Here is a 231,062-nt window from a genome sequence, read left to right as displayed (position 1 = left end):
AGTACAAAAGCCCCGCAAACACAAGGGGAAAGAAGCTTATAACCAAAGTGGCTATACCCTTTCATATATAAAGTCCATAAAAACAATGTTTTTCAAAGGACTCTCAATCAGAGTATCCGACAAGCCCCCAAGCAACAGGACACATTGCGACAGACACATCCAAAACATCGTCAACAAATTAGACTTTATGGAAAATTCATTGTATCAAAATGACTGGCAAAGAACATATGAATACTCAATGACAATCGAATGCTGAACTGGGTGAAAAATGTATGCCACAACACACTTAATTTAAAGTGATTAGGAATGCAAATTAAAACACACACTCAGGGCAAATTTGTATGAACTTTTGAATTAATTGCATAATTGAATTTCGGCCTTTTCAAATTGAATTTTCTAATCAAATCAGCATAAGCCACATTTTACGAGTGGGCTGATGTTTAAAGCCCAGCGTTAAAATTTAATATTGAATATTACACACATACCTTGACGCTATTCAAGTACTATTTTGTAATACCTACTTCCACCCTTCAGAAACTGTTGCAATCAGAAGACGTTTTCCTTCTTGGAATGGCAAGTCCTTTGCATAGTTGTGTGAAAGGATTTTCTTCGTTCTTCGCCCCATTGTCACACACAATAATTTCCGGTTGGCAATTTCCGTTGACAAGTGGGAAATTTGCCAAGCAAATGGCCAATAAACGGACGAAGGCACAAGTACCGCGTCGGATTAACTTGAGCCTCCTGGGGGCCAGGAGTGGCATTTTTACGCCTTATTGGAGGGAAAGAAAAGGTCAAATTTGAGCCATGTTGCAGCTAATAAAAAAATGCACATTACAGTGTAAATATGGGAGCCATAGCATAAAGGTTCACAAGACGAAAGTTGTATTTTTAGCTTTGTTTGCCTGGGGACTTTTTAATATATTTCTGTTTGTGGCTTAAAAAATGTTTTCCATGTTTTTATTTATAGAAAAATGTATTGCCACAGGCCCCAATTAGTACCTGGATTTCACCCACGCATGTACATAGTTGGCTCAAACAACTTCCAGAGCTGTGGGGAAAATGTGGAAAACGTAATGAACGCAAAAGTGGTCAGAAACAAATAAGTTCACTCGAAAATTACAGGAAACTTTAATAAGTCATGCAAATGCAGTGAGATAACTTTATCCTCTTAAATTTGGTTTTACACAAAAATATATAGTTAGTTAGAATAAATAATGAGACAAATTCGCTTGACAGTTTTTAGATTCAACCATAACTCTGGCGGTACATTAAGTTCATGGTCCTTCGAAGTTAACTATTCTTTTGCAAAAATCCGCTTATCTTTCAAGTTTTTAGGCGACACCAGACACAGAGTCTGCCATTCCAAAAGTTAACTGATTTTGGCATTATTTAATAGCTTTGTGATATGAGCCAGTGAAACGAGTAGCCCAGCTTTTGTTACCAAATTTATGGTCTCCTTTAAAGGTATATAAAAAAATTTTTATTTAGCTGGAAATATTTTAAGAAGGTTGTAAATTCTGGCACAGAATTAATTTCAAGAGAGGACATCATTTATTCCTGGATGCTTACATGAAAAAATTTTGGCTTACTTATCACACTGATAGAGGTAATAATTTACAGTTCGTTTACCAGTGAAAAAATAAGAAATGATGGCAAGAAAAAAGCGCAATCTACTCGAGCTTTAAGCAGCTGGACGATGTCCTCGCAATACTAAGACAAACACGATTGTCAACATTTCCGCTACATTTATTTGTCGGAATTGCTTTCAATGTTTTGCTCAACACACCCCCTCCATCGTTGAAGTGTCCTGGCTGGGCTTAAAGCCTTTGCTCTGCTTGACTTGGCTTTGTGACCTGCAGCTGAGCTCTTGAATTATGAAAGCACATTAAGCATACGCCGCGTGTGACGAAACTAGCTGACCGCCACACGCCACACGACCGCCATAAATAATAATAGCCCATTCTCTTTTTATCCCTGGCTATGTGGCAGCACTTCCGTTTCCTTTTCGAGGTCAACAGTAGCTTGTTTAATCACTTTATAGCTGGCGAGGATTGTCCTCAAATATCTACATACATATATATTCATAAATATTCAACCATAAAACTTGCTTATGGGGATTTTTAGTGCATATATTTTCAGTAAACAAAAGTCTAAGTATGTTGGAATAAAGTTAAGGGGTTTGTAAAGTTAGCTATGAATAAAAACTTAATTTTTTGTCTATTGCTCAGTATGAATCAGAATAAATTTTTAAACATATTAATTTAAAGTAAAATTTTTTTCCAGCTTAATATTATTAAAATATATTATTATAAATTATAATTTTTTAATCTCTTGTCTCTTCTATTTTAAAATCAAACCGTACTTGAAACTAATCCTCTTAATTCCGTAACGGTTTTAACTTTTAGAGAATAAATTAAAAAACATATTTTTAATCATTCATCCAGTGACACTTAAATTTAAACTGCTGAGTTTCATTGATTTATGCAGTGGAAATATTGAAATAAACCACTTTCTGACTTTATTTGAGGGCAATTAATGGCCTGGGCCATTTAAATTAATTATTGGTAGCCGCAGGTCTGTGATTTACGGGTGAATTAACCTCATTTATGGTTATAATAATTGTGGCTGCTATTGTCATTGCAAATGAAATTTCGTAATTGAAAATGTTTGCCAAAGTTGAGACTCGGTGGCGGTGACTCGCCGCTTTTTATTGCATTCGCTTTCATTAAGAGCTTAAGCGGAAATGTGCTTAAAACCAAATCCTTATACATACACACATATACGGACAAGGATAAAGGACGTGACACACTCGCACAGTTTTTAATAACTTCATGTGTGGCACATAAAAATGATTATTGTTAATTTTGCAACTCGGCTGCGATAATGAAAAGTAAAATGCCGCAAATTGAATCACTGTGCGGTGTATTCATTTTTAATGCTCTGCTTCCTCCCTACCCATGTACATGTCCTACGTGGGCGATCCTTTGTGCCCGTGTTTGTGGGTGTGGAAGTATGAGTACAAGTGTATCTGGAAGGTAATAAAATAAGCCAGCGACAGTTTGTGTGGCGCATTGTTGTTGCACGCCATCATCATCCGCCCCGGATGCCCCCAAGGAACCAAAGTAGATTTACCAGGACAACAAAAGCAAGAAAAGGACAACATAAAAGAGAGAAAAGAAAGCAACCGTAAACATTATCCCCGTATGCAAATTCTGAATGCTGAATTCTGAATGTTTGAATAAATATAGCGACCTCGGGTACTTGTTCCCGCAAATATCAGGGAAACATAAAAATACACATTTATTTATGTAAAGCACAAACAGCCCAAAGATCTAAATGCAATGCCGCTTGTGGAGGCGTGGGCCAGGGTAATGCTCCTGCCGCATGATCCCAGCCATAATTTAGCCGATAGCCGAGCACCAAAGCTGCTGACACTGCGGCTCAGCAGTTGCGCGTAAAATTAAAAGCCAATATGAGGCATAAAATCCGCAAACGTGGCAACCTCATGCGGGCGTACAGGACACCGCCGCCCCAAAGGACACACGCACACCAACACCTTCCCCTAGCCACCGGGGAAGTTTTGGTAACTGTTTGGTAACTGTTACTGTTTTGGTAACAGAAAAGGGCATGGGGCAGGGAGCTGTGGAAACAGGAGTCGCCCTTGATTGCCGCCTGCCACTTGATATCAACACCCAAAATTTATGGATCTCGAATTGGAAATACCTCTTGATTGTCTGAAGAGCCTCTATATATTTGGTAAATATTACTAGAAATATTAGTAATATTGACAATATCATATTAGATATCTAAAATATTTATTATATTTATTAGACAATAACTAGCACTACACAGAGCCTAGCATGATCTTTGTTTTCTTCAGTATATCAAAAAAAGTAACAAGGAAGGAGCAGGAGCTGAAGCAGAAGCCATGTGCCGTGTGGCGTATGCCACGTGTTAGTATTCCCACGGGTTCTTAGACAATATTTGCCTAGCATTCACCTGTAACCCCGCCCCACCTTCATCCCACTTCAGGCGACCCCGGCGGAAAGTTCAAAGCAAAGGTGCGGCACCCGGCCGGATATCAAATATTTGCACGCCGCTCCCGCGCCTCCCAACCAGTTTAGTTATTTAGTTACGGCTGTGCACTCCATATATATAGTATTCTTATTTATATTCATATCGATATCCATTTGGGAATGGGGACGACATCGCCTCATTCAATGAATGCGTATTGACATTCGTATCCGCTCCTCTCAGCCGTGTCTCTTATTTTATTGCGAGTTCGATTCAATTGCCGATTCAATTGTGAAGTGAGGAAAGGTCAACCGTGAAATTTGCGAAAATTTGCATGGCAATCAGAGTGTGTGTGGACTGTGAGTAACACAATCTAGGTTCAAGAAAACATAAATAAATAGAGATAAAAATAAAATCGAATAGGGAATTTAATAGGGATATATTTTTAAAGGCCTTTATCTTGGCAAGTAAATAAAAAAGTATACATTTCTGGATAAGACACTTAATAAAGGAATACTATTCAAATTGCCTCTGCAATTTAAGACTCTACAGGACACTCGATTCCTTTGACTACCGTGTCGTCTTCGGCCCTTTTACCTTGATTGATTTTCACTCATTCGCAGTTTATCTTACCGCGGTGGCATCTGCCTCGCTGAAAGCTGCTTGCAACATCCCGTCAGGCCAGGGCCAGATTAACGCGTCTCCGGCAGAACGCCGGGTAATTTGAGCCGGGAAAAGCGCGGAAAACATTACGGGAATTTCGAAACTGCGACCGCCTTTTAAATACTGTTGATGTTGCTGCAGGATGCTGCTGGTACTGTTGCTGCTGCCGTTGCTGCGGCTGATGTTGTTCCTGTGGCTGAGGCAGCTGGCTGACAGGCTGAGATTTATTACCTGGCACGAGGCTGGCTAACGTTAATAGCCGGGGGCTTCTCGGCGTGTCTTGTTATTGTTTTAAATGCTTAAAAAATTCTAGAGAATCCAGCACGTGTCCTGGGAAGGCGTCAGCTGCTAATGGCGGAATGTACTCCATGGCATCATATGACGACGCCGCTCGGTCTGCAGCATTTTCGTGCCCTCTCACCAACTTTTGCAGTAATTAAATTTTTCCTTGACTTTAAGACGTCCTTGAGGTAGAAATCTGTCGATAAAGGATGCTTAGGACCTAGTTATTCGCTTGGGAGTACCATAAAAAAGGTCCTTATGCGTGATTGACAACTTGTTTTGCATTGTGAGGCATTTCCAGGACATTGTTCCAGACATCATCCAGCTTTTGTCTGTCGTGCATTGTCAAAGTTTTACGTTTTCTCCCCCACAAGACCCTCTTCCTGGCCACAATCCAATCAAGTCCTGGCTTTGCTTCCACCCAAATTCCATTAACGAAATTCCTTCAAATATTTGCAAACGCATGCCAGCGATTGAAGCGGCGGGCGAAGCACTTCCGACTCCCGCCCTTTTCTTTTCATGTCCCATATCCGTATCTGTGTCTGCATCTTCATTTTCATAATTTCGCATGCCATGCTGCCACATGTGGCAGGACAAAGCGTCGGCCGTAGCACGCAGGACGCCCAGCGCAGGACGAACGACTGGAAACTGAGGGCCAAATCAAAGCAACAGAAACTTCCACTTATGCAAATTTCAAAGTGATGACGACGAGGGCGACATCTGCAGCTACGAGTTTAAATCACCTACACAGTGGGGCATTAGTTAATGTTTAAGTGTAATTTCTTAAAAAATGTTAGGTTAAATAGTATTAAATGAAGCTATAATTATAGTGTGATCAACTGATTGTTTCCCTTAAAAAATATATTTTTGCTGGGCTCTGAAATAAAGTCTGATGGGATTTCTTTGTTACCTTAAATACAACATTTTTTAAAAGCCTATAGATATTTAAATTATTATCTTTTTTCCAAGCACTGTGGCGTAGACTCTTGCATAATATTCGAGTAGAAGAGTATGTGCAACATGCATTCCGGCACTTTGGCAACTTGTCTCCTCCATTGCTCTGGCCCGACGAGAGACAAATGTAATTTAAATTGTACAAAAACACTGGCAGATGACACAGATAAGGAGATGCTGAGATGCTGAGGGGAGGTCCTTAGCTGGCGATGTCCTTACTGCGGCTTGGCAAGGATTATTGATTGAAACTGCTGGCTGGAATAAGTGAAACGATATGAAATGAAATGTTTACTTTGCATGTGCGGCTTGGAGAAGATGAGGGTCTGCTCTGTCTCGGGGGAGTTGATGGGGAAAGGTTTACGGAAATTATTTTAGTTGACTGGAATTCTGAGAAAATTCTGCAATTGACTTGGCTTGATTAGAACTAAATTAATTATTGACTAGAACAAGTGTCAATCATGTATTTTTAATGCAGCAACTCGTCAAGTGGAACTCCGCTTGCCATTCTCCTGCCACAAGTTGTTCGTTTAATTAAGCCAACTAGGCGCAACACGAACAGACAAAACAGCAACACAAAACACTTTTAATTTAATTGCCAACATTTTGGCCATTCCTGCCACCGGGCTGAAAACTTTTCATTTAATTTCTAATTGACAATGTCAGGCCAAATGCAGCCAGCATCAGTAGAATGCGAATATTTTGGCAATCGTATCATTTTGGCTGCGGGCTACCTGCCTAGCATTTTCCAACTACAGCTTAATGAAATCCATTCTGGGAGTGCTGGCAGTAATTATCGGAATTCGAGGGGCCTTTTCGACAGAATTTTCCGACAGCAAACTGCGGTAATCTGATGGTTAGAGGAATGGTGAGAGGAAATCGAGGGTATTTGCATAATCAGTCGGAACATATTGCAATTAGGCACTCAATTCGAACCAAATGAATTAATGAATAGACACAAAGGCTGGGGCATAGATCAAATTGGTTTGAAACTGAAAACCTGAACAAATAAGATAAATGTGCTGGATTCATTAAAGTTATAAGCTTTTAAAATTATTAGTACAACATAGTGCCACAAAACCACATTGATGAAAAAATCAATGAAAACGACTACATTACGTTTAAAAACCCACAATAGATCAAAAGGTCTATTGTCATAATTACAACCAGCACGGGCCAAATGGGGCTGTTTTGTAATATTCAAAAAACCATTAAGTTAAAAGCTTTGGGCCACAGAATTAACAGAAAGCAATCGAGCATAGAAAAATCAAAATTCGAATTTACCAACAGACTTTAAGGCGCCAATAAGCTTTGTTTTTTTCTTTGTTTGTTTGACATTAAAGAAATTTTTGGCAAAACAGATTTCCACATTATCTCAACAGCCTCTGCCCCAACCCGGCTCTCGTTTCGATGGGCTTGGCTGGTTCTGAAGTCTTGGCCCTTTTGCCAACACATTCGGCTCATTCATGCAGCTCGATTAGGTTCGAGAGGCGTCGAGTAGGATGTTATCCTTGTTGGTATCCAGATGCCTTAAGCGCTTTAACATTAGCAGGCTTGACTACAAGAATGTCTTAAATTGCTGAACGAAAGCAATTGTTTAAAGAAAACTTTTTTTTTGCCTAGGAGATTTTAAGCCTACAAAGGTGTTTAAGAAAATAACTAGGCACTTAACTCTGGCAACTAGCTCACAAACCTTTTAAATTGAAAGTTTTAAACAAAAATTGTGTTTATATAGCCATTTTTCCTTACTATATATTTGCCAAAAAAATAAATACTATTAAGTATATTTTATTCTCAAGTGTAAACGATTGGGTGGCATCCCCCATGAGGATTCTTTGTATGGCGACTGGAAGGTGTGGCACAGTCATTAGCATACTTGAGCAACGGCGGCATACATAAAATGCACTTAATTGTGGTGATGCCTGGCCATCAGCGTGCTGGATTCTGATGAGGGAAAGGACTGTAAGGCCACAAAAAATGCGGCAGGCCGGCAGACAGGCACCACCCGTCCCTCAAGGACACTTGCCGGCCCGGCCAGTTGGCGGGGAACTGAATGTTTCATAACTGCGCTACGGAACCCACAACAATGGTCTAGCCCGCGTCCGTGGGCGTGTAAATAGCAAATTAAAACTTTAAATATGCATGCCACATGCAGCGGCGACATGTTTTCAAATTATTTAAGTCCATTGCCAGCCCTTTTCGGACTGTAAATAATCAGATATCATCAAGAGCATTTGGGCAACGCATTTGGTTTAGTGGCTTCAAAAACTGCGCCACGCTCTAATGTGGCCAACGATTTTAGCCGACAATTTCATTTACATAAATCATTCAGCCATCAAGGTGTACAAGGTACACAAGGCTCAAAGGCCGCTGATGCGGTTGCGGGTGTAGCTGCTGCCACTACCACTGCCACTGCTGCTGCCTCTGCTTCTGCGGATGAGGATGCCGAGCGGTAGCCATTTTGACGGGAACACGCAACGCCATGACATGACCGAAATTATGATTTATGAATTCTGCTTCCCTGCGTCTGGCTGGCTGCCCCGAAAGTTAAGCTAAACACATTCTGGATTAGGCTTTAGTTAATGTTAAATTTTGAAACCCAAACGGGATGAGAGAATCGAGCTATGGAATTTTAATACAATTGTTTAGCACATTAAATTACTACTACCTACCTAGTTTACTACCAGAGAACATATAACATTAAAAATAAGTTTAATAAAACACCATCCATGTTTTATAAGTACCATTCTTGATGAATTGATGGGACATTTAAATTGAAGCTCCCAAATTTGTAATTTAAGAAATCATTAGTGGTATACAAGTAGGGGTATGTATCATAAATATACATTTACGTAAATCTACTAGTGATACTACTAGTACTATTAGATTTTCATAACCTTGCAGGGGGTTTTATAATTTGAAAATATCTGCCGGAGAACGATATATGTATGTAACCAGAGAGCGATATCAGAGAATCAGAGAACGGCACAAGAGGCCCTTTTCGACACCCTATGCGGACCCATACAAGTTTGACGAGAACTAATCCGAAAATGATCCAAACTCATTCGTAATGAATATGGTCCCTATACACACATAAATATGTAAATTGGTGATTCTTTGATTTTCGTTCCACTTGTTTAGTTGTCAAGTCCGTCGAAAATTGGTGGACAATTAGAAAACATGGCAAGTGAAGCCAAAAACATTAGGCAAAAAATTGCAACCGGCGAATACAGGATTGTTCAATGGAAAAAAAGGCGTCATATGGAATATTTAATTTGACATACATCGAGGTGATTTTTCACTTGTGGGTGGGTGGATATTTTGTATCACACAGCAGAACTTCCATGGCGTAACCGTTCACTACTTTTAAAATTCAAAGCTCCAAAGTCTGTTGATGTTATTTTTCTAAACTTCTTATATAAAGTAACTTACCACGCCGCTCAAACTTAACTTACCTTTCTTGTATGTATAATATGTACTTGGTACATTTGTTTCCTTCAGTTCCAAGCAGGCAACACAAATTATTCAAATTCGAATGTGAGTTTCACATTTCGGCCCCTAAATGAATAAAAGAAGTAATATCAAGAGTAATATGATCTGTTCGTAAGTTGAGTTGTTTATAAGCAGTTCCAGAGTTTGCAGCGCCAGCACTCGAGAGAGAGCCTAGGTTTGCTGGCATTTGAAGTACTTGAAGGCATACATACATATGAGTCATACTTAAGGGATCTGTTTACATAAAAATCTCTCTCGATTTCTTCTCTCAGAAGCTGAATTTATGAAATGTTTTGAAGCTGAAATGTTTACAGAATTCAGATCAAGACAAAGGCTTCAACGGAAAACATATATCGTGACCGCAACGGATATAACTTATTTCTTAATAAAAATTTAAACTATACGTAAGTGCATCCAAAAATTTAAAATAACATTAGGAATATATTAAGGAATGTGGCGATAAAAAATCGGAGAAAAAACTGTGAAACAGATTTGAAAAATTTCAATTATTAAATTATTTTTAAAAAAGTATTAGTTCAGTATTAAATAGTTATAAATTAATTATTTTTTAATATTAATTTATTTTTTTTTTAACTTTTAATCATTTAATTTTGGTTCGTTTTTATTTTTTTATAGAAGTAATGGAAGATAACCCCACTTTTGCCGATGGCTTGGAGGAAAAGCCAAGCTGCTCTTATGCGTCCCTGACTCTTGGGGAAAGGGAAAACGATACTAGTACTCCTACCAAATATTCATACTCGGAAAAAAGATCTGCTGGAAATATTCTCCGGCGTCACGCAGCCTCAGGAATTTTAGCCCCCACTCCCGAGTGGCTGAAAAAGTTGGAGTGGGCCAAAAAGGTTCTGCCGGATTTCTATTCCACCCCGCCCAAGTCCCCGTCGAAGAGACAGGGCTCCAAAGAGTTGTCAGGACCTTCAGCTAAGCGCTCGAGGATGCAAACTGGCATATCTTTTGCAGAAATGGCCAGAGAAACCAAGTTGATCGGGATCCTGGACCAGGGGCATTCCGAAGGAAAAATTTCCCACAGAAATTGGAAATGGGTCGAGGCTGCGCTGGCTAAAATATGCTTGGAGATGATTGAGAGCGATCCTGGGTCAGCACCTTCCTGCAAGGACGTTGGATGGTACCAGGGAAACATTAAAATGATTTCATGTGACGATCAGAAATCTGTTGATCTCTATAAGGCCGCAGTCCTGAAGGTCGGGGAAGTCTATCCTGGTGCCAGACTTATCGCCGTCGACTGGAGTGAGATACCCAGAAGGCCACGAGCCCGATTCTGGATACCCTCCAGCATCCGGGAGCCAGCACAGATCCTCAAGATGCTCCAGTGCTGTAACCCCCAAGTACCCACCAAAGACTGGCAAGTGGTTAGAGTGGATGAGATGGAGGGAGCCACTAACCAGGCGGTCATCATTCTCAACAAGGACTCTTTGGCGCCCATCGAAGCAGCCATGGGTAAACTTAATTTTGGTTTCAGCACCGTTCACGTAAAGGTCTACAATTCACGTAAAGGTACCAGCCAAGGATCAGTTCCAATGGGGTCAGTCAAGGTTTTGGAATCAGAAGTTGAAGTTGCAGATGAAGATGGCTACTTGACCGACACGTCGATTCTACGGCGTGGAATAGAGTCCTTATTCCGAGAGGGAGATCTATCTGATGAGTCGGACTTGGATGCAATAACCCTGGAATGATGATGGCGATGATTAATGAAAATATTTTTTATTAGAATAAGTAAGCAAACTTCATTCACTTAACAAAAATAAAATATTTTTCATTAAACGATTTTAAAAATATTTTTAATTTTATTTTGAAGAGAATAAACTTAAAACAACTTGTATTTATAAGCCCTAATTCAAAAGTAAAATTAAAGTGTTTTTATCTAAGTATATACAGAACAAGAATGTCCTGTACAACCACCTCATGCATTTATTCCCTGCCGACAATCCCAACTGTAATTAAAGCCAGCTGAGTGAATATTTTGACTTGGAAATTTCAATTTGCCATGCTTTTTGACAACCGCAAACCCAAAGTCCATAGCCTAGTGTCCAGTAGACGGTAGACAGAATATAGAGTCCTTTCTCCGATTATAATTCACCGCACGTGAGCCGAGACTCCGGCCTTGGGACCACACGTCCTGGGACAGGATTCGAGGCTACTGGGCCAACTTTTGTGCTGCGAGGGAGATCGAAAAAGTTTTAAGCTTGCCCCTGGATGCTGTTCTTTTTTGTTATAGTAGGGGTGTAGTTTACGGTTTAGTTTGGAGCCAGGACCCTGCCACCCCTAGAATCTCGCCATTCCGGCACTCGCCTTTTTCGTCGTATTATTTTAATGCGAAAAGTTTAATGAGTATGTAAATATTTATTGTTGTGCAATTTGTTGAAATCCTGCACGTGTCAGGCGGCAGGGAAGCACTTTTTTGAGGCCATGTTATGGGCAGATTTTTTATTGTCAATGGGCAAACATTTAATTAAGCTGGGCGAGGGAAAATATTTACCAATTTGTGCGTATGTTAATTGTTTTCCACAAAAACTAGTCAGAAGCCAGAGCAAACAGAGGTCGGACGATGCCTTTCAATTCGTTTGCTGAGCTGACAGAAAATGGTCAGTTTTTGGACAATTAAGCCAAAACAATTGCGAGGAAGAAGCGGCTGTGTTGGCCAAAGATAAACGTCCAAACAATGGCCAAAACAGTCAGGGATCCTTTCTCGAGCACCTAGCCCAAATTGCAATTGAAAACATTTCGTGATGGTTTGCGGTCAGCAAATTCGAAATTGAGTGACCTGGAACAGCAGGACCTCTTTCGGAAGAATGGCAAAACAAAGAAGTTGTATTTGTATTTGCATTTGAAGAAGATTACACTGCTGACGACACCCAGGCGAAGGACAAAGTCGCCGGAAATGGGTCTTAGGTTTCGAAATTTGATTTAATGGTTTTTGAGTCCGGCCGGACCATTTGGGGAAAACTTTCGCCTCACTGACCAGAAAATAAACAAGTCTAAACTTTCGAGCAAGCTGCCCCCAACTAAGCACGTAACAGATTTACTTTCGCACTCGCCCAACTCGAACACACACATCTTGCCGCAATAAACATTGACATGCACTTAAAAACTTTGTCGACAACTGCATAAATAAGCCACTGGACTCCCAGCAAGGACTCACCGCCTCACATTCTAGTGAGCATGGGAAATCACATGCACACATTAGCCGCAAGATTTACGGGCCCACATCCGAGGTGCGAGTTGGAGTGTGAATGCGAGTGTTTGTGGAAATGCAATTTAGCAGAGTTTCGGAAATATGTTTGCAAAATACCAAACAAAAGTGTCGGCATTAACTGGCGGGATTTCCAAGAACGATACTCGCACCTGCGGGTAAATGGAGGCCACAAAGTTTATTAGCTACTAAAAAGGGTATTAGGGTATACAGGAGTGGAGTCTAGATGCCCTTGGAAAAACAGATACACTTAAAAATACTTGAAAAGTATTATTACAACTGCAAGTATCGTCTAGTGAGAATGGGAAAAGCCTTTTTCATATAGCGATATTTGTTCATTATAATTTCCTTATAAATAAAATAGCATATATTATCAACTCTTATTAAAGTCATTTCAAATTTTTACTCTCAGTGTGCGGGGAAGCCAAATAAAGGCTATGGGTGGAAGAATTTGTCGCAACCGCAATGCCTAACGTAATTTTCTGGGTCTTAACTTTCTCACCCAGAGAGCTGGAGCTTGTCTTTAAAAATATCCTTTGGGAAGCAAGCACCTTGCGCTGCTTTTAGCGTGCCAACACACTGCGTATACGTAATGAGTGGCTGCTCGGCCCGGAGCCATTTGCAGCTTGTTTGCTTGTCTGCTTGTTTGAAAGCAGATATTACAGCCTATGAGGCCGTGCAACATTAGACCATTAATGCAATTAAGTGAAGCTCTGGCGCGGACACAAAGGCACTGCAATTTGGCCAGTAATTGAATCGCTGGCATCGGACGCTGGCCAAACAAGCTCCTAGCCAGGCCCAAACAAAGGCTGCTGCATGAATTATTCTGGCTACTTGTTGCCTCGGGCCGGGATTTTAAATCGGATTGCGAAATCGGTTTATTATGCATAAAGTTTTGCAACTTTGGTCAGTCCGGTGGAACAAAATATTTTAATGCTATTTTAATGGGCCCGAAAGCAAGCGTTAATTGGCTTATAAGGCCCGAGCCTAATTACTGAAACAAAAGTTTTGTTTAAAAATTTTTGCTCTCCTAATTGCTTGTGTAGATGCTGGTGGGTCTGGATTGAAGAAGGGCCTTGGGAATTTTAAATTTGCTCATTTTAAACGCCCAGTAATCCTGTAAAGAGTGAATATTTTTACCCTTCTGGAAGTGTAACATTCAACAGCTTGCACATTTCTCCCCTGAGGCTGCCATCCTGGCAGCTGTTCACACTTTGAAAGTCAATTGCAGGTGATTTGCATGCGACTTGGCTTATCAAGGACTGGGCCAAGCCAAGTCATAGCTATGGGCTATTTTCCTGGCCCAAATTGCAGAGTGTTTGCCTTCCTTGCCTTTCGAATACGTATTTACTAACGCCACCATAAATTATTGAATAAGACAAATATTTTGTCTGGCTTTAAATAAATAAGCTTAAAAGCCAGCAACGAGTCGGAAACATCGTTCGGCCTGTCGATAACAATTACTTGTTGTGTGTGATTGAAAATTGGATCTCCTTGAGGCTGAATTGATTGAGTTTTGGATATATTTTCTCACAAGTAATTGAATTACCTTTGTCTTTGGTGCAATAAGTAATTAGTTTAGCTTACCACAATGTTTGCATTTCCAGTCAAAGTTTCTGTAAGACTGACTCGAAACAAGGATATTAACTTTCATGGGCAAAAAAGGGAGATAACCACATGAAATGAACAGTGACAGGATAACAATGTGGCCGGCTGACAATGCGATAATAGGCCAGGACACGGAATTGAACAGCCTAACCGACTTTGGCTATATAAGCCTTCAGGCTCATGTCACAACTGTCCCGTCGAAATCTGTTGAAAAGTGCAAAAAAATGCGATAGAGCCATTGAAGGACGACTGCGAAAATTGTCAAGTGCCTTTTTGCCACACACCCTAACACTCACACTCCCACTCCAGCACACACATGGCAAGAAAAAACGCTGGCAATGAAATGAATAATGTATACCTCCCCGCCGAGGCTCTCCGCTTTTTCACCAGCTGATGGTGTACACGCTTTTATGCACAAATTACCTGTCACTTGTGCTTACGTATGCGTGTAGTAGTGCACGCCCACACACAGCCATACGGCACACCTACATATGTGACTCTTGGCTAAAAGTTTTTGGTAGCCTCGCAGGTTCGGTGGCTTGGAGGTGCGAAAGTGGCCCAGCACCAGAACCAGGACCAGTACCAGTGCCAGAACAGACACTTGTGGCAGCTGCTCTGCCATAAATCTGCACTAAAGGTATGGGATAAATTTATGTTCCGCATTTGCCTGCTGATGCCGCCTGCCTGCCTCTCAGCCCGCTCAGCCCGGTCCTGGCCAGAGGAGGCTAGGCTCCCCCTTCCATATCCTGTGCAACTGTGCGTGCAAACGCTTAATTAACACGCAATCATCAAAATGCCAGCACACCGAGGGTGCTGCTGGGAAAAGGACGAAAAAATATCCAAAAAATGTTGCAAAGGTCCAATGGGCACTATTTTTTTCCAAACTATGAGGTTTTAATAGTACTTTCTATGAAATGGGATTTAAAATAAAATAAAGATTCGTTTTAGTCAGGTTTCTCAGGAATTGAATAAAATTTAACTCATTATGACTTGAAAAAGGATTTAAAGACAAAGGAACATATATTTATGTCTATTTTTTTTATTATTGTAAAACTTGTATTAAGAGCCGTTGTATTAAGCCGTTTTTAATTTAAACATGTCCATAAAGTGTACTATTTTTTCAAGTGTATGTTTAATGCAAGGTCGTACAACTCCCTATAAATATAAGCCAATTAAGCTGGCCGAGAGTGTACGGAAAATGGGCCACCCTGCCGGCCAATTGATATGAGTAATGAATGGCCATGGGCCGGGCAAACGTCTCACTCGATCGAGTGGGCGTGGCAAGTGTCGAATGGTCGGAGTCAAAAGATGCCCTCAAGTGGTTTGTCGGGGCCATAAATAATTCTCGGGCTTGTGAGGTGTTTTCTCGCCCAGCCTTACCATCTAGGACCTAATCAAATCCAACCGACACCTGGCGGCCTGGCCAAGGGTCCTTAATATGGATAAGTGGCTGAGAGGAAGAGGTGATCTTAATATGCCAATAAATAATCCGTAACCAATGACCATATGCGGTTAGCCAATATACTCAGTGTTTAAGCCACCAAGAAAGCTGAGCAAATATATACACGAAAACAAACAAACAAAAGTAAGATTTTTACTTAAAAGTAAAACGTTTGTTGTTTAATTAAAATAAAATTCATTAAAATAGGTACACACAATATTACTGACTTAAACAAGAAAACCAATTAAAATGAAGTTGAATCAAATAAGTGCCACTATTACAAATACATAAGTATTTCATTATTTTACCATTTCTGAAAACAAATAGTGTAAAAGATTTTTTTTTATAAAATGTCAACATCACTTTGCACTATATTTTAATTTGAAATATTTCCCTTGAAAAAAGATGAATATAAACTAGGAAAAGTTTTCACCCTAAAGCGTATGCAACAATTTGCTGCAACTTTGTGCTGCATGCAATTACATAATTCAATTAAAAAAGTTGACAATGTTAACGGGTTTCCGGTGCTAGGGTAGATGTCGCAAAATGTCAATGAACAATTCAATTAAACGCTACGCACATGCCAATATCGAGGCGAGGGAGCCGTCCTTGAAATATATGTATAGACATACAAAAAGGAAATATGGAAAAATAAAAAGCTTTGACAGGAAAAAGTGAGAAATTTTGGGAACAAACGAGAATATGAAACGGATATTAATGATGGGCCCAAAGAAGAGGACCAACCAGGGACTGTTACAAATCAGGAAACAGAATTCTATGGTGCATAATTAATTATGCCAGCAATTACGCGGCCAAGGACCTCGTCCTTGAGAAGCACGTGCCTCGGAAGCCCCTGTCCACCTGCCAACATTTCTATTGTTGACAAATTAATGCGAGGCTCGAATTGAATGCAAATAATTTAACCAACACGTAGCCCAATCCGGTCAATGCCCATCAACATTAATTTCGTTGACCATTTGGGGATGAGAGAGGATTTGGGAGAACACAGGACCCGTGTCCATTATTGTCCATTGTCATCGGTTTCCAGCTGATCCCAGTTTCTTCCTCAGCAGTCATTTCAATTGGACTAAAAGCTATGGAAATCTTTTGGAAAAAAACCCCAAGTTCGAATTGAAACTAGTGTTTGAACTTTATCTTTTTGTGCTGACGGCCAGAACTTTCGGGCGGCAGTGTGATGTCGCTGCACATTGTCGACAAGTTTTTGCCTTCCATTTGTTGTCCTTGCGCCTTGGCATTGGCATAATGAAAGCCCCCTCTCTCGCTATGGAGGAATGAGAATACGTTCTGGCTATTGGAAATAAGCCAACACAATTTTAATAGCAAAAAATTGTTATAAATGCAATCAGCCAAGTGACAGTGAAAACTTTATGACCGAATTCTGCAACTGTTTTGATTACACAAGAAATAAATTATTAGAAAATGGAATTATTGAGGTAAGTTTGTACCTAGAGTTCAGAAAAAATAGAATCTTTGAAATTGTTTTTAATATTATTAAAAATCCATAAAAAAACCGAAGTCCTAGGCACTTAAATCAAGTGCTTCACTTTTATTTCTTGTGGAATTCGAGCTCTAGTCCCTGCATTCGTGGCGTCGCCTTGGTCTCACAAAGGCAATTGCCAAAACGCTGTAGTTACCCGGTATTTCAATAGTGTCCTGATATATGCATGAAAAATGCATAGAAAAAAATGGCGCAAAGAAATTGTTGCGCATTTATTTTCATGGCCACCGGAAGCAGTCTGTAGTCATGCCCTGGAACTATCTATGTTTTTTCCGCAACCGTCTCTAGCTATGATATTCAAACGCTCTTTGCCGGCGACTTTATATGCATTTTAAAATTTGTTTTCATAACTTTGTTATGTCTTGCCAAAGTACACTCTTAAAATGTTATTTAAATAATGGCCTGGACTGGGTCGGAGTCTGGGTCCTGGGCTGGCTCGTTTGGAAAGCCAATCAAAATACCCATTTCCCGAGGTAGATTGCGAAAGTTTTCACAAGTCATGGCAAACGTGAAACTGACAGGTATTTTGAGTACACATTCATACATTTATTACGCTGCACATTTGACTTTGAGTTTGGCTTGATAAACACGGCCAGGAAGCAATTATGTGGATGTCTGGTGTGTTCAAACAGAAAAATAAAGATAAAATCGCCCTGGCTCCGTTTCAGTGGCCATCAATGTCAAGGACACTCGTTGACTCTCGACAGGCACCATTCGCACTTACGCCGAACAGTTTCATGAGTCCTTTACTGCCATCCTGTCTGTCGGCTACGAAAAAAGCTACAAGGATAAGATAAACTGCAAATGCGATACTGAAACACAGGCCAAAACTTTGACCTCACTGATTCCTTAGTCCTCGCATAAACTGATTCAGATTCCTAGAGCACATGGTTATTATAATCGTCTGCCAATTTGACAAGCCTATCAATTGAATTCCGTTTGGGACTCGGATGCCCCCAAAGTATATCTCAATTATGGCTGTATGCAGGGTCAACTTTTTCCCATTGATTGAGTCCTCACAAATTGGGTTTATTGTTAGTATTAGTATGCGATTTCCGCTGGGTCAGTGTTCCGAATAACGCTTTATTCAGATAAAAAAACGACTGAAGTAATAATATTTGGAATAAACAAGAACAAGCTGATTGTCACCTAATGTGAATGGAAAGAAAGCAAGTTGCTGAGAAAGCCAATTCCTTTTAGTTATTTTTGGTTATTAAAGTTCAAACATCCATATTATTGTTAGGAGTTATAATATTTCGAAAGAGTCATTAAAAATTTAATAAAAATAACAATAAATAGATTTCTTCGGGGAGTTTCAGTTTTTATGAACAGTAAAAAAACAATATCTTTGGCCACCTTTAGTGCTTGTCTGTTTCCTAAAAGGAAATTTCCCTAAAAGGAAATTTTCTCTTAGCCTTTGAACGCTTTTTAGTTCCCTCTTAAAGATTAAATACTGGTTTTGCACATTAGGTGGCGAAATTTTGGTGGCTAGCCTTTATGAATGAATCTCTAAAGATTAATATTTTTAAGTTTGTAGTTTAGAAAGCGTACTCACATCCGCAAATGGCATTTATTTTATAGATTTTTTTAAAAAGGCTTCGTATTTTATTTTATTCTTTACCAATATGTAAATCATGTTCCCTTTCGTTACTTTAAGGAACATTAGTAAATTGCTTTAGGAAAACATGAGAATGCGAATAATATCATGCATTCCATTAAACCTTCTCTAAGAAAGGCAATGTTAATTTAAATTTCGGCCGAGTTCTCAACTTAGTTGGAAATTATTTTGTTCTTTTGGCTGTTTCATGCAAAAAAAAAAGTTTGAATTGAAAACATAAACAAAATAAAGTCGTGCTAACAAGGCTTGATTTCTCGGAGATTTCCATCTCCCTGGCTTCTCTGAAAGCTAAGACAATGTCGCTAAGTTGCTGACTTAAATTGTTTTGGAGCCCCCTTGGCCGCCTCTGCCCATTTTTGATGCTTCATTTTTATGGCTTGTACAGTTGCAGCTGCTCGAGGTAGTAAATAATTGCGGCGTGCTGGAATTTGCCGTTTCTTATGAGCGGGGCCGTGCTGGAACCCCTTTGTTATCGCCCGGCCAACATGGCGTATGCGCAATTACGTATACGACATGTAGGCGCTTACATTAAACACTGACCGCTGTCTAGTCCAGCTTCTGTCAAGTGTCCTCGTAGGGCAGTCATAAAAATTCCACAATGTTGATTTTAATATATCCTTAATGGGGTGCCATAAAAAAGAGTTGATGTCCAGTGCGAATAGTTGCAGTTAAAGTAAACTTCATTGACTTGAGAATGCCCTAGGTCTGCCATTTGCGGATTATCCCAATGCCAAAACAATTCTCGAATCCTTCACGTGACTTACCAGGCTTTATGGCCCATTTACATTCAATCGTAACTTATTTCCCATTGGTGGCTTGTTTAATTACCAAAGGCCATATGCCCGACTTCTTCGGCTATTAAGTGAACTTTTTCAAATTTATTGAATTGAACTGGGCGCGTTAATTGAATGGGTTTCCTTTTCGGAGCCTGACTCAGGCCAAAGAAGGATCCGTCTCTCGGAAAATATTCATAAATCTATTGGGGCCAAAGGAGCGGGTGAAAGCGGCCAAGTGAAAGTCATTTAAAAAGTTTCCCAATAATAAGGCAAACGCAAACAAGCCGGTCAAGGTGAGGCGGGTCCTTTCGGTGAAAATGAATTCAATATTAAAGCTCTCAGATAAGATACTCGACGGCTTGCAAGGGCGGACATTGAAAGTTTCTTTCTGCATTTACATATATGCATATATTTGTATTAACAAAGTCTACTTGTTCGGTTCTGTTCAGGCCGAAAGGGGAAGCCAGCAGGATACTCGAAATGAGTTATGTGCCCGGCATCTAAATACCATTTTGACCAAAAGTTTCTCTGGCTCTGGCTTGTTGGCTCGCAGGAAGTGTAAACATGTTCGCAGGTGTCGAAAGCTGAGTCAAGTTTTGGCCAAGTTTTTGGGGCCAGGCAAATGGCCAATTTAATTAGTTTTAGGTTTTTTTTTGTTGGCCACCTTTGTTGGGTATGGCTTGAAACAAAGGCCATAAACAGTTTTCAATTTATTTAAGCGAATATCCTGGCCATCAGGCTAAGAACAAAACCAGCGAGAGCTGCTGCCAGTTTGAGGTCCTGGCTGAGGATGAAATAAACGAAATGTAATCAAGCAGATGGCTGCTGTCCCGATTCATTCCCCTCAATTTCACTCTGCGGTTTTTGGTTAGCCGCATCTGCGAAATTAAAGCGATTTTCATACATTTTGTACCTTTGCCGATCGAGTTAAAAAGTTTGCGGTTTGCGGTCCTCGACTCCCAATTATTTATTTTTATTTTTGTTGCGACTTCCAAGGGAAGCTTAATTTCTGTATTTTATTGCTAAAGAAGTACACGGACCTCTGGCACAAGGAATTCACTGTACATGCCAAAGAACTTGTCACATTGCCGTGGTGACGGCACATACAAAATATTTTCTTTGACCTGTGAAAACTTTCGGTTTGGGGCATTTCTGGGGTCTGGGTCGGCTCCTTTTAAAAGGTCACTCGGCTGCCAAAATGGCTTTGTGCCGAAAAGTTAGGCAATAAAATTTTGCGAGTGGGCGGAAGCCCTGTATGAAAAAGGCCGAGCAAAGGGTTTACATATTATGATGGATGGCGGTTCCTAGGACTCCGAACTGGACTTGGAGGTGGGTCGGCCTAAAAGACCGAACATTCTGTTAATGTGTGTTTGGTTTTATTAGCTTAGGATTTTAAAGGTTCGAAAAGGGATGAATTTTATATTGTGAAACGTTAGAAGCAAACTTATCATATCCTGGAAATTAAAAAAATATAAATATCCTAGTTGAATGTTCTTTTGTAAAAGGTTTCAGCATAAGCTCTTGGTTGTTTCTCAACCTTTAGGAAAACGCTGTCCTTACTAAAAGCTTTGAAGCTTTCGTCCTTTTTGGGAAAAGCACCTGGATGGTGAAAAATTTTCGTAGGTATCCAAATATTAAGTAAAAAACATTACCTAGAAGGACATTTTAAAGCTTTTGGGATTTTTTGTTGGGAAAGTCTATTTTCATATAAAGATTGAATAAATATATTATTCTGTTTAGAAATAATTTTCTCGAGGTAATTAATGGATTTAAAATGAAATTATTTTAGTAATATATATATTTAGTTTTATTTTTTTATTTTAGTCTATTTTATATTTAAGCTGTAGTATTTTTTCTTTTAAAAAATTAAAATATTCATTTAATGGGACTACCTTTTTTAAAGTGCAAACTCGGCATACCGCAAATCTGATTCCCAAAACTGAGAAATTGTTTCTCATTTATGATAAGCTGCTCAAGTAATTAAAATGCTTTCAATATTGATGAAAAAATGGGCCAAAGCCCAGGGCATGTTTTTTGTCAAAGATTTCGGATTGTCGGAAGTAAATTGGCCAGTCACAAAGGCACGGCGAGCAGCAACAACACCATGCAGAGTAAATATTTTCTTGCCACACACATAATTAAATTCCTATTAAATGTCGAAGGCAGCCACAAAAATAAGTAGAATATAATGGCATTTTCAGGGTGCTGCCAATGAAATGAACGCACAAAGCCCGACGACGAGCGCCGACAATGAGAATCAAATTATCAACATAATGGCAGCCGGGAATACAGGAACCACAACGGGAAGGACGAACGGAAGGATGTTTGGTCCTATAGCCATACATACCTATATACATACTTGGCTTGTTCATTCATAAATTGGTTTAAGGTGGGAGGGCTAAAGACACGTGTACGTAGAAAGCTTTTAGTTGCCTAATTAGAGGGTGTCGGGTTAAATGCCTGGTATTTGATAAAAATAGATAGCAGCTACATGTAATAAAAGGATGAATTCTAAAATGGTTAGGGTTCATTTTAACCAGAAATCGGTCAGTTTACAAAGTAAACATTTGAAGAAAAACATAATATAATAAAGATAAGTAGTTAAATAATTAGAGGGTAACCAAACATAAATGCCGTCTGATTCTGTCCTGCCTTTTTAAACAATCCATGTATAACTACCAATTCTATGTTCATGCAATTAATGACCCAATGTACTGGAAGTAATTATCATTTTCTCTACTTCAAATGTCCAATTATTTATTTTATCTCATTTAGGCCCCACAGGCTGACCAAAGTGGACGGCAAATGTGGGCTTGAAATGGTAGTTCCAGTGATATATTAGCGGTGTCCACCAAGCGTGTCCTTGGCTATGTCAACAGCGGACTAAATCGCTGGTGGATAGTCGTGTAATGCAATCAATTACTCAATAATCCCCAAACAAAACTTTGCATAAACAAAACGGCTTGTCGAAAGAATGAGAGCACCAGTAAAAACAACAACTCCACTAACCGGCAAAGAAAAGGCACGACATTAGGTTTAATAACAAAAATCAGCTGTTTAATGTCCTGGCACTCTCAGGACATCTATCCGAATCACTCTCTCAAAAGCTCAGTTGCCGAGTGAAGCTTTCTAGGGCCATGTGGGGTAGCGGGTCAACGCTGCGTATGCGTTACGTTTCACTTTCGCTGAACGTCGCCGAAGTAACTCAGCTTCTGTCTTTGGCGGCTGCTGCGACCCAATCAGGCTCGTTTCGTTTCGATTTCAGTTTCAATTTTAGTTCCCGTGCAAATCCCGAGGCGTCTGGTCGTGTCTCCGGACGAGTCGAGTCGAGTAGAGTCGCGTCCTGTCACATTTCCCCGCATTGAATCGCAGGCGCGCGCGGATTTCGATTGCTATTGCCCTGCTGCTGCCCCAAAAAGTAGGCAACGCGAATTGTGCAAGAATCCCCCACCAAAGCTGACTCCGGGGCCACCGCAAAGCGTGCTCCTCAGCAGTGCCTGTGCATTGGTGTTTAAAGCTTTAATTTGGCCAAGACGTAAGATTTTTATGAATGAACCAGAGCGTTGGTACAATAGGACCCGGGTAGGCCTGTCTTTTGTGGTAATTGTGTTCGATGTGTGAAAGTCGAGGCGTGCCAAGCATATCAAATATCAATACTCGGTCGGAAGGACCAACCATTAATGAGCTATTCCTCTGAAGGCAAATGCTTAATTCTATATAACTTTGTCTGCACCTTTAAGTGTCTAAAAGTAGAAAAAAGTTTAAAATTTAACCAATAATAAAGGCTAAGAGACTTAAACTTTTGAACAATTTTAACGTTTAGTGTTGAATATTTAAGAAGTTAGCGAGAGCCTAAAAGGTATAAGAAACCTATTAAGCTATATTTATTAACATAATCTTTATATTCTTATATTATTCTTATAAAAAATATAACATAAAACATCATAAATTAGTTCTCTGTAAAATTGATAAAAATTGTCCCTAAGAAGCAGATCAAAGCTTTAGTTAAATAAACCCCTTTCAAAACCGAGAGGCTCTATGAGTTAACCCACATAGTGGCTATATCATAAGGTTATTTTACTCACGTGCCAGGCCTTTTGAAGCAGCAACTGAGTAAGCCACCCAGAATCCCAAAGATTATAAAAGCCTCTCTAGGCCTTTGACTAAATGTGAAAAATTTATTTGGGAATTTCTCTCCTGTCGCGCCAATGGAGTGTCATTGTTGGGGTTGCTGCTGTTGTTGACCCGGCTAATACGTGATCAGATCACACAACAAACCGCAACAGCAACAGCAGCAGAAAAGATGGTGGAAATACCTTTCCCTGGCCCTTTTGGCTTAAACGTCGCCATGGCTGCCATTAAAGATGACACACGCCAGCCGGCTGACGCCTGCTTACATTACGAGTACTCGTAAGGCATTCCGATTTCAATTCCACCAACGCCATAGCCAACGTTAAGGCCAAAGCCAAAACCGCCATAGCTCATACGCACCGTAGGCCGCCCGCTCGCCCGCTGAGCTTAATTGCCGAATATTTGGGCGAAGCACAACAAAGACGTTTAAGCAATTTGCCACCCCGAAAAAAAATCGTTTACATTTTTCAGTGAAACTTGTGGCAGGCAAGAAGACGATGCCGAAGGATATATGAGACTGGAAGTCTACAATTACCAAAGAACATCCTTTTTGACACACGGCATAAGTCAAACGGTCGAAGCGTTTTAATTGCCACCGGCAGAAAGGACTTCCTTTGCTTGAGAAGTGCGTGTCCTTGTGTAGTCTGTGTGTGTGTGTGTTAGTGTGTGTGCGCGTTCGTCTAAAAGGTGTGCGAGTGGCAGACGGGCAAAGGAAAGGACCTCGTACAGCCCAAATCCCCGGCCAGACAAGCCTGTTCGGCCTTTCGGTCGACAACCATCAAAGAGGCTTACGTGCCCAATACCCGATACCCCGTCCAGTGACCATTGGGCAGTGTCTAGGACGAACAGACGCCACACTCTCACACATCTGGATCTGGCGAGTCGGGTGAGTGTGCTTCGCAATTGTCGGCCGTTAGCTCGTGTTACGTATACGCCATGTTCCAAAGCCATGCTCCGATGACTGGGAAGTCAGAAGAGGCAGTTCAGAGCCATAACTCATTGTTTCACACTAAGTTGGTACACAAAGAAAAACCAAAACACTGTTATCGGTTTAAACTGATTTAAGTTTTCAGAAATCCGGGTTTCTGTATTAGCCATGAGATTTTTATAATAATCCGCACTGGGACGGCCATACCTTCGGCCATCTTGAAGCAATTTGTGGAACGACTTGTGGATAGATTACCCAACAATCTTCATGAAAATTGAAAATTAAAGTATTTCAAATTTTTCCTGGGTAGCCCCCTAAAATAGTGGGGTTTTTGAGTATGACCCCATATCTGTGGAACGCCATATCTTTCGTATCATTAATGTGATTCTTGGTGGGAAAACCTTAAACAATCTGCATCATAATCCAAAAACCAAATATTCTTTAAACTTTTTTATGTTTTTTTTTTTGCATGAACTACAAATTTGTATTCCTGGGTATTTGGAAAGAATAAATTCCCAACACAAGTTCCTCACTTGGAAGTCATGGCCGAAAAGGCGGCCGCTTGTTAGCCAAATCAACCTGCTCGTTATGACAATAACCTGAAGAAGCAGCATCCACTTGGCCAAAAAGACAAAATAAAATAAAATAAATGGGGTTTCGAGTGCGAAGCAAGATAAAGCCAGGAGTTTACGCGAGAATCGAGTGACAAACTCACACGAAAGTTGAACCGACAAATTTCTCAAGAAATAAAAAATTTGATTTCCCCCGGGAATGAGCTACTCAATAAAGTGTCTCACAAAAAAGCAAACAAAGGAAGACATGTGGCAGAGGAAATGAAAAGGTTAATAGAATACCTTCGGTTGGTTATATGTCTACGATTTACATGTCACGTGGCTGTTAATAATGAATGAACCCTGAGATGGGTCAAAGTAGTGTGCTTTTTGGGGAATCGAACAGGACAGCCGCTAAATTGAATGAAAAGCCAAGGTGTTTCCAGTTGATAAAGAGGCTTTTGAGGCGGCAACCAGACATTAAATATTTGATAAGAAAAGAGCTCAATATTTTATATGTCTAGTCGCGCCTTTTTTGAAGGATTCAAAGAGGCTTAAAAGTTGTTGACTAAAAAACATAAATTCTTTAAAAGCGCTACGATAAAATCTTGTTTAAAATGTAATTTTAAGTAAATCTCGATAGAGGACGTTTATAACTTAAGTTTATCGTAACAGTTTCGAACTAAAGTAAACATCCCTAAAGTATTTCCTTAAGCAGAAAGCTTTCCTCCAGTTCACATATCGCTTAAGCGAGGGCCATTAAGGATTATCTATTAACCCAGTTCTCTAGTTTCTCGCCGCCGAGTCAGATCCTCTCAAGGCCAAGTCTTTAAATTAACGAATACAGTGTATTCTGCAAATGTATCCTAATTTTGTTTTCAGACTCCCGTCAAGTGCGGCAACTTCTTAGCTGAACTTAAGCAGCTCTCCTCGCATCTATGCGCCTTCGCGTGCCGTCTGCTTGTCCTCAAAGTTTGCAACTTGTCGCATACACGACATAAATCCACACACATAGACAGCCACGTCCACAGAAGCCAAGTACTTTACTATAAGTATGTATACAAGGCCTATCCACGGGCTTTGGAGACAAAAAGTTCTTGCTAAGGACGTTTTTTGTTTGGAATTTTGATGTGGTAGGAGCTAGGGGTTGGGTGTAGGCAGGGCCATTGGGTGAATATCTCAAGTTGGAGCGCTTTACGAGAGGCTGTCAAAAAGCCAAGTGAGACATTTGTTTTCACTGTCTTTACAACTTCCGGCTTGTCGCTTTAACTATGCTGGATGCTATACTCTGGTGCTCTAAAAATGTTTGCATGGCTGCTCCGTAAAGTATGTATGCAACAGCCCGCTGAGCCTTAACAGGTTTTCATCAGACCTGAACACATGGGGATAAACCTACACCTATATGGATATACGTATTACATTTGTACATTCGTTCCACTTGGCTCGGTCGGAGCCCATCAGGCATGTCTTCTCGGAAAACGACAGCCCAGTGGGATAAAAGTAACATAACATCATGTTTGTGTAATCATTAGACAAGGATACTCGCCCATCCATCCGCACAGGCACACATTACCGCACTGAAATGCACAAATCAATGCCACATTGTGTCCTCCGCTCCCAGTTATCCTGTTTGCTTTTGTTCTCGGAGTCAAGGCTTTGACGAAATGTTAATCAAATCTCTTGTTCCAGCCAGAAAAAGACAAAAAGGCAAAACCTACTGATGGGGAGGGTCGGCATTGTTGTTTGCGTTGCAATCTGTTCGGGTGTTAAGTAGATTTATGCCACTCCATTATGCTATTCAGCATTGGAGAGTCCAATTAAAGGTGCCCCTTTCGAGGCCCTTTAAAAAACCTTCCACTTAGCCAGGCAATAACAGGGCACCGGCTCCGAAAGCATCCTTTTTATTTAATACGAAGCTTTTGTGGAAAATTAAAAGGTAAAAAAACAAGCTAAGCCGAGTCTTAAATACCCTTTACAAAAATACAACTTCAAAAGATTAAATTTCTTCAAAATATTTAATGAATACCGTAGCAGGGAATACGCTTTCGGGCATTATTTTCTTGTCTTTTATGGGGCTGCATTTTATGCGTGGCTCATCCCACAGAAGAGGAATCTCCCGTTCTCTATACTGGGATATTTTAAAAGAAACTCGTTACTCAAATCTGAAATGCCAGTGGAATGCTAATGAAATGATGGGCGTGGCCTTGTCTCCGCCCCTTTCGGATCCCACCGCCCCTTTCGGGTTGGCTGCTTTTCAGTTGACCTAAGCGGCTTTCCAAAAATGTATGTTAATTTTTCCGTCTGTTCTTTATATTTGATTTTTTTTCGAGAAAATTTCCGTAATTATTTCTTGGGGATTTTTTAGCCCTTGCCTCGTGTCCCATTCTTTGAATCAGCTGGAAATCGTTTATTAAATTTTTTATAAGCTGCCAACGCATTTTTTCTGCCTTCCCATGGCATTTAAATTTTTATGCTACCGCTCTGTGTTTGCTTTAGCATTTATTTGTATTTTTGGCCAAATACAAATTGGACATAACTTGGGGGTGGAGGAAAATATCATAATATTAAATGTTTATTCCGCGTTTAATGAATTGAATATTTATTCGTTTTTTTTGCGGTCAAATAATATAAATCCTGTTTGCTGTCGGAAATTTATTGCAATTTATGTTAGATTCTCTATGTGGTTAATTTATGGAGTCGTATTAAAAAAATATATATTTACAGTGACTATAAATAAAAAGCGCCTAAAAAGGGGATTATTATTTATTTCTATACGCTCTTTTTGCTAATTAGTAGCTATTAATCATTGCATATCACAGAGAATATACAATTTTACTGCAAGTAAATCAATGGCAACTGTGAAAGGCTTTAATACAGATTTCATATAGAAATGCAATATTTTGTTCTATCCCCAGTGGGTTTCTTTTTTCACAGCAATAGTTATATCAAATTGTTTATCCTGCGGCTAAAATGTTGACTTTCTCCCAACTGAGACAAGCAAAAAACCAAAAATGAAAAATATTTGCCATTTTCGGTGACCCACATATCCATTTCATATTCGACACCCAACTGCATCTAATTCAGAGTCCCGAATTGTACTTGTATTGCCCCGCACATTTGTTTACTTGCCACACACACACACACACTCCTGCAATCTGCTTTAATGCCATATTACGGAAAGCTGAATGGAATTGAAAACGCAAAAAGAGAGACTCAAAACGGCAACACACGAATACGCACACGTATTCACATGCACACATGAATAGTTGAGCGCTGGGCGAATGCGTAAACAGTCAACAGAAGGAGGAATGAGGATAAGAGCAGGGTGCAGGAGGCAGGAGGCAGATGGCAGGACTCGGGCAGTAGGAGGCATGCGGCATGAGGCAGGAGGAAAAGGAGGAAAGTGGATCGGAAGCACAACAAAATTTTTCAAAAATAAAATCACGCTGTAAACAGACAAAAGAAACCGGGATGGCAGGAGTAACAGCTGGCTGGCAGGGTTGAGAAAAAAAATAAACAATCAACTCTGAATAGCTTAAGTCAAAGGTTACGACTATCTATACCCGGTACTTAAAAAAAATCGCTTGATTTAAGGGACAAGTATGTATAAGTAAATGTCTATATGATCTATTGGTAAAATAATTTCAAAGGCCTTATAAATATTTCATGCTATTTCAAACCAAACTCCTAAAATCTATAAAGCAGAACATACCCTTTTTTTATTACAAGTACCGGGTATCGAAATTTCTAATGGAGTCTTAGTTGGAATTTTTGAATGTAGAAAAAGCTGAGCATACAAGTCGGAATATATATATGTATGTATGTATACATCGTGTACAGCAGGATGTCTGCATCTTCCATTTGCCTTTTGTCTTTAAGCGTTTATTTCGAGAGACAAACTTTTTGCTGGCAGCCATTGTTTTCGTTTCACAGCCGCCCTGTTGTTCGCTCCCCAGCGCTAATTTATCTTGTCAAATATGATTTAATGCCTTGCCACGCCCACTTGCACACACCCAACACTCGCCCTTTGACGGTATAAAGAATGGCTGCAGCAACAGCCACAAGCTTAGCATTTATGGCAGGAGCTTAGCCACTCCCCGCCACGGCCAATATTCCAATTTACTGGGAATTTGTTAAGCGTAATGATAAACGATGCCATTATTTGTGGTGTATGCAATTGCAGTTTAATGCGTGAAATTATAAATTCGCATTTGAGTCCGCCCAGTGCCCTAACGAGGCTTATTATCCACATAAGTACAGAAAAGGGCGGCCTCTGGACTAGCAATTGATTGATAATATTTTGTAAGCCCCACACAGCAAAAAGGATTTCAATTATTTGGGGCACATCCTGTCGTAGAGAGTGATAATCCCCCAATTTATGATGAAAATGATGATGAAAATATATGCCTTCATGCCATATTTACTGTGCGTAATTATGCTCGTCGTGGTTGTGGCTTGACGGTGGCGTATACGTAATGTGGTGAGCTATTGACGAACTCTCCGATGGTCGAGCAGCCATTTAAATTCCATTTAATGCAATTGCTGTAATTAACTAGAAAATGCATTTAAATGTCAATTATGCCTGGTAAAGACCATCATAAAGGGGTGGCCTGCTTTGACAGTGGAAATTAAAGTTTCCTTTCCAAATTAAACATAAATATTTGGAGGTTCACATTAAAGCTACAAACATTGAATAATATATAACACATCTTCAAGCAACTTGAACTTAAATTCTTCCATCTGCCGGGCAATAAAGAACTTAATTTTCATGCCACTGGCAGTGCATCGATTAATTGGGCATTGATGATGATAATGACCGCAAATTGCCGAGAAGCAAGATCCTAAATATTTCTCTTCTCGCCAGGAAGCAATTACCACCATTCTGTGGAATTAGGGGAGAAGCCAAGGAACAAATTAATGGAGCTCTGGCCGTGATTTATGCAGTCCAAGCAGGTGCCAGACATCCAATGGGTAGACTTCTAATTGCATTCATACATATACACTGAAGTTGCCGCAGGAGGAGGGCTGTACTTGGCCAATGGTGGTCAACTTGAGGTTTCCTTTAGAACGGGACAAGCAGGACTTCGCTGACGATGTCATTAAATGAGCCTAATTAGCGTGGCCCCCCAAAGGGTCGAGAGCTGATGCCGCTGTTTTGCGAGTCAACACAAATTAACAGTCGCAAATAAATGCGACCTTTAATTAAAAACTGGCGCGGAATCAAAATTGCAATCCTAAGCATTAAGTCAAACAGCAACCAATCCGAAGGATCCAAGGATCCAAAGGATAAGAAACGGGCCAAATACAACTAAGGCAAGGGGAGCCAAACAATTTAATTTCACCTAACTGTAAACAAAGGGCCAGAATCAAAGCCAAAAAACGAAGGCGATGCCAAAGTCAAAGTCAAGCCAGTTGAGCGCGCCATTTTCCAACAATTACGCAATAAACAACAGTCGGGGACCAGGTCCTGAGCAGCAGGAACCCAACAACCAGGACTAGAACCGAGACTAGAGCCCGGACCATGAATGAAAACGTAAATTGGAGAAAACACGTTCTGATTCGGAGAAGGCACAAGGAAGTCTTTAAAATATCACAGCTTGGCCTTTCCCCAATTTAACTTTGCCAGTGTTTGCCTTCACTCCTTTCTCCTCGTCTCCTTGGGACCCTTTGGAAGTGAAATTCATTTCTGGTCTGGCTGACAAGGGAAAGCCCCAGAGTGAAGGGGTTAAATGTGGAGCTCGCCGGGCCTGAAAGTGTGACACTTGGCCTAGGCAAGCGCCGAAAAGGGATATCCCGGCCGGGTCGCCTTATGTAAGCAAACTGGCGAAAAGCAGAGATATGGTATGTCAGCTGCAAACGGGTAAGACAAAGCCAAAACTGAATAAAGTTATTTAACAGCAACTGGATGAGGCTCAAGAAGAGGCCTTGGTTTCCAGTATATGGGTTGTAACTTTGACATAAAAGGTACTGAACGACCAACATCTAAGGAGCTCGGTACTTGTAAAAAACGTCCTAAATTGGATGTATTCAGAAAATTCTGCCCTGTTAGTATATTTTTTATTCAGGATTACCATTCCTACCTTTGAGGATCTACTTAGTGAAAACTGAATCACCAGAAATATTATACAACAATGATAAGCCAGAAATAGCTCCTTAACCTTAAGAGATCAATACTAACTCTGAAAAAAAGGTTCTCCCAGTGCATGTTTTCTCAGGGTCGTAATTAATTATGTCAAGACTTGACTGAGTGTTCTCACTGCATAATTAAAGTCACGCATGCGAGTTCAATGAACTCATTAAAATGCTCGGTAAACCACGGAACGGAGCAGAAATATTAATGGGGCGTCGGCTCATGACATACGAGTTGGAAATCCTTTTCAGTTTCCTGCACAAAGGCGGAAGACTAAGCCAGAACGCCGCCAAAAAGTCATAAACTTGTCACACACTTTGTAATCTCAGAATGCGGTCGGAAGGTCCTCATTTTGTAAAGTATCTCTCTCCATTCTACCGGCTCTTCCACTTGGCTAGATGCCATGGGAACTGCGTGCTGATTTCCCAAAAAAAAAAGAATAAATAAATAAAATCCAGTAACCGAAATTCATTAGGCTAGCAGCCGCTGGGAAAACACTCAACGTTGTTGTCTGGCAGCCGCAATCTTCACACTCTGTATCCGCCAGATACATATACACTCGGCCATTTATTATCTCCTGCAATTTGTCAATGTCGCACTCAAATAAATTCATTAAAGCCCATTCGCCAGGACGTTGCCATGGCGGCAACGTTGGCCCAATTAAAAGTTTTCACACGTTAACCGGAAATGTGCGACAGTTCCGTCATTTCCATTTGAATGTTAATGAGCTAACTGGACAGAGACCGTGTCGCATGTGGCCTAAACGTGTCGCAAAGTGGCAACACCGTCAGCAATTGCAATGCAACAAAAGTAACAAAATCTGCTGGGAAAAACTTTGCGTGTTTAGCGGACACGCCTCTTTAAAGGGGGTTACAAAGTTTCTCTATTTGTTTCAATTTTCCCCGCCGGCGTGTTTTTTCAGGACCCTAATACGCTTACAAGTGCCCCCAAAAATAAAAAGTCCTCCATCCACACATGAGGGCATACTTTGGGCCAACAGTTTTCATTGCATTTGGCGCTGCTTTATTTTTCGGGCCAGGAACTTTGCTCAACAAGTTTTACGCATAGTTTCGCTGTATTTCAATTAGAAAACGAAACGTGCTTCAACCTAATGGTGGGAAGTTTAAATTCATTAAATTTAATTAATTTAATTAATCACTTCCTAGCGTAGTATTTATTTCTTGCCGAGATTTCCTAAGGGAATTTAGAGTGTATCTTGCTATCCTCCCTTGGAAATCAGTTTCTAAAAATACTTAGACTTGGCAAAAAGGAGGCTGATACCTGTCAACAAATATCACCGAAACCTTTCCCATATGTCAGATGAATACCAATCCGCCCTAGATGGCCCCAAGCCAAGGATCTAAGACATTATGTGACAGCCAGATTGTCGCAGTTATTTCAGAACTAAGCCAAAAAAACTGAACACAGAGAGAGGCTTAAAAGAAAGGACATAACACCCCACATAGCTTCACAAAAGGACATCTCCGCCCTGACTAAAAATTCAATTAACCCGATTGGTGGAGGACACCCACGATGACACCTAGTCGACCCTCATGGTCGCCCCATAAAAGCCAAGTGTAGCGGCTTTAACTCAAGGCCGCAGCGCATTAAAAAGGGCTTAGGATACTCTGGAAAAAAAGGGTTGCCGGGCCGCATAAAAAGTCATTAAAAGAGCGCCCAGCAAGTAGCAAGAATGCAATAAAAATCACCAAAGCCAAAGCGGAAAACGGCAAAAACAAATGAATGGGAAACAAAAAATGAGGCAAAAACCAAAGAAATCGGGAAACAGCTGAAGCTGGAAAAACAAATTTGTTTCGTGCGCATAATTAAATTTTTTCCCCGAGTGCTGGAGCGAGAATGTGAGAATATTTTGTGGATCTGGTATGAAATTGCCCAATGTTTATGGCCAAAAGAAGAGGCTCTGCCGCATGGGTTGGGTTGGCCTGGCCTGGCCGAAATTTATGCGCGGGCCACGCTCACCAGACAAGCAAACAGTTTTCGGCTGCATAAATTTAGAGGCTTTCGACCAGCAGCTTTGGCCTGTATGGTAGTTGTTGTCCAACTAATGAGTGGCCACAAGGGAACTCTTTGTGCGTGTGTGTTTCAGTTTGCGGCTTGTCACTTGGGTTAGTTGAGACGTCAAGGAAGTTGAATCACACTTGAAAGAGATGTTGCCAAAATGAGGAATGCAATGAGGAACATACTCTTTAGAGAATTATAATTTTGATCCTAAACATATAGACTCGAGAGATTGTGTCTTATATTCAGGTTTATCCGTCTCTTTGAAAAAAGATAAAAGTTGTTTATATATATATTCGAGTCATAACTAATTGCTAGGATTTTCCCTGGTATTTAATTTCTAAAATCTTTTAATGCATTTCATTCGTAAAATACTCATTTTTTTAATTCCCAGAGACACTTGAATTAAATAACATCCTCTATTGAATTGAAAAAATTCCTTTATCCTTTAAAATTCCTTTATTCGAAAAAATAGCGTTCTCCCAGTCAAGTACCCAAACCTCAGAGCACCTTAAGCAATTCACTTAATTGACCAAGTATCTCCCAAAAAAAAAGAGAACCAGTCGTAAATCATTTACCAACATATACGTATTGAAAGCCATATATATCGATCTAGTGGAAAGCTAAAACAACTTGAACACCGAGTCCCTGGGCACTGACTTTTCCTCCTTTATTACCTTTGAACGGTTTAAGTGGCGGGCTCTTCGGTTCGCGATTCGCGATTTCCCCAAGTCGGGAACTGAGATAAGTAAACATAAGGAGATGAAGACAGTACACAGGACCGAGCAAGGGAGACTTAAACGCAAATCAAATAAAAAGCGAATATAAATTTTAAGGAGCGAGTAGCATTTTCTGCAATCGTCTAAATGCAAATTGCTTTTAACGTGGATTTTGTTTGAAACAGAAACCTAAAGCCCTCAGGCAATGCCATAAATATGTATAAATATATATATTTTTATATGAATGCTGGATATTTACTAAGCATTTAAGGCGAGCCATAGTAAAAAAACAGCATGCCCGCATCCCTGGAGGCTAAATAAAAAGTAATTCAAAAAACTACAAAAACAAACTTAACACCAGCTAAATAAAAACATTCACACACTTTTTCATACACCACAGTATGTTCGTATATGGTCTTGTTTTTGTGAAAATTATGACATTATGAACACATTTTTTTTCCTCTATCTGCGAGCTTTCATTTATGCTTTGCTCAAGTACACTCATATATATTTTTTCTTGAATTTTAATGATGAATTCCAGCGGGTCTGTCAGCACAAAAAGTTTCAGCGTTTTTTTCCTTACATTTCTGCGTACATATGTGCGTGTTGCCCGCCGAGCACAACAAAATTTGCATAAATTCGTGCAAATAATGCGATGGAAATTATTTTAGATTTTTGTTGCCATTACTGCTTTTTCTTTGGTTCTTTTTCGGAATTAGATTTTCCCTCAGGCCGAATAAGCAAATATTGTTTGACAGGCCCAGTCTGGGAATGGGAGGCATCCAGGACATAAACGACTTTGGCATACAACTGAATTTGGTGGAAATTTGTTTATAAAAAAGAACTTCTAATAAGAAAAAAATCACAAGAGTTCCAGAAACTTTTTAATGAAGGTCTCTTTGAATGCAAAAACAGTTTGAAAGGCTAGTGCGGGCCCCGAATCACTCAGAAAACCTTGGAAACTATATTCGTCTAATCCACATGTCTGCCAATGATTTAAGCCAAGGCTAAGCAAACAAAACTCATTAATGTCAATTGGCATTTACGGCAATCAAAAGCACAAAACCCAGAAACAAAAAGGAATCAAACCCAGAACTAAGGCAGTACCGGGCCAAAAGGAGAACTTTTCCTGTTGCCAACAATTACACCACTCAAAGGAAAATCAACAGCAACAACAAGAGGCCCGGTGAAGAAATGCCCAGATAAGACGAAACAAGGAACACGGAAAAAAAATGTTTTGATAAGAAAATATAATTTAAGAAATTTCATTACTTGTTCTAAACAATGTATTCAACATAATTAAGCATAGGCTTTAGCGAAGATGCTTTTATAGTATTTTTTTTATCAAAATAGTTTTATGGCACATTACAATTGAAACTTTAAAGTTTTATTATTTATTATTTTTTATAGAATACAGAATTTGTAGTCTACTAATTTGGCTAATCCTAATAATACACATTTCCTCCATCTATTTATATGGATTTTAAAACTTTTATTTTTTAGAAAATTCTTGAAAATAATATAGCTTTAAGGATTATAGTTTCTTGGAATAAAATATTATTCAAAGAGGATTGTTGCACAAAAAAATGTTACTATTTTTCTGATTCTCAGTGAACATTTCTGGCTAAAACAGAAAGAAACATTTCGTTCATGTTGCGAATTTTGTGCAGACGCCTTCAAGTTCATGTTTTGCCTTTGCTGCTTGCCACTAATTTTTGCACAAACAACAAACGGGCTAAGAGGAAAAAACAAACCGCCCACACAAGCCCATTCGCCCACACCCACCCATACACCCACTATCACGCAAACTCACACAAGCGCGAGCGACCAACACACTATAGGAAATTTGACCACTTTTTCTGGCCAAAAACCATTTTTTGAAAGTTAAAGGATTTAAATAATTTTAACTGCATATCATTCACAATAGATTAATTATTAATGTTGCATACCAGAAATTTTCATAGATGGCGCCACTGCGAAGAAAACAGCTGTTAAAAACAGCTGTTGATGTTAACATTTACATGAGCTTAGAATTTACGATTTTTTGGTGCGATTTTAAAAACACGAATACTTAAAATTTTATGGACAAAATAAAAAGTTTTGAAATTAATACTTTTTTAAGTGGTTTGTATTGTGTGTTTGTGTATGTGAAGTGTCCAAAAAACTTGTGTTGTCCTTTTAATAAAGTGAAAATGTAAGCAGTCTAGCATAAGAAATTTTTAGAAATAAATCACATTTTTAAAAAGAGATTTAAACCAAGTCTGGCGGAGTCGGACAATGTAATTTAGTCCATGTTGTAGATTGTTTAATTTTCTTCAAATGAGTGAAATATGAATATGCATAAAAATGCACTTTCGAAGAAATTCATAATTTAAGGAGGCAACCTCAACACCTTGAATGTGAATCTGTTAGCTGTGAGACTAGTGCAAAACCGAACAGTTAGAATGTTATTTTTAAATAGGGGGCGGTGCCACGCCCACAATTTTTTCATTTCTGAGTTCTTTTGACCATATAAACCCAAATCAAAAATCAAAATTTAAATATCTTGCTTAGTTTTTGAGTTAGAATGTGTTTCTTAAAAAGTGGGCGGTGCCACGCCCACATTTTTTTAAAATATTGAATCTATTGACCATGTGAACTCAAATCAAAAATCAGAACTTAAATATCTTGTTTCGTTCTTGAGATATTATTTTTGGCCAGAAAAAGTGGTCATATTTCCTATAGTGCAACAGCTGTAACGGTAATAAACAACAAAGGACCAACCGAAACAAAAATAACAGCAACAAAAACAAAAACTCTTCTTGGTCCTGCCCCTGTGTGTCTGCCACAAGTTGCGCAAGAGATTTTTGTCGCCAAAAGTAGGCAAGCCGAGCTAAAAACAAAAACATACTTTTTGTAACTTTATCTGCATACATACATACATATATGTATGAATATATGCAAAGTACAAACCATAAAATATATTCCATAAAATCATGGTAAAAATACTTAACAGCTTTCGATAACAGTTTATATTCTATTATGTTTTTTGAAGAAAAATGGTTAACTTATTCTACCCAATGTTTTCAAATAATTCTACACATTTTTAGACAGCGCTAGATCTTATAAAGCCTAAGCTTGACCAAACCTTCTATGACTTCTAACTAGACAATATAATTATAATTTTGCCTAATAAATGCCTAAATATTTCGATTCACTTTAAGAATTATCCTGAATTTTCTGCAAGAATTTTCAAGCAGTAATTGTTGTTAAATCTATTACTCATCGTTAAACTTCAAGGATCAGTGTGTTTTATCTTTTCTGAATATTATTCTACTAAAAACTATAAGCTCAAAAATGTATAAATATTTAATAAAACAGTATACCAATATATTTTGTTCTTGTAAAAATTAAAAAACTGTCATAACAAGCAAATCCAACGTTTAAACAGATGATTTTTTTAGTGCTAACTTGTTTTGACTTTTAATAAAACATTTAAGCGAATTCTTTCATGTTTACAATATACCCCATGGTTCACAGAGATAAAAACACAGGGCAAAACAAAAAAAATCACAAAGTAAAGAAAAATAGAAAAGTGCGCGAATGTGGAAAATTTTTTTCGCGACGCTGCGAGCGCTACATGTGTCACTTTCGCACCCACTCCCACCCACTCGCCCCCATACACCCCACTACCATGAGATGGATACCCAAAACCAGACATGAATAACAGCCAACATAGATAAAAAACCGAGAGTAAGCCCAAAAAGCGAACCCAACTGGCGAGGCCCATACGGTGGCTAAAAGAGGAATCGCCAGTTGGACGTACCACTTCCCTGGGGGCAGGTTCTTATGTAAGTTCGGTCAGAGCACTGCCGCGCCAAGACTCCCAGAACCCGAGCCACAGATTGCAATCGGAACGAAACGCAGAACAATACAATTAAAAGTTTTGGGACTTTCCAAAGATTTATGCGGCAGTTGCCTATGGCTTCCAAAAAATGTCCTTCTGTTTTGGTTAAAAAATTACAGACCTCTATATGCAAACTCTGTATTAAAGTGGTTTAAACTAGCAGTATTGTTGATCTTCTGTCTTAAATAAGTTCCTTTAAAACAACTTGTTTTAACTGGAAAGGAAGTTCAACCAAAACGGGTAGTCTTTTTTAAAGAAACTTAAACACCGCCAGCAAGAAAGAAGGATGTTGAAGACGTTTCCATGTTTTCTTTCCATTAACTGGTGCTTCCATTTGGTGTGCGCACCGAAGCCCAAACCAAAAAGCCGAGGACCCCAGCCCGGGCTCAGGCTCAAAGCGGCACGACCAGATAGCTCACCTTGTGGCAACCGCAATCAAGGTGGCAAACGTTGCCACCGGCAGCGACAGTTCGGTTAGCCGCACTTAACCCCGCTCTGTGCGGGGCGACGCGGCAATTTAAATTGAAATTAGTGCTTCTGCGATTTGAAATACCAGTCAGGCAAAATTCATACATTTTAGTAATGGTTTGGGAAAATAATTTATGTTCTCTACTTTATTCAAGGGCTTAGGCTAGTTGGACATTAAAATATACTTTTGGGACTTAAAATAATGATGAATAACAACAAATATGTATTAGGACTCGAAACAATATTGAAAAAATTCCACATTAGGCATGATTCTAATTGAATGGTGGAGAGGGTCCTAGAGACCAGATACCCAAAAGATAAAACCATCAGCACAAAAGCAGCCCAGGGAGCTAAAAGCAAAGACACTGAAGAGGGCCAAGCGTTCGTCGCAGTTTCCACGACAACCACATAATTGAGTTATTACACTCACTGACAACACTGCCCATGGCGCATATAAATTCACTTCAACGAGCAGCAACAAAAACGAATGGCAAAAAAACCAAAATAGTAAACAAAGAAGGTGGGCGGAAAGAGGGCCTATACGACCTAGCCTGGCCTAAAGCAAATGCCTGCCAATTTGTGAGCATGTGTGGGGTAGATCACGTTGAAGCTCCCATGAGCTACAGCGAAAAATATTAGCAAGTAGATCTGACAACACTGCCACTGCCATAAAATTGTCACTAAGCATATAAGAGTAAGAAGGGTTATCTTCATAACTCACAAAGCATGCTTTATGGCCGAAGGAAAGGTACAGAAATATCATAAAAATTTCTACAATCGCGTAATCCCTGCAAATAATTTAAGAGCATGAATGGGAGATCTTTCAGCGAAGTTTACCCCAAGCCTTAAGGAGCTTTTCTTTAAAAAAAAATATTGGTGGTATGCAGAGAGAAAAATACCCATAAAAAATCCATGATGAATGTTTGCTGTTTTGGATATTTTTGAGAAATACACTTTTTATTAATTAAGCAATACTTTTGCAGATATATTATAGTTTAAGCTGGGCATAAAACCTTTAGCTTAATACAGGATACTGATTTATTATTTTTTTAAAGTACCGGGTGTCGTACAGTTTTAAATGAATTAGGTTTATATTTTAGTCATAAACCATCTTAAAAAGTACCTTCGTTTGTTAATCTTATAAAGTAATTAAGATATCTAATAAACTAACTTATATGTTAAAAAAATTTCTTTTTAAACTCCATACTAATTCCCAGTGTAGGGTCAGCAGAAGGCGTTCATAACCCAAAGCATATGATAAATAAAACACACACACACTTATAGCTAAGATATCCTTGGTAGACGCCTATGTGTGTGTCTGTCCTGAGTGCCATTCCCTCGCACCGAACATTGTTAGTTTGGAGGAGTGGAGGTTAAGAGGAGATGTCGGCGTTGAAGCCGCTGAACTACGACCCGACCTCAAGTCACGGCCCAATGCATATGTATGCGTATTAGGGATGCTTCAGATACACACACACACTATGAGCCACACACCGCACTAACTGTCGTTTGGCCCGTGTCAATATGTATGTAAATAAGCGGGAAAACAAGTGGTTATAAATTTCCAAGGATGATGATGCCGGGCGACTGTCGCTGCCGCTGCGCCATTGCGTATACGCACCATCGACGCCAAAAGCCGTCAACCAAAAATAACGCCACATACCGACTAGCCGGGCATGTGTGTGTGCTTCTATCAAAGGATAAGAGTATGTGTGTTGTATACTGTGTATACCTTAATAATAACGCCCTTAAGAAAGGACGCTGGCGCTACAAACTCAATAACAAAACGAAAATAGGCACCATGACTGAATGAAAGCTTTTTGAGAGGGCGATGGGATAAGGGAGAAAAATAAAATAAAATAAACGTAAACGTAAACATGGCCAAGACGAGATGAGGGTGCCTGGAGCTGATGAGGCTGAAAAAATGGGAAGGAGCAGGATATCTTCCAACAGAAATTCTCGCTTAAAGTAGTCCAACCTAGCCGCCTTTACTTCACTATTATTACTCGAATCCTTGAAAGTTTTTAATATGTTTATTTATATAAACCCCGAGCCACCGTTGCGTCGTCACCGTAGTTTATTACGTCCTTTGGCCTCAAACCACCTTAAATAGGGGTTGTCCACGCACCACTACCACTAAGTTTGAAGCGTTATTACTCTGCTCATAGAACGCCATTAAATTAAAAGCAATTTTGTCGTAGAAAATACTTTAACTTTTTGTGCGTAAGCTCGTTTGGCTGAAAGGTTTTTCATTTTGTCGACTTGCATTTCCCACTTATCCCTGCAGCATTATTGGGGGTTAAAAGGTCAAGTGGTGGGGAAACTTTAGAGAAGCCGCAGGCCAAACGAGAACTTTGAGTAATTAAAGTCCTATTAAATTTATCCGAGTTCCCTTCATCCTCGTAATTGTTTGCAACTCTGTCGGGCGTTTTAGGAATAAATTCAATATTCAGTAATCCCGCCAATCTCATCCATCCATCATTAAAGTAAAACGTTTGAGTGGATGAGGGCCAACATGTGTGCCCGGGGCCTCATTTTTAACCTTCACACTTTTGACAATTACCCTCCGGGCCACATCATTGGCATTGTCATTGTGCGGCAATTTGCGTTACCATGTTGTCTCAAAATTTTCCGGGGAAACGGCATCGGCGGGCAGATTATTTATTTTGGCGACAATGACAACAAAACAAAGGCATCAATCATTTCCGGGCAATCGGATGACAATGGCACAGGACGACCTGCCCTGAGGTGTTTACGCCCTTCGTCGAAAGCATATTTTTTAATATCTAAATGAAAGTTTAGATTGTCATGTTGATGAATCGAAATATTGCCGCACGACTGCGTTGCGCAGGTAATCAAGCATAAGAATTGGGCTCAGCCGGAAGAGGAGCTCCAGCTCCAGGAATAGAACTCAAAACCTGTCTGAACCTTGTGCTTTAAATTGCCTCAAAAAGTGTATGTTTCTGTGTAGATACATGCACAGAGAGAAATTGTAACTATATAGGTTTTTATTAATTGAAAATTAGTAGCGACACATCGTGTTATAATTTATTTCTGTATAGTAGAATAGCAGTTTATAAAGCTGTCTCATAGGGCTTTAAAAATATAAATACCGCTGTGTTTCTATTCCAAATGTTTTAAGTGTATTCTGGGAAAGCGAATTTTAAAGATGGTTGGCTTTAAAGACTGAAAAATCAAAGACGGTACGTGGAATCCTGAGAGTGGATCACTTGCCAGGACTCACGAGTAAACAAAGTCAAAGAGTTGAGCCTGACTGGCCAACTGAAACTCTAGATGGTGATGGAGGAATATGATATGTAAACTCACAAAATATTTATTTAGGCACAATCAATTTTATGGCTATTCGTTTTTTATAGCGCCGGAGGGGGTCGGAAGGCCCGGAAAAAATGAACGCTCTGAATTATGCAGAGTCTGGCATTTCCTCTTCCTATCGCAGCACCTTGCGTGGGTGGGCCAAGGCACTTGAGTGTGTGAGTGGAGTTGGGGACGTGCCCGTTGGCGAGTGTGAGTGTGTGGGTGAATGCTTAAACGTGCATGAAAACGCTGCCAACCAGCAAGACGCACAAAAACAACAAACACAGCGGAAAAAACAACACCAACACCAGCAAACAGATGAAACGTCAACGGAAGCGCGTGCGTGACAGACTGTGAGTGTCTGCCATTCTCCTTTGTATCTGTGTGTTTGTCTGACTGCATGTGTATGTGGAAGTGTAAGTGTGGGTGTTCGTGTGCTAGCTGAACTTTTAAACTAATTTGAAATTTTAATTTAATTAATTTGTATGCGTATTTTTTAATGAAAATGTCAGGGAGTCGGAAACTTCCATCGCTCGTTTGCCGATGGAAAATTTTAAGACCCTGTTGATGACGACTCGGATATTTAAGGCTTTAAATAAATCATGGCGACAGGTGTGTGGATTGAAAATGTCATTTGAGAAATTAACCTGGGTGTTTGGGATGGATGAATAAGATACTACGAGGCTAATTAATGAGATATTTCTAATGATTAGAGACATAAAGCAGTAAAATTTCTGGGAATGACTTGGTATCTTTAAAATAAGTTCATATAAATAAATGGTATTAACTATTTCATTTCTTTAATAAATACACTAAAGGATATTCTCGAAGTCTATTAATTTATTGCTCACAACATTCCAGGTCTTTTAACAAAAAAATACCTGTAGAACAGTTTTCCTAAATCTTTCATTTGCAAACTTTTAACGAGAATTGCAATTTCTATTCCACTTTCTAATTCCCCATCCTGTGTTTTTTTTGCAGAAAACAAGTGCAATTTGCCGGCAACAGAAACACAATTATGGCAGATTCGAACAAAGCGTCGTCAAAGTTCATTACCAACAATAATAGAGGAAATAACAACAACAGCAATCCAACCAGCAACAGCAACATCAGGGCCAGCAAAATGTAAGCTGCGAAGTGGGGTAGAATTGAAAAGGCCCGCTCAGCTAGGCACTGGGCCAAAGGGTAACAACAACAGCAACAGATCAGCTGCAACAGCAATAGCTACAAGAATCGACGACAAGAGCAATCACAACAACTGCTGAAGCAACATTAAGAAAACCAAACCAAAACGCAACATAAATGAAGTTAACAATCTGTCAAATTGCTAAATTATTTCTGCTGTTGACAGCCTTCTTCTTTCTCAATTCCCAACGCGGCGCTGCCTCTTCAGTCCTCGGTCCTAGCAGCGCCAGTCCCTCCACCACCACCACCTCCTCTTTTCGCACCACCTCCACTGAAAGTAACCACAGCTCTGGGACGCGTATCCTTGAGCCGCTTGGGCCCAAGACAGCGACAGATTTTGCTGCAACAGCAACAGCGGTTGCGGCAACGCGGACTTCCGCAACGACAACAGCAACAACAACACTGGCAAACCATTCACTTTCTGCAACATCCACAACTACAACAACAAGGACAACAAAAGGTCCACGTAATGCGCGTGAAACTGAACGTCAGAAACGTCAAAAGCAACAGCCCGCAACTGCAACACAAGAGGAACAGCAACATCATCAGCGCCAAAAGCAGCAGCAGCAGCAACACCATCAGCAGATACAACAAGAGGGACAGCTACGTCAACGGCGACAGCAACAACTGAAGCGACAACAACAGCCGGAGGCCTCAAATCAACGAGTGGGCGTCTTAATCCCCCCCTCGCTGCACATTGATATGATGCATGTGCAACAGGGCTTTAAGAATTTTCTCGACTATTTTCAAGTCCATATGCCAAATGCCAGCGTGGATTTCCTCTATGATGCCGGTGAGTAGGCCCGAAAGGACCAAAAATCAAACAGGGAGGCCGTCTTGTTTGCCTCGTTTGTTTAGCCAAGGACCCCCACTCCTTGCCAGGATAAATCCCTGCCAACATGCATTTAGACATCATGCTTTATCGATGATTTGTGTCGGATGTGTGTGTTTCTGTGTGTGTCGGATACTCGAGTTGCCTTCGTTCTTGGCCGACAAAAAAAAAACAAAAACAAGAAAGCAAAGCTAACTTCGGGCGGAGCCGAAGTTGATATACCCTTGCAGCTAAAACCGGATATATATCGCAAAAATCGGATATAGTTGGCCGATCCTTATGGGAATATGAATATATAATCCAATTTATTACAATACAAAATCTAAAAAAAGTCTCAAGCTTCTATCTTCAAAAATACCAAAGTTGGTATTTCTACCAAAAACCCTTTCCGATCGTACAGTTATATGTCAGCTATAAGATATAGTCAACCGATCGTTATGAAATTTGGTAGATCGGATTAACTGACCAAAAATAGAATGTGTACCAAGTGCCAGCTTTCTATCATCAAAAACACGAAAGTTGGGTCATTTCCGATCGTTCAGTTATATGGCAGCTATAGGATATAGTCGGCCGATCCTTATGAAATTTGGCATGTCGTATTATGTTGCCAAAAAAAGCTCTCACCAAAAGCTCTTCAAATTTGAACTCTCTAACTTTAAAAACACCAAAGTTATACCATTTCCGATTAATCAGTTATATGGCAGCTATAGGATATAGTCGACCGATCCGGGCCGTTCCGACTTATATACTGCGTGCAAAGGAAAGAAGGGTGTGTGCAAAGTTTCAAGACGATAGCTTTAAAACTGAGAGACTAGTTTGCGTAGAAACAGACAGACGGACAGACAGACGGACAGACAGACGGACAGACAGACGGACAGACGGACAGACGGACATGCTCATATCAACTCAGGAGGTGATCCTGATCAAGAATATATATACTTTATAGGGTCGGAGATGTCTCCTTCACTGCGTTGCACACTTTTGACCAAAATTATAATACCCTCTGCAAGGGTATAATAAAACTGCCGAAAAATTCCACATGAGTCAGAGAAGGAGGCAGTTTATGAAGATGAATTGGCCGGTTGTTTGTTTGGGCCAAATATTTGCAGGCAGCTAACAGAGTGGAAGTTATGGGGGAACTTTGCTAATTGAGTGAGAAAATACAAATCAAGCGCAAGAATTAAAGTTGCTGCTATCTAGATGGGGGAAGACTGCACAGCCGACGAACTAGATTTGACTTTTTGGCATCTTTAGGGGACCAAAACTCAATTTGCATGAATTATAACAAGATTGCGTCTCCCAGTTTCTGTAGTTTTCTTCTCAACGAAGTATCTGCCACTTGAACTAATTTTGGGGCACTGCCTGTCTGTGAGTGAGATTGGGCCTGCAAAAGTTACAACTTTAATTATGTTGCCTTCTTTAATTAGGGGATATTTCCACAGTCCTTGGACAGCAGACTTACCCTGCAAGTGAGACATCTTTAGGGTTTAACACATTAAGGACATAGAAAGTGACAAGCCAGGTGATAAATATTAACAGTATTATAATGGGATTAGGTGCTGTCACCGCTTCTATCGAGTAATTGCAGAAATAATTGGACAACATGGCGAATGCGCAATGCTTTCAATTCAATTGCAACGCCCGCACTCTTGGCCGGCGATGTCCTGACATGTCCTGGCTAGCTTACACAACAGCAACATATGTAAGCCCGGTCAAAGCAGCATCCAATCAATCCCTAAAGCTCTTTGTGGAGTCTCTTGTATAACACTGTATTACCCAACCAGGACCCTTTTCATTTCATCCTTAGGTAGGATATAATATATAGACCTTTTGTAGCACTGCCAACTGTGGTCAGCAAATAAACTCCTCTCGGCCCATAAATTGTTACTGGACACGAAATAAGGCCATTCGGCCATATGCAACTAAAATCCATTTCAATATTTTGCAAAACATAAAAACCAAACCTGCAACACAGAAAGACAGCCAGGTTAAATTACGGCAAATGGAATTTATTTGTACGGACTACGGAATGGAAACGTTACGTTAGTTTGGTTTTGCAAATTGAATTTCTTTGTCCAGGCACTTAAATCAATTTAGATGGCTTCTGGGTGGGTGAGGGGAGCTAGTGTCAGTGAGCAAGTTTCACCTTTTAGTTGGCTCTACGCTCCACGCTCTTATTTATGACACCTTCGAGGCAGCGCTCTAAATTAAAGATATCAAATTTAAACTTTCCCCACTGACAACCCGAGCAGCAACAGCAGCTAAATTGTTGCAATCGGCAAAAACTTTGGCGCCAAATAAGTGAGCGACTCAGTGAGCCAAAGTTGGCCCTAGCCATGTGTAGATGCCCGTGTTTACTTTCAAACTAACTGAAAAGAACTGAGCGCAAAGACAGCAAATTGAAAGAATAAAACAAATAGCCAGACGGGGAACAACTTTGACAGTCCGAGAAGAGTGGGTAACTTTCCCAAATGAAAGTGCCAGTGTCGGTGCCACGGACAAGAGTCCTGCACATTCGAGACTCGACTCTCCTTTGCTCCTTGGCTGAATAAACTTTCGGCTTATCGCGATCTATGGCGAAATTCATTTACGAAGCTAATCACCACAGCAGCACACCAAATTCGGCATAAATATTCCCGAACATAAGTTGAAGCTAGCGCCGCCAAAGTTTGTAATTTACAGCAGCCATTATTCCCCAAAATAAAGTTGTTAAGTCGCCGGATTAGCAGGGATTCCTCTCTGAGAATTATTTTTTATGGTTTTTGGATCTCGTACCTTGTCATTGCGGGTATCCCAGCCAGAGTCAAGGACCTCTATTCCTGGCTCTGCGTGAATCACAGACATTCATAACTCGGTCAATTGTCGGATACTTGCTCAGTTACTTGGCCAGTTACTTGCAATGACAGCCCGTTAGCAGGCCATGCCGAGCTCCTCAAAAAAGAGCCACTCGACACGAAAAGGAGTGTTGCACAGTGTCTTCATTTTCCCAATAACTTCTTTCAAAAGTAGGCCTTGCTTTTTTTGGCTCAGTTTCTGCCAAGGTAGCTCCTAACACCTCGATTTTGGTTCATTCCTTTCCGTCCTTTCATTGGAAGAGGTCTAGCTATTTTATTCTGGTTTTTATTTTTTGTTTTTATTTTTTCAATTCTTTTAATTTTTATTTTAAAATGTTGCAAAATTTTAAATTAAAGTTTTTGGGTTGAAATTTACTTTTTATTATTATTTTTATTTATTTTTATTATTCCTGTGGATTGATCTTGGTCGAGCTGGAAAAGCACATCTTCAAATGTACTATTTATTATAATTTGTATTTACTTTTATTAGAGGAAGAGGTCAAGCTATTTTATTTTGGTTTTTATTTAATTTTTAAAATTTTTTAATTTTTATTTTGAAACGTTGGAAAATTTTAAATTAATGTGTTTGGGTTGAAATTTACTTTTTATTATTTTTATTTATTTTTATTATTCCTGTGGAATGATCTTGGTCAAGCTGGAAAAGCACATCTTCAAATGTACTATTTATTATAATTTGTATTTATTTTTATTAGAGGAAAAGGTCTAGCTATTCTATTTTGGTTTTTATTTAATTTTTATACTTTTTTAATTTATATTTGGAAACGTTGGATTATTGTAATGGAATGTGTTTGGTTCGAAATGAACTTATTATTATTTTTATTTATTTTTATTATTCCTGTGGAATAATCATGATCGAGTTGGAAAAGCACATCTTCAAATGTACTATTTATTATAATTTGTATTTATTTTTATAATAAAATTCTTCTTGCTCTGAAATCACATTTTCCTTATTTATCCATTTTTTTTTTTGCTCATACATTTGTTTTTGAAGTAGCTAGAAAATGGAGACTGGGTTTTATTGTTTTTATTTTTCCTGTAAAATAATTTTGTAAAGGTGGAATCTTAAAAGCTTTTTTGCGCTGTTTTCTGTAAATTATTCAATAATTTTTATTTTCCTTTTATTATTTTTAAACACAAACATCTCTATTTTTTTTACTTTTATATACTAAAATCTAAGGTACAGTTCAGAGAAACCATTTGAAAATGTATCACTTATTTTCTTTTTTTAATACAAATTTTGTTTCTCTTTTTTGTATTGTTTTAATGCAATCGTCTATCACGGCGCAAAAGTTTTTTTATTTCTCAATTTTTTTTGTAACATTGAGTTTGTTTCCACATTTTGAAGTAAAATATTTTTGAAAATTTTTATGTTTAATTTTTAGCATTTTTTACATTTTAAAAACTTTGGGGCCTAGAACTTGAGCTAGACACTCTTGAGAGACTGTCGGAAGTATTTTTTTTTTAACCTTTTTGAGCTTGTTTCTTTATTTTTATAGAAAATATTTTTGAAATATTTAAACTATTTTTTTTTAATTTTTTTACATTTAAAAAACGTTGGAGCCTAGAACTTGGGCTGGAGACTCTTTAGAGACTATTGAAAGTATTTTTTTAAACCTTTTTGAGCTTATTTCCGCATTTTTATGGAAAATATTTTGGAAAATTATTATATATTTATATATTACATTATATATATTTATTATATATTTTTGAAATTATACAATAATATTTTATTTACTTTAATTTTCTTTATTTAAACAACTTTGGGGCCTAGAACTTGAGCTGGACACTCTTTAGAGACTATCGAAAGTATTTTTTTATAAATACATTTTGTATTTGAATTAATACAAATACACAATAGATGACGCAAAAATTTGAAGCTAATTTTGTTAATTTTATTCATTTTTTTTTATATTTAATTCTGATATTTAAACTCAATTTAAACTTTTTAACTTGTTCCACTGTGCGGCATTTGGAGGCAAGAAGCATTCAGCGGTTATGTGGCTGCTGCAGACAGATTCCCACTATGAGCACGGCTGCACTATAGGAAATTTGACCACTTTTTCTGGCCAAAAACCATTTTTTGAAAGTTAAAGAATATAAATAATTTTAACTGCATATCATTCAAAATAGATTAATTTTTAATGTTGCGTACCAGAAATTTCCATAGATGGCGCCACTGCGATAAAATCAGCTGTTAAAAACAGCTGTTGATGTTAACATTTATATGAGCTTAGAATTTACGATTTTTTGGTGCGATTTTAAAAACGCGAATACTAAAAATTTTATGGACAAAGTCAAAAGTTTTGAAATGAATACTTTTCAATGTGGTTTGTATTATGTGTTCGTATATGTGAAGTGTCCAAAAAACTTGTGTTGTCTTTTTAATAAAGTGAAAATGTAAGTAGTCTAGCAAAAGAAATTTTTAGAAATAAATCACATTTTTAAAAAGAGATTTAAACCAAGTCTGTCCGAGTCGGACAATGTAATTTAGTCCATGTTGTAGATTGTTTAATTTTCTTCAAATGAGTGAAATATGAATATGACCTTTTTTGCACTTTCGAAGAAATTCATAATTTAAGGAGGCAACCTCAACACCTTGAATGTGAATCTGTTAGCTGTGAGACTAGTGCAAAACCGAACAGTTAGCATGTTATTTTTAAATAGGGGGCGGTGCCACGCCCACAATTTTTTCATTTCTGAGTTCTTTTGACCATATAAACTCAAATCAAAAATCAAAATCTAAATATCTTGCATATTTTTTGAGTTAGAATGTGTTTCTTAAAAAGTGGGCGGTGCCACGCCCACATTTTTTTTAAATCTTAAATCTATTGACCATGTGAACTCAAATCAAAAATCAGAACTTGAATATTTTGTTTCGTTCTTGAGATATTATTTTTGGCCAGAAAAAGTGGTCAAATTTCCTATAGTGGGCTGCCTTCATCAGCAGTAACAGTTACTACACCGCACTATGGGGAATTTGCCCGATTTCATGGTATTTAGTCATTTTATCAAAGTTTAAATATTTGGGTTTTTTTTATGTAAACATATTAAAAACATATGGCTCCATATGACTCCCTACCAAAAATATTAATAAACAGTGCACTTTTAAAGCTTTGCACTGTTAAAGTCAGCTGTTGCAGCCCAAAGGCACGTGTTTGAGAAGAGGCAGTTTTTGGTTAGCTACTTTGAAAGTGCGATACTTAAAAGTTAAACAAGTTATTAATTCAATTTATGATGGAAAACAATCATACTGGCTTGTATTAAATGTTTTGTGTACTAATATTTTGCTATGTGCCTGTCTTAATAATATTTAGTCAATTTTAAAACAGGTTTAAAAGGTAATTTTTTGAAAAAAAAAATTAACTTTACGTAGACTTACAAAAAAAACATATCGTTGCAACAGTGTAAGTTTAATATATGTCGTAGAGCCATTAATTATGAATAAAAGGAAATTTGTCTCAATGTGCAAAAATGCGCACAATCTGCGTAATTTCGTTTTTTGTCAGGTGTCTTCGAGTTTTCGAACGCGGAGCTTTTTGAAGTATGGCGTACGAAGACGAAGAACTCAAACCAAGAAAGATCAATTTTTGATTTTATTTCGAGCAAAATAAGTAGAAACATGGATGTTGTAAAACACAAAAACAATTTGAAAAAGAATAGCTTATTTTGCCTAAATATAAATGGTAACTGGAAGATATGCAAGAGAAAAAAAAAATTTTTTGAGAAGAAGTTTGCCAATTGCCTGCAAATTCGGAACTTAAGAGTTATATTCATTTTCTTGTCTTGTCAACTGCCAATTGATTTGGAGAAATTTGAACAATTTTGTTTTAAAACTGGGGAACAAATTGTGGATTGTTATCCATGGTTGCCAATGACGGCAACTGTTCACAAAATTATTGTCCACTCAAGGCAAATTATGGAAAATACAATACTTCCCGTTGGCTGTTTCGGAGAAGAAGCGTCGGAAGCACGCAAAAAAAGTTATAAAGAAGATAGACTGCATAACCCACGGAAGCATAGTCGTGTTAATAATTTCATGGATGTTTTCAACAGAGCCTTAGATACTTCTGATCCTGTTATTTCTTCAACAAACCCTATGAAGCGAATTCGGAAGCATAAAAGTATGGAACTTCCTTAAGAAGTTTTAAGCCTTTTATTGTGCAATTTTGAAGGCCAGGATCAAATTGAGAAAATTGGAGATGAAATTGACGATTTTTATTTTATGTCTGACGAAGACTTTGAAAATGAAAATATTTGATAAACTTATTAGTGTATTATTTGGTTTTCACTTTATCAATTTTTCTATTTGAAATAAAAAAAAATTGTTTCTAGTCCTGGGAGGGCGAATAATAAAAAAAAAACCGTTTTGACAAATCTTATTTGTTTAAAAAGTTATTAATTAATTTATCCAAATGGGAGGGCGGAACCACGCCCATTTTACCAAAAAATATTTCCAACGATCTTCATAAGCCTAATGCAAAAAACCGTTTCGAAAAATCTTGTTTAGTTTAATAGTTAATAAATAATATTTCGTCAGGGAAGGGGCGGAGCCACGCCCATTTTTCTAAAAACATTCCTATCGGTGTCTATAACAATAATAAAAAAACCGTTTCGAAAAATTTTACTTAGTTTAAAAGTTATTAATTAATACCATGAAATCGGCCAAATTCCCCATAGTGCACCGCTTAAACACACACACACGCACCGATGCACACTCGCCCAAGAGCTCACCCACAGAGCCAGCTTAAATATGCAGAAGTTTTTTTTATATGCCACATAAAATGTTTCTCTTTCTTTTTGCTCCACAACCCAATGATGACGATGTCGACGACGACTACGATGACGGCGTTGGATTTGGCGATGGTGCACAGATTTAAGTGGCTTCATTAAATTACTGGAGCTGCCCAAATACACGAGCGTTGTAAAGACTTTAAATGTGGGCACTAATGTAGACACCGTGGACGTGGACGAGAATCGGGACGTGAACAAGGGCCCAAATCGTTATGCGAATGTGGACATTGACCCGTCCAACCAGCCGCATCAGCAACATTTGAGCCAAAAGCGTGAGCGACAACATCATCATCGTCAGCAAGATGCTGATGCGAAACCAGTGTTAGCGGGCCAGGAAACTACGTCGGAAGGTCAGGGGGCAGGACGATGGCACGAAGCCCGCAGCCTGGGTCACTGTCATCCACTGGCTGAGCAACTGGCCCACGATTACAATAAGACCGTCGTCCTGTGGCCCTGTCCGCGAATGAAAGTGAGTACGTCCCTACTTAAAGGTCCTTCCCAAACAAAGGAAATACATATTGAGAGCCAGAATGAGGGCCAGAAACGCATCGAAAGATCAAATAAGTGTTATTTTAATGGGAGATCGATTGTGGGGCTTACTAAAGAGTAGCACAAAGGCAAGACTTTATGTTCTTGGGGCAAGTTCTTTATTTATATTTACTTTAAAGGTTTTGTAAGATAATTTCTTCAGAGTAGTTAAAACATAAATTGGAATCTTCTAGTTTGAAGGCATTTAAACTTTGTAATTGTTTCCAACCTGAAAAAACCCACAACCTCAATCTAGATCGAATATAAAAATTTAAGAATGTAAATTCTTGGTTTTAGTTTAGTACATTTTACCGTAAAGCCCTTGAAAGGCAAATATGGTGTGTTAATTACAGAGCAATTTGAAGAAAATAACTTGGAACATGCCTAGAAGCGGCCGCAAGCATTTTGCAGGAGAATTTGCAAATTTTCAAGCCCAGGCCGCAAACAAAAAGTTAAGAGGCGATATGCAGGAATAGAAACGGGAGGCAGAAGACCAGTTTGTGCCGCAAAACTTCATCTAGTCAAGTCTGTGGCAGGATACTGAAGGTTGCACCGAAAAACAGGAAATGGAAAAGCCGGGCCAAAGGCCAAAAGCAACGAACTGTTCGGAGTGGCGGAGATTAAGGGGTAACCGGAGGTGATGGGATGCAGGATCCGGGTAACAGCCGAAATATGTTTGAAAATTGCTTGATGAAAGTCGACGCTGGCACGAAATTACTTTTTGCGGCAAGTGTTTCACCTTCTTCCACTTGCTGCCTGCCAAGCCCACGCTCTAGCCTTCGCCCACACCACGATGCACCACCAACAAGTGCCCAGAAGAATATCCGGCGCGAAAATCTCCAGCCACTCCAGCAGTCTTCTCGGCCAACTGTCACACAAAGTTGTGCAACATAAAAATTTTCCCTCGTTACTTTTGCATATTTTCATGTTGAATTTTTTGTTTCCTCCTTTTTTCATATTTTTTTGTTGACAATTGATTGACAAGTACTTGGGCGAAATTCTTGCAGAAGTTTGTTAACTTGTTGAGAATGTCAGCCAAGTTATTAATGAAAAGCTGTGTGGCACGAAACGTAGTGACAAACTGTGACAAAATGATTGACAAATCGGTGCTCTTTGGTTGCCACAGACAATGACCAATGTCCAAATAATGAACCGTTCAGTTAGGAAGGCGGAGAATGCCAAGATAAATAGCACCGAATCTGGACTGGGAGCCAGTGCAGAATGCATATAATTTCCATGCAAATAAGGCTGTGATGATGACGATGATAATGGGTCTGCCAGAAAGAGGAGGGAGGAACTTGCATGTCCTACTATATTTCACATTGTTAAAGAGCCATAATTTCTGATTTTTATGCATGCCAATAGCCTGGCCGGGTCTGGCTCTGCAGGCGGGCATTTAAATCACTCGAAGAGTGCTGCCTCTTGCCGGGGGCTATTCCAGGCACGTGCCCCTTCCCTCTTAGCCCCAGCCACTGCCACACCCTCTGACACCAGCACATCTCTCCCATAAAATTCTGCACAATCATAAACAAAAATGTTGCTTAGCCTGGCAGCTGTCTGTCTCTGTTCCTGTCTCTGTTTCTGTCTCTGTTTGTGTGTGTGTTTTTTATGAGCTGAGATGCGCTGAGCTCAGCTGAGCTCGGTTTACGGTAAAGCAAGTTATTATCGGGATGGAGATGCAAAAATGCACATCAAGTGCGGCAGCATGGACGTTTGCTGAAAGTGCAAACTGCACGGAAAATATACTACCCTCTCGAAAAAAGTATATATACTTACAACCTCCAAAGCCCACCTACCGGGGCAGCTGACCCAACTAAGTCCACGTAATGACTCCGCCCCACGCTCACCTTGCCACTTTAATGTGCTTCTTGTGGGCCCACAAAAGTATGCTACGAAATATTATTCCAGGCGCTTATTTTTTCGCTTGGCTAGCACAAAAAAAGTCTTTGCTTAAATTTTTCAATTTATTTGCTCTTTAGCGTTTCAGAAATCAAAACAAAAAATAATCCCCAATGAATAGCCACAATTAATTGTTTTTTTTCGCATGCACTCAAATTTAATTGAATTAAATGCGAACTGCAAACGTTGTTTCGTGACTATCTAATGTAATTGAAGCCGCAGGAGGAAAACCTCAGCATTTGTATCATCAAATAAATTATGTGGCAACATTTCATGCCATGACTGAATGAACTAAATGTGATACAGACTGAATGTCCAAAGGAAAAAAAATTTGGTGGGTTGATAAAAGGACTTTTGTGTAAAAATAAGACAAAATTTAAATTATTTTATTTAAATTAAGAAGAAAAACGTGCATTTAATCCTTGAATTATTGTTCTTTTTACATAATGGCACCCATTCCAAATATACACCCATGTACATATGCGCCATAGATTCAACCAGAGAGGAAAATTATACTATTTTCAATCATCCAGGGCTATATCTTTGCCAAAAATCATCAGATTTCTGAATACCTTAAACGATGTGTAGATCCATTTTCTAACAATCTACGTTAAAATCTTTTTTACCCATTTTTTTTTTTGTATGTTTGGATGTTGGTTCAAAATGTGGAAACTGCATGGGAGGGAAAAGAAGGCCCACATAACTATATCTTTTCTTAGGAATTTTTTTGCTTAACAGATCTACAGCAAGAATAGAAAAATACAGGATTGAAAATACAATCCTTAGGATGAGAAAGCTATGGGGCGCAGTCAAGGACACAGTTCCATTGGGGTTTTAACCGCCAAACGGCAGCAGGCTGCAAAATCTGCGACCAGCGATGGCGACAAAGTAACAAAATGTGCAATTAAGTGTGATTTTTATGCGCTGTGCAATATTTATGCGCTGGAAATGCAACAAAACACGCCTACCCTGCGTCGTGTAGCCGCTCCAGCGGTGTCGCCCCTAAGTCAGCGACACAAGCGCCGCACAAAAGTTGCAATTGATGCGCTTTGTTGGCCCTTCGAGTCCCGCATGCTACATCAGAGTCCCAGCCACGGACATGGACAACCATTCACAGGGCCCCCGGAGAGTCGGAAAATTTGCAAACTGACGGCGCCTTGGGAATGCGAGGCAGAGATGCCTTTAAAGTGGAGAGAAAGGGGCTAAGGGAAAGAGGTTATGGCAGCGATAACAGTGGGCGGAATAGTCCGGGAGGAGGTCAGTTAAAGCGATGGCAGGCATTACATGGCATTGAATTGCGCATACGCCATGTGGCCCACGACACTGTCAGCGCTACGATACAGTGTGTAAGGTAAAGACTAACTTTTCTGTTTGTTTTATTTTTATTAAAAATATAAATAAATATAAAACTTAAAACTAAAAGCTTTTGTTTCTTCAATTGCTTAAAAAACTTATTTGTTTAATCAATAATGATTACATTAACAATATATGTATGAGAAAAATTAGTACCACAGTGCCTTGGGAAAGTTCCACACTGCACACTCTGTCACACTCTTAGAAAACCACATCAAACACATTTCGGGCTTAGTTTTCCATAACGGTCATTGAATCCGAAGTGCCCAGACGAGACCCAGGATTCTCGTCCTCTCCGTCGTACTTCACACACTTTTTGCAGATTTTTAGGATCCTTTTTTTTTGTTTTACATATCAATTTCGTGCAATTTACAGCATTTTGTAACTTTTGCTGCATTCTGTTAACTTTTGCGGCTTTTGAAGAGTGGTTTGTATTGTTTGTATTGTTGTTGTTGTTTCCGGTTGTTTGTTCCGCTCGAATTGCTTAATACGGTAAATTGAGTTTGACCCGCCCACATCTGAATATCCTGGCGGTTGGGGAGTTGGATCTGGGTCTGCATGTTGTGCCATACAACTTAACTAATCCCCGGGAGAGAGCTGGCAAACAGCTTAATGAAGATTAATGTTGCATTTCAATCGAATGGGGGGAGAAATCCCCAGGAGACAGCTGAAATCGCTCAAAGAAAGGCTGCAATGCATTGCCAATCTGGATCGACTTTGCCATTTATCTAACAATTTGCAACGAATGCAACCAAGCAAAACAAGTCACATGGGAGACTCACAATGGGTCGATTCAGTCAGTCAGTCAGTGGGTCTGTCATGTTGGTGAGGGGACAGCTTTCTGTATGTCAGTCAGTCAGTCACTCATTCATGAAGTGAGTCAGTGCAGTTTATCATGGCAAAAGTGTGGATCCAAACACTTCCCAGCCACCTAGCCACCAAGCCACCCAGCCGACTCAGCCACCTCCCGATGCACTGTCGAGCATTTGCCTTTCACTCAATCAGCTCGACAATTGACAATCGCATAGCAAGCTGAGAGCAGCATCAATGATAACGTTGGCATCCGTTCTGGCCATGCACTGATATGGCCAAGAGGGTGGTCGATGGCACTTTCAACCCTGATTGTGCAACAACAAATGACAATTCGAGTTGCATGACAAAGAGTACATATAATATGATTAAAGGCTTTATTAAGGATGTTGTTTTTTAACTGGGAGTTCATTTACGATTTAATTATGTTTCAGTTGCATCAGTAGCTATTTCAAATAAAATGTTTCTCTTGCTTCTATGCGTTTTTAAAGATAAAAATGTAATATTTTTTTAGACAAGCCTTTTCTAAATAATCATATTTATTAACTCAAAATCTCACCACCTTTAAAAGCTTTAAATCCGAATGCAAACTACCAATTTTATGCCTTGCTGATCCTTATTCCATATTTTCATATCTCCCTCCATGTGACACGTTGCCCTCTGGCTTTTTGGCCCGTGCGTTGCATGTTCGTCTTTCCGGTTGCCCGTCTTTCCGGCTGTCCGTCAGCGTCGTCATTGATTTAACACTCGCTGCTGCATTGCTGCATATCCATGATTGATTGCTGTTTACGCTCCTCGACCACGCCCACGCCCCTGGCTGGAATTCGCAATCCGGCCGGGATGCCTGCGAGGAAAGTGTTCAAATTGAATTTTGGCACTCGAGTGAATCCCAGCTCGAGCTCTTGATTTTTTGTTCGACATCTCTGTAATTCAATTACACTGCGTTCGCAAGGATGGAATTGCAATTTTTGCATGCGCTTTTAGTAGAGAATTAAATTATTGAAGGTATAGAGTCTATATGTAGGTGAGGGTGGCCTTTAAAAATAACGTTAGGTTGCAAGCTAATCAAACTTTATAACGCTTTCCACGTTGACGCTTTCCATTTGAAAGTCTGCGGAATGGCAAGTCCATTGTGACTCAGCAGACAATTAACTGCTTTTCTCCCCGGGGTGGCTTCTTTTCGCCTTTGTTTGTCTTTGGGCCAAATTCATGTGACGTGCCAGCAGTCAGCATGTCGCAACATCCCTTCTGCCAACCCCCTGCAATGCACTTTGCAATGCTCCGACAAAGACCGTCCCTTTTTTGGTCCTTTTGCAACGCACACGCTACGTATACGTAATATTTTGCAGTAAATAGCAACGCAAATGGAGCTTTGTTTGTCGGCATCACCATCATCATGATCATCATCATAACCGTCATCATCATATGGGAGTGAGCTAAAAGCTAAAATTGGCTTATTTATTATGACGATGCTATTTTAGGGTCAACGCACCTCCACACGCGCCAAGCCACTTTGAAATCAACCATATAAAAAACAGAATCTAAATAAATATTTTTTTTAAATAATGTGTTTTTCATATTCTTGACTGAACAAAAAATATATTTAATGGTTTTCTCTTATGATTTTTATATTATTAAGATTTATTATTTATGGTCATTATTTAACTTGCCCCGAATACCAAATTCTAAGATGCTCAAGGTATTTAAAACCTGGAGGAAACTGTCAGAAGCAGTCGTCTTAGCCACCTCAGGTATTATAATTCCACTTATTGGTTCGACTTCATGTGGCACATGCCACATTACACATGCAGGACAGTCGAACGTTCACGGACAGGTATTCAAACTTGTACCATATATCCATGTGTATGTTTATATATTATTTAATATCAGTAGCTGTGCTGGAGGTCTGCTGGAGATATTGATTTTTGATTTGTGGTATGCCCATTGATTTTTGATTCGCATCACGCAAATTAAGAACAATTTCATTTTCATCCACGTGACTACGAGTGTGCGTGGCATATTTGATTCGAATGTGGTAGGAAGTCAATTGCTCCCGACACCAACCAATCAGGATATTCAACAACAAATAACACAAATAGCTATTTCATTTGGAGTTTATATAAATAATGCATTTCCTGAAAGTTTGCTTGAGGGATTTCCTGGCATAGCTTTGGAAATCAATTATCAAAATAAATAAAAAATATGGTCAATATATTTAAACTAAAAATTAAATGAAAAATGTAAATAAAAAAAGCAACTGTTTTCGTATAAATCTTTATCATTATACCTTTTGTTCATTAAATTAAAATAAATGATGGTTTCAATGATGGTTTATATTTAAGCCGAAAATGGAACATTTTAACAAAGTTTTTATCCCATCGTAATAATAGCTAAAATCTGATATAATTTATTATACCAAGTGAAAATTTCTCCCTTTTGTGAACTTGGCAAATATTGTTTTTAAGCCACAGCCGTCAGCAGCTGTCCAAATCAACTCGGCTTCGACATCCTTTTGGCCATTTGTGGAGGGATCTCAAGCTATGTGGCAATTAGCGGCTCTGAAATATGGAGTCGGGTTTATATAACTCGGATAAAAAGACAGAGAAAGGGGAGAGAAAGTGGAAAAGAGACAGAAAAGGGAAAGAGGAAAAACCAGAGGTGACCTTTGAGACAATCTGGTGAAAGCACTTCGTTAGGCTAAGTGGCAAGGACATAAAACCTTTTTGCGCCGCTTGCCACATTAATTGCATTCGTCGTGCGCCCTTTGGGGATGCAGCAATTTGCATAAAAATCATAATAAATTCAATGATGCTTATTTTCCGAGAAAAACCCTCTCGCACCCGCCCACCATGTTCTCCGTCATTTTCAGTCCTTTATTTCGTCGAGCGAGAGTTGCTCATAAAAAGGCTGGTGGCCCAAAGAGGCTGCCACTTAGGCGCCGCTCAATTATTCATAAAGTTGGGGCCAACAAAGTGCTGCACATGTGTACGTGTTCAAAGCGGGGGTCTTAATGGTCAGGTCAGAATCTGAGCGTAGCCCGGAGCCTGGAGCCCAGGATCGGAGCCTTCAAAAATTAAATCGTTTAACAAGCAGTCAAATCACTTTATATGTCCCAGACAGGTGAGTGCCAGAGTCTCTCAAAGGACATCTAATCCAGGCATCCATCCATTTTTACTGCCGCGCAGGCCGTAAAATATTATGAACTGTCTTCAGCTGTCGCAGCACTTCTAATTCAATTCGGTGCAGACTCCAGGCCGGCATATAATTCACCGCAGACTCAAATATATAAATTCTGGTATCATTTTCACCAAAAAACAAACTATAAATGACACAAGAGCAAATAAATTTGGCTGGCAAACGGAGCTTTCTGGCATAAATGTGGACAGTCGAAATAGTTGGCATTAAAAAGCAATTTCCCAGGCAGAGGAAAAGGCAGAGGCAAACACAAATTACAGGAAACAAGAAATCCATCAAACAAACATTCCCCAATTCAAATCGTATTCAATTTGTTCGAATGCCGAAGATGGCAAAAACTGCAGACATTCTAGAGAGAAAGTGAAAACAATTTGGGAATAGCAGCACGTGCTCATGTGATTTGCATTTGTGTGTGTTTCTAGAAGAGTGTATGTGTGTGTGTGTGTGTGTGTGATGGTTGGAATATGTGTTAGCCAAGCTGACGGCCATTTTGGACAGTCAGTCAGCTGTGGCGCATCCTGCTGTCGTTTCTCTGCTGCCATGTAACTTTATAGCACCTCAATGTTTGTTGCCACTTTGCCACACAATAAAAATGCTTTCCCCATCTATTGGCCTCTCTTTCCATTTTGGTTTCTATCTCTATCTTAAATTGGAAAAAAGAGCTGTCTCTGATGTAGGCCAAAACTTCATCCTTCGTTTGCTCTTCCTGCGGCATCTTAATGGGTTTGTTGCAGCCGCATGTCGTGGCCATTTATTTTCAGTTAAACGACAGCAAATTAAGTGCCCGTCGCCAAAGTTCTGCCTTTGTCCTTTCTCTTATTGTATATGGATAATAATGAAGGTCCTCAAAAAAACAATGGCCAACGGCTATTAATTTTTATCTCCGAAGGCCAGATGTTTCGAATTGAAAATAAAACATCAAATTCCACGATCCAGGAAGCCATAATCCAGATCCCATTATATTTTAAAGCAGACTAAGGACTTAGTTTTTAGGACGACCTGCATAACTTAACCTAATCGTTATGTCAACCCTTCAACGGATATAGATTTAATAAGCCCACATAAATAATTTCATTGAACCCATTCAGATGAAGAAATCGCCACAAAAGACCAATTGAAAAATGTGCACACGCCCCTAACTAAATTATTAACATTCGAATAAGTTTACAAAGCTGTTGTGTGTAGCGAATTGTAAAGCAGCAGCACAAGATACACATGCCACAGAAAAAGTATACATTTATACAAAACATATAGCAACAAAAGAGGACGCTTGAGTTGAATTGGGGATAAGCCAACCATCAGATTTGGCCAAGGATTGTGGGGAGTGGCCCTGTCTCCTCCGACAATCTGCCAAAGAGGCTGGCAAATGTCAAATATTTGCTGAGCTGTGATTAATGTTGATTCTTTTTTCGGCTCTCGGCTCCTTTGCATAACATTTCGGCTAAGGCTGAGGGCCAAAAGCAATTCACCTGTGAATAAAGGCCGATGAAGAAAAACAACAAAATAATAAGAACCGAAGAGCGGATGCGAAATCTAGCAGCAGGAAAGAAAAAGCGCAAGAAAAACTCATTTTCCGGCCCCTTGACAAAAATAATAAATATTTCCTTCTGCCTGCCAAATTAATTAAATTGATTGAACGTTAAACAATTTATTATGCCGCCCAACCAAGCGGCGCACAATAAAACTACCAAAGGTCTCCAGTATCCCCCAAAATGCTTTTTAAGTCCTTGAATGCGTTTCGCAGCAGCCAGGAGGGGCTTGGGGCAGGAGGCATTTCAATGGGGCAGCAAATGCCAAGTAAATGCTTCCAGTACAATGGCTGGTCACGTTGTGTCAATAGCTGTCTGAAATGCACTTCGATGCCAAATTGTTGCAATTGTTTTAACAATTTTCTGCATTACCCTCCAACCACCTCACTTCTGCCTACGTTTGGGAATGGCAAAGTTTCTCAAAGTTTGGCAAAGGAAACAACAAGACCGGGCCAGTAATTGTAAACAATTCCACTAAATAACAAGAAGTTTTTGCTTCATTTAGGCAATGTCGAAGTTGAACACTCAAAGAAAAGTATATCAGAGATTTTGAAAAATAGTAAAACGATTAAATCAAAAATTATTTTATGAGTAACCCTTCGAAACTCTTAATCAAAAATTTAATATCACTCCCTAATTTTGTAGTGTTTTATAAGAAAAAGTATATAAAATATAATATCATATTTGTGTTACCCAATAAGCTTCTATATCTTTGCTAAACTAATAAAAAGAGTCAACAAAAAGGAATCAAATATTTCACAAAAAAAATAGCCAAATGTCTCAGCAAAAATCGAACCCACATTCGGTCTCGCTGTAATTTTTCAAATGGCCTCCTTTTTTACAAAAGTTAATCGTCATTATGGGAAATATTTATTTGACACAATGCATATGGATAAAAAGAGGATAACAAAAAGAAGAGAAAAAGGAAGAATTTGTGAAAAATCATTGCCTAATCACATCGAAAACCTTACAGTTTAGGCGGCAACTTCCCTGAAAGCCTCCCGGCCGCCTCAACCTCCTCTGCCGTCTGATTGCTTCCGGTGTTGATGTTGCTGCTTTTGAAATTCAATTTTGTAGAAAATTGTATATGTCCAAGCTGCCTACACGTATTTTATCAAACGTTTTTCAATTTATTTCGTCTGCCAAAATAATGAAGCAGAGAACAGCCAACAGGCAGCTGTCCTGCCAAACTCAAACTCAAATCAAGCCGACAAATGAGTCTAAACAAAAATGAAAAACAAGCCGGCCGAGAGGAGGAAAAAAAGGTCAAAAAGGTATAAAAACTTAAAGCCAGAGTTCCTCTCCCACACCCAGTCATATTTTCCCAAGAAAACCGAGCCGAACCGAACCCCAAACCCCATTTGAACAGCCCCTTATCAATGCCAATAGAAAATCGAATTTCTCCCCAGTATCGAGCAAGGACCTTTTATGCTTGAGCACGACGATGATAGTGGGGATGGTGGGGAAGGAGGGTCTCAAACGAGGAGGGAGTGATTGGGAGCAGGCTCGATTATTGATTGAAGTTGGTTGTCTGCGTATGCGCCGCTCTAATGCTTTGATTAAACATGATTGAATTGTCTATGGGCATGTTTCAGATTTATTTGTACGACGTCTCTCACAAATAGCCAACAAAAAAGCACCCCAAGGCTCAAATCAAGAGGTTCCTAGCCCACATTTGTTAAATTGGACGCCAGGTTGGGGAGGAAGGCCTAAGCTATCGGTATAGATATAAAATGAATAACATATATCAAGAATCCCCGTTTACCATCTGTTGCCTCGGAAGGACTTTAAAGTTTTAAGGCCATAACAGGCTACCTACCTTTTAAATATTATTTTACTCAAATAACCTATAAATTTAGCTTAGTTTTCAGTTACAAGTATTTATGAGAGAATGCCTAGAAAGTATGAAAAAATAAATGCTCTTTATAGACCGAAGCTTATCCCTGCAAGACCCATTGTTTAAGTTTGAAATAACAACTAAGGTTGTATAGCTCCTTAATCCACAAGATGCAACCCACACAGCAACTGCTTTCTGCCAAGTGAGCACCTGAACATCCTTTTGGTCCTGCCCAGCCACCTCCAGGACGAGGCTCTGTTCTTTAAGGGGTTATATACAGTTGTACCGCGCAAAAATATGGATTTTTATCGATTTTTTTTTGACACCATAGAAAATATTTATGAAAAATGTTTTACCGACGTTGTTTAGTACATGTTTCTATGTACTTAATTAAATTTTTTCATAAAAAAATATTACATAACAAAACTGTTATAGCCGAATTCCCGAATCGTCTTTTTTCGATGGTGTCTTGCGGTGGACATGATTTCTCGAAAACGGTTCATCCGAAATCCAAAATTCAAAAAAGTTTAGTTAGTATATTGTATTATCTAGTCCGTGAACGAGGGATTTTTTTAAATTTTGATTAAAAAAAAAATGGCGACGTTTGAAACAAAAAATTTACTTTTTCAAGGTATAAGATTTTCGTTTTTTGTGCTTTAAAAAGGGAGTTTTCAAAAAAATGGAAAATCCCTCGTTCACGGACTAGCTAATATCATAATAAATATGTGGTCAAAATTTGGTGTTGATCGGATTAGTAGTTTTTTAGTAATCGTGTCCACCGCAAAGGTAATTGCCCAAAAAAAAGATTCTGAGATAATCGCGTTTAAAGTTTCAAGTTTGTTCAAGTTTTATATGCAGATGGTGTGCTATAAATAGCTACAGCTTCGGATCTAATGCTCCGATCCTTATCAATTTTTGTGGGAGTACACCCAATAGAATATACTTAAAGAATATGCAATAAAAAAAAAATCTATTTTTTCATATATCACAACTGTATATAACCCCTTAATTGCTTGAGCATTTAATTTGTTTCACTTTAACAAACAAGCCAGCAGAGCACTAGAGTTCGTGCTTAGATTTTCATTTGCAGCCCACAGAGACAAAAGGTGATTGTGGGAGGTGGATGCCCCCGAGGTGGGGCATGTGGCAGCTACATAGTTAACACCAACGAAAGCAAAAACAACAGCAAGGTAAACAGCACAATGGACGAGCAAGAACGGGGGCGTCGGCGAGAGTTATGTTTATAGAACTTTCCAGGATTGCGGATGGTATGGGGTATGGGTCCCTGGTTGTTCATTTATGCTGTTCCTGAGGATGTAACTCGGCTTGTCCTGGCATTTTCTAACACCAAACTTATCTTTTTTTCACAGATCTCCAGCAATTTCCTTCCATCATTCGAGGCCATTTCCTTGGCCGTGCAGAGTATTGCCAGCAAGCTGAACTGGTCGCAGGTCGACATCTACGTGGGTGGTAAGTTTTCCCCTACCATTTTCTATTTTCAAAACTTTTTCTTTTTTTTTTTTGCTTTTCTCGCTCAATTTACTGGCCGATCGCATTTGCATTGATATGGCCTTTAGTTTATTTGATTTGAAATTGAAATCGTAATTCCAACCGTCTACAGAGGACTTTGTGATTCTTAATAAGACTTTTTGGCATTTTCGTCACCTAATCTAGATTGGTGAATTTTTAATCGGTTTTTTAACGTATTTGGCATCTGAAATAAATATACTTTCTTCTAAATTGTTAAAAAAAAACCCTAGTTCTGTGATTTCGCAGAAGTATTTCCAACTTGTCTCAAGAAGGAATATTTTCAAGATTGTTGTGAGAAATTCTCTCAATCTTATAAACAATTATATTATCCCCAAAAACAAAAATCAAAACCATAGCTTTCAGCAAAAAAAATAATTATAATTACCTCTCAGGAAATTTGACTTTCCCAACCATAATTAAACGAAACAAGAATACTGAGCATAAAATAGTTTTCACTTTAATCGCTTTCGTGTAGACTGTAATAACTTCCGTCGAAACCTTCTTGTTTCCCCAAACTACTGGGGAATATGTTGCTGGCTCAATTATGGCCACACATGTGTTTATGTGTGTATGCATTAGAGCTGGCAATCATCCCAGTAGCCAGATCCCAACCCATCCCAGCAGAGTCAACGGATCCGGCGGTATCCCAGGTCGCTCGTTCCCAATTCCCGTTTATGGTCGGAAGGCAAAAGTTGCTTGCTTAAATGTTAAATAAACACATTTGCCGACGGAACTTGGAGAGCGTGAACTGTGGGCGGTCTCGGCCCGCCGGGGGCGTGTCCATGGTAGCGGTGGGCGAAGGAGGTCGCGCCCACATAATACCAAATTATGGGGGAGAAGGAAGCTGCTTGTAGCCGACTCTGAGTACACGTGTGCGTATACGCAATGCAATTAGTGGTGACATTATTATGATTAACGCTGCCTCTGTGTGGGTGAGTGGGCGCCAGCCTGTGTGTGTGAGTGGGTGGGGCTGCTGTGTTTGCAGAAACGCTGACAGGCACAGAAAGATAGCGCAATATTAAGAGGAGTGGCTGTGGCGGAGGACCATTAAGTTGACACTGCTGCATTTCAAATTTAATTAGGTGACGCAGGCTCGCCTGATTAGTCCTGTTTAAACATCCTGCCCGCCGCCCAATTATCCGACTACCAATCAAAAGCAAACATTGGCCCGGCTCCAGCCCCCGGGTAATCAATTAAAGATTAATCGAAAACAGACACAGCCCTCGCAATCAGATTGCCAGACAATTAAAGCACTTTTATTGCACTCTGCGAATGGTAGTCCCCGAATAGTAGTTCTACTTTGTTTCAACTTAAGTGCCTGCCGTTACTCAACTAGCCAAGTTTGTTGACCTATCTGGTGGGGCAAAAACAAAGCTGGGGAAAGTAAAAAGTGCAAATTATGTGACAGCAGCTGAGCAACTGAGAAATGGCATAAAAACAAAGTTATAAAATAAAAGCCAACGCAGACCGCAGACCCGGCTCCGACTCCGAGTATAGAGACTCTGTGGCGAAAAATGTAAATCCAGAGCAAAACAAACACAGAACCTTACGCAAATTGAGATGTCATGGTTGGTATGAGGATATGGCGAACACGACCGACAAAAAGGAGTCCGGGGGCTTGGAGAATCAAATGCCAGCTAATAAAATCAGTCAGACAGCAGTTAAAGTTCTATGACGAAACCATGAATCCAAAAACAAGGGAGGAAACTTTAAATGTGGGTACTTGAGAGGGCAGTTTCACGAGTATGAGTGAAGAGAAGTTTCTGGAATTCTTTTGAGGTATGAAATAGAGAAATATATGTATATTAAAAACTTATCAAATTTTCTGACCATCTGAAGCCTTGGAAGAAGTGATTAATTCTTATAAATTAGCTAACCCTGAATAGTCTATTTGACACTTGACTATTTGATACAAGTCTTCAATCGACCCTAACCGACCCACACATGGCCAGAAACACACTTACTATCTGCCGGACGTGACCAAGTCAGATTCACACGGAGAGCACGCACATCTGTGCGTAGTCCTTCAGGGAGGAGAATGAGAAATGGCTGGTCCTAGACCTGGGGCTTCGGGTATCTTTGATGGCCTCTCAGAACATGGGCCAGCCCGTACGCACTTCCTTTGATTTATGCCAAAATGAGTCCTGCTGGGATGCGTTTGATGGAGAGCCGAAACATTTTTATGAATTCCATGAAAGCTGCAACATCTTTGTCTATAAATAGGCCATAAACGAGGGGATGTCCGCCAACAACTGGACATTAATCTCAAGTGTTTAACAATTAACGAGATGGGCTCGTTTTTCGGGCCAAGGCCGGGATTCACTTTTATGACAGCATAATTAGAGAGACCTACTCGCCGGCAGCAGTCCGCTAATTTATGATTTCTTTTACACTAAGTGACGGCTAATGGACCTGCCAGCCATAAAAAGGTGGCCAAGACCCGAGTCATATTCAGGCCAATTATTGAACCAGCTTCTGCGCGGATGGCTTTGACTTTCAGCTTGACTTTGGCCGAGCTGAATAGCCAAGGAGCCAAGTAAATTGCAATTTCCATTTCGGCGTATCTTCGCATCTGCATCTTTATGCTCTCGGCCAGGCCAACATCCACAACAACAAAAGCAGACTGCCATTGCCGGCGATGACAACGGCGAGAATCCAATCAATTGAACTTGACTGAACTCTGCGGGCAAACTTTGTTCCCCAAGATTATATCGTTTGCATTATGTAAATTGTGTGTACGGGCAAAAGCAATTTGCAACTTTAATTGCAATTCGATGGACTGCAGTACAACTTTTCACCCACACCCCCAGAAATATCTGAAAAGTATGCTACAAGTTTTTGCATTCTCACACACGAATGTTCACTTAATTATTACAGAGCTCTCTTGCGGCCTGACAAACTCCTGATAAGTTGCCAAGTCCTCAAAAATTCACAATTAAATGTATAAAATACGCACCAGGCTGGCCTACACATTTATGGCTTAATTTTTAATGTCCCTCTTAACCGAGCAAATGTGTGAATATTTTAAGTAATGTTGGCCCGAAAGTTTTGTTTAAGGCACATGGGTCTGGGCGGGCCATCTGTGCGGATAAAGTTGTTTTTGATGGAGGGACAAGTTTATGATGAGCATTTAACGGCCCAGGATCTGGCCCGAGGGCCTGCCTAACTGAATTTCCCTTCCATTTTATTCTGCCATAAAATTTCTTGAGCCAACTTGCAGTTAGTAACTGGTTGGCTGAGCAGCGCATGGCTATGCAAATGATATAACGTATACGCCACGTGCGACATGTGTTGATTGCACTTCTGTGGAAAAGAGGAAAAGATTCAACACCAAAACTACCACTACTGCTGCTGCTACTGCTACTAATGCTGTTGCACGTGGCAAGGCTTAGATAAATGGATGCGAGTCCAGGCAGCGCCCACAATCTGCTACAGTTTACCCCCGCAGCCGGTCGCCGGGCGGTCGCTTTTATGGTTTTCGCCAATTTATTTACCTACCCAGCCATTTATTTGTGCTTCTGTGCAGTTTTAGCCACGATTTTTTTTATTCTATTTACATTTTTCGATTCTTGTGGCAGCAACAAAGCAAAACACGGCCAAAAAACAAGGAAAAACAACTTTATAACGAAACCTAACTGAGAGTAAAAGCGCAGCACGCCCTTTATTTCGTTTACCCGCTTGAAATTTGACGGTAGTCGAGGGCTTCTGTTATTATATTTATTTTTTTGAAATTTTCGATGCAGTTTTTCCTTTTTAGCTATTTCCTTTGGCGGCACATTTTTTGGGTTTAGTGGCACGGCTGGTGAGTTGATTGTAAATAACAGCGCTTGACTGACCAAATTTGCTGGCTAACTTTAAACAAACAAATGTCTGTGGATATACATATGTATGCTTTTTTGGTAAACAGTTGAAGGCAAGGAAATAGATGTGGTTTTTTAATAAAATACACCGAAAGAAATGTTACACTTAAGAACTTATACTATGGGTGGGTATGGAAGTCCTTAAATCCACTTCAAAAAACATTAATCTTGTAGCTCAAGCTCATGCTTATTTACTTACTTTCTTAGTTCCTTATGTTGTGTTCTATTATTTTAGCCTCAGCTGTATAAACATGTAGTTACATTTCGTGGCGTGCACATGCACGCACTGCCACGAGTGAACGCGCCGCAATTTAAATTTTGAGTCAAGCGCATGAATATTTAAATGCTCGAAATGAAAAAGCACAAATGCAAATATGAGCGTGGAGAGCACTCATCTGTGTTCGCCGGCGAGTGGCGAGGAGGATGCATTAGTGGGAATGTGGGGTTCTATTGCAATAGACAGTTGGCGCTAAGTATGCGCTTTTCTACCTATCCTACAAACCCTAGAGGTGGAATGTGGGAAGGGTGGAAGGATTCCCCTTAACCTTGGCCAAAGAATTCAGTAGTGGAGTGAATTAACCACAGCTCGGTTCCCAGTTCATGCGGCAGCCCGTGAAATGGAAAAGACCTGCCATTCTCTGGCTTTCGCTGGCTCGAAACAAATCAGGGGCAACCTGCTGCCATCTGGCTTTAAACAGTACAGATGCAGTGCTTCTTATCAGGAACACTCACTCTAAATGGTTATCCTGGCCCCGGCAGTTATTACATTTTGTTATTGTTCTCGGAAAACTATGCAAATGGCCTGAAAATTCAACCGCACAAGTTTCTCTTAAATATGGCAAGACCGAGAAATGGAAAGGAAATCCCAGCCGGAGTGCATATGGCTAAGGATCCCGCCGCCGTGCAGGATGTCCTCGTTTGCGACTTCGTCTTGGTCTTCGTCTTGGTCCTCGTCTTCGTGGTCCTGCCAGCTGCTCCTACGCAGCGTAATTGCACAATTTTGCACTTGGGCAAACATGCACTTGCCAATCGCAGAAGATGGAACTCAGGCCCATATAGTTTGGCATTACACTAAACGAACAATTTTAAGGAGGAATTTTGTTTTTAAATTATTTATTAGTATTTTTATAGAATTTTATTTATTACAGAAAGCTTTATAGAATTTCGTAGCCACTAACATAAATGAAACAATAAGGACGATTCTAATAAATACTTTCTATACGTTACCCGTTACTCTGCTACTCTATTGTCATTAACCGCTTATAAAATTATTTGTTTTAAATGTTAGACGAAATATAATTATATTTCTTGATCTACAAACTTAAAACCAAATAAGAAAAGTAACAACCAACAATAAATTAAACCACTTAATCAATCCTAAAATAAAGCATATCCTTTGTCGTAAATGTCTTGAACGCTAAATGTATTTTTGATATATTTCAGAAAAGTAAGCCAATTTTTTATTTGTGCATCTCCTGTTGGCGTTACTTTACTTTTCGGTGCCCATTTTCTTTCGTTTCTTTTCCTGTTCACGTGGCAGCTCCAAGTTCTGTCAAGTTTTTCCAGCTCACATCTCAGTTAATTAGCGTGTTGTCAGCTGCATTGCTAATTGAGTTTATAGAGCGGGAGCAGGAAGGAGCGGAGGAAGAACCTGCCTAAGGCACTCTTTAATATTAAGACTAAAAACACAGTGCAGCTCCTCTTACCTGAGACGTAATTGCATTTCAGTCGCCCAGTGACGCGGCACAACTGCATTAAATGCTTTTGACAACACCGCGTATGTGTAATGCCCCATTAGCCGTCCCGCCAATGGAAGCTTTAACATGTTTTCCAGACACTTTATGGCCACCTTTTCGCCACAGTCTGCCGTCAGTATGTGGGTGTGCGGTTCATAAATTATACCAGAGATGACCGTTTCAGAAATCTGCACATTGAGCATGACAATGCAGCAAAATCTATTTACGGGGGATTGCACTTTATGGGCCTTGCATCGGTTCCCATGATCTACGGCACTTTTCCTGGGGGGATATTAGCCAGCTTTATGGGGTCAGGGAGCTGGCCACCGAGAGTGTTTCTGCCCATTGAGTGTCCCATTAATCATGTCGACTTTCCCAGCAAAGCCGTCGTATCTCCCAGGACTGTGGTGGCGCCCCCCAAGGTCGTAATTTCCGGAGAAAATCTGAGGAGATCTAGCATGAAGCTAATCTAGTTTACACCTTATTGAAGATTGGTTTTATTATTATGTTTCTTGGGGCTATTAAATAATTAATTATCTATTTTTTTAACGAAGAAGTCTTATGAGAACTCCTTAAATTTTTTAAATCTACGTATTAAGTTATTGAAAGGTGTGATGTAGATTTTGTTGACTTTAGGGACATGTGGGATGGAGAATCTCTATTGAAAATAAAGGACTTCTAAAGATTTTCTACATCATTTGACATTTCCGTTTAGATTTATAAATAAATTTGGAAACCGAGATACTGCTTGGAAATTATTAGAGATATTAGATACTTTCTTAGAAATATATTTTTTCACGACCAATCAAGATGCAGAATAGTGGGCGCGGAGAGGATCACTTCCAGTTCATCCAGCGGACGGACCGGAAGAGTCTGCATACCCAAATCGGACAATTGGTGGCAAAGGCAAAGCAGGTGGCGCTTCAAGAGCTGCAGGAGAGGAGCCTTCGTCTGAAGAACATGCTCGAGGAGGAGGACAAGCGGTACGAGGAGGAGTTCTCCAACACGGTGAAGACGCGCATCGACCAGGACATCAAGGAGCGCAAGGAGCACCTGCACGCCATCAAGGAACAGGTCGCCAAGCAGCAGAAGAAGTTCCTCGAGGAGAAGCACATTCAGCAGGTGATGCTCGACTGCTACGAGGTTCGCGAGGTGCTGCGTCACCAGGACCTTTTGGAGACAAAGATCATCCAGGAGCAGCAGATCCTGGAGAACGAGCGCAAGAAGCGGCGAGAGTGCGAGATGGAGCTGCGCTGGCAGGAGCTGAACCGCCGGCGCTGGGCCAAGTTCGACTGCCTCCAGGCCGACGAGAACTTTAAGCGCCAGCAGATGCAGGCTCAGGTCAACCACGTCCTGGGCATCCAGGTGGCCGAGCACGAAGAGAAGCGGGCTCAGGAGGAGGCAGTGCGCCGTGAGGAGGAGCGGGTAATCAACGCCCTGCTTGAGGAGATCCGCCTGGAGGAGTTCGACAAGGAGCACACCCCCGCTCCTGTCAAGCAGCTCGAATACCAGGAAGAACTCCTCAAGGAGATCGAAAGGAAGCGGTGCGCCCGCCTCAAGGAATGGGAGGCCGACAAGGCTGAGCACTTGGCCTTCTGCCGGGAGACCCAGCGCCTGGAGGCGGAGGCCCGCGAGAAGATCGAAAAGAACAAGAAGGAGCTCAACCGAGCCACCCTGGATTACCTCGCCTACCTGCGTCGCATGCAGTCTCTCGAGCTGGGCATTGAGAAGATGATGGATGAGCGCACGGCCGATCTGTACCAGCTTGATATCTGCACCAAGGTCAACCTTAGCGAAAGGATTCGCGTGAAGAAGGAGGCTGCCGAGAAGTGCTACGAAATTCTTCGAAAGCAAATTTGCGAAGATTACGAGCGCCGGTTGCTACTGGAGTCTGAAGTGCACGAGAACAAAATGCTGGAGAATCGCTTCGTTCATCCGGAGATCACCCATGAGATGAAGGTGTGTCGGCAGATCAAGTACAAGGCCGACCTGGATGCTCAGATCGTTGAAATGAAGCGCATCCAGGCCGAGGAAGAGAAGAAGTTCGAAAGCCAGCTGATGGCCGCCGTCGACGATCCGCTGGTGTGCAAGCGACTGGCCAAGGAGATCCTGGCCAGCGGCATTGACTACCTGGCTCCGCACCCAAACTGGCGCGTGATTGCCTGCAATCCCAACAAGTACATACCACGAGCTCCCACCACCGAGAAGGAGTTCGACGCCCGGGTGGCCGCCGCAAGTTTGGACAAGTGTCCATGTCCCCGGCAGGCGCGGACGAACTGCGGTTTCATGGCCGAGATCGGCGAGGAGATGGGTGGCGCAGGGGATATGGCATCCGGACACAAGTCGAAGACCAAGCCTGTCGAAGTTCAACTGCCGCAGAAACCACAAAAAGGCGCCTTCCGGAATTGCCACTGCAAATTTTATTGATTATTTTTCGCTGTTGGCTCTCCTGAGTACTCTTCTTACACAGCGATCTTAAATTGTATTGAATGTTAAGGATAATTAAATAAAATTCAACAGACTAAGAGAAGCTATAGTCATAGTTTATAGTTAATAGCTTATAGTTTTAAAACCTTATTTAGAAAGGGATATGCCCCGATGCTTACAAAAGGTTCTTGTTGGAACCCAAGATGGGAAAACATTACACCCCTACGTGCCACTAAATAAGCTACAAAGCTAGTTCGAAATCCTCTTTGGAAACAATCAAGAAGGACTGCATAGGCAAACCGCACTTACCCATGAAAATGCTCATTATGAACCTAACATAAGCCACTGCAGAAGGTTGCATCATGCAACAGCCACACACAAATGACACCAACTCTCTTCGTGCCGCAAAAACGCAATTTAATTTCGATATCCTCACTGCCCTTACCTCTTTCTGTGTCTCTCTCTCTCTGTCTCTTTCTTACTGTATCCCCCTCTCTTTCTCTGCTTTTCAGACGACAATTGGGGCCTAGGACTCGCCATAGCGGCCAACTTGCATGTGCCGTATCGCATCGAAATTGGCAGCACAATACGTGACCTGCATGGCCAGGATAAGCCGGGCAAAGGTGAGTACCGTCGAGCTACGGGTCACGGGTCATTGTAAACTGGCCACTGCACTAAAGGAAAACAATTCTGAAAATTAAAAATATAATTATCCTTCCGGATAAAGCGGGTTTTTTTTCTTAAGAATGTAATTACCGAAACAGAACACGGCTTTATGTAGGCTTGCAGGTGCAAGTTAAGTGATTCTTTCCAGATAAAAATTTAATTTTTAATAAGAAACTTTTGAAATTTCAGATACAATGACTTCAACTTTAAATACCTTAGTTCTAATTAATCCCTATATTAAAAGAGAAATTGATCTTTTATGTTTCTGTGTGATTCCTCAGCAATTATCATAACAGCTCCTCTAAACGATGCCAGCACTCTGCGCCTGTTGGCCACCATCGGACGTGAGTGGGGCGGGAGTCAGAGGAAGGATGCGGACAGGGACACACACCCCCGTAGGCCGCACACAAAAATCCTCTTCATCGACATGGTGGCCGGCTCATTGGATGTCGAGCATCGCTTCTACAAATATTTGGCACGCATCGCCAGTGCGGAACGGGGCAGCAACTCCAATGCCAATGCGAATTCGACCTCCAGCCTGGTTAGTAGCAATCTGTTGGTGCTGACTCTGCTAAGCGACCGACATCGACACTTTCTGAATGCCGCCGGACTGATGGCAACAATGCAGCATTTTCGCACGCCTCATGAAAGTCCAGATCTGGGTGTTACTCCCAGGGGCAACGCCCCACAGAACGACACAGAACCGACAGCTAGTGACCTGGACAAACTGTATCCCTACCGTAGCCTTTTGCCGCTCTACGATTTGATTGTCAACAGTGCCACCCAATCGGATCAGGCAGAAGCCATTGCCAAATACGATTTCGTAGTTCTGGACATTTTGCAGGATGTTCAGGCGGCCATTTTCAAGTGGCGACCGCTACTCATCCTCGAGAGCGATAAGCGGCGGGGAGAGAACGGCTCGCAGGATGGAACAAGTGGCTCCTACATCACCCACTCCGTGCAACCGGGCTATGACGAGTGGCTCCTCGTCAGCAGTGTCCAGTTGTGGCAATGTGGTGCCATCTGCTGGACCATTGTGGCGATCTGTGTGGGGCTACTAGTGATCATCGTGGCAGGAAGTGTGGCGGCAGGAATTGCCATGAGGTGAGTAAGGGATTACTAAATTATTGAATAACTATTGAATAAGAAATATTAAACAAAGAAGTGATCAAATACTTATATTATTCGGCATCTCAGGTAGAAAAGTACATTTAATAATATTGTACATTTAACTTCCATTACACAAATTCCTAAAAACTTCCTAGAAATCGTAAGAACGATTTCCTGAAAAAATTTCAACTATTTAAAAGTTTACTAAGAGTACATTTTCTTGAGTTCTTAATATTTGCGCTCTTTGAACAAAATTTGGAATTCCTTTAAAGTTTGTGACCAGGCTTTGGGGCTAGAATTCTGGGAATTAAGGAAAGCTGAAGCAAATTTATCGCCCACCGATTCGCTTTTAAAATTCAGGATGAAACAACTGGTCGGGTATAATTACGATTCCCCTCACAACTGCCTTGTGCCGATGAAACAACAAACTTTCCTCTCACTTCCCAGCAAATAATCAATTAGACACCCGAAAGGCACCCACTCGTTCGTCCTTTTGTAAATCCTTGTTCCACCCAACGGTCCAATAATCTTTGGATTGGACAGTAACGTGGCAAGTTCTTTCCTTTCCCCACCAAGCACGGGTTTCCCCTTTTCCGTCCGTATTTTGCTGCTAATTGGTTTGTACTGTTCTTCATAGAAATTTTGTAATCTACACTCTATATTTTTTGAAGCATAAAATATAATTAAATTTATGCTTTACGAGAAAGATGGATTCAAATTTCCAGAAATAGTACATGCATACATATTTTAATTCACTTAGAGACAAGTTTAGACACTTTTAATCAAATCTGATGACAGTTTTGGGGAATTCAGCTCATTTTCTATTCAACTAATTATTATCGCCCCTCAACCTAAATTATTCAGGCCGAAAGTCAAAGCTCAGCGGGACTCATCGAGATGTATTGGTAGTGTGGATATCAGAATTCAGATTTTAGTTTGCGGCCTGTTGGCAATCATGCGTGGAAAATCAATATCCAACCGCACACTCGACTCACACAATCCATCCATTCAGCCAGTCAATGGCGATGGTTTGCCATTAAAACGGGCATTTAATTAATTAATTACATTCATCAATGCGAGGCACAAGACGCCACCCACCGTTGACTGTACCGTGACATTTATGCTCGCAAAAAACACGTCAAATGCGGTTAAACAAATCATTTACTGTTGCTGGCATGTCGGTTCCCCGATACCATTTCCAGTGAAACCACTCATTAATTGCTGCCTGAATTGCCAGCATTAAACTAGTTAACAGAATAGGCAACTTTAAACCGCAACAAACCGAGGGATTTATCCCGTCGGCTAAAATGCAACTCATGAAGTTTTAATTAGCGAGAGCGACACGGAACAAAATAGGCAAAAAAAAAGTAAAATGAACAAACGAAGGACACACCTGTCCGGGGAAAAAAAATGGAAAAATCCAGCAAACAGGGAGATATGAAAAAGTTACTCTAGTATGACGGTGCTTAAATACCCTTGGGTGTTGCATTTGACAAAGCTTTAGCATAATCCTGCGCATAAAAGAGGAAAAACAAAAGGATAAACAATGCTGTTCAGGGATCTATGGTAATATTTAAGATACTTACTCTCAAAGTAGACTCAAGTGATTGGATATCAAATTTAAAATAGTCACAAGATTTCTTAATTTCATGACTAAGAATTGTCATATCCTTAACCTAGAAAGACCCTCTTAAACTTTCTCCTAGTTAAGCCCAAAAGTTTGGCCATAAATGAGAGAACCGGAAGCCAAATTCAACGTCAGCTTCCTGCTTTTTCTGTTGTTTTTAGATCGAATTGGATATCTAGTTAACAACCGGCACACGTGTGTCCAAAGAGTTTTTCTTTTCGTGCAACAGCCAGCAGCCCATTAATGCCCCTAATACACTTAACCCGACTTGACTCTGGCCACGTGGCAAACTTCTGGCATAACAATTGCTGCATGAATTTGCGGTTTTGCCAGCTCCACCTTTTTCTGGTCAGGCACAGAGGCAGGAGCAGGAGCAGGACGAAGGAACTGATAGGTGCGAGTAAGTAGACGGCAGTAAAAACTTTTTACGGTCCCAACCGCAAGAACACAAGGGTCGCTCATGGACTGCGTAGGTTAATGGATGCAGATTGCAATGGTCGAAGGTGAAGGATCACCAGGGAAGGCAGGATGTTAATTGGAAGTCCTTCTAAGTAGGTCTAAGCCATGTTTGTTCAACTAACTAACAGAGCTTGTATTTAGAATCAGAATTGATTAGTTAAGACCTACTCGAGCCCCATTAATTAGGAAACACACCCTCTTTAATCTACACTTTTATCCTGCAGAAACTATTTCCTGCGCAAACGTCTCTCCAAGGGACCCAACAAGATAGTACTCTCCGCCAGCGATTTTGTGTTTCCAGTGGATTCTAGAAGGGTAAGCTAACCCTGCTTTTTATTAAGGCATTCTATAGTCTTATCCATTCCGATTCCAGGTGGACGAAGGCATTGAGGCCATGCTCTGTTGTTGGCTGCAACAACTGCAGGAGTTCGGTGGTCCAGAAGTGGACAAGCCCGACCTGCTCAAAGGCTCCATTGGCTCTCTGAAAAATCTTGGATTTGTCATACCCGGGGCAGCGGCTCCGGGGAACTCCAGTGGAGGTGCTGCCACGACCACGGTCAACGGCAAAAGCGGAACCTCGGCCACAGGAAGCTTGGCGAGGCACAATCCCGCCCACCTGGATATGCGGGCGCGGTACAACGGCGATCTCGTCCAGCTGAAGGAGATCCACATGAACGGCTCTGCGGAGCTACGCTCCAAGGCGATGGATCTGCTGGTGATGGCCCACGGGCTTCGGCACGAAAACATTAACCCGCTGATTGGCTGGCTATCCGACCCCAATCGTACGGCCATGGTTTTCGATTACTGCTCGAGAGGATCGCTGCAGGACGTGCTTATCATGGACGAGATCAAGCTAGACTGGTCCTTCCGCCTAAGCTTGCTGACGGATCTGGTGAGGGGCATGCGATACCTGCACACATCCCCGCTGCGAGTTCACGGCGCCTTGACCTCCAGAAACTGCGTGGTGGATGCCCGCTGGGTGCTCAAGATCACGGACTACGGACTCAGCTCTTTCTATGAGTCCCAGGGCCTGACTCCGCTGCCCAGGAGCGCCAAGGAGCTGCTGTGGACGGCACCGGAACTGCTGCGAAGTATGAAGCACCACCAGCAGCAGCATCACCACCACCACCAACACGGAAGGATCCAATTGGGCACTCAGCCTGGTGATGTCTACTCCTTCGGCATCATCATGCAGGAAGTGGTGGTGCGCGGCGAGCCCTACTGCATGCTCTCCCTGGCCCCGGAGGACATCATCGCGAAAATTAAGAAGCCCCCGCCGCTTATCCGACCATCAGTTTCCAAGGGAGCCGCCCCTCCGGAGGCCATCAATATCATGCGCCAGTGCTGGGCGGAGCAGCCTGACATGCGACCAGATTTTAATTCGTAAGTTATTTAGTTTCGATTTCCTCGATCTGAATAGTTTGTTTAACTATTAGCTTTATTCACCTTTCCTCAGAGTTTATGAGCGCTTCAAGATGCTTAACCATGGACGGAAGGTGAACTTTGTGGACACCATGTTCCAAATGCTCGAAAAGTACTCGAACAACCTGGAGGAACTCATTCGGGAGCGAACTGAACAACTCGACATTGAACGAAAGAAGACTGAGCAGCTGCTGAATCGCATGTTGCCAAGGTGAAATACTATTTTCATTTAATTATTTTTTATTTAATATATGTAAATTATTGATACAGCTCTGTGGCTGAAAAACTTAAGATGGGCTTGGCCGTCGACCCGGAGGAATTCTCCGATGTGACTATATACTTTAGCGACATTGTTGGTTTTACAACAATCGCCGCCCACTGCAGTCCCGTGCAGGTTGTGGATTTGCTCAACGATCTCTATACGATCTTCGATGCCACGATCAATGCCTACAATGTTTATAAGGTGGGTGGTGAAGTACCTAATAGTTAAAGGCAAATCTTTGAGAATGTGTCTTACAATCCTAGGTTGAGACTATTGGTGATGCTTATATGGTGGTGAGTGGGCTGCCAGTGAAGATACCCGATCATGCCGAGCAAATAGCCACCATGGCCCTGGACCTACTGCATCAGAGTGGTCGTTTCAATGTGAAGCACCTGCCTGGAGTTCCTCTCCAGCTAAGGATTGGCCTCCACACGGGTCCCTGCTGTGCCGGAGTGGTGGGTCTCACGATGCCCAGGTACTGTCTCTTTGGAGACACAGTCAATACAGCCTCCCGGATGGAATCAACGGGTGAGTTAGGACCTTATTTGTTAAAGATAATTTTCTATGAAAATGGTTCCTTTTTTCCTATGAATAAGGATCCTCCTGGCGGATTCACATGTCCCAGGAGACAAGGGACCGATTGGAAGCTCGTGGAGGATATGCGATAGAACCACGGGGCCTCATTGATATCAAGGGCAAGGGGATGATGAACACCTTCTGGCTGCTGGGCAAGAAGGGATTCGAAAAGCCACTACCAGCTCCACCTCCGATTGGGTGAGTTTAGTTAACTATTTAGTAGCATTTTTTAGCCAGAAATTCCTTTTCAAAAGGAAAAATTAAAAGTTTTTATTGCAAATATTAACAAATTGTTTAAAAATACTTTCAACTGCTTTCATTAGGGAGTCTCATGGGTAGGTATTCAGAAACTGAATTCTGAACTAGGAAATTACATAATATAATTAATTCATTTATTAAATTCCAACAGTTTGGATGAATCTCTCATTCGCAACTCGATAACCCTGAAGGCGCAGGCCAACAAGTCGCGGACGAGCACGAATCCCTCCTCCTCGCAGAGTTCCTCCCTGGCTGGAGAGTCCGTGGAGGTCAAGGTGGAGATAACCCCGCCCACAAACGCGGATCTGGGATCTGGTGCCAATCTGCCCAACTCCTACTCTCTGGACTCCAATTCAACGAATACCATCAGCCCGAATGCGACGCTCTGTCCGGAGTTTCCGGGCAGCAAAACAACGCCCAGCAGCACCAGTCCACAGTCCCGGAAGCTGTCGGAACTAACGCCGGACAATCTCCTGAATCCGAACACCTTCAACCGGCTACCGAACTCAGCGGGCGGATCCAGTTCCCGGCTGTACAAGAAGATCGAGGAGATGATGGACCTCAGTTCGCCGTACAATCACTACAAATGCCTCAGTCCCAGTGAGAGCAACCTCACCCAGTTCTATGATGGCAAATACTTGTACGGGATGGCGGGGGCTGGGGTGGGCGTAGCCGGAACCGGAAGTGGTAACAGCAGCGGCCCGGGCAGCGGCGTCGGCTCCTCCTCAATAATGGGCAGTGGAATCGGAAGTGGAGGAGTCAACCGGTATGACAGCAAGCCCGGCTCCAGTCGCCTGCTGCGTCGCCAGTTCAGCTTAGACCGCGACGACCAGCAGGCGAAGGGAGAGCAGCAGCACCAGCACTCCCTGCAGGCGTCCAATTACGCCTCCTTGGTGGGCGGGGCGGTCGGAGGAGGAGGAGGTGGGTTGGGAAGCGGGGTCTCAGGGGTGAAGAGCTCCATGCTGGATATACCCCTCCTCCACGACACCGCCAGGAGTCCCAAGGGAACGCTGACGCGGGCCCACAAACAGAACTCGGCCTCGATCGCCCAGGACCTGGAGAAGATCGAGGAGATCCCACTGTCACCGGCCTCCTCGCAGCATCACAGCAGTCTGGACAGCAATCTCAACCGCAGCCCTCCCTCGACCCTGGAGGCGCAGTCGCCGCCACTGCCCTCGCTGCCGCCCCTGGCTCTGAGTCCGCCCCTGCTCTCCGCGCCCACGTCTCCCGCCCCCTCTCGAACCCTAAACGGAATGTACGCCCACAGTGGCGCCAACAGCCAAAACAGCTCCAATAGCAACACTAACAGCGGAGCCACCAACAACAATAATGGATCCCATCCTGGCCCAGAGCTCACGCTCAATGCCGAGCAGCTTCTGAGCAGATAGGGCACAATCTAAGGCCCCCAGAGTCGAAATGAAAGGGCGGCCAATCAAAGCTTTAGGTCTCAACCGAACCCAGTTAGAGTGTGCGAGTGAATGGTACGATGATACGATATAAGATTCATTAGAGGTCTATTTTATTCGAAAATATTAAACAAAATTAGTTGAGAAATAGCCATGATACTAACTCATTCTTTGTTTCCATAATCTTTCAAAGAAACTACTAAGGAATACCTTATGATTCCTTTTAAAAGTACTTTTTTGACTAAAATTTATGTCGTATCATCTGAATGAGCATGTGAGTGTTTAGTGTGAGTATATGAATGATTTGCCATTGTTGTGATGTGGAAAGCGAAGTACCTCGATGCATGCCAACTCGGTTCCAGCTGCAAAAGAAAGTACAATTTAGTTGAGCATTAGTTCAAGTTGTGGTTAGTAAAAAGAGTCACTGTCCATTTTCCATAGAATGAATCAGCATTACACAAAATCAAAAGCGTAGTCAAGTGAAATGGTTTGTGTTACCAAAGTAGTACAAATTGAAAACATTCCTTCAACTAAAGATCTATAGATTTTCTGTTTTCTCCCATTAGATTAGTTCCCCATAGATTTTTTAATATATGTATTACCATAACTCAAAAATAATAATCAAAAGAACATCTGCATTCCTGATGGAAATCCTCTTTTATACACTGACTCTCTCTTTAATAATTTAAGAGACTACCATACTCGTAAATTTGATCCAAACCTTTGGGCTGTTTCTTTGTTCCACTCGCATGGGTGTATACCTAAGTAAAAGTAGGATATGTATACCAATAAATAGGGATATGTGTACACGATGTTCCTTTTGAGAATCAAACAAATAATTGAAACTTGAATTCAGTCGAAATATTAGCGAATATAGAGGACATTCAAACATATTTATCGAATAAGAATCGCATACGTGAATTTAGTTTTCTAAAGACAATCGTTGTTACTTTTAAATGAAACGCAGATCTAATATGTGGACTATTGGGGATAACCCGTGGAATCGATGACGAGGATGATTGTTTGTCTCACTGTCTATGATATATGGTATATTTTGTAATCGCTCTAAGATAATGGTGTTTAGAATAGTCGGATTGTAAACTACTCTCATCCAGTGCATGCGTTTCGAACATTAACTGAAGTCTAACCGCATTGAGGAAATCAAACTAAAATATCAGTTAAAATACATACATATAGACTCTAGTCTTTAGCTAATTCAAGCGGAATGTAATTCAAAGCCAACTCAAACTATCCCACAAAACTTTTATAACTAACCCGAAGACTAGTTTTAAGGAAAATCAGCATCACTTTCTACCTTGCATGCTTATTTACTTTGTTTTAAAATATAAATTCATTGGCTGTTCAAAATGTTGCGACAGTTACAAGTCAATTAAGAAAAAGCCAAACACTAAAAAGTGCATTCATATGTTATTCGTTTATCTGGGAAAATGCATTCATTTCGAGGTTAATTAAGATCACACTTTTTTACGGCTGTCAATGTGTTAAAGTACTTATTTTCATTTCTGTCCAAACTGAATTTTATTTTCCGCCGGATCCATTTATGGTAAACAAATAAATAAATGCATAAACTTATTAAAACCCATGTCGCTGTTATTGTTTTAAATGTCACAGAACAAAAACCAATCAGTATTCACTGCGGAAAAATAAACCAATTGGGCATCTCCAACAACTGGGTCAATAACACGTAAGCTTTTTTCTACTTGGCATAAATAATCAGTTTATGTCGCTCTTAAATATAAAACTTTCAGAAATGATTTAAAATTTTGAAGCCTTTCTAGTTTGCGCAAAAAACATATTTCAAAACTAGTACGTTTTTCAGAAAAATTGATATAAATTTAAGTTTATTCAACTATTAAGTGCGCTATTTTATCCTTAAAAATTATATAACCAAGAAGCAGAAATTATGTAAAAGAAACAAGCACAAACTTAAAGGCAGATGTCAATATATATTTCCTTTTTAGTTTTTTAACTGAGCCCCTGATTTTTTTAGGGTTTCTTTCGTATTTTATTGGAAGTGGTTTGCAAAGTATTTCTTTTTTTTTTAATGTATTTGAAATGGATTTATAGATGGTGGGCAGCTCAGGAAGTTGTTTCTTGTTCGTCCTCCAAGTAGTACCTAAGCAAATGCTATTCCTCCTCTTCCTTGTCCTTGCGATGAGACTTCTTCTTTTCGCTGCGACTAGAGGAGCCGGAATTCGTGGAGCTGCTACCGCTGGCTTTACTGCTCCTTTCACTTCTGTCTTTCTCGCGGGACTTGGATTTGCGGCGGCTGGACTTTTCGCGAGACCTGGAACGTTCCCGACGCGAACTCTCCTTCTCTTTTTCCTTTTCTTTCTCCTTATCCTTGTCCTTCTCTTTGTCCTTATCCTTATCCTTTTCTTTTTCTTTATCCTTATCCTTGTCCCGAGATCGATCCTTGTCGCGATGTCGCTCGCGCTCCTTAAGGTCACGCTCCTTGCGCTTCTCCTCCTTCAGCATGTGCAAATAGTCCTCGAAGTACTCCTCGCGATATGAGGAGTCCAGAACTCGGTAGCGCGGGTCCGATTCGAACTTCTTCTTGATGTCGTACCACCTCGTATGCCGCTCAATGTCATGACGCTCACGCAGCATGTCCAAAAAGTCTTTGCGCAGCTGTTTATGATTTTAAATAATGGTTTTAAAGATTGCTTTACAAATTAAATCTGCTTAGTATACCTGATCTTTTTTTAATTGCTTGTCCTTTTCGCGCCGTCTGCGCTCACGATCGTCTTCGTAGCTCCCACGATCTAGTATATAAAGTTCAGGATTATTAACGATAAACATTTATAATGAACATAACTAAAGGAAACTTACCACCCATAGGCATCCTGGGTGGAAGGCCCATACGCATCTGTGGTGGAGGCCCACTGCCCATCATCATTCCTGGCGGCGGTCCCATATCTAAAAGAGATCTCCTAAATTAATACTGATACAGAAACATTTAACGCCGAGAACTCACTCATATTTGGTGGCATGCGCATGTTTGGTGGCATCATTCCACGCAAGTTTGGCGGCGGACCGCCCATTTGTGGCGGGGGAACACCCATACCTGGTGGTGGCATGCCTGGCGGAGGCTGTTGCATGTGAGCATGGCCGGGAGTAAGCTCTTTAATGCCGCTGGGTACCCAACCGGGGTTGTCGCCACCCCACTGCGACTCTTGGGTCGGCTCGTAGCCGTAATCAAAGGGCTCTGGTTCGTGGAAGAATGGCTCGTCAGAGGCACCCGGGGGTGGGAAGTTAGGAGCCATGGGTCCCAGGCCTCCGCGCGAATACTCTCTGCATTCTGCGGTCATCACCTGAATGGCGTTCTCCTTAACTCCTCCGCCACCTCTCTCGCCACCCCGTTCACCGCCAGTGGTGGAGATGGGCCTCGGTGGCCGCTGCATTAGGCCCATGCCAGAACGCGACTGGTGCTGCATCATTGGAGGAGGCATTCCTGGCGGAGGCATCTGCATACCGCCTTCGCCGCCCATACCCACCATCGGCTGGATGTTGTGCATACCAGGCGGGCCTATGGACATGCCTCCATCTGACAAAATACCGATCGGGGCGTTCTGGTTCACATTCTGCGTCAGGCTGGCCAGTCCAACGCCGCTCTCCGCCACACGGAAGCGTTTCTGTCGCTCACAATAGGCACGCCACGTCTCTTCGTTGAAGCCGTAGTTGAAGTAATCCGTAATATCTGCTCCGGGCTTCCGCCACGGCTTTTCCTCCAGCGAGTCGATGCTAAACTCATGCACCGCCACGCCATTGATGGTGCCGGCGCCTTCGAAATCTTCAATGCTGAACTTTCCGGCCTGGGCGGCTGGCTTAGCCTTGTCGCCGCCCGCCCCGCTAGCTCCAGCCAGCAAATTGGGACGTTGCTTTATGTTGTACGTGCTGGGCGCCTGTTTGATGTCCCCTATAACCACATTGATATCGTCGTCGGAGTCATCGTCATCGTCGTCGTCTGATCCTGAACCATTCCGCTCTCTCTCACGACGCATACTTGGTCCATCAGTCATTTCCTCATCCTCTGGGTCACGAAGGGAATGCATATCGGCGTCGCGGTCGGGGTCCCTGTCACGATCTCTCCGACTCCGGCTGCTGCCGCTGTCTGTGGTGTCAGGCAGCGCCTCTTCGTCCTCCTCCATTTCTTGAGCCGGGTCATCGAACTCGTGGTATTCGGGGACCTCTTCTTTCGGAAAGAGGGGAATGTCGCCTTCGGCGAGGTCTCCCCCCGGTGCTACTACAGAGCCAGGCTTCTCACCGGACACAACGGCGGCCAAAGCTTGAGCCTCCGCTGCAGCCTCGTGCTCAGCCGTCAGCGATTCGCCGCCGTTGCCCAAATCGCCGGTGGTGGAGTCCGGATTGGAGGTGCCATACAGCCAGCTGTCCTCGTTGGTGTCGTCTGCCATGGTCTGTATTCGGTTTAATTATAAGCTGCTCGACCGCTTAGCCTTTTTTTCATGCGTTGCGACCAATTTTCACAAAAAACAAAATTGACGCGGTGTTTCGTTGCCAAAGCGTTCCTAGTTTCTTGCAGAATTTGCGGCTGTGGAACGAACAGCTGTGTGCGTTTAACAGCACAATGTTAAGTAACATTTTATACGTTATTCAAAAAAATACTAAATTTGTTTTTAATGTTCCATTATTTATTTTTGTTTTTTGATCCAAAAATTATATTTTTTACATTGTAAATTCACATTTATTTTGGATATTTTTAAAATATGTAGAAGCTAAACAATTTATCGAATTTTGAATTTAAAGTTTTTACCACTTATTTTTAAAGCTTCTTCAATGGGTTTTTTTTAAACCTTTTTTTGATTTTCTTGGAGATAAATTTACTGATTATTCAATTTTTTTTCGGTTACTAAATCTTCAACGTACACAAAACTGACATTAGTATCGAATTGGATCCTATTAAAAAATAACCACCGTATTGCTAGCATATAGTCTCCAGTTGGTAAAGGAAGAAGTAGCAACTCCGGCTTCAGATAAAAATCCTTTACAATTTGAGGACCCTGAAAATTAAAACTAAAATTTGCTAATTTTAAAAAAAGTATAAATATAATACAAACCACAAATGGACACGTATGATTGATATTTGAAAATTCCCGAAAAAGACCGTAAATAATCTTTGCAGCAGGGTTATAGTTCTTGTGCAAAAAACGACAAGCATCAACTTTAAAGTCGAATAACCAGGGCTTGTAGCCATTCGCTCTTTTGAAAATTTTAGCGTGAACTTGCACATTGTTGGTTGGATGTAGCACGGTTCCCATCATATTAAGTAGGACCCTATTACGGCTTACGGCCTTAAGCCGGCAGTGGTCGAAAACAAACCATGAAATATTATGGCTTTCACAAATAACATTTGAAAAACGAAAAACCAAAGCATTCTACAAAAAATAAACTAAGAAACGTGTAAATAAAAACGTAAAATTTCTTACGTTTAATGTAGTTGCGCCGAGAGCTACAAATAAAATTAAGCAGAATTTCATACTGCCGTCTACCGATTCCCGGCTCTAGGTTTGAAGTCCAACTGATCCAAAAATTATACTTTCTGCTTTTATTAAAATAATGGAAATCATTTTAATAATTACTCCAATTGAAATTTCTTTTTTCCAATGAGTTGGAACTAATGGTTTGGAACCTATTCGCTTTTTATAACCGAGTCGATAAAAACACGACCATCTGTCCGCCTGTCCTTATGAACGTGTGGATTTCGGAGACTAAAGTCATAAAACTATTCGATTTTAAACTTGGACTGAGACATACGATATGTCAGAATTTTGCCCACTCCCGGCCTTAAAACTGAAATATTTTGCCACTTAAAACTGCTGCATTTCTTCAGTTGCTATTTCCAAAGCAGTTGTTGTTTCAAAATTTGCTAAGAATCACTAAAAAGGTTAGTTGAAGTGTGGGTGAAACAGATGGGTACCTCAAGATGAGAGAATAGTTTATATGAGATGTTTTTTCACCCTTTTAGTTAATACTGGTAAATGTAAGATTTATTTATAATACACATTTATATTGTTTTCAATATATCCCTGACCACTGTTCGAAACATACAGGACAAAGCACAGTCAAAACGTCGCAGACAGAGCTGTCTTAAGCCCAGTAGAAGTTGGCCAAAACGCAAGTAGTTGGACTGATGGAGGGTATACCTGGCTAAGGAAACCAATGCTGCGTTGGAGTGGCTTCCTAACAATATAGCGTACTCCGCACTAAGAGCCAGCTCTGGAAAATGTGAGTATTTGTTCGTTTATTGTATTTAAACTATTAGTTAATTAGACTTGCCTTTTCTGCACAGAATTAGAGTCTCTAGAAAGTTCAACTCCAGTACGTCGGCTTGCATTTGCTGAGCTTCGAAGATGAGCGCCTTGAGCTGCTCATCGCCGCAACCCTCGATCATGGCGCTTATGTCAAGAGACCAATGGGAGGCCCGTAGAACGAAGATTTCACTCCACACAACCTGCAAGATGGCATCCTGCTGTCCTCGGTCCAGCAAACGAAACTGCTCATTGGACTTTGCCTGGCGCAGGCACGTGACCAGAATCTGGGCAAGAATCTGGAAGTGTAGAGCCTGTGGATGCATAGTGGGCGCCGGAGAGGGCAGGGATGGCGGTGGATTCCTTCGGGAGTTGCGGTAGAGAGTGACCTGCTGGTTGCGCGGACCCCTCTCTTCCTGAACAGCAGAGGCATTCATCCCAACGGCCAAGCAGCGTCGAAAGCGGCAAGAAGGACACCAGTTCCTCCTGGCCTTGTCCACAACACAGTTTCCCGCGAGGGCGATGCATGCGTAGCTACTCCCACGCCGAACACTCCGCTTGAAGAAGCAGGAACAACCGTCACAGCACGCCACTCCGTAATGCTTTCCGGAACTCTGGTCGCCGCAAACGGCACAGCCACTAAATGTGGACATGTTCTATCGCCAATGGAAGTCACCTAAGACTAAGTCCATTTCTTTGGATATTGGCGGTTTTATAGCCGACCAAGCTGTCATCTTTTAGCCGCAAATGATATGCAAACCCAATACACTTAGAATAAAAAGGTCCTTAAAAGGACCTCCCTAAGAAACACAAATAATTGTACATAATAATATTTCTTAACTTGAAGATTGAATAAACAATAAAGTATAGGAAGTTATTAGAAACTGTATATTTTGTTAAGGAAAATAGTTTTCTTCTTTCTTATAATTTTATTTTTATAAGAAAATTGTTATAAATTTCAAAAGTGTAATGGTGCATTGCGCTCTAAGCGTGATTTGTGGTTTTTTATTTGATCGAGACGCTCCTGGCAGAGGGCGTTCCGCGTCAAAAGTGACAATCACCTACTTCTATTGCGGAGCGTGTTAACAATTTGTAAACAATTACTGTTTTGCTCTGTGATTGGAAGCGCGCTGGCCACTTCAACTGTCCACGTTGAGGTCCTTTGTGCTGACATTTTGGGTAAACACCGAAGACATTCAGGGGATGTAACTACTCCTAGTACTAGACCACACTCCACACGTCCATAGATATATTTATATCCTTGAAATTCTGCTGCTTTCTTCACACCTTTATTTTAACCTCGACCCAACTTCGTAAACGAAGCTTATATCCTAACTGTTTTTTTATTTAATGATTTTAGTATAGGATCATTAACAGAGCATCATCGTTAGTGTTTGATAGAAGTCGTAAACAAAGTTATAAACTATTGTTAATCTTTGAAAAGACTTTTTAAAGCTTTTTCGCAACCATTAAAAACAACTATTTGATGGTCGATTCTTCATCAATCTTTATCTAAATCCCGAATATAAATTATTCGTCAGATTTTTGTGAAATTTTCTAGAGAATCCCCTTCCAAATGTAGGAAATGCATTTAAATATGAAAAGAAAATATTTTTTAGATTTTTTGTCAATTTTTCTGGAGGATCCCCTTCAAAATGTGGGATCCCCTTCAAAATGCATGGGGAGGACAATATGACCCACCGCGAAGGCTATATCTTTGTCAATACTTATCCGATTCTTAAGCGGAATACCTTAAGCGGAATTCTCCATTGATCTGCATTAAAATCTGAAAAGAAATTTTTTTTAAATTTTTTGTCAATTTTTCTGGAGGATCCCCTTCAAAATGTGGGAAATGCATGGTGCGGTCAATATGACTCACCGCGAAGGATATATCTTTGTCAATACTTATCCGATTCTTAAGCGGAATACCCTAAACGATTTGTGGACCAATTCTCCATTAATCTGCGTTAAAACCTGAAAAGAAAATATTTTTTAGATTTTTTGTCATGTTTTCTGGACCTCTCATCAAAATGTGGGAAATGCAAGGAAATGCATGGGAAGGACAATACTATGACTACATATTGTCGAAGGCTATGTCTTCTCCAATACTTCTCCGATTCTTAAGGGGAACACCTTAAAGGATTTGCTCATAAATTTTCAAAAAACCTGCTTTAAAAATCTACTCATTTTTAGATTTTTTTAATAAGAATAGTAATAGTAATACATTATTTTTTACATTTATTGTAAAATTGTCCTTTTTTTTAAAAAAAAAAAGGGGATCTCTTCAAATTGATGAAAATGGATGGCTATATAGCCCCAACAAAGGCTATATCTTTGGCAAAATATATAACTTATTAAACTATGAAACAAAATCATGAGCCAACTTTTTCAAAAATGTAATTGAAGTTGGTTCAAACATTAAACTTTAATGGGACCTTACAAAAATACCAAAATTCGATATAAAATACTAACGTTAGTATCGATATATTATCATAGAAGCTAGTGTGGCCAGTTTCAAATCTGGATAAAGCGCTGAAAGATTTTGTTCGCTAACATAGGCAACCACAGTGTCTGCGGTCTTTCTGTAATTATTTTTTCAATTTAACAAATCGGTGGAATATGTGAGCCAATTGGCGTAAAAATTTAAGCAAAAGCAAGCCGCGCGCGTTGCCAACTGAGCCATCAGCAGGTCTTTCGTCATTTCGTAGTCTTTGGCTCGCTTTTCCTGCTGCTCCTCCGTCGGCCATTAAAAAAAGAGAAAACGGGAAAACAATACCGAGCCAGTGTGTGAGTGTGTTTGTGTGTGCTGCGAAGTGTTGTTGTGGACTCGGAAAACTTTAAGACGCCCGTGGAAAAGCTGTAGAGCTAGCTGGGTAAAGCGACCACTTCTAACCGTTTCTTCTTCGCTGCTGCAGGCGGCGTACAGGGTGTCGCATGCCAAACAAGCTGGGGCAAACATACATATATGTAACTGCCGTGAGTTCAAGTGTCCCATCGCGAGCAGGGAGGACGAAGGTGGTGAAGAAGATTACGAATCTGGGAAGGGGGGCAGTCAGCAGAGTCCAGAGGGGGAGTTTCATTCATAAAACGAGAGTGCACCGCAGCAGTCCAATTGGTCTGGCTTCGCTCACCCATACACTGGCACATCCAAGGAGGTGCACACGCATACATGTGCATTGATTTTTCCAACACTCGAGCCAGTGTGTGTTTTCCTTGGCTAAGCAGTTCAAGTGGTTTCCATGCCACATTATTTTCCAAGAGTTTCGGGATTAACGCATAGCTGCTCCCATTTCTCCAGTACGAAAATAATTCTATTGGGGGAATGTCAACATACTGGCGCATACAGGGTGATCTGATCCAACGCCCCTGTCCCGGTCTCTGCCTCTGCCACTGCCACTCCGTCTTACCGCCTTGGCCAACACACGTGCGGTTCGGCTTGGAAAAGACTTTGGGGGGAAAACGTGACAAAACAATATATTTATATAAAGCGGCAGCAACATTTTGCAGCCGATTTGGCATTTAACAGTTAGCTTCGCGTCCTAACGCGTCCTTGTCCATCCCCCAAAGACACATAGAACTCAGGTAACGGAAGGTGGACGGCGGGGAGCTCTGAAAATGAGAAATATAAAAGGCACAACATTTCCGCCTGCTGCTTTCGGCTGGCGTCCAAAACTGAAACCAAAATAGACAACGTCGCCGTGTCGGATAGTCGCATCTAGCGGATACGATTATGCGTGGGAAATCATGATTTTCTCGGCGAATTGCAGTACTCTTCAAAGCGAACTCTTTAATACCCTTTCAAGCTTTTAGTCCAATTGGAACCTGCGGTTCTTAAGTAGTCCAGTATGTTCTTAAGATCCAGAAGAGGGTATAAAGGAGCCCGTGTAAACATAGCCAAGTCTGCCTGCCTGTGGTTGTGGCTTCTTTCAGCACTTGGAGCCAGCGCCACTCAATGCACTTGCAACACGCCATGTTTGTAGTTGATTTTGCCACTGCCGCTGCTGCTGTTGTTGCAACATGCACATATGGCTGCGCCACTTCAGAGACGCGGCCCATCCTTCCCACCTCCCCAGTCCCAGTCGCCCCTGACGCAGTGTCACTAATTTAAATGCCGCAAGTGTTGTTAGTGCTTCCTGTGTGCGAGTGCTTGTATTTTGCTCATTACAAAGTAATGTTGCCCCGCCGTGGTGTTTTGTTTTTATTGATTTTTGCCTGAAGTTCGGCTGGAAACTGGGAAACATTTGATTGCGGTGCACCGTTAACCCAATTCTGAGCGCCCACACTCGCCCCCCTGCCTAAAGTTTACTGCCTGGTTGGTGCCTGATCTAAAAACATGAAATACTAAAGTTTACCTATAGATCTCTCGGCAAGCTGCCAACAAACCTACAAAGACTCGCATGGATGCAGATACTCGGAGGTATTGTTGTTGTTTGCCCAGAGTTTTCACACTCGGTAGCCCCCGGAGTCCCCTTGACCGTCACTCCTTCCACTCAATTGCATTGACTCTTAACGCCCTGACGTTGAAAAATGAATCATAAAAGCAGCGCAGCCGTTGTCGGCGTCGTCGTCACCGGCAAAAGCAGACAGGCGCCAACGTCGCACAGTGGGCCTATTATGATTTTTTATTATTCAAATTATTAGAATATTAAGGCTAACAATTGTATATTTTAAAATAATAAATCTTAAATTGATTTAAAGTGTATGAGTATGATTTGCTCCACTGTGCCTTAGCCTTGCTCCCTCGCACTCGCCCTCGCACGGGTCATAATGTTTGGCTGCGACGCCGCCCACTTGGGAATGTTGGGTGCTGTTGCCCCTTTCCTGTTAGCTTTTAATTTCCTTCTCAGTGTTACTGTAATGCCGAGTGCGTGAGCTGTCTTGTTTTTGTTCCGTGTGTTTACCGTTCACCGAAGCCACTCTTGTTATCGCATCCACTTTTTATTGCTCTCCGTGGCGGCGATCTTCCGTGGGTGGCAAGAGAGAGCCAGCCACTACCGTTAAGTGAGTGCCACACAATACAGTGATACCTGGAAAATAGTTTCCTCAGGAGCAGTGGATATTAAAATAATTCTAATTATTCCACTTACCTGCCAGGTGCCACTGTGGGATCGGTGATATCAGTGCCCGTTGTGGGTCTCCCCTGAGATAGGCTGCTTTGTTGTTGTTTGGGGCGGCTTGCCGGCTGCTCTAGTGGCAGTGACACTCGGCGCTGAGAAACCGAGAGCCAGAGCGACACAAAAAGCCCCCGGCAGTCCGATTCAGTTCGTCGGACGGCCCATATTGATAAATTTATAATTCTCCCCGTTGGTTCGGGTCTGCGAGTGGGTGTTTTCGCAAAAAATACGAAAAAAACAAAATTATTTTTTATTTTGGCTTGCCAACAAAATCGAGAGCAGACGAATTTGACGTGATCTTCGCGAAGATGTTCGCATAAAGAAAGAAATAAAGTGTCAATGTTGTATAATTTGTGTGCAGAATTCTGTGAAATTCCCAGCGCCCGAGTGTTGGTGGAAAAATATAGAAAAACAATCTCGATTCTATGACAAATACCGACTTTTAAGAACCCAGTGACGCGATTGCAACAGGGCGTGGAAGAAAAAGAGTAAAAGAATTATAAGATAACACAATTCGCGAAAGATAAGAGACCCCTAGAAATACCCGAAACATTAAATCACTTTCGTTGGATGTTCCCGTTTACGTTTTAATCGAACGCTTTTAAGAAAACGTGAATAAATGTTTTTTTTTTTGAATGAATTAATTATAACTGTTAATCAGTGTATGACAAGAAATAACAATATTCATCTCTCTCCCTCTCCTCACAGCTGTTTTCTTCAGCCTTAGAACAGCTGTGCATAAAGAGGCGCTAAACAAAGAGGAGGCGGAGGAAGCAGGAGTACAAGCAGCAGAGGAAGAGGCATGTCCAGCGAAGAAGACAAACCGCCAGCGCCGCCCGTGCGTCTCACAAGCAATCGCGGTGGCGTCGGCATCGGCATCGAGCGAGTACCGCTGGCGGGCGGCGGAGCGGGTGCAGGTGGTGTGGGCGGCGGCGGCGGCATAGGGGATGTGCCGCCTGTCGACATGCGACCACTGCCCAAGGGTGAGTACCGAGCGATGGTGATTAGTTGTACGAGGCACTTGGACACTGCCAGTCCGCTCTACAATGTGCTTCTTTCTCTTCCCCCCCAAAGAACCCGACGATGCCGACCGCAAGAAGAAGACCCTCAAGAGCAAGATCAAGGGCTCCAAGCCCTCGCACACGGACTCCAAGCCGAACATCTCCTATCCCACGAACTTTGAGCACACGGTACATGTGGGATTCGATGCGGTGACCGGCGAGTTTACGGTAAGTTCCTCGCCAGCACCTCGCACACCTATCCTAGGTGGCGTGTCGCCTAGGCAAGCGTTGTCTAAGAATAGCAATAGCAAGCCGAAATCTTGTGTTTTCACTGCTTATGTCCTCCATTTGATAAGCTTTTCGGAAAATTGATTGCTGAAAATACTCGCACCGGCATATGACTTTGGTTTTGATCCGAAACTTATGGTTTTGTTGCAATAACGACATGGTTTCTTTACAAATACAGCTTTCTTTTTTCCCAAAATTGGGTTCTCTTCAGTTTTCTTTTGTTTTGGCGCTTTCCAATTATATAATACTCTGTAAACATAAACATACTACTTAGTACATACATTCTGTTGTCTCTATTTCTCTCTCGCGATATGTTCTCAACACCGATTATCTATTATCCATTATTATTTCAAGCTGCCAATGAAAGTAAGTAAACTCCACGTCTAACGCCTCGGAACTTGCCTTCATTAGATTTTCGAAACGAACTATAATTGTGTGTTCCTTTGTCTGTATGATTCGGTGTTTGTTTCTCAAGTTCGATCGGTATTACTCATAGTTTACATTCCGTTACTTTTAATGAGTTTGTTCTGTCACCTGTCCACGAAACACTACACCCACTACACACACACACCCCCTGCAATGGGGCTAAGCCTAGAGTTTGTAGTTGAGATGCATTTATCTGCTTGAGAATCTAAGCCCATCTCCCCCCATCGGACCAATTGGCCAATCTATGTGTGAAAAATCCAAGAAATTACACGATTCCCGCCTTCTTGATGTGCTCTCATCCCTGCTAGCCAGCTTTGTTGTCGGATAATGCCTTCAAAACTAATCTGTTGCCATTTTTCAGGGCATGCCGGAGGCGTGGGCGCGTCTGCTGATGAACTCGAACATCAGCAAGCAGGAGCAGAAGAAGAACCCCCAGGCTGTGCTCGATGTGCTCAAGTGGTTCGACAACACAACCAAACAGAGGCCAAGCTCCAAGTACATGACAAATGCCATTACCACGCATTCTGGTGGGTATACCTTTCATTTGGTTTCCAGTTAGTAGCATTCAAATCTTTCTTCTTGACAGGATCCTCGCTTAGCCGCGTTAGCAGCAGCAGCCCCAGCAGCACGCCAACGGACTCGGAGCTGCACGGCTCGAACAGCGGCGGCAACCTGATCGGCGTGCAGCTGGGCAGCATGACACTTGGCTGCAATGCCAACAATGTGGCCGCAGCTGGACAAATCCTGGGCAACCACTATCAGCAGCAGCAACAGCATCTCCTCCAGCAACAACAGCAGCAACTGCACCAACACCAGCACCAGCATCACATGGGGATCAGCCAGTCGCACTCGTATAACTTTACTGGTCACACGGCCTCCTCGTCTACATCGCAACATTCATCCGCCAATGAGGATGATATGCTGGGATCACCGCATCCACATCCGCAGCAATTGCCGCCTCAACAGCCGCCACCGCCTCCGGTGGCCTCGAGGCCCGAACGCACGAAATCCATCTACACGCGGCCCATTGAAGATCTGCCACCGTCGCTGCCACCCGTCAACCATCAGGCTGTACCAGCAGCGCCCGCTCCCACGCCCACAACGCCACTCCAAAACCATCGGGCGCCTGGCGGTATCGCAGCGCCAGTGGCCTCGCCGTTGCTTCATAACAACACCACGACGACGCTGGACAAGAACAAGAACAATGCAAGTGAGTGCCGCTGTAGGAAACCCAAAAGATCGAGGCCCAATAGCATCATCCTTATGACAAGCCCTGACAAGCCTTGGTTGCATCTTCTTCGATTTAAGCTCTAATCTTGAGGTGTTTAAAGTGTATCTGGGATGTTTATGAACTTCAGATCGCTTTACATGCGTATGGAGCTTCAAATATTGGTTCAAGTTAAAGAAGAGTAACCTGGGATGCTTTTATAAGATACCTAGTAGCTGTCAGGGCCCTGAGGATGTGCTGTCCCTTATAGCTTCTGTTTGTTGTTGCCCTTTTTTAAACTAATGATCTTTTTGTGGTGATTTTGCTAACGAATATGTGTGTATTTTGGTATTTGTATCGCCTCTCTGTGTTCTGTTTTGTTCTGCTTTTAATTGCTGCTAAAAAAAAAAAATAAAAAATTAAAACAACTGCAACTGCGACGCCAGCACCAACATCCCCAACAACCATAACAACAGCAACAGCAGAAACAGAAAGCACCGATGCAACAGCAGCAGCCACTCCGGCTGCTCTTTTGTCTGCTACTAATCCTAGTTGTACTACCACTTCTGCTACTTCTACTACTACTACTTCCACTGCAATTACTCCTGCTCCTGTTCCTGACCCAGCTGCATCCACGCAGCTCGCAGTTGAAACAGCAATAGCAACCTCTGCAGCAGCAACAGCAGCAGCAGCAGTGTCTTCAGCCACAGCCACAACGACTAACCACCATTCCTCTGCTTCCTCCTTTTCATCATTTCCTTCGTTCCACGACGACGATGTCGCCACGCTGCACCACGCCCTACCGTCGATCCACTGTCCCACGCCGACGTCTTCCGCCCGCAATTCGACGATTCCTGTTCCGATAACGGTTGTTCCCCTACCGCCCATCATCACGCCCGCCTCGCCGACTCCCGCCAACGCCGGTCCCTCAGATCTATACACCCCGGACACGACAGCACCTTCTCCTGCGCCGCCAGCTGGCAACCAGATCGCCGTGCCTCAGGCGGCTGCGGCGAGTGCGGTCACGCCAAACACCCGGGCAGCCAACGCCAAGAAGAAGAAGATGTCCGACGAGGAAATCCTCGAAAAGCTACGCACCATCGTCTCCGTGGGCGACCCCAACCGCAAGTACACCAAAATGGAGAAGATCGGTCAGGGCGCCTCGGGCACAGTGTACACGGCCATTGAGTCTTCAACTGGCATGGAGGTGGCCATCAAGCAGATGAACCTCTCGCAGCAGCCCAAAAAGGAGCTGATCATCAACGAGATTCTCGTCATGCGGGAAAACAAGCACCCGAATGTGGTGAACTACCTGGACAGCTACCTGGTGTCCGAGGAGCTATGGGTGGTCATGGAGTACCTGCCCGGCGGATCACTCACCGATGTCGTCACCGAGACCTGTATGGACGAGGGGCAGATAGCCGCGGTCTGTCGCGAGGTGCTGCAAGCGCTAGAGTTCCTCCACGCCAACCAGGTCATCCATCGCGATATTAAGAGCGATAACATCCTCCTGGGCCTCGACGGCTCCGTTAAGCTGACTGACTTTGGTTTCTGTGCGCAAATCTCGCCGGAGCAATCGAAACGCACAACGATGGTGGGCACTCCATATTGGATGGCGCCCGAAGTGGTCACCCGAAAACAATACGGACCAAAGGTAAGAATATCAATGTGAGTAACTAGAGCCATTCTAATGGTACTTTGGATTCATAGGTGGACTTGTGGTCGCTGGGAATCATGGCCATCGAGATGGTCGAGGGCGAGCCGCCGTATTTGAACGAGAATCCGCTTAAAGCCTTGTACCTCATTGCCACCAATGGCAAGCCAGAGATTAAAGAAAAAGACAAGCTCTCCGCAGCGTTTCAGGACTTCCTCGACCAGTGTTTGGAGGTGGAAGTGGAGCGGCGAGCGAGTGCGATGGATTTACTAAAGGTGAGTTAATGCTTCTACATTCTTAAATTATAAATTAAACATTTTTTTTATTTTTTTGTTCAGCATCCCTTCCTAAAGCTGGCACGCCCATTGGCCAGCTTGACGCCTCTGATTATGGCCGCGAAGGAGGCCACAAAGGGCAACTGATTGACAACCAAGAAGAAACAGCTTATTTAACCATTACTAATGAATTACTACTGCAGAAAACAACAAGAACAACAGCAACAACAACAACCACAATAGCAACAATAACAGTTATTCATATGAAGAGATGAATTATTGAGGATTATGATTACTATTATTAATTATTTATATAAACGTATTATATACACACATATTATTATATTATATCTACTCTAACGATACAAGCAACCAAACCCTGGATGCATCAAGCAAGAGATCCGCGTAGTTCAATTCACACAGTTCGATTTTGGCTTCTTGAAAGATTTAAGATTACTTTGGCCACCACAGCATCAACGAAACACGTTTCCAACATTTGAGATACCAAAACATTTTTAAAGTTGTACTTGTATAGACCCAACACAAAAGTTGAATGAAGCATTTTGAATGCTTTTTAAATTGTAAGATTAAAGTTCATTTGAAAAAAAGTAACAAGAAGATACTTACATTATAGTTTTGAATATTTATAAATTAAAATTGGTAACTTTTGCATTTATAACAAATGATAATACACATACATACCTACTTTTACAATGTATAAAGCACATTAAATTCGTTTATTTCGTAAAATTTCTATAAGAAAGCCCAAAATGTATGAGTATGAGAAGGAACGATTTGAAACGCTGTTACTAATCTAATGACTTGGAGTATTATTGCTGATTTTAGTAGAAGTTTCATTTAGTTCTTACATTGCTTTATGTAATAAATATATATTTTTATATGATTTTAAATATCTTTCGTTCATCATTTTTCGTTTAGCTTCTTTTGTTGCCCTGTTGCCCTTTCAGGAAATGCACCATTCTATGTATACCCTTTGATTTCTGCTTTCTAGTGCGCCTTCTGATATTGCATATGACTTCCTTTGTAATATGAAAATCAAAACAGCAACATCAATATGTAATAAAATGTACCATTTAACATAGAACACGACACAAACACCTGACATTTTAATTTGCATACATAAGTAAACGAAGATGAAACACCAACTTGTAGAAATATATATAAATCTATAATGATATTGAAGAGTTTTGAGATTCACACCTAACTGTTCAATAAATAGTAGTACTAGTAGTACTAAATATAACTAGTAAATTAATAATAGAAGTGTACAATTCGACCCTGACCCGAAAGAAATTAAATCCAGTTACTTTGTGCCTAACCAAACAGAAAAATGAAATCAATAAGAGCCAGAAGTAAATAATATACTGATAGTGACTAGCAGTGGTAGCGTAACATTAAAATAGTGAAACATAATTCTAGCATATAGAGAGCATTCGTCAACTAAACACCAGCTATAGTAGGGGGTGTGCATGTACTGGAGCGAGTTGGGTTATGAATGCAATCTTAGCATACAATATATTTGGTTTTCATTAATTTTCAAGATTATTCAAAAAAAGCTTATGTTGCTTAACCTAATTTATATAAAAAAAACGTATCCATGTAGATTAGTTGGGCTTATAACACAAAGCGTTAAAAAAAACACCAAATCTTTAAAGATCTTGAAAGTAGGAAGAAAACCAATGGGTTGGTTTTTCTTACAGTCGGCATTATTTTATATATATTAGTTCCTAAAAGAAACATTTGCATAGTACTTTGATTATTCAAATGGAAAAAGACGAGGAAGAGCCAAAGGAAAATAAGTCTGGCATGAAAAACGAATAAAACTACGAAAGTTATTGTATTTGTATTTATTTCTAGAGTGGCGATATGCATGTGTAATAAACAATAATGCTGGCGGTGATGCGATCCGTTGAATGGCTAAATAAGTACATTTAGAAATAGATTTATTAAATTTCAAACACAAAACGATGTAAAACAAGATCAATATACATACAAGTATATATATAAATATATAAATAGAAGAAAACGCAACTCAAACTGGACATATAAATGATCAATAAATAATTACGAAAGAAATCAATCGCTTATTTGGGTTCTTCATTTAAATTGCAATAAATGGTATATTTTATTCATTAAAATAATAGAAGCTACAGGACATAGAGCGCCTTAAATAATAAAATAGACTTTAAGATTATATTGAATAGTGTTAGCAGTTTGTTAGTTAAAATGATGACACTACTTGTTGCGACGTGTCGACTCTGAGGCTGTGGGAGGCGGTGGTGGGCCACGTTTGCTCAGCTCCTCCAAGAAGCCGAGCACAATGGTGTTTCTCTCTTCCTCCATATGATCCAGCACCAAATACCTGAAAGTCATATTAAATCGATCAGATGTTGAAAAAATTAAAGCATTTGTTGCTCTTACCGCTTGTCGTTTTTGAGGATGTCCTGGATCTCCTTTAGATGGTTGGGGTTTTCTTTAATGAGATCGCTGCTTTTGTGGGTTATGAACTTGCACTCCTGCAATAGTTCCCGCAACGCAGTCTTTGCATGCATTGTTTTATCTTTAATGTAGTCCCGGAACTCCCTCTCGCCCTTATCCGAGTTGTACTTCAGATAGCGCGGATCCTCTTTGATTAGCTTCTTAATCTCCTTCCAGGTGCTGGTCAGCTGCAATGTATTTACCTCGTCGAGCATCTCCCGGAAGCGCTCGCGCTTCTTCTTCATGAGATTGTCAATATGCTCGTTGAATTTTCTAAAGTGAAAGTACTTTTCCGTTTAAAAACAGTATGTTAAAAAATGGTGTACTACTAACCTCTCACGATCGTCCCGATCAAGAGTCTCTATCAGCTCCCAGCGATGGTCTTTACGGAGCTGACGTTTCACTTCCTTCCAGGTGAAGTCCGGCGTTCGCACCAGATCCGTCAGCAAGGCGGTGAAGTGACCAATGCACTCCTCGCGCATATGGTGCTCCCGCTCCTTGTCCCGATCCCTGAGATGACCGGCGAGGGTGCGCTGCACTTCCTTCTCTCGTTCCCGAATGCTCTGCTCAGCCCGAAGCTTCTTTTCACGCTCCTTCTGCTTCTGCTCGGCCTCGTTTTCCTTTTGACGGGCTACCTCGCTGTCCACGCTACCGGCCCGCTCCTCCCGGTCGGATTCTTCCCGATGTTCACCCTCCTCCTTGAAACAAAGATGGTAAGATGTTGTTCTTATATTGAAATTTTTCTACATACAGGACTTTCCCTTTTCCGGCTCTTCTCAGATTTGGGTTTTTCCTCCTTTTCCTTTGAAGATTTGCGCTCCCGTTCCTTGTCTCTCGATCGACTGCGGTCTCGATCCTTACGATTCTTCTCCTTGTCCTTGTCCTTATCTTTATCTCTGTCCTTGCGATCCGACTTCCGTTCACGGTGTCGCTCCCGTTCCCGTTGCTCCCGCTGTTCACGTTCCTTGCGCTTCTCCTCCTTCATAATGTGGAGATAGTCCTCGAAATACTCCTCCCGATACATAGAGTCGACCATTCTATAGCGCGCGTCCGATTCCAGCTTCTTCTTGATGTCATACCACCTGGTATGTCGTTCGATGTCATGACGCTCCCGCAGCATGTCCAGAAAGTCCCTGCGGATCTAGAGTATGTGTTTTTGTGGAAAAGATTATGGACATGACAGCCATATGGAAGATAAGAAAAACGTAACAGAGAATTAGGGGTCTGGAATTGATGCGAATTTCACTTAATCATCTATATCTTATGGCTCTAACTTAGGGCTTAGCGCTAGTTTTTATTTTAGTGAATATAGTTACACGATTTGTTGCTGAAAGAGAACGGGCTTGATTAACAGGTGGAGATGTAGCTGAAAGAAAGCGTTTGGTTAGCTAAGGATCTGCCAGCCGAGAGAGGACGGCGGGAAGTCATCTACGTAGATACTAATGAGACGGACCAGAATCGAACCACAGGATAGACAAAGTAGGAGAACAGAAAAGATAAAATAAAATCTAACAAATAAATTGATCTCTATTGTAGGTGCATAAATAATAATTAGGAATGAAAACTAAAAAATCGGAGGGCTTTTTATTGAGGAAGCAGACAAACTAAATCCGCTCCTCTCTCCAAAATTCGCAATGCAATCCTTGGGATTCCATCTTCAGCCAGGCCGAAGGGTTATAGTACAGTAGGCTATAGAGCTAAAGTAAACATACGGAATAGAGTAACTTTAATGGGCAGAGACCCTTCCAGCGGCTATGTGCCGCTGCTAGGACCTACGAGAGCAAAGTCGTGGAGGCAAGGCTCTCCCCTTTGCTTTGCGTAGGACTGGTATCTGGTTCGGTTCCTTGGGCTTGCCTATTTAGGTGACAAACTGCTGAGTGTTCTCATTATTGATTAACAAAACGAAAATAGTGGGTTAATTAAATTAAGTATTATCATACTGTTTGCTCAGAGCCGCAGACCCCTTCACACGAATTCCTGCTTGCTGCTGTTCTGGAACTCTGTCTCAGTCTCAGTCTCCGGTGATCCGATCTTCATAACCATGACTCTAGACCTCACAATGCCACAAGGCTCACATCATCACATCGCATCACATCCCCTCTAATTGCATCGCCATTCACATCCTAGAGGAGCGACATGGGTTGTGGAGCCGAGCCGGGAACGGGAAAATCACACCAGCGATAAAGAAGGTATTTTCAGTTTTGGCAAACCTTTCGATATTTTATATGTTTTTTATTTTTTGGGATAGTTTTGGTTTTATCCAAATTTGTTTCTTATTGCAGGAAAACAAATTTAATGGTTTGTCTTTGTATGATTTGGAGTAACTCACCACACAGATTGGAAGCGTGTGCGTGGTCATGTTGATTCAGTGGGCGACGATGGCAGGCGGCAGTCGGAGTTTGGCTGGGCTGTTGGTCTTGACGTTGTTGAGAAGGATGTTGGTAAAGTTGCTGTAGAAGCTGTTTTGTGTTTTGGTGTTTGGGGTGGTGGTGGTGGTGGTGGTGGTGCATTTGTGCTGTAACCTGCTAGCTAGTGGCTAATATATCGGGTGGCAAACCACCGGGAACCCAACACGTTCAGGGACAATTCAACCGGTTCGGGTTCAGATTCGGTATCGGATCAGTTTCAGTTTCATGTTCAGATTGGTTTGATTCGTTTTCGATTCACACGTTGTTTATGGTTTAAAAGTTAACAAAAAATCAATCACATTATGTAAATAATTATGACATATAGGTAAGTTATTATATAAATAGATATGCATATGTTTAAACATCGAGATACGTAAGGTGATGGGATTGGGGCGAGAGCATGCCCTAGGCCTACCTGCTCTTTTTTCATCTGTTTGTCCTCCTTCTCGCGGCGGCGCACCTCCACGATGTACTCGTTGAACAGACTTTCCCGCTCGCGAACCTTCTCTATGGCCCGGTACCGCTCCTCCTTTGCGTTCTTCTGACTGAACTCGGAGAAAGAAGACCTAAATTCGAAGAATAAAAAGTTTGTTTGTGAGCCTGAAAGGGGATGTCGAATATTTGGCCATTTCTACTTACTTTCCATGCAGCCTAGCCTCCTCCATCAGACTGCGGAAGTCTTCCCGCTTCTGACGCATCTTATTTCGCTTCTCCTTGCGCTCCTCTTCGGCCCGATCCTTGACATACTTTTCAAATACCTGTTTACGCTCCTTCGAAGTCAGCAACAAATACCGGGGGTCAAACACGATCTTGTGCAACTCCTTCTCCCAGGTGCTAAACGCCGAAACATCCTTCTCCCTCAACATCTCCTTGAACTGGGTGACACGCATCTCCAGCGGTACCAGAGCTCGTTCTTTGGCCGCTCGCTGCTCAGCCTCCAGTGCGGCGTCTTCCGAACGCTTTGATTTTGAAACTAAAACGATGGATACATTTTAGATTCATTTTCTTACACATCTTGAATATATATCTCTGAAACCAAACTTACTAATTCGAACCCGTTTCGTAGGCACTTCCTCCACACTAGATTCGGATTCGGTCCGAATCTTGATCACCTCGTCATCATCGTCCTCCTCCGGCTCCACTTTCTGAATCTGCTGTTGCTGCTGCGTCTGAGCCACTTCCCGAGCTTTTTCTTGGGCCGACTCATCGGTAGACTTTTGTTCGGTCTCGGATGATTTTTCTTGCGGGGTTTTAAGCTGCTCTGGCCGTTCGTTTACCGCCTTGTCCACGTCCTCTCGGTTCATTAGCTCCTCGGGGCGGTCCCACACTGAGGTCCTGGTGGAGGGATTGTAAAAAAAGACCCGGGCATCCCCTGTCCATACCACACACCACGGAGTGCCAGCGATGGGGGTGCTTGTCACAGGTCGACTTTTGTCCGTCTGCTTCGCGGTGGCCGCTGCCTTCTTCTGCTCTTCCTCCTTTTTCCGTTTTTCCTCTGCTGCTCGTTTCGCTTCCTTCTCCAGAGCGGCCGCCTGTGCCGCCTTTGAGTTTTCCGTGCTGGCTTTCATTGCGGCGGCAGCTGCGGCAAACGCTGCATGAGGGTCGAATCCTGGCGGAGCTGTACCTGGTGGCATGTGCATTAATGGGTTTGGCAGCAGATGCGGCGGTAAGCCGCTTGGGGCAGCAGGCACGTTGGGGGCCACGCCAGAGTGCGCAGCCATTCTGGCTGCCTCCATGTCTCTCAAAGCCTGCGGCTTTTCCCAAACGCTTTCTGACCGCCCGGCATGAAAATAGTAGGGCCTGCCATCGGGAGCACGGTGCTCAGACCACTCGGCTGCTCGGGCTATGACTGCAGGATCAATAACTCCGGGTTTAATGATAAGTGTCTTGGCAGGCTTCTCCTGACCTCCGGGAGGACCGTGCATGTGCTGTTGTTGCCACGGTGGTACGCCCACTCCCCACGGTGCTCCAGCTGGAGCAGCACCGCCGGGAAAACCGTAAGCTGGCGGCGGCATGCAGAAGGGTGGTTGCCCAAAGCCTGGTGGTGGCTGCATTCCTGGAGGCTGCATGCCTGGTGGCTGCATACCTGGTGGCTGCATACCTGGGGGCTGGAACATGGGTGGGGGTTGCTGCCGAACATTAGGAGGTGGCTGAGAAAGCAGCGGTGCGGCTGCGTTCGGCGGAGGTTGGCTCATAAGGTGCGCGGGTGGCTGTGACGAGAGGTGTGGAATTTCGCCAGGAGGTTCAGTTGTTTTTGCATCCGACTTGGCAGCAGCTTGTGCCGGTCGCTTGGCCATCTCCTCGACCTCGGTCTGCGTCATAATTTTGACGGTGGGACCATCAGGACGCGTCCATGTTGTTTCCCTCGTTACAGCATGATAATAATATGAGCGTCCATCGTCCGCCTTTGTCTCTACCCATATTTCAGGGGCACCCCCAGAACCTGGAGTAACACCATTAGCTCCCGGACCGGGTTGCTGTTGTTGTTGATTCTGTTGTTGTTGCATAGCCTGCTGCTGTGCTGTATGCTCCCCAATAGGTCGACCACTAAAGGCGTTAAAGGGTTTTGTCCTAAAATGAGTCAAAGTTACTAATGATATGTTACCCAAAAAAAAAAAATCTCCTTGACTACATACCATTCTTTGGTGCCACTATTAGTTGTTTCCTGGCTTCCTCCGTTTCCACCTCCACCTCCTCCTCCAACACCATTGTCGTTTCCATTGAGGCCAATTACTGCAACTGGAGATTGCTGAATGCTGGTTTCTGATGGACCCTTGCTAGGCGAAATAGCTTGCTCGCTGTCCATGCTCTCGTCTAAACTCGTTTCCATTATACACAGAGTGCGTTTTTCGCTGTATCTTCTATTTTCATTTAAAAATTTTCAGATATTTTCTGCACTTTTCTGCCGCTAGGGATGTAAATACATTCAGGCATGCTTTCGATAGGTTTGCTATCGAGCATCCCAAATGGCAGCACTAATGGGACTGCCATATCGGATAACTTTTCTAAAAACTATCGAAAATAAAAAACAAATGGTTTTTTTTCTTTAACTTTACTTTGTTGTGTTTACAAAACAGTATTTATATATCTGGATAAAGTATTTTATAAAACATATTTTTCATAACATTTGAATACATCTACATTAAATTTATGTCAACAAGTTTTCTACTCTAGTGTTAAACACAATCTGTAAAGGAGAAAATACATATTTATATTAAAAATCAAGATAATCCAACAAGCTTATCACGAAATTTACTTCTGTCAATCCTAGTCTAGGTTCTAGTAAAATGAGTCTCTTATATTAAAGATCGATTTGAGATTATGAATTAAAAATTTTGTTCTATGTAAATTTCCCTCTCAACTTTAGATTTAGTAATGAATAAGTATTCAGAGATCATAGTTACATTAAGGATTCTAAAAAACGTGCAACCATATTTATCGAAAATCTGTCAATTATATTTAATTAATTTCATGCATAACAAGGGATTACGCAATCACGCTTTTGAAGATTTGTGAAGATAATCATTTCTTAATTTGAAATAAAAAGAAACATAAAATAGATATGAGTCTTGCTGAAGAAGTAAAGTGGGATAAAAATCATGAAAAAAAGCTTTTAGATTTATGGAAAGAAAATGTACAGGCCATGCAAGACAAACAAACTTGTTATGCAGTTTATGAAAAAATTGCAAAAATTCTAGAAGGGTCTGGTTTTGAAGCAAGCTGGAAGGATGTAGAAACCAAAATAGAAAACTGGACGGAGAGATACAGGTAATAAAGTATTGAAGCTTCAAACAAAAATAATGATTAAATATATATCGTTCAGATATGAGCAGAAAATGTTCGAAGGAGACTATTCGACGTGGGAATATTACCATATAATCAATCTTATACAGAAGTCCGTGGAATCGGGTGATCAGAATGTGATTCATAAATCGGGTTAGTAAATATATCATTTTTTGCCAAACATAAATTTTTTTGAAATTTTATCCATTTATGTTTTTAGATGATGCTTTTGTAAACGAGGGCGCTGTAGAAGATTCCAACCGAGATGATGATTGTTTGGATCGATGTGGGGAACTCTGCTGGCACCTTTTTTGCTTCTGGGACTTTAATCGGGTTTGCGAAGTTTTTGGATTATGTTGTTTCTTTTGTATTAAGTAAAGTTTTAAATTCAAGTTTTTTTTTAAACATTGAGATGCAAAAATATACATATTGATATAAATTTTAGTTAATTTATAATTTCTTATTTACACATATTTTTGTTTCCAAACAAAAAACATTTTTAAAATAATCTGTGTTTATAAAGTTTAATTAAATTAAAAATATTAAATTCGACACTGGATTGTAATTGAAGTGCAAGCTTATTATAAAAGCTTAATCTTGGAAGAGTTTCTTTAGTTTTCGTGTTACAGCATTATTATATGGGAATTAATCCATTGTATTGGTCTACCTATATTTATAATTTTAATATTTATACATATTTTTGCTTCCAAGAAAAAAAATTTTTAAGTTCAGTCTGTGTTTAAGTTTACCCATATTCAGGGGGCCCAAGAACAGGAAGTAGATACTATATATGTATGTTGCAATTGTTGCTACAGCCGCTTTGCTTTGCTTGTGATATATCTTCTTGACTACTTACGAGATGTTGGTGTCACCCACTCAAATATAATTTTCATTAAGCCCAACTGCAATGGATATGGATAAATGCTGGTTTCTGGTGAGCCTCTTTTTGAGCAAAATGACTTGCTGTGCATGCTATTTCCTAAACTTGTTTAAATTATACACAGAGATTTTCTCTGCATCTTGCCTTTCCAAATCGAAGTTCTCGGATATACATAAATACATTTAGGCTTGCTTTCGATAACTTTGTCTTGGAGATCGCAGTTGACACCACTGATTGCCAGATCGATCGGTTTTTACTCTGTCTCAAATTTTTCGTCAAATGTTGTCAAAAGTGGAAAAACATAGATTTTTTTTGTTTTTTAAAATCATGAAAAGACAAAATCGCAAAACAAAACTATCAAAACTACCACCCCAAGGTCATCACAAAACTTAAGGTTACAAGTACGTCTGTCAATGTTCAAATTCAAACATCTAATTTTCCTCTAAAAAGTTTTCAATACAGAAATAATTGAAAAATGACTCTCAGTCATTCTCATCTCTCCACATAAGGGTAACTTTGTCCTCAAACTAATTAAAAAATAATGGAATGTGATTTTATTTGTTCTTTCCTCTGATGTAATTTTCAATTCAGTAGTGAATAGACATTGAGTGAACAAGGTTCTATTGAGTGAAGTCTGAAAACGCGAAATAAACTTACTCATCTAAAAAACCCGTTCCCTGCATTCTAGTTAAGTATGGTACTTAAGCAAAAAATGATGCCTGAATTCTTTAGGCATATTTTTTTTTTTCATATTTCAAAACAACGTTTTTTAAGTATAAATTCTTCAAAGAAGACAAATTAAAAGCGTTCTTCAAGAAGATTTGTTTTAAAAAATGATTTATTTGAACATTTTAATACTTCATTTAATAGTTCTATAGATTGAGCAGTTTTTTCTAGGCCCTCCATGTAATAGCAATATAAACTGCCTATTCTCCTTTGTAAAACTTTGATCTTTGATGTGGGGAGTAATAATAGCGAAATTGCCGATGACTACGTTGCACAACCAAGATTAGCGAGCGTGTTCGTTTAAACTTCGCGCCTCACTCAGTTTGTCGTTGGGAATGTCGGAAAAGTCCTTCATGGCGATGATAATTTCACGTTTCTATCAACCTCATTTTGGTTTTAAAAAAAACTTATCAGCATTAATAGTACAATGGTAATATTTATATTGTAAAAAAGCGCTGCAGATGCTCGCTCTCGATGGGCAGACAGAAATAAAAAGCTTAATATGCTATATATGTATATAAAACATATGCTGTTTATGTACCATGTATGTAAATACATATATATGTAAGCAATCATACAAAGTGGATGTTCTTGGAAAGCTGAGTAATATCTATAATCGGTAATATTTCATTTGTGGGTTTATACCAGCTTTTAAATTAATTTCCACTGATTAATGGAATCAGAGAGGTCGTTCTTGATAATCTTTACTACATAGCTGTTGCAATTATGTCTACGGTGCGTTGACATCACTGATTGCTAGATCTATCAGTTTTAGTAGTTTTTTTTACTATGCAATACAATATATTTTGTCTCTAATTTTGAGTTTACAAAATGTTATCAACACAAAATAAATAAGTCTGGAAACATATATTGATTTTTTATTTTTATTGTGGTACACATGCATTTAGTTCTTGTTAAAAGAAGTTCAACGCTGCGAATAAGGCAAACTCATGAATAAAACAAAATAGTTTCGCAATCAAAATTTCCACCTTAAGGTTATCATTAAGCTTAAGGTTACAAGTACGTCTGTGAAAGCCACTGTTTGAATTAAAACTAATTTTCCTCTTAAATGTTTTCAATACAGAAGTAAAGAGTCTCCATCATTCTCATCTCTCCACGTAAGGGTAATTCTGTCTTTAAAATAATTTAAAAATAATGGAATGGGATTTTATTTGTTCTTTCCTCGAATACAATTTTCAATTCAGTAGTGAGTCGACATTAAGTGAACACGGTTCTATTGAGTGAAGTCTGAAAACGCAGAATAAACTTACTCACCTAAAAAACCCGTTTCCTGCATTCCAGTTAAGAGCGTAAGCAAAAAAAATGTCTGAATGCCTTATACATAGATATATATTTTTAAAATATTTTGAAACAACGTTTTATATGTGAAAATTGTTTAAGACAAATTAAAACCCGGTTTTTTTTTCAAATTGGTTGAATCCAAGTTTATCGGTGTACGTATGAACCTATTGAATCTTTAAATTCTGTACCTCCAGCCTAAACATAATACGAAATGGCATAAATCGCTTATGTATACAGTAGGAGGAAACCCGCTGATAAGGCTGCTTTAGGAATATCGACCAAAATACTGACGCTATCAAGTATCAGCTGTATTCTGTATTTTCCAAGGCTTGAAAAATGGGACCAAAAATAAAAATTCCCTTATATGTAAATGTCATGCGTAATGCTATCGAACAAGTTCACCACTCTAGATTATTTATTTTGAACATCATTTAATAGTTCTATTGATTGAGCAGTTTTTTCTAGGTCCTCATGTAGCTTATTGCCAATTAAAATCAATATAAATTCCCTATTCTCCTTTGAAAGACTTTAATTTTTAATGTGGGGAATAATAATAGCGAAATTGTCGATGGCTACGTTGCACCACCCCACCACCGGACTAACGGATCGATGATAACTTAATCGAGCGTGCTCGTTTAAACTGCGCGCCTTACTCAGTTTGTCGTTAAAAATGTCGGTGAAGTCCTTCATGGCGATGTCAATTTGGCCGATAGCATTGTCGAGTTCAGGAAATTTCACGTTTCTGTCAAACTCATTTTGGTGTTTAACAAAACTTAACAGCATTAATAGTCCATTGGCAATATAAACCATTGTAAACAAGCGCTGCAGATTCCCGCTCCCGATGGGCTGACAGTTTTCGTGATCAAACAGTGACTGATATGAAATAATGAGCTTCATATGCTATAATGTATGTACAAACATATATAAAACATAAGGCTGCTGTTTATGCACCATGTATGTACATATGTGAGTAATCATACAAAGTTTATGTACTTTGAAAGCTGGATTTTTAAAACTTATTTCATTTGTGGGTTTATACCAGCTTTTATACTTTATATATATTATTTTCCACTGATTACTGAGATCAGACCTCTCTGATCAATAATTCAGATAGAAATAGAATATTTATACCTAATATACATAAATATGGGTATATTCAGAAAATATTCAACCAATTATTATCCAACCAATAATTATTTCAAAACAAAAAGTCCTCAAATATTTCCTTTAGAAAATTAAGAGAACTGATTAAATTTGTTCTTATTTTTTTCTCTATATCACTACCTATCTCTCTACGAATGATACTTTCGCGATCCTGGAAATGCTCTTATAGACTAGTAATTATCATTATCTGGAGCTTACAACGATATAACTCTTAGAAAAATATATTCATTGTTAAGTTGTTATTACAAAATATTTTTGATTGGTTTTAATGAAAACATTATACAATATTATATGGATCACTGGCATTGACCAAAAAGTTCCGGTACATTAATGTCTTAAACCTTAATCTTTGTTGGTTAATCTCTTATATTTGAAGCCCATGCCACACTGTATACTTATGGCATTGAGTAATCAATTCCTGAAGGGATGGCATAAACAAAGCCCGGAGAGTTGGGCTGTCGACTTTTAAGAGTGGGTTGTTCTGAAAATAAACACATATTTAATATTATTTTTTTCATATACATAGATATCATATATGTTTGCTTACGTTGTCTACCGCGCCAGCTTTGCCTCTAAGTGCGAACAAGTTTGTTTTGTCCTCTTCCAGATACGGATTTACACAATTTTTTGCTACCTGGCTGGCATGTTGAATTTTAGGTACGATTCTATCCAATTTTTCATCAATATTTGACTTTTTAATATCTAACTCCATAATTTGTCGACGGTATTCTTTAGCTGTCACAACAATAGCACTTACAACATTAGCAAAAGGAACCCATTGCAAATAACTATCGACATTTAAGTAGTATTCTAAATCATTGATTTGTTTTTGAGCATCACTTTTAATTTTTCCATAATAGCCGCTTGGAGCAAAGTCATCGTAGGTCTCATGCAAAATTGTTGTAAGGAGGTTTATCACTTTAGATGATTTACTTTGAACGTCGTTTAATAATTCGAGTGAAGAAGAAGTTTTTTCTAGACCATCATGAACAGCAGTTACAGTGACATTCCATATGTAGTCCTTGTCTTCTTTTGACAGATTTTCTTTTCTTATATGGGGAAGGATAGTGTTAAATTTGTCAATGGCCTCCCCACACCAGTCGAAAACCGGGGCAACGGATTGCTGGTAAGTTAACCGAGCTTCTTCGTTTAAACTCCTGGCCGTATAAACATTTGGTTGGGCGTTACCGGAATAATCTCCCATGGCATAATTAATTTGATCTATTGCATTATTGAGCTCAGCGAACTTAACTTTTGTGTCAAATTCGCTTCGATGTTTTACGACACTCAGAAGTAGTACTATTCCATTTGTAAAATTCAACATTGCTTATAGGACGAAGAATACACTAAATAAATTGAACAGTTTTAATCTTCCGATCGATTTTACAGCGTTTTACAGCTCTTGGCGATTAAACTAAGACTGAAATGAAGCAATATATTTGCAATATACATATATGAAGAAATATTTTTTCAATATATATATGAAGCAATATATGTATGAAAATATTTCCATTTAAAAAGCTAATGAATTTCTGTATTGAAAAGCTCTGTTTTTCAGTCACTACGCATATTTTAGCAGATAACATTTAAATAAATTTTTATTAAATATAATTCCCTTTCTTACATATAAACGAAGACATATACATAGAACAGTGATGTGCAAAAGCAAATACAATAGCTAGGGAAAATATAAATCACAGGACCCAATAATTTGATTATCTTAAAACATCGTTTTTTCATCTTTTGGTATATTAGGAAAATATTAAAAAAATCAAATATATTCGAGAAACTTAATTTTTATTTTCATTCGGTTTGCTTAAAAACTTTGCTTATTAGCTAAAAAACGGGAAAATCATAACAGAAACACAGAATAAAAACAAAATTAGCATATTAGAGATAAGCACAAAAAATTGGCAGCGCGAAATGGAACGCAAACGGAATTTGTATTTTTTTTTTATGATTGAGGTTGTCGAGTAACAAAATAATGAGGTTTATTACTTTTAAGATGAACCCACCGAATGCAATTATTTGGGATAAAGAAAAAAAAAGACTGCTATGCGCCTTGTGGAAAGAAAATGTTGCTGCTCTTCAAAATCCAGAAACTTCCCACGAAACATATGTAAAAATTGCAAAAACCCTGCAAAACCCTGGATTCCAAGTGAAATGGAAAGATGTGCAGGATAAAATAGCTGAAATGACTCACCAATATAAGTAATTATTTTATTGCTACATTAAAAAAAAAATATTATTTTATTCCTTAATAGGCGCGAAAAGGCAAATAACAACGGCTTTGATTCGAAGTGGTACTCCTACTCAGACGTTGATAGCATTTGGGATACTCTTGACCTTATTATTTTGTCTAACAATGCAATGGTGATAACATGTAAGCATATTACATATTATAATAATCAAATGAAACTAACATAAATGTACATGTGTTATATATTATACCTTTGAAAAGTTAAAAATTTTAAAAATTTAACCGATATATTTAAAATTAAAAATTTTTTTTTAGCTGAAGCTACTTCTTCACTGTTTTCATCTGTGCCACACGTCGAAAACAATTCCTTTGTGGACGATTCTATCTCAAATGACTGCTGTAGCGACTGTGCAGATTGTGGAGATTGTGACTGTGGAGACGGTGACTGTGGAGCTTGCGATGACTGCACCATACTATAGTTAACTGGGCCTTCCATTTACACTCCTGCCAAAGCACTAAAGTCTTACAAACTTGGTTGTATTAAATTATTTAAGAATTAAATTGCCACATCATAGATCGCTTTCCAGATAGATTGATGAATTAACTAATTCTCAATTAACGATAATCATCTACATAGGTGTTGTAAAACAACAAGGTGATTTCGACCCAAAAGTTAATTTTCCGAAGCTCAACTCTGCAATAGATTAAATTGATACCACAATGGGACCTTATAAAGATTCTCAGCCAACTTGTCAAATCTGTTGGTCTCTTTGTCTTTTCCATGCCTGATTCAGCTGTTTCACCTCTTATATGTCAGTCTGAAACAGGGCAGCTTTCGAACGGATTTTCACTTCTGAATTCGTACTCGTAATTAGGGATGGCTTCGAGAGACAAGCAAACGGAAAGGGAACGTGATGGGAGCTATTTAAGTCGGGACAGGATGAGGCCAATAGCGATTGGGACCTATCACAGCCAAAAGGAACTACGGAGGGAACGGGATTTTAGGATGAGAGTTATTCAAGTTGCGTGATGCTTCACGACGGGCTTCTACTACGCTTATGGTTCGCTCGACATCGCCCGTTCAAAAAAACCCAGGCGCCGAGAGCGATTTTGCCCTATCACTCCAATTGAATTCAATTGAAGATACGGACGCAACGGAGGCAATGGGAGGATAGGACGGGCTTTGATGACGAATTCTTGGAAGTAGCAGGTCGAAAATTCGTGTTCTGATAAGCTTAAAATTTAAATGTCTTTTTTGCCATTTAAGCAAGTATTCATCTCATCAAAATTTAGTAAAAGTTTAGCGGGCAACAGATTCATTAAGCTCTTTGTCCTAATATTAAAAAGTAAATATATTTAAATCGCATATCCTTATTAAAGTAAGGATGAATTTTACAAATGGAATAGTACTTCTTCTAAGTGTCGTGAAACATCAAAGCGAATTCGACACAAAAGTTAATTTCCCGCAGCTCAATATCGCAATAGACGAAATTAATAACGCCATGGGAGATTATCATGGCAACGCTCAACAAAATGTACGCGAGGCAGCGCGTTTAAATAAAGATGCTCAATCATCTTATCATAAATCGGTTGGCCCGGTATTCGACTGGTGTGGGGAGGCGATTGACAATTTCAACGTTATCCTTCCCCATATAAAAAAAGAAAAAGTGTCAGATGAAGATAAGGACTTCATATGGATGCAAACTGTGACTACCATAAACGATGGACTCATCAGAACTTCAAAATCATTGAGAAAATTGAACGATGTTCAAGTTACATCATCCAGAGTGAAGAATTTACTTGCAACCATTTTGCATGACACGCACGAAGATTTTGGTTCATACGGATATTACGGAAGAAGGAAAAGTGATATCCAAGAAGATATAGACCATTATGTGAAATGCGTAAACGAGTTAGATTTTGCGAAATACATTCCGATTGCAAATATTGTTGGTTGGATTCTTGAATATTTTAACGAATCCAGGAAAAAGTTAAGGCAAGCTAAAGATCAAAAATGGGATATTGAAAACAAGTTTAATAAAATCATACCTAAAATCAAAAACGCTACTAAAGTAGCAGAAACGTTAGTTATTCCCTATTTGGAAGAGGATATAACGAACTTGTTTGTCCTTAGGGGCAACGCTGGTAATGTGGACAACGTAAGTTAATAAATATTATATAAATATTGAAAAGATATATATTTAAATGATTACTTTTAGCAAAACCCACTCTTAAAAATGGAAAGTCAGACTCTCCGGACATCATTGGCGGCTCCCATTCAGGATTTGATTAACCAATGCAGTAAATACAGGGCGTGGCATGGGAAAATTTAGGTCCATGAATGCGGCATTAATGCGAGCAGTCCTTTCATTAAACTTGAAATCAAAAAATTGTTTCTTTTACTTTTAATACCTTTTTATCAAATATTGATTTAAATATATTTTGTATGAATTTTTTTTAATGACAGAATTTGCTTAAATATAACCACTCCAATATGATTAAATATAACCACTGTTTTTAGTTTCAAATGCCAACAGCCATATTATAATTTTGCCCAGGAGTCACGGCAACTGGAACTCCTCTAGTCCTTTCTTATGGAAGCATCGGCAGCAACAGGTAGCTGTTTTCAGGGAACGAGCAGGACGAAGGGACAAGGACTACAGTGGTGCTGCTGTTTGTGGTTGGCATCTTTGTTAACAAGCCTGATTACACATCGGACACCAGTAGGGTAATGGCAATACCCTGAGCCACCGTGAAGTAGGCTGGACCCACCACCTGTGGGTCCCTGCCGGCTGGTCTCATATCCACCACCGGGTGGCCTTTCGTCGCATCATATTCAAAGCAGAAGAGGCTGGGCCCGTTGACACTGACGATGTGTTACCCTATTTTACCTATTTACCTTTATGAAATTTTGTTTTTAAAATTAAATCGCATTTGACTATCTACTTCCCGGGCAGTCTTGTTTCTGAAAGGATTTCATTTTTCTGAGTAAGATTAGCCTCATCCCCAATGAATTGGTGAAATTGGTGCACCAATGCATAGCCTCATTTTGGGTTAAAAAATTGGAATCGGAATAATCGCTATGAAAGTTTCTGCAGATTCTTGATCTTCTTGGTCAAGTGGCGTCATTCTGATGGACCAGTTTTAACAGGAACAGCCTTGCGCTGTTGGAGAGTACATCAAAATGCACCAAAACCAGACTCTGGCGCAGATGCAGGAACTAGTCGCAAATTGAAATAACCCAAAATATTTTCAGTAAATACTGGTCATGTTGTTCATCGTCACCGCCGCCTTCGATGGGTAATGGCCGGACCCAAATGCTGTGGAAGCTCTAATCGACCACCACGAAGCCGAAGACCACAGCTACAGAAAAACTATGATGAATTATAAAAATGATTATAACTGTAACGAACATAGATGCCGCGGGAACCTTGCTATCGACGGTAACGGACGAGAGATGAGCTGCACGCGTTTGCCGGCCTAGATCTCGTCGGCTAGTGGGTGGGTTCCCTGAAAATCTCATCTCTCCCCGCAAGGTTCCTGATGTTCATCATAGCAATCGAATTTGTTCGAATGCGTGCCTGGCCTAACGAACGGCGTAGGCCTGACCGTGATCCCTATTGAAGCTCCCCTGCGGGCTAATGTTTTGCCCACTACGGCATCCTGGAACGGCTGGGTGTACGCATGGCGGCTGCAAACCAGACTGGGACTACACTATTTACCACATTATAAAATTTTATTGATTAAATTCATAAAAATATTTCATCTAGAGTTCTACGCTAAATACTATTAAATTCAATTCAAAAATTCTCGTATGTTCTAAAATGACCACAGATGTTCCTGTGAAAAGACACTATTGGTAGAGATATAAAATCCAGCGATTCACGGCTCTGTCCAAGGCTATCCTGGTTTTCTGATATTCACTTAGAATTTTAATCATAGCTCATTAAGCAGAGGTCGATACTTAAAGAATACAAGGCTACATTGTAGTCGTGTGACTACATATACCCATATTCATATGTATGTACCATTTCCCTTCCCTTGGATTTCAAAGACTGTAAAAAATAGAACTATTCCATTTGGAACTTTGACTCGTATGGTATCCGCGCAGATCAAGTTTGTGTCAAATTCCACGCCCACTACCGCCCCCAAAACAGAAATCTCTTTGTAGCGCCAGTTCACTTATGTTTTTGGAAAATGTTTTGATGCCAAACTTTTCCTACTAAGCCCTAGTAAAGTGCTTCGATTTTTCACCCCAAGCACAAAAATATGCAATAAAATTGTTTTGCAATTGTCCTTTCTTGTTTTTTTCGAGAACACCCAGCGCTGGTTAAGGAAATGTCACGAACTATGTTTTTTAAACGCCATCTACTTTTGAGTCTGTTTTCAAAAGCTTTCCGAAGCTTTTTAAGATGCACTTAAAATAATTAATTTATTTTACTTATCTGTGAAGTTTTTAATGATAGACTGAACAATACTCAATTTTAAGAACTTGCGGTCTTTCATAAAAAAAAGGTTCAATGTTTAAATTTTTTAAGCTTATATTGCGGTTTTCTAAACTGATAAAACAAATGTCTAGACTGTTTGACCCATTTAGAAATATCAAGGCTTTTACTTAAAAACAAGCATAGCTTTGTTACACTTAAAAAACTAAAATAGGAAAAAATAGGTTGTAATTTTTACAAATCCTCTTTAGGGGGTAAGAGGAGTACCTCTTTTACTGCCAAAGAGGTCGAAAGGACATAGTTACCCTATTAGGAACTAAAAAAATTAGTTTTTCTATAAGTAATTTTGAATCACCTGTCCAAGAATAAGCATAAATATGAAGTAGCAAAACCCCAATAAAACAACGTCGCTCTTGCAATGGATGTAGGTTTAATAATTTTAGCCGGCAACGATACGCTGAAAGGCAAGTGACAAGGGTCCCAGTTAAAATTTTTAATGCACATATCAGAAACTGCTTTTGGACAGATTCAATACTTTTGATGAACCAAATATTGCAGAATCCAACCACACGCACAGTATTCTAAGATAGGAGGAACAAAAGACACAAATGGAGTCTAAGTGGTAAAAGAATCATCAAATTCTATTAACCAACGTTTGTTAAAAGCTAGAAAACCCCTATCTTTATTAACTTCCAATAATATAAGTTCATTGAGCGAAAACTTATTGTCAAAAAGGACTCCAATGTCGTTAATGAGTACGAGACGATGTGAGGCACATTACAATTAAACTTCATAACCTACTCTTTAAGCAGTTTAGTAAGAGTTGTTTTAACATCACAAAAAGGCTTTTTTAAGGTCCCATTGCAAGTTTCTATAAAGGAAATGGTCTGAGAATAAAAAAAATAACTTCACATCATCAGCATACATACATACATATGTGTATGTATGTACATAAATGTAGTAGCTTGGTTTACAACACTAGGTATATAGTTAACAAACAGAAAAGGACCTAAGTGACTACCTAATTAGGTATATAACTTTAAGCTATGAACATTAAATCATTAAACACCCCAGAAGGTACTAATTTCCCACTTTATAAGCATTGTTTAAACTTTAAAGTTAGATTTTAGTGGCTTAATTGAAATTACATTTGACCATGACCACAGCACAAAACATGTTGCAATGTTTTTTGTGACAGTTTTGCAATTCAAGTTACAAAACAAAGCTTAACTTACAAAATTCACGAATTTATTTACACTGCAAACAAAAGTTGTTGAACAGCAAACTACACAAAGTGATTAATTTTTGTTGACACAATTCAAGAATGTTTTTAAGTATTTGTAAAATAAAATATAATCAATCTCATTAAAATCTGAGGACAATTGAGGCAACGATTCGTTTGCTGATAAAATCAAAAAGCTAAAGATTTGACCAACCCGACTAGTAAATGGCCTGCCTAAACGTTTTGGCCCACTGACTCCAAGATGACCCGGAATTGCATTTGTATGTCTGTTATTATTTTTATTTAGTTACCAAGTGCAACCGACTGGGACGCGATGGTCAGTCAGTGGGTTGCCTTCTCTTATATCTTAGCTTATTATTTTATAATTAGGCAGCAACAAATTGCTGCATGGATTTGTGTGCGGCTCCCAAAGGTCGTTGCGTTTAGCCAACCGCTCATGATTCGTGGAGTCCAACTCAACACCTGAGCGTCTTTAAGGCTGAAACGATTAATCAAATACAGTACAGCCTTTAAAGATGGATTTATAAAAATTATTAAAAAAAAGACAAGGTAAAATATTTATATTTAAAAATATATAATTTTTTGACTTGTTTATTAAAATTCAAAAAGAGTAAAATAAAAAAGAATCTATTGATTTATACATATAATTTTAAAAAGAAGCATAAAGCTTAAAAAAAAGAAATTAAAATTAAATGTAAAAAAAATTTTTAACTTTTCAGACTTACAACTTTAATGTTTTCATAGCTAGGTATACCTGTGTCCGCCTGGGGCCGCCCGAAATGACTCAACACTCCGGCTAATGTCGCGTGCTCCCTGCGTGTGCGAGGAAGTGAGTAGGCCTGCTCTGCCACCTGTCCCACTCACACCTGCACTGACATTCTCCTTTGGGCCGCTCACTAACAAGTGGCCTCTGGTAAAGCCGCGTTTCGAGTGCGCGTTCAGTTTTTGATTCAGTTTCAGGCGATTCAGATTGACAAAATCGAGCGCATTTGCTAAAACGCAGTTTTAATTTTAGTTATTAAAAACTTTGAATAATTTAGGGAAAATTTCATGTGGGCAGCGGCCACAAAAAAAACAATCGCGTGTTAAAAGTTCTAGTTATTGTTTTTCTGTCATTGTTCCCAAAGTCTATTTATATTTGTAAAGTTTTCAAGTGCACTCATTCGAACTAAAGTAAACGAACTCGACCCACAGCTTAGTTAATTAATCAAAAATCCACCTAAAATGGGAAATTCCAGCTCCATTTGCGCCGATCGTAATGCCATAAGGAATTTCGATGAAAATGGGTAAGGAATAATGCAAAAGTAAATACTCAAACCACAAAGCTAGTGTTAAAATCAAAGGGAATTCCGGAAAAAAAAGAAACGCGAGAGAAGTTTTAAAAATATTTGAATTTATAGTTACTTTAAACACTGTTGAAGTGATCCTCATGAAGGTACATTTTTAGTTCCTTTTTTGAAAAATTAACTTTTAAAAATTATAAGTAAATTTTGTGTTAATTTTCCAAAAGCTAAAAATTGTATCGATTAAATTAATTTTGTTTCAATTTTTAATAGAAATTTAAAAACATTTAATATTTATTCGATTTAAAAGAACAATCAATATCACGCACCGTGAGTTTCCTATTTTTCCCAATTAAAATTTCAAATTTCAAATAAACCAACTTGTGGAAGAATCCTTGTAATTAACAAGCTTACTTAGACAGCACACCCCGTGCAAGCAAACGCCCATAAGAACGCCCTTTCCAAATCACTACCTGCAGGTGTCATTAGTGTTTAACGATGCGGTTTACTAGCGATTTATCAGCGATTTACTAGCGACCCATCGCGACAAATAAAAAACACTTGGCACATGCCGTACCGCCCACCGATATCGAGGGGCGGGGCGAGTAACCCTAGATCTGTAATTACCGATTTTGAAATTAAATAAATCACAAAAAAGAAACAATCGACAGGTGTGTTTTGCGCACGAAAATCCTCGTAAACGAAATTTATTTCGTTACAAACCGCAGCTGAAGTAAATTGTTAATATTTATGAAGGTTACTGAGGCACACACATGTTTGATGTGTTCCAATTTATTGGCATGCCGTGTTTTACTTTCAATTTTTTGTGTAATAACTGAACGGAGCAGACGTTGAAACAATCGCCGCCATAGCCAACAGGGCGTATGATTGATTCAAGTGCAAGCCAAGGTGTCCTAAAGGTTCGGGCACTCGAGCTAAAGGTTTCGATTCGGGCCGGTTCGTAATTAGATATCGGCTTCAAGCCGTCTCTGGAACAGGCTTAAATAATTTATGTCTGATGCGTGACATAAAAAGAGTAAGCCGATTTTTTAAATTAGCTGTCAGATACAAATTATGTTGGATTATTATTAGTGAAACCTAAATTAAAAAGAAAAAATTAATAACATATGTACTATATGAGGAATACTGATAACTAAAAGCTGGTATCTGAGAGAGTTGTTTGATTACACACTTAGATCTCCTTTTTTTGACCGCCCTTGTTATCGCACAATATTTTTCGCATGTTATTCACGCTGGAGGGAAATGTTTTCCTAAAGCCAGACAAATGACTATTATCACTATTATTATGGTTATTATAGTACATAAAAGTCAACAAATACATGTGCGATTGTACCGAACTTATCAGTCAGCTGATATTCACGCCCTCCACCACCCTCGCCTACTGGTGATTAAACTAATCAGAGAGCGAAAAGACGCGGAAACAAAACAAACACTGCAAAAGTGCAAAATGTAAAGGCGAAAAAGACTCGGCGGCAAAACAAATCGAATATAGCCGCTCAGTTTCGTTCGAAAGCTGCCACACAACAGACAAATATAGGGAGATAATTGCAAATCAATATCAAGAAAAATATATTATTTATGTTGAGAATATAGTTTACACCAAGGGCAAGCCATGTATTCAGTTCTGCAACGTTTTTCCGTCCTTAAGAAAACCTTTGGGCTGCGAGTTCAGCTGCAGTGAGTACAGAAAACATATGTATATTATAAGGTATTATTGGACCATGGAACGGAGAGGGCGTGTTTTTAATAGAGCTTTAATCAGTGGCACTTTGTCACCCCTTATCGCTATCAATCTCGAAGGCCTGTCTGCTCGAGCATCACCTGTTCTCCGGGTTCAATTGAGTTAAAGGCAAAAGTCTAAAAAAATATTTAAATGATTTTTATGAATGTTAAAATACTCTAGCTTTAATTTATATAATTAATTCTGATGAAATTCTATGGCTTTCGTTCATATGAGAGAATGAAATATGAAAGGTAAATCCATGAAACTTATAGGAATTTTTAAAGAAATGAGTAAGAGCATTTCTGACAGCTGATGGGAAATATCGTTTTTTTAGCTCCCGCATTCATTCACACTCGATGAGCTCAGGGCTTTAATTGAATTACAGAGAACATTGCTTGAATTCTACCCGCACAATTCCGGTATTGTCTACCTCGCTCATCGTTCCCCATTTACCCCCCGTTCACCCAACCACCCACTCACTCAATTCCCTTTATTTGTTCTCTCTCTCTTTGCATCCCCCCAGCACGCCGATTTACCCCACGGCCGCCAATTCCCAGAGTCCTTCCAATGGCCAAATATCGCCGTTCCTCCAGCCCCACCGCCCCCACAGCCACCACCCAGAAAAAGAGAACCTAAGAGAGCGGGAGAATGGCTACCCCACTTCCGGTAGCTCTCAGAGCAGCTGCTCACATTGTCGAACAGCTGATCCGCTCTCCCGTACCACAACCACCAACAACAATAATAACACTCATGCGCACGCACACACCGAGAAGGCGGGCTGCGAGTGTAGTAGTCGTGTGTGTAAAAATCATACGACTACAACCACAACTACACTCGAATACGAACTTTCCAATTTCGCAAAACTCACAACACGAATCACAACGCAAAGCAACGCCGAGGCGGTAGCAGCAACAGCGGACCCGCAACAGCAGCAGCAGCAGTTGGAAAATAGCGAAATTACTGGCCACTTGCCACAAGGACTTCCGTTATCCTCGCGCCATCACTGGAATCAGCTGCAGCGCAGCTTGCACGCCCTACACACCCAACAACAGGCAATCAACAGCAAAATCTGCTTGCAACAGCAACGTTCTTACACCACCAACAACAACAACGACACTACACAGTGCGAAAACATGAGCAAGCCAGTGAACTTGGAGAAATACGCTCCCCGCGATCGTCTGGGGCTTTGGGGCACTGGTGATAATGAGGTAGTGGGCAGCATCTCTGGACTTGATCGTCTCTATGGAAAGCGTTACGCCAAGGTGAGTAGTACTACTGGTTCTGTTCTCTCATCATTCTTATTTTTTGTGGACCACCCCTCCGCCGACCCGGTCTTCTCGGTTCTAAAAAAAAAGTAGTGGAAAAATACCAGGCAAAGGTTCCAGGGTGGGTTTCTCGTGAGGTTTCGCTTTCGGGTTCGGCTTCTATGTGACTGTGTTTGTATGTTATTTTTTGGGGATATGTATTAGACATGGGGTTTATAAACATTAAAGATGAACAACCCTTTCAGAGAGTGAATTATTTATTTTTCCAAAAGTAGGTAATATTTTTTAAGTAAAATACATTTCAATAATATTAGCTGAGTTATTATAGGCCCTTGTTCTTGAAAGTGATGCTCTTTCTATTTTTAAAGACAGCACGAGCATAAAAAATTCCAATTCATAAATATCTATTAGGCGGAAATGTCAGCTGGCAATTCAGAACAACTAAAAAAGATACTTTTTGGCAGTGGCTTCATTTTCGGTGGCTGGTGTGGGTGACCTTTATATGACATAGAGACAGCAGACAGCAAACAGAGACCCGTCCAGTTTGAAGCAAACACGCGCCACACTGGAAGACCAAAGCTCATATTATTTGTGTTTTTTTTTTTTTTGTTTTTATGGCGGCTGGCAAGAGGCACAAAAATCGATAAAGGACTGTAATAATTGAGCCAATTAAAGTGCCGGTCAAATATTAGAGGGTATCAAGCGGTTAGAACAAACGAATCCGATTGAAAATTTATAAAATGTTTATCTCGAATTGCATTTCAAGTTCAATGCTGTTGGTTGTGCTTTTTGCCAGCAATTGTTTTTACGCTATTTTCCCACAAAGACATGAGAGAGCTAATGCACGAATTGTTGCTAAAAATGCTCGAGAGCCTTAGAAAGAGAGATGGCGCATGGGCTTTAAGTGTTTTTCCACACGAAAAGAAATGTTTTCAAAATATATCGGAAATGTATAAAAAAAATAAATATTTCAGTCATTAGATTGAGTTTTTTTCCCCTGTGTGGAAGCCTATACTTTTTTTTAAGCTAAAAGGGGAATATTTCGTAATGCAAACAGAAGCGTTGTTAAGAATAATGAAGGAGCTCTCCAAATAAGTTTTCCCCACAACTACCGCCATCAAGATTTGCAAGCTGACGTCAGGCCACAATCTCATTCAAGCCCAAAAATTAATAATGTAACCAGAAATTATCTTGGCAAATCATTCTTATCAATAGAGGCTGCCACTTGTGTCCTACAGTTTGTTATTATATGGCCTACACGCTCCCATCAAGTGCCATTTGTTTATCTTAAACTTGGACTTCAAAGAACAGCTGATGTTTATTTTGATTTCCTTGTTTTTTCCTTATTTTTTTTTTTACCCATGGAAAGTTTTAAAGAGCTTATCAAAAATATGAGACAACCGCAAAACCCCAGTCCGACCAGCAAACACTGACCTACATTCAGCCATAAATTTAACTTTGTTTCGAATCACAAAAAAAGAACTCTATGACGATAATCAGCTAATAATATATAGAAACATCAGAGTGTTTGCCCACACCAGACACAGTTAGCGAATAGCAAATTATATTTGCATTTCTACGCTTTTGTTTGTCCCTCGATTGGTTCGCTCTTTTCTCGCCATGTTGGTGTTGTTATTTATTGTTTCACTGAGGAAATTAAAAATTTAAATTAATTCAAGCGGTCAATGTGCTGAAAGAGCAAAGACTTTGCTACTTGGTGAAATAGTTGGATTATTTCATTGTTTATCCAGTGGATTGTTTATATTAAACGGGAAATGAAAGAATTATTTACAAAGCTGTTGTCAATGGTAACAAATGGTACTTGAAATTTTCCAATTAATCTATTAATGAATCCCTAAGTTCAGTCTCGATTGGAAAATAAAAATAATCGTTTCATCGTCTCACCTCAGCGAATAAAACAATTTGTTTGAAATGGGCTGTTATGTGTCTGGCTCAGCTCGTGCTGATCAAAGCAACGCTTTCGTCATCGAAATCTATTCAAAGTTCAGCTTTGATTATCATGATCTGTGGTCGCGCCAGACAGCGAAAAAAAATCAGCTGAGCGATTGCTAATTCGTGTTTTGGTCCGCTAATTTGGTTTTTGATTTTTGGGATTTTTTTTTAGTTTTTTTTGCAATAACATACGAAATGCGTATGCGTAATCGTGGAGTTGCCCATTACGTATACGCAGGGTGTCTGTGTTGGATATACAGTTCAGGTCACAACCATAGCGTTCTTAAAAACATAAAATTTTAATTTTTTTTCTTTTGCACTTTGTTTTTAATCTATAAAACGTTTATTATTACCTGTTGCTATTTTTTGATAGCCAATACCTGATGAAGCTGGTTTTATAGTAATGTATGGAAAAAACTTGTTGCCAAGCGGCATTAAAACACTTTCGCACGCTTATCGCTGGTGCTGCCTCGCTTTCAATGTCAAAAGTGTCGTTCCCTCCGGTTGTCGTATTTCACCAGCCCACCTGTGACGTAGTCCCAATGATAGTTAGCTTCGAGCCCCTTCTGCCGGCAAATTATTGTTTATGGGTATCACTAGAGTGTTTATGGCCCAACAATAAGCTCCCTACTAAGTGAATTTAATCCAAATGCCAACGAAACCTGACGTACTCAATGTTAGGATTTCCCTTTCGCTTTTATTGAAAGTGTTTGAGGTTTTTATTAGATGACATATCTAGCATAGCTATACTACTACTAAGAACTGTTTTTCTTTAGAATTCGTATGAAAAGTTTCCGTCACCAAGCCTCTTAAAATGACTTAGCTAAAAATAAAAGTACTAGTCATTTAAGACCAATTAAATTATGGGGAGTTTTTATTTTATACTGAGTCATTATGAGGGTGGGGAAATTGAAAACTTTTACAAAATGGCTCTCAAATCTGGGTTAGTTTAAAATTTAAAAAATAAAGGGGATAATTACTCATCTATCAAAATGACAGATTTTAAATAATTATACAATTTATCAGGAAAAAATAAAAACGCAAACTTAATCTCTGCTATTTAAATTTTGAAGCGCCCTCAGGGCTATGAAATTACATAAATATAATCTGCTGATGTATAAAATAGAGAAATTGAAAAAAAAAATCTTAAATAACTTGATTGACCAGATAGTTAAAAGATGACGAGCTTATAAAGAAATTCTCTTTACATCGTAGATCCAGGGTTGTTGAAAAACAAAACCCAGAAGTTTGTAACAGCCTTTGTATGGTCACGATCTCCCAACAGCTGCCACTTTTAAAATTAGTTTTAAGGCACGGGTTGAGGTAATTATTCCCTAATGTGCATATTAGCAGGTACATCCGTTGCTGCCACTTATTAAAATCCCACATAATCCAGCATGTTGAATGTCGACTTGCACGTATTTTTTTATCTGTCCGGGTGACCTAGTCAAGAGTTACAGACAACGCCCCCAAGATACGTATACGTAATATAGGTTCATTTTTATGTCTATTTCGTCGCAATAGCCGCAGCAATTACAGAGCAAAACTTTCAAAATCGGCAGCATCATTGTGCGTGAGAAACGAGGTCGGCGCTGAGTCATTCCAACTCGAATAATCACAAAGCTTTCGAAATGCAAAAATCGATTGCCAGTTCTCTAGTGACTGGGTGCTAGAATATGACTTTGAACTTGAGCCGGGCCTGTGCCCCTGCCCGTGCCCGTGCCTGGGCGTGAGATCTCGGAAGATTTGCGATGGTCAGGTGATTACTACCGTCTCAGTGGACATGCTCGCAATCGGATTGGGTAGGAACTGCTCCGGCGCGTGCTCAGGCCATGGGTCAATGATAAGCCCGGGAGAACTTTTCCGCCAGCCCATTTTTGTTTTGTTTTGTTTGGGCTGATTTATGGCCTTTGGGCCGTGCAAGATCAGGCCATTAAAACTAAGTACATTTATTCTTAATTAGTCTGTTATTTTTTATCAGATTATGGGAGAAATCTAGATCTTTATGAGCCTAACGATTGGTCAACAAAATTAAACCTTTATTCATTAAACCCTCTTTTAGGGTCTGGCCTTTACCCACGAGGAGCGCCAGCAATTGGGCATCCACGGACTGCTGCCGTACGCTGTGCGTGATACTGCGGAACAGGTTGCCCACGCCCGCCAGCTGCTGGATCGACTGGAGAATGATTTGGACAAGTACATGTACCTGAACAACCTGGCCGAGCGCAACGAGCGCCTCTTCTACAATGTCCTCAGCTCGGACATTAGCTACACGATGCCACTGGTGTACACGCCCACTGTGGGTCTGGCCTGCCAGAAGTTCAGCCTGATCTTCCAGTCTCCCAAGGGCATGTTCATCTCCATCAAGGATAAGGGTCATGTCTACGATGTGCTTAAGAACTGGCCGGAGCAAGATATCCGGGCAATTGTGGTTACAGACGGAGAGCGCATCCTGGGCCTTGGTGACTTGGGAGCCAACGGCATGGGTATCCCCGTGGGCAAGCTCTCCCTGTACACCGCTCTGGCCGGTATCAAGCCCTCCCAGTGCTTGCCCATCACCCTAGACGTGGGCACCAACACCGAATCTCTGCTGGAGGATCCTCTGTACATTGGTCTGAAGGAGCGCCGCACCACTGGCACCATTTACGATGAGTTCATCGACGAATTCATGCACGCCTGTGTCCGCCGATTCGGTCAGAACGTTCTGATCCAGTTCGAGGACTTTGCGAACGCCAACGCCTTCAGACTGCTCTCCAAGTACCGCAACTCGTTCTGCACCTTCAACGACGACATCCAGGGCACCGCTTCAGTGGCCGTCGCTGGTCTGCTGGCTTCCCTGAAAATCAAGAAGACCAAGCTGAGCGACAACGTTCTACTCTTCCTGGGAGCTGGCGAGGCGGCTCTGGGTATCGCCAACCTCTGCCTGATGGCCATGAAGACCGAAGGTCTGACCGATGAGGAAGCCAAGTCCCGCATCTGGATGGTGGATAGGTAAGGGACTTTAAGAAATTATTTAAGTGTTTAGTTTAATAACCATGGTATTTCCTTTGTAGCCGTGGAGTGATCATCCGTGATCGTCCAAAGGGTGGTCTCAACGAACACAAGCTGCACTTCGCCCAGGTGCACGATCCCATTGATTCCCTCAGCGAGGCTGTTCGTAAAATCCGCCCCAATGTCCTGATAGGAGCTGCTGCCCAGGGTGGAGCTTTTACCCAGGAGATCCTCGAGATGATGGCTGAGATCAACGAGACGCCCATTATCTTTGCTTTGTCGAATCCCACCAGCAAGGCGGAGTGCACCGCCGAGGAAGCCTACACCCACACCCAGGGTCGTTGCATCTTCGCTTCTGGATCCCCGTTCGCCCCGGTCACTTACAACAATCGGAAATACTATCCTGGCCAGGGAAACAACTCTTACATTTTCCCCGGAGTGGCACTCGGCGTTCTGTGCGCCGGCATGCTGACCATTCCCGAGGAGGTATTCTTGGCCTCGGCGGAACGTTTGGCGGAGCTGGTCTCCAAGGACGACTTGGCCAAGGGCAGCCTGTACCCACCACTAAACAGCATTGTCAACTGCTCGATAGCCATCGCCGAGAAGGTTGTGGAGTACGCCTATAAGAACGGACTGGCCACTGTCCAGCCCGAGCCGGCCAATAAGGTGGCCTTTATCAAGGCCCAGATGTACGATCTGGATTACCCGCGCTCTCTGCCCGCCGTCTACAAGCTGTAGGATGCAGGACGAGAGTCCATTATTCCATCACAGATATTCGGCGAGGGCAGCGAGCAGTAACCATGTTATTTATTTTATAATGTCGCACATCTGTCGCCTAACAAATAGCTAAATTGTAACGCGCCTATTTTACCCCACTTACCCCTAACCACTACACACTATCCACACCATTCTAGCCCCTGTTCGCAGCCCAAATGATCATGTTTAGGAACCAAAAAGAGTGTCACCGAAATTGCAGCGAAATATTTTTTATGATGTTGACTCTATGTAAATGGGATATTGATCTATAGATGTGTAAACAAATTTCTATGTAATCTTCAACCACACAAACTACTCTAAGTATCTACAAATAAAAATAAATAAATATATTCAATTCTGCCTTTATTTTTGGTTCTCTCATAGCTACAGGTTTGTAAATAGGAAGATCTTTTTTCATTTTAACTTTTTTCTATTTTATTTTAACTAAAATTAAGTACTTAAAACTATTTAAATTTATAATTTTAACTAATCTATAAAATTTACGACTTTTAAAATTAAAAAAAAAACGGAAATTAAAATCTATTTAAAAATAGCAGTGCTGCCGGACAGATACAAAAAATACTGTGTTTGATATTGTATGTAGAATGTAAAATATCTGTATAATCGTATCTAAAATGTATTTTTCATTAGCGCAATTTATAAAAAAAACACAAAATGTAATGAAATCTAACCTTCTGGAGGCCAAAGAATAGCATTTTCTACCTTGAAAAAATTAAGCCGCCAAAAGTGTTAAGAGGTATAAAAAAATTACAGTATTTTCGATACTTAGACCTTATTACGGTATAAAATATCGATAAATTCTTATTTCAGTAAATTTTCAACAACCCTATACAATTTGCAATAATAAACAACAAAAGTGGAAATAATGCAGGAGCTCAAGGTGCGTTGGATGTCAGAGATCAGCCATAACTTTGATACTATATATATTCTATTTTAATAAAAATTTTAGCAACGCTTTGAGCGCCGCCACTTGGCGGATGACCTGAAGCAAAAGCAGGTGAGTGCCATGCCGTAAAAATGAAACTATAAATAAACCTTACATTGATTTATTACAAAACAGGCAATCCAAGATCGTCTGCTGCAAAAGATCCTCTTCTCGAAGCGCCTACTTGTTGACCATGTGGAGGCGTTGGAGCAATGCTTGCAGGAACTGTCGAAATCCACCAAACCTAGCCGGCAGTGGCTGACCACGCGGAATGCCAGCCTCTTGCTGGGCGGCACTTTGGTGGAGCATTTGGTGACCCCAAAGGGAATTCGTTACACAATGGTTCCCTCAATCCTCATCACCGGCACCTTTGCTGCATTGTTCGCAGTTAAAAGCGTGTTTGTATGCCGCAACAAAATCGTGGAACGAAAGTTAGAGCAACTGGTGAAAACCATCGATGAGTTTGGCAACTGCATCCGCCGGAATATGACGTACTTTCAGGAGATCATCATAATGAAGCAAGCAGAGCTTATTGAGTGAGAGAAGAAATCCCTACATTTGTGAACCATGGCTTATTATTTTGAAATTCAAGATCCCGGCAGATTGAACGCGCCTGGGATTGCATAACAGCCGCCAAGGAGGTAACCGAGATTCTTTACGATGCCACCCGCAAGCTGGAGACTGACTATCCTCTGCCGGCTAAATATGGCCCGTATTATGTGCCCATGGAGGAGCTCAGGGAGTGCGAGTACTTTAAAAACAATGTCACGGACTACAGCCCCAAACACATAAAGGTAAATAAAGGGATATGTTTCCGTATGAAAATGTACATATGGGCCACCCTAATGTACATTCATACACTCTTATCTCTTAATTGATTCAGATTAGAATAAATAGCAATATGGTATCAACAAAGCTATTTCGTCGGCAATTTACAAATAATATTTACATTTTTAAGGAATAGATTGTATAAGAACCTATTCCTGGTAATTATTTTGAAAGCGTAGAGACAAACAAGATCCATTACCATACCTAACTAGCTTCTTTTTTATCTTCCAGGATTTTCACAACATCTTCGCCTACGTTCAGTCCCAGTATCTTCTCCGGCTAGCGCTGACAATCACCACTCGGCCTTCGATCTCCCAGTTGAGCGAGGACCTGGTCAAGATCGATTCCCTGATTCGGCAGTTGGTCCAAGAGGAGGAGCAGCACTTTAGCAACCTGGCCTTGGCAATGCAAAACAGGAAACAGATGGAACTGGAAGAACTAAATGCCGTCAAGGTGGAGCAGCAGAAAAGCGGCCCCATTGCTGTGTTGCAGCATTCCTCTCTCAAGTTGAGTGCCTGTATGGTAGCCGTTGCCGGGGAATGCCAGGCTCTAGATGTAACTCTTCAAAAGCTCACGGCCACTGAGGCGGCGAAAAAGAACAACTCAAAGGAGCTGGTGGCGGTGGCCAATAACATGCGAGGCATTGAGAACGCCCTGGCTGTTTGCTGCGATGACTTCCAGAGACTGATGCTGGTGTATAACAAGTTCCTGCACAGCAAACTTGACTTGGAGGATGAGGTTCCACAAGCAAAGAAGGACAATCTGGACGAGGTATTCCCCGAGAGCATTTTGCGGGTGGAGTTCTCTCAGAACGTGGATGCTCCTCAGCAAAAAGATGACTTTTACGCCTACATGTACGATGAAAACGAGGAGCAGCAGTTCGAGGCGGAGCAGCACGCTCCCTTCCCTACTCCCGAGAAGGAACTTCTTAATTTCGAGAAGCGCATAACCAAGGGCAAGTTTAAGCCCGTTCTCAAGCAGCTCAAGGATCGCATTGATCCCATTCGACAGGTGATGCTGGAAAAGGAACGAGAAGTCCTGGCGTCCAAGGGTATCAACGTGGACGAGCTCTTCGGAAAAATTGAGAAGGTGGAGCAGCAGCAACAGGAGGATAATCGCTTAACGGATAATGCCACTTCTCCCAGCTACGACTCGTCCGACAATTCGGATTCGGACTCAGCAGACGATTCGGCCTATTATCGGCGGAGCAAGCAGCACAAGGAACGCGATAACTTTGCCGAGATGCGTCAGTTTCTGGCGCAGAAGCAGGCTATTAATCTCTTTAAGCTCCCACCTCCACCTGTAAATGCTGCCGAAGAAGAGCTACTCGAGAGCGAGTGCTAGTCTTGTTTTTGTTTTACGGTCACATGCCTACCATCTCTTTGACTCTGGGTATTATCTTTTTATGTTTATAAAGTTTATCTCACTGGTGGGGTAGATAATCTGAGCGTCAAGCGACGCCACCTGCATCCTGCCTTGTTCCTCAGTTTTTGTTTCCCATGATCCTCTGTTGCTGTAAAAAGAAATTCGTGCGAAAATAAAAGTTTTTATGTAGAAGTGTGGAGTTTATTCAAATAAGATGCTGGACTTTCGTAAAGGATCTATAAATAGTTCAATGAACTAGCCTTACCTGCTACCCTTGACAAGAAATAATAAAAAATCGACTAGGTAATTTCTCTATGAAAATTTTTTATTTTTTACACACTAATTTTCGAAACTTAAGTACAATACAAACATCGATGGCAGCCCTTAAAACTAGGTGGTTACTTTCGATCGGGGTATAGGAATCTTGAAGAAGGTCAACCTCCTTTATAGGGGATTTATCATTAAGGACACATTATATACAGGAAAGCACGTCTTACTCAGTGGCTGGAACACTCGCGTGAACATCTTTGGCTCGAAACTTGTGCAACTTACTCGGTAGTCGAAATTGATGCGGATTTTGAATCCCGGCTCCTTTTCAGGCATGCGAAGCTCCTGTTGTGGCAGGCGCAGAGCTCTTGGTGGAGTGGACATTATTGAATTTACTAGCCCCCGAGGTGGGTTGAAGTTGCGAGATAGCCGATATATTGCTACCCCTAACACTTGTGTATCGAATGGGCTGCACCCCGTAATCAGTGCCCTTAAGCCGCCGGCGCACGCAGCTGACAATGAAGCCGATGATCAGGCCAATCACCACCACCACACTGGCTATGATGGCCGTGAGTATGATGTAGCGGCGGCGCAGGAAACGCGGCGGTTCCTCATCCACTGGCCTGTACTTCTTGGGAATCACCATACTGCATATTTTTTCGGACGTTAAGTTAGAGATTGGTGCTCCGGCCAGCACATACGGAGTCTCACAACGCGCCTCCGACCCATCCGTCTGCTGTTCTATGTGGCTGAGGCCAGTTAGTTCCAGGGATTTCAAAAGTTGGCAGCTGCAATCCCAGGGATTCCCAGAAATGCTCAGACGACGAAGACGTGGCCACGGTTCCTGAGCTGTAGAGTTGCTACTGGTTCCATTTAATACCAGAGTGTTCAGGGAATTCCTGGATATGTCCAACTGTGAGAGGTTACGACTCACCAAAAAATCTGCCAGATCCAGGTGCTCCAGATGAACATTTCTAGAGCATTCCACCTGCTCCAGGGCTGGTAAGTTGAAAACTCCCTTCTCTATAATTCTCAGACTATGCATTCCGCTGATATTGAGGCGCTTCAGAGCATCCAAGCCCTGGAGGCTCCCGGATTTGACGTGGCTGAGCTTGTTCCCTGCCAAGTTAAGTTGCACCAGTGACTTGCCCAACTGTTGGATGCTCGGAGGAATGGCAGAATATTCATTTCCGGAGATATCCAAAACGCGCAAGCTAACCAGCTTTGGAAAAACTTCAGCAGGCAGCGACATCAGTCCATTGTGCGAGAGATCCAATCTCTGGAGAGTGCTCACGGCCGCCAGGGAGGCAGCGGTGGCTGCGTCCAGGACGCTCAGTTTATTGTAGGCCAGGTTCAATGCAGTCAGATGGGGTGTGTGCTCAAAGAGGCGTCTATCCAGGCGGGCAATCAAATTGTGACTCAAATCCAAGTCCCTCAAGCCGATTGGCTCGTAGCGATTACCGCGAAAAGGTCCTCTGAATAGATCCGGTACCAAAGCATCATCAGTCAGTTCATTCCAGCTAAGGTATAGCCCCTCCACGTTGGGTACATCCATGAAGAGCGGGGCCTGCAGATCCTTTAGTCCGCAATGACGACAGGACAGCGACAGACTGGCATTTGTGGCCGGCAGCTGTTGGAGCAACTTTATCTGATTGCCGGAGTACGAAAGGAGGATTTGGGTGCTTGCTCCTGCTGCCAGTGCCTGGGCGCTAAGATCTGTCGGCCAGCGGGCCAGGATGTGCTCAAAATTTCGCACCGAGCAGTCCAGTGTAAAGTGTGTCCGATGTTCGCTGTCCTGGGAATTTTGGCAGGTGCAAGTCTTGCAGATGTCGGCCACCGCCTGGTATGGAATGTCCTCATGCTGGGCCAGGACTTCAGTTTTGTGAAGTAATGCCATTCCGGCCAGAAGCTATAAGAAAACCACATATATTTTTTAGTTCAACAAATCTATTTTAAAATTATCTAAATCTATATAAAAAAAAACTTTTAAAACTTTAATTCTTTTATTAAAATTAATTAAACTTAGTTCTGAACATTGTTTGATAAACCTGATAATGGTTATTTTATTTTTTATGCGGTTTTTAAGGTCATATTTTTAAGTCAAAATTATTCATTGTTTAGCTCGATTTCAAATTAAAACCACCTTTTAAATGTCTGTAGTTTATATTATATTAGAATAATTATATATTTATATGGATAGAATTAGAGTCTTAATAACGTATAATTATTTTTAAATAAAATCTGACTCTATAGTTTTCGGACGACGATGAGTTTATAACTTATCTGTGTCTTAGTTATTGTCTTCATTTAGACAAATATGTGTGTCAAGAATTATTAGAAGTAGGCTATTTTAAAGTTTAATCATTATTTTTTCAATACTACACATGTTGTAGAACTCTAAATCGACTGTAAGTAGCTTGAAGATAATAAAAGTATACGAACACCACTGAATAAACATCAATTACCTAAGTACCTTTAATTGAAGGTACCTGTAACCTGTACTACCTTTTATAATAATTATATAAATTGTATAATTTATGGTTCCAACTACATACTTCTTGAAAATATCAGAATAAATGAAAAATGTGTATATTTATTCAACCTCAAAAATACTCAACTCTTTCTTCATAACACAAAGAACAGATATGTGTATGGACATATGTATGTATGACCATTTGACACGTTCATTATACCCTTGCAGAGGGTATTATAATTTTGTCCAAAAGTGTGCAACGCAGTGAAGGAGACATCTCCGACCCTATAAAGTATATATATTCTTGATCAGGATCACCTCCTGAGTTGATATGAGCATGACCGTCTGTCCGTGTGTCCGTCTGTCCGTCTGTCCGTCTGTCTGTTTCTACGCAAACTAGTCTCTCAGTTTTAAAGCTATCGACTTGAAACTTTGCACACACCCTTCTTTCCTTTGCACGCAGTATATAAGTCGGAACGCCCGGGATCAGCCGACTATATCCTATAGCTGCCATATAACTGATTGATCGGAAATGGTATAACTTTGGTGTTTTTAGAGTTAGAGAGTTCAAATTTGACATGAGAGCTATTTTTGGCAAAATATTACGACATGCCAAATTTCATAAGGATCGGCTGACTATATCCTATAGCTGCCATATAACTGAACGATCGGAAATGACCCAACTTTCGTGTTTTTAAAGATAGAAAGCTGGAACTTGGTACAGATTATATTTTTGGTCAGTTAATCCGACCTACAAAATTTCATTAGGATCGGCCGACTATATCCTATAGCTGCCATATAACTGAACGATCGGAAATGACCCAACTTTCGTGTTTTTGAAGATAGAAAACTGGAACTTGGTACACATTCTATTTTTGGTCAGTTAATCCGATCTACCAAATTTCATAACGATCGGTTGACTATATCTTATAGCTGACATATAACTGTACGATCGGAAATGGTTTTTGGTAGAAATATGAACTTTCATATTTTTGAAGATAGAAGCTTGGGACTTTTTTTTAGATTTTTTATTGTAATTAATTGGTTTTATTATGATGTAATCATAAGGATCGGCCAACTATATCCGATGTTTGCGATATATATCCGGTTTTAGCTGCAAGGGTATATCAACTTCGGCTCCGCCCGAAGTTAGCTTTGCTTTCTTGTTTTATTTTTAAGAAAGGTATAAATTAAAATGCTTTGTTTCAGCCATAAATCTGGATGTCCTTTCCTATATCTTTTTTTTACTAGTAATCCTCATATAGGTACACTATAATTGAATTAATATTTCGGAAATTGTTTTCAAATCATCGATCAAAAAGTGAGTCACATTGATTGACTCACCGGCGAAACCATAACATCCTCGATCCCTCTGACATTAATTTGATTGTTTTGGTTTTTTTCCCCAGATGGAGGTCAAAAATGTCTCATAAAAAGGTCTCCCAACTGAACCTGAAACTTGGGCTCCTTTCACAGAAAACTAAACATTCTCTCTAATTTCTACTATCTTACTTGAAAATATGTGCGATAAGATAACGATAATGTTTTGGAAGGCTACAATATTTACTCACCAGCAGCAGAAATTTGTGCTTCATTGTAGTATCAGTTTCGGTTTTTAATTTCGCTTTTCCTTGGATTCTACCGTATCGGGTAACTTCTTGAGTATATTAGGTAACTATATCTCTTGTTGCACTTTTATATGCGGTTTGGAAGTCTTTCTTTATATTGTTACTGTTGCATTTTTTTTAGAACAGGTCTGTACGATCAAACCGCTTGCTTCGGAAAATGGAACTGAATTAATGAATCAAGCTGCCATGAGCCGACAGAATTATTTGTTTTGATTAGATAGCAGTCCCCAGAGAGAGATACTGAGAATGTGTCGCTCCCCATTTCTCAGTAACTCTCTGATACTCTCTGCTGTTGGCTCTCAAAATTTCTCAGATTATCTTAACGCGAATCATTAAGGTAAAAGTGAATTTTAATGGAGTCATTTACTGCAGCCTTCTGTTTTCGCTGTTCTTTGATCCCTCCCCACTCGACAGCTCTCCCCACAAGGTCGTCGGCTCCGGGTCTCTCTTGATTTCTTTGCCAGCTAATTAGTAAAAAGCCAAGCCCTATCTACGATGGCTAAAGTACTACCGCAAACACATTCATCAAATAGATACATTTATACACATAGACAGTGCAACTTCACAAAACCGAATTTTATCTAAGATGGTTATACCATTCCATAATTCTAGATACCAATCACGACTCTTGAAAGATTTTTGTCAATTTTTGTTTAATATATTGAAAGAGAAATGAGTTCATTAGATTTTTAAAAACATTATATTGTTTATGTTTTTCGTAACAAATTATTATTCATTACATTAAAAGTAATTATTTCTACAAAAATACAAGTTCTTGAACGATTATGATATTGGCAATAATCTTCTTTTTATTTAACTTTAATTTAAAAAAAATTTACAAAAAAGTTGGTCACCCATTTTAAAATTATAGAAGTTGCACTGTATTTATTTAGCTTTGAGCAGATTATTTCCAGATAAGATAATTGAGCTGACTCTCGATGTGCCAACATATGGCGTTGGAGACCGAAAAAAAAATAAAACACATTTCTCCTCCCAGTTGACTCAGCCGATGGCAAAGATTCTCGAACTGACTTTTGATTCACTTGCCGGTCGATCCAATTAAGAGCGATCGCAACTGCGAGTGTCACTGGGATCCATTGAACTTGCTCCGACGACTCGGCTGGAGCCGGGCACCGAGCATCCACAATGGAGAATTGAGCTGTTCGCAGCTGCCGCCGATGAGAAAGGCAAACAAGAAATGTTTGTGGCTCTGGAATTGGTTGCATAAACAAAACACTTTGCCCGAACTGATGGACAGAGGGACAGACGGACGCCGGACTGGGGGACGGGAGATGTAGACGGACGAGAGCCAAGCCAGGGCCCGACCAAAGTTGCCCAGACACTTGTGAGTCACTATCCCACTGGGGGCAAGTACAGTGAAAATATTTTAACTGAAAAGTGGGGGAGTGAAATTAAGCTACTTTTCTTTTATCATCTCCCATAGTTGTTATATTAGTTTTGTTAATATCGATTATATCACTTCATTTTTATTAAACGGAATAGCACTTTAAATAGTTTTTTGTATAAACTTTCTCAAATAATATTATTTTGTATATTTCATTGTTTAAAACTGTCTATTTAATTAAATATTTTATTACTAGAAAAATATTAAACACGGTCCCTGTTTTAATTGACAAAAAAAATCCAATTTTTAATTTCATTTTTAGCCAAGATCTACTGTAATGTTCTACTTGAAAAAAGATATGATCTATGTCGCCTCTCATCCAATTTTATTTCTTTCATCAAGCCGCAAGGCCTGGTGCGGAGAGACTAGCACATCCATGGCAAAGTTCCATGTGCTTAGGAGATGTTCTTCTGTGTTTAATTTAATGATTAAGGCTTTTTTGCATATCTCAGGAACTGCACGCGACCTAACCACAGACTTGCTGCGAATAAAACCCGTTTTAAGATGATGCTGCTGCGGTTGATGTTGCACTTTTGCAGCTGCCACTGAAATCATGCTCATCCGCGTCTTGAAAACCACGCGCGAAAACCGAAACCAAAGGAGGAAACCCTCGGGAGAAGCACTGATCTATACCTGACCGCTGCTCAAATCGAACTGAAACTGGAAATTTGTTGCCGCTGCCGTTGCTGCTGCTGCTAGGAATCGAGATTCACGTTCCCACAAGCTGGACACAGTCCCCACCGCAACAAACAAAAAACCGGTCGGGGGCACTCTGGCCGAATTTGAAATCGAGACTGTGGCACATTGTTTATGCCACACAGCCGAGCCTACAATACAATATGTGTGCCTTTTGATGAGAGCAATATTAATGGCTGGCAGCTGCACTGTAAATGTCAGGGCTCCCAATACCCCATCCATGCAGCGGAAATGGGGAGCACCAATCGTGATGCAGTCATTTCCTTGGCGGCAAACTTTCAAAGAACGCACGTTAGTTGGTAACAAACATTTATACGATACAAGGTAACCAAAAGAAAAGCCTATCTAGAATGCATATAGTAGTCGATGGCAGTGGAGAAGGCTGCAAATCCAAGGCCTCCGATTACGCCCGCCTTAATGCCTGCGCGCAGGCCAATCAGTCCGCCGGTAATGCCTCCAGCATATGTACCATTTCGCCAGTCCGTCACTCCTCGATGCTGCAGGAAAACAAAACATATTCAAATACATATACAATTTTTTGTTTATAGGGGGAAACTTACACTTTCAATAGTGCACTCAACGGCAGAAAATACGCAACCGATCAGGGCAAAATTCTTAGCATAAGAGTGGGTGGTTGCCCTCATCTCGCGGAACACCTCGCGAGCTGTCTGTTTCTTTTCATTCGCAAAAGGATCAGCCATGTTGGGATTGACGGAGGCGCTAAACAAACCCAAGGCAGCTCCCAAACCATAACCTTTAAGATATAAAGACAAAGGGTTATACAAAACCATAGTTGACAAACATGGTTGTTTAATCCTGACTTGAGACTTACCCATAACACAGGCCATAGCGCATTTAAAGCCACAGCTCTCCACTGCGGTCTCGATCATCTTCTCTTCGTTGGTCTTGATTTTTACAGGTCCATTGCTCTTGGGGATTACAATATTCTCGCGGTAGCGCTGCATATTCCCCACAAACTGCATGGCCATCTTGTCCAGATCTTTGTCATCGAAGAGACGTGGTTTCTGGACTGCCTGAGCATTGTTCCCGGCATTCGGCAACACGGACATCTCCGTAAAAAAATAACAACAAAAGTTTCTATTCAGAAAAGGGGATTTTGTAATGGGTCAAACGTGTTTGGAAAAAAACCCGAAATTATTATCACATCGCTCCACAGCTGTTTGCTAGAGACGGACTTTAAAAAGAAATTTGTCTTATCGATATACAAAAAATACCAAAATATACTGCATGGACTAGACTAGCGGGAAACAGGATACCTTTTGAATTGTAAAGATTGATAAAACTTCTGAAAATTAGCTTTGATACAAAAAAATTAAAACAACTGACTGAGCTCAATCAAATTTATCTTCTCTGTGTGAAAATAGAAAATGATGCATTACAACTGTTCCCAAATTATTGTAGCGACTGCTCGAAACCTTTTTCAATCACGTAGATGCGTTTGGTTAAATCCGAGATGGTCTTCTTGTAGCCAGCAATACGTTTACGTTTAGATTCCACATCTGCCATGCAATTGTCGTAATCGTACATCAGAGCCGTTTTGAAGAGAAGTCCTCCCTTGGTTTCCAGTTGGGCACGCTGAAGTTTCAGATTGGCATGAACCGCCTGGAGATCGGTCAGCATCTTGCGGAGGTCGTTGCGCCGCTCTACGCAATCATTGTACTCTTTTTTGGCCTTTGTCAGTGAGCAGGAGATCATGTCCCGTTTCTCACGGATGCAGGTCTCCTCGATCATTGACTTCTTGTAGTTCGATTGCATTACTGCTACATCCTTGCTCTTTTCTATAAACACGAAACCGAAATATATTGTAATGAAATGTATTACATTTGGAGACCCCCCGACTTACCTTCTAGCAACTTGCTTAACTGAATAATAGCCTCATTGGCGCAAAGCAGCTGGGAAATTGTCAAGGTATCTGTGACCCTCTCGAATCTAGTGACTTTCTGTGGAAAAAGATCAAAAGAATGTGAATGCTATATAAAGACAAGAACCCACCTCGTCCACAAAGGCCAGAGTGTGTAGGTTGAGGTTGAGTTCATATCGCTTCTGGCTGATTTGGTTGCGCATGTCCAACATCTTTTTGATATCATATTCCAGGGCTCGTCGTAGTCTTTCCATGTCCCGACGGACAAGGGTCTTGCGCATGAAGTTATCCAGACCCAACTCCTCGTTGTAAGAGAGGACATTAAGGGAATTTAGCTCCAACATCGCCTTGTGCGATTCATTAAGGTGATTGTTTTTCACGGTCTTAAGGCGCTCCATAAGGAAGTCGACCAGATTGAGTGCGTTCATGTAACGGATGGACTCGTTGAAGGAGTCATCCGGGGATAGGGTGGCGAAGTTCTGGAACTTTCCCTGTCGGCGATAGTAGTCGCAGACGACATTGTTGAGAGAACTGTTGGTGGTTCTTTCGAACATGAACTCGTCTACCTCCTGCTGCAGAGCGATGACCAATTTGTGCTTGTCCAGTAACTTAGCGATGTTATCGAGTGATTCCACCTTGGCGACCACCATGTTTATCAGATGGTGTAAAAAATCGGCGGTAAGGCGATACCAGAATGGATCTTCCACCTTAACTTGAGCTTCCGCCTTGTCCTCGACTTCAATTTCCACGATATCTATAAACATAGCCATAGTGTCCATTTCCTCTTCACCACGCTTATCTGGCACTTGCGGTTCTTCAGGAATATCATCAAAAAAATCATCATCCTCTGTGCTAGACTCCTCCTCTGATCCTGTCACTGCGGCAACTGCACCTCCAGCACCAGCCTGACTGCCCTCGGACTCTCCTGACCCGCCTTCCTCCGCTCCCTCCTCGTGGCCAGACTCTACGAAGTTGCCATGGTCGGAGTCACGGTAGGACTGTTTTTTAGGAGGTTCGGGTTCGGTGGGCTCCGGCGTTATGTCCAGCGAAATATCCGAAAGGCTCGGCAAGCTGTCAAAAGTGCGAATGAATTCCCCCTTGAGGGAGGTACCCAGTCTCGGCAAGGGAGTTATATCGCTGTCCGACTCTGGATTCTCTTCTTGGGTGTCTTCCGGGGACTCCGGCACCTCCAAGTCATCGTACTGATTAATAATGCCTCTCATTTCGGCCAAATCGTCTTCGCCGAGATCCTCACCGCCCTCAGACTCCAAAATAAAGGAACCCTTCTCCGAAGACTTATCCTCCTCCTTCCTGACTGGCTTCGGCTTCATGGCCTCTTCCAAAGCCAATTCTGCTTTCTTCTTCTCTTCTTCTTGCTCTAGTCTTTTCTTGATCCTCTCAAGCTTTTGGCGCTTGCGTTCGTCCTTTTGCAGTACTTGTGCAGTTGCTCGACTTTGTCCCGCCTCTTGCCCCTCCACTGGTACGTTCTCGCCATCCTCACCTAAAGCCTCCACGCCCGCCTCTACGATCTCTCCCACAACTTCTTCTAGTGGGGCTTCTTCGGAAGCACCAGCTGGAGCTGTAAAAGAAGCAGGAGCTGCATCCGCGGCAGCTGGAGCGCCTTCAGGAGCTGGAGCGCCTGGAGATACTTCTTCGGCTTGACTTTCAGCCATTGTTTAAATGGCTTCTTTGCGACACTAGACTTCTTTAAGAAAATATAATATTGTGTTTCAGTCTTTGGTGTTTTCTACCTTTTTAGCTCAATATTTAGATTATTTGTAGATGAAGGATTTGGCAGTAACTGCTACGTCTTATATAATACATTTTATTGCTATCACAAGTTAATCATACACATATACCGTTGGAGAAAACAAACGAAAATAGTAGATGTCCGTACTGGAGTTGGATACAAGCTCTATCTTTGGCCGAAGGCTGGAGAGAAACTAGTTGAAGGCGTAGAGAAGCAGCAGGATTACGCAGAACCCAATCACCGCGCCCAGGATGAGCGAATCGCGTCGCTTCTTAATGTTTATGCGCTGAATAAGACTGAAAAATATTAAGGATCATGATCAGACATCAAATATACAAAATATATTGTAGGTATTGACTGATGAGTCATTTGAATGATAAAGATACAAAAGGGTGGATCTATATGGCAACTAACAACCGTAACAATTAAAAGATAATAAATTAGTGATTTGAAATAATGTATCTTTTACCCACCTGGAAATCAGTGGGAACCGATTCGAGATGTCGTTGAAGCGAGTCTGCAACCGCTTGAAGGCCTGACGTTGTGCATGCAGGTGATCTCGTGTCTCGATAGCAATGTTGATCTGGTCATTCACCAAATGGCTGGCACTACTCAGATGACCGCTCTCCTTCAGATACATCTCCCGCCGGCTTAAGCCTGAGATAGAGGGACTGCCGGAGCTAGTAGCCAGTCCAGAGCCGCGAAGCAGCTCCTCGCGCTCGATTCTCATTGTGTGGTTGGCGCAAATTTTGTTGAACTCCTGGCGATAGCCCTGCAGGATTTCCCTGTGCCGCTGCAGCGTGTGCATGGCGGCGGCCCCCGTGGCAGGCAGGTCCGACATTGATTCGTTCAGGGAGGATAACTAAAAATGGAATGATTCATTTAATAACTGCGTAGTCGATAAACGTATTCCTCCTCTTTTCGCACCTTCTCCAGCATTTGTTCGATCTCCTCGGAAAGCGAGTCAAAGACATGCTCGCCCAGCAGCGGTGATGTGTCAACACCGCCTCCCAATGCACCGCTTCCTCCGCTACCGCTACCTGCTCCAATTTTGCTGAATGCCACAAGCTTTAGGTCTATTTCGTTTTCCAGGCTTCGCGCCTGTTTGCGCAGCACTGTTGGCAGAAGGAATTAACATTTAAAATTCAAAGAGACTATGCGATCTTTGAACTCACCATCATAGCTTGATCCTCCCATTTGTCCAAATTAATTTATTTTATTTATTCGCCTTTACAGTGGCAAACAGTATGACCAGTCCGGGAATATGTGAATTAAACAAAGGCGCCAGTATTGCCAAGAAATGAGAAAAAAACAATTTTTAAATAAATAGAGTTTTTGAAAGCGAAAAAGGAGGATTTCTTGCAAATGAAATTAAAATTATGTTCCCCAATATAGTAGTTATTTTTAATTTAAGCCAACCCAGCTGATATCAATATAATAATACCAACAAAACGAAATATTTGATTGCTGATACTGAGATCATGAGAAATATATTGCCTGCTGTAATGAGATACAAAAGAATATGAAAAACAATGTATTTTAGTTGTATTTTATGTATCATAATTGCATTTTAATTCCAATATATACCGTTTTTTGAATTTAATCTTTGTACTTTTTCGCGCCACATATACAAAATCACCTTGAGTTATCGATAACTTGTCACCGATAAAAAGTGCTATCGTACTGAAGTCGCATTGTTTTATTGCCGGCGATTTGTGAATTTTGTGTTCTTGTTTATTTTAATCAATTTGACAGAATGACGCAGCCGACAAGCGACTCTCGGGTGCCAGATGAAGAGAGTGATCTTCTACAGATCAAGCCCCTGTAAGAGATGTCAAGTTTGAACGATAAAAGCTAAAGGAAATTATAAAAATGTTTGTGCTTTCAGTGGCGCTGGCCAGGAAGTGGGTCGCTCCTGCATCATGTTGGAGTTCAAGGGGAAGAAGATAATGCTCGACTGTGGCATTCATCCGGGTCTGTCTGGCATGGATGCTCTGCCCTATGTGGATCTCATTGAAGCAGACGAAATCGATCTGCTGTTTATTTCGCAGTATGTACCCTAAACAGATTGTATTTCAAAAAGTAGCTTATGAGCAACTTTTAAAACGATTTCCAGCTTTCATCTGGACCACTGTGGCGCATTGCCCTGGTTCCTAATGAAAACCAGCTTTAAGGGCCGCTGCTTTATGACCCATGCCACAAAAGCCATTTACCGCTGGATGCTGTCAGATTACATCAAGATCAGCAATATATCCACCGAACAGATGCTGTATACAGATGCTGATCTGGAGGCCTCCATGGAGAAGATCGAGACCATCAACTTCCATGAAGAACGGGACGTGATGGGTGTTCGTTTCTGTGCATACAATGCCGGACATGTTCTCGGAGCTGCTATGTTTATGATTGAAATTGCTGGTATTAAGATTCTGTACACTGGAGACTTCTCCCGTCAGGAGGATCGGCATTTGATGGCAGCCGAAGTGCCGCCAATGAAGCCCGATGTTTTGATTACAGAGTCAACCTATGGCACCCACATCCACGAGAAACGGGAGGATCGTGAGAATCGTTTTACATCGCTGGTGCAGAAAACAGTACAACAAGGCGGAAGGTGTTTGATACCAGTCTTCGCTTTGGGCCGAGCCCAGGAACTACTTCTTATCCTCGACGAATTTTGGTCCCAGAATCCGGATCTGCATGAGATTCCCATCTACTATGCTTCCTCGCTGGCCAAAAAGTGCATGGCCGTGTATCAGACGTACATCAATGCCATGAACGATCGGATCCGACGTCAGATTGCAGTGAACAATCCCTTCGTCTTCCGGCACATCTCGAATCTAAAGGGCATTGACCATTTCGAAGACATAGGACCTTGTGTTATCATGGCGTCGCCCGGTATGATGCAATCCGGGTTGTCAAGGGAGCTCTTCGAAAGCTGGTGCACAGATCCCAAGAACGGTGTGATCATTGCCGGTTACTGTGTGGAGGGGACGTTGGCCAAAACTATACTATCTGAACCGGAGGAGATTACGACCCTATCCGGGCAGAAGCTGCCCCTGAATATGTCCGTGGACTACATATCCTTTTCTGCACACACAGACTACCAGCAGACCAGTGAGTTCATCCGCATGCTTAAGCCTACTCACGTGGTGTTGGTTCACGGAGAACAGAATGAGATGTCCCGATTGAAGTTGGCACTGCAGCGCGAATACGAGGCCGACGCCAGTACGGATATCAAGTTCTACAACCCCCGAAATACACATGCCGTAGATTTATATTTCCGCGGTGAGAAAACCGCCAAGGTGATGGGAAACCTAGCTGCCAAGAACCCCGAGGTGGGCAGCAAGCTCTCAGGCGTACTGGTTAAGCGGGACTTTAAGTACCACCTGTTGGCCCCCTCCGATCTGGGCAGTAAGTAATACCTTACAAATAGTTTTAATACATTACTTACTCCATTACTTTCCCAGAATACACTGACATGAGCATGTCGGTGGTTACCCAGCGACAGTCGATTCCCTGGGCCAGCTCCCTGAGCACTCTGGAACTCCTGCTAGATCGGATTGGAACCGGGTGCGTTGAAGTTGTGGAGCCAGAACGAAAACTAAGAGTTTTCGGATGCATTGAGCTGACTGTGGAGCAGAAGATCATTGTCATGGAATGGCAGGCGACGCATGTAAACGACGTCTATGCGGATGCAGTGCTTGCGTGCATCATGCAATCGGAATTGGGGGGCACCAACCTCAAAGGGGCCACCAAACAGACCAAGTCGGAGGACTCGAGATTCAGGGAGTGCCTCATCGAGACCTTACAGGACACCTTTGGTGACAGCTGTGTGCCCAAAATGTTCAAGGGCGACCTTCTGCCAGTAGTGGTTAGCGGCAAGCGAGCGGAAATCAACCTGGAGACACTGGTATGTCAATTATAAATCTTGAAAATTATTTTTAAAACTATCCATCCTAACTTCTAGGCTGTTCACTGTGCAGAAGACGATGTCCTGCGCCAGATGCTCAACACAACGGTACAGAAGCTGCATCAGACTCTAGTCTCCGCCCACTGATCAGCTCGTCATTCCAAAACAAAATAAATCTCCGAAAGTGAGAATGTTCTTTTATTGATTGATTCAAAATATTTTTGCATTTTTAAATTAAAAGATTTTAAGTTAACGCTGGGTGCTCTTGGCAATCTGCTCCTTAAGCATAAGGATGCTGGCCCGCTGCTCCGAGGGCAGCTGGGCGATCTGCTCGTCGGATAGCTGCAGCACCTGCATGATCAAGGCTGCTTTCTCCTGATCAGAAGCATCCGACGGCAGAACCCCATGGGCTCCCAATCGGCTCTGCAGCTGCTGCGCGGCAGTCTGTTGCTGCTGCGTTGGCGGTGGTGCCTGGGGCATCACCTGCTGCGGTGGCTGCTGCTGTGGGCCCGGCCCAGCTCTCAAACGAGGATCCATCGGGCGCTGACGCGGATCGCTAGGATAGGGTGCCGGGGGCGGAACCTGTGGGGCCACCTGTGGCTGTTGGGCAGGCATCTGGGCTCGAGTCCTGGGATCCATTAGCGGCGGTGGCACCGGATTGGGCATCACCTGGCGCATGTCCTGGTCAATATTGCGGCCCATAATCCTCGGGTCCATGGGCATCGGCCCACCCTGGACCATGCGTAGGTCAATATCATTGGAGTGAACGTTGGCATTGAAACCGGGACCAGGAACAGGCATAGGCTGAACTTGGGGTGGTGGCTGCTGCGGCATCTGCTGTTGCTGGGGAATGGGCATTTGCGGCTGTTGTTGCTGCTGCTGGTGAGGATTTCCACCCAAAACAGGAGGCATCTGGTTGGCCTTGAAGAGCATGCCCAACGCCTGCTGCGGATCTACGATGCGCATGACCACCATCGCCTGGAGCAGGGCGTAGGCCAACTGGGGATTCAGCATCAGCATTTGCCTAGCCTCCGATGGGTTGCTGACGATGCACAGCTTCATCTGCTTCATCAGCTCGTACATTTGCTCTGGTGGCAGAGAAGCAACCGTTTTGGTGATCAACTCTGGGGCATCCTCTGGCTCGCAGGGCTCTCCGTAGGGATTCTCCACCTGGGGGCCTTGCAGTAGCTGTTGCATCTCCATGCGGGACTTTTCTGTACAGGCATTGTCCACGCGCAATGTCCGACCTCCAATCTCATATCCATTCAGATTCCTCATGGCACTCAGTGCCGTTTCCTGGTCCTTGTACTCGCAGAATCCAAACCCCTTGGGCTTGCCACTTTCCCGATCGAACACTAGCCTGTCAAAAGAGTGGATTAAATTCAATTTTCTTTGTATATCTTTAGTCGGCTTTACTTCAGTGACAGCACGGGTCCTACTTCGCTGAATATCTCCTTCAGCTTCTCCTCGGTGGCCTCGTAGGGTATGTTGCCCACAAAGACCGACCTCATGGACTTGTCCATGATACTTTGTTCCTGTGCCTTGTCTGCCATTTCGTTAATTATTTATTGATCCTTGTTATTCGTAAATAAAAACTCAATAACCGCCGAGACTCTTTATATTTCGATGCCGCACTATTCTTCTTCTTCTCAAAAACGATTACCACAAGTACGGAAGCAAGTAGAGCTGTCGTTTTAGCCGTTTTTGATAGTTTGGCTAGAACTTTTTTTTAAATATATTATTTCTTTTTATTAAAGTTCTTGTAAATTATTGTTTTTAAGAAGAAAAAACAGAATAAATTAAAATTTATGTATCCAACAAATATGACAAATATGTATCTCAGATTGTCGTCCGAATTCCGTTTAACATTTGTACTTACATTACTCAATGAATCATAGTAAGTAAATAAATTGATCATTTTTAACGGTTTATTTTTAATAAAATCCAAAAACTGTTTTACTTTATTGATTCAAAAATTACAAAAAGAAATAATCGATGGCTGGAGGCAATCGATCGATTTCAAACAATGGCAAATTCAAGCTAGAATGGATTATTGTTCCAGCACTACTTCCACCCATCTGGCAACACTGTGGTGTTGTAATTTTTTTTCTTGTCGCAAGGTGAAGACGAATTGAACGGTTTTTGCTAGTAAAAAGTTCTTTAAAAGGCTCCGATTCCGCACCAAAGTGTAGTTAAGAAAATAGTTTATCGGGTTTCGTAACCAGAGCCGAGAAAATCGCACGAAAAATGCATGCAAAGCGCGATTGAAAATTTTACTTTGTGTGTAGCCGAGGCGCACGCACACGCACTCAACACACTCGTACAAACACACACGGACTGAGAGACGGAGATAAACGCAGCGATGGCCTCGCATTTTTACTTGAACATATAAAAGCTCATATAGCTGGTATATTGGAGAAGCAGAAGGAGCGCATATAACCATACAGAATCAGGTGCATACTCTTTTCAAGGATACCAGCCACAGCCACAGGCACAGTCAGCCAGATACGGGCCGTAATTAGCTGGCGTCCTCTCTTTCTCCTCTGGAATAATTGTCGTCCACTTCCATGGACGAAATCGAAATCGATTCAATGGCAGCACAGGCGAACAAAAGCGGAATTATGTGCATTTTTAAATTGTGTCTACTTTTGGGGTATTCCTCTGTGTGTGTGTGCCTGTAATTATGAGAACCAGAAAGAAGCAACTGCGGTGATATGAACACAAAAAAAACTCTGGCCAAGATCACTGACATTAACATACACACAGCACAGGTTATCGCACTAGCAGTCAGAAATAAAAAATACTACTGACTCTGAAAAGAAAGTGCAGGTAGAATTATCACTGCAGTGTACAAGAAATGTCTTCGATCTGTATGTATTGGACACACGAGTGTATTCGCTCGTACATCATCCTAATATCCGGTTTTCCTTTATGTACTCAAGTGTGTGTTTCTGCTAGGATATCAAAATCGTCCAATAAATGAACCCAGATCGGTAATTAGGCTGCGGGAGTTGTATTATTTTACCCGCAGGTGTTGCAACCTGCGGGCAGCGCAGAAGAGGTTCGCCTCCGCTAGTGAAATTAGTGTTTAATTGTGAAATTTAAACGCATTCATTAAGTGACTTCGTGCTCCACGCACTTTCTGCTCTTTGGAGCTCACATTTTCGGGTGTTCGGTGTGTGTGCTCTCGTGTGTGTGTCCAGTGTGTGTGTGTGTAACCTTTGCAAAGGAAAAATCAATAGCAACAGACGTAGACATTTGTTTGCCGCTGTTTAAACATGGGTACATCTACATGTGCCGTGTACAGCCCTCCATCCCTTGGACAGGAGCACGGGCACGAGCAGCAACCCTTGCAGACCCCCAGCTCAGACGGGCATGCCAAAAATTAAAATACAAAAAAAATAAACAGCCGAGCAAACAATAAATATGCTATAAATAAAAGCAAAAGTTCGCGATTCCCGCAAACAAAAAAAAAAAGTAAATGAGAAAAAAAGACCAGAGGAACCCATAACTCGTCATCGGGCCGGGTCGTTGCCTCTTCCTCTGTTTCTCCCTCTGCTGCTATATATGCCACTGCGTCTTCCTGTGACTCTTGCCCATTGCCCAGTACTCCCCAAGCGGCTGAAGTTGAAAAAAGCTGCTCCAGAAGTTGTCTCAGTCTCAGTATCAGTCCCACCTCACACCTCAGTCTTCTCTTCGATGACCAGCATTCCAATCCGCCACTTCCATGCTGCTCCCACTTGGAAACTACCGACTCGTCACACTGCATTCAATATTTGTCTGAATACACATGTCCTTAATATGCGGGGTATGTGTGTGTTTTGTGTCTTGGGGCAGGCTATTGCGTTTGAAAAGTAATATTTGTAGCTACTTGGGCATTCATGAAAGGAGTAACTTGATTAGGAAACACATTTAGTAACCACTAAGTGATTAAGTTAGTACGAGTGACTCACAGACTTAAAGTTTGATGAATATTTTAGTACATTTGGTCAGGAGTTTTGCTAAAATACTGTTTTCCAATAGACTTTATTGATTTTTCGATGCAAACCAGGCTTGTGGTTGGGGCTGAACTCCCCACTCATGTCAAGATTTAGCTTCACGCATTCCTTGCCAACCGATCCGACGGATCGCTGGGCTGCGCATTCTTGGTGTATCAACTTACTCACCGCGGGGCTGATATCGGAGCATAGATTGGAGCACTGGCGCTGGCACGAGTGACTCCACAAACTGAAATTCTTTTTTGTTCTCGGTTGCAGCTCGCACGAGTCGGATCACCAGAGGATTCAGAGCACAATGGCCGCCCCACCAAGGAGAGAAACGGTTTTATGACTTTGAGCGGCAGCGAACCGAGTGATCCGTCGCACTAGAGACCGAAGCCAGCCCTCCAAGAGAGCAGAGGAACAGAACTAAATAGTTACCACTGAGATTCAGCATTCTGCCCAAGAAGCATCTGCCAAGATGGTCGACAACAGTGTCCAGTGCCCCGTGTGCACCCTGTACCTGCATGCGGGCATGAATCTCTCCGATCACTTGGAGACTCATCCCAAGGAGCAGGTGATCAAGGCACTGGTGCAAATGACGATCGTAGGGCCTGGATCCGGGAGCGGCGGCAGTGCCCTGGCGGCCGCAATGCTGGCAGGAGCTGGAGGCGGTGGAGGATCAGGTGGTAGTGCAGCGAGTAGTGTTGACACCATCGCGGTAGATGACAAAACAGCTATTTCGCCTTTGAATGCCGAAGTGAAACCAGTTGTGACAGCCAAATCCATATCAGCTGGAACGCCAGCGGTGCAGACGCAGACGCCGCCGCCGCCACCGCCGCTCTCCTCAGCTCTACCAACGCCCGCCACCACCTCTACCTCCGCCGCAAACAGCTCCAAATCCCCAAATAGCAACAAACTGAGCAATCCACCGATAAAAGCACTGAAAAGCGCACCGCCCCCGACTGAGGCGCGAGCCAACACATCCGCACATCCCACCACAAGCAGCATGTCCAGTAGTCTGTACCAGCCAACGCTGGTTACCCCGGATTACCGCTTCAATCACCCACAGCAGCAACAGATGTTTGGGCGTGGCGGCAATGCTCCGACAGCCACACTGGTGATTCCCCAAGTGCCCCAGCAGCACTTCCTCGCCAACTCCCAGCAACAGGCACACTTCTCCCATCAGCAACAGCAACAGCCGTCGACGCAACACCAGCCTCCACAGCAGCAGCAACAGCAGCCGGCCTTGAAATACACCTACGCCACTGCTTTGCCGCCGCCACCGCCGCTGCAGGTTCGCTCAGCCTTCGTATAGTTCGTCCTTGACACTTAAACACTTTCCTTCTCTTGCAGCTCTTCACGCAGCAGCAGGCCCTGCCGGCACCTGCAACGCAAACCAATTCGCCGCCACACGTGAAACCTCCGCCCGCCTATGGAGCCGCTATCAGTCAAATACGATCTCAGCACAACCAAAACAAACAGCAGCCGCAGCAACAACAGCTGCAGCCGCAACCCCCACACGTAACCGTGCACCACAATCACACTCTAACCCTGACACCACCGACACCAGCCGCGGCATCATCAGTAGGACCGGCAGCTGGCAAGCAGCTTGTTTCTAGCAAAGCCCATACGGAAGTTTTCCTGAATCCCCCACCACCGCCGTCGCAAGCACAGATCCAGAATCTGGGCCATCAGCAGAATCCAAACTTAAACACGCATGCTAACCCCCAGCTTCTGGGAACATCGCCCTCCGGCAGACTACATCCGCAGCATCAGCCCCTCGGCTTGCAGGCCTATGCCTCTGGCTCAGGAGCCAGCAGCAGCTGCAGCTCCTCGCTCTCGCTGTCGGTTGGTGCATCCAGCTCCACATCGGGCAGCATTCGCGGCCATCGTCAGACCAACTCGCCCTTCGGGGCATTGCTTAATGCTGCTGCGGCGGTTGCCTGCCCTTCGCCTGCCTCGTCCACGGCATCTTCGTCAGTGCTGCGCTACGCAGAGTCGCCGGTGGCCCATTACTTGGAACGCGAGAACGGGGACTTCATTGTCCAAGAGACTCCCAAGCACATTGTGGAGTGCGTGGAGAAGGAAGATGGCGAGTTTTCGGTGATTGAGCGCATATACCAGTCTCCGCCGAGCGTCCTGCATATCCACGATGAGGACGAGGACGATGAGGAGGAGGAGGACGCTGAAGACGCCCACGAGGCGCCGCTGGAGGACGATGACGGGGATGATGAGCGAGAGGAGAACAGTCGAAGTCGCACCAAGGCAACCAAGAAGTCCCGAAAGACGAAGTCGAAGCGAAACTCAAAGCGTCTGTCTGACGATGAGGAGTTCATGAGCATCAGCAGTGGCTGCGAAAGTGAGCCCGAACGGGAGCGGAAAAAGGATCATCAGACCGCGAACTCTACAACGTCTTCCCTCCCACCCTTAAGCACGGCTCCCTCAACGAGTAGGGCGGCTGCGACGGCCACATCGCCATCCAATACAGCGGAAAATCATTCCAGTTCTGCTTCAAATTCCATATCCGCCAGCACCACCACCAAATCCAAGAAGAACCGGATTACAGTGCTCAGCGACGTTCCGCTCAACATGAACGAGTACCTCGATCTAATGGGAAACATTGTGGCCTCCAGTCGCATTGGGGCGGCTCGTCCCTTTGCCGCCGTGGCTCCGATTCCGTTGGTCAAGGTGGAAAAGGAGGAGCCGCTGGATGAATATGACAATGAAGCTGAGCAGCAGCAGCAGCTGGAGCAGAAGCCCAGTCTGGAGCACGGCACCACTAGCGTAATTCGAATGGCCAGTACGTCGGTGGCGGCCACATCCGTTTCCGCCGAGGACCTAACGCAGCCGCCACCCATGAAAGTGGAAGTAGATCCCAACACCAAGCTCCTGCCGCAGCGCTTCTCTACTCCCGCCCAGCAACTGCGAGGGCCCAAGAAATTAGTCATTAAACCAAAGGCGACGGCGACGGCAACGGCGACAGCTCCAGCGACGAAAAAGACTGACACCCCATCTTCCTCCAGCAGCAGCAACAGCAGTAGCAGCAGCAGCCACAACCCAACCATATCAAAGGATTTGGTGCAAGTAAAGAGTGAAAGCCTAGAGGCTCCAGCGAGCAGTAGCATTCTGGAAAAGCACCTGACCACCAACAGCGGCCGCAAGCTGCTGCATCATTCGGCGGCGAATGACGATGATGCCCGCGTCCTGCTGGAGTTCGCCAACTCCAAGCAACCACCTCCGTTGGCTGCCGCTAGCACCACTTTTGTGGTGAACGCCAATACTGGATTCCCCTCGGCCGGATCCGTTTTCGCCAGCACCTCCAAATCAGCAGCTTTAAGCAAACCAGAAGATGAGTACATTCTTCCAGACAACAACAACCTAGATGTGGATGAGATTGTGATATCCTCGTCGTCTTCCTACGCTTCCTCGGCGGCGCAGGTGCAGGCCGCGCTCCAACCGCCGGACTTCAACTTCCTGTACCACCAGCAGACCACCAGCACTACCACAGTCACCACCGGTGCATACTTCAATGCCTTCTCCAAACAGCAGAATCTCCAGCAACATGGAGCGAGCGACGCCACCAATGCAGCCACTCTGGCCTCATCTTCGAGCAATTCCATGGACCACGACTCGATGAACGCCACATTCCGCGTGGCTAAGACTCAATCGCAGTCCTGGTATCAGCAGGAGCACGACCAGGATGCACATAATCAAGGTGGCGTGGGAGCCGGATCTGGTGCGGCTTCTGGTAATCAGGGTCACGATGTTGTGGCCCAGCCGACTAACTTCAATGCTGCCCTAGCGTCCGTCGATTGCTGTAGTGTGGCGTTGGACGGAGATGCCAAATATCTGGATCTGGACGCCTGCAAGCGGGAGCAGCTGAGCAGCAGCAACTTGCCCTCGGCCTCCGCCTCCACTTCGACCACATCGTCATCGTTCGCTGGAGCTGGCACGGAAAGCAGCTTGGTGGGCGGCTTGAACATTCGTACAGATGAGAAGATGCCCGCCAAGGGTGAAATCTCGGAGCAGGAAAGCAACTGCGATGTAGAAAACTCGTGGAGCGAATCGGTAATTATTCCATTCATGTTTGGTAACAAGGATCTTACTCAAATGTACTTGTAACCTTCCAGGTATACGGCGATATTTCACAGCGGTACTTTAGAAATCAGTTTTCCGGAGGATACAATCCAGAATGGCGGCAGGACTACTTTCCCACTCATGATCTAAGCGGTCAGCCACGAGAGCAAAAGCAGTAAGTCTTGGGAGTTTTAGGAAAAAAAGGAATCATTTATATCTTTGTTTTCCAGTTTCGACTTCAATGCACTTGATGACGAGGCCTCATCGAGCTCTAGGAAGAGCGATCTGTTGGACATTGACCCTACGGCGGGCACCTCCATTTGTACTTCCACGTCTTCGGCTTTGCTGGCTGGTCCACCCATAGCCTCGACTTCGCGGGCTGCTGCCGAGGCGGAGGCGGCTGCCATGGCCATCGCCCAAAGGAAACAGAATCGGCGCAAGCTCTACAAATGCCCCCACTGTGCGTCCATCTTCGAGAAACTGAAGGATCGGAATGCGCACATGATCGGAGAGCATAACTATGTGCGTCAGAACCGTCGGCTCATCTGCACCCAACCGCAGGTGGCAGGTTCCGAGATGCTCCCACCCCAGCAGCAAACAATGCTCCTGCCACCGGCCGAGGGGAGTGCACTTCAAGAGGACTCCAAAGACGGCATTGTGAAAATCAAGCAGGAACAATGCCAAGATAAGACGGATGTGGAGCAAATGCACCAAAACTCCGAACTGCTGACAGACGTCAAGGACTCGGAACTGCTGGGAATCGGGGATGCTGATGGAGACGAGGATGGCGAGGGCGATTTCAAGCCGCCCAGTCAACTGGACGAAAAGATCGTACTACCACCGCTGGCCATGACTACTCCGGCTGCTAAGCTAGCAGCGCTCTATCGGATGCTCATCGCTTACAATGAGTCCAAGCTGGGCCAAGAGCGGAACAACCTCAACGAGCTGGAGCAGAAGGCCATGGAGAAGTCAATCTTCCTGTGCTACGTCTGCCGCACCGACTTTCCGTCAGTGAAGCTGTACGATGCCCATCTCACCGAGCACCCGGCCGAGTGCTTCACCTGCGGCAAGAAGTTCTACCGCTGGAAGAACTTTTCACTGCATCTCAAGCGCCATCTCGGGTGGAAGGAGTTCGGCTGCTACGTCTGCGACAAGAAATTCGTAGTACGCAGTGCTCTGGTCGAGCACATGCGGATGCATACGGGCCAAACGCCTCTCAAGTGCAAGATATGCGGTAAGTGAATGATTATTTATGAAGTTCTATCTATTTATGAAGTAATATTACCTATCCATCCACATCCTCACAGGCAAGAAGTTTAAACGGTACTCGAATCTAACACAGCACCGGAAAAGGCACACCAAGATGATACTGCGCAAGAAGGAGTACGTGTGCCACTGTGGGGAGGTGCTGCCCTCGAAGGCGCGCTTCCTGTGGCACAAGGAAACGCACGATCTGAAGCCAAAGTGCTGTCCCTATTGCTGCGATCGATTCGTGCATGCGAACTCGCTGCGACGCCACATTCGTCTGGCGCACTCGGAAAAATTCGATTACTCCGAGCCGATAGAGTGCCCGATGTGCAAGCAGACCTTCGCCAAAACCTCGATCAAGGCCCACATGGCGACGCATTCGACGGATCCCCAGTACGACTGTACCATCTGCAACAAGAGCTTCTCCACCAAGTGGAACCTCAAGATCCACTCGTGGGTACATGCCAACCGAACGGCCAAGCCTTTCAAGTGCGAGTACTGCCCGAAGGCGTTTGTGCGCGAGCTGGACTTCAAGAACCACATCAACGCGCACAAGCAGATCAAGCCGTACACGTGCGAGTACTGCGGCTGTAAGTTCATCCGCAAGTACAACTACATGCGGCATCGGCGCGAGCACCACGGAACCAAGAAGTTCACATGCGACCAGTGCGACAAGACCTTCCACCGGCACTACTATCTCGTCGAGCACCGGCGCATGCACACCGGCGAGCGACCCTTCACCTGCACCATTTGTGGCAAGAGCTCCACCACCAAGACCAACCACAACAAGCATCTGAAGATCCATCACTCGCGCGACCCCTTTACTGTCGAGGTCTAATCGAACTAACGTTTAATCTAACCATTAACTAGGTAGTTGTTCATGATTCTTCTATGTGTGTACTGTGTGTATGTGGTTATAACAAAGAAAACAAAACAAATTAGTATTACTTATCGAACTATACGGATAGTTTACATATATGCGAATGCCAACTCTTGTTGAATGGAAAACGAACAAGAATCACGATTATCACAATAATTACATTTTACTCATCGTACATATTTTGGATGTGGTCTAAGAAAGTAGCTAAATGTGAAAGTGTTCCCCTTCACTTCCGTTTCCTCCCGATTCGAATCGTATTCGTTTCGCCCGCTTTAATCCCATTTAGTTTAAGTTTTAGTTTTAAACACACTTTAGTGAAATGGCATACCTAGTTCAGTGCAATATACATCGATTAATTCATATGTCGCGATACTTTCATTAATGTAGCCTAGTTCGCTTTAAGTTTTATCACTTATATATCCCCTATTGTGCATGCCCATGCCTGCAGACTAGTTAATTTAAGTTAGCCGCAATTGGTTTTTAAACATTCGAGTTCTCCCTCGGCTCGAGCACATTTTGAGCGAGCAACACACACGAACACACACTGAAAACGAATACCCATCTATAACTTGTTATATATTTTGTATTTTTCTAATGAGGAGGCGGATGCGGATGCGGATGCGAACCAATCCCCTCTGCCAGCATTCGAACATAAGCGAACACAACTGTCATATTGGATAAACAAATTTCGATGTACGTAGCATATTCTTCATTTATAGTAGTTGCAACTTCTCTAGGCTATTTTAAAGGATTGTTTCAATGGTTTAAACTTTAAAGCAGTAATTAGTTAAAATTTCTAGCTTGTAAGTAACACACATCTTTTAAGTATAAAACAAACTTCATAATACCATGCATCCGTGCTAAATAATAACGAAACAAATGAAAACAAATTTTAAATATTTACAACTTACATTACAAATTTCAATGAGATCTAATGGAAGGAAGCTCATTCTATGGAAGAAATAAATTCAATTTATGGATAATTAAAAAGCCCTGCTATTTTTTATTTGCCTGGGTTTTGGGCGAAAATGTATCAGAACCAGGACAAATGCCCCTTGAGGTAAGCGGTAGGTAAAAGATTACAAAAAGGTATTTTTGCACAAGGAAACCCATGATCCGTCTATTTAATAATGAGCACAGGAGCATCGAGCAGGAGAGACGGCGGGCGAGGCAATCCCCACCAGCCCACACTCGCGCCCGTTATGAGGGTGCTGGCGGCAACCTCGATTCAACCAAAAGGGTAGAGGCCAAGGAGAGGTCGCTCACAGCCTGGCAGGAGTGCTGCGACACATCGACGAAGGCGTCTCTTCACCGTACACCCTCATTCCTATTCCCTTAGGATGTGGGAGCATCGAAGCCACAGGCAGGTTGACTTTTACCTGATCCAAGTCCTGATTGGGCATGGCTGCTTCAAACAATACCTTTTTTTTTATTTTGTAATAGCAGGATAAAGTTTATTTAAAACTGTCCTTTAGGGACAACCATTAAATGTTATCACATAAACATCACTTATAGATAATTTAACATATTAATATGGTAGAAATAAATTAGAGTAGTAAGGGGAGGTCCAGCGGGTGTGTCCTTTTTAGTCTTCTGGGCTGCTCGCTGTTGTCGAGCAGGGAGCTGGCCAATACCTGAATCGTTTCGGCCACGATGAGGAGGACTTGTGCCCGGAGTGCGGGAGCTCTGTCGTCGAGGACGTCAAGCATATAGTCTTTGAGTGCCGTCGGTGACGTAAGCGCCACCGGCTGGACACGACGGCGGGCCGCTCAGTCCATCCAGGAAACCTTGTGGGGGTCACGCTGAAGAATCAGGGAATCAGGGGCTCCGGGACGCAGTAGCATCCTTTGCTGCAGCGATCATGCAGAGTCTCAGGAGCATCGAGCAGGAGAGACGGTAGTTTGGAGAGTGAGGGCCAGCGGCGGGCAAAGCAATCTCCGCCAACCCCAGTTTCCCATATCTGTCTGTTATTTATAATTGTTACCGAGTAAATAAAAGCAACATATATAAAAAAAAATCCCAAAGGAACACTCTCGATGTTATTGGTATCTTTGCTTTGTTTCACTGAATTTATTGTTCGACGTGATTGCCCGAGCCCAGAAATAGTTCAAATAGCATACAAACTTTATAAAACCTTTACTTTGAGGCCTCTTTGTAAAAAAACAACTTACTCCCTGTTCTCGACGGACTCCGCATTGGATCCTTGCTGCTCCTCCTGGGTTTCCGCTCGGCTCCGCCGTCGGCGTGCCGCTTCTGTCGCTGCTGCTGCTGCAACGATCCGTCGTCGCCGTTGATGGATGCTCCGTCGCCGGCACCTAATCCAAGTTGGCTCCCAATAGGCACACCGCGCAGGCATACGCCGGGGAGGATCCACTATTCTGGTTTCTGGCAGCCGGACTAGGGCACGAGGGCAACGGAGCAGTAGCAGCGACAATAGCAAGAGAAACGGCCATCAATGTAATATTTCAAACAAATATATAAAAAAATATTTATATATTTCATATTTCAATATTTCAATTTATTGCAGAATTTGACCTAATTAAAAATATTCCTACTATGTGTAACGAACACTCAACCTTGTGAGGTGGCATCTTTGGATCACCGGCTGAGAGAAGGGGTTGCACGCGGTTGCCAGCTAGGTCTCGTCGGCTAATGGGTGGGTCATATAGGGCCCCCTCTCTCTCCCTGATGCCTGCCTCAGAGATCATAAATTAGATCAAGGGATGAATGCGTGCACGGCCTCTCGAACTGCGAAGGCCTAACATAGTCCTCTCAAAACAGATTTTATCTAGATCCTCAAGATCCTCGAGGCAATCGTTCACTTGGTGGGCCCCCTTCGGCCAGGAATCGGACGATGCGGTAGATTACCGACCGGAATGTTCCGTGTCGCTTCTATTGGCTCTATGTGAAACTACTAGTACTCACTCACCCCTTTCATCCGCGACGAGCTGGTTGAAGCGCTTCCACGTGCTCGAAGCTGGAAAGGAATAATATTACGGGAAAGCTTTCGCCAACCCGTTCACACAACAAAATATTCACTTAGCTAGCCAAACGAAGCCTTTATTCGGAACGGAACCCTCCGCTCACCAACTCCGCACGGTTCTTTGTGGCACCACGAGGCCACCAGATGGACTGATTTCACTCCCCTTTTCTGCGGCGGAGCGTTCCTTAAAAGCGCCTCAAACGCTCCAAGCCTAGCTCCCGAGCTTGCTCGCCTCAGACCACAACCAGCTCTAGCTCCTCCGGCGACTGCTCCGACCGTGCTCTCCGGTAGGAACCCCATCCTCTCACGGCCGCGCCTCGTGGACGGTTTCGTGCCGCGCACCGTCTCGATTTTCGCCGTCGACTGCTCCACTGGGAACCTCGCACGACTCCAACGTCTCTCCTTACGACCGCCCCGTACTCCTTGTACCAGGCCCTCCGTTCTAAAAAGCCAAAATTATACATCAGACCCGATCGACCCTGACCTAACCTAACACACTCACCGCCACTACGATCCGTGACCTGCCTCACTTTAGCGCCGACCCTTTGGCGCGTCTGCCAACAAGCTGCGCTTCGGTTTTGCTGTTGTGATTTGCTGGTGATTTCCGAATGTGCTTGTTCTCCACCTTGCTTGTGCGCTTCCCACGTAAATTTTCCTGCTTTAATTGGATGAACTTTCTTGGGTCACGCCAGAAACGAAAAAGTGCTGTACCCGCGCGGATTTCTACGTCTAGCTTCCAGCTTCCAATAACCGATTCAATCCGTTAGCCAGACCCTAGACTCCGGCAACGCCTAACGCCTTGCTATGGTCCTACTACGGCAAAAGGTACCCAGATCGGTTGCCATCTCCCCTCCCCGGGGCTGCCACCTACACCGATCTAACGCCGACGTTACATATGTCTCATTAAAAGTTTCAAATCTCTGGTGCACTCATAACACAGCCGAATTTTGAGCCAACTGATAACTGATATAAGTAGAATTCATCTCACAAAATTTTAGTCAACGTTTAGCGGGCAGCAGTTCCATACGCTCCTCGTCCTAATATTAAAAATAAAATACATTTAAATCGCACATCCTTGAAAAACAAGGATGAATTTTACAAATGGAATAGTACTGCTTCTAAGTGTCGTGAAACATCAAAGCGAATTCGACACAAAAGTTAATTTCCCGCAGCTCAATATCGCAATAGAAGATATTAATAACGCCATGGGAGATTATCATGGCAACGCTCAAAAAAATGTACGTGAGGCAGCGCGTTTAAATAAAGATGCTCAATCATCTTATCATAAATCGGTTGGCCCGGTATACGACTGGTGTGGGGAGGCTATTGACAATTTCAACGTTATCCTTCCCCATATAAAAAAAGAAAAAGTGTCAGATGAAGATAAGGACTTCATATGGAAGAAAACTGTGACTACCATAAACGATGGACTCAAAAGAACTTCAAAATCATTGAAACAATTGAACGACGTTCAACATACATCATCCAAAGTGAAGAATTTACTTTCAACCATTTTGCATGAAACGCACAAAGATTTTGGTTGGTACGGATATTACGGAAGAAGAAAAATTGATATCCAAAGGAATATAGACAAATATTCGCAATTCTTAGAAGAGGGTTATTATGTGTCATTCATTCCGCTTGCAAATATTGTTAATTTGGTTTTTGAACGTTTTGTAAAAAGCGAGAAAAATCTAGAGCTAGCTAAAAATCAAAAATGGGATATTGAACACAAGTTTAATAAAATCATACCTAAAATCAAAAACGCTACTCAAGTAGCAGAAACGTTAGTTATTCCCTATTTGGAAGAGGATATAACGAACTTGTTTGTCCTTAGGGGCAACGCTGGTAATGTGGACAACGTAAGTTAATAAATATTTTATAAATATTGAAAAGATATATATTTAAATGAATTATTTTAGCAAAACCCACTCTTAAAAATGGAAAGTCTGACTCTTCGGACATCATTGGCGGCTCCCATTCAGGATTTGATTAACCAATGCAGTAAATACAGGGCGTGGCATGAAAAAAATTAGGTCCATGAACGCGACATTAATGCGAGTAGTCCTTTAAAGTCCTTTTAATCAAAAAATTGGTTCTTTTTAATTTTAATAACTTTTAATCGAATATTACTAAAAAATATTTACACAAAAATTTGTCTTCTTTGTTTTTTTAATGAATGAATTTGCCTAAATATAAAAATTCCGCTAAAGCCGTTCTTTCTTGTTTTTAGTTTCATATGCCAAAAGCCATAATATAATTTTCGTTTAGCTAGGAGTCAGGGCAACTGGAACTCGTTTAGTCCTTTCTGATGGTAGCATCATCAGCAGCAGGCAGCTTTTCGCAGGCACCGAGCAGGACGATGGGACGAGGACGAGCGTAGTGCTGCTGAATGTGGTTGGCCTATTTGTTAATGGGCCTGATCACAAAATCGGACACCAGAAGGAATAATCGCCCTGTTGTTCCCTGCTGGCCGGTCTCATATCCATCACCGGATGACCGTTCGTGTCATCATATTCGAAGCAGAACGGGCTACGCCATTGACACTGACGTTGTTTTAACCTATTTTTTTTTTATTAGAAAATGAAAAATATTGACACCCCTATATACATTTTTTTAAATAAAATCTGATTTTACTACCTACTTCCCAGGCAGTCTTTTTTCTGAAAGGATTTCCTTTTTCTGGGTATGATTAGCCTCATCCACGAGGCTTTTTTTGGGTTACAAAATCGGAATCGGAATAATCGCCGCAAAAGTTTCAGCCTTTAGCTTCTTGATATTTTTAGTCAACTGGTGTCTTCTGGTTGACCAGTTCCAACAGGGCCATCACTGCGCTGCAGGAGTGTGTGGGGTGCCCCGCTGGCCACATCCTCCAGAACACATCACAGGGACTAGTAATTAACCCAGATTATTTTCAGTAAATTTTTTTTTGCCATCTGCTCCAAGCTGGTCATGATGTGCGCCGTTGTGAAAGCTCTGATCGATCACCTTGAAGCTGAAGACCACCGCTAAGGTGTTCCTGTAAAAAGGCCTTGTCTCGGTCCGCCGAGGGAGCTATGGTGGCCATGGAAATGAGAATCAGCTAAAGTAGAAAAAAAATAGTTGGATTCATTTTAAGGAATACTCAGACGAATATCTGAAACTTTCCCTTCAGACTTCAACTGTCACCAATGTTCATAGCCCGGCACTGGAGCAGGATGACGATTGAAGTCATCCGTGGGCGAAAACCAACATGGACAGAACCAACCAGCAACAGGAATAGGGGAAAATAGTTGCCAAAATGGAAATAATCGAGTAACAGGATGCGCATTTAGCCAGCCAGCTAAACAGGATTAGCCAGGAGCTTACCCTCTTGGGTGGTCACAGTGGTCAGCGAGAACGTCGAAGAAATTATATCCAGCGATTTACTGCTCTTATCAGAGAATACCAGATCACATCTTACCAGAGAATATTCTGGAGAACATTCCATAAAAATTCATTCTATTCATGAAAAAAAACACTACGAAGAATTTGCGACGATTTTTTTTTCTGGGAAGAGTCTCTGAATTCCCCATCACAATAGTAAGACATTTTAATCTTAATTGACTAACAAAGATCAGAGATGAAAACGGCACAACAAATGAAGAATCATTTATTGTGAATCATTTTTATGAAGAATCACATTTTATTATGATATTCTCATAAGAATCGGCCAACTATATCCGATGTTTGCTATATATATCCGGATTTAACTTCCGCTCCGCCCGAAGATTGCTTTCCTTTCTGGTTATAATATTAAACATGGGTGAAACTTAGGTTTAAATGATTTAATTCGAAAGAAAGTATTTAAATGATATATATAAAAGGGACAAATTAAATGGATACATATTCTCTTATGTAATTTTAAATAACGTAAATGGATAAACAAAAATTGCGTACTATCGCAGTTCCCTGAGTAAGTTATGGTTTGTAATAATTATAAAAAATGAGTTAGGTTTTTTTACTTATTAGCTTTCTTTATGAACATCCAGCTATCGATTAGAGCTTGGTATAAGAGCTTCTTTTTGTTCTTGCTTTCAAATAGATCCACTTCGATTTGGTCGTATCCCTCGTCGGAGCAATCGCTCCTATTAGCATGGTAGTTCTTTGGGTAGTGAACCCGGGCAAAAATATCGGTGTATTTACAGAGGCATGCCTTCAAAGCCTGCACCACGGTCTTTCCCTTGAAATTCCTATTCATTTTTATGTTGTGCAACTTAACGCGGAACGAGCGCAACGGAAACATGCGCAGTTGTTCTGGCATCACCTTAAGATGACTGTAGGGAACACTTTCGGTGTCGTGGAAATCGATGTAGAATACGGTGGCCTGGTTAGTACCGGGCTGAACCTCTTCTATGGTGCCACGGTACCACTTCTTGTCCTTTGAGTACCTTGCCAGGCACAAGTCCCCTAGCTTAGGAATAAGAGGCTCTGACATACTGATTAGAGCGCTAGTTTCGTGGAGCAAGTTAATGTCGTGCTTGGTGAACTCGGAGAGGCGCGGTGAGATCTGTAGCTCAGTGGCAGACAGGACGTTGTCCACGGTGCACATAAACTGCTTGACGCCGGTGGGAAGATGGAGCGTCTTAAAACTGCTTCCAGCTTGGTACAATGACCTGACAGTAGATGTATCCATGGGTGAGAAGCACGCTTGTTGGCTCATATCCTGGAAAGTATTCTGTAATTAGTTTAAAATCTTACATTCTTCAATTGGGAAACCTACCTCTTGATGCAACTCGATACGTCGCTTAAGTTGATTAGATACGATGTCCACAGATTGGACGTTTGTTGGGTTTATTTCAGAATCACTCACATTAGTGAATTCTTCCTCAACAACAACGTCCCGATCGTCCTCATCGTTTAAAGATACAGAGTCCTCGTCTTCATCAGAATCGCTATCACTATCGGGTATGAAATTGTTCATCCGGCGATGCGGAATATTAATGTTGTTGTACATTTCCAGGGCCGCCTCCTGGCAGTCAAAATCCTGGTCGCTCTCGAAAAGGTCCACCTCTCTGCGGTTCACTACGTACTTTTTCTTGGGTGGCGGGGGTCGGGCGGTAGAAACAGATTCATCTTTGCGTTGGGCCGGTTTCCCTTTTTTGACAATCACCGAGTCAATTCCAGCAGCCAGATTGTCTAGTTCCTCGAAAACCTTAAACTCCTCCAAAGCCTTTTTGGAGGGCATGTAAGTGGAATTTGGTCTTAAGGCATCGGTATCCACAGCTACTGCCATGCCGCACTCAATCATGAAAGTGGCAATGTCTTGATTGTTGACCTTGATTTGGCAAGATGGGATCTTGTTGGACTCGCCATCACTTCGCTCTATGACACGAATGCTACTTAGTTTCATTACAACCTGCTGGTGCAATGTGTCCATTTCTTTAACCGAATACTTGACGTTTTTTGGCTTTACGCCGTGCACGGAAACCTTCCAGCACATGGCATGCAACTTAGGGAACGGCGCATATGGCAGCATCTCGTATGCCGAGACTTGTTCCATGTTTCCGTAGTCCACATAGTATACGGTATACTGTTCATTTTGGTTTTGACGCTGTACAATTCCGCGATAAAGCAAATTATCCATGTGATAGCTGACCAGAACCGGCTGGCCCACCTCGTAGCTGAACGATGTTGATCTTTCGTGCTGCTTTTCCATCATTCCCAGGTATTCTTTAATCAGCAACCCGCGCATATGTTCCAAAAACGTTTTATCGGAGGCCAGACCCAAATATACGTTGCCCTCGTAGCTGACATTAGACGCAATGCCCGCGAAGATAGTTTTCTTGCAAGGACGTGGTGTTGTCCATGCCACGGGAGGCACTTTCTGGCCTGTCGAGGGCTTTGATTTACCCAAATCCTGTAGAAGTTCCATGGGCGGCATTTCCTCGTTGTGCTGGAAACCTCCATAGGGTCGTGGTGAGTCCACAGTCTCGTGATTGTTCACAACAACCTTATTGTCGATTTTATCCATTAAATTTTGCATAGCCTTAATGTCGCTGGTGTCGGTTGATGCTACTGAAGGGTCAATGCTAGCAATATCCTGCATCGATTCATCGGTATCATGATCCTCTATTGCGAATCCGGCCAATACAATGGTCTTGTTGATATTCACAAACGTTGTGCGAGCTGGTGAGAAGGGGCCAGGTATTTCGGTGCGAGCTCCCCAGAGGATAACACTCAAGGAATTCTCCGAGTGTCCACGCCCAGTGACATGGAGATTATGGTTGTAGGCACGAATTTGATCTTCAAAGAATTCTATTGCATTAGCAGACCATCCATTTCCAGGAGGACGAATTCCGTAAAGATGACAGCGTTTGGCACTATTGGAGATGCGCATGTTGCCTTCGTCGATATTGGCCATGCAGGTGCTGCTTACGTTTTCGACCTGTTCTCCCAAGTCTCTAAGCTGTACTTGGTAGCGTGGCAGCTGCGATTCGAATTCAGGAGTAAAGACTTTGGTAACAAGACCACGATGCCAGAGTAGGTCCTGATCCGACTGGGCCAAAACCTTCACGTAGCACATGTCGCCTATTTGCCAGTTCGTCTTAGGGACCTGGTCCCTGTACATCGCTGCGGCTGCAGCCTGTACTGTCTTTTTCAGTTCCTCGATTGCTGGTTGGAAATGGGGCAAGGTCAAGTAGAATTCATCCGGCTTACGAACATAGACTATATTAACCACTATGCGCTTATTGCGCTCCTTTTCGTCGGGACGTTGGAACGGAGTCAGCTCGACTGCCTTTGCCTTTTTCTTTTGCTGATCCAAGAACCTGCGGGTGTCAGCATCGAGGCCCGGAGACCGAGCCACATTAGATGGCCTGATCGCTTTGCTGCTTTCACCACTCGATGTGCAGTGCCCCATGGCCACCATTTGGACCCCAACACTCATGGTCGTTGACTCACCTTCGACAGAACGTGTGTAAGTCAAAGCCACATAGGCTAGGTCGTCGCTGTAATGTAGCACATCAACGTATAGTTTCGGATTTGAGGTAAGCTGCTTAAAGTAGTTTATTGCCTCTGGAGTCCACATGTAGTCCGTTTTCGGACGAGTCTCCACATCGGCAAGGCAGCACCTTATGGCCGCCTCGGAACTCCAGAAGTTTTGTGGTAGCACAAACAGCTGATCCCAATACACTTTTTTGGCGTGACCCTCGTCCACCAGGCGGATCATCACGTAACCTGTGAAGAGACTTTATTTTATTTATCCTTTATCACTGTGGAACGGACTCACCCGCGGACAAGATTTTCTCGACTCGGGCTCGTTTCCATACTCCATCCAATTGGACGGCACAAGCGAGGTGAACCAGCCCCAAGAAAAGGTTCTCCAGCTGGATATTGTCCATGCGACGCATGAACTCGTTCAAGTCTGTGCTGTGTCTGGAACGCTGGACCTCCCAGTTGTGATGCGTTATATAGAACTCCTGTGGATGTTCCACATGCTGCATTTGAACCATGAACAAGTCGCGGTACTGCAACGGGTATTTTTGCAATTGAAGGCGTTGCGGAGCAATGCGGCCAGTGACCGATCCCTTTCCGGTACGGGAGCGTGCCAGGCCAGCATATAAAAAAGACTCGCGAACCGAGATATCCATGGTGTTGTTTTTGACACGAAGGTCAACCTCATAAAAATCGGAGGATATACGTCTAATTTCGTGCAGCTTCACTGGGCTGCTATAAGAGAAAGTCATTTTTTGAGAGCGACTTCGAGTCAAGGCTGCTTTAAGGGATTACTTACTTTTGCACCACCAGCTTGAGGAATTCAGTAGCCCCGGAGTCCCATTTTGATGCTTCGTCTTTGGGAGCCAAATCCTTGAGGCGGCAGCGGGCAGCGGCATAGTCAATGTGAGCCAGGCTCTTTGGCAAATTATGAAAACTGTAAATAAATAAATTAATAAAAGTCAATGTATTTTATTTGTCATTTACTTACTTGCTGTTGTCAACCTCCAAATCGAAGCCCATATCGGGAAGATACACCTTGGACGTGTCTCTACCGGCTAGTTTCATAATGACCACGCTGCGATAGAAGCAGTCCTTATCCTGGTGATATGTAAGGTATTTCTGGCCCATCTCAATCACTGATGGCGCAGACGAACTGTTGTCGTCGAGCCTCTGGGCATAGCGTTCCAGTTCATCGCGAACTTTATGAGCGCCTTCAACATCCTGAAGGTAAAAATCTTCCGGCGACTTAATGAAAAGCAACTTCACCGAAGAACCCGGTTTTAGCCAGTCGTCGTTCCTTGAAGAAGATGTTGACGAACCCTTATTGAAGAAATCTTGAATATTTCTTGAGGAAGATGCTGGAAGATTGGCTATATCAAGAGCCGAGAAATTGTTGACAATGTATCGATCATTCGGCTGGGAGACGGAGAAACGACTGGACTGATATCCCTTCGAAGTTTTTCCCCGAAGGTTCTGGGGTGTCATCGAACGCTGAGATTGAGGTTTGCCGAAAAAGTGGCGAACATTCTCCTTCTCGCTGACGGAGCTCTGGGAAAAGGATTTGTCACCCATGCCGATCGGAAGGCGGTGGGATCGATGAAAGTCGAATTCAACTCGAATGTTAGGATCCACAAAAGTAAAGTTCAATGTATTGGTCAAGTCAATCGAATTGGTGATGAAACTGTAACAAAAATAATAACTAATATTGAAACAAATATTCAAATAAAAAACAAATAAACAAATAAATATTCTTTTTAATTTAACAAGTATTTGTTTTGTTTTCAAGCCAAAATTACAAAAATGTAACATATTCTATTCATTATATATTATAGTTTTTACCGATAGGAAGTTCCCTTATTTTTCTGTATTTCGACGGAGCTGGGGGTTTTCTCCAGGGTTTCGTATATAATCTTCAAAAAATTCTCCATAGAGACATTTTCAGGGACACGAGACTGAGTTTCAAGGCCGCTTTTCAGAATTTGTTTCAATTTCTAAAGGAAGAAAACAAGAAATTTTTGAATAAAACTCTTGAAGACTAAAGTATTATTTAAATGCTCACCAAAATAAGACTTTCGAAGGCTTTTAGTTTGCCCATTGCCTCGTTGAGTTCCATTTGGGGCGGCAGACTGCATTCGCGCAGCTTCTCGATGATCTGGAGTTCGGCCACCTGGAGCTGGCCGTGCAGGTGGCAAAAGTGCTTGGAAATGGTGGCCATCGCCTCGGAGGCATCGTCACTTTGCTCATGTTTAGCGGCGCGCACCGTCTGCGAGTTCAAGAAAAAAAGTGAAGGAAAATACCAGAAGTGGTCAGTACTGGATGATAGCCATGCAGATTAATAAGTTGTACATTCTAATGGCCAGCTAACCTAACCCCAGCGCCTCTCGAGGTGAATGGAATGGTCAGGCCAGCCGAGCGTCTCGGGTTTTAATTGTGAATTTCCCAATAGCTGACCATCGGTGGCAACTTCTTCTCATTGCAACCAGTTACGCTACTTTTTGGTTAAAATGGCTTTTACTTTTTTTTATAATGGCAATTTTAGGACAATAAGCTACTGAGAACTAGAGGTTTAGTTCTTATATACTATATATTTTAAGTCTATTTTACAATTTCTTTAAAAATAAAAAAAAAGCAACACTATTGGTTTCCTCTGTTCATCTCAACTGCAATCTTCTTTGCCGCATTTTGAGGGGCAATGATCATTATCAAAAAGATTGCTCGGCTGTTAGTTGGGTTTTTGAAAGTGATTGTAAAAATCACCAGAGTGCTACGGCTAGATAGCTCGGCTCGGATTGGACTGGATCGGATTGGGCTTATGACAGCTGATTTGTAGCAGATGACAGGCAAGTTCGCGCCAACGGGCCGTTCTTCCATAAAAGGGCATCCATCGCGCGATCCAATCTCAAGAGTTGTCGTGTAAATGAAACCATGTAGGAGCCCGAATCTGGCACATCATTAAAACGAAACTCGGATCGTTTTGTCAGTCAGTCCCGCTCCGGGCCATGTGGAGATCAACTCACTTGACCTTGTCAAGGGTTTTTATGCCTCGGCTGGGGTCTAACATCGACTCAGACATTTCTATTGTTTACCTTGTCTATCAAATGCCTGGCAGCACAGCCCGCCCGATTCAAATTGATATCCAGACCTCGCCAATTAGTTTTAATGGCCACGAAAATACTTTTCAATAATCTGTACTCGCTAAGCCCAATTTCGAATTATCGCAAACCAGCAGTAACCAGCCAGCTTCCTACACAGCCAGCATTAGAGAACTCTGCGAGTGGGCTAACAATAATAACAGTCGGGCAAAAATTAAGCAACCTGGCCAAGCCCGGCCTAAAAATCTGCTTCCTTCTGAGCTGGTTGAAGCTTAAGTCTCAAAAGACAACAAAATGGGCAAAAATAAAGAGGTGATTGGAGAGTCTGAAGAGAAATATACTTGGGTTTATCTGTTAATAATTTTCAATTAAATCATAAAATGTTTCTACTCCACATTGGAATAAAAAGTCGATAGTTATTACGTCAAAGGATATCCTTAATTTAATATTATAAAATATAATTAAGAAACATTAATCTTGCCTCCAGCTGATGCGTGATTAGTGACTGATCGTAAATTCACTGACCAAATATCAATCATTTTATAGTTGCCATCATTTTATTTATTTCGAGATAAATGCTGTCATAACTTGATCAGTGCAGCTCGAGAGCAGACATTGATTTAATATGCCTTTGGAGATTACATAACCTTGCGGCTCCGTTTGATAATCACTCAGAAAATGGATAATGACTATTTCAGCAGTTCTATGCACGACCAGTAAGCCCGACCAACACTCGGCAGAAACATTAAAACTATTAGTGTGCAATTAAAGTTACAAAAAACTAAGTAAATACAAATGCGATTATTAAACGCAATTCTCAACTGGAGCGAACATAGATTTTTGTTTAATAAACTTTGCGGTAAATAAGCCTCCAATCGCCAGCAGACAGCCAACAGTCAGTTCATTTTGGCCAGTTTATCAATTACAGACAATCGGACGACCGGCCGGACACGCAATTTGGTGGCGTTTTGTGCCGCCTCGTTAGCCAGCTTTCCGACTTGGCTACCTGCGTAATGCCCCGGCCCGGCCCGGCTCGGGGTTTGCCATTAATAATTGTTTCTCGTTTTATATAATACATAATTTGTGTACGCTTTTCTTATATTTATTTTTGCAATTAACCGTGGGGAAGCCAGCGATCAAACACACGTTTCTGCGCGATTCGACTCGGAGGGGGTGAAGCTAAGCTAATGTGATTATGATTTATGTGGGAGGCCTTGAGGTGCTGCCTACCGATATTACCCAAAACAAAAATATGATCGAATTGAGCTCCCCCTGAGTGACTGCTGTTGCCAGTAGCTTCAAGCAGCCAATTCGATCCGATCCGATCTGTCCATCTGAAGAAGGCTAATTGCGCATGCTGGTCGTCAAGGCACCAGCACCAAATAAATCAACTACCCTCACCCATACTACCACTCAGTAATATTTACTAGCTGCATTAAAATGCAGGCCCAGACCAGCAAATGAAAGAAACAAAAGGCAGTTGGGCGAAGAAGCGGCCATTTAGTCAAGAAGCCAAAGAGTTCCATCTACAAGGTCAACAGCATAGCTATTTGCACTCTAGAGGCTCTTGGCCAGTACACTTGTAAAAACAAGGAGGAAGACAAATATTTAGAGCTCAATTATTAACTAAAATGGGTTGATAATAAAGGTATTTGGAAATCAATTAAGAAAAAGGACCCTATATTGTCTAACTTGCCCATCACAAACAAAAACCAAGTAATATGAAAGGCCTCGAAAAAAAAACAATGTGTCACTTGGCAAAGAGTTTTCCGCTCTATTCAAAAATGCAAAAAAATTTATATTTTAGGAAAAAACTTAATTACATGATTAATTAGAAGCTGTGGCTTGGGTTCAATGTGCGCAGCAGCAGCATATTTTTTGTTCTTTTGGCGAAGGTTGCCCAAAATAGGGTTCGGGGCTCTCTCAACAGCGCCAGCAGTGATTCATCGACAATTGGCCATTGCGTAAGGCCCCTTGGCCAGATCGGAGCTAGAGTTAAAGCTAAAGCTATAGGTTCAGTCAGAGCTAGAGCTACAGCTAGAGCTAGAGCCTAGTGAGCTAGTTAGTTAGTACAATTAAAAGTAAGACAGACGAGTGCGCGCTCAAGTTAAACATTTATTTTTGGAGGCACGACAAACGAGTTCCAAGCCGAAAGCCACTCAAATCTAGACTCAGATCGGACCTAGCTGGAGCTGGAGAGTCGAGTGAATCTGGCCGTATCCAACTATTCAACCGCGATTGCAGTCAGTTGAGGTTGAAGCATCTGGTTGAACGGTTGCGCGTGCGCTGCTCAATAAATAGAAATAAACTGATTTTGGACTGATTTCCTGGCCCCGTAAGAATTGAAACACACCCGCAGCAGCAACGAAAAAAAAAAACTAAAAAATTGCAGGCCATAACAATAAAAAGTGAAACACAACTAGTGCGCCCGAAGAAGTGTGTCTACTGTAGGAGTTGAATTATCCCCGGTCGGTCACATTTGTGTTGTGCCATATTTGTGCCCCATTGTCTCAGAGAAAACCGAATCGAAAACCGAAAAAACTGAGGCAACTACTACTGCAATTGCAACTGCAACTTCGGTGGCAGCTACAACGTGAAGCACCCGCCCGCTATTTTGGCGGCCTCTTGGGCAATCGCTTCACATACGGGCTAACTCTTTTATAGGCCATGCAAATTTGAGGCAATCTCCGGCTTCGGTGTGGCTCCATTTTCCATTTTCCACTCCCTAACTTTGGCTGGGAAAAGAAAAGGCCAGAAATACCTAAAAGGAAAAGTAAACTAAACTCAATAACAATCCAGTGCACCAGCAGCAGGCAGCAGTATCTGTTGCTAATAAAAACAATCAAACGATTGATTGTAATTGTTTATAAAAGCGAAATTTAACGACTCGTTAGCTCGCTCAATGCGTTGCGGTTTTTTCTACCTTGTGGATTAATCTCAAGTGCATGAAAGTAAGTTTGTGCAAGTGCCGAGTTGTTGGTTTTGAAAAAGGTCAAAGCACAGCCTAAACGTAAATCACACCCAAGAAGGATTTACAACAAAGTATAACCCAACGAACAAAAAAAAAAGGAAAGGCAACGACACCAGCGGCAGACACAGCAGCAACATGTTGCCGAGGATAACTTTTGTATTCATCATCATTTGTGGATATTTATTATTTACTGGTAAGCTGTGAAGACAATCCCACCAACAATAAATCACAAATTCCCACAGTATTTATGCGACTTGCATGCTAAGTAGCAGGGTAGGTGATTTACTTGGGCATTCAGGCTTAATGCTCCTACATGAGGATGTAGTTGAAAAGGTTATATGTTTTATTTTCTTATAACAATAATTGGATTTTATTTTTAGAGGAAAAATCTATTCTATCATGCATTTTTTAATAAATTATCCAGGAATACTTCAGAATATAAAATATCATACGCATAGGAATTTGCAAATCAATCTTCTAGTGTCAAAATGATTGAGTGCCTTATAGCTTTCAAGTATTTGATTAAGTGTTTGATTTCCATCAGAGATATTTGAATTATTTATCCTTTTTTAAAAGCATAAATAAAGGTGTAAAATAAATACCATATCAAGCTCTAAATATGTGCTACCTTAAGAATGTTTTAAGTTAAATCCAATCAAATTCCACTTAAGAGATATAAATTGCAGCAGATTACATGACATCGCTGTCTACTTTGATGCACAATCCCCATGTAAGCCTTTCTGGAGACAGTTGACACTTAAATTAAATATTAAATAAATTATTAAACATTGAATGATCATCTATCTTTAAAGTAGAAATGTTACACCTCTAGAGTACCCACTGTACTTGGGTGACTTAATCCAAGTGGAGGCGGGATAAAATAAACGTTTTTTAAGGCGGCAGAGCGGACGACCGACCGGGCGCCTTGATGTGTCAAGCACAGGCTGACAAAACCGCAAGCCAAAACTGCGTTTTTTAGCGGCGTATGCTGCCGTGTTGGATTTTATTTTATGGCTCGCTTGTCTGGCTTTCAATCGGGCGGCAATAGAAGTCGCTGGCCACACGGCGTATGCGTAACTGCTGCCGTTGGGAAGAGTCTGGCCAAGTTGCACCATCTGCAGAGGCAGACCGACACGACACCATGCGAAATATTTGTATGTTTTATTAGCCTGGCGACGCAAAAGTTCAGGTTATTTATGAGCATGTATTGCGGCAATTCCATTTTGAAGTGTTGCCGCCTGGGAAGAATTTCCACAGCAACAACTGCATATGTAGGTTCAAGCATACCCAAAGTTACCAAAAATATATTTATATTCGGTTTCTGGTCTCATTCTAACACTGATTTGATCTTTCGTGCGCAGTCGGGATAGTTCTGTTTGGCATTTGACATTTGCATTGATTTGAAGGTTGCTTCAGTCCGCACCCCAAAAAAATAAAACCTAATGCTGCACGACATTTTGTGAGGCAAATGCAAAAAAAAAACTGAGAAACCAAAATATATGCACAGACAATAAAAAGCGAAATTAAGAGACCAAGTCGAAGGCTATGCGAACCAATCCGCCTTTTGCCGTCTGGCATCTTTGAAGTAACCATGTATTTTATATGAAGTCGGGGGGTCTACCTTCCGCTGTTTGCCATTTGAATGAGGTGCGATTTGTGCTCGCCTCTAATTAACAGTCGCTCTGTTTGGCATTGTGTTTGATTATTGCTTGGTTTTTAATAATCTTTTCATGTCAAAAGTTGTGCCCACACACCCCATTAAGTTATGGACTTAAAACAAGACAAAATGTCAATTGTTACCCTGTACAAGATTACGGGAAGGAGAGACCAACCAGACAAGCAATGTTTCTATCAAAACTCATAAAGTTATCCATAAATTATAGTGATAATGTTTTAAATTATTGTGTTTTTTAATAGAAGTTGTCCTTAACTTTTCTCTACAATTATAACCTTCACATATATAATTCTTGAGTTATGTGCATTCGATTTAAATATATAATTTGTAGATTTAAGTAAAAATACTTTTATTATTAGTTATTGAGTCACAGCCTTTTTAAGAAGCTATACAACTTTTCATAAAGTTCCTTCTAGGAGACAAAAATAACAAGAGACTACAATCTAAAATTTGAAAGTTGCCAGTAATGTCAGCAAACGCTTCATTTTGTGAATTCGAATTTGTGCAGTTGATGGAAGAAGAATGCGCCAGAGACCCTCCAGTCTCCAGTTAAAGCCCATCATCGGAGCCACAACGAATGGCTTCCCACTCACATTAGGTGAGCACAGCACAGCATCCGTCAAGCCACCGCGGCGTATACGTAATGCATGCCAACTAACTGGCAAATAACCTTTTAGCTGCTGTACAAGCACATCCGCTTTGGGCAGATAGATTGTCGGATAGATGCTTTGGCCAAGCGACCATTTGCCATTCGAATGCAAATGATTTTCAATTATTACGCTAGAGCCGGCCGATAAATGAGTAAATGCCTATGAGAAAACAAAAATTATTTCAAAGCGGAAACTTTTATGATAAAAAAAAAAGACAAATGCACATGTGGCGCATACTTCTTGACCACCATTCCGATATATTCGCAAGTGGGCTATAAGCTGCCGAATAGTTACCAGCCAGGTGGAGGAAATGACTTCGCCCCAACATTGCGGCACGCAATGCATTTTGCATTTTTATGCCGAAATTAATTGATTTATATGCATGGCTAACACAAATACAACAAACGCAAATTCTGAAGCGGAAAGCACAAAAATTTGACCCAATCCGGGATCCGGGGCACACACAAAAGATTTACCTGCACAAACATTTCGGCGCGTAAGTCAAACATTTGGCACACATGAGAAAACAATTTATGCGGCTGTCAGCCAACACATCGGCCCAAACAGCAAAACAGCCAAACAGCCGTACACTGCCCAGCTGACATATGCAAATGGCAAATAGCCTGGCCAAACACGGCCAAAAGGCTTTGGGAAACAAAGCGATAAGTTTGGCAAAAACAAAAAATTAGTGGAATGCCAAGCTCCGAGCTTCGAATCAGTGACAATTTGTCAGAAATTACCATATCACATTCATAAGCAAGGCATACGCATTCAAAGATGTATAAATTCTACTATACAATCAACTATGATATCTTGAACAGAATCCATTATGGCGCGGCTCATGTTAATGCTCTGGCATAATTTTCAATTAAAATGAAATTTGTTTTGTGTGCGAAAAATTGCGGAAAAATTCAGTCATTTATATTTATGAGATATACGCGACATAAAAACTGTCCAGGCAGACATGAACATCGACCTGCACTGTCGCCAGGATGTGGGAAAAATCTGAGTGGCAGGACGGCGAAAACTGTGGGAATCATTCGAGGCATTTCAATGCAATTAACGTTTTAAAAAAATGCATAATTACATATAAAAGCTTATTAAACAGATTTTGTAGCAGACAACGATGATCAGGTCTTGCCAGTGTGGGAAGTAGTCAGTTTATGGCATAAAGCAGGTGTGAGATTTATTTCGGGTATAAAAAATAAAACAAATGGTTTAAAGACTGGATTTTATTGACTATATCCCGATTGCTCTTTGGTTTATGATTTCCACAAAGACTGCAAAAATTGAAACCCTTCCTTGGGCAAAATTTCCAAGCCCCCCGCCTACGCCTGAATGGAAATTTATGGCTGTAATGTGCCGATACAGCAGCCCAACAAGCCGAAAACTTATGTAAGAAGCTAACAAATTAATCACATCGGCTTGAGTCCAAAATTGTGTTGTATGTTTATTGAATTCTAGCCCCAAGCTGCATTTGGCCTGGTTACTAGTGGCATAACCCTATCAAATAATACCTCTCAGCGAGTATCCTTAGTATCAATAAATTTCAAACTCGTAATTTAGTCATATTTACGGCTTGTACATTTTTATTCAAATAGAAATTGTGAAATACTTTCAAGCCTCTTGCCAAGCATAAAACCAGGCAGTTAACTGAAAATTGGTGGGTGTCTTATGGCCAAGCGATAAACATCAGGAGACAACGGATCCAGTTCTAGCGGCATTTCGTATTAAATTTTATTTGGCAATTCGAATTTGAGCTAAAAGTTCTATGGCCTAACCGGAGTGGTTAGTGCCTGGGTTTCGAGATCGGCCAGAAAATAGATTTTTTGGCTGCGTTCATAATTTAACCATGCAACAGGGAGTGGGTTTATTTGTTGTTACCGTGCTGTGGCAAGGAGCCAAGGAGGAGGAGGGTACGGTTTCATACTGGCTAGACAAAGCGCCTTTGAGCTATTTGCGCGGCCATTGAAAACGGCGCTGCACGAATATTGCCGGCAAACTGAACTCGTTCGTTTTGTGGCATTGTTTTAGGTTTTGTGCTCGGAGGTTTGGCCGTCCGACAGTTTATGCAATGCATTTAGTCAATAGATTAAGGAGGCCTGTGACTACCTACCTTCCTACATATATAAAATATCTAGATTTATATATCCGTGTGTGTGTGTGCAACAAATCGTGACTGCATGAGGCTGCCGTTAAAGTATACGACGACTGTCCCGCACAACTGGCTATCAAGCGGCAAAAAAAAACATTTTTCTTAAGCTTTTTGTCCTCATTTTTTAAGGTGGAGCTAGCGAAACTTTTTAATTTTTTTTTTTGAATCGGAAAAGATTTGTTTAATTATTAAAGGTACTATAAAGATACTATTATAAGGTACGATGCGAGCATTAATGCATTTTTAAGGCTAACCATCCTTCATTTGACTACGGCACCACCTGGCAGATTTATGGAAATGTCGATGGCCATCCGACCACTACGGATCCACGGCATGGCAGAGGCAGAGCAACAGGAAATTCATTTACATAATTTTTGCGTTTGGCCATTTCGCATCCTTTGCACTTGACTGGGCATTATCCTTTTAATAAGCGAGTGGGCAGGAGGTATCCACCGGCGACCAGGCGGCACGCACATGGCAAGCCGTGTGGATAATCAGCCTATCAAGGATTCAATTATATAATGAGCTTAATTTATTTTGCGCCGATTTACGCGGCGACAAACAGCAAGGACAGCCTTGTTCCATGGACCGCGTCCCGTGTCCAACGATGTTCATCATGGCAACTGAATTATCCTCGTTAATGTTGCTGTTGTTGATGACACTGCCTTTTCGGTCCTGTCTGTGGACATGGAAGGATATGCCATAGCATCTTCTTTGTTCCTTTTTTATTTAAATGATTTATTTGCCCATAATTGTTGGCGACTAAAGCTCCCTCCTCGTGTCAGTTGTGGGTCTCTGGCTTGGCTTTTTGAGCCCTTTAACCGATTATGGCCAAGAAGAATGTGAATCGTTAATGGAGCTGACTCTTTATGGTTGACGTTGAGATGCAGTAAGCGGGTAATTTATTCAAGATGCTATTTATTGATGGTCAGCGTCGGAAGTTACCGTTGACCTTGCTTTGGTTACCTAAAAACTAAATATATTTATGCTGTTGAATAGATTTGTCTAAAAACTAAGATTCGGGAGTTAATCATGCTGTCATAAAGATTTTAAAAACAATTTCCGTCATTTAGCCAATTTAGTTCCTTGATTCGAAGTTCAGACTTCTGGCAATGAGAAGAAACATTAATAATCCCCATTAAGAGTCGGATAACAGATAACAACCCAAAACCAAAAACAGTTTTATTTATGGGCAGCCGAAACGAACTGAACTGCAGAACCACCAATGCCACAAACCACCAATCCTCCAATCCAGCAACAACCCACCAAGTATAGTCCTATTCTCACTGCCTTAAAATCATCAGACAAAGACAAAGACATGGCGTGCAACAGGCCGAGATGTACCTGGGCTGATAAAAGTTTTGGCGCAATTTGATTTATTTGCCCAGAGCGAGGGGATTTTATCAATTCGTTGGATTTGGGCCCGGGTTATGGGTGGTGCTTTGGGAACAACCGGTGGTGCAAAAGGTGCCAAATTCAACGCAAAACCAAATAACAATTACAATTGTGAAATGCGTTGTGCAGTATCTGGTATCTGGTGCTGTTTAATTTTCCCCCAGCTGCTGACTCAATTTCGCGCACACAACGAAAGGCAATTACTTTAATTATGCGACTGAACACAAAAACAAAAACAAAAACAATACTAGAGCCAAAAAGCCAAAGACAGACCAAACTGAACCGGCAACCGAACCAGCCAGCAAACCCAATCACAGGGGCGACGACAAGCCACTAAACCATAGAAAACCAAAGCGAACCAAATCATCAGATTGGATGGAGCAACACATGAAGGATGCGGGATGCCGGATTCGAGGGGACTGCACTGCGCTGCTGCACTGTCGGAGGAGAGCGGCAACAACGTCCGTTCAGATCGGTTAAGTTTGGGTTACCTAACCCACGGACAGCACAACCAGCCAGGCAGCCAGCCAGCCAGACAACTCCACAGCCTGCTGGCCAACAACGCCTGACGTGACAAAGGGGTGTGCCCGTGCCCCAATGACGACGCACTCCCATCCGTGGTTCCCAAATAAAAATCTCAAATCTTTTATGGATATTGCCATACCCTAATAGGCAAAGGGAATTATAGTTTTTCCAAGAAATTTATTTAGTTTTTGCAACTTTTGAAAGCCAAACTTTTCTTGTTTCAACCTTCAACTTGTTTCCAGGTACAAGAAGGTGGTGGGGCCTACTTGAGCCTACTTGGGCTATTATTATCTATATTTTATACCAAAAAGATACACCTCACTCATTTTAATTTACTAGTTGTAGTTTTTTCAACATTTTTTGTTCAATTTATTTGCAATATTAGGTAGATTACATATTTTTTAAAATAGCCATTCAAACTCTTTCGATTTCTTTTTGTTTCTTTTTAATATTTAGTTCAAAGTTTTATTAAATAAACCTAAATCAATAATAGTATTAAATGTTAACTTGCCTTCTGAAAAGAGTATCTAAAACTGTAGGTTTTCTTAAGCCATAGTTCATTTTTTTTTCTCACGCACAAAACTTTTTGACATTAGGCCCCAACAAATGCGTGGCTAATGGACTTGGCTGCAGATACAGATATAAAGATTTATACTCCAGCACGGTGGACATACATATGAATGTGTGAATAAGCGAGCAGTTTCTACAATTTGTCGCAGCCATTGCAGTTTCGGCCTCACCTCAACGTGCGCCTAATTACAATTTGATTGTTTTTCTTTCTCGCAGTAATTATTTCAATTGTAATAAATTTAGTTGCTCTTTTGCGAAATTTAATGTTGCAATTTGTCGGTCGTGGCCCGTGCTTCATGAGTATGTTTGCCTAATAATTTCATTTTTAATTTTATGCTTTCTGCATTCGATTGGTTTTTGTGTGTGGGAGGAGAGGAGGCTGCCAGCTGCGGACTGCTGGCTGCCTGCTGCCGGGTGGAGTTGGCCTAATTGGTTTCTGCTCTTTGAGGCGTGTGCTCTGTGTTTTTGCAGTTAATTTGTTCGGGCTAAATAATTAGCTAACCTGTGGCCAACGGCTAACTAATGGCGGCGTTTACCGGCCTGAATATGTAAATGGTTTTTATAGTTTATGGCTTGGTTAAGTCCATAATTTTTAAATAGCTGTTTTTGGGGGAAGTGTGGATAAATTGCGGAAAATTGTATAATAGCTTTTGATATTTATATTTCAATTACCACTCGGAAACTTCACTTAGAATCCTAAATCCCCCAGATCTATTACTCATCGTTCAGCTGCACTGCCAATAGTCTAACGACAAAACCCACACTCGATCTACATTTTAAATGAAAGGCCCGTGTTCGATGCAATTGGCGATCGTTGGCCAAGTTTATAGCCGGGGGCTTAGCACACACTCTCAAGTCAATTATACAACCAAAAACACCGGCAAACGAACTGAGAACTGAACACTGAAAACAGACAACTGCGGAACAAGGTTAAGGTCAATTACAAAAGGCAAAGGCAGACACTGTATGAAAACGACAACTGCCAGCGTTGCGAATAAATTACGCGTGAAATGTAGAATACAAATTAAGAACAAGTTTTTGTGCCTGCTTCCAGTTGCAACACTACCAGCAGTAGCAGAAAGGCATGCAAAATGTAAATAAACAAAGTCAAGAGGTTGTGTCAAAAAAGGTTAAAAGTTGAATAAGAATCGAAAGAGAAGTACCTAGTAGTAATAGAATTTGTAGTTTTGTTAAAAGAAGTTTGAAGTTTCGGAGTTTCTGTGGCTTAAAATCTAGCACTTTAACAACAAAAGCATCATACCCTGAGCATTTTTAACGAGTAATGCATTCTGAAGATTTTTCAAGGCAGTGCTAGCATAGTGTGGGGGCTGTGAAGGAAGCAGAGCAGTTTACGTACAACTGCAAATCAAGCTAATGAGCCTCGAGACCAAGTTATGCAAAAGCAAAATCAAATTAATATTGAGCAATTACCGCAAAGTTCTGCCGTCTGAGCCGAATCTTTCCCACTGCCAAAGAAGCAACAACACTGGCAAGGTCAGCCACAAAAACGGCAACCGCACGAAACTTGTCATCAGTGGCGGTAGGCTTACACCTAAAGAAAAGCCTATATGATCTCTAAAATCATTGGATTTAGAATATTCAACAAAATTTAAAGTAATTTTAAAACAATAATTTATAACCCAAAGGAAAGTTGGTTATTATCACTTTTTTGCCTTAAAAACTGACACATAATTAGGCCTTATTTTTTGTCATGTAAACAAACAACGTCGGATTTAACATGATCAGAGAACCATTGTTGCACAATTGTTGTTTACAACGCCACAAGCGAATCTTAAAACCGGGTCAGGCACATCTGAGGTTAAAGTTAACTTGGCTACCGCCGCCTTATTAACTGGGTTAGGGAGTGGTTTTTCGGGTAATGGACATTAAAGCCAATGATTATCATCGCCGCCAGTTTAAATACACAGACTCAATTGTATTTCCCATCGTCGAAACCTTGAACTTTGCAAATATTAGGCTTGGTCATCGGAGTAATTGTTTATTTATTTATTTGTTTGTTTTTTTGTGCTTTGCAGATTGCCGCGAAACAGTTCGCACCAAGAGGGCGAAACGCCCACGCGCTCCGGATCCGGTCAACTTTGAGCCGGAACCGCAACAGGATCTGGAGAACGATGAGAGCGGCAGCCAGGAAAAGGATGTACCGGAGATACCAGATAACTTCCTGAGCCCCTCTGTAAGGGAGTATCTGGAATTAGGAAAATCAATTCCTGGTAGGTATTTCTAAAAGAAATATGAAAAGCTATCCTTTGAAAAAGACTATAGAGACCCTAAAGCCATTTGGTGTTCTCATTGTCAAGTCAATCAATATGCATGGCCTTCCATCTGATCATTAAGGCTGCCACAACCATAACCAAACCAATCCTCCATTGGAGGGCATTGCCAAAATATTCTTTTTTGACCAGTTTTTTGGCCAGCGGCACAAGCACACAACAGGATGTGAAGATGGGGGCAGCGAAATGCATTTCAGACCATCACCAACAGTCCCAAAAAAAAAAAAATGGACGATTTTAAATTATTTTCCTCCGAACGGAATGAATATTTGGCACAGAAGTGCATCTACTCGTAAATTCATTTATTAGTGCCAGAGAGGCGGCTGAAATCGGACCGGGGATTTGTTTATGTCGCGCTTATTTTTGTTTTTGTTAATTTTTTATTGGGGTATACCGATGTTTCGGTGACCCGGGGCCACCGCCTGCAGTTGACACCGCCGGGAGTCCCAGGGAGTTGGGCGTCAGATGGGGTGACCGTTTTTTCTGCAGGTTTTCTTTCAAGTAAGGTTGCAGGATAAAGTGAAATTGATTGGAAACCCCCACACCCCAGCCATCTGCGTGACATGCAGTTTATTTTGCTTTCGGTTTGTCGATGGTTTATGGGTTTATTTTCCGGCCGAGCTTCCCACTAATTGCAATAACAAAATCATTTGCAGGTCGGCCCGGCGTTGATTATCCAATACTGTCGGCTGTGCCCTACACCAACTTCTATTGCGACGAGCAGGAGTACCCGGGATTCTTTGCAGACATGGAAACTAGGTGTCAAGGTGAGTTGAAACAGTGGTTATACTAAGCATTTTTATACTAATTAGTATGTATTATTTTTTGCAGGCTGGCACTACTGTGACATTGATGGACGTCAGGCCTCGTTCCTCTGCCCCAATGGCACCCAATTCTCCCAGGCCGTCTTCGTCTGCGACTGGTGGTTCAATGTGCGTTGCGATCTCTCTCCCCGGCTGTATGCCATCAATGCCCGGCTTTATCAACGTCCCAAGGTTAATCCCACTCGGCCCCATCGCATCATTACGAAGCAGTTGGTTGACGATATCTTTACTTGATCCCCGAAGGATAGCCTAAGTTTGCCGATGCCTACTAGTTGATAGATTAGCTCTAGAGGTTTTTTAACGCAAAATTTCAGTTATAAAATGTGTTTTTAGCGTGCTTTGCTCATGTACAAGGTCTGTAGTACAGACTCCACTCTTCAAAGACTTTAATCTATCTCTTATAGTTTCTCCATATAGCATTTTCTCAATAAATATTACGAGTTTACATTTTATTTTTATGTGCCCTGCTTCTTAAAAATCGTTTCTTGAACTAGAAATAGTAAGAAACATAGAAATACTAGATGTATACATTTTTTTCATTTCTGAATCATTTTATTTCTATTTAATAATAACTAGTTTATTTTAGAATCGATTATAAAGTTAGAATAAAATTTGTAAAGCATTTCCATTACATTTTGTATATACTTTTAATATTGAAAACTAAATTTGTAATAAATCTTATTATAAGCAAAACAAAAAAGAGTTATTGATTGAAAAACTATTGAAACTAAAGCATTTTCAGACTATTTTATCCAAATTTCCTGCCTAATTTTTCAAAGCCCAAAAAGCTTTTTGCAGCACAAGCTTAGGCGCGTTTTAAAAATACCCACATGGCTGGAAAACTGTTGCATATTTCTTGCCGCCCGGCACAGCGCAGACCGAACCAGCAACAGCCAAAACTAGGCCAAGACTAAATAAAAACCAACTGTTTTGGCCAACTCAGCAGCATCAACGTCAGCAAAAGCATCAGGTATCCAAAACGAAAAGCTGCAGACCACGACGAAGAGCAGATGCTTTTTTGGCCTGGTGCTGGGCATGAGGCTCAATGGTCTAGGGGTATGATTCTCGCTTTGGGTGCGAGAGGTCCCGGGTTCAAATCCCGGTTGAGCCCGGCTTCGACTTTTTTTTAGTTTAGTGCCTTAACATTATTTTATGGTAGTTGCAGTAAGTTAATTAACAAACCAAACAAAAGCGAGGCGAAATGAGCGATTGAATGAGTAGATATGCAAGGCATTTTCGGTCAACAAATGAACGAACGTTGCAGATGGCAACGCGTTGATTGGAAGGGAAATAAAGTGAGCAGTAGAGTCACTTAAAAAAAATTATATTTACAAAATAATGTGCTACCTTTATTTAAAATTGTTATTATAATTGAGACTTGTTAATATAGTTTAAGCATTATTGTTTATAAATATTTATTTATAAATTGAAGTATTATCACATTTATATTTTCGTGCATTAGCAACCGACTTGCAATGAAAGTCAGGCCAACCGGATGGCTTATGGCTAATACATATTACTGCCAACTTGAGCCGCCGACCACATGCAACGTGTTTGGGGCCTTTACGCTTGACTTGGGCGATAACTCTTTGTGTGTTTTATCGTCGACAATTGGAAAATTGAACAATGAGTGTCGCTCTGGGGCCAACCGAAATCCACAAGCTGAGACGCCACACGAACCGATTGTGAGTTGCATTCACAGAAAGTGTGAAAGATTTAATGTTGCAGCAGAAAACTCAAACTAGTCGTGATTATGATGTAACCAACCCCACACAAACTATTTCTCCCCGATCTTTATTTCTCTTTTTGTGGGGGGACACAAAGCCAACTGGTATCTATAAATATGGTTTTTGCTCAAAAGAATGAAGCCATCATATTTTGTAATGGCCTTACATGGCTATCGCATCGAATTACCAAATCCAAAAGCCTGCCGGCCGATGCACTTCCCAAAAACAAAACTACTTTCACTGTGAGCCGAGTCGGAATTAAAATCAGCCAGTAATATTCAAGTTTTTTGATCCGCAGTCGGTTAATTTTTTGCTGACAAAAAGTGCGGAGACTGGCGATCTATGGCCTTCGCATCCGCAGCTGGCGGGATAAGATCAAGATGGTAACAAGTGTCGGACCAAAAGCTTAAGCTAAAGCCAGAAAAACTACCAAAAGTAGATGCAGTGGTGGTTATATATTTGTTTATTTTAGAGCAAAATCCTAGGATCAGTTGGGCAGTTAAGGTTTATAATTAGTAGATAATCTGAAGAATTATTATAGACCATGTTATGGAATAATAAACCAATCTCTGAAATTTACAAAATTCCTTCAAAATAGAGTATGCTTTGTATTCTAGGCACCCCACCATCACTGTGCAACAAAACTAACAAGACTATCAATGCAACAGCGACCGCAAAAAATATGACAAGAAAAATTGGTGGAACATATCGGAATTCTTGCTACAACACCGACAACAGGCAACGGTGGCGTATGTGTAATATTTCTTGCAAGTTGCAACGTTTGTACATTTCTGTGACAGACCAGCACGAACCGAAAATCAATCCAAACAGCCACTCGAACAAATCACGAGCAGCACCAAGAAGTCCTAACCAGATCGGGCCTGACCAGATCGACTAATGATTGCACCGCCGTCTCAGGTGTGGTGCAGCAGCGCGGTGCCATAACTGTTAATGACTTTCGGTGGCGGCCTCAAAGTGCAATGGAAACACATTTAATGAGTGCCACAACTACATCACAAACACAGCAGGCATCAGCATCGGCCTCCTGATCAATTGCCTCTTCAAGTGAATGTCATTGGCTGTGGCTAATGAAAGTGAATGTTCGTTACCCCCTGGTGAAAGGATCAGTCTGAGTTTGGGAATCCCGCTAATGAGGCGGAGTTGGGGCGGGCATTCTCAAGCATCTCGATCATCTGCCACCAACATTGTAACTACACTGAAGAAAATATAAACTCTTGTATGAGTGCATTGTTAGCATTTTTTGTTTTTAACGATTCTTTCAGTGTTTACAATACAAGGTACTGTTGCACAATAGCGGCCCTTAATTTGCCTATCAATGCTCTTTTTCAATTGCCGTGATTGCGGCATCTCCTTGCCTCTGAAATATGAGAACTTGCCGCTCCAAGTCACGCAATTCAAGTGTAAAATTACCATTTCTTCATTCATAAAATGCAACATGTAGCTGTTGCAGTTGCAGCTTGCGGAGAATGCCAAAGAAAAGCGTGAGCATTTCCCCCTTATAATGAGGCAACCACAATATGGTTGCGGGTGCTACGGAATGTTTCAGAGGCATCGCAGTTTTCTGGACACAGGCTGGTTGGCTGGATGAAGGGGGGATTAGGAGAGTAAGGATTAGGAGATTAGAAGAGCTTTGGCCATAGATGTAATACCAGCTGGCGTGAAAAGTCGGTTATTTGGTCAGTAGTGGGCAGCAGTAGTCACAACAATCAGTAGACCAACACCCACAGACATCTCAAAGTTGAATAATCAAAACAAAATGTGGTGGAGTGGAGATTTCCAACCAAAATGTTTAGAAAAAGCTAAAAATTAAAATTTTTAAAGAGACTAGCCTTTAATTATTAATTTGGCCAAACTCTGGCTTGTTTCTTGGCTAAAAGCAATCTGAAAATCAAATTTTGCCAAAGCTACTTAAGAAGCATCAGTTCATTTATTTATTGTATTTATTCCAGTAATATATGGCCAATTAAACGTGGCCAAGACAGCACAGATTCCTTAAAGATAAATAGCCACATGTACATATTTCAAATCAAATGGACAAGAATCTCATATTCTGGAGAGTAAAGGCATTTGCATGCTTAAATCAGAGCTCCAGAGACAAAATACTATTAGTTTTAGCCCTGAATGTGTGCTTATGTGGCCAACAAACCATTACACGCATTGTCAAATTAAGTGTAAATAACTCGGTTGTATCAACAAATAAATCATTGCACTCTGCAGAAAAAGTCCGGTCGCAGTCACTCAACTGAAGAGCGTTGAAAACACAAGGAAGCCAAATTGAACACAAAACGTGGGGCCGAGAGGGCAATAAAGTGCATTTGCATAATGACAATGCAATTTGAAATAAACGCAGGACACATGTCAACGAATAAATTAATTTACTCTAAAATTATTTATGCAGCAAACAAAGCCACCTACACGAGAAGAAATTACAGCTGAGTGTGGGTAAAAAATATTTTAAATAATCTTACAAGTCATAGTCTGCTTATAATTCCTGATACAATTATAGATCTATGTTTAGTTAGTTAATACGTAATATTAGTTAATAATTGTAGTTTGAATACTATATTTTTTCAGTGCCCTAAAACCGATGCAAACCGACACACGCACCCGACCAAATCCCACTGACAATGGAGGCCAGACTGGGACGGATTGGTCGCTTGGTGCATCGAGTCTTTAGAGGCAGGATTGAGGTGTGGGGGCCTGGGAAATGGGCCTAATGAAGGAAGTATTTGGTGTCTGCTGTTGGCTGAGAGCACATATACTAGACATGGCCCCTGTACTTGTGAATGCAATTGCACCTGCACCTGCTGTCGACGGACGCCTACATGGATTCAATCTGGTTTGGCCCCGGCACCGTCATCTGCATTAATTGTATGGCTATGGCCATGGCTATGATGGGGCTCTTCCAATGACGACTATGGCTCTATTTGCCTAAACTGCCTTGCCAGACTTGCCAAAACTTAAATAGCCCCAGCTATTTGCCAAGATTTCTTCACCCAGTGTGCTGCAGGAGGCTCTAAACTTACCATCTCCCGTGGTGGCTCGATGTTGGCCACTTTTCAATTATAACAAAAAACTCCCTCAAACGAATGGCAGGCAAACGCAGTGGCCAACACTCAAAGGCGTGCAATTTGAAATGCCAATTGATTTTGCCCCGGAATAAAAAATATGTACATTTCTGCTGGCAATCCGGGCGACTTGTTAGTTTGTGGCACCACCAGGCAGTCAGGCAGCCAGGCAGCCGAGCAGGCAATAGAAAAAGAAAAATTCTTCATTCAAAACAGAAAATGAACTGAAAGTGTTCCAGACAGATGGGCAAGTTTCCAACGAATCGAACAGGCCATACCCTGGAATATCTGTAAACTAAAGATGAATGGGGCTTGTATTCAAGATTTTATGGAATATTGCTGAAAACAATAGTAGTTTAGTTATTTATAGGAGAATTCTTCCATTGTCTATGATTATTAATTAAACCTTTTAAACATAAATGGTGAATAATACTTTAACACCATTCGTAGTTGTAATGCCCTGCCAAATACTACTAGCCAACTAGAACAACACAAAAATCATGACCCAAAAGAACCATCCAACCGTCATCACAAAACCAAAGTCAGACCAGGAGCCACAATCCCACCAGCTCCAGTCAGCTACATTTTCCCCCACACTCTGGGAAAGTTCCATTCAATTGTGCTTTGTACGATTCATGGCGCGTGATTTTTGCAACTTGTGTTCGCGGCTTTGCCAGGAACTATTTTTACCCAGCTGCCAGCCAGCAGTGGCCCATCCTCCTCCAATCTTTTGACCAACCACAGTAGGAGCCGCAAACATTTTAGCCAGGAGCCGCAGCTACAATGTTGACAACGTCAACCCGTGTCCGTGTTGTTGCAGCCTCCGTTTCCATGTCGCCAATGTTTGTCCACAATTCAAAATCATTTAAGCGCACTTTCTGCTCTGACTCTGCTCTGCCAGCACCAGCGAAAAAAGGCCAAGACTGAAGACCCCGCTGGTGGAGCTCCCTTCTTCGTCATCACCACGAAGCTTTTTTCCTTTCATTTGAATCCTGATTTTCTTTTTATAGATTATTTTCACGCCTTTGGCGCTTTTGCATTTTGCCTTTTTGCGGACCACATTTTCCAAAGCTAGGGAAAAATGCCACAAAAAAAAAAGGCAGTGACAAAGTGCATCGACAAACATATTTCTTTGGCCTGGGCATTATAATTGAAAATCCCACAAAGGTGTTGTCGTTGCTTTGTGACTAAATTGAATTTAGTAATCGGTTTTTTATCGACCATTGCCAACTAAAAGTACATACACGGCAGCTCCTGCCAGCCGCTCCTTTCTGCCATGCCAATGGCTCTGGGCACTTTCTAAACCCTGTTTTGGCACGTGCGCCGCCAGTGTCCACTCTTTTCCAGAGCCATTCCCACCCAAAATGACTCCCCTTCTCCGGATCGCAGGAGTTTCCCTTTATGGGTGCCCTGGGGTGCCGCTCAGTCAATTGCACAGACAATAACCCCGAATTGGGCACTTATGGACCCCATACGACACTATCATGAAATTGGAGTGGAAAATTTTTTTAAGGCCCAAAAAATGCTTTAGGGGAACATTTATTATAATTAGTTTAATGTAATACAACATAAAGTAAGACATTAAAATTAAATAAATCAATTTAACTTGACTTTAGTGATTTTTACATAAGTCTACAAAGTATAAACAATATATTATTATATAGAATAACAAAATTTACTTTTATAAACCTTATATCCGTTTCAAGCCAACCAGTCTCTCACTAATCTGACCTCAAACACTTATCACGCTATTTAATGGCTGCACTTTCCTTCGATTGCTTGGTTTGGCTTCATTAAATATTTATGGGTGAACTGGGGAATTATAATTTCTATTTTATTCAATTCATTTACTCATTAAACTGGAAATAGTTCACCTGCATTATTTTTTATAAACTTGATATACTTGTGAATTATGTAAATGCTGAAAGAAAATGAAAGGAGTCCCAATCATTGAACTTATGGATGCGGGTGTTGACGTGATTAAGTTAATGGATTAGGCCAGGGCGTGACTTATGAATTTCACCAGTTAATTTTTAGCTTTAGTTTTAATTAAATTGCTAAGTAGTTGAAATGTGGGAGTGGTCTCAGGATCGTAACACACAACTGCCACATTTTTGGGGTAAAAGCAGACATCCCATCCGATCGCGTGGCTTTCGGAAATTGAATTGAAAATTTTGTAAATAATAACATGGGATGAGCTGATCATATTTTGCGGTTAATTTCAAGCCAATAGAAAGTGCAAAGGTAAGCCGATAATAGGGTGAAAGGAACGAAGGCAGAACGCACTGCCACAAGCCAGAGGGTCTGTGTCATGCGAAATCAATTTAATCGTAATAAGATGGTCGCCCTGGTAATTGTCTGTTAATGGCTTCATTACAGGCCCCCAGACAACAGACCCCAGCGAATACGGTAGTTAAAGGCAGGCCAGAAAAAAAGCATAAACAAAGCCGGGCTAAGACCTGACCTAAGGCAATATAAGCAGTTCTCTCCGCCCCCCTGAAAATGGCCAACCATTACAATGAGTCACAGAGCACGCGACGTTGGTCAAAACAGCTGAGAAGTCCCCCACCAGAGAGTTGCCCAGGTAAGAGAGAAACCCATAGCAAGCAGTGCAGTCGCTGGGGCAAGCAGTTCCTCCAGAGACCAAATAAACAAACGCGCAGCCGCAAAACCACATTCAGTTTCAATTGGAACGCTGCGCGTGCGCCGTTGATCAAATTTTGCGCGCTCCGCTGTTTTTAAACGTTTTTCGGTTCGTTTGTTACAAATCATAAAAATCAGTTTCGTTTTTCATTTCCGAAACAAAAAACACTGAAAAACCCAAAGACAAATCGTGTAAATTATGAACTGTCAATATTAGTTGCCATTATAAGCCCGTTGGGTGTTTTGAGAAATATTTCGGCTTGTGAAAGTTGGGCATAAACAGCAAATTATAATTCTTATGAGGAAAAATTTGCATACGGTGTAAAAAGACACACCAAATAAATTGTGAAACTTATGGAAAGATGTGTAGAACAAGATGAAATAAATATTGTGACCCAATACAAAGCAAATCAATGACCCTTTAACATGTATCTAGATTAAGGCCCCAAGATCGAGTGAAAGAGATCTTAAGAATTTATTGTAAAAAAGATCGTTAGATCTTTAAATTGTTTAAAAAATATTGAACCCAAAACAAAGAGACATCTTTGGCAAAGAAATCTATGTTAATAGAGGTTTAGTGGTAGCAGCCAAAACGAACAAAAAAAATTTCACCTGAAGAAAACCTTTCTTTTTGTAGAGTTTTCAGAATAAATTCGGAGACTGGTTTACCAAACTGTTCGAACTAAAGATTTCCTAAAACAAAAAGCATTATTTTCTTTGTTAACTCGGCTTGAACCGCACTAATTTATTCAGTCATGAGATAAAGAGGCATCGCCCCATCATAGAACGTAAAATTCCGAGCATTTTCTATGCAAATTTATTTTCGTTGATGACAAATTCCAATCAACTAATGACTTTTTATTTGGCATACGATAAATACTTTCAGTTCTTTACCAAAAATGTTTAACTAAGCTGCATTCGAACAGGATTTGAGACAGTAATAAATAAAAGTGATAATAAACAAACGAAATGCGGATCCCCAAGGGAAGATTGACCGGCTGGCTGCTGCCAATATTGGCATTTGGTAAGTGCAGATCTTTAAATTACCCGGTCTTACCACAAAGCCAACTTAGTTAGAACCAAAAGAAACGGAAAACCAGTTTTTGACGATTGGGTGACTGAACGGGAGCAAGGTCGTTTATGTCGCACTACTGAAAAATGTCGTTTTCGATTCGCGCACCGAAATATTAGAGATTATGCAATGTGGAGTGAATCCCCAACTCCCCCACAAGTCTGCACAACTGAGGACATGCTGGGTTGAGATATGGCATCATATCGAAATGCCAACAATTGCGCTACAGGGCTCTGACCATCAATTGCCGGCCAGGGAAAAGTTTAAATACCTGAAGCGGACCAAATCCCAAATACGTGCGCAAAGTTGCGTTTATGTATATTTGTGTACCGGAGCGAAAGTACGCAGCGGATCCATCGCGGATTCATAATGCGTCCTCCTGCTACAAGTCTGCGGATAATTCGCACTATGGGACACAAGTCCCAACTTCAATTGACATTTATTTTAAGATTTTAAGGGGAATATTGAATGCCTCCACATATGAACTGTTTAAAATCTCAATCTATTTTAATTTAAAGATCTCGTAAATATATCCCCTTTATTGTTTCCACCGTGCCATTGATAGAGTGGAGCCCGGTAAGCCGTGTATTGATGGGGCGACATAAAAATTATTATCGCCATCAACATCAGCATTGACGGGATTCGGTGACGGTGCATTACACTGCCAAGTGGATAACTAAACTGGACCCTGGTCCTGGGAACGGGAACGGGAGGGGGATAGATGAATATTTCAGAGCCCCAACCAAGCTGGAGCCATCGGGCAAAGTTGAGGTAAACGTGCTCCACTTGGAGTGCGCGGCATTTGGTGTGGAAAATGCAATTTCCCAGCTTTGGCTGCAGGAATGTGTACATTTGTCTGCCAGTGACTTCGTGGGAGATTGGGCAGATGCTACGGAATGTTGGGATCCATGTAAAAACAATATTTCGAGTGGCCATAGTTCATCCCCACCGACACGAGATGAAATACCAAAAATTGTATTGCATTCATTCACCAAAGTAAACAAAATAAAAAGGGAAGAAAACAAAAACTTCCCGAGACAATTATGATAATAACTTCCTAAAGCGAGCAACTTGGCTTGCCTAATGTCCATCGTCCGAAAAACCAATTACAGTCATCCCAAGTCATTAGTTTACACCCAAAAATAACATCACTTTGATGAAGTTCAACCTGTGCTGACTAATTGCCGCCAACGTTTTGTATTTTACATAATTTGCAACAAGTTTTGTCAACTTTCTGCGGTAAATTCAAGCGGTGCCGGGGCCTAATAGTGGTCCCCAGCAGCAGACCCACAATTTGAAGGTCCATAAATTTGCTTTGGGCCAGAGACACCGGCCAGCTGCGGATATGCTCCATACACAAAACATTTCATTTGTGTATGTACGGCGGCAAACAAGATTTTTCACTTGCATTTCGATGAAGTGAAAATAAAGAGAGGGCGTGGGGCGTGGAGCGTTGGGGGTGAAAAGAAAAAGTAAAATGTTTGCCGAAAAAATAAAAAAAGGAAAACCGAATGTAATCACATGTTGGCGGACACAACAGTTCCGCCACGGCCGCGTCCACTGTCTGTGTCAATGACTTTGAAATGATTTCAACGCGAATTTCTCGTTTCGCTTCTCAATCCGCCGTTTACATTTCACTGATCCACAACCACGGGTCAGTAGTCAGTAGCCAGTAGTCTGCGGAGATCAGTGTACGTGGACTTTATTAGCAATTGGATAATTGACATAATCAGATGTTCAAATGGATAGAAAGCAGACGGTGCTCGGCTATAAGCGGTAAGCATTGATCTGCCCGAAAGAGTCGTACGTCTGAGCCACTTTCGAGACCTGAACCCGCTACCATGAGACGGGAAGTCCCGTCTTTGGGTAAAACCACAGCAGAAACAGTCGAGTTCAATTGTTATACTATTTACATTCTAAGACAAAACTTTTGTGGAGAAAAACCAATTAAAAAAGGTTATAAATTGAACAACACCTCATAATTAAATTGTTTATATTACTCCTTACCCTCTGTATAGTACTATTTGTTTTAGACATCGCCTATTATACTACAAATACACAATGTGATCTGTGAAATCACATTTTGAAATTAATTTTTTCTGTAAATTTCCAAGAAATAAAAGGTATATTTTATTTAGCAAGTCCGGGCTTTATTTATCTAACATCTTAATTGTGGGCTATAAAAAATATGTATATCTGATCTACTCAACTCAAAACAAAGAGCTGGTTTTAACCCGTAATTCATTTTGTTTGACACTATCAATATTAATCAAACTTTTTCATATATACAGTCCAGTCATTAACCCCTTGATGGTTTTTAAATCATTTGGGGTTTTTAGTATAAAGCTTTCAGTAGAATTAAAAGATCAAGACGTTAATAAAGACGCTGATACAACTTGTAGCTTGTCATACGATTATGAGCATCAATGATGATTTCATAAAAATTGAAAGGTATTTAATAAATATTGTTTAAAGAGAAAAATAATTTCAAAAACATGAAAGGTTAAACATGGTGTGAATTGTATAAAGGTGAACCGCAGTGGGATAGGGCTTTGCAGTTTCAATTCACCTGTCAGCGAACGAGATGCACGGAATTAGTAAACTGACTTTGACCTTGGCCTTGGGCACCTTGCTATTTTACCTGGGATTCACAACAGCCCAGGAGGGTGCCCTTTTCCGGTGCAATGTTCAGTACAAGTGCTCGTCGGAAAAAGAGCTGGTCTGGGCCATGGCCGACGAGCGGTGCTTTGTCTTTCACAACAGGTGTCTGCTGCAGGTGGAGCAGTGCTCCCGCAACAGCAGCGGCAGGACAGAGCTCATCGAAACTGACAGGGAGACCTGCAAGCCAAGCTGCACAAAAGTTTGCCTTGACACCTACGATCCAGTTTGTGCCCAAATCTTCCAGGAAGACTACATCACCTTCAGCAATGAGTGTGAAATGCGTAACTACATCTGCTTCAATGAGCGACGTAAGTTAATTGAGTAGTTTACACTTTTCACAAAGTAATTATATAAATTTTGTTCAGCTTACTCCTACTATGCGATGGGAGAATGTGTTGAGCAACCAGTTGGCTAAAAAGTGAAGATCTTTAAACAATACTAAGAATTCCAATATGTTTTTAGAATTCCAATAAATAAATTTATTTGGTTTGTTAATTTATTTTTTTAGGAGAGTTACATTCCTTTAATATACCATTTTCCAGTATGTGTTGTTTACATAAAGATTCAACATCTGAAACCACTACTAGTTATGTTCATGGCCCGGTGTTACACGACTCACAACTGGATTTGGTTTTATTCCGGACATGACACGTACTATTCGGTCCCTAAATGCATTTTAACCCAATTATTTTAAAGCGCCTTGACCAAAAACAGGATTTGCAACACCGCAGTAAGAAAATAAAAGCAAAGCTTGCCACATCATGCGTTTTGCAATAATGTCTTGGAGCTGGCCACTCCAACAACAAGTTGCACAACTTTTACGCAGCCACTTTTGCCGGCAATTCAAGTTCAATGTTGTTTGGCTTTTCCAGCTTAAACCAAGCCGGCACTTGCTTCCTGATTGGCGGCGATTGATCGGATTTAATTAAAGAAAATTTTGCATTTTCGATATGCAAAACTCATTAAAGAGACCACAAAGAAGAAACTGCACTGCTGCACAGCCCCAATGTCCTGGGGGCAGTTTCGCAATTACGCGATGTCCGAGCGAGGTTGTTGCAAAATTTGCTTCACAGTTTCGGAGACCGTATCGACCGATCCAGGTTTGAGTTCCAGCCCACGTATTTGGTTTTGCTTTCATTTGAATTACCTAGGTTTACCTTACTGTAGTATGGAGTACAATGGGAGTCTAGATAGGTTATGTAAATGAAATGAAAAAAAAGTAATTGGGAGTACAAACCATTTAATATTACATTTAGGCCCAAGAGATACTATTTTATTGGAAGAGTATGAAGAGGTATTTTAGTAGAGAAGACTCTTCTGTAAGGGTATTAAAAATTCCTGGTCTTAATCCCTATTGTTTCGCCTTCATTTTCATTTGCATTAACATTTCTTGGGGAGCTTTTCACTCTCTTTGTCTTTCGTCCACTTTTCACCCAATGATTTGATTGTTTTATGGCCGTTGGCGCATTTACACAATCGCAGGCCGAATAGTTATCAACTTGTCTGAGGAGCGAGCTGCAGTCAAGTGCCTGGGTCCAGGCGGAAGACATGCTACCCTAACTCGACCAAAGATTTCCGATCGAATGCAAATTTCCTGCAGTTGAAACTGGCTCAACGCCTTGTCCCACGCCTTCGGTAATAACATAATTGATTTATAGCCCACTCCCCGCCAAATATTTGGACGATGGTCCCGTTTTAAGTTTTGTCATTTCGCGGGGGTCGCAACCATAAAAAAAACATTCTCTTTGCCAAAACCGGTGCAAGAATTGATTTTTAATTCGCTTTGATAAGTTTGGGTCATTAAGTTTTGATTGTCTCATCGCGACTAATGACAGAAACTTGAAAGTCTAACATTGGATAGCCGAAGTTCATTTGTTGGGGTCTTAATTAGCAAACAAAGAAGTTCACGTGTAATAATCAAGCAAAAGGAAAATTTGTGTAATGTAGTTTCATAAGAAAAGTCTGCATAAATCACAAAAAAAAGGAATTAGGCGCTTGGCTGATTTTTGGTTTAAGACTCAAGATTTCTTTATGTATAGAGTACTTGTCATACACATCATAAAGTTAAAAGGAATACCTAGTACTGGTTATCTCTTATAAATTAATAAGGAAGCTTCAAAATACTTCTACCGTTCCCCAATGAATAGTCTCTATTGATAAAATTTTATTATGCAAAGATATCAATTCCAAAAGTGCGATATCTGCTTATTGAAATCCCCACTTATGTGCACCACAACCAAAAAATTGAATAAGAGGAGCCCGCAGCGAATCCAAGCCAAGCCAAGCCAAGAGAAGTCCTAAATTACCTCACACGACCATAAAAAGTGGGCTAAAAGCAAAAGCCACAAAATCAAAAGAGGCGAAAACAAAAATGGCTTGAGCAGATGCCATGCAGTAAAGCCAGCATGAAGTAGAAAGAAAAACCATTGCCTAGGTGTAAACTGTGTGAATATTTTTCGGTTATTACACGCATTTTGTTATTATTATATATCCCCCCCCCCCCCCCCCGAAGCCTTTTCGGCCAAATAAAGTCTTAAATGAAAAATGTCAACACATGAGGCGGCGATGTTTTCCAAGATTATTAAAAAAGAGCAACTAGAGCAGTGGCATAAAAGGGTGAGGTTGGAGCAGACGATGTGTAATGCCAACAAAATGCCGCATTTGGTAAGAGACATACCATTGTTGCTATTGCTACTGCTACTGCCATTGTTATTGCTATAGTTATTGTTTTGGTTATCGTTGAAACTGTAACTGAGCCTGGCAATTGCTGATATACTTAGTGCAATGATGACGGGCTCGTGCGTAACTTTAAAACAACCCAACTGGCACTCAGAGAAAAATATTTATTAAATATGTGAGAATCTTAAAGAAATTTATAGCTTTTAACTAAAATAAATTATGAATTTCTGGTTACCCAACTTTTCTTTATAATTATGCTTTTCAGTTCACCCCAAATCATTGTGACATAATTTTTGCTTTGTAGTTGTCGCTGATGAAGTCTCGGCTTGGGCCAGTAAAATTATGTCTTTTGGGCCAAGAAGTGTTGGCTTTAATTAGTGATCCAATTACCAAGCCTGTGATATATGAGCCCCGGCTGGAGTGAAAGTTTAGTGCACCGCATATTTGTGGGCCAAGTGGCGCGTGTTAAATTAAAAGCCACAAAAGACTCAAAAATCCAAGCACCTGCATAGGTGGAATAGCTTGGATTAAAGCCAAACGCAAAGTCGGGGGGTTGACAACGAATATGGCCAACAGCAAACTGAACCCGTCTCGATAGCCAAGTGCACTTGTTGCAATTGATTGCACAAAGTAACCAACCACCACATAACTGAGATATTTTACTTTATTGCAAATAAATTATAAACAATGAGCGGCGGCACATCATCATTGGGGATGCGACTCGGGGATGGAACAGGTTAATTGGCCAACTTGTGGAAAGTTGGTATTTCATTGATGTAATGATGGTGATCACAGCAGGCTCAATCAAATGTGGAATTTTCTTTTATTGGCAAGGCTTGGTGGTTGTAAGTGGTATCTTTTTCCATCAAAATAAACTTTAATGAATTATTTCAAAAGCCAAAAACGAATCTGTTAAGAAAGTGATTCACTTATTCACTAATTCCCACCTAAGCTCCAATAAAAACTGACTCAGCCCATGCAGGAAAATCAAATCAAGGTGACGAAACAATTTCAATTGGGTTTTCCTGGCGTTGCATTGCAAATTGTGTGCAAATCGTACACGCTATATAGTAATATCGTGCCAGTTATTACCCAAATCGGGTCTTGGTCCAGATTGACTGACCACTATCTCGTTTTCGATGTCACCCTGTCGGGAAATGAATGAGAATGCTGAGAAGAACAAATGAGATACGGATCTGGTGATTAGCCAAATGGGTTTCCACTAACTTGGCCATCTGTGGCTGTAATTAATCTTCGATTGTCACTTGTTTGCTGATAGTGCTCATTTGTCAACCGCGAATCGTGCTCGAAAAGTGGATCATCAAGGTTAGTTTGCGGCTAGCGGGTGATAATTAATGGTAGCTTTTACTCAAATGTTTGTACAGCGCTCTCAGCTGGCTCTTCATTAACCCAATTAGGGCGAAATCAAAACCCATCCGACCCCTTTCTTGACCTTAACTTAATTAAGATCGCCCATCGCCTTTTATCTTGTACTTCCCTGGAGGAAGCGTAACTCTATTATTAAAACAAGTTGAATTGGAATGGCACGGCTGTAGTGCACGGTATGGCAAAGTTGCAATCATTTACATTAATTATCTACAATTAAAACTGGCCGGTGGCCAACGCATATTTATCGACATGATTTAGCCAGCTAATTGATGAAGTTGAAGGTCACCGCTCGGATAGGCTAATTATTATGTACGAATTACTAGATTAGGAAACCGTTTTTATTTCACTTTTTTTTTGCATTTTCTGGGTGGCTCAAGTTCTAAAGCAGCCGAAAAAAAGCTTTGGGTGTTTGGCAACACACCAACATGCAAACACGATTGTTAACACCTAAAAAGCAGCCAGCCAAGCTTCCAAATTAAGCCAATTAATTTGGCTGGCCGAGACAACAATCGTTTGGCATGAGCCATAGCTTAGAAAACTCAGCCGAAACGATCTCGAATAAACAATTAACTCGATTGGCCAAGCCGTGGCTTCTGATATTTACTAAGGTGCCCGTAAATTTGGCAACTCGGGGAACGCAAAAACGAACCTAAAATGGCTCGTTTTAAAATGTTGTATAAACTGCAACAGAATTCAACCGCAATTAATTAAAGTGCTTCGCCAAAAACTGTCAACGTTTTTGACTTTGAGCTCAGGAAATCACTATTTATGGGCCTTGTCGGTGTGAGTCAGCTGGAATTCCAGGCTTCTCCATTGTCTGCGAGAGATTACCAACTTTTCGCAGGCCAACAAGAGCGAAAAGTGCACAGGGTCAGTATCTTTTTTGTTCGGTCATTCCATGATGGTCACAGATACTTTTTTCCTTCCCTTGCCAGCGCCCCTGACCGTTTTGGGTCAAAGAGCACTTGAGGTTCTATAATTTGCTCGCTCATTGAGCAAAAATATCTTTGGATCTGATTATGATGGGAATCCCCGAGTAAAGATTCAGCTAATAGCTTACTGACTGAATATTAAATGGCTTAATGGCAGGTCTAGTGGTTTTTTAAATAAAATTATTAAGCTATGTCCGGTTACTGAGGGATGTATATATAATATTGTTTTGATCTGCTGTTGAGTAGCTTAAATATGAATAATTTATTAACAAAATATCAAATTGGTGTTCAGAATAAAATTACTGACAAACACCCCACTAATTAAGTTAGGAAAGTTTCCTAAACGTAGGAGTTCTTAGTAAACAACATTTTTCAAAGGTCACTCACTGAAATACTGAACAATCACATGATTGATTCGATGTACTTGTCAAAGGTTGGTTCCTTTTCCTCTGAATTAAGATCAACCATTAATGTTTGACTTGGCTGGAAGCACGCTTAACGCCCGAACAAATTCGTGATCCAGATTATGACATTTTCAATGCCTGCTCCACTGCAACCATATTAGTTATAAATTTCATTGGTCAGCCCAACCCAGCAGGGCTTAAAACGTGACTTCGACGGTCTAATTAACAAGATTTATTTTTTATGTGGCTTTGTTATTGTTTGCTTTGTTTTCTTCGACCATAGCCATAGCCAATGGAAACTAATTCTAGTTGTTAGCGATTAATTCTGTTTGTGGGCTGGGATTAATTGCCATTTAGTAGCGGTGATCATTGTGGCGCTGGCGGCCTCGTCATGTACTCGAAACCTCAGCACCCAATTTCCGCCTTCTATAACATAATTCAGCAGTGTTCTTGCCGAACACAAAGCAACCACAAATCATCTACCCATTCTTTGTAGCTAAACTAATATTTTATTCTCAGAAGTCGGGGGAATCGCTGGCGGATCTGCGAGTACTGAACCACATTTAGCAGCCAGCCATCAGCAGCTGGGCGACCTTGCCAGGCCGATCGATCTATACCATTACTATCTGAATCGATTGCCCGATTTCTGTAGCGCCGCAAATCGATCGAAGCCGTAGCCATAAAAAGCAGAAACTAAATTAAAGTTGTGCAGTCTCAGTTGTTTAATTTATGCAATGTTACTGTTTTCATTTGTGGCTTTTATTACATTTCGGTTTGCTGCCTTTGTGTTGGTTGTAAGTGAATTATATTTAAATTTGTTCGGCTCGGCTTGGTCTGGCTTGGCTGGGCTTCCAGTGATAACAATCGGCTTCGAGCCATTTGCTGTGGCTTTTACTTTGTTGCATGCGCAAATAAATTACATTTAATTTGCGTAATCATTTTTCAATGGCAAGCATTGGATAAAATATTTTTGATCTCGGCATTGTTCAGCAGATACTTCTGCATTACATAATTATCAAACAGAGGCCAGAACCTCCATGGAAGCCTTCAAAAATAATTTCGAATCCATGGCGATTGTCGCGAACGGGTCAAGCAAACAGCCTTTCGAATCGTGCTCCATACGCCCCGTGGGCCACTGTGGGATTTGTGGGGTTTGAATTAGATAGAGAGGGTCAAGCTGTTGGGTCACCAAGAAAACGGAGGCAATGTGACTATCTGGAGAACGTGTGAGAGACAAATTTATTGACTTCCATTTGGGGAAGCCTTGGGCCACAAATAAAGACAAATAAATCAAAAGAGTTCAATTAAAGTTAGGATAGTTTTTATACACAATAATTATAAGCCTGGGTTTCAAATAAATCAACTTGTTCTAATAAATTCTAAAATCCAAGCACGAGCTGGAAATCATAAAACCCAAAAGCTTTTAAAAATCCAATTAGCACCATCATAAACACCATCACCAACTAAAATCTTTATCCAAAGAATTCCTATTTAAATTTAATCTGAAAACATTACCAACAAATTCCCTCACAATTTATTACTCATTTCAACCATTTTGTGAGCTCAATTTTTATAATCATTCGATTAACATAAACTATAAAATTAACCTAAACGCCCCACACATAAAATGTAAAAAGAAACAAATTACATATCCAACTCCTATTCGAGGAAATATATTCGCGCAATAGGAAGTATTCGTTGCCAACCTGGCCGTGAAATGTAAATCTTATAATGAGATGCAACTGACCGATGGAAGGCGGAATGAGTTGCACTTTTTTTCTCCTTTTAAGGGGAGGGTAAGGTCAAATCATGCGAAAAAAACCATGTTTTTGTGATTTTTTTCCTGACGACACAGTTAAAATTTATTTATTCAACCAACGGTATATTAAAGTATGACATTAGAAGAATGTTTAATAAAATTTTTACAAAAAAATATTTAAAAATATGGCAATGGTAGCAGTTGTCCGGACGTGTCGCCAAAAAAGTTGAATTGCGGTGCCCCTCATAACTCGGTGCTGGATCGTTTGTAATCAAAAAATGAAAATTCATTCGTTAGATAATAGTTCGCCCCAGGTAACGCTGTGAAGGTTTTTTGAAAATTGCAATTTTTTAATTTTTTCGAAGACTTTGAAGTGAAAAACTCAATTTTTTGGGAAAAAATCGGTTAATTTGTCATTGCAAAATCAAAACTATGAAAAAAAAAAAAAAAAACTCGACAGCGTTACCTCGTAAAATATGTACAGAAATAGTGTTTAAAATTTCAAAAGGATCGGTGCAGTAGTTTTGAAGTTATGAGGGGCACCGACTTTGAAAACGTGAGTTGTGGGAATAACGCTTTAAAGTTTTAAACAAAACAAAATCCAGTGTAAAACGTTTGCAAGCAACTTCGTCAATAACTAATAACTTCGTCAATTTTGCTTTAATTGACTTGAAATTTTGACACAATATTCTTCAGATATTATGCATTCAATTTAAAAAATAAAAAAAAATGGAAAAAAAAAAAAATTTAATACCTTACCCTCCCCTTAACTAAATGTAAGCAGCGAGTGTAACAATCATTTCCATTTCCATACAATTAACGGTCGGCCAATGATAACAATTACTGCACCAAACATTTCCATGGATCGCTGGACGACTAAAAAGTTGCAGTGGAGCTACAATGGAGGACTTAAAAGGGGAATTCCGTCTAGGATTTGAAGTTGAACATTTTTCCATGATTTCTGGCAAGAGTTTTCTTTATGAATTTTCAAAAAATGCCATTTACCTTTCAGTTTCACTCCGCCTCCTATTAGGGTTTATACTTTCCAAAACTAGCTTAGGTAAATAGCATAATATATTTGTATTCCTAGACGGACAGAGTATTATAATTTATTTCCTTTTTCTTTGAGTTATAAAGCACGAAAAAGTAAGGTTTGCGTTTTGGAGATAAATCTCAAAGTCTAGCAATCGGTTGACAACGAGGCCAATGCGATTTTGACTTTGATGAACGCAGTCAGATTTGATGCAAAACTGGGGAGACCCAATCTGGAGACGGGCAGTATTTTTCCTATTGCAATGTTTGTTTAATGGGCGGTTAATTTTTGTTTTGGTTTTTTATTTGTAAGCTGTCCGCAAAACGTCAACACACAGTTCAAATGCTTATAATGGGTGCCAGTGCCAGATTGCGACATTTGCAAACGAACCGCGATAGCCGGCCGATTGGAGGAATGGAAGGAAAACCCATTCACTTTTCTGTTTCTGTCCGGATTGCTGGCGCAATGGTTGTCGCCGACGAGCGGAAAACGTGGAAAATACAAAATACCCCACCACCACAACAAAAAAGTTTAAATTTTTGTATTATTTTATACAAATTTTATAATGGCTGTGGCGATGTGATCAAGTTGCAGCTCCGCCTCAAGCGGATATTTATTCTGGGTGATAGTTCGATCGGCGAGTTACTCATGATCTACAGCATGGACTGTTCAAGTTCTCAACGATTTGTCGGAATGCAACTTAAAGGTCGGCACCGAAACAATAGCTTAGTCCATTTAGGGTTTGGGTGTGAATTGCTGCAAATTGCAGGTTTCATACGTGGAGGAGTGACGTGACTAAGCGATCTTAATATGAAGCTATTGGAGTAATAACCAATCTTACGAGGGTTTAATAGGATGTTGGTAGCTATTTACATATACAATGTATCCCATTGATATTTTATGATGGAAACTACATTTTAGTAACTTGGTTGTTCTTATATATTTATCTTATAGCTTGTATTATTTTTACGATTTCCCCTGCTAAGTGGAACATGTGATTGTAATGAAGATATTAAAACTTTACGATCTTGTTGAACAGTTATGCCTCAAGATATAAACAATAGGCGACCAAATCTAGGTTTATATCTCAAATCCAAACTGGGTAAGCCCGATGGAAAGGTTTTACTGCCCGCCAATTGAGGGAGATCGCTCTTAGTTTGAGGTTCCAATAACCCAGGCACATAAAAACAGAAGTACGTAGTAATTTAGTTCGCACTTTAGTTGGCTAATGTTGGGACCACCCGAAGTTGTGCGATTGGTTTATTGCATTTTACGACCTCTATAATTTGTCTTCTGGCCAAAAACGTAAGTGAAGGCAAATCTGAGGCCAAAATTCGGCTCGGATCGGACAGCCAGCAATTTTGTTTCGACTTCTTAGCCACGGCTCCGGGTCGTGTAATGGCTGTTTTACAGATGTGGAGTTTATGGCTTACATGGGCGACTTTACAATTTGGACCATAAATGGCCAAAGGCGAGAGCTTTTCGATTTTTTGGCCATTATAATTTGGACTCGGCTCGTGGCCTGAGTGGCACAATAATCGGATTCGGAATCAGGGATGGGGGGGGACTAACTAACCAAATCAGTTAGCGTCGTGCAACCTCAGGCACTCTGCTAATGATGAGATGAGATGGCCGCCGCCACAAGCATTTCAAAACAACAATACGCCGAAAAATTAGAAATGGGTGGCAAATGGCAAATGGGTATTGGGAACTGGGAGATGGCAGCCCGATGACAAAATTAAAATTCATTCACGCTCAAGTAAATATTTACGCAATAAATTTGCATTTAATTGCATTTGAGCGAAGCATCCTGGTATGTGCCCACAAAACACTGTCCAAAATCAAATCAAATTAGAAAACAATCCACATCCACCAATGCTGTCCTGTCCTGGCACTCCACTTCAAAAATCCAACTCTATCCCATCCCCCCCCTTGTGTCGAGTGACCAAAACAATTTGCTATTGTGTCGTAGTAGCGAAATCTAATCAAATTATGCGCCAGAAATGTCAAAAAAGCGTGAAATGTTTGGCTTCGGGGCGGGTTTAGGCGAATTAACCCCCAGATTTGCTCATTGAACAGGTGAGTACTCCATGTCTGGTTCACCTGTGTCCCCTGCACATACATACACATACATCCACGTGTGTGTTATATAACCCATCTTCTCCATTTGCTCTCCCACTAGAAATCGCATCAAAATTGCACAAAATAAGAAGCGCTCAACAAATCATTTGCAAATTTTATGCAAAATACATGCAAAAGTGCTTGGCAAATATGGCCTGATCAGTATCCGTATCGGTATCGGTATCCGAATCTGTATATGTACCTCTATCTGTATCTGTATCTGTGTGAATTTTTGGAACGCTTCGGCGATTGCAACTCCTGAATTTGGCAAAGGATGGGCGCAACACGATGCAAAACAGCGAATGTGACTGCGGCTAAAATGTTTTTATGCGGTTCGCTTAATGTGTTTTGGCCATAAACCAACTGACAACTGGTCCACGTCCACGGTAGCTGTGAAACACGCAAATGACAACGATAACAGCTCACACCCCTCGCCACGCCATCTAATGGCGAAATTTAGACACTCCTGGCCATTCTCATTCTATCAGAAACCATTCTCAAACTTTCGGGGCTCTCCGTTTATTTGTTTTTGCGGCCGCCTAATTGCATTTTCAACATTCTGTGTTCTGTGCCGCACTCCCCTGTTTATATTGTAATTGAAATCTCAACTGTGGCCAACTGGGGTGTGGCGCCGGCCATGACAAGTTTATTTAGGAGAGGCTTCCTCCCTTCCATTCCTACGGACTAACACGTCGCGTGATTTTTTGCTGTCCGAGCAAATAGTTAATGCTGTTAAAGAAACAAGCAATTATTATAGTGGGCCTGAGAAACTTTTGCATTGAGTAATGTGCGAAAAATATATAAAAAGTTCAGTTGCAGGCCGCCGGCAATCATAAAAAGCTGTAAGACAAGTCCCATTTACTCAGTTTTTGTCATTGCTGTGAGTTGGTAACTACATTTTAATCACTTTATTGCACGCAAGTCCACACCAAGGAAGTATGGCTAATAAAATCAAGAATGTTCTTCAAGCCCGGGTTGAAAGAGTCAATTATACTTCAATTATTATTTAATATTCTTTATAGATTTGATTTCTGGTTTTTATATAGAACTTTTATTAATTGATTTTACTTAAAACTGACTCAATGGAGTGGTTTTCCAGTCTTTATAATTTGTTAAATTGACAGTAAATTCAAAATAAAATACATTGACCAGAAAACACCCAGTTTCCAAAAGGACTTATGACAAAGCCGGAAGTTGAAGGAAGGCAGATCTAATAAGCTTCAGAGTGGTACAATGACACCGACTGCAGCATAAATCTGACACGTTGCCCCAAAATTAATTCCATACGAGCCACTTGGGAGCGACTCGACTGCCGTCTCTCGACTGGAAATTGGCCACAGCCAGAGCCGTAGCCAGATGGCAGATGAGCCATCGCAAAACATTTTAGTGCCCCGCAGGCGAGACGCACACAGACAACTTATATTAATTAATGCCAAATGGCATTACGCATACGCACAGGTGTACACGAGCGACTGCGACTGCGACTGCCAGCCTGAAAGCGATGAAAAAGAGTCGTAAAATAAAAAGACTTTGCTCGATGAAGAAAACCACAAACTGTGCCACTACTCTCTGTCTAAGGATAGCTAAAATAAAGACAACATTTTTGGCCTGCCTCCCCCCACTGCTGTGGGTGGAATGGAACCACTCGGCATTTGCTGCTGTCACACATGCAAGCCTGCGACATGCAACAAGACCTTCCTTGCATCCAAGTTGCCACTTAAGCCTGGCCCGCTCCCCCAATGCAAATTATCTGCCCCACAGCTCTGATTTGGCCCGGACTGTCTGTCGGACATCTATTGTCGTGGCCCGACTTCCAATGTCTGGAGATTACTGGTCGGCATGGCAACTGGGCAACGGGCTACCTGAAACTTGCAACACATGCCATCGCTCAGGACACGCTCAAGCGAGGCCAGGCCAAGCCAAGCCATGACAAGCCAATCCAATCCGAAGAGGCCAGGAATGGTAAAGCAGCCGAATCACCATTTACTTATGTACCACAAGAGTGGTGGCATTGCGCACGGCTTAGACCCGACTAACCCAAAATTAATTCCCCCAAATTATAAACCATATTGATGAGAGCAGTTCAGACTCAGACTCTGATTAGGTTCGACGAGTATTGCAATGATCCTTTCAAAAATCATGCCTTTGATGCAATTAATCTTCAAAATGTTGGATGGATTATTTTTGACCATTTTTGGAAAGTTAGATCTCCAGGTTTATGGCCTGTTTTCAGAATTAAAATCAAGCCTAATTATAATTAAGCTGTTTCTGGTAAATATTCCATGCGAGTGGGCTTCAGACCAGGTTTTTAGGCAGTTGGCTAATTAAAATAGAAAAGGCTTTTTAGATTATACAACTTGGTAGACCAAAAATGTGAGTTCTTGATTTCAAACAAGTTTCGAGTAAGTTTATGCCACAACCTTATTTAAGCAGAAATCTTTCCCAAAATATCTTTTAAACACAAACTCCCCTGAATGAATATTTCCCTCTGCCACATGTTACGGCTCACTAAACCTGGCCAACGATGCACACGACAAACAACTGGCCCACTAGTGAAGAAAGATGCAACAAAAAATTTGTTTAAAAAATTTACCTAATGCTATTTTATAATAGTTTTTCTTTTACGGTTATGGCGGCGTGCAGTTTGGGTTTGTGGTCAGGCTTCGTTGAGTCTGACGTGTTGGTTGGTGTTCCCCTCGGCTTATAATTGTGAGGTTTTGTGATCGATTGCACAATTTTAAAGGCAATGGTAAGAAGGGAAAACACACACCCCATAAGAGTCTCATAAGAACCAAAAACAATACCCCTTTTTCGGTTAATAAAATTTGTAATCCAAAATTGTTATCCCTTTTACTGACTTCAGGCATTTTTTATACACACTAATCCCAATATTGTATTGGGAGACAATTTAATTCGATGGCAGTGGCAGTTCTCCATCTGATTATTATCTGGAAGGTATGAACCTTCAATTTACACCAAAACTGTGAAATCAACGCATGTGGCTAGTCATCTCTTCCAACGAGGCTTGACCACCTCACAATACTATCCCGGCCAAGCATGCTACTTCTTTTTTTCTTTTTAGGGGGTAGCGGGCTTGGGTTCTTCGCCTGCAGCGGTTTGCAGCCAGATGCAGTTGAGAATCTCTCGAAGATTCCAGCGAGCATGAGCCTCCGGCTCGAGAAGAACCGAGACAGTCGCCTTGGCCTGGGCCGAGATCACACCCTGCAGCTTCCTGCGAAAAGCGAACTTCCTGTTCCGCTGGTCCTCTAGCAACTTGGTCAGATTGCTGTCGTCGAAGGGCATCTTGGCATTCATCATAATGAAGAGGATGACGCCAAGCGACCAAGCGTCAGCCAGCTTCGGGTCATAGGGTTTTCCGCAAACAACCTCTGGTGCAGCATAGGCCGCGGATCCACAGTAGGTCTCAGACTTCGCATCCCGACCCTTATCATCGCGGCAGTAGCGAGCGAATCCAAAGTCGGCCACCTTGATGTTGAGCCGCTTGGAGAGCAGGATATTCTCGCACTTCAGGTCCCGATGGGCAATGTCGTGGGTGTGCAGATACTTGAGGGCCTTGGCCATCTGCAGAAACCAGATCTTGGACTGTTTCTCGTCGATGGGGCCTGTTTTCTTGATGTGCGACAGCAGATCCCCGTTCTCCGCGTAGCGCATGAATATGAAGATCTTGGGACCCCGCTGGAGAATGCTGTGGATCTGTATAATGTTGGGATGATCGATCTTGGTGAGGATCTCCAGCTCGCGCGGGAAAAACTTGTTGACAAAATCGGTTGGCGCCTTCGCCTTGTCTATGATCTTGCAAGCCAAATGGACTCCGTGCCCGGCATCATCAGCGTATCCGGCTGTGATTACAGTGGCGTATGATCCCTCACCGATTTTGTGGCCCACATTATAGCCCCGCTGAGCCAGTGCGTCCACATCAGAGCTGCGCGTGGTCAAGTGCCGGTTCCCAGAGCTGGCGTTGAATTTGGACATTCTTATTTCTAAATTTGTGGTTCTTCTATTGCCAAGACCTGGCGGAAAGGGACTGTCCTCTTCCTAATGGGTTCTTCAACTAAAATATGCCAGCGTTTAATTTTTAGATGATCAGTATTTGTTGAGGTGTAGTGAATGAGTTTGATAATTACCGAATCGTTGGTTGATTTCACAAAACTAGAATTTGTGGAAATAAATCAGGATATAGAAATTTTGACAAACTACAAACGTAATGGAGAGGGAAAGACAAATACAAAAGTGTATAAAAACCTCCACTAGACTGTGTGATACTGAATTTTGCCTGAACGGTCAGAGACTACTGGGGTAATGTTGAATATGAAAAGAAAATCCATGCTTTTGTGTCATATTTCAGGGATCAGTATTTAATTAGTATCTCTTTCTTTGAAGCTAAGACTTTCACTTGATTTAATACTCTATCAAGTGATTCTTTAAAACTAAGTATATATTCTTCTTTCAGCCTATCAGAGAAGCCAATCCTTAGCCAGAAACTGCGCCCATATAGCTTCAGCTGTTAGCTGATGTATAGCCATTATTTCCGTTGATAAATAAATAGTAATTCTAGAACATAAGTGTCCGGTTTAGACAAACAAATATAAACTCAAGTGAGCAGGCTACACCTGAAGATCTAACCAAACATATAAGGTTTCCAATTAAATGAGCATTTTTGTTTACAGCTTCCACCCTGCCAGCTCTGTGCCAAGCCACTGGCTCTACCCAAATGCCGAGAAGTGGTCGTGGTAGCCACAGTAGCAACAGTAGCATTGGTGATTCCGAGCTCAGTGCCTCAGAGCGGAGTCGACGTCTCATACCCTACATGGCTTTTTATTTGCCCGCCCCAGAGTTGCCCATTAATCAGCAGTATGTTGCCAAGCACTCATCGTCCGCCGGCGGATCCCAGCTGCAGGCACCGTCGCCAGGACCTGGAAGAATCCCAGTGCCTGTGGCCTACATGCCGCAGCACCAGCAGAAGCATCATGCCCACTCGCACCACCATGGACCGCCACATCCGCCACCACCAGGGCCGCACTATCAATCGGGAGCAGGCGATGTCTACCATACCCTCGCCATTGGGGGCCACCAGCATCCGCATCCCCATCCGCCGGCTGGTCGAGCCAAGGAGCAGCAGCCCCTCACTGATTCGGGAGCCACTTTTATTGCCTACAAGCCGTTGAATCCATCTCACAAGGTAAGTGTCTTTTGACAGGTTTAACAATTTACCCTTAAAGATGGTTATATTTCCAAATATTCCAATATATTCAATGTTATTGGTCCGATTCGAAAGGGTACTCCAACAGTAGGAGTACCTCCTAAGAGGTTTTACAATTTACCCTTAAAGATGGTTGTATTTCCAAATATTCCAATATATTCAATGTTATTGGTCCGATTCGAAAGGGTACTCCAACAGTACATGATACTTTCCAGTTCTCGTTGATTACATTTGATTTCATGGGACATAAATAAGCAGAAATAATCAAGACAATCATAAATTTACACGCACAGCACAAGACGGTGCAGCATTTTCCACCGCTCCCGCCTTCGCCGCCGCCGCCGTCGAAGGAGCAGGTTCAGCAACCACAGCACCACCTCCACCAGCAACACCAGCAACACCAACAACACCAGCACCACCAACAACTACAGCAACCAGTGCAATTCGAGATGCTATCACCGGGCCTGGTGGCATCATCCCAGTTGCAACGCCAGCGCGGCAAACAATCAAAAATCAATTTAACGCCGTTTACAGCGCAGAACACATTGCCGGGACAGTTTATACCCATTATTTATACGCCAGTGAGCAGCAGCAGCATCAGCAGCGGCAAGCCGGGCTCCTCCAGTGCCAATTACAATAACATCAATAACAACCCGAAGCAGCCGGCAGCAGTGGGGGCTGAAATTGTGTTCCAAGCGGCGCCACATAAAAATCCCCATCAAACACCAATCGCCACGGATTATGCGGCAGCTGAAGTCTCCGCGGAACAGACTGCCTCATCGGGAGCCACCTCCTCCGAAGAGGAGGAGTCGGAGAAGGAACCCAAGGTGCAGCAAGAGGATCACGCATCTCAGGAGGAACTGGGTGCGGTGGTGGAGGAGCAGCAGCAGCAGCAGCCACAGCCTCAGCCGACACCAAGGTAAGATTAGTTGGCGCATGCAACGCGTCCAACATTTTGTGTGAAAGCTCAAAGTAAGTCAAGCGCCGATCTCATGAAACAATTCACATCATAAGCTTTGATTTGGTAAGGCAATTCTCACAGCCACACCCCCAAAAACGCCCACAGATACTCAGATGTTGCATGTAGAATACAAATTAAAAATAATGTTGCCACCGCTGCTGCCATCACAGATTCATGTCAATAGATGCTTGCAATAAACTTCTCTCCATCGCCGTCGAGACAACAAGCTCTCATGACATAACAACTCACTATTTAATTCATTTCATGTGCCAGCTAGTCATTCTTAATTAAAATAAGTTTTTTTAGAGCGTTTCAGAGAGCTTAAAATATGCCAAAATTTAAGAAGCAAGGTGCAGACACTTGAATGAAACAAATTAGTTTAGATCCCAAATTATAAATTAGGTTATTAAAGTGTAGGTTTTGTAAAATGCATTAAAGCTATGAAACCCAAACTGAACTAAAGACCGGATGCATGAAATGCCCTTGGGCAGAAAAATCAATTGCAAGAAATGCATCGGACCCAGACCCCGACCCAATCAACCACAAGAGTCTCCGACTCCGTCCGACCATCTCCTTCGGTGCATCTTGAACCGAATGACGTAAGATCCATGACAACAGCGACTGCAACTCCGATTGCTGTTCGATGTTCAGCATGAGGCACTGCCAGTGGCCAAAATGGGCCGAGTTTCTCATGCACCACTCGTCATTCCGTGTTCTTGTAGTAATTGTCAAATTGCAAATTCATGTCATAAATAGCCGGCGGGCTGAGGTCAAAAATCTGTTATGCAATCGCCGCCAGAGAAGGGAATCATACACGCCGAACAGGCAACATTTTTACGACCTTCCTGCGGCAGGGAGTCTTTAAATTAAATAATTAAGGCATTTAATTGGTTCATTTTGGGGTATCAGTTGAAGTTAAACCTTTACACAATTGCTTATAATCCAATCCATACGCTCATTGCATGACAGCATTGGCTACGTCTCCGTTTCGGTACCCGATTCCGAGCCGAGCCCAGTCACCGCCACCACATCCTCCAAAACTGCATTGATATTACATCAAAAATCGCCGCCGTTCGGGCATGTAAGTAAATACGAGAGCTACTTCAACATGGCCCCACCCTCGACCAGCGGTCACCATCATCCTCATCCGCAGCAGCCACAACAGCATCCGCAACACCTGACGCCCCAGGAGAAGTACGTGCTTTACTTACAACAGCGCATGAAACACCAAAAACATCAGCAACTGCTGCACCAGCAGCAGCAACAACACAATTACGACTTCCCTCATCCGGTGGTGCCAGCACAAAGCAATACTCTGCCCTCTGGCAGCCACCATCCTCCATCCACTCATCTGCATCCCCAACAGCCTTCGGTTCACCGGCTCCACCATCCCCAGACCACCCATCATCACTCTCACAAGTATGACACCCTGTATGTAAGGCCGGATGCGACGGCCGGTCAGCAGGTTCTCCACATTCCTCTGCGGGCCCTCATGGCCCATGTCCAAGAGCAATCGCTCTCCCAGTCCCAGTCCGAGTCGCAGGCGCAACCGCCGCGTCAAGAATTTATCAAGGACGAGCCACTCGGGTAAGTTACTCAAGGAGCTAAGGATAAACTTCATCAGAGACATATAAAAAGACCTATTCCTTCGGGTTTCTAATATATTACTCTTAGTTCCCCAGCACCGCCACACCAGTACATCGATTACTTGATAGACGGTCCCAGGCAGTCTCTGGAGGAGGACCAACAGCATGAGCGTCCTTCGGCGCCACAGCCCCCGCAGCATGCCTACATCTTGGTGACCACTACGGCACCGCACATCGAACACCAACCTGCACCTCAGTTGCACCATGATATTTCCACTCCGCGTCCCCCTGTCCTGTACAAGCAGCAACCCACTTTGCGACTGCAGCCAGTACACAACTACAAGGCCACCAGAAGACCCATTTATGTGACCACACCCTCGCCAGCAGGGGCGCCCACTCCGAGCCACACGGTTGAAATTACGCCCAAGTATGTTTACGTATCCGGAAAGCCACCAGGTGGATCACCAAACGAGCACGTCATTAGGGAGCCCTCGACGCACACTCCCATTAAACTGAAACCAGTCTACAAATACGCCCACGAACGGCCTCCATTGACCCCAGCCTATGTTCCAGAGGACGAAGATCAACTGCCCGACATTCGCACTTCGTCGCTGGCTGAGATCCTGCACAAGCTTCAGGCCAGCAACCATCTGCCACAGACCCTGACACCCGACAACATTGACAACTCCATTAAGACACTGATACGCATTCTACAGAACCTCAAGCAGACCCAGACCATAGTTCCCAATCCACCGCAGCACCACGACGATCACGAGCACAGTCCGAAGGACTATGATTACAACACGGGGAGTGGCGAGGATCATGCCACAACGTCCACAGGCTCAGAAGAGATCACCGAAGCGGTTGTTAAACTAAAAGGACCAAGTGGGTAGAACTACATTAAACAAGAACCATTATTTATGATGATACTTTGGTAGATAAGCATCCTGGACCGAGCACAGGAAGGCCTGGCATCGATTACCCCAACTACGCGGAGATCCCAAAGACGAGTTTCGAGTGCACCCAGCAGCGCTACAAGGGATTCTTCGGCGACCCAGAGACCAATTGCCAGGTGTGGCACTACTGCGATCTCAACGGAGGAAAAGCCTCTTTCCTTTGTCCCAACGGAACCATTTTTAGTCAGGTATCGATATCGTGGTTCTCCCTTCATAGGATAATATTAATATATAAACTTATTAACAGATTGCTCTGACCTGCGACTGGTGGTTCAATGTCAAGTGTTCAACTACTTCTCAGCTATATGTTTTGAACGAAAGACTCTATAAATACATTCTGCCCTTCAATCCCAAGTTCCCAGAGGACTACAATGGACCCATTGTGGATAAGTAAGCATGTTTTCCGAAAATAATAATCCCCAGAAGTATACAATATATACTTTCCACAGATACCTTGCAATGAAGTTTCAAGAAATGGAGGAAAAGATGCGCCAGGAGAAGCAACGTAAGGCATCCCAGCAGGCGGAGAAACCAGCTGAGGCTTCCTCCACTCCCGCGCTTCCGAAGAATCACAAGCCCGAACCGAAACATGGCAGTGGCATAAATGCCCAAGTCTACGAACAGAGTTCTGAAAAGAATCTTCTAATCGATGATGAGATAGACGATATTTCGGAACGGGGAACCTTTGATACGTACGACCAGTCAGCACCTACCACCATCATGGCGCCCACGAGCACTCAGGACACCAAGTCCTATGTGCTCAAGCCGATCGTGGTGTCATCCACACCCCAGCCACTGCCAGAAGTGGACTTTGGAATAGAACCCACGGCACCGGAGAGCAGCGAAGAGGAGGACAAGCTCCAGAATTTGCGGGAGACCAAGGCGGCAGATAAAAAGGATCGGGAAACGACAAGGGTAAGCGTGGAGAAGCTGGAGGTCATTGAGATTAAGACCGATGGAAATACAGGACAACTGATGCCCATCAAGGACAGCAGCAAATAAGCGGCCAGTGGATAACATTTAAACGAAAAGCTTGCCATATTTGTAATGTGAAAACTGCCTGTGCGTTGGTTGTACATCCCTAAATTATTTTTAGCGAGCAAGTACTGTAAATAGCTAGCTGTAACTGCAACATTAAACATACCTATAGCAATAGTTAAATAAAATGTGACTAGTAAGTAAATAAACTCTTCGACATACCTTCTGGCAATTTTTAATGTAATTATGGGCCGTGTCCAGGGCACTCAGGGCAACCGGAATTTCACTAGCGTAGCGCAGATTCTAGAAATTAGAAATTAATTAGAGGAGAAACCTATACTCTTGTAAGAGAAGTACTAGTTAATCATACCAGATCCGTCAAAGTCTTTATATTATGATCTTTGTGCTGTTGTATGGGACACTCCTGGCAGAGGTTCGTCCTGCAGCTTAGGCACCGAATTTTCCTTAGCAGGTTGTGGTGCTTGCACTTTACATCGCCAGGCACAGGGAAGAACTCATCCCCGATGCGCATTCCGCTGGGACGAAAGCCCGGAGTCTCGTTTCTGAACTTCTGGAAGACGTGAGACTTGAGCACACGGCTGTGCTTGTGCACCATATCGAAGCAGCGGTTGCAGTAGAAAGCGTCGCATTTGCGGCACTCCCCCGGTGCTGTCTTAAGGCCGCATTCGCTGCAGTTCCTGATCTGAACGACTTCGCTGGGTCCGGCACTGGCGTTCAACGAATTGTTGGCCGTATCCGTGGACGTATGCATTCCGCTTATGGAACTACGCTTCCAAAAGTATGAGGAGCTGAAAATCTCACCCAGGACATGGTAGTTCAAAACGTAGAAGTCGCGCACGCTCACACCGCTCTTGGTGGCCGGATTTTTGGCCTTCAGCATCGGAGGAGCCGGTTCGTGGCATACGGCACACTTCAGATCTTGGCGGTTGTGCCAAATGCACTTCTCGCACAGGTTGTGCCCGCATGGCAACAGAAAGGGACGGTGACTCTCTATTGAATTAAATGGGTTTATTAAAAAGAATCATCATAAAAACATAAAATAATTGTGTACATATGTATATACATACATACATAGATATAGACATACATATGTACATACATATGTTTAGAAGAAAAAAATCAAAGAGGAATAAGGAATGAAACTTGAGCGGGACATAACGGGACAGAGATGCAGTGTTGGCTTTTAATATTTAATGCTAGAGCCGATTTTTATGATAAATATATTATTTTTACAGTTAAAAGCTTTTTAAATAAGTATTATTTTTTACAAATTACATTCATTTTGGGGCAAATAATGCTTTTAGTCTGGCAACGCCATGACATTCTAGAACAAGTGCGTTTGCATCAAAAATTAAATTTATGTTTAAAAGCCTACACTACTTAAATTTTTGCTTATAATTATTAGGTCTAAAACCTTATAATAGTAAATTTTTTATTAATATGTATATGTAATATGTGTAGCTTTTTTCAACTCCTGGTTCTCATATCCATCATTACTTCTCTTACGCTCACACATGCATTCAATAAAGTTCGGGAACCTGCGCGTCCCAAGAAGTCGCGCCAATGTTTACGAATTAAATATGCAATGGAAGCGTCATTATCTTTGTATTGAATACTCACCGGACTGATTCTTAAAGCACGAATAGGTGTAAGTATTGGAGCATTTTGGGCAAAGCAAAAGCGTCTTCATATTGGACGCCACAAATTTGCGACCGAAATGCTTTCCCTTGCTGTCGTCCTCCATGATTTAGATTGCAAACTAAGCTGGTTTATGCAAGTAATAACGATTTTAAGCTATAAAACTTGTTTAAACTCAATAGAATTAAGAAAAAGAATATTAACGAAGAAAACCACACACGCACTGCGCCAAGGATTTTCAGAAAAGAAGTGTTGCCACGAAGCGTCGCCAAAAATATTTGGTATTTCTCAAAACCAATGTTACCACAAAAAAAAAAGTAAAAATAAAATACCGTATATTTTAGTAAAAATTAATTAAATTAAGAAACTTAAATAATCTGGAATAAAGAATAAGAATTTATGGCTAAAATCAGAGACTGTATTCGGGAAACTATAAAAAAAAATATACCGACGATCAGCAGCTGTTCGTCAATATTAACATTCTGTTGTAGCCATGTTATGCTGGGAACACTTCGGTAGGAACACTGCTAAGAGGCACTGTAGTGAATTCAAATTATTTAAAATTTGGCGCCCTTTTCCCACTAATAGAAAAACCTTCTTCATTATATATCTTTTATTGAAACACACCAGTAATTTAACCCAAACCCATTTCAGAATGATAATTTTATAAGTTTCATTGGTATATTTCATTAACCAAACATGGAGTCCATCAGAGTGTTGTGGCGTTCGCGACGATTGGACTCATCCTGCTTGTACCGACGTAGCTCCTCGTAAACCTCGTCATCGGTTTCTAGCTCATAACGACACAAAGGACACGAATTGGCCTGAGTAATAAATTAAAATTAATAAAAATAAAATAATAGGGCAATATGTTTTTACTTTTTTCAGCCAAAGGAGGATGCACTCCTCGTGAAACTCGTGCTTGCAGGGCAGGATCTTGTACTTTTCGCCGGCAGCTCCTGGCTCCTTGCAGACTGAACACTCCAGTTCGACGCTAACCTCTGATTCCAGAATCTCGTGGACAGGCAGCTCGGCTATAGCCCGTTTGGAGGCTTCCGGCACCTCGATTTCCATGTCGATGCCGTTCATAATGGCCAAAACCTGGAGGCGTTTGAAATTTCGCTCAAAGTCGTTGGCTCCCTCCGGTCCGGTGGGCACGTGACCCAGTTCCTCAAAGTAGTCGGACATGGCTGCAATTATTCAGCAGAGAATCGAAGGTGATAACTTGACAGAAAAATCCTAGATCCCCCGATCCTAGCCCCCTTACTTTACAAAAAATATTCATTAAGAGCCAAATGCAATTTTTATTTGAAATTCAAGTTCCTCGTATACAGTTGATAACAGTCGATCGTGGCTAGGACTCTATTCAATAAACGTTTAATTGTTAGGACTACGTGTCTAAGAGGTCTTTTGCATTTAAAACAGATTTACTGTACGAGTATTACAGGTAGAATGTCTCATGGCAGCCCAACAATTTAATTAAAATGTCTAAAAATTACAGGCTTCTTATTTACGTGAGCTGAGGGGAATAGTTTACACATTTGAGGGTTTACTGTCCCATTATTCTAAGACTCTTATTAGATTTTTAGGCCATTTTTAAAATTAAACTTTTTATCTTTTTAAAGGTATTTTGGACAATAAGAAATAATCCTCCAACTTTAATATGAGCATTGCTTGTTTACTTCAGAATATTATAATGTTTACAAGATATAATAAAAATTAACTTTACTTGTCACCCAATTCTTAATTCCATTTCCATCATTAATCAGCCAATAAAAACACATAATTGAATTTCTTTTTTTAGTTCTTTTTTTTTAGGTTTCATTTTTTTAAAGTAATTGGTTTACGATTTATTTCAAGGTAGTTACACAACTTGCTTTAATTCTACGTTTTCTCTCGATTCTCTTACTTTCTTCTAAAGGTAAACTGGCCTCCTCTCTTAAACTTTACATCCTTGCAGCTTCTTGGAAAAACTCATACATATTTTTTTCAAAGAGCATAATTATGAAATATAAGGTAAAATGTTAAATAATAGTAAAACAAAAAAACAAAACTTAGCCGCTAGTCTTTACAAATTAGCAATTAAGATAGCTAGAGAATAAATAAGAGGCGCCTTGCGGGATACATGATATAGAGGCAGGACTGCATCAGGATCTACTGACTTCAGTGGGCTCATTAAAAACAGAAGCTATATATAAGATATATACGTATAGTATGTGGTGTATGTACAGAGCTACTTAGAGTCAAACGAAACGAAAACGAGTAAGTACACGATTTTTCAATTATTTTAGCTATTTTAGCGGGGCGAGGGGGCCGTAAAGGGAACCGGAAGTGGGGCACATGGAGTAATTACAATGCGCAAAGGATTTATATAGTAGGGCATATATTAAGCTTGGGGACGGGTCGACTTCTAAGCCAAATAAACAGAAAAAAATACTCAAAAAATTCAATGAAAAAATTCAACTGGCATTCTCGCTTGCTTACTTTAGTATTCTTTAACATTAATTTTTATTGAAAGTGCTTTCAATTTAAAACAATTAAAACTTGGGGAATTCCCATTCGCTCCTTGAGGATTTAAACTAAAGACTATACCTATAGCTTACGATCCCATCCGAACTCGACCCATCCTACTAAACATATATGTGTGTGTATAGATATAGATACTTTCACTAAAGTAAACGATCGGCTGGCGTTAAGATCTATCACTAGCATATACAGTTAGTTCTAGTCTAGATGCTAAAAGCAGCAAACGGCAACGGCTCTCCAGAGGGGCCTACGGATCTCGGTCCGCGTCCCCGACTCCTTCTGGCCTTACGTATCATCAGACTGGCTTTTATTTGGGGGTGCAGTGCTGGCTTCATGTTGGTGGAAGTGGAGGTGGCGGTGCTGATGGTGTGATGATGATCCAGGATCCAGGGCTACCAACTAGTCCGTGATGGAAATCTGCGCATAGCCCACCAGGGACCGTTCGTCGGGCACCTCGCCCGGCTGCACGCCGGAGCTCAATTGGAAAGTGATTGTTTTCATCGTGGCACTGGCGGCGATTAGCTGATCCAGGTGCTGCGCCATCGGCTGCGTGTCCAGAGCATCCACCAGCCCGGCGTCCACCAGTTCCGTGGCAATGCCCTCAGCGGAATCCTTGCCCACGACGAATTCGAAGCGTATGTCGTGGAGTTCCCGCCGCAAGTTGCGCATCCGCAGGACGAGGTTGACAGGAGGCGCCTCGGCGGATGCGTCGCTGGGTAAGGGGAGCTGGGACAGACCAGCTGTGATTTCCTGGGCTGCTCCACCTGCCGGAATGGTTCCAGGCGTAACGGTTGCCGAGGAAACACTGTGTGTCACCTCCGGCGAAGGCTCATCCCGATCGCTGTCGGAGGAATCGGCCCTCTCCAAACGATTCATCGGCCTGTCCTCCGAATCCGAGTCGGACGATGGCTGCTTACGGCCACCTCCGGATCCAGAGCCGCCGGCAGAGCCACCATTATCCTCTTCCTCGCTGGACCACACCCATTCTCCGGTGACGGTGCGGTGCAACCTTCCCGAAGCGCCGGGCTGCCTCTTGGCGGCCTTGTGCACCCGCGTCTCCATGCTGGGACCGGATTGGAGCAACGTCTGGGTGAGATACTTGCGGTCCTTGGCCTTCTTGAAGAAGGCGTGCTTCAGCAGCTCACTCGCCGTGGGCCTCTTGGAGGGCTCCTTCTGCAAGCACTCGACGATCATCTTGCGGAATGTCTTGCCGTAGGCCTTATACTGATCCTTGTCATCCGCCCCGGTGTCCAGGGTGGGCGGATCGTTCTGGAGCGTGAGCATGAGCACCTTCATGGGCGGGTACTTGTGGTAGGGTGCTGTTCCAGTTGCCATTTCTATGGCTGTTATGCCGAACGACCAAATGTCCGCCTTGAAATCGTAGCCATGATCCTGTTCCATCACCTCCGGTGCCATCCAGCACGGTGTGCCCACGAAGGTGTGACGCACCTTCTGACGCGACAGATCCCGTCCAGTGGCAAGCCAAGCACTGACTCCGAAGTCGGCAATCTGGATGGTGCCATCATCGCCGATCAGAATGTTTCCCGCCTTGATGTCGCGGTGGATCTGCCCATTCGAATGGAAGTACTCCAGGCCCTTGAGGACCTCCTTGAGGACAGTGGCTATGGTGGCCTCGTCGAAGACTCCCTGCTTGCAGTTGGCCGTGCGCATCTTGTGTTTGATGATGTCCAGCAGCGATCCGCCCTCCAGGAGCCTCAGGACCAGCCAGAGTTCCTCTCTCACCACGAACGACGTGTGATAGGTCACCACATTCTCGTGGTTGCACGAGGACATGGCCTGGATTTCCTTGAGCAGCTCGTCCATGGAGGTGTTCCACTTCTCCAGGTTGATGCGCTTGATGGCGCACTTCTCGTTCCGGGGAATGCAGTAGGCCCCGTGTACCACGGCTGTGGCTCCCACGCCAATGACATCCCTCAGCTCGTAATCATCCTTCGAGTTGGGCCACGGCTGCTTCTCTGGCGGAGCGGCTGCTCCGGCGAGGTTTGCTGCTCCAGCAACGTTATTGCTGGACAGGTTGGCGGGTATGGAGGTCATGCTCCTGGTTGCGGTTCCGTTTTCAGAGGTGGTGCAAGTTCCTGGACGTCGTTGGTTGTTCGGTTTCTGGGCTATCGCCGGCTGGCTTTGCGATCTCTGGGTGCTCCGCGGTCTGGGTTGTTTGGAGATCGGTGGTGTTTTCTCTAACTCCTCCTCCTTTCTGATCGGATGAAACTCCTCGTCGTGGTGGCGGTAAACGGAAGGGGATGCCTCTAGGTTCCTCTGCTGCTCCTGCTCCGTTTGCTGCACTTTATACGATCCGGATTTGAAAACTTCTCGCGGATCTGAAGAGGTCTGATTATTTTTGGCGGGATTCTCTTGGTGATCCTCCTTCTTGGAAAAACAACCGAAAACTCCTGTATCCTTGGGATCTGACTCCTTGGATTCTTTATAGTTCTTGTTGTTGTTGTTGCTGCTGTTGGCGATGTGCGCCACCTCTGCAAGTGGAGAAAGAGTAAAACGGGGGTAAAAATCGGGACCTTGCCATATCAACCATATCAAGCATTACAAAGAAAAGAAAGCAACTCAACTACTAAACGTTCTAGTAAATGGGGGGCACCTTTTTGGGTTTTTGGGGCAGATGAGAACAGTGATTGTTAGTAAAAAAAATTTGGGAAATTACAGAAAACTATACTACGAAAGCTTGGGAATTTCGACCATAACTATCTGCCCGGGGAAATTACCCGCACATGTTTTGGAATAAGGGCAACAGCTTTACGCCCAACACATGCCGTATTTATTTTATTCTACTACCCGTCCATCATCTCTATGCAAAATTTTTCCACGTTTCACTGATAAGCCTTTGTTTTATGAATCAAGTTTTTTAGAGTGCCACTACTGTTTTAGCACTCTGCTCACAAAATTACCCTCGACTGTGTGCTTGACTCTCTTTGATCTGTGCAGCATAAGCTTAAGAGAGGAAGAAAGAGAGGGCGGTGTGTGTGCGAGCGGGACCAATGACCGCATTGGGCTATTTATAGAAGCCAAAAGCAACAACAAAAACAACAACAACACAACGATAATGTGTGGAAATTGTAATTAAGTTTTCAGCTAAAATGTTTACAATTCCGATATTGTTTGCCAGCCGTTTACATTGTTTCTAGCCATTGCGTTCCTTTGATGTAATCTCGAGCGAGATAAGCTTGTGGTTGGAAAAAAATAAAGGGTATAATAATAACCGCAAGTCGATATCTGTGACGGGGGCCGATAAAGAAGCCGCTTCCAGCTATGGGACGTGTCATGTGCCACTTAATTAAAAGCCAACTAACTAAATTTTTGGCGAATTTCGCAACTTAACACTCGGAGCGAGAAAAAATAAAGAACCGCGCCAAGCAAACAAATATCTGAATGTTTACACAACAAACAAAACGCAAAGCAAGAGGGAGACAGGAAATGGAACGAAAAAAAAACAACAGTTGGCAACAAAAACAGAAAGAAGAAAGCTAATTTAAGAAATTAGAAAAAAGTTTGAATTTAATTTCATAAAATATGCCATTGGTTTGCCACTCTTTTTCTTTTCGAAATAAATCAATATTAAGAGAGGCAGGGGAGAGCAGCCCTGCCGATCCACGATCATGTGCAACTGATAAGCTTTGTCACACGACTTCGATTCGTCACAAACACATACACAGTGGCACTATTGGTTCAATAAATTTTCATTTGCCTTATTGATTTCACGCCACAGAAATCAAAACAATTTACGCAAAATTGTGAAGAATTAATTACAGGAGACAGCTGTTGCTGCTGGAACTTCTTCTGCTTCTTCTTCTTTTTCTTCTGATCTACGCACGCGCGCGTCTGCTGCCTATTTTCCTCCACCGATGCGGTTCTTTTCGGCCAAGTCTCGTCTCGCTCGGTAGCGATCTAACGTAGCGCTCGATTCAAAAGCCGCGCAACAAATGAGCGCATAATATAGAAGAACACGGCCGTAGAGCTGCGACGTAACAAGTGCGCCAACGACTGACGACTGACGACAAAAAGCAAAAACAAAACCAAACAAGAATGGGTTATGGGGCTAGCTTATGGGGAGAGCCAACGACATAATACCCTTTTTTTTATAAATATTAATAAAAAAAATCTTTAGTATTTTTGAGGTAGCTTATAAGAGATATTGTATGTACCTTTCCTACTAAATATCCAATTTATACTAAACTTGGTGATGACCTTGATAAAAATATATGTATTCCTTTTAGGATCGCCCGTACTCTGTTCTCTTCTTAGCGCGAGTCACAAATTCATAGATAAAAGTATAATACTCCCTGAAAGAGCATAAAAAAGAGCGAAGAACTCAGACAAAAAGCTGCAACAACAAGCGACGTTTGCTAGAAAAATACAAAAATAATGTATTGAGCAAATATCAAAAGCAACAATTTCGAAGGCTTTCGAGGGGCTTGTGGTAGTGGCTGTGGCGCCGGTCGCCTTTCCTAGTTGCACGAAGAGATTGAGGGAAAGAGAAAGAGGCAGAGCAGCCAGAGAGGGTTGAGCGAAGGCACAGTGGGTGTCGTAGATCGAAAATCAGTCATTGAAAAATCAGTTACAAATTAAGTTTAAGTTTAAAAGCTTTAGGTTTGAGTTAAGAAATGTATAAAAATATAAAATTAATTAAAATAATAAATTGCCTTTTAAAGTAGACTGATAATATTGTAAGATAGTAGGATAAACTATGTAAAAATAATCCAATTTTAAATTAAAAAGTTTTTGATTTTGACATAATGACTCGTCCTCATTGCAAATTTAATTTTTAGGTTTTTTTTCTTTTTTTGTTTTGTTAGCTTTCCCGTACGCTTGTGTACTCGGATTTTATCAGCTCTGACGCGCACGATAAGTTAAAAACGTTTCCAGCGGCAATAATAACAACAAACGAAAACAATTAGCAACAATAGAGACCCAAAAAAAAAAGTAGAAAAGTAGAGCATAGATACAAGAGGCGTATGTATTTTCTATACCGCACCCAGATACAATAGAGGCATCCAGTCGGTGTCCAATATTTAACTCTTTCTCCGTCTCAGTGTCTCTCTTTCGTACATAGTCTGTTATCTCGATGGGGCTAGATAATTAGGGGGAGGTTTTTGGGGGAAAGTCCATAAACTAACTCGTACAGTCATCATGGAAAATTCATGGACTGCAACTCCCAATAAACATATATGGCTATATGTATCTTGCAGATATTTCTGCCTAGCTAGAGATACAAATATATCTATGGTGATATTATAGAAAGTCTGCCTCAGCCATAGCGTGAAATTCTTTGCTGCTCTGCATAAAAATGCGCCATCGTCGGAGCGAAGAAGTCTTATAAAAATACGATTCGTACACAGACACCTTTGATTTTTGCGTGGTGTCTTTATTTATAGAACGTCTCCGTCTCGACAGCTATTTGCATATAATTCCAATGCAGTTCGGCCATGGCAAGGTGTTACGGCGGGTGGGAATAAAGGGGGAGGTTCTGGCAAAAGGTGATCGTCATCAACATCGTGCGTATAAACTTAATAATTTGACCAACAAAAAATATTAACGAATTAATGGATGCACTTTATTTAATAAATTACTAAAATCCTAATAAAAACATCAGATTCTTTCATAATTTTCAAAAAAAATATGCCTAAAAATAATAAAGTAGATGTATGAATTAGTTGGAATTCATAACAAATAAATATTTCATGCAAGCTTTCTTCGTTTAAAAATATGCTTCAGGTATACTATAAAATCTGTTAATATTTTTCACCTTAATTTCGGTGTGGAATTAATTTAATGCCATAATTTAAATATTGACACATTAACGAGAACGACGTCTTGCAGTTGCTTGAACTTTGAATTGCAGTTGCCACATCGTGCGCTTGTTTCGTATTAATTGTTGACACAATTTGCAGTGCTAAGAATGAAATACTCATCGTAAAACGCCCAGATACTATGCCATAATATAGTATAACCGATGAGTACTGGGCCGTGCCAAGTGCGCCCAAGTGACTGTTTGTTTAGATTAGATCTCTGGTTTGGGCGCTTGTATATCGACTTTTCAGCACGTCAACCGAGAGAGTTGACGATTCCGTGTTTTTGCACTTGGTTGCAGTTGAGATTTTAAATGATTTTGGGCACTGGCGTTGACAAATAAATCAATTCATGGTAGAAATTTTTTGAACGATCAATCAACAAATAGAGGCCTTGAAGGACATTTTATTTCTACAATATTTCTTGGGGTGTAGAAATTTTATTAAATTTTGAATCACCCTCTAATGACCAATATTCTCCATCACATAAATCACAAACCAAGTGAAGAATATCTACGCCCAAAAACTAATTTCACAATCTAGTTTATAGAACATTATACGCTGCTATCTATCAAACAGGGATCATATATTCTAATATTTGCATTTGGCTATAAGCATGCATTATTTTTGGATTATAAAATGACAAATGCGGCGCAAATATGAAGAATGTTTCTGGCGATAACATGAAATTTAAATTAGTTTGGTAACACAATGGGAAATTGTGTTCAGTTGTCACAAGTTATTTTAAATTTAATTTTTTGAATATGAAAAATAAATCATATAAAAACCCACTTTGCTTGAGGCAGACCAAATTAAGCAACTGCATTTTGGTATTGGCCTGGCACTCGTATCACTTGTCTTTTGGTTGAAGAGCTCTTTTTGAAGCTTGAGATTTTTATTCAGTTTTAAATTCTTTCGCACACGACACTTGAGTTTGACTGACAGTCGGTTATCAGCGGAACTGCGATTGAGATTCGATCCGATTGCAGTTCAGAATCGCATTGCTCGCGATCACTGGATCGGCCGCTCCTTCAGCGCGAAAATCACAAATTCGACTGAACTTCACAAATCGTTGTAATCAAACATTTAAAATGAACATTTTTTTTTCGTTAAGCAATAAACAACAATAAAAATTAAATGAGCTCTACAAATGGCGGAACACGACGACGACTGTCAGCAGCAGCAGAGCAGTGAAATAACAACGATACTATATAGAAAACGCCGTTGCCGTTGCCGATGCCGATCGACGAATTTTATACGAAATGTGCGAAATTTTGCCGCCTCCATCAACGCGTCGGCGTTAGTTAGTGGTAGTTAGTATGTGGTTCACCCACCTCCTAGACCCCGTAGCTCTCTGCCATGCAAAACGTGGATGGCTTGTAGATATCTCTGTATCTACAGCTGTATCTGTATCCGTGTCGGTTGCTTAAAGTACGGATTTACCAGGCTTTATTGCCAAAGCCCGGCTGGCTGGCACTACCAGTGCTGAGTTTACTTTGGGCTTTACTGTACCCTTGGCAAGGGATTTTCTTTCAAAATTTGCATAAACAGTAACTAGATTTTAGACTCTTTCTGGGGAGTACTTGTTCTATAGATTATATTCTATAAATAGACCCTTTTTTCACTCTTGAAATGGTTTAATTTTTTTTGAAACAAATTAATAGAAAATGGACTGGAAAATGGATTTTTTTCGAAGACGTTTTTTACAACAAAAGTGCAATTATAAAATATTTGTAAATGATCTTCACGCTATTATCTTCTTAAAAGTAGCCTCTACAGAAAGTACGAAAAAAAGAAAAGAGTAACAATTAACTTGAAACAATTTAAGGTCTCATAAAATTAAAATTTTATAAAAATTATAAGAATGCGTATAACCCCCGTAACATATGTATATTCATCATCCCTGGATAGTCTTGTTTACACACCTTTTAGCACCACTGTAACTAGGTGCTTTTTTCCCAAAGACATGCGCCAGAACCGCCGTCATTTTGATGTTATTATCATTTTAGCAATTTGCATAAGGCTTCGATGATGGAAGGTATTTTTAAATAATTGTTTACCCTCAGAATGCTCTTTCTTTACTCTGTTTCATTGGCCATCTTATTTATAACAAGGGTATTTGCAGTAGCCGAGCCAACAAAACTTGAAAATCAAAAAGTGTGAAATTTGCCAGGCTGGGCAAATGCTATATCTATATAATCGGTTGGTAGCTGGTATCTCCGGTAGCTTTACTTTTTTATGCGCACCGGCAATACGAGTCAAGTGATCGAACGCCCTCAAAACACTCTTGACACACAAAGAACGAAAAAAAGAGGCCGAAAACCTGCGATTTTTAATTAGCGTCCAATGTTATTCGACACGTGTGTGGGCGGGCCAAAGGTTGCCCCTTTCTGCGCCTCACGCACATCAGTTCAAACACCCATTGATCTTAGCCAAGGCGGGTTGGTCCAATAACTTTACTAAAAAATTTCACTTGCGTGACGTCGGTGACATCAAAATGAGGAAAACTCATGAATGGCCAGAACTCGAGGGCGAGGCCTGCCTAATGAATGAACCAGAACGAACTAGAGGCTTGTATAGTAAAAACTATAGTACATATATTTAAAAGAGTAAAGCTCTGGACTCATAAATACTGTGTAGGCCGAAATAGAAAAGCTTTTTAATTTTATTAAAAATTATTTGAAAATTTGCTTTAAATTTAATTAAAGTACGAAGTATTTTTAAGTAAATTCTTAGTTCAATCCTTATAAAATGTATATCCCCTTAAATGCTATGGCTACCCTTTTGAAAACCTATATATATTTTTAAAAATATAGCTACATGAATTGACGTCGGGTTCGTGAAACTTTATACATTTGTATAAACAAAAGTATATATAGAGATTTCTTTAAAAAATGCCAAAAATTTGCCATGTGCCATCTCTCATCAGTACAATCGGAGCTCACATGTTTTCTTCGATTTGTTGGTCAGAAATCTCATGCGATCTCCTTCTCTCCCCCAGTCGATCTCTCAAGGCAAGGACGTTTGGGACTTTTGCACTCGCAAGCATTTTATTTTTTCGCAAAACGAGATAAAAAACAAACTACGTATAAATAAATCAATATTCTTCATAGCTAAATATTCTGTCCAGTTCGAGGGTATTTCAGTTCAATGCTATCTCAGCCATTCATCGCAAAAAACTGCGCAAATAGCAGGAAGTACGACTTTTTTAGGTTGAGCAGCTATGACAAAAATAATAATGGCGCATAATTTTATAAAACTAAAGCTAAATGGTACTCATTAAGTACTTTTCGAAAGGTTGTTTTTGAAAACTTTGACAGCCAATGTGAGGCATTTAAAAGCCATTGTTGTTTTCAAAAACAAAACTCTTTAACAATTATTATTATTATTATTATTAAAAATCAGATCAGACTCTACAATACAGTTCAACCTTGCCACAAGAGGCACAATCGAGAGCAACAATATGCAAAAATCATGAAAAAAATTGTTAAGCCAAGACGAGAAAAGCAGAGCCGAGTCGAGATGAGAATGCCTAAAAATAGCAATCGCAATTGAAATGTCGTTCCATATTAAGTCCTGAGTCCCAGTTATAGTTCATTCCTGGTCTTGTCATTGTTGCTAAATTTAAATCGCCGAACGTCACATTGAGTGGGTAGGAAATCGTATAACTATGCTACACAATGCTATATATACTATACAGAGTATATAGTATAATGGGGGAGAAGCTCTGCCGATCGGTCGGTCGGTCAGCTCTTTTCAGGTCTGTCCCTCTGTGCAGAAATCGTAAATTACAGGCAACAACGCAAGTTCAAAGTCAAAATAGCAATTGAACAAGTCTGCCTGTCAGTTAGTCAGTCAGTTGGGTCACTCAGCCAGCCAGCCAGTTCAGCATGATAATGATGTTGTTGTTGATCGTGTAAAAGATCATTATGCCAATTTGTTGTTGTTTTTCCGCTCGACCGAGCATGCAAACAAATTAAGACTGAGGGCGCCGTGCCCCGGCCAGCGAAATTTAATTAACATTACCCCACAGTACTAGATGTATGATTGCACTGAAAAAATAGATGATCATTCCTATTACATCTTGGTTTTCTGGGGGGTTTTATTTTCAGTGCCTGGTGGTCCGACTTGGCATGCCCTCCCACACACTTCCGCGTGCTAGCGCGGCGATTAGCGCCGAGCACCAGAACGTGACCCACCAGATAGATTCCTACTACCACCCCACTACTTCCTCACCAGCACTACCTTTTACCTATCTCAATTTAATTTCGATTTCAGATCACCATTAAGATTTCAGTTGCGGGGAATGCAATTCAGTTTAATGCGTTTCGTCTGTGCTTCCACTGGAGCGTGCTCGTTTGATGACTTTATTACATTTTTCCGATGATTCCCGGTGACTAATTGTTACAAATTTGCAAAATAATGTATTTCAAACTAAATAGCTGCTGAGCTAAATCATTGAGAAATTGCGAACAGTACTGCTAGTATGAGAAAGTATGAGTATTTCCTTGCTTAGTGAGTTTAGAAGGCCAGTTACTTTTAGAAACTCTAACTAATTCCAATTCTGAGTTAAAACTTTACTTAAAACAAGTCTTACTTACCAGTCGGCCTGTTAGAAACTGCAAAATAAAACAAAAATACATTAAAAGTCAGTAAAAACTTTAAGCATAATAATCTATAATTATTAATCGAAAACAATCACAAAAAAATTAAAAACATGTTAGAGTTGGCTGGCAAATAAATAATAAATAATTAGAGCACATAAATTTTGATTTGTAAATGTGCGAATAATTTATGGTAGGATTCTGCTAGCACTTTTCAATTGTGGGCCAGCAGGAGGTGAGTGGGGGTGGTGGCAGCCAAAAATAAATGAGTCTCGAATGTGGCCACAAAAGTTATCTTCATGCCAATAAATATAAAACTTATCCCACATGCATATAAATTATGAGCAGCCGATGGCCACCAGCGCAGCAACGAGGATCTCGATTCTAGATGCCCCCACCACTGGGGGAGGTGGTGCATGGGTAGCACCTGTTGAAACAAATTAGGCAAATAGACCGCCAAATAAATAAGGAAATTTTTAGCCAAAATAATATTTATTTGCTGCCAAAATAAACAGTAATTAATTTTGCAAATCGTCATCCTGCTTTCGATATTTTCCCAAAAAGTGTCTCTCCCTCAGTTTGGATTAACTATTAAATTGCGGCAAAGTGTTAAAAACCATATAGATTGACGTTTTTGGCAACTTTTGGTGACGTCTTTTGGGAATATATTTATTAAAAGATAAATATTGGTAAAAATAGCTAGAAGTTATTGATTAAATATTGGGTTTCCACATAACTAGAACTAGAATGGAAGCTCTTTATGGACTTTATGAACTGTGATATTGCCTGTAAAACAGCAAAGACAGCTGCCGACTTTAATAACTCGCCATAAATAATAAACAAAAGTTTATGCTGAATATTTAATTTAAAATGAAAAAAAAACAATTGAGGAAAATAATAACAAACCAGACACGAATCAACAAAAACAGACGGCACGTGCTGTAAAACCCATTAAAAATACTATGCCCTGGTATAAAACGAGAATAAACTAGAAAATTGTGAGCGTATTAAAATGTGAAATCTTTGTGGACAACAAAATGACATGCAAGACAAACAAATTGCGCTTAAATTTATGACAGACGCTCCGATCTGGGCCCCTTGCTCGCCGCAAACAAATGCAAAAATGCGAAATGTGGTCAATAATGCACAATTGTGATTAAGGAAATAGTTTTAAACTCGCCAAAGTATTTTGTTTAGAATGTGAAGTTTTAAAATCAAAATTTAGTCGACAAATACATAATTAACTGAAACTTAAGAGGGTCTTTTAGTATAGAAATTTAATGAAGTCGGAACAAATTTTTTTCTATAATTCTATTTAAGAACATCTCTTTTAAGAAACATTTTAAAATTTGAAATGAAATTAAAATTGACTGATTGCTTTTTTGTGGAAACTTTGATACGGTTGACCTTATACCTTAAGTTTTAATCAGACGAATTACTTGAAATTTGGTATGAATATTCCTTAATTTTATCGTTATCTTACAAACCTACAAAAACCAAATCTTTACAATTTCAAATATTTAAAAACCCGTTTCGAAAATAATAAAAATAGTCCTAAAATAGAATGTTTTGTTTGGTAGCCGCTACTTTATAAAAAAACTAAACCTTCTTTCGCTTTTGTTTATTTGGGCAATGCATCCTTCATTAAGATTGAGAATTAGCCCTATTTTTGTTTTTAAGAGAGATCCGCACGACTCTAAAATCAACCAGGACCCCATCTCTTTTTCCCTCTACTTTGCAGATGCCTATCTTCATAAAAAAATGTATATATTTTTATATTTTATTTATACTCCTTAAATAAATATAAAGAAATTAAAAAATAATGGTATTTAAGATATCAAACGCCTTTTTTTTTATGAATTTTTAGAACCCGCTTGCAATTTGGTATTCTAGACTGGTTGACTCCACTTTATATAATGGGCTTCTAAAATAAGCTTTTAAAAATAAATTAACAAAGTCACTCTTTTTGAATTAAAACTGAAAACACTCGGGATTAATCTTATCACTATGATTGCTGCTTGCTTGTAGTTTCAAGTGTGACTATATTTAAGATCTGCCTCAAGAGACTGACCTCAAACGGTGTCGGAACCCCTCCTACAAAGTCATAAAGATTTTCCTTTGGCGTATAAGCAATGCTAGTGAGCTTCAAATCAATGGCCAATTAGAAAGGGCGACAATTGCAAACGGCTGGTACGCTGTCACATGGCCATTAGAGAGACAATAGTCGTCGAACTTATCTAAGCAATCGTCGATGGGCAGGCAGGCAGGCATCAGGCACACCAAGCATAAATTGCCAGCACGGGATGCAACTAATTAGAAACGCAAATTGGCAATTGGCGATTGGCAATCGGCACTTGGCCAGCAGGTGTAAATGGCACGATTATGCTATTATGATTACCACTTGGCTCCTCGTTGATCAATCGAATTAGCAGCCTTTCTCAAATCCCTCCCTTATCGGTTTCAGATGGCCAGTAGGAGGAGATGGCAGCCACGCGACTCCGGCATGTGGCCAAGGCGTGAAATTCTTCAGCAATTAGCCAAAAGTATTTTTGTCCATAGGCCAAATATTAGGGCCATATCCATTTATTGAAATGGAAAATATTTTAATAAAGTGATAAATAGTGAAGGAAAAGTGCTGGTTCATTTAGCGACTTTACAAAAATATTTACTGGCTTTCATTGTTTTTGGTATTTGGTCATTATCCGACAATTAACGTATTTACGCAAATATCGTAGCCCATTTGGCAGGTATTACACAATAGTTTAGAATATATTGCAACTAGTTAAAGATGATATATTTTAACTGAATGTAATTACAGGACTACTACGTCGCGGCTAAAGATATAAATAAAATAAAAATATATGACTGAAAATAATAAAATATTAAGTTTAAAAGTAACTTCTTATCGAAGCCAAACAGACAACGCCCTCATAAAGTCGTCAAAGTACACAACTTAAGAACTTTCCGACAAAGCCCTCGAGAAGCTTCTGGAAATCAATGTTTGGCTTGATATATAGTGTAATCCGCCCGATTCCGCCCGAAAATTGAATTTCCTCAAAATACGGCTAACCTTGAGGGATTGGTGTGTGAAAATTAACCTGTGTCATGTGCACCGACAGAAACTAGTTGCAATAAAAGATGATAACACGCTAAATGAATGCAAGCATATTGCATAATCTCGTTGTCTCTTTCCACCTTCGTTAGTGCCGTCTCTTTCGCTGGGATGCAATTGAAAATGCAAATTGCGCGGGAATTTGAAAGAACTGTTGCTGCTGCACCCACGACTATGAAAATTTCCCATTCCGAGTGAAATGGGAAAGCAGAAAAAATAATAAACGCAGCTAATTGAGCGCCCGTTCATTTGAAGTTCGTATCAATTAAGAGAAATGCAGCAGTTCTATCAAATCGAGGGCTGTGGCTGCAGTGCAGGGTTGTCAATATTATTTCAACATTATTTATTTTTTTTTTTACCTAAATATTATATAATACTTTTAGTTACTCTGACTACCCTAAAAAAGCCTTGCCAATATTCCTATCCATGACTGTTCTTGCCAATACTACACGCGCGTGTTCCAATTCCAGCGTGTCGGTGTGACACGCAATAACCTCACACAACCACAAGCACAGTTTCTGAGTCACCGCTCTCTTTTGGGCTCTCTTTCGCCCCGCACAGATGACAACAAGCCGGTATTTTCATACATATTTTCGCAACGAACGAAAGCCCAAAAGCAAAGCCAAAATCCAAGCCCAGCTCGAGAAGCATAAATAAATACAGCAGAAAAGAATAAACAGCGGCACTTGGCTAGAACCAGTTACCCGGAGAAATGAAATCAAAAATAAATACTATTCAAAATGGGAGACGGGGGGAGGACCGGGCAGATGATGGGCGACGGTACCAACCTGTTCTTCCTTTGCAAAATCGATGGATCAATCGTCGGAACTTGCGTAGCCTCCTGAAACTTATCTTGCACCGATTTTCGATCCGTGGGGATTATTCACTAATTGATTTTTGATTTCTCGACTCTCGCCGACGCTTATTTGTTGCGAAAAAATTCCACAGCGCTCTCAGCGTGACGAAACGTTTTTTTCGTTGTTCGTGTTTTTGTTTCTGCTTCGCTGGCAAATTCACTAATCACTGCAAATTATCCAAATCACCGATGGCCTGGACTGTCGCTATATCTTCGGGCGATACTTGGCCGATTTTCAGCTTTTTGGGCTTCCTAAAAGTTGAATAAAGTGGCAAACCGAAACGTCTCGACGAAATAAATAAAAATTCACTCAGGTTTAACCCTTCTCTTTGGTTCGATTCGAACTCCAGTGCTGAGAAATTTCGAACCGAAATTCCATTTTTTGACGTTTTCCAACAAAAGCTGCAGAAAAGTTTGGAAGCGTTTTTTTTGCAGCGGTTTTTTTTTTTTTTTTGGAAAACGTAAAAAAATGGAATTTTTGCGAGAAATTGCTTAGTTCGGAATATAAAAAAATAATATACTAATTGCGATACTAGTTCGTTCCCTGTTCCGTTCCCTGTTTCTGTTTACCAACTGTATCCAAAAAGCTTGTGGGCCGAGCGCAGCGGGGTTGGTCAACAGTCTCGTCTCTGTTAATGCACAGACTGCTAATTTTGGCGCGCGATTTTAAGTTTAAATTTAAGGATGTAGTCTCATGTGCCGGCCTACTTTTTAGAGGTTATTTCAAAAAATTTTTTTTGTAATAAAAAATAATGCGATCGTTTCAATTTTCAAATATGTTTTTATAAGCATCATAAACTATTTGAAAATATTTTGTTTAATTTATTCTTGTGTAGTTTAATACACTTTATAGCATGCCAAAGTATGCATATAAAAAAAAAAGATAGGTCCCTGGCGCAGGTGATTTCGACTGCTAGAGTCATCCGAAACAAAAAATTAGAATAGATTATTGTTTTGTAAGCTAATGGCTAACTAGAATGAAATATTTTCATCAATAAACAACAAAATGGCGAACTCACAAAACAAAAAATTAAAAAAAATTAAAAAAATTTATCTTAAATTAAT

The 231,062-nt window shown here is 41.5% G+C and overlaps 25 protein-coding genes, 3 long non-coding RNA genes and 1 other non-coding gene across 56 annotated transcripts; 14 read left to right on the top strand and 15 right to left on the bottom strand.

The window, feature by feature from the left end:
* The first annotated feature begins 9,725 nt into the window (after nucleotides 1-9,725).
* Nucleotides 9,726-11,251, top strand: LOC138926641 (uncharacterized). 2 transcript variants are annotated; one of them, XM_070281469.1, is made up of 2 exons: nucleotides 9,726-9,806; nucleotides 10,042-11,250. In XM_070281469.1, exon 2 carries the CDS (start codon nucleotides 10,044-10,046, stop codon nucleotides 11,112-11,114), a length of 1,071 nt encoding a protein of 356 aa, XP_070137570.1. In that variant the 5' UTR covers nucleotides 9,726-9,806; nucleotides 10,042-10,043; the 3' UTR covers nucleotides 11,115-11,250. The 2 variants fall into 2 exon arrangements, with proteins under 2 accessions (XP_070137570.1, XP_070137571.1); XM_070281470.1 differs by having other exon boundaries at nucleotides 9,732-9,806; nucleotides 10,039-11,251.
* Nucleotides 11,252-22,955: 11,704 nt separating this feature from the next.
* Nucleotides 22,956-81,197, top strand: LOC108128757 (uncharacterized). Of its 3 annotated transcripts, none has more exons than XM_070281342.1 (14): nucleotides 22,956-23,128; nucleotides 42,722-43,718; nucleotides 51,484-51,872; nucleotides 63,925-64,024; nucleotides 72,620-72,730; nucleotides 73,055-73,877; nucleotides 76,194-76,284; nucleotides 76,343-77,352; nucleotides 77,426-77,602; nucleotides 77,662-77,854; nucleotides 77,917-78,181; nucleotides 78,250-78,427; nucleotides 78,553-78,564; nucleotides 78,639-81,197. In XM_070281342.1, exons 2-14 carry the CDS (start codon nucleotides 43,043-43,045, stop codon nucleotides 79,873-79,875), a joined length of 5,262 nt encoding a protein of 1,753 aa, XP_070137443.1. In that variant the 5' UTR covers nucleotides 22,956-23,128; nucleotides 42,722-43,042; the 3' UTR covers nucleotides 79,876-81,197. The 3 variants fall into 3 exon arrangements, with proteins under 3 accessions (XP_070137443.1, XP_070137444.1, XP_070137442.1); XM_070281343.1 differs by having other exon boundaries at nucleotides 22,978-23,011; XM_070281341.1 differs by lacking the exon at nucleotides 22,956-23,128 and adding an exon at nucleotides 24,192-24,610.
* LOC108128760 (cilia- and flagella-associated protein 53) lies at nucleotides 70,384-72,210 on the top strand. Its single transcript, XM_017246540.3, has one exon. The coding sequence runs from the start codon at nucleotides 70,491-70,493 to the stop codon at nucleotides 72,105-72,107; it is 1,617 nt and encodes a 538-aa protein (XP_017102029.2). The 5' UTR covers nucleotides 70,384-70,490; the 3' UTR covers nucleotides 72,108-72,210.
* A 545-nt stretch (nucleotides 81,198-81,742) lies between the features above and the next one.
* On the bottom strand, nucleotides 81,743-84,451 carry Fip1 (Factor interacting with poly(A) polymerase 1). The gene is made up of 4 exons (XM_017246539.3): nucleotides 82,892-84,451; nucleotides 82,747-82,833; nucleotides 82,609-82,679; nucleotides 81,743-82,545 (listed from the first exon to the last, which is right to left on the bottom strand). The coding sequence occupies exons 1-4, from the start codon at nucleotides 84,327-84,329 to the stop codon at nucleotides 82,042-82,044; spliced, it is 2,100 nt and encodes a 699-aa protein (XP_017102028.1). The 5' UTR covers nucleotides 84,330-84,451; the 3' UTR covers nucleotides 81,743-82,041.
* A 134-nt stretch (nucleotides 84,452-84,585) lies between these two features.
* LOC108128530 (uncharacterized) lies at nucleotides 84,586-85,427 on the bottom strand. Its single transcript, XM_070281359.1, has 3 exons — nucleotides 85,362-85,427; nucleotides 84,993-85,310; nucleotides 84,586-84,935 (listed from the first exon to the last, which is right to left on the bottom strand). Exons 1-3 carry the CDS (start codon nucleotides 85,410-85,412, stop codon nucleotides 84,756-84,758), a joined length of 549 nt encoding a protein of 182 aa, XP_070137460.1. The 5' UTR covers nucleotides 85,413-85,427; the 3' UTR covers nucleotides 84,586-84,755.
* A 487-nt stretch (nucleotides 85,428-85,914) lies between these two features.
* Nucleotides 85,915-86,842, bottom strand: Hr83 (Hormone receptor 83). Its single transcript, XM_017246339.3, has 2 exons — nucleotides 86,212-86,842; nucleotides 85,915-86,151 (listed from the first exon to the last, which is right to left on the bottom strand). The coding sequence occupies exons 1-2, from the start codon at nucleotides 86,834-86,836 to the stop codon at nucleotides 85,940-85,942; spliced, it is 837 nt and encodes a 278-aa protein (XP_017101828.1). The 5' UTR covers nucleotides 86,837-86,842; the 3' UTR covers nucleotides 85,915-85,939.
* A 1,837-nt stretch (nucleotides 86,843-88,679) lies between these two features.
* Nucleotides 88,680-97,059, top strand: Pak (serine/threonine-protein kinase PAK 3-like protein). Of its 5 annotated transcripts, none has more exons than XM_070281843.1 (8): nucleotides 88,680-88,767; nucleotides 92,006-92,280; nucleotides 92,372-92,526; nucleotides 93,374-93,539; nucleotides 93,599-94,222; nucleotides 94,666-95,873; nucleotides 95,930-96,148; nucleotides 96,212-97,059. In XM_070281843.1, the coding sequence occupies exons 2-8, from the start codon at nucleotides 92,100-92,102 to the stop codon at nucleotides 96,293-96,295; spliced, it is 2,637 nt and encodes an 878-aa protein (XP_070137944.1). In that variant the 5' UTR covers nucleotides 88,680-88,767; nucleotides 92,006-92,099; the 3' UTR covers nucleotides 96,296-97,059. The 5 variants fall into 5 exon arrangements, with proteins under 5 accessions (XP_070137944.1, XP_070137943.1, XP_043068287.1 ...); XM_070281842.1 differs by having other exon boundaries at nucleotides 88,716-88,970; XM_043212352.1 differs by having other exon boundaries at nucleotides 88,716-89,056; nucleotides 95,152-95,873.
* A 1,203-nt stretch (nucleotides 97,060-98,262) lies between these two features.
* On the bottom strand, nucleotides 98,263-104,021 carry LOC108128731 (transcription elongation regulator 1). Of its 4 annotated transcripts, XM_017246485.3 has the most exons (8): nucleotides 103,692-104,018; nucleotides 102,101-103,626; nucleotides 101,695-102,028; nucleotides 101,471-101,621; nucleotides 99,399-99,788; nucleotides 98,981-99,345; nucleotides 98,591-98,920; nucleotides 98,263-98,531 (listed from the first exon to the last, which is right to left on the bottom strand). In XM_017246485.3, exons 1-8 carry the CDS (start codon nucleotides 103,883-103,885, stop codon nucleotides 98,405-98,407), a joined length of 3,417 nt encoding a protein of 1,138 aa, XP_017101974.2. In that variant the 5' UTR covers nucleotides 103,886-104,018; the 3' UTR covers nucleotides 98,263-98,404. The 4 variants fall into 4 exon arrangements, with proteins under 4 accessions (XP_017101974.2, XP_070137940.1, XP_043068285.1 ...); XM_070281839.1 differs by lacking the exons at nucleotides 98,263-98,531; nucleotides 98,591-98,920; nucleotides 98,981-99,345; nucleotides 99,399-99,788 and adding exons at nucleotides 100,590-100,919; nucleotides 100,977-101,183 and having other exon boundaries at nucleotides 103,692-104,021; XM_043212351.2 differs by lacking the exons at nucleotides 98,263-98,531; nucleotides 98,591-98,920; nucleotides 98,981-99,345; nucleotides 99,399-99,788 and adding exons at nucleotides 100,591-100,770; nucleotides 100,977-101,183 and having other exon boundaries at nucleotides 103,692-104,021.
* A 166-nt stretch (nucleotides 104,022-104,187) lies between these two features.
* On the top strand, nucleotides 104,188-105,569 carry LOC108128617 (uncharacterized). The gene is made up of 3 exons (XR_011443343.1): nucleotides 104,188-104,823; nucleotides 104,879-104,991; nucleotides 105,059-105,569. It is a non-coding gene; the product is annotated as an uncharacterized lncRNA (long non-coding RNA).
* Nucleotides 105,570-105,730: 161 nt separating this feature from the next.
* On the top strand, nucleotides 105,731-113,589 carry LOC108128957 (uncharacterized). 4 transcript variants are annotated; one of them, XM_070281845.1, is made up of 5 exons: nucleotides 105,731-105,772; nucleotides 110,916-111,121; nucleotides 111,175-111,293; nucleotides 111,426-113,269; nucleotides 113,330-113,589. In XM_070281845.1, exons 1-4 carry the CDS (start codon nucleotides 105,746-105,748, stop codon nucleotides 111,587-111,589), a joined length of 516 nt encoding a protein of 171 aa, XP_070137946.1. In that variant the 5' UTR covers nucleotides 105,731-105,745; the 3' UTR covers nucleotides 111,590-113,269; nucleotides 113,330-113,589. The 4 variants fall into 4 exon arrangements, 3 of the variants coding, with proteins under 3 accessions (XP_070137946.1, XP_070137947.1, XP_017102336.2); XM_070281846.1 differs by lacking the exon at nucleotides 105,731-105,772 and adding an exon at nucleotides 105,926-106,119; XM_017246847.3 differs by lacking the exon at nucleotides 105,731-105,772 and adding an exon at nucleotides 107,658-107,754.
* Nucleotides 109,116-113,354, bottom strand: LOC108128958 (uncharacterized). Its single transcript, XR_001773525.3, has 3 exons — nucleotides 113,340-113,354; nucleotides 109,458-110,330; nucleotides 109,116-109,391 (listed from the first exon to the last, which is right to left on the bottom strand). It is a non-coding gene; the product is annotated as an uncharacterized lncRNA (long non-coding RNA).
* A 3,359-nt stretch (nucleotides 113,590-116,948) lies between the features above and the next one.
* On the bottom strand, nucleotides 116,949-118,632 carry LOC138926532 (uncharacterized). Its single transcript, XM_070281004.1, has 3 exons — nucleotides 118,555-118,632; nucleotides 117,553-117,790; nucleotides 116,949-117,276 (listed from the first exon to the last, which is right to left on the bottom strand). Exons 1-3 carry the CDS (start codon nucleotides 118,565-118,567, stop codon nucleotides 117,153-117,155), a joined length of 375 nt encoding a protein of 124 aa, XP_070137105.1. The 5' UTR covers nucleotides 118,568-118,632; the 3' UTR covers nucleotides 116,949-117,152.
* On the top strand, nucleotides 117,900-127,145 carry Men (Malic enzyme). The gene is made up of 4 exons (XM_017246661.3): nucleotides 117,900-118,084; nucleotides 120,349-121,087; nucleotides 125,106-126,034; nucleotides 126,097-127,145. Exons 1-4 carry the CDS (start codon nucleotides 118,023-118,025, stop codon nucleotides 126,770-126,772), a joined length of 2,406 nt encoding a protein of 801 aa, XP_017102150.2. The 5' UTR covers nucleotides 117,900-118,022; the 3' UTR covers nucleotides 126,773-127,145.
* A 470-nt stretch (nucleotides 127,146-127,615) lies between these two features.
* dind (diamond) lies at nucleotides 127,616-130,121 on the top strand. Its single transcript, XM_017246611.2, has 5 exons — nucleotides 127,616-127,691; nucleotides 127,761-127,808; nucleotides 127,872-128,272; nucleotides 128,329-128,530; nucleotides 128,796-130,121. The coding sequence occupies exons 1-5, from the start codon at nucleotides 127,677-127,679 to the stop codon at nucleotides 129,906-129,908; spliced, it is 1,779 nt and encodes a 592-aa protein (XP_017102100.2). The 5' UTR covers nucleotides 127,616-127,676; the 3' UTR covers nucleotides 129,909-130,121.
* Nucleotides 130,122-130,233: 112 nt separating this feature from the next.
* LOC108128801 (leucine-rich alpha-2-glycoprotein) lies at nucleotides 130,234-134,824 on the bottom strand. The gene is made up of 2 exons (XM_017246613.3): nucleotides 134,241-134,824; nucleotides 130,234-132,105 (listed from the first exon to the last, which is right to left on the bottom strand). Exons 1-2 carry the CDS (start codon nucleotides 134,262-134,264, stop codon nucleotides 130,525-130,527), a joined length of 1,605 nt encoding a protein of 534 aa, XP_017102102.2. The 5' UTR covers nucleotides 134,265-134,824; the 3' UTR covers nucleotides 130,234-130,524.
* A 1,866-nt stretch (nucleotides 134,825-136,690) lies between these two features.
* Nucleotides 136,691-137,590, bottom strand: LOC108128802 (mitochondrial import inner membrane translocase subunit Tim22). The gene is made up of 3 exons (XM_017246614.3): nucleotides 137,231-137,590; nucleotides 136,959-137,152; nucleotides 136,691-136,895 (listed from the first exon to the last, which is right to left on the bottom strand). The coding sequence occupies exons 1-3, from the start codon at nucleotides 137,466-137,468 to the stop codon at nucleotides 136,740-136,742; spliced, it is 588 nt and encodes a 195-aa protein (XP_017102103.1). The 5' UTR covers nucleotides 137,469-137,590; the 3' UTR covers nucleotides 136,691-136,739.
* A 155-nt stretch (nucleotides 137,591-137,745) lies between these two features.
* Nucleotides 137,746-139,960, bottom strand: LOC108128944 (myosin-9). Its single transcript, XM_017246832.3, has 3 exons — nucleotides 138,412-139,960; nucleotides 138,263-138,359; nucleotides 137,746-138,197 (listed from the first exon to the last, which is right to left on the bottom strand). The coding sequence occupies exons 1-3, from the start codon at nucleotides 139,951-139,953 to the stop codon at nucleotides 137,812-137,814; spliced, it is 2,025 nt and encodes a 674-aa protein (XP_017102321.2). The 5' UTR covers nucleotides 139,954-139,960; the 3' UTR covers nucleotides 137,746-137,811.
* A 125-nt stretch (nucleotides 139,961-140,085) lies between these two features.
* On the bottom strand, nucleotides 140,086-141,361 carry Gos28 (golgi SNAP receptor complex member Gos28). The gene is made up of 4 exons (XM_017246833.3): nucleotides 141,206-141,361; nucleotides 140,958-141,145; nucleotides 140,504-140,892; nucleotides 140,086-140,326 (listed from the first exon to the last, which is right to left on the bottom strand). Exons 1-4 carry the CDS (start codon nucleotides 141,225-141,227, stop codon nucleotides 140,224-140,226), a joined length of 702 nt encoding a protein of 233 aa, XP_017102322.1. The 5' UTR covers nucleotides 141,228-141,361; the 3' UTR covers nucleotides 140,086-140,223.
* A 334-nt stretch (nucleotides 141,362-141,695) lies between these two features.
* Nucleotides 141,696-144,153, top strand: Cpsf73 (cleavage and polyadenylation specificity factor 73). Its single transcript, XM_017246763.3, has 5 exons — nucleotides 141,696-141,854; nucleotides 141,919-142,080; nucleotides 142,147-143,438; nucleotides 143,495-143,937; nucleotides 143,995-144,153. The coding sequence occupies exons 1-5, from the start codon at nucleotides 141,787-141,789 to the stop codon at nucleotides 144,082-144,084; spliced, it is 2,055 nt and encodes a 684-aa protein (XP_017102252.1). The 5' UTR covers nucleotides 141,696-141,786; the 3' UTR covers nucleotides 144,085-144,153.
* Nucleotides 144,116-145,650, bottom strand: CstF64 (cleavage stimulation factor subunit 2 CstF64). Its single transcript, XM_017246765.3, has 2 exons — nucleotides 145,354-145,650; nucleotides 144,116-145,297 (listed from the first exon to the last, which is right to left on the bottom strand). The coding sequence occupies exons 1-2, from the start codon at nucleotides 145,488-145,490 to the stop codon at nucleotides 144,187-144,189; spliced, it is 1,248 nt and encodes a 415-aa protein (XP_017102254.1). The 5' UTR covers nucleotides 145,491-145,650; the 3' UTR covers nucleotides 144,116-144,186.
* Nucleotides 145,651-145,971: 321 nt separating this feature from the next.
* On the top strand, nucleotides 145,972-155,112 carry LOC108128830 (uncharacterized). Of its 2 annotated transcripts, none has more exons than XM_070280990.1 (6): nucleotides 145,972-146,057; nucleotides 148,194-149,211; nucleotides 149,271-151,985; nucleotides 152,048-152,169; nucleotides 152,225-153,228; nucleotides 153,302-155,112. In XM_070280990.1, the coding sequence occupies exons 2-6, from the start codon at nucleotides 148,396-148,398 to the stop codon at nucleotides 154,078-154,080; spliced, it is 5,436 nt and encodes a 1,811-aa protein (XP_070137091.1). In that variant the 5' UTR covers nucleotides 145,972-146,057; nucleotides 148,194-148,395; the 3' UTR covers nucleotides 154,081-155,112. The 2 variants fall into 2 exon arrangements, with proteins under 2 accessions (XP_070137091.1, XP_017102140.2); XM_017246651.3 differs by having other exon boundaries at nucleotides 146,025-146,390.
* A 1,049-nt stretch (nucleotides 155,113-156,161) lies between these two features.
* LOC108128961 (uncharacterized) lies at nucleotides 156,162-157,843 on the bottom strand. 2 transcript variants are annotated; one of them, XR_001773527.3, is made up of 3 exons: nucleotides 157,608-157,843; nucleotides 157,052-157,547; nucleotides 156,162-156,519 (listed from the first exon to the last, which is right to left on the bottom strand). It is a non-coding gene; the product is annotated as an uncharacterized lncRNA (long non-coding RNA). The 2 variants fall into 2 exon arrangements; XR_001773526.3 differs by having other exon boundaries at nucleotides 156,162-157,547.
* A 3,053-nt stretch (nucleotides 157,844-160,896) lies between these two features.
* qin lies at nucleotides 160,897-213,311 on the bottom strand. Of its 4 annotated transcripts, none has more exons than XM_070281769.1 (10): nucleotides 213,063-213,311; nucleotides 211,792-212,432; nucleotides 211,644-211,724; nucleotides 166,122-166,325; nucleotides 165,902-166,053; nucleotides 165,051-165,743; nucleotides 164,859-164,996; nucleotides 164,355-164,794; nucleotides 161,847-164,302; nucleotides 160,897-161,789 (listed from the first exon to the last, which is right to left on the bottom strand). In XM_070281769.1, exons 1-10 carry the CDS (start codon nucleotides 213,184-213,186, stop codon nucleotides 161,085-161,087), a joined length of 5,634 nt encoding a protein of 1,877 aa, XP_070137870.1. In that variant the 5' UTR covers nucleotides 213,187-213,311; the 3' UTR covers nucleotides 160,897-161,084. The 4 variants fall into 4 exon arrangements, with proteins under 4 accessions (XP_070137870.1, XP_070137871.1, XP_070137872.1 ...); XM_070281770.1 differs by having other exon boundaries at nucleotides 164,355-164,791; XM_070281771.1 differs by lacking the exons at nucleotides 211,644-211,724; nucleotides 211,792-212,432; nucleotides 213,063-213,311 and adding an exon at nucleotides 184,985-185,060.
* Nucleotides 169,415-180,887, top strand: LOC108128778 (uncharacterized). Of its 3 annotated transcripts, none has more exons than XM_017246579.3 (4): nucleotides 169,415-170,318; nucleotides 179,132-179,326; nucleotides 180,043-180,153; nucleotides 180,218-180,882. In XM_017246579.3, exons 1-4 carry the CDS (start codon nucleotides 170,261-170,263, stop codon nucleotides 180,442-180,444), a joined length of 591 nt encoding a protein of 196 aa, XP_017102068.1. In that variant the 5' UTR covers nucleotides 169,415-170,260; the 3' UTR covers nucleotides 180,445-180,882. The 3 variants fall into 3 exon arrangements, with proteins under 3 accessions (XP_017102068.1, XP_070137878.1, XP_070137877.1); XM_070281777.1 differs by lacking the exon at nucleotides 169,415-170,318 and adding an exon at nucleotides 178,056-178,188 and having other exon boundaries at nucleotides 180,218-180,887; XM_070281776.1 differs by lacking the exon at nucleotides 169,415-170,318 and adding an exon at nucleotides 178,312-178,635 and having other exon boundaries at nucleotides 180,218-180,887.
* TRNAP-UGG (transfer RNA proline (anticodon UGG)) lies at nucleotides 181,250-181,321 on the top strand. Its single transcript has one exon. It is a non-coding gene; the product is annotated as a tRNA-Pro (tRNA).
* On the top strand, nucleotides 187,731-211,645 carry LOC108128776 (atrophin-1). Of its 3 annotated transcripts, XM_017246576.3 has the most exons (9): nucleotides 187,731-187,778; nucleotides 188,556-188,693; nucleotides 206,408-206,919; nucleotides 207,234-207,859; nucleotides 208,871-209,488; nucleotides 209,576-210,372; nucleotides 210,426-210,631; nucleotides 210,691-210,833; nucleotides 210,893-211,645. In XM_017246576.3, exons 2-9 carry the CDS (start codon nucleotides 188,639-188,641, stop codon nucleotides 211,443-211,445), a joined length of 3,510 nt encoding a protein of 1,169 aa, XP_017102065.2. In that variant the 5' UTR covers nucleotides 187,731-187,778; nucleotides 188,556-188,638; the 3' UTR covers nucleotides 211,446-211,645. The 3 variants fall into 3 exon arrangements, with proteins under 3 accessions (XP_017102065.2, XP_070137874.1, XP_070137873.1); XM_070281772.1 differs by lacking the exons at nucleotides 187,731-187,778; nucleotides 188,556-188,693 and adding an exon at nucleotides 206,209-206,335; XM_070281773.1 differs by lacking the exons at nucleotides 187,731-187,778; nucleotides 208,871-209,488 and having other exon boundaries at nucleotides 188,494-188,693.
* On the top strand, nucleotides 191,306-191,914 carry LOC108128779 (uncharacterized). The gene is made up of 2 exons (XM_017246580.3): nucleotides 191,306-191,710; nucleotides 191,768-191,914. Exons 1-2 carry the CDS (start codon nucleotides 191,326-191,328, stop codon nucleotides 191,815-191,817), a joined length of 435 nt encoding a protein of 144 aa, XP_017102069.2. The 5' UTR covers nucleotides 191,306-191,325; the 3' UTR covers nucleotides 191,818-191,914.
* Nucleotides 204,527-206,024, bottom strand: Tssk (Testis-specific serine/threonine kinase). The gene is made up of 2 exons (XM_017246578.3): nucleotides 205,865-206,024; nucleotides 204,527-205,791 (listed from the first exon to the last, which is right to left on the bottom strand). The coding sequence occupies exon 2, from the start codon at nucleotides 205,710-205,712 to the stop codon at nucleotides 204,798-204,800; it is 915 nt and encodes a 304-aa protein (XP_017102067.1). The 5' UTR covers nucleotides 205,713-205,791; nucleotides 205,865-206,024; the 3' UTR covers nucleotides 204,527-204,797.
* Nucleotides 213,312-213,675: 364 nt separating the features above from the next.
* LOC108128837 (E3 ubiquitin-protein ligase RNF181 homolog) lies at nucleotides 213,676-230,559 on the bottom strand. Of its 6 annotated transcripts, XM_017246660.3 has the most exons (4): nucleotides 229,930-230,337; nucleotides 226,027-226,044; nucleotides 213,960-214,270; nucleotides 213,676-213,904 (listed from the first exon to the last, which is right to left on the bottom strand). In XM_017246660.3, exons 3-4 carry the CDS (start codon nucleotides 214,266-214,268, stop codon nucleotides 213,770-213,772), a joined length of 444 nt encoding a protein of 147 aa, XP_017102149.2. In that variant the 5' UTR covers nucleotides 214,269-214,270; nucleotides 226,027-226,044; nucleotides 229,930-230,337; the 3' UTR covers nucleotides 213,676-213,769. The 6 variants fall into 6 exon arrangements, 4 of the variants coding, with proteins under 4 accessions (XP_017102149.2, XP_070137876.1, XP_070137875.1 ...); XM_070281775.1 differs by lacking the exons at nucleotides 226,027-226,044; nucleotides 229,930-230,337 and adding an exon at nucleotides 222,218-222,266; XR_011443331.1 differs by lacking the exons at nucleotides 213,676-213,904; nucleotides 213,960-214,270 and adding an exon at nucleotides 217,959-218,098 and having other exon boundaries at nucleotides 229,930-230,559.
* Nucleotides 230,560-231,062: the final 503 nt, after the last annotated feature.

Source organism: Drosophila bipectinata, chromosome 3R (genome assembly GCF_030179905.1).
Source record: "Drosophila bipectinata strain 14024-0381.07 chromosome 3R, DbipHiC1v2, whole genome shotgun sequence".
Classification (NCBI taxonomy): Eukaryota; Metazoa; Arthropoda; class Insecta; order Diptera; family Drosophilidae; genus Drosophila; species Drosophila bipectinata.
This window is presented reverse-complemented; position numbering and strand designations above follow the sequence as displayed.

Coding starts and splice junctions, on each gene's coding strand:
- Fip1 (XM_017246539.3), bottom strand. CDS start 84,329: ATGGCAGACGACACCAACGAGGACAGCTGGCTGTATGGCACCTCCAAT. Junction 82,834..82,891: donor GCGCATGCCACCAAATATGA/GTGAGTTCTCGG, acceptor GATCTCTTTTAG/ATATGGGACCGCCGCCAGGA. Junction 82,546..82,608: donor AGCAATTAAAAAAAGATCAG/GTATACTAAGCA, acceptor AATCATAAACAG/CTGCGCAAAGACTTTTTGGA.
- dind (XM_017246611.2), top strand. Junction 127,809..127,871: donor ATGACCTGAAGCAAAAGCAG/GTGAGTGCCATG, acceptor ATTACAAAACAG/GCAATCCAAGATCGTCTGCT. Junction 128,273..128,328: donor AAGCAAGCAGAGCTTATTGA/GTGAGAGAAGAA, acceptor TTGAAATTCAAG/ATCCCGGCAGATTGAACGCG.
- LOC108128957 (XM_070281845.1), top strand. CDS start 105,746: ATGGATATGGATAAATGCTGGTTTCTG. Junction 105,773..110,915: donor TGGATAAATGCTGGTTTCTG/GTGAGCCTCTTT, acceptor ATTACTTTTAAG/ATGAACCCACCGAATGCAAT. Junction 111,294..111,425: donor CAATGCAATGGTGATAACAT/GTAAGCATATTA, acceptor ATTTTTTTTTAG/CTGAAGCTACTTCTTCACTG.
- LOC108128731 (XM_017246485.3), bottom strand. CDS start 103,885: ATGGAAACGAGTTTAGACGAGAGCATGGACAGCGAGCAAGCTATTTCG. Junction 101,622..101,694: donor GAGGCTAGGCTGCATGGAAA/GTAAGTAGAAAT, acceptor CTTCGAATTTAG/GTCTTCTTTCTCCGAGTTCA. Junction 98,532..98,590: donor ATCCTCAAAAACGACAAGCG/GTAAGAGCAACA, acceptor TATGACTTTCAG/GTATTTGGTGCTGGATCATA.
- Gos28 (XM_017246833.3), bottom strand. CDS start 141,227: ATGGGAGGATCAAGCTATGATG. Junction 141,146..141,205: donor GGGAGGATCAAGCTATGATG/GTGAGTTCAAAG, acceptor TTCTGCCAACAG/TGCTGCGCAAACAGGCGCGA. Junction 140,327..140,503: donor CGGTTCCCACTGATTTCCAG/GTGGGTAAAAGA, acceptor AATATTTTTCAG/TCTTATTCAGCGCATAAACA.
- LOC108128530 (XM_070281359.1), bottom strand. CDS start 85,412: ATGAAATTCTGCTTAATTTTATTTGTAGCTCTCGGCGCAACTACATTA. Junction 85,311..85,361: donor TCGGCGCAACTACATTAAAC/GTAAGAAATTTT, acceptor TATTTTTTGTAG/AATGCTTTGGTTTTTCGTTT. Junction 84,936..84,992: donor ATCATACGTGTCCATTTGTG/GTTTGTATTATA, acceptor TTTAATTTTCAG/GGTCCTCAAATTGTAAAGGA.
- LOC108128837 (XM_017246658.3), bottom strand. CDS start 222,251: ATGCAGTTGCTTAATTTGGTCTGCCTCAAGCAAA. Junction 218,099..222,217: donor TTTGGTCTGCCTCAAGCAAA/GTGGGTTTTTAT, acceptor CTCCACTTGCAG/AGGTGGCGCACATCGCCAAC.
- LOC108128778 (XM_070281776.1), top strand. CDS start 178,470: ATGAGCCTCGAGACCAAGTTATGCAAAAGCAAAATCAAATTAATATTG. Junction 179,327..180,042: donor ATTAGGAAAATCAATTCCTG/GTAGGTATTTCT, acceptor AATCATTTGCAG/GTCGGCCCGGCGTTGATTAT. Junction 180,154..180,217: donor CATGGAAACTAGGTGTCAAG/GTGAGTTGAAAC, acceptor TATTTTTTGCAG/GCTGGCACTACTGTGACATT.
- LOC108128801 (XM_017246613.3), bottom strand. CDS start 134,264: ATGAAGCACAAATTTCTGCTGCTG. Junction 132,106..134,240: donor AGCACAAATTTCTGCTGCTG/GTGAGTAAATAT, acceptor GTTTTCTTATAG/CTTCTGGCCGGAATGGCATT.
- LOC138926532 (XM_070281004.1), bottom strand. Junction 117,277..117,552: donor GCGGCCCCAGGCGGACACAG/GTATACCTAGCT, acceptor TAATCGTTTCAG/CCTTAAAGACGCTCAGGTGT.
- LOC138926641 (XM_070281470.1), top strand. CDS start 10,044: ATGGAAGATAACCCCACTTTTGCCGATGGCTTGGAGGAAAAGCCAAGC.
- LOC108128776 (XM_017246576.3), top strand. CDS start 188,639: ATGCGGATCCCCAAGGGAAGATTGACCGGCTGGCTGCTGCCAATATTG. Junction 206,920..207,233: donor CGTTGAATCCATCTCACAAG/GTAAGTGTCTTT, acceptor TTACACGCACAG/CACAAGACGGTGCAGCATTT. Junction 209,489..209,575: donor ATCAAGGACGAGCCACTCGG/GTAAGTTACTCA, acceptor TATTACTCTTAG/TTCCCCAGCACCGCCACACC.
- LOC108128944 (XM_017246832.3), bottom strand. CDS start 139,953: ATGGCTGAAAGTCAAGCCGAAGAAGTATCTCCAGGCGCTCCAGCTCCT. Junction 138,360..138,411: donor CTCTGGCCTTTGTGGACGAG/GTGGGTTCTTGT, acceptor CTTTTTCCACAG/AAAGTCACTAGATTCGAGAG. Junction 138,198..138,262: donor GTTAAGCAAGTTGCTAGAAG/GTAAGTCGGGGG, acceptor TCGTGTTTATAG/AAAAGAGCAAGGATGTAGCA.
- LOC108128802 (XM_017246614.3), bottom strand. CDS start 137,468: ATGTCCGTGTTGCCGAATGCCGGGAACAATGCTCAGGCAGTCCAGAAA. Junction 137,153..137,230: donor CGCTATGGCCTGTGTTATGG/GTAAGTCTCAAG, acceptor TATATCTTAAAG/GTTATGGTTTGGGAGCTGCC. Junction 136,896..136,958: donor TTGAGTGCACTATTGAAAGT/GTAAGTTTCCCC, acceptor GTTTTCCTGCAG/CATCGAGGAGTGACGGACTG.
- Hr83 (XM_017246339.3), bottom strand. CDS start 86,836: ATGTCCACATTTAGTGGCTGTGCCGTTTGCGGCGACCAGAGTTCCGGA. Junction 86,152..86,211: donor TCTAATTCTGTGCAGAAAAG/GCAAGTCTAATT, acceptor CACATTTTCCAG/AGCTGGCTCTTAGTGCGGAG.
- qin (XM_070281769.1), bottom strand. CDS start 213,186: ATGGAGGACGACAGCAAGGGAAAGCATTTCGGTCGCAAATTTGTGGCG. Junction 166,054..166,121: donor CCTTCGAAAGTCTTATTTTG/GTGAGCATTTAA, acceptor TTCTTCCTTTAG/AAATTGAAACAAATTCTGAA. Junction 164,997..165,050: donor TTGGAGGTTGACAACAGCAA/GTAAGTAAATGA, acceptor ATTTATTTACAG/TTTTCATAATTTGCCAAAGA.
- CstF64 (XM_017246765.3), bottom strand. CDS start 145,490: ATGGCAGACAAGGCACAGGAACAAAGTATCATGGACAAGTCCATGAGG. Junction 145,298..145,353: donor GGACCCGTGCTGTCACTGAA/GTAAAGCCGACT, acceptor CTCTTTTGACAG/GCTAGTGTTCGATCGGGAAA.
- LOC108128760 (XM_017246540.3), top strand. CDS start 70,491: ATGCAGAATAGTGGGCGCGGAGAGGATCACTTCCAGTTCATCCAGCGG.
- Pak (XM_070281843.1), top strand. CDS start 92,100: ATGTCCAGCGAAGAAGACAAACCGCCAGCGCCGCCCGTGCGTCTCACA. Junction 92,527..93,373: donor CGGTGACCGGCGAGTTTACG/GTAAGTTCCTCG, acceptor GCCATTTTTCAG/GGCATGCCGGAGGCGTGGGC. Junction 94,223..94,665: donor CAAGAACAAGAACAATGCAA/GTGAGTGCCGCT, acceptor CTGCGACGCCAG/CACCAACATCCCCAACAACC.
- LOC108128757 (XM_070281342.1), top strand. CDS start 43,043: ATGAAGTTAACAATCTGTCAAATTGCTAAATTATTTCTGCTGTTGACA. Junction 43,719..51,483: donor GGATTTCCTCTATGATGCCG/GTGAGTAGGCCC, acceptor GATGGTGCACAG/ATTTAAGTGGCTTCATTAAA. Junction 76,285..76,342: donor TTCCAGTGGATTCTAGAAGG/GTAAGCTAACCC, acceptor TTCCGATTCCAG/GTGGACGAAGGCATTGAGGC.
- Tssk (XM_017246578.3), bottom strand. CDS start 205,712: ATGTCCAAATTCAACGCCAGCTCTGGGAACCGGCACTTGACCACGCGC.
- Cpsf73 (XM_017246763.3), top strand. CDS start 141,787: ATGACGCAGCCGACAAGCGACTCTCGGGTGCCAGATGAAGAGAGTGAT. Junction 142,081..142,146: donor GATCTGCTGTTTATTTCGCA/GTATGTACCCTA, acceptor AACGATTTCCAG/CTTTCATCTGGACCACTGTG. Junction 143,439..143,494: donor GGCCCCCTCCGATCTGGGCA/GTAAGTAATACC, acceptor TTACTTTCCCAG/AATACACTGACATGAGCATG.
- Men (XM_017246661.3), top strand. CDS start 118,023: ATGGGAAATTCCAGCTCCATTTGCGCCGATCGTAATGCCATAAGGAAT. Junction 118,085..120,348: donor AGGAATTTCGATGAAAATGG/GTAAGGAATAAT, acceptor GCATCCCCCCAG/CACGCCGATTTACCCCACGG. Junction 121,088..125,105: donor ATGGAAAGCGTTACGCCAAG/GTGAGTAGTACT, acceptor ACCCTCTTTTAG/GGTCTGGCCTTTACCCACGA.
- LOC108128779 (XM_017246580.3), top strand. CDS start 191,326: ATGCACGGAATTAGTAAACTGACTTTGACCTTGGCCTTGGGCACCTTG. Junction 191,711..191,767: donor CATCTGCTTCAATGAGCGAC/GTAAGTTAATTG, acceptor AATTTTGTTCAG/CTTACTCCTACTATGCGATG.
- LOC108128830 (XM_070280990.1), top strand. CDS start 148,396: ATGGTCGACAACAGTGTCCAGTGCCCCGTGTGCACCCTGTACCTGCAT. Junction 149,212..149,270: donor CGCCGCCACCGCCGCTGCAG/GTTCGCTCAGCC, acceptor CTTCTCTTGCAG/CTCTTCACGCAGCAGCAGGC. Junction 153,229..153,301: donor TCTCAAGTGCAAGATATGCG/GTAAGTGAATGA, acceptor ACATCCTCACAG/GCAAGAAGTTTAAACGGTAC.